Genomic DNA, 244,736 nt, shown 5'->3' on the forward strand with positions numbered 1-244,736 from the left:
CTTGACAGAGCCTGGCCTTGTTGTCAGCAGCTGAACTTGATCCCGTCAAGTTGTTCCCATTGAGAAGCTGTAAAGAAAGGGCTTTGACCTCACCGTTGTGTAAGCGCCATATCAGGCCAAGTATGGATGCTCTGTTTGGAGGATCATGTATAATAGGAGCGTTGCTCTACAGTATACTTTGATGGAAACGTTCTGATGCGTAGGTTGCTTTCATGTCGCTGTTCTCGCCCCGGCATCCTTTCCGCCCTTCCTGCTTGCACTCAATCTGTGGAGCCGGTCCAGATTATGCCCCTCCTGCTGGTCAGAGTCACGTCCCCTCCGCCAGAACCCGCCGTCCTCATCGCCGCAGGCTTTTTAAACCGACGGCTGCCTTGCACGCTGTGGCCCTGCAGACCACAAAGGGGGGCTCAGGTTACCCAGAGGAACAGGTAACTTCAGATGTATAATCCGTGGACCTGGTAAACCGGTCTTTAACAGGACCTAGTGTCTGACTCCAGAGAGCCTGAGCCGTGATATTGTGTGTTGATTGGGTGTGCATGTGTGTCTCCTCTGGGCAAATCATTGGAGGTATGTTCAGTATTTCTACCTCTTGCCTTTCAACTCACCTGCTGTAAGAAAGAAAAAACAATAGCAGGAGTTCTTCACCTATTATGTTGTTTTCTTCGACATCTGCAGCTTTATGAATCTTTTCATTGACTTTGAACTGAGTCTTTTTTATTGTTGCACGAGGAGATTTATGGCCTGAACACACTGTCTATGCAGTGTTCATTTGTCCTCAAAGGGCATCAGTAGACGTACTTTGAACTACTGCTGGAATGTATCATCAGATGCCTCCTCGGACGTTTGTAAACAGACAAATCAAGCATTCCCTGGAGCAGCTGCTTTAGCCTCAGCTCAACTGTGTGCCATCCTCGCTACTAGGCCCGGAGGATCCCCACATGGAGACAACTGTCTCTCCTCCAACCGCTCCTCCAGCCGCTGCCAGCCTCTTGTCGCCCCACTGATCCATGCCAGCTTCCAGCATTTGTTTTCCTTCCCGCCTTCCTTAGTACTGGGGTCAAGATTTACTGTGGAAAAATATAGTATGCCTTTTTCCCCCATGTTGAGTTGGTAGGTCTGGAATGTGTGTTTGGGCAAGATTTTGTGAGTAGTGTGAAAAAACAACAGAGCTGTAAACACTGGGGTAGACCTAGACAGAGGTTTTTTTTTGTTCCAGATGTGGAGCAGGCACACAATTAGTGCAGCTCCAGCCAAACATGGGCCGTAACCCAATACACAGCCACTACTGTCCCACAGCCGGTCCATCAGCTGGGCACTCACTGCCGTGTATGCACAGGTTACCGCAGCTCTGTGTGTGTGTGTGTGTGTGTGTGTGTGTGTGTGTGTGTGTGTGTGTGTGTGTGTGTGTGTGTGTGTGTGTGTGTGTGTGTGTGTGTGTGTGTGTGTGTGTGCGCGCACGCGCAAATCAGATGCGCATTTGAGACGCAATCAAAAACTGCAAGGTTATAATAAAACGTAATTCATACACATATGACCGACTCTGCACATGTGCGTATGGAGCCGTTTGAATCAGATGCCGACTCGGGCTCAGGTTGCGCCGGATCGGCCTTCACGCCTATTGCGTATTAACGAACCCCGGATGTGTTTACGCCTCTGCGTTCAACCGATCAATTAAAAGTTTGAGTCCAACAGTCAGCGGCAGTGGGCGACGCTGCTGTCATCTGGTGTCTGGCAACAATTACTCCGCTGATGACTTCAGAGCTCGCGCCAAAACACCAGACACAGCCCGGCACTAGTTTTAGGAAATAATTTTTTATCTTTAATAATTTTCGAAACGTATTTACAGCTTGTTTTAATTGTGCAGAAAATGTAACAAATACCCGATTAATTATAATTAAATAATTCAGTAACTTATAAATGAGTAATAAATTATGTGGCCAATTTTAAAAGCTTTTAAATGTCAAATACAGATTATCTGCAGTTAATTTATTAAAATATTAATTCTATCATATTTTTAAAACATAAAATAAATGTTGCTATAAAACTGATTTTAATCACTAACCCATATTTTCCCTTTTATGTATGATATCATAGATTAACAGTGTTTAACACATTTTTAAATGTTAAAAAATCAAACAATATAAATACCTGCATTTTAACAAAAACGTTTGCCACAATTAACAGTTTTGATTAAGTTAAATTTTGACTTCCAAAATTTGGAAGTCAACATTTATAAAACATCAAAAATATTATGTCTGACATTTTCTGACAATGCTATTAAAGATTTATGAATACAGATATATTTAAACCCTTATTTATGATTTTTGCATAAAATAAGAATGTAATTTGCATGGTTCAGAAACAGAAACTGAACAAATACTAACCACAGATAAAGCTATGACATCATCCAATCAAATGTTCATTGTAAAGCTGTAATTTATTATTTATTTAAAAAAAAACATTTGCACTTTTTACAACACAATAAGATATAAATAATACAAATCTCAATTAGGCCACAAAACAATTTACATTTTTGACATTGTAAGTAAATTAGCTCCATAACAAAAACAATTAGGTAGGTATGAAGCTTTTTATTGAGCCGTGTTTAAGCATTAGATCAGTCGGTGCCAGAGACCTCACCTGTGATTGATGTTGATCATGTAACACCAGTGAACTCTCTGGGCCCTCAGAGGCTGCCAGTACAGGCCCAGCACATACACACATCAGCAGCAACATGGCTGCACTTGAGGAATGAGACCTGGGCCGTGCAGATATTAGCGTTGTTCCTGTGTGATGGCGCCTGGAGGAGAGATTAAACCGTCCATCCTCTGCTCCTCTCTGGCTCCTCCTCCGCCTCCTTCTCTCTCCTGAGGCAAGAAAACAGTCATAGGAAAACATACGATCTATTGTTTGCATTGGATGTGTTCATGAGAAAGACAGTTGCAGTGCACGGCGGTGTGTGCTTTAGAGTTAGGCACCTGCTTAGTTTTCCATAACGGCAAAGAAAGGCAGGACCGGGTGCAGATGAGCAAAGTAACAATCTGACAAGAGGTAAACACATAGAAACAACATCTAACATGCCGCCTTGCAGTCGTGATATATGTGTAGGTGGAAGGAGGTTCTTTCACATTCCTCACATCTTGTCCACATTTGGATTGTGTGATGCATTTCTGGTGGGATAATTGTGTCAAACCACATCTCATCTTAACACCCATATTGTGCTGCTGAAATGGAACATGTGGCTCTTTACTCGGGCCTATTGTGTGGTGAGGCGAGCCTGTGATAATAAATCCTGGCATCCTGTCGAGGTCGACGGCGGCCGGCCCGGGTCCGCGCCTCTGCTCGGCCCCGGGAAACAGAGGGCGGCCTGTAAAACATGACGTGCCAGCGCGGGAGATCACAGCCGAGGCCGTTGCCTGGGAATGTGCGCTTGGTTTATACACACAAAGAATGTTGTCACTCTGCATCGGAGCTGCGTGATGGACAAACCCGGCTCCGTGCATGCGTGTGTGTGCGCGTGTGTGTGTGAAAGTCAAAAGACAAAAACACACCTATGTCAAACACACCTCTCAAGGCGTCGGCTCATGCGCACTGCGCAACAGAGTCGACGCCAGTGAGTCTGGGTTGCGTTCAGGAGTGCGACTGTTTTCAACATCATCCCTTTTGCGTGTGTGAAGAGAGCCGGCGCGAGGACCCATCCCTGCCCTGTGACTGCAGGGCTCCCCTTTGTTCTTCACCCACAGCGCAGGCATAATTACAAGCCGCCTCACCTCGCCTGCTCTCTCTCCCTCTGCGTCTCACGCGCCCACACCTTCGCTCCGACACACGTTCGCCCGCGTCCCGATCCTCTGCGCTCGCTGCCCGGGCGCCTCGCGGCCCTTCCAGCGCCCACCGGCTCCTCCGTCTTCAAAGCGCCGCGCTTCGTGTTGGTCTGTTTTTCTGCCACACGCACTCCATTCATCTGTCAGACTTGATTTTTGCTGTGAACCTGAGGTTGTTTTCCTGCTGGTCACATTGGTTCTAAATGCAACACCTGCTCCCAAAGTAGCAAAACCCTCTGTCACTCACTTCTGCCAACTGCAGACATACAGTAATCCCAACCCTCCTAATGCGTCCTAATAGCCCAGGCTACAGGCCTTGTGTGTGAAGTCAGAACATCACAATGTGAAAGCCCTTTTTTTTTCCTTATTGTGACTGAAACTTTACAATCATAATAATTTGCGGCCGGCTGCTTGGCTGAGGTCTGTGGGGAATCGGGACGCGCTCCAGCCCCCAGCAGGCCTTCAGTGCTGCCGAATTCCCAGTAGTTGCAGGCAGGGTAGGACATGACCAAAATGATGGGGTTGGACGAGGGCTCAGCACCACACTCAAACCCACCGAGCGCTCTGTTTATAATTTGACTGCAGCTTATATGTGATTCAGCGGAGCTTCGGGGAGAACTACGCGTTCATCTCTGTGAAGCTGATTTCTGGCCGAAGGTGCTAAAACCTGCTCCCTGAGCCTGGCGCTCCCCCGTCTCTCCCCACCCCACATGCACTGTACCTTGGGAGATTTGCTGACTCGGCAGTCCCACCCTCTTTTGGCAGGTTTGTGTTTCCCTGAGATTTTTAACGCCTGACATTTAGTTAGAAAGGAATATGAATGGCACCAGAACCTGGTAATTTAGTTCCATATAAACAGGATCAAAATACTGTTTGGGGTTTGGTGTCATTCTCTTGTCTCCTTCTGGTTTCTGTATAATGAAAATTTAGCTTACTGATGATCTGCAGTTCAATCAAAAGCCTTATTAACTGTACATCATTAACCTCATGTGGACCTCGAACCTGGGAATGAGGGGTGCAGAACGATCGCTACCATTTGTAAAGCACGTGTTTAATGGTGTGTGGAAATACTGTAACAGCAGTCTAGTTCTGTGTCTGGCTCATAAATCATTTTTTAGGTTGCTTTTCGGCTTACCAGACCATAAAAGTGAGTGTTTGCTCAAAATGTCATAAGATGTTTTCATGCATGCATTTATTTTTTTTATTACACACTTTTTTATTACACACAATGTTAGTAAACTATCTAAAAACAAAGTTTACAACTATGATTTTACAACATTAAAACTTTTATTATGTTGAAAAATGTTTGAATGTAAGATTGTGTTAAAATTATTCTTAAACTATATATTAATGAATCTCTTCCTATGTATTTTATATTTTGGTTCCTTGTCTACTACCCTTGTCATTTAGATTTATATTATATCCATAAAACAGTTTTACATGATCTAATTATCAATTGTTTCATCTAACTTGAGTATTTTCCATAGAACCAAACACATATTATTATTTTGAATTAATAAATCTAAGCATTTCGTGAAACCTTTGCTACTTTTGCAGCAGTCTCATCTCTGGCTTTAACGCATCCATTCGATGCGTTAGACGATTTTAGTTCACTCCGCAAGTGCGGATTAATCTCACTACCTGTGAGCAAATAGATTTATTTCATAATCTTCGGAAGGAGGTCCCTCCTGGCTTCCGAGCTGCGTCCTGTATCATATGTTAATGAAGTTAATGGTGGAGCTCCAGTGACAGCCGGTTGCTGGAGACCAATGAGAGCGCTCGCAGTGTGTTTGAGGCTTTGCAGGCAGGAGGTGTTTGAAGAACCGTGTCAGCTCCTATAATGATGTAAAGAAGGATCCCTTTCGCTTTTCTCCGATTTTTTTACCTACTTAACAGCTTTGAACATGCACACGGTCACTTGTCACTGCGGGGAAAGCTTTTCCACCAACTTGCATCGGATTTAAGCCTGGATTCGTCCCAAGATTTCTCCGCTGCCCGACAGAACCCATGAAACCTCCTCAGAGCGACGGGTTTATGGACTCGCGTATCAGCTAATGATGTCTATGGGTCTCATGCCTGACAGTCTGAGTGCCCCAGATCCGTCAAAATCCGCCTTTCTGGAGTTCGGTCACGGACACCCGGCACACCAGCAGCACTCCCCTGGACTCTCTCACATTTACCCCGTGCATGGCTTTCACGCTGCCGGCCATCCCCAGCACGAAAGCGCGTTCCCCGGCGGCGCGTCCTACGGCCGCTCCTTGGGCTACGCCTACCCCGGCGCGGTGAACGCTCACCCGCCGTCCGCGTACATGTCCTACCAGCACAGCAATCACAGCAGCAGCAGCGGCAGCAGCCTGCCGTACGGCCGATCAGAGCACACAGGTACGTGGGAAGTTCCACAAACATCTGTCTTGACGTCGCGCTAAAGCGCAATTACGCACATGGCGCGCGTTTTCCCGGTGGGAAGAAAATGACTAAGCTTCAATTTTTAATACGGTAAAAGACAAGTAATTTCCCCCACGCTGAAAGATTTAAATGGATTAATAATGCGTGTGTGTGAGAAGTATATGCAGGCAAGTAGTGTTATTAATTTCCTTCACCATATTTTTAGTGCGTAAGCTCAATAAAGGGTTTAATGGCCTGGTTCTAAACCTGAGCATTCACCCTCACATTAATAATAATTCACCCAGAAACCCACAACCCTCAGTATCTCAGTGCTTCCTCGGTTTAGAACGATTATTTTTGCATCACCCTGTGTTGTTGTGTTGTGAAGGTGTGACATAACCAGGCACCGTTCAGATACTAACTTAATATTACTACATAATTAAATGAGACTAAATTCAGACGGTCTGTATCAGTACAATATGATGATGCTGATGCGTAGATGACAGCCAGTAAAAGCACCAGTTAACTTGCATATTTTTGGTTTACGGGCCTTGATGTTGTTGTTTATAGCGTTCATTACAGGGCCTGAGAGCTGAAGTGGCCCCACATTACACTGTCACATTCAGCTATTCAGCAGTTCTCTCACCCCGTGGTGTGCGTTGCTTTAAACACACATTTAAAACATTTACTGAACCTGCTTTGTGTTTTTCCTCTTTAAATTCCAAGATCGCGAAAAGTCCACGGTGAACGAGAACAGGGACATTCGTTTAAACGGCAAAGGGAAGAAAATCCGAAAGCCTCGAACCATCTACTCCAGTCTGCAGCTGCAGGCCCTGCACCAGCGCTTCCAGCAGACCCAGTACCTGGCGCTACCGGAGCGCGCCGACCTGGCGGCCAAACTGGGCCTCACTCAAACTCAGGTGGATCCTCGCCTCATCCATCGCTCCTGAATAGATACAGGGAGCGTGTCACACCGGTGTTAACCTATTATCAATGCAAACGGGGTCGTTTAAGGGGAAAATCATTCAACACTTTCTTACAGCCTGCGTTATTTGGCGTTAAGGGGTGCGTCAAACAGCCTATTGCGTCAATGTGTAATAAAAAAAATATTAATATTTGGTGCATTATTCTAATTTAAACCAGCCTGAATAATTTAGAGACTCTTTCAGAGGAGATGATAAAAATAGAAGCCTCTTATTTGCAGTGTTGTTAAGGATCGCAACGCTCCTGGAGATCAAATGAAAAACCAAATAGTTGTGATTTGTAACTTAATCCTCTAATGCAGCTCTTATTTACTCTACTTAAAACAAAGGCTTTATCTCCTTTTGTGAGTCTCGGTCCTGGTTCTCCATGCGAATGAGACCCAACCGCAGTAAAGAACATATTACAAGAAAAACTGTTTTTATTATTACAGGGCTGTACATTTAAGGGTTGTCAGCTCTTAGCGCGTGTTTCTGAAGAGTTTATTGCAATTAATGCAACGAATACCTTAATACTCTGAATTTTCGCCTCTTTAGAATTGAAATATATTCGATAAAATATACATTTTTCTTCTCGTTGGACCTTTACTTCTTTCGTGTACAGCTTAAACTCGTGGTGCCGTTGATCTCGGTCTCTCACGCTTGTTTTCCAGTGCGCGTTCCAGTGCGTACAGTGCGTACATACACTCCTTTGCACACACGCATATAGAACACACGCCCCAGTGACTCAGTCACGCGCACTCTTTATGTTAACTGAATACTTGGAAATATTGCAATACTATTTCACGTGCATGTGTGAACATATTTGGAGTCAGGTGCGCCTTGTTCTCAATTATAAATGGATCACAATTGTCCCACTGCGCTTTAGAATTTTGTGATGCGTTGGTATTTATGGATGATTCATCGGCCACTTTGATGCCTGTTATAAATATACACGCAATTGTGTTCGTGCTGAAATAAATTACTCTCTATTGAATCATCGTGTATTTCACGGTGCTCTCTGTTTATCGCTGTCACTCACATGCATCGCTGAACATATAAAACAGAGAACAATTAGAGTTGAAATATGATGGGTTCACTTTAAATAGATTACAAGTGGCCACTCGACCATGACGTGAATAGACACCAATGCCGTAATAGACAGGGATTTACAAGAACAACACAAAAAAGATCAAAGTTATAACAAGCATTTATTTTTAAGTCGAGACAATTTTGGGAAGATTGTCGACTTTACTTGTCAATAAAAACATTTACAGCTCCATTCATCTAATCCGTTTTCTCTCATTTTAGGTGAAAATATGGTTTCAGAATAAACGCTCCAAGTATAAAAAGATAATGAAGCACGGCAGCGGATCAGAGGGGGATTATCTCCACAGCGCCAACGCCATCTCCCCCTGCTCACCCGGACTGCCCCAGCTCTGGGAGGTCTCTGTGGGGAACAAAGGAGCACCAATGTACCCAAACAATTACATGAATAGTTTTGGACACTGGTATCCAAACCACCACCCTCATCAGGACGCGATGCCCAGGCCTCAGATGATGTGAGTGGAGTGTTTTATTGGCCGCGAGCTCCCAGCGAAGTCGACGGTTTCTCACGAGGCCTCCCGTCAGAACTGAACTGAACTCTACTGCGTGGCCCTCAGGTTGTTGTTCGTTATGGTTTATGTGCGCGCGTGGACCCAGTTTCTTTTCGACCAGGCATTGAAACGATTCCATGTCTTTCAGTGCCACTGCAGCTCGGACGGGCTCACCTCGCTGCGGATAAAGCAACATTTGAACTGTGCATGAGTCTACTCTTAAGCAATAGAGTTTCCGCTGAAAGCTCCAACAAATAGCATTTTTTTTGCAAATAAATCACGTCATTATGGGACAATTCTCGTATCATGTTGATCATTTCACTGTCAGGGCAATCAGACACAGCACAGCACCTGTTCTCATAGGCATTACGACGTCTGCGCCGCCCGTGACGCAAAACCTCTGCGTAGTTGACTGGGTCTGACTCCACCAGTTTCAATCTGGACGCACATTCCTGTTTAGAAAACCTTGGTTCTGTATATGTAATATTAAAATGTACTTGCCAACAGAGTAATTACTCGTCTTAGAGAATCAGAGGGAGATGTTCTGCTTTTTTTTTTTTTACAACAAATTGATTTTATTTTATTTTCATACGCACCCTTTGCTGTTTTTCCACCCATTACACTCATAAGCGGACGTTTTCAGCGTGTTTTACCGTAGATCTAATAAACATCTGCCGCTGTTGCCAACCTTCATGGACGCCTGACTTTATGGAGACGCGCGTGACGACGTTTTAACGACATGCTGCTTCTTCTGGATTGAGCTCAAACAGCAAACTGGCCTCTGCCACGGTAAAATGACAAGCGACCCCGCCAGTAAACTGCGCCTGATTTATAGACGCTCGCGACGATTTGCGCAGTCCACCTCTGACGCTGTTCGAGCGCAGACAATCGCTTAATTAGTTCTTTGCAAACACTTTGCAGCCATTTGTGCGGATGCCCTTGATTTATCTGGTGCTGCCTGACAAACATTAGTTATAATCTGTCTGATGTCACACTCAGATTAGAAAAGAATCTCGTATCTCATGATTGTTATCTTTTTATAGCCTTTAAAAAAACCTATGCAGACAATTACGTTTATTATTATGCAGCGCATGCTATTGTTTTCACGGGTCTAGTTTTGTGATGTCATAACTCCCAGCAATTAAAGCTTTTCTTTTACCATCTGATAAACTAATACTTAGAGTCATATCTTTAATTATTGTAGTAGATTTTAGACAAAATTGGCGTTTTCTAACACGTTTCAATTGAAATCTAACACACCAGAGGTAAAGTACATTTAAATAGACACAGGCCACATTCATGTCTTACCTTGTTCAGGGGTCTGAAGCCTGCAGTGATGTTTGTCTGAAGAACAAAGCCACAGCAGAGCCCTGTGTTTTCACTCTTCCAATCACATTTTCTCACATAACGACAAGCATTGTGTCGCTTTAACATCTCCTTCTTTCTATATATACATGCATCCTCGTGCCCTTCTCCTTACTCCTGCCCATTATGCGCCTTGTTAAACACGCGGGGCCCGGGAAGAAGAGGGCGAGCACTGCCGAACGAAGTGACGGGGCATCAGGGAAAATTATAGGCAATTTCACATCTCTAGATTAGAATAATGGCTGGTGGAGTTGGACAGACAAGTGTAGGACCTTTCAGAACGGCGGCCAATTATCATGCAGGCGGATTGAAGGGAAAGTGAAAAGGCTTCTTGTGGAATAGACAAGCTGAGAGGAGGGGATGGGAGGCTGGGAGACGGCTTGAAGGGTAATGATAAAGGCAAGTGTGACTGTATCAATGCTGGAGACGGTCCGGGGGGTTATCAGATACGAGGTGTCTGATGGGTTTTAATTGCAGGATAGCAATAAGAGGGAAAAAAGCTTGTTATTAAATCCTAGTTGCTTTGAATGGGCGAAAGGCAAAGCAGGTCTCTGGGGTGATTATTGTTATTAGCATGAGCGATCTGACGTCCCGGGTAATTGTGAGCAGCTTCGCGGTTGGAGAGGGTGAATGCTTGATTTGGTTTCATCGGAGGGAAGGCCTGACGCAGTGCGCGGCTGCCAGGCAGAAGGAGCAGGCTGTCTTACACCTAGATAGAACTCAAAACACCGGATTTACTGTCGGCAGACCAGACGCACCCAATCTACATGAATGTGAGTGAATTCAGCAATACCAACATCTTCACGCCTTTTCTGTTTATTGTTTATATGTTTGTTTGCTTTTTTTGGAGCCACGTTTGTAGATTTTAGGTTAAAGCTGAAGCAGCGCTGTGGTCGACCATGGGAAGCTTTTATTAGGACGTCATCGCGCAGCACACGGCCCGCTCCGGCCCGCTCCGGAGGTTAGTCAGGGTTCACCGATCCACAGCTGTCGGGGAATGCCTTTCTGCCTTCATTTCATCCCAGTTTACAGCAAAATGGGAAGACTGAGTGATCCTAATGCAGCCGAGGCACGGCCCGGGCCCAGACCGAGTGTGGGACAGCTGCTGGAAGTCTTTCCGTGGATGCATTTCAGCTCTCGACCTCCTTCTCAACCCACATCGCTGCACCCCAGAGACCGGCGCTGACACCGCGCTGTTAAGTCTCTGCAGCGGGGGCCACGGTGGACTGTAGGAGTCTGGAAACGCACTCTATTTAGGGCGCTGTGATGCTGTGCCATGCACAGATCACATTCAGGTTCACCGGTTCGCCTCCATGGCTACTTACACTTGTTAATGTTTACAGATGACATATATGGACACGCCTGACAGCCCACACACAACAGCGAACACACGTTTGTCTTCGGCACAAATGTTCCCCCTGACAGCCAAAGCCGAGGGCCACACACGCTGAGGGAGCCGCCGAGGGGGGGGCACATGTACTCTTGATGAGATTTCATTGATATTAAAAGGCAATAGTGATTATCCCTCTTTCGTCAAATCAGCACAGTGCCCCGGCCTGATGAGTGATGCTATAGACAACTGGTGTTGAGTTCGGGGAAATAACCCATCGAATGCATAGGATTACATGCCGTGGCAGGTTTGATGTGTGTGTGAAGTCCTGTAGACGTTAACCTGCTGCTCTGAACGTCACAGGTGCCAGAAACTACACTTGACCCTTTATGGTAAATGTTTAGATGACATATTGGTTTAACATTGTGTTATTGTATTTTATTATTTTTAAAGCTTTTGACTAACTGAAAACCTACACTACACCAATACGAGTTAATAGTCCATTATGTAAACTTTAATTTGACGACTTTACATAAATGAATATTAATTATTCTTCAATTTATGTACTAGCAAATTAAAAACATATGAAGGTGTATGACTTTAACATTGCATTTATTTATTAACTCTTGCCATTTATTTACATACAGTATCAACGTACAGCAATCACGTTCTTTATGGTTTATTCTTCAAATATTTTTTTTAAATATTTTTTAAATAAAAAAAAATATTTTAAATAAAATGAACCTAGAACCACCTTGTGCTGGTTTCACGCAAACCGATTGACAGATCACCATCAAGACCATCACTACCGCCGTCGTGTTGTGCAGTGTGTTGTTATGACGCAGTTGCAGTAGAGGTTCATACAGTAACACCTCCGGTACCTGGCGCATACCATTGCAGTTACTAAACGTGGGCGCAAACGTTAACACAAACCACTGCCGCTCTGCGTGTTTCCTCTCTGCGCGTAATGACGCCTCGGTGGTCCATGTGGATGAGATCGTCATTAGCGGTTTCTCCTCGTGTCGTTTTTTTTTTTCCTACAGCATATTTAATAATGCATGGTTAATGTGGCCAAACGGAGGTTGCCGCCCACTGCCATCAGTCATTTGTTCGGAGGACGCCGCAGGAAGGTAGCTGCTGCCTCGTTGTCGTTGTCATAACGCTCCTTCATTATCGGTGCAGTTTATCTGGAGGTTCTCAGCTAATTAAACCAGTTGCTCCCCCAGGTCTCACTTGTGCCACGCGCGTTTGCTCCCATGACGCTTTTACATCAGACCTGTTGTCTAAAACAGAAAATCTGGCGTCTCCGTTGTTGGTTAAATTGTGCGTCATCAAACGAATGACCCAATGAATCTAAAGAGTAAAAAATTTAAGTAGAGAATGTTTTTTTTTTTTTCCATAATAACTTTGCCAGACGCAATAGAAGGATCTGGCGTAAAACGCTCAGTAACACAAAGGGGTTGTGTTTTCATTTACCTCCGATATTTGGCAGCGTTTCTATCGCCCCGCTGCGCCCGAGTGCGTGCGTGCGTGCGCGCGCGCGCGCGCTCCGGATCCCCTTCGGCGTCAGCCTCGCTTCATTCCTTCACACCCCCACCCTGCGCTCTCTGGGCGCAGCGCGCTGAGTTCTCGCTTGTTATCTGGCAGCAGAATAGTAATAAAACCGAGTGACTCCAACATGTCTGCGTGGATGTCGCCTCCTACCGCAGCGCTTTGCACGCAGCTCCCGGGAGCGCGGCGGAGAAACGGCGCTCCACGGCGTCACCGCAGTCTGCGCTGCTGAGCAGGAATAAAAAAAAAAAAAAAAAAAAAAAAAGCAGCCACGCGTAATCACAAGAACAGATAATTAGGTTTATAATTATGTAGCAGGTTGGTTCGCTGTGTCTGACTATAAATTAGAGTTAGATGGTGGAGCAAAACAAGCAGTAACTAGTTGAAATCCAGTATGCTGCTTTAACGCAAACTGGTTTATCTGGATTTAAGCTGGTTGGAATTTCCAAGATGTTCGGAGTTTTGTCGTCACGTTTCCAGAAACATTCACAGTTTCCTCCATTTTTTTTTCAGGGAATGAACCAGGTCCTTGACCTGAAAAGCGCAGGACTGAGCTACAACCTGTTTATGAAGGCGCTAGACACAGCATGTCATTAACACTTTTATTCAAATGTCAGAAAGGCAACAAGTGAACTAATTACATGAATATAAAAACGATTGGAAGCACCGCGGTGCAGTCGTTCCGTTTCATGATCAGAGTGGTTCTGCATATAAACACATATTTACAGCCTTCCACGTTTTGTACAAATCAATATAAATATGACCTGAGTTTTTTTCCGCACTCTCAAACCAACAGGCGTGATTTGAATATAGCATGGATCAACTGCACAGTTGTGTCAATAATCGGTTTGTTGTTAAACTACATGTTTAAAAAAACTTTGCATATTCATTTATAAAAGAGAGAAATACGACAGAAGCGATAAATAATTTAAAAAAAAAAAAAAGAAACACGCCAGATGTCCGTTAAATATGCTGCCACAAGTGATCAGAAATCCCTTATGTGCTTTGTGAATGGTAAACGTCCTCGAGCATCCAAAAATCAAAAGCGGTTTCGCCTCAGGCCCGCTCCAGGTTCGGTCAACCTTCGCTCTGCTGAGTCTTTGTGGAGGGACCTCGTTTGAAATAAGCCAAGTGAAGACATGAATCTTGCTCTTGAGTCATTGTTAATAAACAGCTCCCACGCTTTGCTGCGGGACCGGGTGGTGCACGGTGCCCGGGTGCTGTAGGTGTGAGCCCTGCTGGTACCAGGGGTTGTTATATTCCTCCAGGTATGGCGGCGACGAGCTGTGCGTGGGCTGTGGGACCTGGGGTCTGTTGATCGGGGTGTTCTGGGGGGTGCTGTTCTCCCAAACGGCGGGGGAGGGCGGAGAGTTGCAGGCCATGGAGTCGCTGGCGTTGGGGCTGTGCTCCAGGGGAACCTCGCCGTTTTTGTACAGCTTCTTGAACTTGGACCTCCGGTTCTGGAACCAGATCTTCACCTGTAGAAATGAAGTCTGGGTTAATGCAATTGTATGGAAGGGTGTGACATGTGCATAATATTGCTGAGAGGAAATAACCTATTTACAAAAGCCATGTTATAACTGAATATTGCGTCAAACCCAGAGCGTGCTGCGCGTAAATGCGCACCACTGCATAAGTGCAAGCGAATATTATAACTTAATAACTAACCTGTCTCTGTAATTCTAACCTAAGTTAAAACTATCTGGTGTCTCGGACATCTCACCTGCGTCTGAGTGAGGCCGAGCTGAGCAGCGAGCTCCGCTCTCTCGGGCAGAGCGAGATATTGCGCCTTCTGGAAGCGCCTCTGGAGCGCGGCGAGCTGGTAGCTGGAGTAGATCGTCCTGGGTTTGCGGATCTTTTTCGGTTTTCCATTCACCATGCGGACCTCGGGCTCTGGCTCTTCTTTCACTAAAAACACAAGGAAACACATGATTAAACAGGAGCCTTAACTAGGGCAACGAGGCGAAAGTAAAACTGGAGCAACAATGTGGAAAATGCTTTCTGTTCGAATAGAAAAATCACGTGGTGTCGTAGACGTGTTGGTGTTATATTTAAGAATGATACAATTATGGCAAAATTAATTTAAAAGTAAATTCTACAATATAAAAACCTCAAACCACATACGTGGGAACAAAATACATATATAATTCTTATAAATAAAATATGAGAAAACAAAAATACAAAAAGCACAATTTATTTTAAATGTACAATTTGGCATCCGATCAATGAGGTTTAATAACTACAATAGAACAATTATTTATTTTATGGCCTGTTGTCAATGTCCGTCTCGCTTCACTGGACGCTCTTAAAGCATGACAGTAACACCCGCGGGTAGTTTTATTTAAATATGTCTGTTGTCTGGAGATTTTACCAGAAACTACATAATAAAGCAAGAGGGAGTGAACGTCACGCTGACCTCACGAGATGAATGTGGACATGACTTCAGGCATATGTATTTAAACCCCCTGTAATGACTCGAGATACTTCCATTGAATTAAAAAGAAATAAACGCAAATATTAACATTACCAATAAAGGTTTGGCTCCTTTACGTTTTGAATCACAGTCAATGCAGTATCTTAATCCGAGTTGACTTAACGTCATCGCGCGGTGCAGATAAAGGTGATCGCGGTAAGATTTCCTGCGATTATCTCGGCTTTTACCTGAGTTGGGAGGCGACGCCTGCAGGTGATCTCTGTTGTAATGTCCGTACTGTCTGTAGGTGTTCGTGTAGGGGTATTCGGATTTGGTGGGATACGCTCCAGCGGCTCCCATCCCGTTCAGGTTGAACTGGTGGTGGTAGGAGTTCATGGGCTGTCCGTACGCCTGACTGGGGTAGTATTCGTGGTGGCCGTGCGCCGTCTGTCCGCTGTAGTAGCCCATGTCCGTCACCGAGGACTCGGGGAGCGTGGGCGAATCCTTGGCGTTCGGGTGGCAGCTCATAGATCCGGGAAGGTCGGGCAAAATGCTCGCAATCTTCTGTCCGGCGCTCATGGTGAAAGCAGCGCTCCGAAGTAAACGGCGTCCACGGATTGATTTCTATTGTCGCGGAGCGCGCAAAGAAGCGGAAACGCGGCGAAGCAAAAGTGCGCCTGTGCGCTCTCGGGACGCGCGGCTGCGCAAAGACTATAGTCCACCGAAACTGTCCCGACTGCGAAAACTTGGTAGTGGCACCGCTCAGTCCCGGCGACACAGAGTTATAGAGAGTTGGTTTGGATCCCGCCTTCTCATTGGCTCCACGCTTTCCCCCCTCTCGCGCTCCAGGCGAGTCGTGGTGAAACCCAGCCTTCAGCCAAGAGCTCCTATGCACGCATACCTCGCTCTCCGGTTTTTTTCTCCTTTTACATTTCCATTTACCTGTTCAGTGGGTGAACATGCAGCTCTGTGGGACTGTCTGTCCAAAGCCACAGCCGTCTGGCTTTGAAGAAGTGCACGGGCTGCAGACTATGGTTCCAAGGTGTTACAACACAATAGCAGGACGGCGTCTTTCTAAAGCCTAATCCTGCAGACAGAGCGTCTCCTTAATGTTTTATGCAATGTTTTCTTAAGAGTGCCTGGAGATCACACTTCAGCCTATTGAAAGGGTGTCAGCCAGCCTCCCACATGCGTCTATTATCATTCAAAGGTGGTGGCGGACAGTGAACCTTACGTAAAAGAGATGGCAGAGATAAGCAAAAGAGTCGTTCAACTGATGTTGCCTTCGGGTAAATTCCTATTCTCTGTCTGTTGTGTGTTGGTGCTCGTATGAAAATGAGAAAAATAGATTGCATCAACCGTGATGAGAATTGTATTAGAATAAAACGATGACGTCAGCCATTCTACACCAAGTCCATTTACTCTGCTTTATTCCGAGGGCTAGTGTGCAGACCCCCTCAAAAAACCAACCATGTTTCCTGTAATTTAAACAGGGAACAATTTCATTCTGTCCCGGTTTCCTGCGTCTTGGTGGTTGTTGACGCATAGCGCCCTCTGCTGGTCATACGGGGATGTTATGCCTATAACAGAGATGTATATAAATGTACACAGCTAGAACTGTGCAAAACACGTTTTTAGTAATAAATGATGGTAAATTAATTCTACACACATGCGCTTTGGAGGAAAAAAATCATTTACATACGTGGAGCTTTTATCGCCCTTATGGCTGATGAGCTGGTGCCATCTTGTGGTAGAATCCTGTAGCGCAGAAGCTGCAGATTTAAAGGGCCAGATCATCGAATTTAAATAAGGGTCGAACAACCTAAATCTTAACTTGCCCCTTTTTAAAATTTAAAATAGTCTCAATGATCTTTTCCAGTCTTGACTGACGTATTTGTTTTTGATAGTTCAGTCTGTTTATATATTGTAGTATATTCATACATAAGATGTGCACACAATACTGCAAACAAGTCTTATAGAAGTATGTTCATGCCCTAAAACCTAAGGGCAAACCAAGTGGTTTTGCTAGAAACGTCAGAGTTGTGTAGTGTCAGTCAGTGTTCAGCAGATGGCGCCGGTGTCTTTAAATCCAGTTTGTGAAAGCCTCACTCAAGTTTGTGCTGCAGCCAGCACAAACTGCAGACTGACACTGACCAGAACAAAGGACGGAGGGACGCTCCCGTTCCTGCAGGTAATCTGTCATCTGAGGGCAGGAAATGACATCATCAGATTCAGCTCATCAAAGCCCCGCGGCCCAGTAACATGACACAGTATTCAGGGACGGGTTTTATGTGCTGCTGATGGCGCGTTGGCTGGGTTTCAACACAGGACAAAAGCCCACATTTTGCACAATCAAAACCCAGCAATTACCGACTCATGGGGGTTCAGCCTGATCCCTGCCTGTGCTAAAAAAAAAAAACTATAACTGATGATAAATGAAGCCATTTTCCCCCTCGGAGAAAGTAATTTTCCTCCTATTCCTCCTAAACGTCTTAAACTGTGTGCGAGCGAGCTCCTCGGACCGAAGGCAGCAGAACTACTGGCAGCGACCCTGAGCTGTGACGTATGTGTGGGGAATGTGCGAGCGAGCAGCGTGGCGGTTTTCTCAGGACCTTGATGGGAAAACGACGCCAGTAGGTATCAGCGTGTTTCCAGTACAGGACGCCGGGCCCGTCGCCGTCAGTCTGTGGAAGAGCAGCTTCAACAGAGCTGAGCGTCGAGGATAAACGTTGTTTTCTCGTGCTTTTAGTCAATGCATTTATGAGCGTGAGAACTGCACGAATGCACTGCACCCGTCAATCAGCGCGAGGCCGACGAAGATACGACACGGCTGCAAACCGCGTTTTCTCCCCCACCCGTCTAAACAACGCGGGGCCCCCCCTCAGCGCGCACACCTACGCCGCAGAGGATGTTTGGACTCTAATTATGAAGGGCACGCACGAAAACAAACTTCGCTCACGTCGCTTCCTGCGCCCACGCGACCATCGGCGCAATTCCATCTCCCCTTTGAAAACTTCAAGGCCGCGCGGAGCCCCTTGAACTAACGAAGCGCCGGCGGCCGGGTCGCGCTGATCTGATTGAACGGTCGACTTGAGAGGGGAGCTCTCGTGAGTGGGAGACTTGGGAGTCTATTAATCCATTAAGTCTTTCTTCCTTTCTTTCTGTCGTCATCCCCCCTTCTTCTGTCCTGATTAGACTTAAAAAGAGGAAAAATGGCAATGAGTCAAGAGCATCTGTGTGATTGCACGTTTGTACGTGCAGATTCTAAATGCTTTAAACATCCGCCAAGCTTTACTTTATATGTTTGCAGATAAGTGTAGGAACTGCATTATTTCTGTGACTGACCTTTAAAAATAGCACATGCTTTATTATTCCCATCCCTCCAAACTAAAAAATACCCAATTTGCTCTGGGGTTTTTCCTGGAACCAGTGATCAGCGCGTCCTCCCAGCGGTGTCGTGAGACGGTTCCGCTGCACAGAATCGGGTCACGCTGGGACCGAGCAGCGCTGCAGATGGGGTCGATGTGCACGCTGGGCCCAGGTAAAGTCCGGCTGATGCGTTCCCGGGGGTCCACAGCTGCTAAAAGAGTCAGGAAGCTAATGGAGCACACGTGTGATCACATGGTAAAACACACACACACACACACATGCACTGAAACATATCATGAACACCCTCTGAAGCTAAACGCTTCCCTGCAGAGCTGCTTCCTCCGAGACGCCGCCAGCTCAAAGCCGGAGCAGGTCCGCTGCTCAACCACCTGTTGCCTCTAATGAACCACTAACCACACTCGCCTCTATGCAGCCATGCTTGTGTCAGCGGCCGCCGTGTGGATCCATCCGTGTTGCAGCCATGCGGCGTGAACGAGCTCCTGCACTGAGACCGGCAGCGCGGCCCGGCACCGCGCTCCACAGGAAGCAGCCTGTGGCGCTCATAGGCACAAAGCAGAGCGTCTTCGTGCCCATCTGAAGGCCTTTCATGCACTCGGAGCGCACGCTACGCAGACGCACCCCGCAGGAGTGTCCTCGCCACGGCAACGGCGGCCTCGCCGGCAGGAATGCGGCCGTTCCCTGGCTGCACTTTGCCAAGAGTGTATGAGTAAGAGGGGCAGGCAGAAACAGCTGTTCAGGGAGCGATCAAAAGAAAGAAAGAAGCTCTTTGATTCCGAGCGCTTTGTTCAGCCTCCACTCAAACAGTCGTATTCACTCCCTGAGTCAGCTGCAGGCCATGGGAATGCGCAAGGTAGCAATTTGCTCATTGCAATTTAAAACCTATTTATCTTTGTATTTAAAAAGGCATTTGTGTGGACTGAAGGTTGCACGTCGGCCCTTGTTTACAGCCACAGTCTTTGTGTGTGCCAGGTTGAGATGCCCTCTCCTCTCCCAGGAGTGCGGCAGGAAGCTCCACCCCTGGCGCCCACTCACACACAGCCTTCTATCAGCTGATCTTCACCCCATCTGCAGGACAGGAAGCGCGATGGCAGTTTTCATCCCGAGTGGAGTGGAAGTGCAGGATTAGGTTTGCTTAAAGTAAGAAGAGGTCGCACCAAAAGTCACAGCCAGGTCTTGCGTAAGACGTCCACCTGGAGGCTCGGTGGGCTTGTCGGCGCAGCAGCGTGAGCCGGGAGCCTTCGGGGCAAGCCCGAGCATGGAGGGCGTTGGGAGTTCCCGCTCGGCCCACTTTCCTCCCGGAGCTTACACAAGAACGGCACGGCGGCTTGCTTCCACCCATCGCGCTCATCAGTGAGTCAGTGAGGTTGGAACAAAGCGGGTATCGGGCCACAGGGGGAGGACGACCTTCCACCCTACTCTTATCTGTGCTGCTGCAGAACCAAGGCCTCTGTGGAGGACTGTGAAGGACTCTGGGTAGCAGTGCTGCTGCGGTGCCGTGGAGTGGGTTTTCACCAGGACGCTGGCTACGCTCTGGGGCTGCCTCCCACAGTGACGCCGGCTGCAGTGTGAGGAACCGAGCCCCCGCGCGGGCCCCTCTGGGCCTTTGCTAATGATGTGCGTTTAATGAACGGAGATAGCTGTTCTATTGAGGAGGAAATGTGCAGGTCCACGGGGGCACGGCTCCACTTGTCATGGAGGAAACAATGGTCCAGGCTGGTTTCAACAATGGCGATGAAGCAGATTCAAAAAGAGGAAGCGCAAACCAGTGGAACCACTGGGCTCCTCATGTTTGTTAATATTTCAGCACAGCCCCAAACGGAGGCGCCGACCGCGGGTTTGGTTTTGCAAAAGCCAACGCGCGCGGGCTCCGTTTATTTATCTGAATATAATACGAGCCGGGCCGTAAACAGAATGGCACCGTGCGGTTGCGGAGGATCCACTGGCAGGAACCGGCGGCGTTTACTGGGGAGCTCGCAGGGGTCAGGCCAGACAGGAAGGAGGCGTCACACGGACGTCTGTAAATCAGAAGAACTCACTTTACCACAGGAGGGGGGGGGCGATGGGGGAGTGGGCCGCTGAGATTTACTGCAGCTCCCCTCCAGATTGGCCCATTATTCAATAGTCTGTCCGCGAGATTACATTACGCTGGCTCGTAGCTCTATGCGTCAGATTTACTGCCTCATATATTGGCCTATTACTCATTATGAAGAATAACCCGGCTGTCGCCAATTGCATTAAGTGAAGGTATCGCCGATAGGAAGAGAATTGGCAGTTTGTCAAAGCGACAATGTGACTTTAAGGGACACTTGTAAGACAATATTCTGGTCCTTTTATCATTTTCCACTGCTAGAGTTCAGGCGGCTGCGTTGACTACAATGGAGGGTTTTTAGGGCTGTTTTCCGAATAGCTGAGGCTCATAACTCTTTTCTTTGGTAAACATTGCAGGTAGGTGTGCGTTTGGGCGTCACAGGCTTGTTAAGAAGCAAGTTCTGAGTTAAAGTGTCCCATGGGACGAGGGGGGGGGCTCCTCTGACCTTTTTAAAGCAGTTCAGCAGCCGATGCTAATAACTAGTGGACTCTTTTAATGATTAAAAAATTTAAACACTAAAAAAAGTTATTTATTAAGTTAATTAAGTTATAGTATAGTTAAAGTAGTCATAGTTAGTTATTGTTTTTTAGCCCCACAGGTTTAAGGTTATTCCTGTGAATTATTTGTTATTGTTGGTAATCTGTTGCCTCAGAGTGCTTATGAAACTGACAACAGGATTGTGGGAGACTGAGCTCCTCAGCTCTAAGTGCATTTCTAGCAGGTTAGAATTTCATTAATCTACCTCCTGTCTGTGTTTAATGTTCAAAAATGTGACTTATTGGACTTTCTCCCCCGCCGCTGGCTGGTTCAGGCCAAACTACATCTTAAAGGACCAGTGTAACATTTTGGGACTGATTGACATGTTCAGATTACATTGTACCGCTGGGCTGTGGTTTATTGTTCAGCCTGGAATGCTGTATTTATTGCATTCATACTGAATAGCAGCTGCTTTGTTCCCATAACAGTGGAAGTAAGTCCCACTGTCTCCCATCACTGTACCTGAAAGCTAAGCTGAAAAACAGGTGCCACTGGACAGTGGGAGAGTGTTCAGAGCCCCACCTTTGTCCTCGGGCTACACATATCATGCTATACAGTCCTACAGTCATGACCCGGGAGCCGAGACACGGCGAGAACAGGTCCCAGACCCCTGCTGCACTTCCTTCCTGCCACAGAGACACATGCATGCAACACTCAGAACACAGAGGGGGAGCAAAGCAGTGTCATGGGAGGAAAGAGAGAAGGTCTGCAGCTTTCACATACAGTGCAATGCTATGGTGGAGACAGAGACCATGTAGCATGAGCTCAGTTGGCACGTTGAATGGTCCAACGTTGTCCAACAGGGAACCGCGATGATGACAATTCCCTCAGGCTCAATCCTGAAACCTGTCCACCTAATTATAATCATCATCATCAAGTCAAAACAGATAAACCAGCTTCAGTTGTTGTCCTCTCACTATGTGGTGTGTTTATATCTTTACACTGAAGTCTCTGTCTGTGGAGTTTTACAATGACATGGTTGTTCACGCAGAAGCTTAGAATTGGAAAAAATTACTTATTTTAGATTTCATGTATTATTTATGTTTTATTCTAAATATAAATGTAAGACGCATGAAGTCACAGCGGGAATATAAATAGATTTAGATCATGTTTTGTTTGCAGAAATGCTCTTTATATTCTGTAATTTAGGGCCTTTATGCCAGCTGTTGTCTGCACAGTGGGTCAATAATGGGCCACGGTAATAGCAGGCGATGTTCCTGCGTATGTGTTGTATTCCTGTGAGAGGTCATCCGAGTGCAGCAGGACTCCTGGCTGGAGTTTAATCAGGCCTCAGTGTCTTCTTCCCAAGCACCATCACCGCTCACGCCAGCTTCATAGCAACCCCAGCTCCATGGCAACAGCTGCCTCTGTCTGCAACCAGGGGACGAGGCTGGGAGCTGGTTTCATATTCAACTATCAAATCCTGCTGGGGTCTAAGCTACGTTTGCCAGCGTGGTCAATGTCGATTAGCACTCGTGCAAATTCAAAATCAGGCTATTTTGAGAAGTGACTTGTTCTCGTGCATTCGAAGCTGCACCGTCCGGTTCTCACGCTGGCTCCTTCAGTCTCCACGAAGCCACTGAAGATTTTACCCAAACCCTGCTGCAACCACATCAATAGGAATCTGAGATAAGGGGGCTATTATGGAGCGTGCTGATATCCATGATTGTGCCCTCTCCTCATCTCTGCACAACAGCCAGTCTATTTCTTTTATCACACGTTCACATCACATCCCACACCCCATTCAAAGGATACGTCTGTGGAGCCACGGGGGGGGGGCAACAAACCAAGAACCAGCAGGAAGATGCAAGCGTGTAACCTGTTCATTTGAATGGATGTTATGAGGCAGAAGGAGAAATAAGTAGTTTGTTAATATGGTTCTGGAGCAGATGGCGGTGGTTCACTGAGGAAAAGAAACAGGAAACTGGGAGATAAATGAGCCAATTGCATTCCACGTGTTGTGTGTGGGCTAAAACTGGAGGTTTCCACAGCAGAGAGGACTCCGGGGGCAGAGGCAAATGTAGTCGGGTCTTTGTCTCCGCGGCTCACACTGGCTGGTGTTGGCTTACAGTCTGAGCTGTGGAGCCGCTCAACTGTTTTCACTCTGTCCCCGTTTCCTGGACTCTGATGCTCAGAAGGGGCCGAGACCCGAGCGCTCGCGTATGAATGTTACAAAGTCCACACGCAGCAACTGGGGACCACGATTTGTCAGTCTCATCTGTCACCGCTCCAGTGACACTTTTCATATTTGAGAGGGGTGTGACTTACACCTGGAGGGGTGAGGGATCAGGTGCTGTACGAGCCCTTTTAAATAACGTATGAGAGGTTGTCAGAAACAGGGGGAAGGTCCGGTGTTCTGGTTGCTTGAAATTCCTCTGCCAATGTGTGTGTCGGGACATTGTGGACGCGTGGATCAGTTCAGCACCAGTGCCGCACCACGAGGCCTAAACAGGATGTTGACACTGTATACACTCACCTTTGGACGGAAAAGCTCCAACCTTCAGGAAATAAAAAGGCTTTAAACAGGATTAGCTACGATAATCTGCACCTGCGTAACTGCAGAGGAGAGGGACTGTTTCGTGGCGCATGCAGTATGACTTAGTTACCACCTGAGCAGAACCACGTCAATATCCCAACTAAATAAATCAGGCAGGTTTGCACGAGGCTTCTGGAATGTGCACAGTGAACTATGCGCCTCCCTGGGCATTATTCCACTGGGGAGGGAGGAGAGCGAGAGGATGCTGAGTGGGAGCGCAGCTCGTCAATTAGGAGAGCTACAGTAGGAGTCGTCCTATAAGGAAAATACAGGGAGTTTGGATCAGCAACTGGCCTTTTGACACCACGAGTTCTGGAAGAAAGACAGAAAACGGAAAAAGGAGACACGGGGGGATTCTCGAGGAGGAAACGCCGGCCGGTTCTGTGAGCCCCCGGAGGGATTAAGGCTGGAATAAACATCAGATTGGAAGCAGGGCTTCTGGATGATAGGCAGCGGAGCATGGAGAGCTGCTCATGTGAGGGTGGCCCATGTGCTTATTAGCTGCTGACTATAGTGGGACCCTCCTGCACAGAGGAGCCCCATAATATCCTGTGCTGAGCTTAAGCAATTAAAAGTACAAACAATAAGTCATTTGCATCCATTAATGCAACTTGGCAAAAACTAATTAAAATTCTTACTACCTAAATAAATACAGTCTGCTAAACACTTAAACTTCAGTCTTAAAGTGTTAAACCTAAATTTCCCTGAGAAGTTTGCGCCCCCACGGACGGCGGCGCGCAGCTCGCCCCACTCCACTGCGCGCCCTGTGGGAGCAGTGGGAGCAGCAGAGGGAGGGAGGCAGGCGCACACACCGACACCTTGGCAGTGGAGGTTGTGATTGCGAAGGGGGACGGCCCGCTGTCGATGCGGAGGTCAGTGAGCGGCAGCAGCAGCAGCTACCTGTTGGAGCCCACGGTGGGAAACTGCGGGGGACGTTCACGGCACCTGGTTGTGTGGGGGGAAAAAAAACGAGCCGAACATGTCTCCCAGCCTTATCTGCCTTTATTTAGTGATGCACCTCGGGACGCAGACGTGCGGCGGATTTAATATAGACGAGCGGTTTCCCGTGATTAAAGTGGGGAAAACCAAAGGGAGCTTCTTTGGATTCTCGGTAGCGATGCACCGTCAGACCACCGGAACCGGAGGCACTGGACGATACCTGTAAGTTATCCGCTCTGTGTGGCAGAGAGCGATTTTTCACGTGTTTCGGGCGTGCGGGGTTTTTTTCCGCAAACAGACTGCGCACCTGCTTTCGTGCTACAGGAGTAACGCGAAACAACCATTTTATCGGCGCATAAAGCGTCGGAGTCCGTATATCGAGCTTTAACACCCGCTGCGTGTTTTATTCGCTGAACTGAACCCGGACTCGTTAACGGCACTTGGCCGTTAAACGTTCATTTAACGAGGATCCTCGTCAACCACCTGTCGGATCCCGGAACGCGCAGATTCGTTTAGATCTGGGCCATTTTTCTGCGTCGTGAGGGAAGTTGTTGGAGGAAAAGCCGTGCGGAAGCCGTCGACTGAGACAAAAAAAGTCATTGTGTTTAAAATATAAGTAGAAGCAGCAGTTAAGGGGGAAAATGCATTCTAGGCACATTTTAGTTTAGAAGCTCGCAGTCGTTAAAAAAAATCTAAGCAGCGACTTTGAGTCCTGTTGTTTTAAACGTGACGCGCGTCTGAGAGGCTGCAGGAGCCGCGTTAACGGCTGTCCAGGTGAGCTCGGGCCTCTAATTCACATTCAGATGCACGAACAGCTGTCCTCTGGGTGCACGGCAGCGCATTGTATAAAAATGAATCATTGTGCGGTGCCGCACGCCCTGCTCCGCTTCCTCTCCGCGTTTCCTCAGGCTACGATGTTCTCACAATCTGCCGTGAACGTGAAAAGTGAACGGCAGAAGTTGATGTCACGCCCACTGCGCCGCCGCCGCCGAACCGGGTCTGTATATGAGTGATATCAGTCTCATCTCTGTGTAGTTCTGGACCCATCCTGGCCCCGTCCGTAGGGATGGAGGCAAATGACGGCGGTGGGAATGAGACTGGAAGCCTGAGCAAACACAGAGGCTGTAAAAAGCCTCATCATTCTGCTGGCTTGAGTTGTTCAAGGTAAACAATGCAGCATTAGAGTCATCACAGACACTACTTAGACAGGATTTAAAGAACCAGACCAGCATTTGGGAAGTTACGAGTCAATCTAGATCTGGATGTAGATCTAGATTGTGTAGATCTGGTCTCGTGATCCCGCCTGAGACCCACATATTTTGTGACTCTGTACAGACTCGTACTGTAACAAAGCCCGTGTCTGGGTTTTACGGTCCGGTCCGTTTCCTCCGTGTCGTCTGGCTCGCGTTGTGGCCCCCGATCTCTCTCTCGTCGCCGGTGGGAGCCAGAACCCACAGTGTGAATATGTGAGCAATGCGAGAGCTGAACGTATGAACCAGTCGCGACATGTACACTGTTTAAAACGACTGTTCTTCGAGCAAGTCAAATCAAGACGGAGGCTTTTCCACTCCCAGCTTTGCAACAAGACCAGCTTTTCCTTTACCTTCTTTAGATGTAGCTTATTATCCAATTAGACTTAATCTAGCAGTGAAAGCATGTTGAAATGTACCTTAAGTGAGGGGGGTTCATGAGCAATTAGTCGTTAGGCTGAAGTTGCTTCTCGATGGGGAAGGGCCGTACCTGAGCTACACACCTGAGGCCACTTTGTACAGGGACGTTCATCTTTGTACGACCCCGGTTCCCTTTCCTTCTTGTTACAACAGGGAGGGGGGTCTGGGCAGTCAGCTGACCCCCCCATTGGCTCCCCCGGTCCCCTGGTATGTCTGGAATGTCTGCATTTCTGTGCACAGTCACAACCTGCCAGGTTTCAGGTTGAGACAAGACAGAAGCGAGAGAAGGATGTTGGGACAACAGCGTGGGGGGGGGGCGACTGTTTCGCAGCCACGCGTCAGTTTTATCGACGGGACCTTCTCCTTCCTTCTTAACCTGAGTAAAAGGCTTTTCTAGCTCGTCTCTGTCGGACTGCTTTGCCCCAAGGCCATGAAAGTGCGACAGCTGATTCGATGGAGCTTTTCTCTATCGGCTGTGAGGTGCACATTATTCTGGTTTACTCTAGGTTTAATATATAAAGCAACATCATCATCATTAGTTTTCAACTCTGATCTCTAATAACCTTGGGCCCAAACATCTGATTGTGCCTGTGACAGACTGGAATGAATTCCTCTCCAAAACCCGGTCTTGGATTGAGTCACATTGGATTCCACTGGCACCATGTTTTGTCTTTGAGTGTGGAAAACCCTGAGTTTGCAGCACGGCAGGGACTGCACATAAACAGCGTAGCCCAAACACTGTTACAGTTGCTGGAATGACCTTCCTTATGTCGCGGGTCAGTGTAAATGATGAAAGTGTGTAGGTCCAATATTCCTCTTTTACTGTGATAAATGCACTGATTGTCTTAAAGGTCAAGCTCAGGTCACTTGGGAGGTTTTTCAGGCTTCACTGAACTGAACTTCATCGTTGTGCTATTTGTTGGTCGTGTCCAATCAGCTGTTTATAGGCGGGTTGCATTTTGCCTAATTGTACCAGGCCTGGCAGCTTCTAATAACATGCTGAAATGGATCCCAGCGGGGCCTCGGGCCTCCTGCCAACCTCCACAGAAGAGCTGCTCAGTGGTGAAGGCACCGTTGTAAATACCAGCAGTGAAGACTGTTTCTATCCGAAAAAATACTATACGCGCCTCCTGCCCCCACTTCTGCCCTGGAACGGCAAATAGGCCGGTGTCAATGGCTGTGGGGCTAATGAGGGCTCCCTGTAGCTAGAAGGCTGTGTGGGTCTGGAGCTTTTGCTTTCACACAGCTGGTCGTGTTTGAGTGAAAGCTGGAGTTGTTGGAACCTGGAGAAGTCGGCGTTTGTCCTTCTTTTTAAAATGAAACCGCAGCTGGACATGTTTAAGAGCGCCCATGACTTCCAGAAAGGCAGAGGTGATCCGGTGGTCGCAGCAGGTCCAGCAGCTGCTTCCTGTGCACACCTGCACCTTTTTACGCGCTGAGCGACTGCAGCACCAGCAGACGGGCTGTCACTCACAGCTCCGGTCCAGCTGTGAGGCTTCCGCCTGTCACCGTGGGTTCGGGCTTCTTCCGGTCGCTCCCGGCTGATCCGTCCGAACCGGAGCCGTGAGCTGCCGCACACGCGTGCCCTCCTGTAAGCGCTCCACCAGCGGCAGATGTTCAAACGGGATGTTTGTGCAGCTGAGCTTCCCCGTGACACGGGTGTGCGCGCGTGGGTGGACAGTTAATATTGCGTAATCCTATTTCATTAAAAAAAAGCATACAAAATATTAAAAGGGGATCGAGGCTACTTGTGTTTTTCGCTTTCATGTCATCTGCTGGCTCTGCTGAGTTTTATCTATTCAGTTCAACACTAACTCTCTTCTTGCACCTCATGTTTGAAGTGTTAATGATTTACTGATTTAAAATGAGACATCCGTTTGTCTTTAACTGTATATTGGATTCTTGTTGAGGGTTGGGTGCTCAGGTTTTATTTGGGCTGACTCATAACTCTGATTGTCTGATTTTTGAGGTCATTTGTCCTGTCGTGATTAATATCCTCATTAATTCCACCAACACAGAGCTGCCTCTCGCTTCAGTCGTGCTGCTTCCTGTTGTACTGTACTGGCGCCGAGTGACCAGCATCGGTGTTTGCTCATTTGTTAAGCACGTTGCCGACATGCAAACTCTACCAGACGTGCTTTCTGTGAATGGTCTGATAAGAATGTGTGTGTTCACCTGCACCCACTGCTCCGTGACCGCGCAGGGAGTGCAGATAAGATCGGCCTCTCCCCAGTCACAGGGGACGACATTGTACCACAGCGCGTCTGTCTTTACGTCGCTACGAGGGCACAACCCGATCCCAGCCCTCGTCTCGTCCCCGGCCTTAATTCGATCTGCAAATTGAGCACTACCTCCGTCTAGTTGCCTCGCGGGTCGAAGGAGTTGCGTTTCCACAGGATCGATGCTCTTCGCTTCATGTCATGGACCACGCTGAGCGCGTGAGTGTGTGTTTGTACATCTGTGAGGGTTTGTGGAGTGGATTTAGGATTAGCAGCCAGGACTAATAGGCCTTTGTGCCTGTTGCACGTGTTCGTGCACGCTTCTCTTCCTCCAACAGACTAATTCCCAAGAAATATTTATTGTTTTCTAAATATATTTTACCCATCTGACATCTGCTTTTATACTGTAAGTCTTATCTAGCTGCATTTGAAACGCATGCCCTGAGGTTTTCTTACACGCTGCTAAAGGTTTGTTCTGCTTCGGGCGCTGAAGGCTGCAGACACACCCGCTGACAAACAGGCCGCCCTCGGCCTCATCTGGAGAGGTTATCAATCACATGAACACACCCTCTCAGCCAGTACTTGTCTCAGAAAACCCCACAACACATTTTTATCACATATAGACGCATCAGTTCCTCTTTTTTGTTTTATTATCACTTCCCCCTCCTGCACTTCCTTCACCTGGTTTCATCAGTTCACCGCTGCATAGTGTACAGCACGTCCCGTCACCGTCCTGTTCAGACTTGGTGCCGATGACGGTGAGGTTGCTTTGCTGCTTCTCCGTAGCCGTCTGTTCTTGTGAAGCTTGCAAAAAGCTCAAGTGTCATCTTTAATTAAGCTCTTGTTTTTATTGCTGGAGGTGTTCTTATGAGCAAGGGAAAGTCAGATTCGGGGGGGGGTGGGGGTGAAGAAGGAGCGAGCACCCATTTCCCTCATCCTACTGGACTGTTTTTGGTTTAGTAACGACCTGATGAGCTGATAAATTTGTTTCATTAGCAAACAGTGGAAGACGAGCACGCCTCCATCCTCATCCCAGGGTGGTGCGTGTGGTGGATGTTTGGTTTAGCCATCCTTTCTAATCACTTGTCAGGTGGGGGGGCGGATTTCAACATGTTGTCAGAGTAGGAATGCAGCTGCTGAGTGGCCGTCCTCCCTCCCGGGGACGGGCTGTTTATGGGGAGGTGATGAACAGGGAAAGGACAGGATGTGAGGTGTACAGTCAGCAGTGAGTCAGCTGTTCGGAGGTCTGACACATTGTTATGTAGCAGACCGAAACCCTTTCATATCCGTTGTAGGAAGGTCAGGCTGGTGATGTTTGGTCTTGCTGGCCGTGTGCCGCAGGTCCTTCCGAGGCACCAGACTCAGACTTGTGACTAATTGCATGCAAAGGCAAACCTCCTGTGGTTCAGGTGACACCTCAGAGTGGAGGCACTTTCACTGTCATGCTTGTGTTGCCGTATGAGCGCATTCGGTCCATGGACGTAAGGGTGTGGATGAACAGGGGGCTGAGCGGTGGTGGAGCCTGCTACAGTGTTTCTGTATGGGAGCTCAGCGTAAACAGGATTTTATTAAATGGATGCTGTGTTTTTCATGTTGGGCCTAGTTGCCAACTAGTCGTTACATCATGATCTGCCTTCAAAGGGGAACAATAGGCTCTGACTCGTGTATTGTGAGGTACCACCCTAGGATAATACACTCAAAGGCTTGACGACAAGGTTAGAATCTGTGTTTCTATATTCAGTCCTCTCACAGTCTGCCACACGCTGGAAACAAGACTGTCTGCACCTTCTGCCTGCAGAGTGGAGCTAATGAATCTTGTGCTGACAGTAAATAATGTGTCCCGGCACAAAGCCCTGTGGTGAGATGGGGGTAATCCCTGCACTTCAAAGTAAAAGGTGCTGAGGTAGGGAGTGTCTGGCTGAGTGGCCAAAAAGAGCTGGTCCACAACCCAGACACTGTGTGTGTGTGTGTGTGTGTGTGTGAGTGTGTGTGTGTGTGTGTGTGTGTGTGTGTGTGTGTGTGTGTGTGTGTGTGTGTGTGTGTGTGTGTGTGTGTGTGTGTGTGTGTGTGTGTGTGTGTGTGTGTGTGTGTTGCCCAGACTTGCTCCCTTCCCTTTAATTCACGGCTCATGTGAGCTAGTTCTGTGGCTTTTACCTCAAAGCGCAGGGTCTCAGGTCAAGTCGGCTCATAAGTTTGCATTATATCAAGACCACATATGAAGAGATGAATACATTATTATACACATTTAGCATTAGAGCCTGAACCTGCAAGTTACTTGTACTGTGTTTAGACTGGCAGCTTTATCTGAGAATCGGCTCATGCGGCTGCCACTGTCTCTGCGTAGACTCAGCTCCGATACGATCTGCTGTAATGATTTTATCTGACTCAGTCTGTGTGTGTCCAGGCTTCTTACAGGTGCACCTAAGGAGAAAGCCCAAGCTCTAAAAAACGTCAATGAAACCGGTGCAGTCTACTTCTGTCCCATCACCGTAGACCCAGCTGAATGCTCAAGGATGAACCTGATCACCAGAAGTAAGTGTGGTTCACATATCTAGCTTTCCGATGTTCTCATTGTTTGGGCTTTTGAGACAGAAACAGTTAATCATTCATCTCCTCAGCCTAGTTTTTACCTAAGTACCTAATCTTGTATTTGTGTTATATGGTTGAAACCCCCAGATTCCCATATATCAATTTATTATATGTAGCAGAATATATATTCTATATATTGTGTTAATACACAGAAGAACTGTATCAGGGAGCTACACATAATAACATGGAAGGTGTCAACAGCTCACTTCCTTCTTAATTCATCAAAGAATGACTCGGTGCTGGAGGGATGCCTCATCACTTATAAAAAAGTCACAGGTTAATGTCTGTGGAGGCATGAATGGACTGAATGAACCTTTTTAGGTTGGCTTTCTTGTATCTTTAATGACTATAATCAGCATAAATGACTTTTTTTCCCTATAAAGCAGTTAAAGGCTGAGGCCTACAGTATATGATTACTACATTTAAACAAATGAAAGCTAGAAACTCAACCCGTGACACATCAACAGCTGGTCCAACGGAGATGGTGGAGGGGATGTGGCTGGGCGTGACGGTGACCAGTCAGAGGGACCTGCAGGACGGACGTGTGCTGGTGAGACGCCGACCTTCGCTGCAAACCGTGAAATCAAAGTGTTATAGTCACAGATGACACTGAGACTTGCTGATTTGTGCCCCCGCTCCTCTCCATGTCTAAGGCGTGTGGGCATCGCTATGTGAAGATCACCCAGAGCATCGCAGAAGAGCAGCGGCGAATGATCGGGAAGTGCTACGTCCGCAGCAACGACCTGACCTACGACCCCGACGACTACTGGCAGAGTTACAGCTATGAGGTCTGCAACCCCACCTTCGACATGGAGTTCGAAGGCATGTGCAACGCCGGCATCTCCGCCGGTATGACGGACACCGAAGTCTACATCGGCTCAGCGGGCAGCTACTCGTGGGAAGGTGACAGCGTGCTTTGTTATCTAACGGTGCAATAATAGGAAGGAGTTAAGGTCATCCGAGGATTATTCTCCGTCTGGAAACCTGCCCACTGTGCACAAAGCTCATTTTAACATTGTTTTCTTTATGTCTCTAGGGAATGTTCATGTAACCTGGAGAAATCCGGATCCAGGAAATAACTGGGACTATGCTGACTATGACTTTGGAGTGAATAAAAAAAAGGAAAGATATAAATTCAGTTACATGGGTAAATATACGCTGTATCACGCAACTTATAACTCACTTTTACTTTTACACTGAACACACTGTATTTCTGCCACTGCAGGTTATTCAGTCCTTCAAGAGAAGAAGCTGCTGAGCCACGACGACTACACAGTGGTGACGGGGTCTCCCAGGAACGAATCCAAGGGCTCCGTGGTGTTGGGGACGCCACAGGCTAATACCAACATCCAGCTAATGCTCAACATCCCCGGGGAACAAGTGGGCTCATACTTTGGGAGCAGCCTGGCTGTGACGGACCTCAACAACGATGAGTGCGTCTCTGCACACCCTGGAATGAACCACACATACTGTCACATGTTTGTTACAAGAAATGCTTTGAAACTGATCAGCGGTGATACTGATGTACTGACGTGACCTGATTGCCTCATTGAATGTGTTTGCATATTGGAGCTTTTAATTCTCTGCCTTCTCCAGCTGGAATGACCTGATTGTCGGGGCCCCGTTTTACTTTGACCGCGTAAAGGAACATGGTGGAGCAGTGTATATCTTTATGAATGAGAACGGCTCCTTCCAGGAGACAGCCACTGTGGTTCTGAAGGGTCCGTCGGACTCTGCGTTTGGCATGGCAGTTGCTGCCATTGGTGACGTAAATCAAGATGGATTCCAGGGTATGACTTGATAACACCGGAAAGTAACCACACATGCATTTAGCTACATATATGCTGTGCTGCCACCTACAGGTGTAAGCTGTGTGCTGCAGCAGGCAGGCCTTCTTCAGGTTGCGGGTTTCCTTAACTTCCCAGTTTGACTTTACTGTTTCTGCTTCAGACTTTGCAGTGGGAGCTCCGTTCCACGGCACAGGAAAGGTCTACATATGGATGGGAAGTAAAAAGGGAATCTCCATGGAGCCCAGTCAGGTGACGCCACGCTCTCTGTAACGCCTCTCAGTCATAATGTTGAAGGACCCACATGTATCGTGTTAATTTCTGATGTTCTATAGGTGATTGAGGGCAAATCTGTGGACAGTGGATTCAAAACCTTTGGCTACTCCATCAATGGAGGGATGGACATGGATGACAACAGTTACCCTGACGTCTTAGTCGGTTCTCTGGACGACCGCATCGCTCTGCTCAGGTACAAACACAAACACCTACAAGAAAAAATATGGTTTTATTCCATTCAAAGTATTCAAAGCTGCAGAATGTTACACACTGATAATTGAACATGTTTATGTTTTGCAGAGCTCGACCAGTCGTCCATTTGACTAATGACTTTAAAGTTGAGCCAAAGATTGTGGACCCAAATCAGTGTTCTGGAAACAAACCATGGTGAGATGTGTCTTTATAATACTTCAATCTGATCAATCTGCTTCGTTTAGATTTTAAATAACAGCTGACGGCTCTTTGTGTCTTACAGCGTTACGGTCACTCTGTGTATGTCTTTCACGCTGAGCAACGGAAACAAGGACTTTAACAGGGATATCAGTAAGCAGACACTAGTTAGTAATATTTTGTGTGTCCATCCATCTTTAAACAACATTGTTGTGCATGTTGGGTGTGCGTTCTCCCTTTGTAAAGCTGTGAAGTACATGGTGGAAGCCGACGCCGGAAGGAGAAAGACCCCTCGAGTTCACTTCCTAATCAATAACGATGACACCTACACCGGCCTCCTGAGCCTGCCGTCCTCCAAAACCAAATGTGATACTCTGAAGCTGAGTGTAATGGTATGAGTTCAACAAATACATCACATAACTTCATTCTCGTCCATTTTGTTGATTTGAAAATGGGCATTTAAGTAGTTTGGAGGTATCTGAAAAATTGGTATTTAGAGACGTGTCCTGTTGTTGTTGTGAATCTACAGGGGCCTGTGAGGGACAAACTGGAACCGGTGGTGTTTTCTCTCAACATGTCCCTACATCACCCAAACCTCACACAAAAAACAGACCCCAAACCCGTCAATCTGGACTTCTTCCCAATTCTGAGCTTGGGGCAGAAACTCACTCAGAGAACTGAGGTGAGTGCACATGTTACTCGGCCAGTAAATCACACAGGCATTTGACAGCCTTCCGGAAAATGTGTAAAATGATGTGTGTTTCATTTTACGCAGATTAACTTTCAGAACGAGTGTGGCTCCGACAACAAATGTTCCAGCAACCTGCAGCTGACGGCCCAGTTTGCTAACGACAGAGAAGGGAAACCCTACCCCAGGTGACCAGACAACAGAGCTACAGGAACAATTAATGGAATATATATAACACATGCATCATCAGTACCTGCTGACCTGCGTTCCACACATACAGGGAGGGCCAAACGCAGGTGCTTCAGTTCAGCAGCTACGTGAAGATCATCAGGCTGATGGTGGAGGTGACTAACTTCCCTTCTGATGGAAAGTTGGCTGAAGACGCCCACCAGGCAACGCTCAACATCACCATCCCTGATGCACTCAAATACTCGGGCGTCAGGTTCGAGGTGCGTCCACTAGAGGGCAGCAGATGCCCGAGAAAGTGCAGGGTTGTAACCTCTATTAACTAAGAGCAGAAGATTGATTTACTTTTGATTATTATTTGTTGTTTTCTGTTTTAACCCGCTGAATTCAGGACCATTTGGTAGAGTGCACGTTTGAGACGACGGTGATATGTGATTTGGGGAATCCGCTTAAAGGCAATGACAAGGTGAGAGTCTATTGATCACTCTGACTGAGGACTCATTCCTTCGCTGAGAAGGTTTAATGTATGACCCGTGTATTTGATGTATTGTTTTTACCAGGTGTCATTTGCTATAAAGTTTGAGACATCAGGAATCGATCTGTACACACAAAAGATCGAATGCCAGCTGCTTATGTCCACGTAAGTGAGATTAGATTCTCAAAGCTGTGTCAAATTATATAGTTGGTCTTCAAGCTTGATTTGAATCTTCTTGCTTCTTCAGTCTTAGTGAACAGAGTGACCTGAGGCCTGTATCTGTGGCCCTGCTCATTGAAAACACCATCGTACCCAATTTCTCCACGTGAGTCCCGCTATCCAAGATCTCAGATCCATCTACACCACGACCACACAAACACCACATCACACCATCTCCCACATCAACCATACTAAGTTATTTCTAATTCTCCCCACGTCCAGAGCGACTGGCATTGTGTTTACACAGTTCAGTGGGACAGTGATGGGCGAGTCGGCCATGAATCAGACCAGTGACGTGGGAAGCCTGGTGGAGTTCACCTTCAGGGTGAGTCACCTTCACCTCTCGTTCTATATTGGACTTTAGGACTGTGTGTTGCATCTCATGTACAATATGGGTGCTGCTCACCCACAGCTCCCTCGTCCCCACCCTGTGTTTGAAGCCGACAGTTTCCACCACCTCAGACGTTTTAATATTGCGTAGGGAAAGAATTGTTATGTGAGCCATGGTTTGTGGTGGAAGCAAAAAGCAGGGGTGGATACTATTTAGGTTGCAGTCAAAGTCGGCCTCTGTTATTTCACCCGAGGTCGATTCCTACTAAAGGTATTCTTTTCACATCCTTCTCCATCAGGTTGATATGAAAAAGCAGCCGTTGGGAGACTTGGGGTCCCTGGCGGTGGAGTTTGAGTGGCCCTATGAGGTAACCAATGGCAAATGGCTGCTGTACCTGACAAAGATTGCCGTCAAGGGGGATTCAGAGATGGAGTGTAACCCCGGAGGAGTCGTCAACAACCTAACTGTGAGCCCCGTTCTTCGCTTTCACCCTACAACCCTCATTCATTTAAATTCTCCCTCTTCTCAATCAATCAGGTGGATCCTAAATTAGAGTGAATGCTGTATTTCTGGCACAGTCTGGTTACATGAGCGAAAATGAACGTCAGTGGTGTGAAAATGTCCGTCAATGCCAAACCACAGCAGTTCAGAAATACATTTAGGAAAAAGAGTGGGCGGCCACAGAGCCTGTATAGACAGTGGGAATAACAACGATATTCTGGGAGCAATACTGTAATGTCTTTATCAGAACCAGTAATTACAAGCAACCCTCTGATGTAACGTCTCTCTGTCTCCACTGCTTCCTCCTCTCGTCGGCCCGTTCTTTTGTCTTCCAGTTGTCTGAGAGCCGAGCTGCGCGCAGGAAGCGCCAGACGGGGGATGAAAGTAATGACGGACCACATGTTGTGCAAACAGCAGCGATTAAACTCAGCCCTCAGCGTAAAGACTACCTTTTGGTAAGATATATAAAACATCATAGTACCACGTCGACATGTGAGCGCTAGTGCTATAAATACTGTTTGTTTACTTGTTTGTCTTGTGCATTTAAGAAATGCTCCAAGGGCACAGCCAGATGCGTGACCTTCACATGTCCGCTCATCAACATGACGGAATCGGCCACCGTTCACGTGCGCTCTCGTCTGTGGAACAGCACGATGCTGGAGGTGAGCCCAGCCCAGTGCAGCTCCATTGAACCGGTGGCAAACGGAGGCCTAAGTTTCGTGTGCTCCTACAGGACTATCCCAACGCTCTGAGGGTTCTCGTCATGGGACAGGCCACACTGAAGCTCCTGGAGCACAAGCCGAGCATCAAGATGGAGAGTCAGACCATCACGGTGGGTGATGACAGCGACGGCGGCACTGGTGCAGACGGAGGTGGTTTTACTGAAATGGTGGCATTTTGTGTAGTTTTCAGTAGACATAGAACCGGTGATGGGGGATGAGACGCCGTACGAGCTCCCGCTGTGGATCATCATCTCTGCGGTCGTAGCAGGAGTCGTCCTACTAGGAATAATCATACTTATACTATGGAAGGTGAGGCTACACGTTGGCAGTACTTGTATGTGAATTCCTTCACGTCCTTATTGGACCATGTGATGCCGCTGACCCATTCATCTGACAACAGCATCGTCTCCATATTGAGCCGTTATTCTGACCTCTGACCTCCCCTTCCTCCCATGCACCGTTCTCCTCCTCCTCCTCCACCCTCAGTGTGGCTTCTTCCAGAGGGCCAGCAGGAGGGAAATGTATGAGGCCAAATCCCAGAAGGCTGAGATGAAGATCCAGCCCTCCGAGACAGACAAAATGATTGAGGACTACTGAGTCCCTGTGGGTCTCCCAACAGCACATACCAGTGGGGCTTTTGGGTAAAACACCCCCTAAGTTGGACTTTGAGTGGTGGTATACTACAATCTAATGACAGCTCTAATCTCGGGGTGTGGTTCAACTAAACTTTCTGTCTCTTCACTTCCTGTCATCGTCTAACTAACATTTTCTATTTCCCTTTCAGTGTGTGTATTGAAGTGCTGACCTTCTGTTCTCTTTTTGAAGTGCTCTTCTAAATCCTCAGTCTTTCGTTTGTTGCCATTTCAGTGCAACCAGTGTAACGCCCTCCTTCTCTATCTGTCCTGCCTAGCTTGGATTCTTCAAGCGAGCCGTCTACTACCGCATAATGCCAAAACACAGGGGAGTGAAAATTTGCAGGGCTGAGCGCTACGGGTTCAATGTGGGATTTCAGCCAGAGGAGCCCCAGAGAAAGTACTGGATTACTAACTGGACGGAGATGCAGCACTACTGCTACTGAGGCCTTTGCTTTGAACTCTGTACCACTGGCCGTCACAGTGGTTTGACATGAGCCAAGCAAGGGCTTGACGCACCACATGGATATTGCAGTACATGGAGCAGCTGTGGGTCGTACCTTTGGTAGATTTGGTGCAATACACTGAACATTTTTTGTCAGAGATTGTAATTTGTGAATATGTTTGATGGATGCAGTGTTGCAAATTGAAATTGAGGTTGCATTCAGTTTTTATTTTTACATTTTAGGTTTTTTACATATCAGACTTTGCCTTTCTTCCCCTTTCAGAATCCTGAATTCTGAGCATTGCAGATTATGACTATTTTACACAACGCACTGTAATGAACATGGATATCTGTTTTATTTCCAATCGCATCTTGGAGGTAGTCGGTCACTCTGAGCTAATATGCAGAAGCAGCAGTATTTTTGCTCTATTATTTCCCTGATTGCAGGGAATAAATACAGATTATGTTTTAAACACCCACAGCACAAGTCATCCAAACTTCAGGTTCTACAATGTAGAATTAGTTCAGCTCATGGGTGTACACTTGATCATTATTTATTACACTTCCATGTTATAGTAAAGAACTAAAATGTCACATACAGGGAGTCTGAACACTGGATTAATTAATGCGTTTTATATTTGTCTGGCAGGTTTAACCTCTGGCATTGATCAGTTGTACAAAGTGAAGTTATTGGATTGAACTCACTGACCCGGTTTCATAGTGCCTATGCTTTGTATTTTTGTACTAGATGTAACAGACACATGGATTGTTTCTAAGCCATTGTGGCCTCCACTGAGGTCAATCTACAAAAAAAGTGGACTGAGGAAATGGCTTCAGTGACGGACTCTGAAGGGACTAAGTGTTGCATTACCTCTGTTCTTTGTTAAATTTCTATTAAAGGTTCTGAAATGTTTTTTCCCCTAATTAAAAAAGCTGAAATAAAATTTCCAACTTTTCACATTTTAGCCACTGATTCAGCCAGAGAAGCCACTGGTTGCAGAAAGACAGATAGGGAAATCACACACTTACCTTTTATGGACTCATCACACTGCACTGCAGAACTCTAAGGCATCTTCTCAGACAGCTGAGGAGGAGCATGATCCACAACGATGACTGGTTGGAATGTGTCCCGCTGCAGAGGAGATGTAGGCTTTGAGACCCAGTGGGAGGATTACTGCAGCTTCAGCCACTCAGCCACATTGAGCAGTCACACAAAACGCAGCTCTGCAAAGATACGCAAAAGAGCCCTAGAAAAGAAGTGATGGGACAGATAGTACACGCACATATTATAGTAAGGCCCGCTACTGATGACATAGTATACTATGTCATAGTTTTGCTGACATACTTTACTATCTTTTTTTGGATGTCATACTATTTTTGACAGCATACTACTCTAAAGCACATTTTTATTTGTCACAAACTATACTAAGACTTTTATCTTACTTTTCTAATGACTTTGCAGTTCTTCAGCAAAAGTTTAGTTTTAGGATTAGGAATAAATGAGCAACAGATCAAGTGCCAGCTGAGCTCACATCCTTTCACCTGTACAATATGAGCAGAGGAGGAGAAATAGAGTAAGTGAATGAGGAAGTCCAACTCAGGTTTTTGTGCCTAGAGTTAGGATACTGCTCTTTGTGATGTAAGGTTGTTCAAATAAAAATACCTAAAGATAATTTTAAAGCCATGTTGTCAGGCAAACAATAAATACAACTTGAACACCATAAAACCAGTGGCATTAGCAGTGGCACAGAGGATTGAGTGGCTCTTCTTGGGATGTGAGGTTTTTGGATCAAGTCCTGAACAATCAAATGTGAATACATATTTTTAAGGCCTACTTGTCAAAAAAGAGTCAAAAACAAAGTAAATACAACCTCAAACATGTGGAAACTAGGCCAGTGCAGTGGCTCAGAGAGTAAAGAGCCTGCTGTGGAAATGTCAGGTTGTGGGTTCAAATCTTGCATGATTGTATCAACTTTTAAACGCAGCTCTCAAAGTGTAGCTTTAAAAGCGCGCTGAACGTTGCTCCAGGTGTGAAGGGTTCCTCAGTGGTGTACTGGGTAAGACGATGAGCGTAAGTCGCAAGGTGTGCAGACCTCATGTTCAAATCCTTGGCACTGCCGGTTCCTGGACCACACAACAGTCCTGAAGGGACTCCAGGGGGGGCCGTGTCCTCCCTGCGTTTCCAGAGAGGTGGAAAGGAGGCCTTATGAAACTGAGAAGGAAGAGATGCTAAGCTTTTAATGGAATGAAAGTTTTAAACAGTTCTAGAAAGAAATGAATAGTGAAACAACAACACATAAACAACTATATCATACTTTCATTCACAAAGTGACTACTCAGTTACAGTAGAAGGTAAAGATTACCTATCATTTCAACTGCATAAATTTGAAAGTAGCAGTTATTTCTTAAGGAGGAAGAAGAAGAGATGCAGAATTTGAATATTCCAGGTTGGATGTCTTACAAAGAACAAAGCAAGGATTACAATGGATAACAATTCATAGTCTCTCTACACTTCTCTTGTAGGCAGGTATGTAAAGCACAATGCATTACTCCATAACATATAACTTGAGACACTGTTCTTCTTACTGGTGTCTTTCATTCTGAGAACAAAGAATAAAAGTGACTGTAAGGGACTGTTGGACAACATACAGTACTATTTGACAACATACTATATTATGGTACCATTTTAAGAACATACTATGGCATACCATGTGTGTGTGTGTGTGTGTGTGTGTGTGTGTGTGTTTTTCACATGACCGCAACCACAGCTGAGTACTGTTAGTTGTGTGTTACAACCACAGATTTTAAAAACTTGGATAAGACCATTTTTTAAAAGAAAATTAAAGATTAATGGTAATGCATGAACAACTGACTAATATTATTCAATAATAATATTGACCCCCATGTAAAAGGGATGTTTTTTCTCGAGGGACCCAGAGACCCCAGTTATGGTGCTGTGAGCCTAAAACAATGGTTATAATAAACTAGTCTTAAAATGGTTCCCAACAATAGTTAAAAATACTAAATCAACATAATAAACGTCAACACACAACACACTCATTAGCGATCGACTGGTTGCAGCTGTACATTACACTGAGTGTGGGACGTTTCTAGCAAAGCTTCTCATCATCAGAAGTGGGGAACAACTTCCTTTTCAAATGCAAAGCAGCTGAAGTTACTTGACTAATTCTTAATCAAAATACAGACTTAATAAATAACACTATGCACTTACTGTGTTCGACTTTGTTAGTATTTCTCCACTCAAAGTGGCACATCCGCTGTTTACAACGCAACCGACTAGAGCCAATAGTAGCAAAGGAAACTTGGAACACGTGATGAGGAATAGCCAATGAGAATGAAGGACTAGCTTATTGGTTGGTTTTCCGGTGGGATGTCCGGTCAGGAGAAAACATACAGTAACAGATTGCCATTGTCATTCCATATTACCTCTTTTATTTTTAATGTTAATGTTTAATGTTTGAAGATTGCAAATAAAAAAGTTAACCTTTACATTTTACATTTATTTTTCTATAAAAAATGAGACCAGCAATTATTTTACCTAGATACATTTTCATTACTTAAAACGTGCCTTTGTTCAATATGTGTGATAAACAACAGAAAAAAAAATTGTGAGGCTGCAAATGCATTCATTTAACAGCAGACAGTAAAATAAACACTTTGGCTGAAGATGATTATGCATTGTTTAAATAAATTATAAGAACATAATTAATATTGAATGCCTTCATTGTAGAAATGTAAAGGATACAACTAAAATCAAATATTCAACAATGATACACAATCAATGACTTTATAAAGATTGTTTGAAAACAGTTCCTTCCTCAACATTCAAATATTACAAATAAATTACAAAATAGTTTTTTGCATAGGCACAAATAATTAGCTTCCAACTGTATACAATAAATATACAACTCTAGACAGAGGCAGACCGAAAACAAAAGCTGATCAGATGCATGTTACTGTACACTAAACACTGATGTTCACATTGTGGTTGATACTACGCCAGCTACAGGTTCAGCCCTTTCAGCCGTCACCATGACGACTAGTCCTTTTGCTTGAGCTCCATCATAGATAAGGACTTTTCAGACTTTCTCGACTTCCTATACTTGTACGCCAATAGGATGGTGGCCACCAGGAGGACCAGGCCCAGAGCCAGCAGGACCCACTGACCTGCTCTGGCAGCTGAGCTTTCTACGTTCATACCCAGGAAGTCCACCTTGCTCTCTTTAATTTCACCTGCTGGACACAGAGACATGAGACAGTAAGTAAGGTCCTGTTTGCTCCTACTACCTCTCAACGTGGAGGAAGCTGCAGATTCTCCACAAGGGGCGCACATTTCCACGTGCTACTTAAAACATGCACCATGAGACAGTTCATTTAATTGATGCAAATGTGCAATAAGTATAGAAATTAGCAGTTTAATTTTTGTACATTTTCATGGCTGTTTATTTGTTGGGTGTGTGACATCTTCACTATTTCACATCTTTCTACTATGAAAGGCCTCAAACAAAACAACAGCAGCTACAAAAAACTTTAGTACTGATTACCTGCCAAAAGTCCACATTTACGCAATACTTCATGGCTACATATGGCTCACATTAACGCGCCTAAATCGCTAAACAATTGCAGCTATTATTCATGCTGCGAAAAACTATCATTGCAAAAACAGCGGCGGTGCAACAATTACAGTGTGACGTGAAGAATGAAGTCTCTAAGTTCTGCATTTTATTCATTTGTTTGCACACACTCTGTTCTCAGAACCCCATCAGTTTAATCTGTGTACATGTTTACCGCCGAGTCTCTAAAATAACATGAGTGGAAGAGTGAATGAGAGACTCTGCGAGAAGACACTGAGCCTTTTCTTTCTGGGAATGTGTTCAGAAAACACTTGGCCTTGACAACGGAAAACTGACTCCACACGAGCTTCCAGCAACTAGGCTTGCTTCTGTGGAGATGCGCTATTACAGCGTGAATTCATGGCGCTGGACATACTTGGACTCGAAGGTTTCCAGTCGTACTCGGGCCACCCGCGGATGTCATTGTTCTTGTTGTTCTCTTGCTCCAGCCACTCAATGAGGGGTTTGAAATACTCCATGAGGGGCTGGGCGCTCATTTGGGGCTGGCCGGTGATCATGGCCATAGCCTCGGGCCAGGGCTTACTGAAGCCCAGCTGCATCACGTCACTGCAAACAGCACACAGTCAGCGGTGAGGGTGTTTCAACCACACTGCTATGAATACGACATTGTTTTGTAGTTATTTCAGGAATATTGTAATATGACTAATCATTATTTTTAGCTTTTCTTACATAATTGCCAGCCTAAGGTGGTTATTAGTGGGCTTGCATACAGTAGTTGTGTGGAGGAGTGTGTACTGACCCCAGCAGCTTCCCAGCTTCTCTAGATTTGTAGATGTCGCAGGTATGAAGAGGTCCAGTTTCACCGGCAGCTTTACAAAGAGCCTGATGGAACTGAAACTGGATGATGAAGCTGACGAAGTACCTGTAGTGATATTATAATATTAGAAAAACATCAACTACAGCTGTGACCCATTTCAACATGTGACCCCGTTGCACTCGCTTGTGACGGTGAATTAGCTCAGACACGCCGATTGTGAAGCGCTGACAGTGTGAAACTATGACAGGCTCCAGTGCACGTGTTCACTCAACAGATGCTGTGGTTTTCACGCCACAAGTGGAAAATTACCTGACGTAGGGCACATTTGCAGGGATGTGGAACTTTGCACCAGGGTCGAAGTCGTCCTCAGTGCGGGCTACAGGGGGGCACAGCCCCTGGTACTTTAACCTGCAAAGCACAGCAGAAGAGATGAGATCTGGCAAGCAACAGTGTATTCACACATCCAGTCATTCAAACAAGCACTGGTGACATTTACCGTAGGTTCCACCACTCTTTGTTATAATCAGTGGACGGGATCCGTCCGTCAAAGACCTTCCATCTCCACTGGTCCATCAGGTAGCCAAAAGGTAGGAAGGCGATCTTGTCGAGTGCCATGCTCATGAGGAAGTTGATATCGCTCTCTGGATGAGGTGGGGACATTCCTGCATTAAAGCCTACGTCGTGTGTTTGCAGACAGGTCAAAGGTCACCATCGCTCACCGTAGTTGCTCTCCACTTTGTCCAGGAGGCCGATGCTGTGCAGATGCTTGGGTGTGGACACAGACAGCGCTAGCACATCGCCGATGGCCTCGTGGAAGCCGGGGTTGGCGCCGTCGCGAAAGGACACGGGCTGGTTCTGGTACTGAAGGAAATACTGGACGTGGCCCATCTCGTGGTGCACTGTGATCAGGTCGTCCATGGTCACCACGGTGCACTGCTTGATCCTGGAGACACGAGCAGAGCCGACACCGGAAGCTAAGGGACTCGGACACGCGCTGATCAAGGCGGACATTACACGCAACGAGTCTCGTTCTGACCTGAAGTCCTTTCGGTTGTAGAAGTCCCATGCAGACGCGTGGCAGACCACCTGGCGCCCGTCGGTCGGCTTCCACAGCATGGACTTGCTCCAGAACTCAGGCGGCATTGGCAGCAGACCCAGAGACGTGAAAAAGTTGTCTGATTCCTGGAACATTCTGGTGGCGTTCCAGCGCTGAACGGAGCAAAACAGAGCTTTAGTCAGAGTGATGTGTGAACAGTACATACAGCAAAAACAAGCTGGACAGATAGTTTATAATTATGCACAGACACACATCATTATATAAGACTAAATACTGTCCATTTATTAACATTATGGTGCATTGTGTTGTAAACACATTAACCGATCATGGAGCTCCACAGCTGCAGGAGCAGATGTGTATGTACCTGTGCCACCATGGCCGGCGTGGCATCCACCTGCGTGGCGTCCGGGTAGGGCATGGCCAGATCCATTATTCCAGACCACGACTGTGCCCACATGTTGCCTGAAAGCACAGAAGACCGCGTCGCTGCTTCGTATTTCCAAGTCATCCTCTGCTTGTGTTTAGCTAATGGGGATTTGGGACTTTCTGGGATTTGGCCTAGTCCCTGATCTGTCACACGCAATCTCACACTTGAGATCCCGCCCCAATCCCATCGCATCCAGAGCCCGTGGCAGAATATCAACGGGGTATGAGATGTCAGACTGCAGTGTTAGAATCCTTTGGATGCCACAGTGAAATGCTGACTCAAGTAACCTTTGCTCCTCAAGCCTAAATTCCCAGATTAGTAACTATGAAGTTGAAGGTACTTTTAATAACCACTCCTTTCGACTGTGGTTGAATCTCGTTTCTTACCCAGCAAATGAGCAGGAATAGGCCCCTTCAGGTTGACGTGGTCGGGGCCGTACTTTTTGTGAAGAGCCCTGCGAACGTAAGCGTGTAAGTTCTTGTAGAGTGGCTCCAGCTCCGTCCACAGCCTCTCCAGGTCCGCCTCAAAGGTTGGGGTTTCATACAAGGAGCGCCAGAAGGCTCCGTTGTCAGAGTGACCTGAACAGAGAGACACAGTTCGATTTTCTACACCGCCTATGTAGATAAGGCGGATTTGTCCTTCAGTAATATAAGTATTTTCATGTCCTTCGTTTATTTTTTCAATATGCTGGAGCGATAAAGGAGAAGGTTGATTCAAAGTGCTCGTTTAAGGTCGTACCATTGAGCGTAGCAGCTTTGTTGGCCAGCTCGACGTATCGCTTGTAGTCCTGTCGAATTATTTTTCCCGCAGAGTCTCTCCATCCTTTCCAGGCAAACAACAGCTCGTCGTAATCCCTGGACTCAGCCATGATCTTCTGGAGATCTGAAACACGGGACGTTCATGTGCTACAGCAGCTTGTAGTTGTTCCTACTGTAGTCAATAAAAGTGACAGTGACTCTTTACGTCATCGTTTTCCAGAGTCTCACCTGGGTCCAGTGGGTGACACCTCCCGTCGTCTCTGCAGACCTCGGCCACACTGTACTTCGTCTCCATGTTGGACAGGAGAGTGTTGTACTGAAACAGTAAAGCATCCATCAGACCTCAGCTCCTTTGTGTTTGCTAATACTTGACACTATTCCGAAGCTCTGTTGAGCCCCCGTCTTTCCTCCAAGCATTAACGTGGCCTTGAATAGTTTAAACATGCCTTGTGCTCCTGCATCTAATGAGGATTTATACGAAAAACTAGAGGCGAGTTGGAGGATATTTAAATAGTTTGTCAGATTTTTGGATCTGAAGACATTTCAGCCTGTTTATATTTACAGTTTGTCTCCTGACGTCCACTGTTTGTAAAGGCAGGTCTTTAATTCTGAAAGAACGCAGTGTGACGCTCCACTATGTGCAGCCCTTAAATGAATAGCTCTCCTCCGCACCTCTTCCAGCTCGGCCGATGGCAGCGCTGCCCTCTCAATGTCGCTGAGTTTGCCGATGATGCGTTTGACCAGGGCGTCCTGGAAGTCGGCCGTGTCGTACTGACGCGCCTTCTTCCCGTACTCCAGAGTGTGGGCGGACATCTCCAGGTTCTTCTCAAGCTAGACAGGAATAACGAACACACTTTTATTCTACAAGTCGGTGGAGGCAGCACGATCAGCTGAGCAGATGGATGGAGATTATTATTAAATCAGTGAGACATATTTGATTAATCAGCGATTTTATTCATTTTCTATCTTGAATGTGGAAAAAAAACAACAGAAACAACAGTTCTTTGCGTCTGTATGATGGTAAATGATTCTCAAACAGTGTGAGGCTGATGTCATCCAGGTGGTCGGTCGGAGGGTCTCACCATCGCCTGCTTATTGGCCTCGTTGATGTCAGTGTTGTACTTCCACGAGGCCTCGGTGTAGGCGTTCCACACCACCTCCGCCGTGCTGTTGTACTGGTCCAGGAAATTCTTGGCATCAAGCTCGTCTGTGTTCTTGTCTGGAAGGAACAGGAAGTCGGTCAAATGCAGGATGCGCTGTGGGTGAGTACGTCTGGAGGAATACTATCACACGCTAGCAGAACTATGATGCGAGGATAATGATAAAGAAAGAGGACTCACCAATATCTTCGGGGTAGCCCTCAGGAATGGGAGGCACCCAGTTAAAGTCAGGCCATCCCAGTGTCTCGTTCACATTTTGCTCCTTCAGCCAATTAATAACAGGGTCAAAGTATTTCATCAGGGAGCTGGCGTCCATCTTGTTGGTCCCTATGGCCTCCTGGAGGATCTCGGGCCATGGTTTGGACGAACCAGCCTGAAGAACCTTCCTAGATGAGGAACAATGAAACCACATTATAGTGTGCTTGGACTTCATGAGGTCATCATCGCTGCAGTTCTTGTACATACTTCAGGATGGCACCGGCCTCTGCGGAACGATAGATATCACACTCGTGCAAAGGGCCCGTGTGTTTGGCTGCTTCGCACAGCTTCTCGTGGAACTGGAACTGCAGGATGAAGCTGACGAAATATCTGCAGGGAAAGGATTTACTATCATACAGAATCACTCCATTCAAATATATAGAGGAGACCTAGTGGCAAAAACAACACGATGGCTAAAATGTTCCAAAGGGGAACTTTGGAGTTGAAAAACTAGCAAAGCAGCATCTTGAGCTCCTCTGATGTTTTACTAAATGTGGCTTTGCCTAATTTCCCCCCAAACAGCTGTTTTCTATCAAGCCCCCTGCCTCTGCAGCAAACCTCCTGCTATTGTAGCCTGGCTGCATTATATAAAACCACACTGCAGCAACATTGCTTCAGTTCACATTACAACACATACTGAAACGTCTTCCTGCCTCACCAGCCATTGTGCTTTTTAATGCACATCATTTCCTTTATAAACAGCCACTCATCGTCTTCGTGGGAAGCTGCTACAAGCCCTCACCCCGTGTTTAACAGTGGCATCAGTGAGGCTACCTGATGTAAGGCGTGTTTCCAGGGATGTGGTACTTTGCCCCAGGGTCAAAGTGGTCCTCTGTGCGTCTGGTGGGTGGACAGATGCCTTGATATTTTGTTCTTCAGAAAGAAATAAGAAACAGATTTAGAGAGCGTAATAGTTGTGCAAGACATGTGTTCTCTGCTAACCAGAGTTTACTGAGCAGCCACATCCATTCTACATCAGCAGCGTCCTGATTATTTACTGTACAGACATGAAATTGATGACGTCAGCCTCTAATCTATGGTTCAGCCCACCTAAGGTACCACCAGTTGGAGTTGTACTGATCTGGAGGAGTGCTCCCACTAAACACACCCCACCGCCACTGGTCTATGAGGTAGCCAAAGGGAAGGAAGGCGATCTTCTCCAGAGCCATCTTCAACAGGTAGTTGATGTCAGTTTCTAGAATTAAAAACAGGACGAGGGTTGGACGACAGGTTAAAGAACATACAGGCATTATTCACTTGAGCCTCAGTCTCTGTACCATAGTCAGAGGTCACAGACTCTAGCAGGTTGATGGTCTGGAGGTGTTTGGGTGTGGAAACAGAGAGAGACAGGACGTCGCCGATGGCCTCGTGGAACCCGGGGTTGGCTCCGCGCCGGAAGCCCACGGGCAGATCCTTGTACTGCAGGTAATACTGGACGTGGCCCATCTCATGGTGCACAGTGAAGAGCTGCTCCATCGTCACCGTGGTGCACTGCTTAATCCTACCGAACACCGAGACACTCATAAAAAGCTGTAGGTTGTGATTCGTGAGCCGGCAACATGGACTGGAATCAAGCGTGACCTTATTCATTCATTTACCGGAAGTCTTTGCGGTTGTAAAAGTCCCAGGCCGACGCGTGGCACACCACCTCCCGATCGTCCGGCTTCGTCAGCATGGATTTATTCCAGAACTCCGGAGGCATCACGTCCAAATCCAGCGAGGTGAAGAAGTCCTCGGCCACTCGGAACATGTGCGTGGCGTTGTAGCCCTGCAAAGAGGACGCCGTGGGTCACTCTGCTGGGGGGGCGGAGCTTGTCGCATGCCCCGCCCCCCTCCCTCACTTACCTGCTTGACCATTTCACCCGTCACGTCCATGCTGGCTTTGCCCGGAAAGGGGATCATCAGGTCGTATATGTTGTTCCACGTCTGGGCCCACATGTTTCCTGAGCGAGGGCGAGGAACACAACACAATTGGACAATCCGTTCACAGGCAGAGGAGGAAGTGGCTGTGTACACTGTTCCCTCGAAGGGAGATAAACACACAGAGCTGCTTCTCATGGTGTCTGTGAGCGACCACCTCCCTCCCTTATGGGTATTCTACGGCAGAGCCACGCACCTAGTAGGTGTGCAGGGATGGGCCCTTTAAGGTTGATGTACTTGGGTCCGTACTGGTTATAGAGCTGCCGGCGCACAAAGGCATGCAGGTTCTGGTAGAGGGGCTCGATGGTCCTGTAGAGCCCCTCTAGGTCCTGCTCAAAGGTCTCAGACTCGTATGAAGACCGCCAGTCGTGCCCGGTGTCGCTGAATCCTGATGAGAGCAAACATTGAGTCCCGCCTCCGCTTTTCCCTCAAATTATTATTAGTGGGAGTGCTGTGGGAGTCGTCGACAGGCCTCACCGTCGGCTTTGGAGGCTTTGTTGCTGAGCTCCACAAACCTGGGGTAGAACTCCCTGAGGGGCACGCCGGACGCATTGTGCCAGCCCTCCCACGCAAACAGCAGCTTCTTGTAGCTCCTGGAGGTGGCCATGATTTCTGTCAGCTCTGCAGAAGAACACCCAGTAACGCATACATGTAGAAAAACGTTAGGAAGGACGAGGTCAGGGTCCAAGAGCACGCCGCTTTGTCATAACAACAGAACTACGTCTGCTCCACTTTACATTGTTCCACGGCTCTGGATTGTTTGGCCATTTTGTCGGAACGGTGCGCGTTGGCAGACATCTGTCACAGTTATTCCTAACAAAGCACGAGGCCATTGTTCACATGATGATTGCGTCGGGGGTCCCGACGTGCTCTTTCTATAGCACTCACAGGCACATCCAACACTTCCTTTGGAGACCTCTCTGGAGTCATTTACCTCCACACGGGCCATTAAGGACTTAACAACGTACTGGTTCAACACATTGTTGTTTCGTATTCGCCAGCATCGCTCCGTTCCTGTCAACAGACCTGAGCCTAAAACTGTACCGCCTCATTCGTTGACCTACCGGGTTCCAGACTCCAGCTTATGTTTGGCTGTGGATACACTTTGCTCGTTGAATAAATACTGTCCATGGTGCTGAGGATTGTGTTAAACTGCAGAGAAATAAGACGATGTCATATTATTTCCCAGCGCTTCCAGTGAAGCGATGCTGTGACTCAGTGGTGAAACCGGGACGCACCTCCTCTCGCTCCTTCTGGGGAAGGTTGGCGGCCCCCAGCAGCATCACCTTCTCCATCAGCTTCTTGTCCTTGGGGTCGGGGAGCGAGTCCAGCAGCTCTTTGGTGAAGACCTGCTTGGCCTTTAAGCCCCAGCTTTCAGAGAAGGCCTGCTCATCCAGGGAGGCATTAACCTGGAGGTGAACGGAGGCGGACATGAATGACAGCGATACACTGGACTTTATGAGGAAGCTCAAGTCCTACTGACTTGCTCCATAAATCATAAACACTAATGCTGTAAACACGTAGACGCATTTATGGCTTCGTCCTTCTGGCCTTTTTATGCGTTATACAACATCCATGCATGTTGTCTCTCTAACAACACATCTTCCCTCAGGGAGAAAATACAACAGCGACATGACCTCAAGCTCAAGGCCGGTGTGTTTTTATAGCGTTCTTCACTGATGTAACCATGCTAACAGCCTTGTTAAAGCACAGCTTAGCTTGAACACCTTCCTCGTCGGTCGGAGGAATGCAAATCGCTGCGCAGGGTGAAATGGGACTCATTTGCTCGGAACCTGGTGACACGCTGCACTATAACGGCAGCAGTGAGTCAGGAACCGCGGCTCAGTTCCTCACATGCAACCTGATGGAACGCAGCAGCAGCTTCGAGCCCGTGATGTTTTCATTAGCTCGTTTTTATCTGCTCTCCTTCCTGACTTCACCCGATAACAGGCGTCAGGATGTAAACGGTGCCTTAACGCCGACCTTTGTGCTGCTCCTCTCGCTTTCTCGTCAGCGTTTCAACTCCTAAATCGCGGATTTGTTTAATTTCCCGGTGTGACCAGCGTGACCTCTGAAATACAAAAAAAGACAATAAAGCGATCCCTGGATGGTGAAATGCGTCCAAAGCTTTAAACTTGACCAAACGGCCTGCGAGAAGCAGTGGAGACACGCTTGAAGGCAGCTGGTGTTTCATTCTGGGCTTCAAAGGACATCAGCCGCCTCTCAATGGCCGTATTCATGCTCATTCTGCTTGATATTCTACACTTTCACACGTGACGCTGCACCAGCTGAGGGCGGAGTGCGTTTACAGTACAGTATTTGCTGCATAGATCACTTCACTGAATCATTTTATTACCTTCAACCTGATCCACTGAACACATTGAGGAAGAAATAGTCATCGGACGGAGCCGAGCGCTCTGATTCACTTTGATGCCATTTTTAAACTCGGCCGCGCTCCAGTGGGCTGTCTGCAAGGTGACCGGTTAGTGAAGCCTACACGCTGTGGTGAAATCATAGCGTGCCACTTACTGTACCAAAAAAAAAACCCCTACGTCGACTCAGCAACTCGCTTTCATGAGCTGGCGTGTGCCCTCAGCAGATTTCGGTTCCTGAATGTGTCGATGCTGAGCCCCTCTTGTTTTGCTGCACCTGGTGGAGGTTTCAGTTTACATCCTCAGCCTTAAACTACGCTGGCTCCATCCTGGTGTTGACTCCACTATCATTTAAGGTGGTGCATCCGAAGTAACTGCATTAAGCCGAAAATCCATCCCATGACCCGTAGTGTGAATACATTCAGTGACTGTAGACATTTGCTCTGCAGGTGTTCAGATGGGTTGGCTGCGTTGGGAGGAAGCTGAGCATGGAATTCTGGAGGGACATGAATGGGGGTGAGGTCCAGATCACGCAGGGCTCCGCTCTACACTAAGCGCCAGGACTGGCAGGAACTGCTTAAAAACCAGCCCATCAGCCAAAGCATCGCTCCCTCCGGGAGGCGTCCTACCTGCAGCTCGGAGTTGTAGCCGGTGATGTTGGTGTTGTAGTTCCAGCTGGCGGACACGCTCTGGAACAGCACCTCCTCGGCGGTGCCGTTGTAGTCGCCCAGGAACCTCAGAGCGTCCGCCTCGGTGTTGGCGTAGTCCCCCGGCAGCCAGCTGTCCGGCAGAGCCCCGCACGGCCCCAGCAGCGGCGGCAGCAGCAGCAGCAGCAGCAGCAGGGGGCCGCACGCGCGCCCCAGACCCGTGCCCATGGCCGGAGGTGGGGGAGAGAGGCTGCGGGGGAGGCGCTAAAAATACACTTGCTCCGCTGAAGTGAGGGAGCCGCTGTCTCGTGGGCTCCTTCGCTGCTCCCTCAGTCGTCCAACCTGTCTGCTGGTGAAATGCACGGGGGGAAAGTGAGCGTCTTTTTAAGCGCCAGCGTAACCCAGCCCACACTTCTCTGCAGCCTGCCCTCTTATCACTTTACAGCCTTGGACATGTTTCACCCCCAGTCCCCCCCCCCCCCTCTCTCTCTCTCTCTCTCCCTGATCGCATCCAAGTTTCGACCACTGTTGAGGGCATGAGACACAGGCAGTTCAGTGCAGAGCAGCGGCTCCTCCGGGAGTCGGGGAGGGTTCCACGTCCTCCACTCGCAGGGGGGGGGGGGGGGGGGGGGGGGCACACGGGAGGGAGAGGGAACGGGGCGATGGAGTGGAAAGGTGTGAGAGGACTGAGGGTTTAGTGAGAAAAAGGAAAGGGAAATAGAGGCTAATGGAGGAGGGTGTGTGTTCCTCTCCTTCAGCAGACAGCAACAAACGGGCTCTGTGCAAATCCCACTGTTGTTTTAAAATGATTTCACATAATCCATATTTCACTAAAACAGTTCTTTAGTCGCGTGTCAGTCATTGCTGCACCATGTGCACACATTCAAATTACACAAGCGATAAGACGGAAATATTCCAGGCAGCAGTTTAATTCCCCTGTTGGAATAAAGGATGTGTGTTCGCTTACTTTCCCTAATTACTCAGTAAATAAACCAGACTTTATAAATAATCCCAAATTGAGCCGTTACATTATCACATCCTTCTGGCATTTCCTATAGAGACATCAAACCCCTAAAACCAGGGTCCAGTGAGCAGAACATCACGTACAGACGGAGTCAGATAAGAATTCATTCACTGTATACAACAGATGATTCCAAACAAATACTTGCGTTCTTAAACCTGCAGTCGCTGATTTATGTCACCACATGGGGGCGCCAGAAACAAGGTTTAAAAAAAAGAGTAAAACCTTTAAATAATAATAAATAATAATAATAAAACCTTTATAAAAGCGATAAAAAAATAAACTTTGCAGAAGAAACATGTCCAGCAATATTCACCCTCATCTGATCGGAGATGCTGAATAACCAATATACAAAGATGACTTTAGGTAGAGACCAGTTGTGGGGCTTTGTTTCTGTCAGCAGTGCATCTAAATGCCATTGTGCTCATTGATTTTACTGTAAAGCTTAAAAGCAGATGCTCCATTACAGACTGCGAGCACGAAGCACGGAGCGTGTCTTTAAAGTGAGGCCGTTAGGAACAAAGCTCAGGCGGTAATAAAACAGGACGATGGTCAGAAACGTGATCTAAGATTGCACAACGTCATAAATTTTAATGACTTGTAGAACATAACAGTCGTCAGTGTCCAGAGTTTGGTTTGACTTGTGGCTGGATCACTTAACATATACCTTCTTATCCATTATTTTGCTCATTCCACTATGTTACTACATGTATTTATTATTTTTAATACCCAATAGGTCATTAATTGAATTCATATCTAATTAAACAGTCTTTAAATAAAAGGGTTTCTGATAAGCAAATTCTATCTTCAGCAAGTATTAAACAATAAAACTTTAATAATGCTGACATTTTACTTTTGTAACATAAGGTCACAGTGGTGAGTATGAGGCAACATCTGGTTTGAAGCTGAACCCTTAACCTTTACCAGGCGAGTCATTACAGCCGTAATGAGGCAGGAACAGCCATGACATTAGTGATTCAAGATGGGGAGTGCAAAGGAGCGGCTTTGGATCTGAACTGTGCAAACAAGTGCGAGATGAGCATCAACAAGGTCACCAGAGGTCACTTTATCTGTCTTTGCAGTCATTCAGCAGCTATCTTGAGCGGGATAACGTATCTCGGTTTCCAGCGTCTATGAACACACACTTGCTCGTGTCTTCGGGAACGTGGCGCTGACAGGAAGAGGCCGAGCGCGGCGGTGAATGAGTCAGGGTGGAGGGAGCGTCACAGGTCAGGACAGGAAACCAGCTCGACACAGAACGACACCATGCACTAAAAAGGATTTTACACCGTTACACTGCAGAGCCACAGCTCCGTGGATTGAGAAAGGTTTGAGAAACGGGGATCAGGTGCGAGAGGACGAATAACAATTGAGGTCACAGTTGTGTGACGATAAAACCAGAGTGTTGACTGCTGCTCACTGTGTGTATGAGTGAGTGTGTGTGTGTGTATGTGTGTGCGTCTGCATCCGACAATAGACTTTTCCTGCAGCCTCCGGCGCAATAATTGAATTTGGCGTCTCCTTTAATGGAAGTCTGTGAGGTGTGGAGAAAGTGATTGTCCAGAACATCCAATCTTCACAAACAGCATATGGACACGGCTGCTGTGAGCTGTGGGTACAGTACGTGAGGGGGCGGGTTCAGCTCACCCATGCACTGAATGGCAGACTATGAACATGAACACTGTGCATCCCGTATAGTGCAGGAGGTCTAAAACGAGTTCCTCCTCTCGCTGTTGTTTGATGTTTCTTATGAGAGAGAGAGAATTCCGTCTTTCTAACCACATATTTGAAGGTAAAGTCACGTTTCACTTCCAGCGAATCCCAGCTGCTTTCACACTAGGACGGCTCAGCTGTGTAAACAAGGCCATAAAACAACAGTTCACGCTGTCTTCACACATATGCATAGTGGGTTTGGATTAAAGCGCAGTTAATCTGTAACAGGACGATTGGGTTATAGGGGATCTGCTCAGCGGAATAAATGTCTCCTAAAATTATAACTTAGCTCATTATAAATGTGACAAGACACATTAGGAAGGTTGGTAGAGGATGAATGATTAAACAGAAGTAGAAAGTATTAACACACATCATAGATATCAAAGAGACGTCTTCAATAAACAAATCAAGTTAATAATCAATAATCTCCTATCGGCTACAATGATAAGAAAAGCTGAAAAATACTGATAAGGGAAGTTCTATAGGAGAAATTCACTGCAACGCTCAGCAGAAAAAGCCTGGATTCATTTCAAAGGCTTGAACTATTATCAGCTCCCTGATGGAACATGGAATCATACTGTATTAATAACTGCTGAGCACAGTTTATTATTATGGAGCCTGAGTCTATTTAGCTCTGGCTGCATTGATGATGGAAGCGGGAGATTTCGCTGGTTCCTCTGAGCTACCGGCTCCGGTCGTAATGATGCTCGTTTCAGCTACAGTAGCACAGGGCTCCTTTACAATTGTAATTGTTGGAATTTCCATTAAAACTCATCTTCCTCCAGTGTACTGTACATTAACTGGCCAGTTGCTCGTCACAGTTTGAACGTAACTACAAATAATTTTGGGGAAATAACAGGGGAAGTGCTGAGCTGCCATGACTTAACCTGCTCCCATTAGATTATAACAGAACACAGAGCAGATGCCAGTGTGACAAAGTCCGTAGAGCTCAGACATATAAACATAAAATATATATAACTACGCATATATAACACTATTCTCACCACGTGTGACCAGCAGATCACAACAAAATAAAATAATATTGGCGTGTCAAGTGGTTCAGTGGTGATGCAATAAAACATCTGAACATAAAATATACCAAACAAGTGGCATTAGCTCCACAATAACAGTGTTTCCACGTTACAGTAACTTACTTTAGCGTGTCTAACGCTCGTGTCTCATTTCCTCCAGGCGACACTGCCCCCTAGTGGATTTCATAGGCATTACACGCGTCTGTCAGTTTTATTCTAGTTTAATATAGTTTAATGTGGTTTTATTTCTCTCTCTGTGATTCTGTATCGTGGAACAACAGAAGGAACGTTCCTGTCGGACCACGTGTCGTCGGTGGCCGCGTACCTGCAGCAGCTCTGCCTCAGCGCGACGCAGGAAATGTGTCCCCTGAGGTGAATTCCGCCCCCTCCCTGCCTCGCCCGCGTCGCGCCTCAGACGCTTCCGTCCTCCCTCAGGTAGCGGTCGGTCGGGCTCCAAAAGGCGCACACGAGAAATGACGGCGCGGGCGAGCTTCTCCGACGTGATTGCTCAGATTCTGGAGTCGTCGCCGGCCGCGAGGAAGGATCTGACCGACAACCACAGCAACTTCCTGCGCGTCGCGGACTACTGCGAGAGCAATTACCTGCAGGTGAGCAGCGCTCATTAATCACGCAATCGCAGCCGAATGACCACCCACTTTGTCACGGTTATAACAATGAACAGGCGCAGGATCCCAGCAAGGCTATAGAGGAAGCCAAGGCGTTGACGACCCAGGCGCTGGCCAGCGTCACCTACCAGATCAACAGCCTGGCCAGGACCATGCTGAGGCTGCTGGAGTCCCAGGCCCTGCAGGTCAAAGCTATGGAGTCCTCCGTCTGCATGCTGTCGCTGGTGAGGCTCATAAGTGACCTTTGACCCGCATCCAGACGCGCCCAGCCCCGCTTGTGTAGCGCGGTGGCTCCGTGTGTGTGTGTGTGCGAATGCTGCCGGGTTTGACCCGGATAAGATGGAAGAGGCTGCTGTTCACGGGCCGGTTCTGCTCTGGTTCAGGACGCGGACATCCACCTGGAGAGGAGGGCCCGGAAGGAGCTCTTTGCCCTCGCCGCCCCCGGGGCCCGGCCCCGTTACCAACCCATGATCCAGCCGCCGGCAGCCAGGGACCGCGAGGAAAGCTACGTCAGAGCGCCCATCTGCTACTCCAGCCTGGACTCCGTCGGACACTGTTTCCAGGTGAATCGCATTAGATCAGCGTTGTATGAGTCATCAGTATTCATTTACATGCGAGGGATGTGTCAGGTTCAGTGTTTCTGACTGATTTTGTCACCTTCATTCATCTTCTCCTCAGGTCATTGAGGAGCTGCCCAAGAAAGCAGAAGCCCCTGTGTACGTCCCCTACAACACACACACACACACACACACACGCACACACACACACACACACACACGCACACACACACACACACGCACACACGTACACACACGCACGCACACACGCACACACACGCACACACACACACACACGGCAGAAAGTCATTTTCCCCATGAAATTGTTTTTTAAAATTTTGTCTTTGATCTGACGCTGACACGAGTCATGTCTCATTTCTGGTTTGACTTCGTCCTGTTGTTGTCCTCTTTATGCAGAGCCAGTCGTGGCGTCGCTGTAGCTCCTCCATCTGTCCCCACCTTCCACTCGGCCACCACCACCAGCCTGTCTGCTAACTCCTTGAAGCCCAGCACTCCTGCTCTTCATTCACCGTCTCCTCCGTTCTCCATGGATCCTGGCATCCCACGTCCTCCCTCCATGGGCCTCCCCCCTGATCTGCCTCCACCTTCATCCACCATCACACAGTCAGACAGTTTCTACCTGCCCCCACCTCCTCCTGAGGAGGAGGATGATGCTCTTTCCCTTCCTCCTCCTCCACCTCCACCACCAGGATCAGGAGCTGGTTTCATTCCTCCTCCTCCTCCACCTCCACCACCAGGATCAGGAGCTGGTTTCATTCCTCCTCCTCCACCTCCACCACCAGGATCAGGAGCTGGTTTCATTCCTCCTCCTCCACCTCCACCACCAGGATCAGGAGCTGGTTTCATTCCTCCTCCTCCTCCACCTCCACCACCAGGATCAGGAGCTGGTTTCATTCCTCCTCCTCCACCTCCACCAGGATCAGGAGCTGGTTTCCTTCCTCCTCCTCCACCTCCACCACCAGGATCAGGAGCTGGTTTCATTCCTCCTCCTCCACCTCCACCAGGATCAGGAGCTGGTTTCCTTCCTCCTCCTCCACCTCCACCACCAGGATCAGGAGCTGGTTTCATTCCTCCTCCTCCACCTCCACCAGGATCAGGAGCTGGTTTCCTTCCTCCTCCACCTCCACCACCAGGATCAGGAGCTGGTTTCATTCCTCCTCCTCCACCTCCACCAGGATCAGGAGCTGGTTTTCTTGCTCCTCCTCCACCTCCACCACCAGGATCAGGAGCTGGTTTCATTCCTCCTCCTCCACTTTATGCTAGCACCTCTGGTAGTGTGCCACCACCTCCTCCTCCTCCACCCCCACCCCCTCCTTTCTTCCATTAACATCCATGGTGACAGAGGTGACGTCTGTCACTGGGCAGGCTGGGTTTTGCCATTAAATGAATGCTGCATGTGAGAGCTTTGTGTGTCTGGTATGAGCTCTGTAAGAAAAAAAAGCTTGAAGCTGGGCGTTTAACACTGAGCTGTATAATCTGCGTTGAATTGCACAGTATAAGCCTTAAATGACATTTCTCCCCAGGAGAAAAAAATCCTCGTTCAAAGTGAAGCAATCTGCTGCACTGGAACATGTTTGAACAACACCTTGACTACATTCCAGCAACACGTTGCAACAAGGACTCCTGCGTTTCCCCATTTTGCTCTTTTACCTATAAAACCTAGAAAAACAGACTCTTTAAAAGCCTTTAGTCCAAGAAACGTAAGGAACCTCTGACGTTTGTGTTTTGTTTCCTGCAACCACACAAGACCACCCATTAATATATGAAATACAATTTAGAAGAAAATGTCTCGCTTGCTTTTATTGCCACTTACATTTATTTCCAAACAGCATCCCATAAAAGCTCACACCGCACTAACACTGAGCTGTATTGATGTGGAGAAAATGTTTCATAACAGAAAAAAATACAATAATTATGTTTTTTTGAGTGCAAGATTTTTTTAATTTAAAATTTAATAAGACTTAGGAAACAGCACTGCCATGTTTGAGATTATTCTGAATATCTGTCATGTCTGTTTCCACTAAGTAAAAACAGGCTGTCTGCTCAGGAGGAAGAACTGGAGGACTATTAGGTAAAACATAACACTATTCATGTTTTCAACATAAAGATGAGCAAATGTTCATTTGAAATGAAAAATCCATGAAGAACATGACAACTTCTCACAACGTCCTGTGTCTTTAAACAGGATAATAACGCTGGAAAATGCTCAGGTGATACCTCCCTTAGTGACATATTGTGCTCTGACACGGTTTGACCCACAGGTCAGGAGCTTCACTGTTTCGCATTCTGTAATGAGGTAAGGCCTCGTCTCAGCGTATTAGAATCAGAACACTCTGTGCCAGCTGGACTATTTGTGTTCTATATGTTTTTCTAATTATGTGAGCACAGTTGACTTTTACTTGAAGCTGTAACGATTTATAGGCTGAAGCGTCGCCGTCAGCAGTTGTTGACTCATGCAGTCAAACATTACGCTGGTCATCGCGCTGCAGTGACTCACGCTCCTGTGTGTGTTTATACAGATTGTTTTTGAACGCATCACATAATTTCACTGCTGTGAAAGGCAGGTTGTCGTGACTCCAGCCATGACTGTGACTCCCTTTGCATATATGTAAGTGTTCAAAGTTAATAAATGAACGTCTGCACACGGGAAGTGAACTGTTTGGTTTGAGAATCTAAACGCAGACCCGTGTCCAGATTCCCGGTGTTAACGCTGTCGATGGCCGCGGTGCTCGTCTGCTTCTACCTGCAAGCAAACAAGACGAGAGCCTCGTTTAACATCCCACCGATGACTCGGCAGGACGGCGCCGCTTCGGGCGTCTGCTCCGTTTCTTTGGAAGGAGATCAAACGGGCGACAGACTTCCTCCTCGCTACAGTGACGTTGACCCCCCCCCTCCGTACTCACTCGTACGTAAGCCTCTCTACTCACGCCAAGACATCACCCAACATGGATCTCAATGTTCAAACGTTCACAGAAGTGCTCATTAGTGGTTGTTTTCTAGTTTGACCCCAGGCTGACGAGTGTTTGGACAGGAGGCCCACCGCCGGCCTACGGCCTCTACCCAATGATGCTGCCTCTGGCACTGCATCACTGGGGGGACTCTGGATCCGACCCACGCGTCCTCAGGCAGCAGTCCTGACCACACCAGCATTCATACGGAGTTGTCATTAACATGTTTAGTAGAATGTGTGTAATTTAATAGTGCCATTATCAGGCTTTGTTCTTCACACTTTCATTCACGGCATGGTGTAATTTACATGAACATGTGTTCACCTGCTTCTACTCATCAGCACCAAGTGTTTCTCTATGTTATACTATATACTCTTTATTACAACAGTAGTTACAGGTTCAAGGGAAAATAAAATAAATATTAAATAAAGTTGCCATTTTTTTACTATTTTCAAAGATGGAACATGTACAGTGATAGAAATGACGCATTCCATGATGAAAAAATAGAGCGATTCCTTGGCTTTTTAACAATGTTAAGGCAAAAGTAAGTATGAATAAGAAGACACTGGTAAATGTGTTTACTCTTTGTGAATCATACACAACAAACGCGACGACCTCCACCAGCCTTCCAGCCTGTAATGTTGGGTAACCATTAAATAGGTTGAGTGCTACAGTGGTCGAACACTGGGATCCCTTCACTGGATCAGAGGTTTTACCAGCAGGGGACAGAAAACCAGCAGTTAGCGACTCTGTGTTTTTTGTCTACATATATTATGTATCAGTATAGATCAGTGTGCGTGAGCTAATGTATTGCATGATTGCATGTATATATGTTTTAATAGTATCTATTGCTTGTTTGTTTAAATGAATGGGGACGAACAAGATGCACAAATTGTCTGAACACATACAATCATTCTGTATGATCAGATACTAAAATATAAAGAGACTTCAATACAAATCCGACATTTTGTACCTTTCTTTGACATATCTGTCCTACAGAGCCAATGTAAACATTACTCTACATTAAGTATTTAATATCCTTCAAAGAAAACCTCCAACAGAGCACTGATATCTGCAAAACATATGCATTACTCTAACTCTATTTCCACGTTTATGATGTTGTATACACACTCGTACTATTGCACTAAACCTCATAATCAACTCTAAATACCAAGAGAATTTCGGTTCTAACAAACAAAATACAATTTGATATTGGGCTCAACAGAAGAACACTAAGTTTATACAAAACAGCTCTGCGTGAGGCTGGTCATTAACGGTGAAACGTGACTCTCTGCCCTTCATTGCGGACCCTTACCATCAACAAATGCATGGAGACAGCCCCAGTGGAGCTGTGCATGTTAGCCGTCCTCCAACCTTTGGCTCTGGCACCGTGCCTGCGAGGCCTCCGTGTCCCTTAGAAGACCCAGCTGACAGGCACCCACTGCTGCTCCGTTGACAGTTTGTCCAGTGCCAGCCGCAGACTTCGGAACGCCGCCTCCAGGCCATCGTTTATGATGCAGAGGTCAAAGTAATGTCCGTAGGCTCTCTTAATACGCTCACTCTCATCCACTGTCCTCTTTAGTTCAGAGTCCTGAAGGAAATGCGCACAGGGCAGGTGCACGACAGTGAGACGGCTGCATGAAAATAATGGCAATACACATATACACAAATGGAAAATGAGTTACCACACCCAAAAAGTACACACACACACACACACTTACCGTTAACTGTTTCGTGACCACTCCTGACTCTATTGCTGACCTATTCATAGCTTTGAGGACCTCAAAGTCTGGAGCTTCAATGAACAGAACATAGGGCAGGAACTCTGACGTCCGCAGGACTTTGAGTGCCTTTAGAAAAAACACACATATTTGAGGCACAATCAATATTCATTCCATTATTATACCGACAATGTGATTAAAAAACAACTGCACCATCTTCCGCTCAGAAAAATATCATTCTAATCTATGCAAATAAGATTATTGTTTCTGGTAATGAATGCTCAATGATCAAAATATACTGATGTGTATAATCTTAAAAATACTAGCAAGAAGATGACGGATAGCACAAATGCAAACAATGGGCTTCGTGTACCTGTGGGTTGACATCCAGGATGCAGATCTTTCCGGTTTCTATCACCTCGTGTATAGAGTTGATCTTCGTTCCGTACAGGTTCCCATCGTACTCGCCGTGCTCCAAGAAACGGCCGTTTTTTATGTCACACTCCATTTCATTTCGGGTCATGAAGGAGTACATCTGGCCGTCCCGCTCATCCACTTTTGGTTTCCTGGAGGTGACTGGTGCATAAACATTTAACCAAAATATGATAAATGATAATTAACTCTGACAAATTTATAAATAAAAACAATCATCACAGCTGCCAGTGTGATGATGGGCGCCTGCACTCACAGGGGATGGTGGTGCCGTACCGCTGGGGATCAGACACCAGCAGCTTGTTCTTCAAACTGCGTCGGCCGACACCCTGTGCACCGATCAGCACCAGCGTCTTCCTCCTGAAGGGTGGGACTTTGGCAACCTCTTCATAGATCCGCAGCTCATGCCGATCGAACTCTACCCAGTCAGCGAAAAAAAACACAAACCAGCGTCTCGGTTTCATATTTCAAGCAGAGTTAGAATTTGTTTGTGAAGTTTGAATTACCTGCGTTCTTTGTAGTCAAATACATCATCTTTTTCTTCTTCTTGCCACCCATTCCTGCACACAGAGGGCCTGACACACACGGCAAAACACAAAGGGCAATAAAACATCCAACCTTGGCACTTGTCCCTGCCATTCACTTCAACGGCCCCAGTTAAAATGATGTACTAGGAAGGTGAAAACTCTGCTGGGCCATAAATTGTAACCATAAACAAGTGTTATGAGGAGGGTCTGCCACTAGAGGGCACTCTGCACCAACGCTGCTCCGCCATGTCCTGCCAAAGGACACCTGTGACTGGGCGATCTGCTGACCGTCTGTTCAGTATGACACATTTATTGCAGGGGGAAGGGATCTGTCATATGTGTAAACATGTGCAGGGTAAAAAAAACTGATTACCTCTGTCATTTTTGTGATAAAAATTAGGGGAAGCTGAGTAGAGCAATAAGTGTGACTGTGAACAGTATTTTATATATATTGCTGGATCAATAATTCTAATATTATATCTTTTGAATATTTTTGTTTTACTTCTTATTCAGCTAATGCTTTCAGTAAGTGTATTATGTGGAAAACAGGCTAGTGGACAGATGTGTCCTTCCTAGTCTCCAAGGGCAGTCATCATCTTCCCCCTAAGTGAAGGGCATGCACCAGGCACCACCTGTGGTGCTGCTGCTGCGCAGGACTCTGCTGAACAAATAAATCTAAAGTCACAACGCTTCATTTCATCCTGCATCTCTTAAGAAGTGATTATTAATCGGTCACATCACTTCTCAGGTAACACTCGTTCCTGGGGTGACTGTCAGCGCTTTAACCAGCAGACCGGATGCAGGGGTCTGGGTCACGCCAGTGTTCATTACCCGTTCTCCGGTGCTCGCTGACAGAGCAGCAGACTGTGAGCGAAGGATGGGCAGCAAACGCCAGATGAGATTCTCGCATGATGTGGAGGGGAACAGATGTTGCCTTTGTTGCTGGTGTGTTTGTGCAGCGAGGAGACTGTGTCGAATCTGCATAATGAGGGCTCCTCGGCTCGGCGGAGAGGTGTACCTGTGGTAGCGAGCTCCAGATCTCTCTTCACAAATGCTTTCCTCTTCTCCTCGAGCAGCTGGCTCGGAATTAGACCCGCGCTGCCCCCCTCTATGTGACAAGCCTGAGAGGGAAACATATGAACACACAAAAAACAACAGCAAAAAGTTAACAAGTGAGTGAATGAAATATGACTTTTGCAAGATGCCTTGTTAAGACAATCCTGTGAAGGAAAGGCGGGGCGCTATACTGACCTGCCACCAGTTGAGGTCCTCCTGGTTGAAGATCTGAAGAATGTCCCCACTGCTGAAGCTTAGTCCTGCCTCCTTACAGGGAATCAGGTTATCGTGGGATGGGTCATAATCAAAGTGACACTTCACAAAGGCCTAGATGGAGACAGATGTAGAAACGAGAACCCCGTCAGTAAAAACATCCACATTTCACCAAAAACACAAGCTCATCCTTATATCACACTGGATTCACGCACATTTGCAGCTTTTGATGAAGTGTGTACAATTTAAAGTCCACAGACTGTGCTGTCACTATGAAACAGCCTTGACTACTACATCTCTCAGCTCACTTTCCCGACATATCAAGGCTAAAGGATTCAGCTTGTAAACCCAACCCCAACCCCCACTGGCAGGACGAGGGGTCTGAGAGACAGTGAGATAGACAGGAAGAGCTGTAAGAGAGAGAGACAAAATCTGTAGCCATGGCAACCAATCCCCCACCCCCCCCCCCCCCGGAACGTGATGCTTTTTCTCGTATTGAACTGATGCATGAACACCAAAAAGCCTGCCAGTCCTTACTGTACTGTGCAACCGTTTCATCCCCCTGTAAGGACACACACACACACACACACACACACACACACACACACACACACACACACACACACACACACACACACACACACACACACACACACACACACACACACACACACACACACAGTCTCCACTGGCCAAAGGGAACTGTCAGTTGAGTTTAGTCACCGTGCGACAGCCAGGCTCCAGGCAAAGTAACACAGACAGCTGGATTACATACAGAGGGAACTTTTGGGAATGACTCTTATCATCACAACTCTTTGCACACAGAAACATCCGCCTACACAGCTTTTAACTGAGAGCGCAGCCAAATCACACGTAATATCTCTGACAGACAGCCTCTTCTGTGTGTCCACATAGATGCTTTGAAAACGGTCAGTAATATCTGCTGAACTCCACAAGTGATATTTTAAAAGAAAAAAAACAAAACATAAAAAACTAGTTTCACAAAGGAAAGGTGACGTTGTGCAGAAACGTGTGAGGCAATAAAAGGATAATAAGGAACATAAGTGCAATTTTCCTGCTGCCCTGCGTTCTGCAGGTCTAACCATAGTTATGAAAAATACACAACCATCACGCACAGCTGAGGATGATGGGAGTTTTATAGTAAATATATAGTTTATAGTAAATCCACACCAAATGATGTCTTCAAAAGAAAAGTCAAAGTCATTACAATTCATCTTGTCTCTATATGTTTTTTAATGGCAATTTACTTAGCTGCCAAGAAGATTTTACACAAAATCACAAGGTCAATCCAGCTGTTGCCGGAGGAATATAAAGGGAGAATAATGAAAATGCAACATCCATCCAAGAATATATCTGTACTGTATTTTACTGCAACCTGTAATGACCTGGATGAAGCAGTAGACCATCCATCTAGTGGGAACCTTTCCTCGAGCAAAACATGCCTCAATGACATTTATGAGCTATGCTAATCATTATATAACATAGACCCCGTCAATTCTCTAGATTTCAGACTAGCGTAATAAATTCTGATACAAGTTTTACTGATCCTTTTTGTCACATAGCCCAGCGCTTCTCTAGCTGTATACACAGCATCCTGTGATGTGGGCACATCGCTGGCAATATATCACCAGGCGAGATAACCCTTCTGTTTCCCCTCACTGCAAACTGGGTCAGGCTTTCACTGCGACTAGCTCCTCTTGGCTCTTAGAAAGCCAGCGTTCATTAGTTAGTACGAACAAGTGCCTTTTTAGAGGTTCGTTTTCAGCCGTGAATAAAATACACTGTAATCAGTCATTTCCTTCAACGAACAATAGACGGGGGAGAACAAAGCCACAAAGACACTGTGCGAAATATAAAAACAACTTTGCTGGAATACAATGAGACGGCAGCAACCGCCTTATTTCTGTGGTCTTTGAAGGCTTCAATTATTGATCAGCTACCTATAGGCAGAAAATGACTCTGCATTTGGATAAGTGGTAAAATGGTAATGCAGCCAGACCTGCAGCAAACTTATGGATTTATGATTCTCGGCACAGAGTGCAAATTTACAAACAGCAGCGAGGATGCGAGGGAGGACAGCTACTAGGGAAAATGATGGCATCTTCTTGAACACCATACATATATTTTCTTCCTTTTTCCCCACTAGTATCTTAATTGATATTTTATTCTACCATACATTTATTGATTTGATTGATTTATTGGTACCCATACTGAAGAGGTGGTGTATAAACTATTCTTTTGTGGCTGACCTGTCTCGGCGTGTGCGGCTCTTGGTAGCTGGGCAGGATCTTCAGTACCACGCTCCCACTGGCCTCCTTCAGCATCTCCTGGAGCACTTTGGGGTCGTTGCCCACCTCCTTGCCATTGACCTCCTTGATGATGTCACCCACATGGAGCAGGCCTTGCTGGTCGATCATGCCGCCGTGGAGGATCCTGGCGATCACCAGCTCGCCGCTCTCCACTCGAAATGTCACCCCCTGCTCACACAGACGGTCCAGATTTGGACTTGTTGCAGGGGTTGTAAAACTTGAAAACTGAGATTTATTTAGATCGATAAAAAAAATACATAACATGACAAATTATTACAGATGAACAACCCTCCTCCACTCAGTGCTACAAGGCAGAATAATTTTGACTTAGTTCTTTTCAAAATAATGCTGCAATAGAAATCTCATTACACTGAGTGCCTGTGCTGCTACTAAAGCACAAATCAAACCATTGATTAACGAGATTTATTAGCTTATGGTTTACAGGACTGCATCTCACTTTAACGATGTAGAACGTGCAGCTTCTAATCCAAGCAGACTTACCAGGTGCTCACCAGACACCTTACGGATGCCCACCATCCTGACTGCATCTGGGGGAACGGGCTGGTTGTTCAGGGCTGGGTCCATGAAGGAGCAGGGGCTGGGAGGCGGGGTCTCATAGTTTTTGGACGCCACAGAGTCATGGGTCTCCAATAAGGACTGTGAGCGGATCAAATGACAGATACACAATGATAATAATCATGGCAACATGGGTAAGTGCACAAATCAGGTCATCCTGATGCAGCGCTGACTGAAACACAATCTTCATCCAGCATGCTCCATTAAGCATGAGCATCAGTCTGGAGGTTAATAACGGGTTTAGCCTGAGTGCTTGTTAATTAAAGCTGCGGTTTGCTGGGAGATGCAACCCCCGTTCTCCAGACCTGGAAGTGTGGTTCTTTCAGGATGCGGACGAGCTCCTCGGCCGCCTGGCTGCTGTCCGCTAACGGGCCCAGCTCATTGAGAATGTCCTGGACCAGCTCTACGTTGTTCTCCCTCACAGCCTCCAGCTTCGGCTCCTCAAAGCGCTCGTGACCCTGGAGTGTGGTGAATAAAAAATAGATGTTATTTAGGCTTGTTTTTCCACTCTGTAACTGCCGGTATCAACCAGTTTTGATTGGCCTTTGACAAGTCTCAGTCTAAGAAAATTCATTTATAATCACAACCTTCACAGCGAGCGGTAGAAACGCCTTGCTGGGCTTTAAATGAATGTTTTCTCCCTTCTCGGGGTCTGTTTGTTTTGATTCACCACCACAGTAAACAAACAACAGAAACATCAACCTGAAACCGAACCCCGCTGAGAACACAGCCTGCAAACTTAAATCCTTGACTGAAAGACACAAACGCCGAGAAAAACGAAACAAACTTGAATCAAATCTTACGCCCTGTAGGTTTTTCACTGTGTGTACTGAGAAACATCAATATTTCAGGGAACATTAATTTTTTACTTTCTCCTCCTGTGCCGCCAGAGGCACATGGGCCTGTGCTTATTGGACACGGCTTTCACACCTCTGGTCCAGGGTCACAGACACAAATTTTGGCTGATGATATTTCTGCGACACAATTCAAGTTAATACCAGATTCTGCTTTAGTAACAATATTAAAGACTTCCATACTGAAATATGACAAAACTGCACTTTACCGTACTACATGAAGCGGTCACAGCCCCCAGCTCATTTTAGCAGTTTGTCCAAACCACATGCAAATCATTCACTGTAGTGCTATTTGCAACTGTACACCCAATGATTCTATATGTGAGGATTCACATTGTCAGGCAATCCCTGGGAGGACGCGTCTGCTGGGGCTGGCTACTACTCTGGCAACCGCAATGTTTATTTAGAGGAAGAATTCCTGCAGAGAGACAGGATATGGTGTGCACATAAACACACAGACCCAAATAGATATTCAGAATGCATGTACACAAGCTCACAGTACTGTGGCATATATATGTATGTAGAGTACAACACCTACAGTACTATGGCCATAAATGCTCAATTATTTGCAAATGGAATCAAGGTAAAAACATAAAGAGCTCTTTTAGCGACTTTGAAGCCTTGAAGCCAGCATCATGGACATTGTGCTGTATGGGTGCACTGCTGTGTCCATATGCCTGTTTTGCCAACACCGTTCTATTTAAAGAAAATGACTGCTGACTAAATAACAAACACTGCACAGTATTTCAACAAGTGTTCAAGTTGAGGATATACAGTAAATCATGGATGCTGTTTACAGTTCCTCTGCCAAGTACTGACACTGTTTGCTTTGACATTGTAATACGACACCACTAATGTCTACTTGGATAGTTCAACCATAAAAGCTAATGAGCACCGCTTTCCACAGGCAAATGCAGTTTTTCCTTTCCATAACTATTTGAGGATTTTCCTCGTTTAGGTACTTAACTTCTTCCTTAGGTTACAATAATACAATATATGTCCTTGAAAACAGCATAAACCATTTCAAACATGAATAATGAACATAATATACATACTACTGCATCACTGGCATCTCAGAGTCTGTGTTCCAACCAGATGACTATATGCAGTATCAGAATGCAACACAAGCCTTTATGCATGAGTTCTGTTTCTGCACCTTCAGCTTCAATAGCTGGCAGGAAACTGCCTAATAATTATTAAGACTTCACTGCACAGCCCATAAAAACCTAAAGTGTTTTGCACAAGCTGATTCCTGTAAGAGCTGAATTCATTGTTTTGGAAGCCACATGGCGCCACTTTAAAAAAGACCTTGGAGTCTCATTTACAGTCTGAACAGCGATGTGTGATAGGGCAAAAAAGAATGAATGTGTAAAAGCAGAAGGGCAGCTCGTTTTGTTGTTGTAATAGGTCTGATTGCTCACTTAGATCACAGACAGAAATGGAGTCTGTGCCATCGTTAAAACTGATAATTCATGTTTGCGGAGGCTCTTTTGCATGGTGATAGGTGCTGCTCATCAGTACAGTATTGCTCTGACGGCATCATTTTGTATAGTGTTGTTGTTAATTCACCTATTCCATGTGTGCGCGTGTTTTTGTTCTGCCCCTCAATCATTTTAGAATGTTCTCTAGTCTGTTAGCACAGTAAATTGTCAGAAGAATCCACCTCCGTCAACCCTCCTTTCAGACCCATTAATCTTTTATGGACAGTGCTCTTCAGTACACTGGTAGCACCATGAACTCCCACATACAGTACAACAAATAAACCTGCACGCACATATACTGGACGCTTAGGTACTAGAAAAAAAACAAAGAAGTTCAATAAGGATGGTAATGTGCAGAAAATGTCAGGATTCTTATTGCAGGATTCACTACTGCTCCGTGTGGATCATCCTTCTGCAAATATCTTACCAGCGGAATTACTCAACGATCCTGAATGTTTCTCATTGCCAGCTTTGAAACGGTCATTGCTAAGAACATTTTCCTTCTCAGTGCAACTCCTGGCAAACTGTTTGAAAGAAAGTAAATGTGGTTTGCTTTAGTTAGAATACGATTAGAATGAAGGAAGAGAACACAATGACTTTCAGTATAATGATATAAACTACAGTACATCTGTACTTTTTTTACTTTCATATATTCGGAGCAGAGGAGTCTAAGCTTCTCCTTTTATTCCTGTTGCCTTTGAAAAGGTCCACATTTTCAAAAGGCATGTGAAACTCAGCTCTTGGCGAGAAGTCGGGAAGAAGATTTCGAAGGAGAGAAAAGAACATGAGATGTTGTAGGAAGAAACTCAGAACTGATTATCAGAAACTACCACAGCCAAGTCTCTCAACCTTTTTCCCTCACTTCAAAACTCCATAACAGTGACATTACATTCTGCCATGTAACTATGAGGACCTAGTGGGGATTGGTTTCACAAGGAGGTCAAAACGTGAGACATTTTATGCAGAAAGTGCACTTTCATTTTGGTTTTGGGAGTCAGCAGGAGTTGGTGAGAAAAAGACATGTAACTGTAGGTCAGGTTAATGTTATTCCGAGAAGTCATATTGACACACAATGTCGTCCACACTGGAACGGTTCAAGAATGTTGAGCATTTCAGGTCAAAGTCCAGACTCGAGCTTTACTCGGAAACTGTAAAGACCCTTTTGGTAAACGTTGAGGTCAGCCGGCGCTACACAAATATCTGCCAACCTGTTTTGACTGTTGGTGGACGCCATAATTTCCTTGGAACAACTTCACTCATTTGATATAATGCAAAGTCTGGACAAGCTCCCAGGACAAATCTGTATAATTGACTTTATTTATATTTAAACATGTGCAGCGCATGTACAGTATATCCAGGCAAGCTGACAGTAGAGCAGCTCTAACAGTCACACTTGAACATCCTACTGCAGGTGCAGTGGGCGGGCATTACTGCTGTAGTTCAACTAAAACATTCACCATGCACACTCTTCAGTGCTGCCACACTATAAAGATCAGAGATATTAAAATGATTGACAGGTGGGAAACTGGACTATAGGGACTAAACTATAGGAAAATGACCAACATTTATTTTAATAATCTTTTTTCAGGTTATCCAACCAGCCTGTTGTTTACCAGCACCATGACATGAGGGGTGCATTAGTGCACTGTATTTGGCTTTAGGCTTGAACAAAAACAACAACAGCAGCGCCCTGTTCAGCTTATTATTAAAATATGTCCATCCTTATCTATCTTGTCCACCTTCTCTGCTAGTAAACAGAAGCGAGCGTCTTATAGAGGCCGACACTTTTCCTGAACTTCAAACCCTCGTGTACCCCAGTATCCTTTTCAAAACAAGAACATTATTCAAAGCCCAGAACATGTAAATGACTACAAGTCAAGTCATGACAATATATCAGAAATATGACAGAACTGAACAGCAAAGAGTGTAAACGCTGGTTGCCTCTTGTGATTTTATGCAATTTCCTCTGACTAGGCAGCACGACAGTCGAAATAAAACTGCAGATGCCTCTTCAATTAGCATTTTAACATACGAGAAAACAATGAAGCAAGATCATTAACATGGTAATGTGATTGCAGCTGATGAATTTGCGCTGAACTGTTTAAACTAACTTTTGCAAGTTGAAATTAAAATTCAAAATGTAATGACTGCTCTGGTTTTTAATTTCCCGTTTCATCGCAATGTTTCTCCTGTGAAAACAAAACTATTTATTTTGATGACAAAATGATGACTAGGCCAAAAATGCATAACAGAAAATTATTTCATCACGTACATTTAATTTGTATTAATAAAAAATACTTGATTTTGAAGTCATTACACTAATTGGCTTCCAAATCTTTTGTGATAAAAACTACACCAGCCTCTACACAGATTTAATACATACATATTTAATAGTGTACAGCATTGAGTCGTTCTCACCACTGGGCTCTCCATGATGCCTTTGAGGAAGATGAGGTCCAGGTCGTTAGCAGTAGTGGAGCTTGTGCTGTCGCTCAGCGTGTCCAGGGCCTGGTGCATAGCTACAGAACACACAGCAAAACAAAAGTTTATTCCAATCTGTTCCCCTCCATATTCGACAGTAACCCAGGGGAATCCGACTGAGCAGATCCACCTTCGAGAGGGGAGAGGAGAAAAAAAAGCGAGGGAGAGAAAAAACAATTTTACAGCAGTTCCCACTTTATTGTTGGAGGAGGGAGAGGAGATGGAAGCTGCCTCACATCCTTTCCCAGGCAATTTCACCTCTATCACTCACCCTCCTGTTACGTCTGTCAGATGCGACAATATCTTTCTCACACAAGTCCTGACTTCCTCCCTCTTACACCTCCTCTTGCACAAATACACAACAATAACATTACTGAAGTTAAACACTTACTGTGTTAGATGCTGGTTTGGATGTTGTAGTCAATAGTGATTTTATTTTCTAGCTTTGTGATTTGTGGAGCAGATCTGTGAAGGAACTACATGGACATGGACACACACAGGCCCTCAATGATATAAAAACTGCACATACTACTCAAGAACCACTAGCTGCAAGGTGGCATCAATAATTCGATGAAGGCTTGACTTAACTTTGCAGCATCTTCACTGACGTAGAACGCAAGGCATTCGAAGCACACACCAACCAGCCGGCACAAATCACAGCAGACGTGACTGTCAGAAGAGTTGGCATTTTTATTCAAAGGGAACATTTGTCCGCTGTAATTCACTCAACAGACATGGAGGCTTTTGTTTTCGGTGCTAAAAATACACAACACTGGCTTCTTTTTTCATGAAGGAAGCAGACTGGGAGTCTAGCAGAGCTGCAGCACAACCCATGCCCCGAAAAGGCCGCGAGACGAGTTTAACGAAAGAGCTGCTGAGTAGTTCTGTGGTCGCAGCGCTTACTATGCATTAACTCACACAATCACTCCAACCATAGATACAAACTATTCAAACACTCCAACACCTCCCGTTCCAAGCAACTGTGTGTGTGTGTACGTCCCCTTGTCTAGATTTCTAGTTTTTTCAAGTAAGAAGTGTTATAGCCTAACATATTTAGAGAATGGCGACAACCTATTTCGGTCGACTTCTTCTGTTTTATGTATTTTTACATCCTGTACAGCCATTTACAAAGTCACTCAGACGAGGTGCCTTCTGCAGTGTGCTGATCATACAGTTAATCCGCCCTCCACAATTGATTTAATAAGCAAGTTAAGCAAGCCTGCTGCAGCGATGCCTCCTCTACTATTTTCCCTCGCAGTCAAGACCAGCTCCGCGCCGGCAGGACACTCGCCAACTTTATACCTGGCAGAGAACCTCAGACCAGCCGGCTCACTTGACAGGACCTGCATAATTCTCTTTAATCAACACAACTGTACGTCAGCTCAGCTGTAACACTGGTGCCTTTCCTAAAGCAAGCGATCGGCGGTTTAGCAAAGTGGAGTGTTTTTAAACTTTCTCCCACATACTTGTCACTACGGCCGCAGTCCAACCTGACACTCACGTCCTGCGAAAAAGCCAGTTCTCCACAGTGCATGATTAATGTTGAACAGAAACAACCGCATAAAGAAATCGCCTTCCTTCCTGATTAGACATTCTGTGAATTGACACTCTTTGTAAGTCAGAGAGATCATGAGAAGGTGTGAAAAAAAAGCCGGGGAATCAAAGCCATTTTCCAGAGCGAGGCTGCCTGGAGTCATTTTATTATTCATAGAGATTATTAAAAATCAAACTTGTCCTCCTTCTCAGATCTCACTAACCTTCTCCTCTCCACATATTATACACAGGGCTGCTTTCCTAGACCCCATTCTTATTGACATGAATCAAAGCAAAGGCAACAGGCGACGGGTCAAAGTCTGAATGTCAAATGACAGCAATACAGCAATAATAATTAGCTTCTTTTCAAACTGCAACTTTATTCTAAAAAAAAACCCTCTTTAACATTCAGGTCGAGCCTTTCATCTTCGTCAAAGTCTCTCTTTGCATAAACTTCTAATAAAACTGCAAAGCCCATATTATACAGCACTTTTTAATGATACACCAGATTTATTTTTATTCTGTCCATGTCTCATATCAGCACTGAAGTTGCATAAGGACAATTGTGTAATAATACACTCATCGGGTCTTCTCCTCTGAGTCTTTACAGGTGAGAATTCAGGTGGAAGTCATTTTTCGCTTCAATGAATCCAAATTCCCCATACTATGCACTGTAAATTGATCCCACTAGAGAACATTCATTTAGCAGGTGAGGGCTTACGTGCACAGAAAAGGACTCACGCCCACATGTGCGTCACGTCTTCTATAGACATGTCCTCTGCTCTTCCAAGGAAAGATAATATTTCAAAACGCTTTTCACGCTAGAGTGACTTTTGAAAATATTTGACAACCTCGCATCTACTAGATTAAAAGACATAAGAGGGTTTCAGATAATGGCAAATACGCAATTATGGCAAAAAACCTACAGCTCGGGGTGAAGGATTTATTAGGTTTTAACGCCACTCAGCCACAATGTACAATAATGTGCGCTCTGTAAAATCTACCAGCCTTCTGGCTCTGATGCCTGCAGAGGAGATGTAATGACTGAGCAACCAAATTAAAGGTGCGTTCGTCTCCTAAGGTCTCGTGTGAGCATCAGTTCACCTCCAAGGAGCATTACAATTAAACCCAATGTCATGGAGGCGGCCAAACAATCCGGACTGTTATTGTTTGTGGGTAGAGCACAGCGGGGGAACATGAACCTCTTAGCCAGCACTTAGTGAAGGTTGTTCTGTTGCCATGGAGAGGTGGTTAGGGAAACACAGAGGATGGAGAGGGCAGCTGAGGGAGGTGGAAAATGGAGAAAGATATGAGAGGGAGGCAGTCATGGGGTGTGCAGCACACACAGGGGAGTACAGTATGCAGAGTCTTTGCACCACCACACTGTGGTTATAAATACAGTCTAGTCTCAAACAGGAAACGCTCTGACCAAAACAATGAAGTAACTAACAAAGCAGCTACTCGTCAAACCTCAACTTGTAACGTCACCTGATGGTGATTAACTCTTGACGGCTGAGCCGTTCAGTGACTCTGCAGTAACTGCCTAGTTCTGGCTTTCTCAGCGTCCTAGAAACACTACTGGAAGTCACTGCAGCTTCATATCCTTCAGAGACTATTAGAGAGAGAAACGAGCAGGTTGACGAATTAGTTCAACTAATTTGGCACAACAAAGTCACCTCTATACATGAAATAGGGTTTCTGAGGCATTGTTAAATGCTTTAAGGACATGTTTAGGTTTGATTCTGTTCCCTGCTCTGCAGAAACATAAAATTATCATCAAGGTGACAAAAGATGAATGACAAAGTCAGTGTGGGCGAAGAATGATTAATGGGAGTATGTTCAACTGTGGTGTTTGCATGACAGATTATTCATTTATAACTAAAGTCTGAATAATTTTTCCTCATGCTATGAGACTCTTCATTCTTTGCAGACTGATAGCAGTGAGCATATAGGACACAGCTATCTTAGAGAAATGTACAGCTCAGGTGTATGTCAACATGCTCCTCATGGAGCATCAACAGACAAGCTGCCCTAGAAAATGTTATATTAAGAGCATGTGTTCACATTAAGAGTTTTGTCTTAAAATATATTTTTAATAATAAAACTATTTATCAATAGCAATCAGACTTGCATCAGCAACAGTATAAGCAGCGACATCATTTTATAGTATAAAATAGTGGCATTTATCTTGCTTGTTGATCAATATTAGTGTTTTTCTTATTAAATAATACCAGCAATTAAATAATTAAATAATAACATGTTTACTTTTGTTCTGTTTCGTGTTTTTAAACCAATGTACAGATGAAAACTTGGAACAAAAACGCTCAAAGCAGCTTGCAGGGCTTAATTGCTTTTTATCCCTGTCTGCACACTAATCATATTTGAATCATTAATTTCATGCTGGAAGACTTTTAAAAAAAAAATAAAAGTCATCCAGCGTTATCAGTGCTATATGGCAACATTTCCCAAACACACTGTAACTCTGAGCCCCCCCCTCTCTTTCTGGTAGCCAATCAGGAATTTAAAGCTGTCATAATGCCAGACACTCCCCATGGAGATGCTTGCTCCAAGCTGGCATCGTATGGGTGCGGGCTGGACTGCTTTATTAGCTAGCTGAAGGTCACCAGCTAACAGCACTTGTGATATGTGTTGACATTTTGCAAATGGACAGCGGCGAGCTGCTCCCGTCACCCCCCCACCCATGGCCACAGAGACTCTGGCCGAGTCATAATTCCATGTGAAGTTTTTAGAGGGGACGAACATGAACAAAGGGTGACCGAGGTAGTAGATACAATGTTGATATTGACTGAACATCTATTTATGCTGCAGTGATAAAATAAACTGTAAGAGTCACCAAATTATCAAACACCCTCAGCTACAACAGAATTGAACCGTCTCATTCTCTAGAAACCCGGCGATTATCTCCAACGGCCTAATCCTTAAACACAGTGTACTCAATGATCCATCATCTGTGTTTGAACACTGCTTCATTAGTGCAGTGGGCACTCAGGCTACTCCTAGGATAGTGAGGGTTTGGTGGGAAGCAACTGTGTAACATAGTGTGTGTGCCGGAGACGTGGGGGGAGGTGGGGGTATTTGAAGGTTGCGAGTTTGACACTTTCACACGTGATCTCGCTGATCAGAACACTGCTGCATATGAATGACCCCCTACCTACTCAACATGAATGTACAATGTACTTGAGGTCTCTCTCTCCTCTCTCTTACTGCTTCTGTGTGTCTCTCACACACACACACACACACACACACACACACACACACACACACACACACACACACACACACACACACACACACACACACACACACACACACACACACACACACACACACACACACACACACACACACACACACACACACACACACACCCTGAACTGACAGACATGAAGCAAATGCTTTGACATAAATTGTGATTCATTACGGCTGCCTCTGCTGTCATGTCAAGCCACATTACAGAGCAGAGGATTTCCCCTCATCCTATACTGTGTGACATGCAGCATCCTTGACAAAGATGTAATCATGCTTCTAAGCGTGACTGATTTACACAACTTTATTTAAAGCATTTGCATTCATTCTTATGCCCGTATCTAGTAACAAGTGGTATTTTACAATGTTTGTGTGTTTATCTACAGACAGAGTCCACACACACTGATGTAAAAGTATGTTTAACAGATGTGGACATTTACACCATGTTACTGTGTAGTATGCAACCCCTTGCAATAATAATGAGCTACATTAATTATGAAGAACGCACTTCATGCCATGTGAACGAATATATCTGTGTTACCATTCAGTATGGGCTCCAGCTCCTTATCTTTTCTCATCAAAGTGAAACCATTATTCTCAGTCTGACAAGGAATCTATTTCTAAACTGAATCAAAGGACATGTAGCATATTTCCGTCACAGTTAGAATATCCTTTGGTGAATATTTAGAAGCACCTTGCTGTCTTTTCATATCTTCCTTCTTGTGTTTGGATGCCACTGCCTCAGATTCCTGTACACCACGTCCTGCCCTGGGTCCTAATGTGTCTTTGCTCATCTTCATCACACTCTTGAGGTTTGAACCAGCGCATCAGAACCAGGTGCAATGCGAATTTAAAGCCGCAACTAGTTTGTAAAATGCAAACACATACGTCTCTTCCCATTTCTAATCAAAAATCAAAAACCAAACCTTAAATTTCAGCTTCTGTTCAACACATCTGCCATTGTAACAAAACACAAAGCTGGAGAACTTGTGCTTTTTAAAACACTAACACACTCATCACGTAGTGACCCGTTCTTACCTTCTCCCCCAAGCCTGATTTCCAGTCCATCCAGGGAGTTGGCCGAGTCCCCCTCCTCAAGGGAGAGCCTTCCAAAAAGGCTGCCAGCCATGGTGATCCACACCTCACTACACTGCACACACTCGCAGTAGCACACCCAATACTGTATCTGGGAGAGACAGAGATCTCCCTTCCTCTCTCTCCCTGTCTGTTCCTGATTCTCTCCCCCTTCTGTCAAAGCAGCTCCTCGCTCTCCCCCCCCCCTCCCCTCCACCTGCTCTTGACGTGAATGTGTATAAGATACGCCTGGCTGAGCGTCTCCTCCTCTGCATGAATGAAAGGAGACGAGTGAGGTTGTGGGCATGAGCAAAGAAGGTGAAGGGAGGGGAGTGAGCGAGTGGGGAAGAAAGAGGGAGGGATGTATGATGCTTTCCCAAGGAGGAGGGAGAAAAGGAGGCAATATTCCCTCCAGGCTGCCCTGTGGGGGTTAACTAGGGGAAATAGCAGCAGAAGGTTGGCTTGTAGAAGCCGACAGAAATGAGCGATGACCCTTTACACATGACAGACAGTCTTTCAATTTGTAGTTATTGAAAAATTTACATGCATGCTTCCCTCAACTAGGGGACACTACAACTGATCTACTTTGACAGGAGAGGGGAAAAAACAAAATTAACCCTTTTCCAAGTCTGCTGCTTTCCAAATACAAACAGACATCACTGGTTTACAGAAACTGGGTGTTAGTAAAAACCCCAGTGTTCTAGACTCCGCCCTCAGCCAGAGTACAGCTTAGGACTGACTGACAGCCCATTACAAAAAAAGAGCCTCCACACATATTTTAACTCTCTGTGGAATGATTTCCGCCTTCTACCCAGCTCTTGCAAATTATTACTGCACAATAACAATAAAGCGTGAGTATGTGAGCCAGAAAAAATGATGGAACAGCATTTATAATATTTTATGGACAAATAGGATCAGGTTTATCAACCAGTTTACATAGGCTAGAAGTTATTGCAATTGTCAGATAAGCTGCCATTTTTTTTCCAGATATGAAGGTTTTCTGCACTGCTGAGTTGAATATATTTGCATTAAACTTCTTCTTAAACTTTCTCCCAGCAGCCTTGAAGTACAAACTGTAAACGAGAGGGCACCACCTCTAATAAACTAGATGGAACTTAAACAAAAAAACATACCCCGAAAAAATAATCCTACTGTAATTGCCACTTTTCCAGTACCAGGAAGAAGAATTTGTAACACTGGCGGTGCAGATTTTGATGTGCATGAGTGGAAGTCTGCAAAGGATACAACAGCGAATCTTCTGAGGCGTGACTGATCTAAGACTAGAGTTTTAGCGCTCCATTAGCCCGCTCATTTAGTCGCATTAAAACTTGGGAGATGAGATGCATGTTCTGAGTGCTGAGATAACCACAGACCCTTCAGGATCTCCTCCCTCCTCTCTTCCTCCCCTTCAGCCTCTCTGTAATATACACACACACACAGATGTCACAGCGAGAACAAGCCACTTACCGGAGTCAGAGCTGGATGTTGCCACGGGCATTTTGAAAATCCGTTCCTTCCAGTATCCGCAACAAACTCGTTAGGTCAGCTACAATGACAGGGTAAAAAAAAGGGGGAGATGCAGTGAAAACAGCTTGACTGTGAACAATGCTAATAGCTTGGTAATGAGACAACTAAGGCAAAGTGTGTAGTGTGCAGTTAGGCTGAGGTTTTACAAGTTCAGCACAGAGGCATCAATAGGAATCGTAAGGCAGCTACATGCATGACAAAAAGGCTTTTCAGTCATAATCACAGTCAATGGACCTACGCACACAGCTTATTCCCAATTTGTCTAAACAGGCTCCCACACAAGGCAAATAGTATCCAACTTTGTTAATGGCTAAAAATAGAGAAGCCAGTTGCTCTGGTAACACTGTTTTAGTCTGTTTTTAGCCGCCGCGTCCGTTAGGGATGCTATTAACAACAGTTGGAAAGATTAACTGAGCGGGTTGAGTGAGTGGACAGGCCAGCTAACATTAGCTTAGCGAGGATCTATGTTGATCCTAATTGATCCATTTAACATCAGGCAGCAGGAAAAAGCAACAACAATCACAGGTTTAAGAATAGAAGACCGAGCTACTGTTGTCTTGCCTAAAGAAAACAGACCCTAAACTGTCTTATCAGGTCATGTGCAATTTATTACACACTCATTGTGTAAAGAAAGAGCCAAGAGTGTGAGAGAGCTCCCTGGTCATGAAGAGGGGGCACTAGAGGGTTAAGTGAGTAAAGGCAGCGTAAAGACAGATCACACGTGAAGGATGACAAAGAAACCACAAAGCTGATTCAGGCGAGGCCCTGTTACCTAAGATGCTAATTCCTGGTTGCCATGACAATAGCAATCCACAGTGGAAGAAGGCTGTGGTGGCCGATAACCAGCAATGTCACCACAGGGTCACTGTGTGTGTAAACATAGAACTGTCCTGTTTCAGCTTCATCATCCCTGATCACACTGGGAGCAACGAGGCACCGTCACACAACGTTCCAGCGTTTGAGGAATTACACTAACTGGCCAAACGAGGACACCAGCAGTAACAGCTAAATGACTGCGAATGCTTCCCACATTATTCAGTCATCATTCCCATCAGATTATAAAGGACATTATACTAACTAAAACGAAGGCTCTAGGTTGTCCTTGAATCTTTGATGACATCTTCGAGCAGACTATTGTGTGATTGTACCAAGTAGATTATGTGTGCGACAATCACATTATAGCCAATATGTGCAGATACTTGTAGGTTTGCGGTTTGGTGTTATATTAAATCACTGGTCAGCTATTTGTTTGCAATGTGTAACTGCAGCTACCTGTCTGTTTTTTGGGTTTGAGGTCTTTAATGAAGCATTCCAGCCCCCAAGTTTTGTCTGTCTCATCCCCTATTTGAACTGCAAAATGACAGAGCTTGTTAGAAGTATGTAGAGACCGCGAGGCAGCTGAGGAGTCAAAGCCAGCCATGGCAGAGCTGGCCTGACACACTGGGGAGCAGAGACAGGGTAAAATTAGCCAAGATCTAATGATGGTGCGCCATCACTGGCTGCAGCATTGTCTTGGTAAGTGCTTGCATTGTGTGCTAGAAAATCCGGGATTTGTAACAAAAGCTGCCACTAGTGAACGAGATCTGCAATCAAGGGCCGGTACTTAAATGCGCTGTACGGCTGCAAAATAATCTTCTCTGCACACGCGCCGCACTGTAGTGCAGGAAGTGAGCGGCTCGATAGCACAGCTGCCATGACATCATATTTGCAGACCGGCAATCATCTCTGCACTGTCAGTTTATTAAGACAAGAGGCCAGCTGTGAGTGAATGTTTTTGCGGATCTATTTTTATATTTTGTAGACATTAACAAATAACATTTACCAACTGAGTTTAAATTCTTACTCCAAAACTCTAGGGTGTATTTACTAAACCTATCTTTAAAACTCAAGGAACATCAGTTACAACCAGCTATTTTGCATAATCCGTTTTACCCTGTATATTCTTAGTGTGACTTCTATGCTTCCAACTGTATTTCTTGAATGATTTTGCCCGCAAAAAAAAAAATATATATATATATAATAATCCTTCTCCAGCATTGGTTGAGGTCTACATCATTTGAAATAGTGCTTGTAGACATTAAGAGGCATCCAAAGACATATTGCACTGCATATTTTAGCCTGAAGCAGTAACACAAGTGGTGGCCCAGGTGTTTGTATGTCAAGTGTAAAATGCCTTGAGCTGTTCCCACAAGTAAGACTGCATGAGCCTGTGAACATGCTCACATACACCAGCACATGCTCCAGCAACCAAACAAGCCTTAATCCACATATGCGCGTGGCGTCAGGCCTAAAAATAACCATGCTCCCACAGGTTCAGCTCCACTCATTACTTTACAAGGGAAACTGTCGTATCCAAGACAACCGTGAGCAGCTCTTTGCGTTTTCGCCGGCGCTTTACCATGGCAACAAGGGAAAATGCGTAAAAAATATGTTGGAGCTAAAATTGGATCAATTAAAAGGCTAGAGATACACTTCAAATCAGATTTGCTCTTCATCTGATTAATTTAGATCAGCTCAGCAGCCATAATTAAGCCTTTTTTGGAGCTACTGTAATAAAATTGAGCGAAATTAGATTCCAAACCTGTTGACAGACAAAAACTATGAATCCCGGACCAATGTATTGATGGCATAGTGGTTTTTGAGGACTGCTCTCAATAAAATAAAATAAACATCTCTACACGTCATAAGAAAAAAGAATGATATCATCATAATCTTGAAATTATTGTTCAGTTCAGCATCAGCCCTCAAAATGCTATTAATATGATATAATGATAATTAATAATATTCTTATGCTTCTGAGTTGTCAAACTATTATATTATAAAATAAATGCTTTCTCAAAAACATTTCCATCAGCCAAAACTAAGTCACTACAAATTGCTTGTACAAATCCAAGTGTGGAGGTCTTTTAAAAGAGAGGATCAATTCAAAAGCAGCTTAAAGCAAGTCAGGGCTGCAGGGTTGAGTGATTTCAGAAATAAGGCTGCATGTATTAATACACATGCAAGCCAGGAAGAGAACCTTGACGTATTGTTCCTCTGCACACCACATTTTATATAGGTCTTTAGTTAGCTCATCACAAATGAGTAACCATCAGCATTTACAAGCAAAAGAGAGAAACTGAAATGTTAAGAGAAGCATGTTTAATTCTAAAACTTATATTTCTCTTCATAAATCCCAAACATATCAGTACTGTGAATCTTCTACTTCCCCCAGCTGATGTGGAGTGTCATTAGTATAATTAGAATCAAATGTCATGTATGCGTCGCTGTGTTGTGCTGAGGGCCACCCAAGGGAAGCATTTACAATCACCACCCTGCCTGGATTTCATTAAAGGTCCCTGCTCCCATTGTCACGGATGCAGCCTCAGTGGTAGAAAGAAAAAGGAGTGCCACAGTTTCAATGTCACTTAAATCTCTGTTGGTAGAAATCCTTTCTTTTGTTGGCTTTTGTTGGTGTTATACACACACACCAATAAATGAGCACAGTATAGTTGCTTTATAGCCACACCAGTCCCTGACTGTTTAACATCTTAGCTTAGCATGCTAATATTAGCTTTAGGCTGGATGTTTTACAGGCTTTAACCTCAATTAAGGATAGGATGCGACTTTATTAATCCCACAATGGGGAAATTCTTGAAATTAATGTTGAATACAAAGCAAATATCACAAACCTTAACTAGAATAGCTAAAGGATCAAGTTCATCTGTTAAACATTAATGCACTTACACAATAACGCAGTGCATATGCTGTAAGAATGTTGTATGGTGTGAGGTGACAAGTGAGTAGCCTAAATGAGAACGTTTTTAGGAATTGCATCACAGCAGTGAGAGAAAAGATGCTGAGGCTGTGAAGCGCTGCTAATTGATCTCTTTGTTAAAGCCAGTGTGGATGGTCTCTCTAGATGCATTAAAATTCCTGTTTGATTCATCACTAAGTTCATCAAAGCAGTTTAAGTGAGGAGTACTGTAGCATGGTCAAGCACCAATGACAGTCAAACCCAAATGACCTGGATGCCATCTGCCTTTGACTGTCAAATATTTGTATTTATTTAAGGTCACAATATTTTTGCTGCCATTTCATCCAATTTCATATTTGATACATTTTTTAATATTTCTGAAAATATGGAATGAAGGGCAAGTTTTAAAGTGAAGGAAGTCCAACCTTAAATGGTTAAAGAAGTGCTTAGGTGATTTTTCTGTCGAGGTAAACCAGACCTTCTGATCTTGCAGCCAATCCCCAAAGCTGCTAGTAGCAGGGAAATTTATGGTAAACCTCCCACTTCCAAGACATAAACTGATAAGAAGGCAGAAGTTTCTCTAATCCAAGTCAAAAGCTCTTTGAAATGAGACCTGTCGGAGTGTGGTTTGATATGAAAATCCAGCAGAGGGATTTTCATTTTTTAGTCAAGTCAAGTTACTCTGACTTACAGTTTAGGAAAACTGTTATGTTTCTCATGATAAAAGCTTTGGCTTCAAAAGAAATCAGAAAAGATAACAACATTCAATAAATAGCGCACATGTTTTTGCACAACTGTTGCTTTTGCTAAAGAAAAATGTCTGTGTAAACAAAAGACATTTTGATCATCTTTAATCGGAGCATTTTGTACTTTATCATTTAAGAAATATTTCTCTCAGATCCAGTATTTTTTTACGTATCAATTGTAACCCTTTTGTTGTAATGACCTTCAAAGTCCCCAGCTTCCTACATACCCATCCTAGCCTACCCCACCTCTTACAAAAGATAAGCTATATTACCTTCCTGTTGGCAGGCATCATAAAAATACTGCATTTTGTGATATAATATCCTTGCGTGATACATTTTAAAACAAAAGACAAGTACATCATAGTCTTGCTTTAATGGAGCCAACTGCTTAAAATAAAAAAGTACATCCAGTGTGAACTGAAAAGGAACGTTCAAATACTGGCACAGTACTACTCAGTTGTGGTTTGGGTCTAAGCTTGAAGTTTCTTTTTTTTAAATCTCATTTTAAGTCAATTTGGCTCCAGATTGAACAGAGCATGGCTAGAATACAGTATGCACCACTTTTGATGAAGAGAACAGTATGTTAATCGGAACTTGACTCTTACGGATGATTTAACAGATTAATTCGCATTAATTGGCGTCATACGTATCAGACACACGTCCGCACCTGTCCTCGTCTTGAGCCACACGTGCTCTAACATCTGTGCACGTCTTCGGCCGTGTGGGCATGCGCAATGCCAACGAACAGGTGCATGACGTACACAGACCGACGTACCCTTTGTTATGAAAATTACCGTTTCATTTTATGTCCAGCACGCAGAACTGGAGCATTCTGAGTCAGAACGGGTGAAAATAGGCAGAGCACAATTACGTTAGCGTGATAAAAACAATGCGCGCGGCTCCCGATTGAGAGACGAGTAAGGCGCACGAGCCGGTATCGGAGGCAACTGCGTAGTTCTCTCGACGGAACCTCGAGAAAATGAAATTATCGATAAGTGGATTCTCGCGTGACTACGGCTAATAATACTTAATCTCCGTGGAGCCGCTGCTGTAGCAGGGCTGAAGCATAAAGCGACTTCGTGTTACCACAAAAGAAGAAGAGAAGGACGGCAGCTCCAGGAAAGACTTTCCCTGGAAACGGCGCCCGCTAACGTGCCTCGTCTCCTCCGGGGAAATTAGCGTAAAGGTTGGAGCGCTCACCTGCCCGGTCACCTTCTATCCGGATGCCTCCTCTTCGGCGTGAGACGCAGGTGGAGAGACGTGCGGCACCGCTAGACTCGCAGTCGCTGGCGGGTCCGAGAACGACGCCAAAAGCAGCCCACACAAAACTATCTTTACCGAGACTTTACCTAAAACGCCTCGCGCGCGCGCTCACAAATAGCTCCATTGATTGAAAGCCGATTGGCTGCCGTGCGTGTGCGCGCGCTGATCCAGTTGCCCGCAGGAGGCCCACGAGGGGTTTTCTGATAACAAACGCGGCTGCTCGTGCTGTACCTCCGCGTGAAGTTGCCGCCGTCGATATGAAGCCATTCAAGAGCAGCAATAAGACTTATCGCACGCGGGGAGTTCCCTGATGACGCAGCGACATCTAGTGGCGACACGAACAACTACAGCGAATAAAGTCCAAGGAAAACCAAAGCTTGGCTGTTTACGTAGTAGACCAACTTTTATTCCATTTAATTCTTTATTGTAAATTCGGTTTGATACAAATTATGTACATTTTGGGCAGAGAACAATAACCACATAGACAGAAGAGGCGGATAAAGGGAGAGGTTGGCATGCACGTTAAATAATACAACTTAAAACGTCACAAAGTACAGTGAAGGTTGTGTCTTGAGAATCTCCGTGTGGTTGATTTGATTTACATAGAGGGCTGATCTACATCTGAGTGTTTTACCACTGATCGCTGTACTCCAGGCTGAAAGAGAGAAAGGAAAAACAAAGGCTGTTGAATTAACATCTACGTACAGTATAGTGCATTTGACATATTATAAAATCATACGTATCAGTTTTAGTCATTAAGTCTGACTCTCTCTCTCACCGCGGTTCAGTGTCTTGGCTTGAATCGTCCCCAAACAGCAGCCACGCCACAGCCTGCTCCGGGGTCGACCTCTTCCCGTACCTGGACACAACAGCGGTGAGTGATGATAACAGCAGCACCTGGAGATCCACTTAAATCCTGGCTCAGTCCTCTGCCTGCTCTGGCGTGACCCCCGGCCGCCTTGATACCGTATCATGTATCATCCAGCTGTGAACAGGGCTGCACCCCCTGGTTAACCCACTGCCTCTGTGCGCTTCAATCATAAATAGATGTGCGATTATCTGAGAGAAAAACATGAATTATTTGATTTCACTCTCAGCGTCCATCCATGCGACCGCGCAGCAGGAGCTCCTGGAACTCCGTCTCCTCCAGTGTCTTTTCGTAAACTGTTTGTCTGAGCACTGAGGGGTGAAGCCGTCTTTGTTCGAGGCACGGAGGCTGCGCCGTGCAGCTGTGCGCAGTGACACATTCAGCCTCTTTAATTACAGAGCAGGAGGGGAAATGGTGACAATTTATTCTGCTCCGTCTCTGGGGAACAGTTGCGTTTTTCGAACACGCTCTCGATACTTTCCCAGTATCTTTGCCGGAGTTGAGGTCAAACAAAATGAGGGAACATATCAAAGTTATGAGGAGGCACAAACATTAACGTGACGCTCCAGCTGTCGTGAGGCAGCTTTTAAGAAACAACGATTTCAGACCACGATGAACATTTAATACACGTTTAATGAGATCCAGGCCCCGTCCCCAGCAACAAGTACAGCAACTTAATGAGCGCAATAAGTCAGGAATGGTTCCGCACTTTCTAAACAGGAGCTGAGCTCTTATCCAGCATCTGAAAGCCCTTAATTTAGGAAGCAAACATACTTTATATGAAGGACCACATCCCACAGGGGACTCTGGCTAAAATTGCAAATGTGTCCTTGAGTCAAACACTTAATGGCTCACTTAAAGTAGAGCCCCATCCACCCAGAGGATGGATTATTATTATAATTATTGTTTCCCAGCTTTGTCTAACTCAAACAGACGCGCAGCTGCGTGAACCGTGACGCACCTCTGTCTGGTGATGAGGTTGACATAATGCCGGACGGCCGCGTGGTACTTGGCCCATTCCTCGGGAGACGCGTTGCTCCCCGGACTCTCCGGCTTGGGCGGGTAGGCGTCCGCGAAGGCGCCCAAACACGCCAGCAAGCACACGACGAGCGCCGCGAGCAGCGCGAGCGACCTCAGCGCGTTGGCCATCTGCGGAAGAGGAGCGGCACAAACACAGAAAGTCGACTTTTCGTTTATTCTAAGTCTTTGTTAAAGGCGCAGCGAAGTGAAGGAAAAGTCGGGTGACTTACTTTCTGACAGTTGTCTCGTGGTGCAGTCGCTGCGGCGGTGCCCCGTCTTGGTGCGCTCCTCTGCCTCCTCTTCATTATATATTGTGGGATGGATACCTGATGCGCTGCTGAGTGACGCGTAACCACACCCCTCGCCTTTTGCCTCCGGCGCCGCTGTGCGACGGGCCACTTCACTCGCACTCCGACCCCAACTTGGCCGCGCGCCTCGGCGGCGGCTGCGCGGCGAATTGAGTTAATTCCGCCGCATTCGCCCTCGGCTCTGCGCCGCTGTGGTGTCGGCGTCAGGGATTCAGCACCACGAACAGCGCCAGCGGACCTCGGCGCAGCCGCCCCCGTTATGTTTTATGATTTCAGCTCGTAAAACATAACGGGTCGCTGTTTTACGGCTCCCTGGGTGACCCGGGTTAAAGGCGGGCCAATTATCTGCCGGGTTTCACCTTTAAATCAAAGCCGCGCACCTGCAGTCCTGTTACAATGCCTCCCTCTCCCAGCAGGCGCACTGCACTTTGTCTCCTTTCTCCTCTGAAGCGGCTCATATGAGCTGAGCACCAAAACCCCCCCAAACTGCCATCAGACCATCAGAGAATAATACGACCGGCCCTTTGCACTTGAAATGATGGCCTGCACCGCACTTCAGACACCACAGCGGGTTGACAATCGGAGACACATGGGATGAGCGAGCCCGATGCTCCTCTCAGGCAGAAAACAGCATGACTGCGAACCCAGACAGTGATGTTTAATGACAGCAGAACAAGAGAAATGTAAGAGGGAAGTGTTTATTCAGAGAACACACCAAAAGTTCTAATTAGACTCATCTAGTTCATCATCATAATCCCACTGCTCGTCAGGAAGCTGCATGAACTACGCGGCCGAGAAAAGTAGCAGGTCACATTTTATTACTGTCTTTAAAGAGAAAAACAAAAGACAGGCGTTGATTCATCGACGTGACGCGCATCTCGGCCGTGAGTGACGTCGTCCCGTTCGTCTAATCATTAGCTGCGACACCTTTGGCCTTCTCCGGGCTCATCACTCCCGCATGCATTATTCAGGTGGCGATAAAGCCTTTATTACAGTCTGGAGGTAGCCGTCTCCAGCTGCAGCGTCCACAGATCAATAGCTCTATTGAGTTTCACACGGTCAAATTGGAAACGGCGTCGCGTTCTCCTACGATTGAATCCAGCCGCTCACCGAGGCGCCGCTGGACCACGTTCCACCCTCATGGACGTGGACACGGCGCTTTCGCATCGCTACGTGGCTCTGGCGCCGAGTTGACACAAGCACACGCTCGCGCCGAGAGCTCGTGTGGACAAATGCCTTTCAGGTCTGGTGCTGAGACTGTGACTAATGTGATCATGTTTATGACCATCGCGGCGGTTCCTGTTTATCCTGGATCTTCACGGTCTGCTGTCCACTTCATGACGCCTGTAGTTGTTCCTTATCCATCAGCGCAGGTGCAATGATCTCTCTTTAAAGTGTGTGTGTGTGTGTGTGTGTGTGTGTGTGTGTGTGTGTGTGTGGTATTTTATAGTCCATACATCTTTCAGTTTGCACTTGTTTATACCATATGTTTTTATTGGTCTACACGTTGCTTCATTTTCCACCCTGCTTTGGGGATTTTGTGTAATTATATTATGTGATTTATTACTTCTAATGAGTGATACCACATAAAGAATGAGCCGCAAGTTCCCCTACAGCATTTCTCTTAGTCTAGTCTTTTAAATATAATAAAAATATAATTATTTTATTATTTAGATCAACGCGTTTTGAGACTTGGGGCCTTAACTAGGCTCAGGGTCTGGTTCTCTGGTAGACGGTCACGCTGTATCTCCACGCTTCATTTTAGTTGTTTAAACATATATTGATAGAACACATGCAAGAAAAATCCATCTGTAGATGGATTAATATAAAATGTGCCCCCGGGCAGACAATTAAAAGCCCCTCATCTTTCCTGCGGTGTAAAGACCCCGAGGACGGAACCAGACACCGACAGGCTGGTTGCAGTGACTGCGCGGTCGTGTCACTTCATTTGGATCATTTTGAATGAAAATTCATCACTTATATGAAAATGGAACCTGTACAGTCGCTCGGGCCCATCAGGTGCTCGGGCCCGTGCTCCACACGTGGAAACACAGGGTTCGTTAGCGTGTGTATCTGCAGCCACTGAGCTACACAGACTCCATTAGTGTTCAGACTCTGGAAAAGCATCATGCGCTTCACATCTAGAGAATAAACATCAAAGGGGCCGCCTTCATCACAGCATCCGACAGGCTGACTAATTAAAGACTCTCTGGTGGTGTCATCAGCAGCTACGTGTTGCCTCGCCGGGTTCCGGAGGGGAGTCGCGACAGCTCCACTCGTGTGCTGTTTATGGCGTCATAAAACACGACAGGTCTTCCGTTGTCTGTCCCCGGTCCGCTGTCAAAAAACGCAACTTGATTTGGACATAAATCCCCACTGATAGCTTAAGTAGAGCTGCTGCTCCCGTTGACGATAACCCAGCGCTTAAAGGGGCCACGGCCGCGCAATAAAGGCTGGAAGTGGATGCTGATGTTGGACTTTGATTGGACCGACCAGTTCTGAGCAATTACTGTGCTTTTTAGCTTTTACACCCAGTTGGTTCAAAATGACCAAATGGGGTCCAAATATTGAAATTGTGGCTTTTAACAATGAGATTAGTTGAGGGAAAATCAGAAATGATGCCCCATTCAAGGGCCTCCATACTGTAGGTGCCCGTTCTGATCATTGTTACCCACCGTTCACATCATGTAGTTAATTCTACGCCAGTAATCGAGCTCCCTGCGTTGGCTCTACTGGCCATAAAAGTCAATGGCAAGAAACAACAATGTACACGGGACGGGGTCATTAGCTGGCGCGCTGTTTGCGGGTAAACACGGAGCCCGTCGCTGCTCCCAGATAAGAGGAGAAGCGGACACTTAGAGCTTTCACGGTCCACTGGAGCCCGCGCTAATGCACCGCACGGCGGCGCGGGCCGTGCGTGGGGCCATCGAGGCGCAGCGACGGGACCAGGAGAGCGGTGATGTCGAAGTTCGCCTCGTCTGATTCAGTTTTACCCACTTCTCCCACCGGCGCCGCCGCTAATGACTCCGGCTTTGTCCGGCGGGACGCCGGTGATTTACGACGCCGTTCAACGGGGCTGGAAACGGGAACAAATTTCCACGCTGGGAACCAACTTACAGTCGGCGTAAGTGTCCGTCGCGCATTTAGCGCTAAAAGCTTTCCCCGTCGCCTTTGATAGGAAAATCGCCCCATTTCCACGTTTCACCGCGCGAGCGGCCCCGTCGCAATAAGACGCGGGGCTCGCGAGCGCGCGCACGCGGACGCGCGGCGCGGCGTAAGAGCAATCTCCCAGGAGGACGTCTGACTCCTTCCTGCCACCGCAGACAGAACGGGGGGAATGATTATGCGTTTTTATTTAGCCTTATCTCCAGAGTGGGGGCGCCGCTAATATGAACAGAGTGCTTTTCAGGCTGCCAGCTCTGTTTGCACAGCTCACGAGGCAAAACGGGGGCTGATGGCTGCCCACCAGCACAGTGTGATAATTCACGAGCCTGAATGGCTCTAAAAGGGGCCGAGTGTCCGTCAGACGCACGGAAGATGACTAGTGAGCCGGTAATTACATTCTCTCTCTAAAGCAACGCCACAGACCTGTCTGCTTTGTGGGCACGCATACAGACGCCACGCTGGGTCACGTGGGTTCCCCGCAGGTCTGCGCAAACGTCAATCTGAGCCCTACTTCTCCCACAGCTGTGTTTTAACCCGAGGCCAGGCCACTTGCTCCCTTCTCCACGCGCGTCTTCCCGTCGTCGGTCTCTCGTGGTAAACCGAGCCGACCAATTACAGCGGCGACCCACCAGCTGACGCGTTTAGCGGGCGGCTCGCGGCGGCCGCTCCGGGTAACTCAGATGGATGGGGAGACGCGCCACGGGCCTCGGGAAAGGCCGCTGATTCGATTCCGCGTCTTCTCAAAGTCAGGGAGTTGGTGCGGCGGCACGATGACGTCACCGCCTCGCTCCGTGACGTGGAGCAGGTGTGCGTCACGGGCGCGGCAGAAGCGGCGGATTTCCTGCCCGTCGTGACGATTTCACGTCTTCCGGGGTTTGAGTCAGCGCGTCTTTACAAGACACATCAGTTGAAATGGCTTCCTCCCCGGTCTCTCACATTGAGGCCTCTGTGGCTCCACAGACACAGCGAAGACACAAATTGCCACACAATCGATTCTTATAGCAATTACAGTAAATGAGCTACAACTAGCTGGGCGTCGATACCTAATGAGCCATCGCTTTCCCACACTACGACTCACCGCTGTCCACGTCTACTGCCATTCGATGAAGGGGAACCTGAGGGCGATGGGTTCTTGTTTTGACTTTTACCAAAATAACCAGTTGTGGTTCGTCTTGTTTTGACCCAGCGGCAAACAACCCCCCCGGTGATGATGGTAATCACCGCGGCTGCCGCGCTCAGAGCGGCTGTGAGAGGCCATACATCAGGGCCGGCTCTGGAGTGGCCTGCAGCGCCAATAAGAGAGAGCGCTGCAGTAAGTGATGCACAATCCAAAGCCGAGCGACTCCGGCCGGTCCAAAACAGCAGCGAAACGGGATGAATACACAACAGCGCCCTGAGGTCATCACATCCCAAGATGCAGCAGCGTGGACGTGTCATCACTGTTAACATACGAAAACACGGGTGATCTGCTAATAGAAGACGATGAGATGCTGCACAGGATGTGTGAAAAATGTGGTGCTCAAGGGAAGCCGGGAAATCATTACAGTCATTTGAAAGTAATTCTCCCGGGAACGCGAATGTCTGGAAAAAAATCCATGACGATCCATCACACAGACGTTGGGATATTTCACTTTGGACTAAAGACCACGCCAACCTTGTCTTCGCCCAGAGCTAAAAAATCCAATAGTGATGTTGTCTTTTCTGATGATACTCAAAAATCCAATGACAATGAGATAGTATCAGGGTAATATGGTTTTGTTTTTACAGCATTTCTCAGATTACTACCAACGCTCTTCCACTGCGCCACCAACTCCTTGAGTTATCTTCCCATTTCTCTAAGGTGAAGCCCCAGATTAATACGTAGCGAGCTGTCCTCAAAGTTTTCATCATCTCTGCCACCGCCGTCCTCTGCGGTCCCATCCACCCTGCTAGCCATTTTTAAAAGTGAGATGAATGATGTTAATCAGCACATGGGAGCTCTGTGCATCCCTCAGCTGCAGCTTGTCCCGCTGTAATAAAGCGGTCTGACTGCCTGAGTAATTACTCTCATCTGCCTGAGAGGCTAAACCAGCCTGAATAAAAGCACCACTCTGTGGTTTCCAGCCCAAACAGAAGCAAAGGCAGCCTCCTTCCTGCAGTTATGATCTTCATAATAAACTGTAACTGATCCTGATTAATGACAACTGCTTATACAGAACAGAACTGCTCTGCAAAGAATTTTATTCACTTGAAGATGATCAAGCGCTGTGTTTCCCTTCAAAGCATCAAGAGACACAGTTCAAAACAAAACTACTAAAACTAAACCAGACCTCAAACATAAAACTAGGCTTAATCAAAGTCTTAAGCCTCACAATGAAATGTTAACGTACAAATATCCAAAAAACACAAAAACTTAACATCTAGACAAATCTCATATTTACAGTATTATACGGGTTGCTGGTCAAAGTATAGGAATGCTCTCAGTCCCAAGAGTTCATTCAAATTACAGACCGTCTTTCTTCAGGACTGTCTCCACCATCCTCGGTACAAACGCTTCCAGGAAATGAAAGAAGTCATGAAAAACTCCCGTCTTGTCGCTAACCAGCTCCAACTTCAGCACCGCCCTGGTGTTTTCTGTCCCGCCCATCATCTGCGGCACAACTTTGAACTCCAGGGCCTCTTTCAGCTCTGGCTCTTTTTCAATGATGCGAGCTGTGACCTGGGACTCCATCTCTGCACAGCTGCCCTCTGGACTCGAGTCTGCATCTTTGATCAGCTCCCTTCTTACTTTCCTCCTGCCAGCCCACACGATGTGCCTCTGCACACAGAGCCAGTGGGGGAAATCAAGCTTGCCCCTTCTTGGCAGTCTCGGCCTTTTGCCTTGGGGCGACACAGAGGCATCGCTTCCAGAAGACAGCGGTCTCTTGGCACCGACCACCACTGTACTGACAGGGCTGGCTTCACTTTTACATTCAATACTGTCACAACTGTCATTTGCTGACGTGTTGAGGGAAGCTGATGCGGTTTCCATTTCCTCCGCAGCATCCACAGCTGAACCCTCGCCGAAGACGGCGTCTGTGGAGGACACCTGACACCTGAGGACGTTTCGGAGAACTTCCTCCACGGCAGAGCGAACCTTCTCAAACCACACCAGCCGGAACCCGTCTCCCACCACACGCAGGTGGTCACAGAGCCCTTCAGACAGTGACGCTGATTTGAAGGGAATGGTGATGACCAGCTGCTCTGTTTTGGCGAGTGGAACATCCCCGTGGGGGGTGAACAAGCGCACCAGCCCCCACGACTTTCCTTTGGCGGATTTGTGCTGATACTGAAGGCTGCGGCAGTACTTCTCCCCCTCCTGGCACTCCCTCTGGAAGCTGCGTTGCGAGCGTTCGTTGAGGTTTCCAGCCACATTGTGGGAAAGCTCAAACGGGTCCAAGAGATTCAAGGGCCCCAGTTTGGGAGCAGAGGGAGGGACTTTGGTTGGCTGCTCCTTTTCTGTCTCTACCCCCTCCTTGTTAATGCTGAGGAAATGAGTGATTGGGAGTGCTCGGCCTTCTCTAACAGATATGACACTGCTAGCAAAATCAAACTTGGCATAAAAGGAGAAGAAGCCAGAGAGCAGGGAGCCTGGGGAGGAAATCAACAAGAAGAACCTGAGCTACGCGAAACACATTACAGGGTCAACTTCCTTTGAACTACTACTACTACTTACAGAGGTCCTGTGTATTCTTGCTTGGGGGCACAGCAATAGGTTGACTGGGGAAGGTGCAATTCCAGCCCTCAATTACACAATGTTCCTCTTCGCCTGCAAGTGTTTTAACAAGTCAGAATTAACAGCATCTATATAACATTACAGATGGACGAGCACTTACAGGCCATGTCTTTGAGTTGGTCCACTGTCGGGAGGACAGGAGGATCACAGTTTTGAAGAAAGAAGATGATCAGCAGGGTCAGAGCATAGTTGTTGAGAAGGGGACCAGCACCACTAGGATTTCCTACACATCATAACACAAGGTGTGAGGCAGGAAGACACTGTATTTAGGACATACGTTTTTTTAATTCCTATGTTATAAGAAACAATGTGTTGCTAACAAGACTACTGTGTAATATGACTTAGTTTACCAGCTAACTGTTTCTGCTTGGCCCAGTAGCGAATCGTGTACACCAGAGGTCTTAGCCTTTCCTCCATCCCAGAACACAGTTGGAGGAAGCGGGTGTTCCTTACCGCAAGCCTAAAAGGGAAACAAATAGACAGAGGAAATTCAGTCATACAATATTGTACATCTTGTACGAGATAAAACTTCTCTTATGAACCTGGGAGTGTGTGTTTGCCATTTTTGAGAAATGATAAGCTGACCTGTTGTTAATAGTGATGTCCCCCTGCAGGTTAAGCTCCTTGTGGTGAAACTTGACTACGGGAAGTCGAGCACTGCTCACTACATTAACTTTGTGCACGCTAGGGACACAGCGTTTCAGGATTGCTGCCACAAGGTCCAGGACCTCAGCCGGCGTGGCGGTGGTGAGGTCAATATCAGAGAGGATGGAGTCCTCAGAGTGGCCGTCGTCTGAAACGCCCTCCATTGCCTAGAAAAATGAGAACAACCTCTTTATATTAAACTCTGTGTTTAAAACCATAAGTCTATACACTTATTTGTATATTCAAAAAAAGGGCCATACCTGTTCTGAGGTGGACTTAGCTCGGGCCTGAAACACCTTAGTGTTTTCTAAGTCTAAAAATAGGTCCAAGTCGCAGGAGTGGAATCCAAACATGTTGACAGATGAACCAAAGGGCAGAACCTGGCTGTCTGAAACCCGTCCAAACAGAGAACGTGTAGTAAGAGAGCCAGTCTCTGACACCCAGTCAAACTCTGTGTGTATAGATTTTATAGGTCACCTGGAAAAAACTCGATGAACACCTCTTGCAGGAGATTCACCAGCAAGCCTCTGGCCTTCTTTTCATTTTCTCCCAACTGAAACCGCTCAACAACATATTGCATCTGCGCATCCACCTGAGGGACAGCAAAAATAACAGTTTATAGAGCCCTAGTCAACACCCATGTAATAAGAAGGTAATTGTTTATGAAGTTAAGTCAGGTCAAAACTGTTGTGTCAGACAGAACGTATGAGGATTCTTACAGATGCCAGCTGACACAGCTCAGGTTTGAGGCGGTCCAGGACTTGTTGGAGGTTCTTGGGGTCATTCTTGTTTTTGGGAATAAGCTTAAATTCTCTTTTCTCCCGCGGTTTGACGCGCAGCTTCAGGCCCTTCATCTGATGCTCCACGCAGGCCAGGGCTGCCTGTATGCTCTCCGTCTCACCAAACTGCACGATGGCGTACACGCCCTGAGCAGAGTGGCAGAACTCAGTTTATTAGTTACTTAACACACATTTCAAGAAGCTGTAATCAGGACACAGCTTCCCGACCTTGTCCTTATCCATGATAACTTCTGTTACTGGGCCAAACTGCTCGAAGTATTCGGCGATGTCGGTCTGAGTGATGCTGGGCTTGATGCCGCTGACGAACACGCTGTGCTCCTCCTGGGTCTTCCTGGTGGCCCGCACAGAGGACAGCGTTGTGTGCTTTCTGCCTTTCACGTGCTGCTCGAGGCTCGGCACTGCGGGGATTAGGATATGAGCAATGATAGAGATCCTAACTGAATATTAGCAACGTTTTTAAAGACTGGAAAGTCAAAACACGAAGCCTCGTATGACCACTGCACGTACAAATCAAGTTAGCTTGTTCTGCATAAAACATTAGTTTGCCGGATAAATACAATGTTCGACAAATGTTCTACAAACGGATGACGTGACTTTCTTTGTGTCTCATATTTTTTTGGAAGGTTTTATCACATTGTACAGTGTTGTGGAACTTAAGTAACTGGATGGAAAGCAGAAACATTGTCTGCCACTTCAGCGAACGCGTACGTTAGCTTGCGCTACTTACTGTTGGGTAAGTTCACGTTGCAGAGCGCGCAGTGAAAACCCTTGGAGGTCGTTTTTATGTCGCTGCTACCTTCCATTATGACAGCTAGCACTTAGCGGGAACTTATGTAAGCGCCCCTTGTCGCTGGTGAAGGTTGAGGCCGTCTGCTCCACGCGCTTCTCAAATCTCCCTCCAGCGTCAGCTCTGCGTTTGTTCGCAGTCCTTCACAGAACCCCGTCCGGGTCGTTGCCATGTTCGAAAGGAGAGTTCCTCCTAGTGTAGTATCCGTTATATTCACGATACACGTACGGTTACACGGAGTTCAATTAATAGTATACACTTAATAAATAATATACCATTATTAATCAAGTGAATTTTTTTTCATACCATATGAGCCTAGAATTACCATTTTAAAACGCAAAAAAAGTTTAATTAATGCAACACCTGTATATGTACATTTCAAAGGGTGTCAGTTACTAGTTACTTTGTGCAGCTAATTGATTTATGATTCATGGGTTTGTCAAGAACACATATGCTGATCTGTTCCACAATGCGTATGAAGAATACCTGGTATAAAACACGATAAAATAAAAACAAATAGGTCAAGCTTTTGATACAAAAATTTAATAACCACTTCAACCATAAAAATATATGCAGAATCATAATGTCAAAATGGTTTAACAAGATTTGTTTTCAGTCTACAAAACTTTCTAAAATACTTATTCTAAAACACAAGAGTAAAAAAAAAAAATTAACAAATTTATTTGTTTGCTTGTCTTCCTCTTCGTGTTTTTGGCCGTGTCTCAGCTTCAGCTCCTTTCTTAGGGTCAACCTTGCTTGACTCCGCTTCATCAGTGACCTTAGTACCTCGTCTGGCTCTCTTGACAGGCTGAGCTACATCGGTTTTATCTGAGAGGTCCTTCTCTTCAGTTTGGTTGACTTCCTTTGACACGTTTTTGCTTTCAGCTTCCACTTTATCTCCAGCTCTAGACTTCCTGCCTCGAAGTGCCTTTACAGGTGTTTCTTTTGGAATGTTAAAGACTTCCACGTCTGCTTTCCACCTCACTGAGCGTGTGGACGTTTGTGTGTCCGCCTGGTCACTGGTCCCTGTAGCACCGTCTACACTGGGCTTCGCTGCTGCACGCCTGCCCCTTTTGGCCGGCTCCACTGCAGCAGACACCAGGACTGCAGGTTCTGCAACGCCCTCTTCAAGGGCAACAGCTGCACCGCGACGAGCTCTTTTAGCAGGAATATTTCGTGAAGGCTCTGTTCTCACCCCCCTGGTCCTGCTAGATTTGACCACGGGCTCTGGCTCAGCAGTCGTCTCCTCTTCAACCTCCAGGTCATTCTCAGCTTTTCTCTTGGGAACTGCAGCAGTGACTTTACTTTCCACAACTAGTCTTCCTCTTGCTCCCCGTTTGGGTTTGTCTGCGGTGCCGACAGCAGGGACCTCTTGGACCACAGTGGATTCAACAGACGTTTCACTCTCTGCTTCTTTCGGTTTTCTCCCTCCTCTTCTGGGTTTAGCCGTCACAGCAGAGGATTTATTTATCATCACAGGTTCAGCAACAAGTGGAGCTTCTGCAATGCTTTCAACAATTTCAGCAGTTTGGATTTCTTGTGTTGGTTCAGTTTGCTCAATCTTCCTGGTTTTTCTTGATTTTGTGACCGGCTCCTCTGACTTATTCTCCATGGACTCATTCTCTAGCTTTTCTTCTTGCTTGGCATTTCTTCCCCTCTTGGCTCTGCCCACTGGTTGCTTTGCCTCTGGAGGGACAACTGTGTCTTCTGGCACCTTTTTGGGTTCAGCAGTAGCTTTTTTCCCTCTTCTGGGTTTATCAACAGGTTGTGGAAGTTGAGCATCTGATACAAGATTCTGGTCCCTCACAACCTCTGTTTTCTCTGGCTTTGGTTGCAGCGGCTCAACTGGAGTTTTAGCCCTTCTCCCTTTTGTGGTCTTCACAACAGGTGGTGAAGAATCATTTTCTTCCTGACTAGCATTTATTGTGGTAGTCTGGTCATTGATGGCTTCAACAGAAATTTCAGTCAGTGTTTCCACTGCTGTTTCTTCCATGGCTTCAGGTTGGCTAGAGACAGTTTGAGACTTTGCATTTCTGCTTCTTGAGGTTTGTTTAACAGCAGGTGGTGCAGCTTCAGTTTTCTTGCCTCTTCTTCCTCTGACAGGAGCAGAGATGGCAGCTTCTTCCTCCATCATTTTTGCCCTTCTGCCTCTCACAGGCTTCTTAACAGCTGCATCTACTTCAGTGCACGGTACCATCTCTGCTTGAGGTAAACTCTCAGTTACTGGTTCCTGAGCAGTAGTTTCCATTCCTAAACACAAAGTAAACCATAAGTAAAAAGCGACTAACTCAGTGGGAACAACTATGACCAACTTCACATTTGACATTTTAAAACCATAAAATGTTCCTTTTGTTGCTCTAGATATTGAAAATTATATCAAAATTGGGAGGAGCATTTATCAAATATTCCATTTTATGTTGTGTAGAAGATAAAAAAAGTAACTATTAAAAGCAGACAACCAGACAGTAAGTAGATAGAAAGAAGAGGATAGTACCTTGTGTGTTGTCATCTTGGGGAATATCTTGGTCCGGTGCCGTCTGAGGCTGCTCAGAATCGGCTTTGTTTTTTCTCCCTCGTCTGGGTTTGGTGGCAGTCTTCTCTGGAGATGCGCTGTCTGCTGTTTTCTGGTCAATGCTAACTGATACACTGTCAGCTTCAGTAGAAGCTGTTTGCACTTCAGCTTGATCTTGAGAAGCTTTGTTGGCACATCTTCCTCTTTTAGGCCGCGATACAACTTCGGAAGGTTCAGGGGCACTTTCCTTCATCGTGAGCTCAACATTCTTGCTTTTGTTTCTTGTCTTCTGCTGTGTAACACCAGGTGGTGCTGTAGTTTCAGTTTTTTTCCCTCGTCTTCCTCTGACTGGAGCTGAGACAACAGCATCCTCTGAATTGTCTGCACCTTGGGATTTATCTTCAGTTGGTTTAGATTCTGCTGCCTTTGTTTTTCTGCCCCTAGATTTCTTCTGATTATCAACAGAGCAAACCTCTGTGACCTTTACAGCTGTATTTTCCACTTTTGGGCACTCTTCAGTTAAATGATCGCATGTGTCCATACTTGAATCAACAGGTTGACGCTCAGCCACAGTTGCCAGAGTAATATTTTCCATGACACCCTCCACGTGGTTATCAACAACTTCATGCTCCTCTGTTGGTAAAGGAAGAAGGGAAAAAAATATATATTATTTTCGGGCCAAGCTACCAAAACAACTTTTCCCATTATGTGTTCCCTAATTTCAGAAAATGCATCAGTCCAAGCTCTGCAACAGCTTGTGCAAGATAATCCAAGAGCGACAAATCAAATCAAATAAAATCAAATATTTTACCTTTTGCCATGTCAACTTGTGAAACGTGTGACATCACAGAATCTTGTGATTCTTCACGGACAGTAAGTTCTATAAAAAGAGGGAAAAACGTCAACACATGATGTAAAATGGTAAAGTGTAATTTCAATCTGATTGTTGATTTTTTCCCCACTAACCTTCTGCTGCAATTACAGCACATTCTGCATTGGTCTGATCTTCAACCTGTGGAAAAAAAAAACAACAACAATGTTGTCCTTTATGTAAACACATGACTGAATCCCAGCTGTTGGTACTTCAAACAATAACTAAGCTGAAAAATAGTGTCAGTGTTTTATGCTCCAAACAAATTAATGAAACAATATAACGTAATGCATCGATGCATGCATTCACCATTACCTCATTTGTTTCCACATGTTCTGTAGACTCAGACTGTGGTTCCTCCATGAGCTCTTGAAGTCCCTCAAAGTCTTCCACTGGAGCGTTACCCCTCAGCCTGGGTGACCTCATGAGTCGCTTGATTCCAAAGTTATCTTCAACAGGTTTACCTTTCTCTCTAGGAGTTTTCATGAGCCTCTTCACAACAGCCTCTTTAATTGGACTGGTCTGTGTCATTAAACATACAGAGGGGGACCTTTTCATACTTTCTGGTTTCATATTGGTCACCTGAGTCAGGTCTTCACACTCTCGCATAGGTGCTGGTGTCTGCAGAAGTTCCTCAACACTATCCAACATCACATCATCCTCTAAACTTTTGGGAGTCTTCATGATTTCTTTCAATCCAGTAAGACACTCCTGCTGTGGAGGCTTGTGTTTGGGAGTCTTCAGAAGTCTTCCTCTGATGTCCTCTACGGGTTCAGCTTTCTGTCTTGGTGTCTTCATAATCCTCTTCACTCCAGTGAGACAATCTGCTGGTTCTGGTTTCTGCTTGGGAGTTTTCAGAAGTCTTCCTCTGATGTCCTCTACGGGTGCAGCTTTCTGTCTTGGTGTCTTCATAATCCTCTTCACTCCAGTGAGACAATCTGCTGGTTCTGGTTTCTGCTTGGGAGTTTTCAGAAGTCTTCCTCTGATGTCCTCTACGGGTTCAGCTTTCTGTCTTGGTGTCTTCATAATCCTCTTCACTCCAGTCAGAGACAACACTGGTTCTGGATTCTGTTTGGGAGTCTTTAAATTGCTGGTCTTTAAATCTGTGCCGTGTTGTTCACTAGAATCAGAAGTAAACTCCAAGGTGGGGACATCAATGAAAGAGCAAGACTCCTGACCTGCATCAAAGAGGCGCTGAACTGCCTCACTATTGTATCTTCTGTCTTTTACAGTAGATGCAACACTCAGAGGAGACACAATCATTTCACCTGTAAAAACAACACTTTTCATTAGTTTATGTTGAAATGGGTCTGACAATATATTACAAACATGAATTAATTACATGCATTACCAGGCTCCTCAGGTGTGCTTAGGACAGATGGTTCCATAGACATGCCAAGACCTCCTACCGGTGTCTTTGTGGCATCGTCACGGAGTACAGATCTCCTCTTCCTTTCATTAAGGGGAGTTTTAAACATTTCAGTAATTCCTGAAACCAAAAGACATAACATGAACCCATACTATCCAAACACAACCAAACCGGTTTTGTTTTTGTTTTGCAGAGATGAAAATTTACCAGTCAGGTCCTCATCCATCTTCATGTCTTTCTTTAAGAAAGCCACATTTGTGACCACTCTTGGCGCAGCACCAGTTGGATGCACAACCTTTTGTTTGTAAGCTTTGCCCACAACGATGGTGACAGGGGAATCTGCATGCCCAGTGCTGACATGACCTTTCAGTTTTCTTGCAGGGGTCTAATAATTGAGAAAGACATTTTTTTTTTTTTTACAATAATAACAGAAGAAATAAAATCTGTCTGGTGGGAGATGATAGCTGAGGGGCTGCCACAACACACACACACACACACACACACACACACACACACACACACACACACACACACACACACACACACACACACACACACACACACACACACACACACACACACACACACACACACACACACACACACACACACACACACACACACACACACACACACACACACACACACACACACACACACACACACACACACACACACACACACACACACACACACACACACACACACACACACACCTAATACAGAGTCATGTATCCATGTATCCACTAATCTTAAGTCAGGACATGTCATGAAATATGACTGCATACCACACCTGTGGTTTGGGCACAGTCTTCTTCGTTGCCTTCTTTGTGACAGTTTTCTTAGCTGGAGCAGGTACTTGAATCTTAGTTTGCCCAAATTTTACAATGTCTGCCCAGGAATTCATGGCTGAAAGAGAGAAAAGGACAAAAGGTGAGGTCCATAACAAACTGAACTCTACAATCCATATACAGTGATTGCAAACCAAGAAGAAACATTTTTCATTAATAGTGTATGTAACCAATAAACTTTATATTACAATTAGTCAGGGATACCTTTCATAGACGCCCTTGAAATGCCACTTCTGCGTATTACTTTTAGAGCACTCTTGGTCACTTTTGGAGTCTTCCTTGAGGTGCTCTTCATGCTCGTCCTTCTCGGAGGTATTTTTGGTGTAATAGCAATTGAAGGCAACTGCTCTGACACAGTATCTTGTGTAACTGGGGATGGTGTACTGATGCGTGACACAGAAAAGCGCCCTTGCACTGTGGGGGTCTGGACTCCTGAACTCAAGGGGGCCTTAGAAGGTGTTATACTAGTGGAGGTTGTAGATCGAGCTTTAGGTATCTTTTTCACCTCAGGAGAAGGAGTCTTGGATTTGGGAGATTTCTTTGCAGTAGACGCAGCCTTGGGGGAAGGAGTCTTGGATTTGGGAGACTTCTTTGCAGGAGATGCAGCCTTGGGGGAAGGAGTCTTGGATTTGGGAGACTTCTTTGCAGGAGATGCAGCCTTGGGGGAAGGAGTCTTGGATTTTGGTGACTTCTTTGGAGGAGATGCAGCCTTGGGCGAAGGAGTCTTGGATTTAGGTGATTTCTTTCTAGGTGACGGTGTTTTTACAGTGACGCCATGTTCAAACTCCTGTTGAAAACAAAATGTTCACCTTAGGCAGATTTTTCCACAACTTAAAACAAGCCTGTTCCAAACACTGGTCAAATAGTGCATCTTTTATTATTCTTTTACCTTTCTGTAGCCAATGACTGATGCTCGTCTCAGGAGTGACAGCTTGGGTTTAGCCAGACATAAACTTCTTCTTGGGTCGGCCCCCTTGCGTAGTGGAGAGTCGGGAGGCAGCCGTTTGTCAAAAAGCTCTGGGCTCAGGTAACCACCAAAGGAAACCCGTTTCTTCTTCATTTGTGATGTAGGCAAATCGGCTCCAAGTTCACCACTTTTACGTTTCTTGGACATCTCTGTCACACACAAAACAACTCATTTGTATTGTATCAGCAACAATCTACCTACATGACATAAATCTACATTAACATCATGTACTATAAAAACAGACAATGTATACCTTTTTGAGCTTTTCCAGAGTTCCTTGGTGATGTCCTCTTAAAAGGCTCTGTCACTGCAGGCTCAGTTGGTGTTGCCTCCTTACTCCTCCTCCTCACTGGTGACTTGGGTGATTTAGCAGTGATTTGCCCAATAACTTCACATGCTGTAAATCTTTGTGGGGTCGAACGGTTTCTCTTCAGAGGGGAAGTTGCTTCAGACTTAGCAGAATGCTCATCTTCTGCTGTGGATGCAATCATTTCAGTAGCAGGAAGTTTGAAGGACCTCCTCTTTTTCTTATCAGACTTTGGAGTCCCATTAGTTACACTGCCAGCGCATCCCTTGAACTGGTCATCTACAGAGACAACTTCATCCTTCACAGGAGAACTTCTGTCTTCTGTGTTAACGACAGGTTTACTATCATCTTGCCTGACTGAACATGGTTTTGGAGTACAAAACCTTGAAGTGGGGGTTTGAAGGAGACTGGCAGATGATTTCCGGGGAGTAGCAACATCCAGAGACTTTTTGATCATTTGATACAGGTCACTGAATGGTGACACAGCCTTGTTTTGCAGCAGATTATCATCCCCCTTCGACAACTCCTCCACAGTTTTATCCAGGGATCGCTGGATGTTTTCATGATTAGTTCCATCTTTTAGATGAGGGTCTACAAAGTAGACCAAACAAACAATAGACATTAGCTCTGGACAGGTAAGCCAAGAAGAATTATAGGTTATCTGATGAACTGTAAAACGAGGACAATGTTTAAATGGAGCTAAATAGGTTATTAAAAACAGCCAAATTTATAAAGTTCTACCTGTGGACACTTCACTTGTTTCAACACCAAGAGCTTCTTGCTGATCTTGAAGGACCTAATGCAGAGCAATGTATTAATACTAAAAAACAGTCAATTATCTGGAAAACAAGTACAATAATAAATAAAAATTACTTTTCCTCCTGTAGAAGCCCTCTTCTTCGGTGTGGGTGCAGGAGGGTGCTCAAACCTGAAATCATGAAAACCAAAGCGCAAGAAGAAAATGGTTACTGTCTGGACAAAGGCATCACAGGTTTTCACTCTAAACTCCAAAACGTGTCTTTGCATGTATAGTTATTTGTTCTTATGAAAATCTAGACTTAATAAACAACATCTATCACACCCACTTCAAAAATGTTGCCAGACACACCTGAAAGAACGGTCAATAATAGTTATGACATCTCCATGCTTCAAACGCTCAGACTGCTGCAAAGCCTCTCCATTCACAAGGGTTGGATTCACTGAGCTTAAATTAGTCAAAACAACCTGGAAGAAAAGCAACCAAACTCTTACTGACATTAGATTAATTAACATCCTGACAAAATCTGAGCATTTAGATACTGTACTCCAACTGATCAGAGCAAGCTGATGATAGAAGGTCTTTTTTTTTTATTACAAACCTAACTATAAATTTGAATATACAGAAGATAATTACATAAATAGACTTTTGAAAGTGACACCTCATCCAACAACAAAAACAGGGTTACCTCTTTATTTTCATTCAAGTCAATTCTGCAGTGCTCCTTGGAGACGTGAGGAAGCTGAATACGAATGTCACAGTCAGGCTTCCTACAACACCACAAAAAAGGAGAAAAGAATCCTTATGTATACAAAACGTTCAAAGGTTCAAGGACAGCTGAACAGATTTCAGATTCCATTGTGAAGTGTGTTTTTCTTATTGCAACATCAGTGCGAGGACAGGAAGGGACGTGCACATCAAGTCTGTTGTGACGTCAGAAGCAGATGGTCCACCTCCAAAAAGGTTCTGCCCACCATTTCTGTTAACCTCACCATGAGGCCACACATGCGACTTATGTTGACTTCAAAGTCTCTGATCAACTATATAATTACTTGAAATCTAAAACTGTTAACCAGACACATAGAACAAATCAAACTTACCTTCCAAACAAGCAAGTTGCAGTAAGAGGGAACTCGGTTCCATCCCCTCCACTCCTCTTAATCACGACTATTTTCCCGTGCAATGGCATTTTGCAAACGTTACCTGGGAGCATAGTAAGAGTAGATTTAGCAAAGATGATGCTAATGATGTGTAGCTACTTTAGGCTGACGTTATGTCAACGTTCAGATGTAGCGTTATCCTGACATTTGTTAAACCCACGAGTCTTAACTGCTACAGCGACATCCACGTGCAATATTAAATCAAAACTAACGACACGATCTTGTTAGTTGATATAAGTCAACGCAATTTGACCAACCTAATGACTATTATTACAATGTAAAACACAGTAACATTGAGCGAAAGTGCCATGTTAACGTTAACTCCGTTAAGACTTAATAAAAACTGTTGTTGTTACCTGGAAGTCTTTTAAAGACACGCCAACATCTGACGACCCATAAAAACTAAGAATAGTTTTACTATTGCTATAACATTTCAAGCTAAAAGTACCGCTATCCTACCAATAACAGACCACATACGTCGAATAGCTAACGTATAGTATGCGGCATATCCGTCTTTTGCAGACTGTTCTCTCTTTCAGACAGACACTGCCGTATCACTCCGCTAAACCATAAATCCACTGTTTCATTCAACTGTGTTCGGATTAACGGGGCTTAATGCATTGTTTATGTATTACTTACTCTTACTTTGATTTTTAAATGCACATTTATTTGTTTAAGTTATAATCCAGCTGCTCTTACGTGAAAGGACCTATTTTGTTTATAAATTTAGCGCAACGATCTCGCTCCGCCGTTGGCGTGGTGATTTGAAAACGTTTGAAATTCCGCGCGAAGATTGGTGATTGGTTGAAACCTACCATCATTTTAAACAGGGCGGGGCATAGCGCGTAGCTGTAGGTAGTAGTAAAACAGTCACAGTTAATCAGTTTTAAAGGAGCAAAATAATGTATATATGTGTTAAAGCTGCTCACGGTCTAGGATCTTACTAAATCTGCATAAACGTGTAACTCAAAACGCTGTTATTGTTGTTATGTTATTACATACACGTGTCCTCATACTGCTATATAAAAATATCAGTAAAAATGCCCATAGCTTCACATGTCTTTAAATCTAATTATTTATAACTAAAAGTCTTTGTTGTTACGTATACTAAATTTCTATGATACAGTGCAGTATATAATTTGTTAACACAAATTTTGAATTCTATGCACATCTTTGTGAGTCCTTGCAGCAAAGAATAACCACAGTGGTTTCAACATATAATAGCACACCTTTTAAATTTAGAAAACTAATTATGACAGTCATTTGTTTTACATTTTCCCATTTCCCATTTTAAAAAAACTGTGCTCTTTTTTTAGCTACCTTATCTGGATTGATATGATCAGATTAAAGATCCTGCTCAAATATTTGCTCATTTATTTAAGAGCGAATAAAAAATGAAGATGAATAATAATAATAATAACAATAATACATATTTAATACTCCGTGTGAACCAGTTGAAGGGCTTATGTCATATTAATGTTATGCTGTTACTACACACAAAAACAAGAATCCAAAGCTTTATAGTATCTTTAAGTAGCTTTAAGTATAATTCAAGTATAATTTGTTACTGTGTTTATGATGATGTATAAAAATCCACTGAGATTTCAGAAATGAACAACACAGACACATTTGATAATTATTAAATGTTGGTTTTATTTTTTATCTTTTTTTTGTTGTTTTCTTTTTTATTTTCAAAGTCGCTTGATATTCTTGACAAAATTGCAACATATTCAATACTTCTCAAACTGACGGTGAGTCTGTTCCTATTCCAGATCAGCTGTGGAGGGAAAAGTTGTGCGCCGTTCTGGACAGGTTGAGTCCTAAATGATGAAAGCAGCTTTGACCGTACAAATAAAAAGAACATATGAACGACTCCACAGAGAGAGACTCCACGCTGGCGTCCTGTGACACTGTGGGGTCATGGTCAGGGTCTCTCTGCACCAGTCCTGCTCTGCCAGGTCTAACAAAAGTGATTGACTGAAGAGAAATTCTGGGGCTCAGTAGCAGAAATGTGTATGTGTGCATCTGTGATAGAAGCTTCGGGGGTTGCAGCACTGGACACATACAAAGAACAGGCCAAGCACACATAATGATTCCTTCCTGAGACATTGGCATGTGTACAGTAATGATGGTCTAGATGATGAGTGTGTGAACAGTGAAGGCGTTTTGGTGTAAAGTGAGTCACAGGGTGTGAGGTTGCTCTGGATCCGTCAAAAAGGTCACGTATTGGCTTCCACAGGTTGCTGGGGGGTGTTTTGTGAGGATTTTGTTCACAAACATCACATTGGGATCTTCACTTGCCTGACCACTGACAGAGTAGAGGGATCCCAACAATCTACTCTCTTCTCCATTCCTGTTCCATTTGGATACAACACAGAATCTTTTGTGTTTAATACAGTGTGTATTTACACCACTCGTTACGTTTGACCTCGGCTGGATCTCTCTTGAACCTGGGAGGCATTAGGTGCCCTCTAAGCTCACCCTTTTCATAAACACAATCTCTTTCTGCTACATGGCCAAAAAGCTATGCCCCGACTGGAGTGCTACTTTGTTACCTACTGTATGTAAAACACGTCTTTTTTTAAAGTGAAAAGGGGTTTAACTCTTCTGTGAAAGCCACATTCTGAACAGCCAGTGATTGGTTAAGGGTCTGTCCAGTATTTAGTAGGACACAAAACACTAAAAAACTTCCTTCTGTAAAATGTGCTCAAAATTTCTTTTCTTGAACCACAAGCCTATAAACAAAACACATAAAAGGTATTCTTAAAAAAAAATAAGGTGAAGCCTAAAACTCTTCATAGTTTTTAAAGAAATGAATACAGCTTATATACACAAACTCAAAGGCTACTTAAAATACACCTTAATAATGAATCTTCATTAATTTGATTTTTTGAAAGGACCTGTGACCATATCATACAACTAAGTTCATACAATCATTTTTCCATTCACCTGGAAGCAAAACAAAATAAAATAGGAAATAAAAAAAGGAAAACAAATCCAACCTGGAATAGAATGTGATATTCATTGCGACTTGTTTTCTGTGCACGGTGTGTGTTTGTGTGTGTGTGTGTGTGTGTGTGTGTGTGTGTGTGTGTGTGTTTGCATGTGTAGACGAGAAAGTTTTCAACATCTTTTGCTTTTTGTTAATTAGAATAATGTACAAATGTGATAAAACTGAATTGTCTCTCTCAATACTCTTAATGGGCATGAAAAGATTCAAACGGTGAAGTACAACATTTTCTAATCTCAGAAAACATGGCCTCATTTCAACCTGCCATCCCGTTCTGGACATGTCAACCACAATAGTTCCTTAACTTTTCTATATATATTTATATATCTTTTGTAAGAAATCTGTTGTTTGAAGCTGGAAAAGAAAAAAGACCCAAAGTCTTTGAGCAGGTGGTCTTTTGACGAGTCCCAAGCTTGCAGTCTGCAGTTCAGCAAAAAAAGTGTCTGGTGTTTGTTGCATCAGTCTGTATGCATTATCCTTGTCCATACATTTGTCCCATGGTGCCCCATCAACTCTCTGTTCCATGTCAAACCGGTCTCCGCTGCGTTCCCATTTTTTTCCCCCCACGTGTCCTTTGGAAAAAAGTGGAGAGCGGAGTGGAGGGAGAAGGAGGAGGAGTCTTCAGCAGTGTTTACGGTGTGGTCTCTCAGAGGCGTCCTGTTACCCCGGCCGGCCCCGACGTACCTCCCCTCACGTCAGGAAAGTGCTCCGGAGTGAGGGGAAGGGATCAAGAGGTGGGGGAGTGTGTCACAGGAGGGGAAGGGGTCGACCCAGCCAGTCTGTGTTCAGCAGTCAGAATCCAGCCCCCTCCTTCGCCCCTCCTCTACAGGACATCCAGAGAGGAGGCGCACCATTATGAGGAAAAACTAAAAGGTGGGCCGTTACTACGGCGATTGTGTAGCTGGACTGCTTTGGGCAGAGCTGGGGGAAGGACTGGGGCTGGAGCTGCCCGTGGCGTCGCCACTGGGCCGGCTCCCTGACGCTCCACTTTCCAGGCCTTCCGAGTTCTCCAGCATCTCCTGGATGAGAGGGGGCATGGAGCCGGGGATCTCCATCTTGAGGGTGATGACGCGCTCAGCCCCTGTAGAGCAGGTGGAAACAGTCAGCCACCGAAGCAAATCTTTGGACATCAGGATACATCATCATTTTATTTATGCGCAACAGACCTTTAGCGCTGATGCTTCTCAGATCCGTTATCTTCATCAGCATCTTAGGGAACATGTGGGGTTTGTGGGGCCTCCTCTTCCTCACGTATATCTTTAGGGCCTCCAGAAGGGGTTCCTGCAGAACATCCACCTTATCCGACTGTTCCAAATCCTGACGATCTGTCGGACAAAAAAACAACAAATACTGTCAGCTGTACTGGCTGCTATTATGATTCCACCCACTAGAGGGCGCTTCATTTACCCGTGCTGCTTAACCCAGTTACAGAAGTCGTGACTTCATGATCCAATAAAAAGGTACAGTTCAGGGTTTTTTCGAGGCGCGGAAACCGTCCCTACCTCCACACAGCAAACAGATGGCGCTGAGCAGCCCCGTCTCCGCGTCGTCCATCTCCAGGGGAAGGAGCTGGTTGGCAAAGGCAAAAACGAGGTCGGTGAGGGGCCCGAAGCCGGCGTTGTGCATCTGGGTTCGGTTTAGCGTGAGTCCATCTGAGAACGTCATGGTGTCCTGCTCTGGAGTGTAACGCGTACAGATCCGCAGTATCTGGAGAGCGGAGACACAACGCAGGCGTCAACATGACCATTCCTGCTCGTTTTTTAAAGCAAACACCGAGCTGGCGGACCTACCAGGATGTCCAGACAGGCCGCTTTGAGCAGGGTGATCTGGTCAGCAATAGTGAGCGTGGTGAAGCCGGGCAGCTGCTTGGCGAACTCCACCGTCTTGATGATGCACTTGGTCGAGAGTTCACTGAATTTATCCCACAGGTCCACATCCAGGGACACGCGTCGTTCTGAGCTGTTAGTCTGCAGGAAAGTTACGGGAAAATCGTGTTTACATCGAGCGCGGCCGACGAGGCCGACTCAGTGCGGTGCCAGCGTGCGTCTACCCACCGTAGTGTATTTGCCCAGCTGGCAGAGAGATGGGAAGGTGTCCTGATGCGCCTTGCGAACCCGGTCGATCATCTGCTCCGTGTCCGGACTCAGCACGTAGCTCTCGGTGCACTCCTGCTTCTTCTCGTCCTTCTTCTTCTTATTCCTGTCGTTCCTCACGGCTACACAGGACACAAGAGCACAGTCGTGAGTGCATTTGACTGAAGGGAAGCGCAACGTGCACACAGCCTCCCAACCTGGGTGCTAATGTAAGCAGCGCCTGACACCACCTCAAGGTGGGCTGAGATCAAGATCAAAGGCAAAGTCCTCATCAGAGAAGGAGGCTCTGTCTGCAGCAGCCGCGGCCTCACGCCTCTCATCCAATGGCACGGCAAAGATAAATGTTGCGGGACGGCTCTATCGCGCCAGGGCTATGGTAATGGGGGGGGGGGGACCTTGAAATAATCCAATGTCGTTCCCCTCCGGGCGATCTGGCGGGGAATTGTGTGCTCACCCCAAATGACAAAAAACACTAGGCGGGGTGTTTAGCATTGGAATCCCATTACAGCCTCCATCCATTTCTCCCAGTCCATCCACGCGGCGGTGCAGCCCAGCGCCGGCCGGGTTGTGTGTGCGCGTCGGAGGTGGGGGTGGGGGTGGGGTGGGCGACACGGGGCGCTGCCTGATGAATAGCGGTGGCGAATGGAGCCATCCATAAGGTTGACAAATTGCCACAGCTTTCATTAGGGGTCCCGGCTAATCTAATAACATAATATGACAAATATCCTGCCTCTAATGGTTTTAAAAGGGCTCGGCTGCTGAGCGCGTAGCAGCGAGATCCTTCCAGCGCTCGCTCTCTCGCATCCGCACACGAGAAACACATTCTCAGCTCGCTTCACTCTCTCGCCTTCTCAAAACCGTATTCATTCTTATTGACACCGTCTCCGTCCCCCGAAAACCCATCTCTATCCACTCGCTCATCTCCACCCCCCCCCCACACCCCCCGAGGGCCATGGATTCACCCCACATCAGATTCCCCCTCGTCTTATTCCTGACCTCGGCCATTAGGAGCGAGAGCGCCCGGGCCGATGGGGGATCAATGCCTGTGACAGAGGGGCCGGGCCCGGGGCCAGAGAGGGATCCACTGCCCGGCGCCGCCGCTCATTCATCAGGCCTCGGACGGGCCTCCCTGCCCGGGAGGACGCGAGGGGGGAGGACGGGAGGGGCTGAGGCCTGATCCGGCACTGCGTTACGGCTGAGCACTGCTCACCGCGACGGGGTGATGTTGCACATCTGGAAGCGCAGCCACGCGCACAAGCAGCAGCAGCACACGGCGAAATGTGGAACCAAATGTGGTACGCTTTTAGAAGCGATGCCATTTAAAAACAAGCAGATCAGTGCAAATGTTCCAGTGAGCTAATTATGACCGAGTCATGAAGGACCCCCCCCCCCCTTATTTAAAAGTAGGAAGCCACTGAGTGTATTTGGGCCATCGTGGGCGCACGGTGCCATTGGGGAGTCAGTGTCCCGTCTGTCGTGGGGGGGGGGGGGGGGGGGGGGGGGCTGCAACACAGTCGATGTCCAATTAATTCACAAATAAAAGTGGGGCATCCCTGGCGCCGAGACATTACCCGCACTGACAAATTGGCAGCACAATCATAAGCCGCACAACACAATTTAATGAAGTCATTAAAGAACTATTAGGCGCGACTGGCGATCTGTCATGGCGAATTGCCACATGCAATAACTTGGGGGTGGGGGCTGGAGCGGAGGCGCTCAAATGAAAGAAATACTGCTTTGCTTCCTTTTATTGCGCGCGCGCGCTGACACGGCCGCGCACGTCGTCGTCTGCGCGCGCCACGCATCTTTCAAAAGGCATTAGAGGAATATGAACGCTAATGGGGGGAACTTGCATCCCGGATTGTTTGCGGTTACGTGTTCATCGCATAAAAGTGATTTACACGAGGCGGCGCGCGACGTGCGCGAAATACTGCGACGGCTCCTGGTCGCGCGGGCGCTCGCTCGCTCACGTGGCGGGCTCTCGGCAGTTAATGGACGATTTCTGCCGGCGCGAACGTATTTATGTGTGTACGTTGGCGCGTGTGTACGAGCGGCGGGCAGACAGGGATAATTCGTGTGAGGAAAATTAAAGCGCTGGCAGCTCGTCCATCACACAGATTAAATTCAATGGAAAGATAAAAATGTCAATGTTGCCGCCGCTCCTGCTGCTCGCGGCGCAGAGCCACCGTCGACAGTGATGAAACTTTCTCCCTCTCTCTGTCCTCCAGCCTCCCCCCGCCTCCCCCCTCGACTCCTGATTCTCATTCTCACTCACATTGGGTTCAATACTCTTCATCTTTCGGCACTATCCTGCTTTTCTGGCTGATGCTAGCCCCCCCCCTCCTCCCCATCACTCCTTGCTTCATCTTATTTTACTTTTATTACTTTTCTTCTATCGCTGAATAACACCTTCCTCGAGGAGCGTGTGGGCGATAGCTCGGAGGGCTCCACAATAAAGCAGGGGGGGGGTGACAGAGGGAGGGCGGGGCTGAGGGATGGCGGCTGTTCCGAAGCAACGTAAACACAGTGTGATGCATTGTGGTCCTGATGCACAGAAAGAGAATAAACCTCCTGCAGCAGAAATGTGCCTCAAATACAGAAAACCTCAACATCCTTGTTTTCCACTTATTCCCCTACAACTGTATAATAACCGTTATTCTTTTTAATTCAGACGTGTACGATTGCACCCATTTAGCGCCGCGCGCCGCCAGGGAGCCTTTAACGGGGCGCTGGGCTGACAGGTGACTTCCTCGTAGCGCTCCACTGACGCCCCCCCCCCTCCGATGCTGTCGCGCATGCAGCGCCGCCTGGCAGCCGGCCTGGCACGGGCGTCTGGAGCTGTCTGCCAGCAGGCACAAGGTCGCCCGGACGTCCCCTGGCGCCAGCAGGGGGTCCGCCTTCTGTGCGTGTGTGTGTGCGTGTGTGTGTGTGTGTGTGTGTGTGACAGAGGCCGTCTGGGCTTTTAGGGAAACCGCGTTTTTATTCACAGCAGGTTCTGTTTGTCACCGTGCGTGTTCACGGCCCCCTGCGGACGGCTCGTCTTTTCTCCTTCACCAACTCAGGCCGGTGTCACTAGTCAAAGTCACGGCAGAGGACGCGGCAGCACAGAACCTACACAATCTGCACACAGCGGCCACCGGACCAGCATCAGCTGAGACCAAACCAACACAGGTAAACTTAATCCAAAAAGGAAAAAGCTTTTTCGCGTGCAGTACCGCCTTCTCGCCACACGGTGGCCCCCCAACACCGGCCTACGCCTCCAACCCGCTGGCTGCTGTGATCCTTCTAACCATGATTAATGGCCCCATTCAAAGGTAAGGAGCTCAGAGGATAGCTTCTTTTACTGTAAGCCACAGTGCTGTGGCATGGGGAGCGCTCCCTGCACTCGCTGTTCCAGGAAGAGGCGGTAAATAGCGGTTGGGAGACGGGAGGCAAAGGGGAGCGGAGGCTGATACTCATACACGTCCTGATGCTGAGCGTTCATCGGTACAAATGAGTCACGCGCGCATTCTGGTAACGCGATAGCAGCCGAACGTCTGTGTATATAACAGATTGTGTTATGTGACTGGGCTGAGGTAAAACCCCCCGCTGGCCTTTGAATTCTCAGCGGTAGCACCTCTACCAATTACTTTATCAAGTCTGGCTGCCTGCGTGTGTGTGTGTGTGTGTGTGTGTGTGTGTTCACACAGCCCCCGGGGTGCAATGATGGGAGCAGACGCCTGCTCTTTCACTCTCGGCAGGTGAGAACATATTCATCACGGAGGCCTGCCAAGCCCGGCGACACCCTGACTGTTGCTGCCAGTCCGCATCACGGCTGCCCCTCGTCTCCCGTTTAGCAGCGGGGACTCTGCAAATTAAAAGTTGCGATTTCGCTCCGTTCGAGAGTCTTCTCGACGCAAAGGCGCAACGAGAGGAGCGGAAACAAACGCATCACCCGTCGTGCTAATCACGCTTAAAGGAAACAGCTCTGATGAGATCGGCCCTGGTTTGGTCCTACAGGCCCCCGGGCATTCTGGGTAATGCGGTTTTATACTTACATTCCTTTGACATTCCGACTTCCAGGCACTTCTGCAGCCGACAGTACTGGCAGCGGTTGCGGGTGACTTTGTTGATGATGCAGTTCTTCTCCCGGTGACAAGTGTACACCATGTTCTTCTGGATGCTCCTCCGAAAGAAGCCCTGCGCGACAGAGAGAGACGGGGACGTAAGGCGATGAGGCATAATTAAGAGAAATGGGGACTGCTTGAGCAAAGAACAACACAGGATAGCTCATTTGCTAACAGTGGTGCTGTTTGCTGGTGTGTAGCCACCTAGCATATGGCCATCTGTCAACACAACTGCTTTAACGATGCACTTCGCTGGACTTTTGCAAACAGTTTGCTTGTGTCCACAGTGTCCCTTTTCAGCCAGTTCCCAAACAAATACCTGAGCGCTTCCAAGAATAAAAAGCATTACATTAAAAAAAGAGGCCAAGCTGAAGCTGCAGTTAAAAGGCATTGCACTAATAAAGATTTAAGACCTTAAAGGGCTTAACCATGACATAACACAGACAAAGGCTAACGGTCAGTAAGCTAACTGTCCGTGAACGGATATTTGCTCACAACATGAGAACCTGTCCCTCCACTATGACACGCATCCCTCAGTGACACCGCACTGCTCCAATAAAATCAGTGTTGACCTCCGTGGCCTTTTTTGTTTAAACATCCCATGAGTGTCAACAAGATAAAAAGAGGTTAATGCAAATCAGGCAAAGCGGAGTGAGTGCTCCGCATGCAGGGCAGGGGACAAATGGAATACAGGTCAATGTCAGTATTGATGCGACACAGTGGGACACGGGTTATGTTTTGGTGGGTGAGGCCAGCTTGGGGGGAGGGAGGGAGGGAGAGAGGGAGGGAGGCGGGTGAGGAGCAGTTCGGTGTGGCGTGCTAGCTGCCAGGGAGCCCCATCCCTTGCCCGGGGATTAGCTCTGCTAGCAGACAGATGGCCGATGGATCTAAGCCTGCAATTTGTCCTTCCCGGATCACCGGTCGCTCCTCGCGCCCCCGTCCGCCACCGCGGAGGCATCTCAGCGCGCACGTCGTCTTCTGTCTGTCCCAGGTTCTGCCAGGGGCAAGACTGTTTGTATCCATTTGTTGGTGATCACCTAATCTGACCATTGTCCTGACTCCATATCTGCTTCACAGCCTGTTGTCACATTAAATTAACTTTAATTAATCCCATCATTGTCCTAATCCTTCATTTGTCACTTGATATACAGACTAAAATAAACTCTCTCTACAGTGCGACTATCTTGCAACACCAGCAACACAGTGGAAAGAACAAGGCTTATCGCTCGATGTTAATTCTAGTTTCTGAAGCTGAGGGATAAATCTGCGGTCTTTGTGTGCATGGATCATGTCCTCTTTGATCCAGCAGTGCCCTGACCCTGACCCTAGTGTCACCAGGGGATTGACCCACTCCCTCCCAGGTCCATGAGGCTCAGGTGCCCACTCCCATCACATCATGATTGGCTCGTGGGCCCGTCAATCGCTCCCGCCCCCACGCTCTTTCTTTTTTAGAAGTCATTGCTTCCTGTTGGCCTTAAGCCTCTTTTTGTATCACCGCTTAATCCACCCGACAACAACGGTCCTCAGCGGGACCCGCCAGCCGCCCCACAGTGTTCAGAAGGGATGAGGAGATGGAGAGTCGGACGGAAAACACAGGACAATAGCGGCAACACGCACGTCAGGAGCTCGTAAATTCACAGCTGTGTGTGTGATTGTGTGGTATGAGTCCCGGGCATTTAGGGGTGTGAGAGCATTCTTGGCGTGTGTGAGAAAATGCCGTATCGCGAAGAAGGGCGGGTGGAGTCGGAGGCCGGCGAGTTCACAGGGAAGAGGAATCCTCGCTTGTGCGACTTTCACGGTCGCCCCGCGTGCACACGCGTGTATCTGCGCCCCGAGCCCCGCTGCAGCCCACACATCAGTAAGATGGACGCTCGGTAGGAGGCTCGTGCAGCAACGCGGCGGACGGGGGAACCTCCGCGCGAGAAACGGGAGGTTCGGGAGTTTTGGAAGCGCGGCGGCTCTTCCTCCGACTGCGGCGGACGCCTGCTGCGAGCTGCCGTGTCTCAAAGACAAAAACATAAACACGAGGGGGCGGACATGCATATTTAATGTTTAAGTGTTAATATCTGCGGGGGGAAAACGGAGCGCTGCGCCGGCGAGCGTGTGCGGGCGGCAGAACTTCAACAACAAACGAAGGAGCCGTCTCCGAGTAGCAGGGCTCCACATACACCCCCCCCCCCCCCGTTTCGTTTCCTCCACTCCCTGCAGCCCCCAGGAAACGCCTTTGTAGTTCGGCATGCTTCAGCAATGCCGATGCTGCTAACCCTGGACTTACCCCGGTCTCAGATGAGACAGCCATATACATTCGCAAGCCTGTACTCTTGAATTATTGAGCGCGCTACGCCAACTCATCCCCTCTGAAGTCAGAGACACGGAGACGGCATCTCCATTCCTAAAGATTAGCATGGCGGCTGTGGAGTGATGATGAGCTGGGCCCAGTATCCAGGCTGGTTTAGGTCGTTTTACCCACATCACTAATGATCGCTCTCACCGAGAGCGTTATTACTGGAATCAGGGAACGTGTCCGAAACCGATGCCGAGCGTGTCAGCAACTGATGTATGAAGCTATAGGTCGTCACTGTTTGTCTGCTGGCTGGTGAATTAAAGCAGCATCAATATCCCCAGTGAATAATACCATCAAGAAGCTAATTACAGTGACAAATCTCATGCCGTTTCTGTGCCGGCAAACAGAACAGCCCTGTGATCACGAGGTGGAGACGACTAATTACTCAGGCTCACGGCTCATCTATTGTGCGACTGGGCTTATATTTTTAGTTTCTACCTACCAGACCGTCATGTACACAACAAGCCAGACGGGATCACCAGTAAAAATATGAAATGGATGGATTTCTTCTAGGATTTAAATCGGCGCTTAATCCAACAAACCTCTGTATCATTGTGACCACGGCCTCTGCCCGAGGCAAGACAAGGTGTGTTTAACACCGACAGACAGTCATACTTCCAGATTCTCTCGTCAGGAGGTGTCGTTTAACCATATTATTAGATGTACGGCACCATTTAATTGCACGCTGTTGCACAGCTGCGAGACACAGCACAATTCAGGAGCAAGGCACTTTAGAATGCGAGTAGAGCATGCTCCATCTCAGAATGAGAAATCCCAACATGCGGATCTGACCTGACGAGTTAAACATCCATCAGACACTGGTTATGCCACAAACAAACTCTCACGCACAGTAATGTGATCTGTGCAAAAAGCGTCCTCCCTTTGCTCCTCGCTCTCCTGAACTAACCCCCCCTCTTTGTGTATTCTTCGCTCATTCTCCCTTCCACCCCCCCTTCCACTGCTGCACTGACCGTCTTTCTCTGGGTGTCAGTGGGTTCAGCTGTGGCCCCCGTTCCCCATCCTCCTAATCTGCTGCCCTCTCCTCTCTCTGTCTCTTTTTAGCCCCTCATGCCTCCAGGAGCACAGACGACTATCTCGCCTCTGCCATCTCCCTCCCCGCAGCCTCTCTGTTCTTTGTATCGTTTTGCCTGCATTTTTACATTCCCCCTGGGTTCCTGCACTTCTTTACTCCTTCCTGCAGCTTCTGCCTCCTGCCGACCCCCCAACCACTCCTACCCGTGCACATATGGAAACACGGACCACAGTATTGGTTCCCCAGTCAATAAGTCAAAGGGTCTAGCGAGCACCTGTCACCATCAGCACCACCCTGCCTGTCTCCAGCCAACCATTCCCTGCCTCCTTTTGCTGCAGATCTGTTGTCACGGGAAAATGCAGAAAGGATTTTTTTTTAAAACCCACGTAAAAAAAAAAAACACAGCGATGTTGACATAGAAATACAAGTTTTGCACCAGGCTACAACGCACAGCATCAGATAGACAGACCCCCCCTCCCCATCGCCTCTATTCTGCTCTGAGCTTACACAGCTCAGCTCCAAGCCTCTGAGCCTCTGGGAGCAGAGAGATAAAGAGGCCTGTGTGCTCACGCTTGCAGCAGAACATGTATGGAGGCTCACATCTGATATTACACCTGGACATGGACGTATTGATAACACGTCTGCCAAGATGGGTGAGAGGCAAGAATGAACATTCTGTGAAATGCACAACTCATTTGCAACAAAACCCACAAAATGTAAATGATTAAAAAAATATATAAATATTCAAAATGATCATTTTAATTTTCATGGGAACCAGATAGAGTGATGTGAGCGTTTACTGTTCATAGACAGATGCCGGTTACAGGATGGGCCAAGATGGTGCCTGCGTGGCAGATTCGTAGGAAGGCGGGGAATCTCACCTTGCAGCCCTCGCAGGCGCTGACACCATAGTGGTACCCTGAGGACTTGTCCTGGCACACAAAGCAGGGTTTGTAGACGCGGGGCGGCGGCGGAGGCGAGGGCGGGCTTGGCACGATCTCCTCTGAGCTGGTGCTCTGGGTCTCTATCGCTGTGGAGAGGAAAAGAGCAACGGCTTAGTGAACGCTGTCGGATTGAGCAGCGTCACGCAGCGGTGATCAATATCACTGGGACCAACACACACACACACACACACACACACACACACACACACACACACACACACACACACACACACACACACACACACACACACACACACACACACACACGTACTATAACACCATGTATATTATATCAGCCTAGCAGACACCAGCACACTGAGCCCTGTCTTAATCCAAGAAGTCTAATGTGACAAATGTGCTTACGCTGTAAACAAAGTGGTTTGGGATTGTGTGGAAGTAACCTGCTGTTGCCTTTACAACTCTGACCTCGATATCCTATGTGTCACAAAATTTTGCCCTTGAGATAAATAAGAGTAGATCTGGGCCATCATTTATACAGGCGCGTTACTTTGTGTATGTGTGTGTGTTTATCTTCGCAGCCCAAGTAGCTCAAATGAGCATCATCAGCTCAGAGCAGGGATTGGGGGGGGGTGACATGCAGCACGGTGCCTGTGTGTAAATAAGCCTTCTATATTTAACAGAGTGGGCCGGCGCATCGGGCCCGCTGTACAACCGAGAGCCCACGCCGCGTGATGAGCACAGCGGATCTCTGGATCTGGACACGACCTGCGCAAAATTAATCACACAACACGCCGGGTAATATAAACCGAGGGTGAGGTCTCCTCACACACACACACACACACACACACACACACACACACACACACACACACACACACACACACACACCTCAGCCTGTCAATCTGTCAACGTGCCTGTCGCATGGAGGTACACGAGAAGATTACACTCAGATCCACCCAGATATGTTCAAGACCCCCTGACAGATACAGACACCCTACACCCAGACCCAGCCTCTCCGAAGCCTGCCTGTTATCACGGCCATCAGGAAAACACGTCCAAGTGGGTTTCAGGTGACGGGGACAGTTAAGCTAAACGGCCATAAAGCTCACATTGCAGCATCTACAGTGACAGGGATATTAAGACATTTCATTTATGAGGCCCAGACGCCATATGCCACTTTCACACCAGTTTGTGTAAATGGGGCAAGGTGTAAAAACGGGCGGTGATGTGGTGAGATTGATTTGACCGTTAGTATTGAGAGCGAAGGCGTCAATTATGGAAGGAAATGAGGGGAAAAAATAGACGTGGGAGACGATGATGAGCCTCAGAAATGAACAAACAAAAGAGATGAAGCGATAGAGCGGCTGAGGACGAGGAGGAAGGTGAAGTGGCCGCTGCAGTGGATGGAGTGGGAGATGAGACGGGCCGGACGGACGTGTCATCGGCGCCGCTCTCCGCTCATGCCGCTGGGCCGTGCAGTCACCGCGCTCATGTCAACTGAACAAATGAAACCTAAAAAGAACAACCCTTACGTAACGGCGGCATAATTTCTCATTAGCGGGGGGGGGGGAGACGAGCTCCCACCGTTTTCTGTGCTTTGCGCTTGATGTGGACTGATTACAGCCCTCTGTTATTAGTGTGGTCACTGAGCTATTCATCCAAATTAAGGCTGCGCTCATCAGAAATGCATAGGCAAACAGATGTGCCGCCCACACACATACACAAACACAGAAATTGCATTCATGCCTGCATTTACACAGGCTACAGGCTTTCCTACAGCTATTAAAAAGCCTCATTGCCCCCCCCCCACACATACACAGCCCTAATGAGAGCACCCATGGAAATCTGGGACACAAGGACAAGAGTCTGCGAGGGGGCCGGCGACTGTAATTAAATACAATGGCTGGCTTCTGGAGTGTTGTCAAGCCGAGGCACGGAGCAAAACAATGGCAGGCCTGTGGACACAGAGGCTCAGCGGAGAGGACGGAACCACTTAGTCCTTCAGCGGCCCTCACCCAGGCGTTATTCAACAGCAGCCCGCATCCGAACCCCGATCAACACCAGCCGCCTCACGCCGCGCCCGCTGTGCGCCGGGGCTGGAAGGCCTGACTCATGCCTGCCTGGAGAGCTCGCCTCCGCGGCCCCGGAACACGTTAGCGGGAAATCTGCATGTCTGGCAAGGCTGCCGGGCCGGTGCCGCTTCCGAGTCTGTGCAGTCGCCACGGTAACTCCAAACCTACAGCGACAATATCAGATCATAGCCGAGAGAGAGGCAATGTGAAGAGACAATACGCTCCAGATATGCCTGCGACCCGGAAAGTAATGTTAAAATGAAAAAGCAGCGGGGAGTCGCCGATAAGGAACCCACTGTAAAACACAAGCAGACCAGACAGTATGGTCACTGCGATTGTTCGCAGCCAGACACAAGGCTGAATCGGAGCCTACAGCCTGGCATGCTGTCAGACCAGTTCTGAGAGCAGGAACAGACAGCATGAGACGTCAGGTGGAACCAGCCAAAACAAATCTGACACTGCGCAGAGCCGAAACCGCGGAGGTTCATTTGACGGAGCTCCGGTCCAGCCGACCACCGGCTGCTCTCCTGCTTTGCCCTGCTTTAACGAAAGTAACCAATGCATCGGCAGTTCATACAATAATTGACCTCTAAATCTGTACTTCAGATTTTTTATATAACATGTCACTCAAATTCACTCAAAGTCCCCTTAGAATCAAAGCCTTAGTCATATTCACGCACAGGTTCTTCAAACACTCACTGTGTGTATGTGTGAATGCATGTATGGAGTGCCCCGATATCTTAACAGTGTAATGTAGCGCGACGTTCTCCAATTCAGAGTCAAAGCACCGGTAATTTAATTAAGTTCAAGTGGGATTGGTCTGTAATGCGGCTCTTTGCATACAACATGACCTACAAGTGCACTTAGAGCGGAGCCGCGGCCTCACAGCCACATCCTCTATAAGCAATTACAACAGGACTAGACTTAAATGGACAAATATGCACACGACTGAAATGAAATCCATTCAGATGATGAACTGTCCTGAACTGTGTTACTGACATAAGATAGCCTGGCTAACATCAACACTTCAAAAGCATCAAGACACACACACACACACACACACACACACACACACACACACACACACACACACACACACACACACACACACAGCCCACCGGCTATTGCCCAGCCTCCAGACTCTGGGCTGTCTCGGCCCGGTGCTGCTAAGCAGTTCTTGAGGTTCAGCTTTAGGTTAGTCCTCCGAGATTCAATTACCTTCATCTCCACTGGTTGCTGGGGCCCAGCTGTGAAGCATATTAATGAGATTTCACCGTCGTTAGGGGAAGCTAACTACATTAGCAGGCTGGCTGGCTGGTGGTGGGGAGAACAGATGAAATAAGGCATACAGGGATGGACGACACTTGGACAGAGTCTTCCACACAGGATCCTATTCAATCACGGGCTTTTTTGTACCTTTGACCTCTATTCGATTATTTGGACGTGTGCATATGCACACATACACACATGAACATGTGCGAGATACATGGATGAACACAGAGGTCCGTTTGTCTTTGCATGAGACACCAGGCAGACCACCCTGCCACGGGCTGCCGCATCACGGCTGGCTTTGAAGTCTGCTGGTAATAATGATGTGGGATGGCCAGCGGAACCGCCCCGAGGAACGGGTCCGCCTTGCGACACCCCGGGAGTCGCAGGCCACGCAAACAACTGGCAGCGACCTACGAGCCTTCATGCACAGCGAAACAGAGGAAGAGCATCGTTCATGCTCAATGCTGCCAAATATTCAAGTTTTATTTCCTATTTGAGGAATGTGGGGGAGCAGAAACACACACACACACACACACACACACACACACTGGAATGCTTTGTCAGCATTCTTCAATTACTAAAGGGGGAAATGGGCCTATTTCCTTGCTTACAGGGAAATCCTGCCATTCTCTAGCGAAGCGTCATAACAGCTCTCCCCTGAAAATGGATGGAGCTACGTTCCCGCTGATTACCGACAGCAGCGCCGCACACCGGACCCCGCCTGAGCGCGGGGCGGGGTGGGGCGGGACCGCGCGCAAACGGACGCACCGACAGCTGCGAGCCGCGGCGGCCGGGGAGCGTCCGCGCTCGGGCGCGAGCGGCTGTCGGGTCGGCCGAGCGTGACGAATCTGGTGGCAGACGGAGGAAGGAGCGCCGGCAGAGGTTAACAGGGGCAGGAGAGCAATCAGCCACAGCCTCACGCCTCCCACACTCACTGAAACTAACCACCAGCAATGCTGAAATATCTGCTGCAACACAGTGGTTGCTCAGATCCATACGGTTACATTAATTATTACAATCAAGGTGTAAGATGTAGCAACAGAATCATTTCATAATACTCGTAAATACTACTGTAAAAGAAGAAGGGGCAGAGCTCGACCTGATTGCAATATTGTTCTTTGCACTGAATGAAACATCGCTTCCACTTAAGGGTACGTTGTGGTCTGTATTTCAGAGAAATGACAGGCCGCTGTTTCGCAACCATTGCAGATATTCAAATTCTGCCGAGGGAGCAGAAACGGATGTGACAGCTCCAGTTCCTACAAGGACGACGTGGCGCGTTCGAAGGCTACACTGATTTCAAGACCACGTCTTGATGGATCGAGCTCCACGCCGGGGCCCCGTGAAGGGGGTGAGTCGAAGGGCCAAGCGGGGAGGGGGGAGGAGGAACCCCCCCCTCCTCCTCAACACCAGGAAATGACAGGGTTTGGCTTGGGCCAGAAGTGAGGAAACCACCAGGCTGGAATGAGCAGGATAATTTATGGCACCTCGACACGGTGTGAAGGTATAGATGTCAACATATGCCTTATTTTTATCATCATGTGCATCCTACTGGCTGCACGTTGTGTGATCTGCGCCTTGCGTGCGTGTGAACATCAACATGTTCTGGTTTTTATCAACCCGGCGGCCCCCACCGCGTGTTCCCAAGCCCTGCTCCGGGGGCCCGAGATAACTTCCCTCCGCGCGCTGCCCGGCCGCTGAAACAACAACACACCAGGTCTCCCTATCACTACTGCCCCGGCAAATGGAGACAGAACTCATAACATGTGTGGATAAAGTGGAGCACGGGGGAGGGAGGGGCAGCCAGGGACGGAGCAGATGGTGAAGGTGAGGCCCGCGGGGGCTACGCTAGGCGCGCTAACGTCGTTAGCCAGTGGATCTGCTCCGCACTGCGGCCACATGCCGCACGCTCATCGGGTTCAACACGTTTCATGCGACACAATGCAAATTTTTGGGCACGCAGTCTTTTGTTCTGACGAACTGTGCCAAAGTCAAAAAGATTCAACAATAAAAAAAAGAGCTTTTTATTGAAGGAGGGAACCTCGAGTTCCTTGGCAACTGCAGCTCCGGAGGAGTGCGGCGCAACACTATCCAGCAGCTGTCTGAGGCCGCTGACGGACGGGTCTGTGAGCTGGCACTTGCCCCGGGGTGAGTGGAGATGTCTGGCATGAGCTGATGATGTGGGACGGGGTGGTGGGCGGGCACATGGGGGCAAAGGGAAGCTGGTGTCGGCGGAGGATGCCAGGCACAGAGAGATTCTGAACATGCAGATGATGCGTAGAGCGTCTGATGAGACGTGGCCCAGATGCTGCAGAGGACGGGTTGTTTCAGCTGCAGGTTTTGCCCGGGCCCGATTCAGAGCGAGAGGGGAAGGGATCAGAGAGATCCAGGACACACAAGGCAAACATTTCCAAAGCGGGCCCCGAAGAAAAGCTGTGCACGCCGGCATGTTTGCTTCCACACAAAGCGACGGGAGCGAGGAGCGAGAAGGTGCAACCACGGTGTAACCTCCCTTTGTCAACTCACGCAACGCCGCTGGAACAAGTCCCACTTGCCTTTGAAGCCAACATTCAAGAAAAAGGTGTTCGCTGGATTAAAACGGGACAACTCACGTTGGGAACCAGTCCTTCCATATTACTGCTCTGGCGGTCGGCAGAAGCTCAGTGTGTGCTCTGACAACAGGCCTACATGCTTCACACTTTAGTCATCTGGCTGATGCTCATTTCCAGAATCAGCCCATGCTTTCACAAGCAAACTGCTGTAAGGAGTCCAACTGTCAGGGCAAAGTGGTGTCAGATGTCATTGTAGTTGAAGATCTGAGACAGATGTTTAATTAGAGGTGGGTCATATGACATTTCATCCGCACGCTCGGCCTTCATGTTTGCGGGCCGAAGGAGCTTCAAGGAGCTTGTCGAGTGTTTCCTCCTCACTCGCGCTAACACAGAGGTTATCCTCCTATTGATAATCACTAATCCAATGTGACTGGCAGCTTTCAAAGCTCCCCCGTTCCTAAGCGCATATTCAAGAGCGGAGGAAGCAGGTCATGCATATGGAGGCAGAAAGGGAAATTTGCATTAGTGGGCCAAAGTGGAGCTGGAGAGGCCAGGAGGAGGTAGGAGGAAGAAATGGGGAGGGGGGGTGGGGGATCAAGAGCCGAGCGAGAAAGCGAAGAGGCTCATGAGGATCTGGGGAGGAGAAGTGAGGCTCACCGGGGACAGGCTTTGTCATGTTAAACCCGCTCTCTTGACTCGTGTTCTTCCTCCTCCTTCCCTCCTCTGCCGGGGACACAATTGTCAATCACGGGGGGACAGATTACGAGGTTTTGATCCCCTCGGCTTCAGAGCGGGACGTGGCCGCGCTGGGGTCACCGGGGGCGGGAGGGGGTGCGTGTAAACTGGTGCTTTTATCGCCGGGCCGCTTCAGAAATCCAGAAAACCATTACGGTTTGTCACTTCCTCGTCGGCGTGAGTTAGAGGTAACAGTAAAAGCCGCTTGTAATCTACGCCCGTCTTCAAGCCCCGGCAGGCTGACGGGCATTCCTCCACTGTACATAAAACCCCTAATGACAACAGCTACTTACATAAATGAGTTCAAAGTACCAATGTCAGGCTTTCAGCTTGAAAACCTATGATTGCAGACGTAAGTGTAGGTATTTGCAGCAGCGTGCTATTATGCTGTCACTATTTGTTAAAGAGCTCGGCGGTGCCAGGACCCGAGTGGGCTGCCGGGTCAGCACGGGGGTTAAAGTGCTAAAGGCTCCCAAGAGATAGTTAACATATTTAGAATAGTCAGAAACAGAAGAAGCCCATCAATCTGCACGCTGATAAGACACAACCATCAATCTGCAGATTCCTATTAGCAGAGAGTCGAACATGTGGACCGGCTCTGTTTTATTCCAGGTACAGGGGACAAAGTGGTCAGAGATAACTCCGAGGCTCCTCCCACTGGGTCCTGAGGCTAATGCTGTGGCACCTAGAGCAACAATGATAAGATAAGATATCTCTAAGGGTTTAGAACACAGGGCCCAACACAGTAACCTCTTGTCTTAGTTTAGATGCAAATCATGACGGCCTGAACTATGCCGTCCTTTAAATCCTGGCTGGAGAGATCACGCTGCTACGGCAGCACTGAAGCACCCCAGCTCCAGCCAGCCTCCGCTCTCCTGCTCATATCCACTAATGATGACTGATGACACGCATTTGATTCAGCCGTCTGACGCGCCGTGTCAGGGGGCTCCTTAGCAGAAGATTTGGGCAGTGCAGTTGGGGGGGGGGGCACGTGGGCGGGAGGAGGCAGACTCATTTGTCTTTAGTGCCAGCGCAAATAAAAAACTAATGGGAAAAAAGGAAGAAGACGGATAAAAATGCGAGGTGCTCTGGGAGGTAAAGTTAGTTTGATGCTTAGGAATAATGGCTGATGAGAGCAGGCAGAGTCATCGGGGGAGCACAGTGGGATGGTAGCTGCATTTAATGAAGGACATGTTAAGCTTCCTCGGGTTTGGCCAGGGCTTTTCCTCTTCTGTGTGTGTGTGTGTGTGTGTGTGTGTGTGTGTGTGTGTGTGTGTGTGTGTGTGTGTGTGTGTGTGTGCTGTCTGAGCCTCCACAGACACTCATTTCCTGCGTGTATCTCTGACCTTTCACTGTAGCCTGGAGGGAGCCATTTGATCATGACACAGACACACGTCATTTCCCCTGATGTGGCCATCCACCAGTAAGTGGACTGGTTTTAGTGGGGCCGTGTTGACTTTGCCTGTGGTGACCTGCCGTACGCAGTCATTTTTATATCAACGGCCACACGCTGGACTTTTATGCTCGTCACTAGAAGTAGGGAGGTAGTAATGACCCCGCTCACTGCCTAAGCACACATCTGTCCACACATCTGCATAAACCAGTGGGTAACCTGAGCCGAGCCCCCAGGTGAGCCTGGTGTTGATGTCCCTCCTGTCCTCTGTCCCTCTGGGGTCCAGTTAACCTGGCTGGCCCCTGTGCACTGATCTGCCTTGGGACGCGGGCCTCATTATGACCCTCGGGGTGACTGGGTGCTGTTTATTGTGACCCAGTTCCGCTGCAAGTAGGAACGCACGCCTCTCCCAGTTAACTCCGTCCATTAAGCTAAGTGTGGCTCATCAATTATTTAACAGCTTCAAATGTATAATTCAGAGCATAGAGGGGAACTGTCATGAATAGTGTCGCACACACACACACACACACACACACACACACACACACACACACACACACACACACACACACACACACACACACACACACACACACACACACACACACACACACACACACACACAGGTGGAGAAGGAGTGCTGTACTGTACTTTGCATTCAAAGGTGACTTTAATACGTGGGCGGGTTTAGTGTGATGAGAAGGACGCTGCGCCGCTACAACAATAGTCATGTCACTGTGATAAATAAGTAAAGAGGCAGACGTAAGAAAGTGGATGAACAACCCCATCAAATATTTATGAGAAAACAAAAAAAAAGCAGAGAGAGTTACAGGAAGTGTACTGACATGAGGATAACGAGAAGACTGAGGCGCAGATGAAACCGGGACCAAGGACGAGGTGTGAGCGGACGAGGGGCACGTGCATCAAAGAATAAATAAAGTTCCTCCGCCGCTCTAATGCTTCCACTCCTTTCTCCCTTACAGCGCGTGGGTCCTGAGGGAGCCGTTATAAAGCCTCTCCGCTGACGCCTGCTCCACCCCCCCACTCCCTCCCTCCAGCACCCAGGATCAAGGAGCTCTCTGCCTGCCAGGCAGCGGACAAGTCCACATTGAGATCAAACAGGCCCAAGTAGGCCAGCTCAGGGAGAGCCAGCGGTGAGGCTTCCAGCTGAGCAGTGGGAGCAGGTGGGGTTTGGGCCCGTCAAGCTGAGGGAGGCTCCCAGCGGGCTTTAGTGAAGGAGGCGGTGGTGGGCTCCAGTCCTGCTCGCTTCCTTCTCCCATTCCTCCCTCTTCACAGTCAGCTGACCGAGATTCCCATGCATCTCTTCCTGGTGCTGGGGATTAGCGCCGCGGAGGGCTTTAGCGGGCCCATGTGCCGCAGGGGATTTCTTCTCCCGCGAGCTCCAGGGCGCGCGCATGGCTGCGGCAGGACGATTAGGCGTGAGCAGCGCGGGGAAGGCGAGGCCGGGCGGCCAGGTGGGCCGCCAACGCGCCCCGTGTACCCGGGGGGGGGGGGGGGGGGGGGGGCGGGCGCTCGCTGCAGGTGGCGGAGCTGGCCGGTTCCAGCTGCAGCAGGTGCGCGTGTCTAATCGCTGCATTACATCCAATCCATAATTCACACCGGGGAGGGAGGGGAGATTAGCGGTGCCACTCTCGCCTGTAGCCGGGAGGAGCAAATGTGGGCAGCCATGCACACCGCACGCGAGCTTCTAGGTAGCGCCGGGGCTGGCGTCACGCAAGCCTGCCTCCGCGAGAATCGGCCCAGATCGGTGATTTAAGACGACGGAGAAGATGGCGTCGCCTCATTACGACTCAAGCCCTGATACAAGTGAAGGACGGATGAAGAGATTGCAAAGAAAAAGACAAATGCGCTAATGTGCTAAATAGGACAGGGATATAGGTCATTCTGTACCAGACTCCATTTGCCAACACTGGCCTGTTGGCAGCCCCTGGATGCAGGCCAAGTCTCCATCAGTCGCACTGGAGCACTAATAATATCAGTCACCCAGCCAAAGCCTCTACTCCTCTCTGTCTCTCCGGCTGCTGTCTCCTTTCACCCCGATCCTGATTCCTCGCCTCCCTATTCTCTCTCTCGAAGTCTCGTTGCGACTTGTTCAAAAGCAGAAAAGAGCGAAAATCCAGAGGCCAAAACTGACATTAAAGCCCATGAAAAGCCCCAGAGATTATTGTTTGAAAATGCCAGCTCTCCTGGACCCCCCCCCCCCCCACACACACACACCTTTTCCCGTCTCAGTGCCTGAGATCTCTCTCTCTCCCCCGCTCCTGCCTTCCTTCCCTCTCATTTTATTCCAGCGGAGAGGCGCTGACAGCCCAGACACAATAATCCAGCTCTGTTGCGGAGCCGCCAACCACCGTGCGAAAGGTTCCCCGCGTGGGGGCGAGGTGTAACACTGGCACAAAACAGGCCACTGGACAGCTCTGGTCCGGGCCGTTGTCACCTTGTCCATTAGTCGGCAGAGGTGGACGGACACGTGAGTGGACACACCTAAATAATTCAATTACTGAACAAGTCCTCCTCCTCTCTTTCAGGCCAGACATGAAGAGCGTTCCTCACTGCACGGTCAAAAATCCCATGGAATAACAGAATGTGCCCTCCCTGGTCTAAGGGCCACGTGGCTGCATATTTCCCCAGCAGCCCCCCGAAACATCCGGGCTGGCAGGAAGGACTAAAGATGGAGAACAGGTGTTTATGAGCGAGGAGCCCATAAGACCCCACAGGCCGGATCTCAGGGCATTCCTCGTATAAAACAGCAGCGAAGACGGTCGGACGTTTGCTTTTTGCCACTTAATTATAGCGATATCTACCGAGCAGCTGCGTCGCTGTCTCTCAGCTGAGGTGCTTCACTAACAATGGCGCAGATAAGACCCCGCGGGTCACTCCAAAGGTCAAACGTCTCTCCACAGCGGATAGAGGCTGCATTAATGCCAAACAGGCTCCAGCTGTTTCTGTCTCATCTCATTCGCCTCTTTTAACCTACACATGTTCCGAGCTGCCCAGCTAAAGGGCACGTCTTTGTACACACAATGCCGATATCACACAACGGGGTTAAAAGGAAACGAGCAGCCTGTAACCCGACCGTGCACGTGTTTGTCCTGTGCACCACCGGCGCTAGACTCCTTCCAGCCACCTCAGTCTATTCCCTCCAGGTCCCAGGTGGGCCTTTAAGAGTCAAATGTCAGAGGCCAAGCTTTAGCCAGACAAGTAATGAATATGAAATGATGCAGAGGAGCTGTGGGAAAGACACCATAGCGCCTGAATGGGGCTGAGCCAGGATGAGACGGCATCTAGAATGAAAGCGCATAGAAAGAGCTGGTTTTCCCCTCAACGTGCCTCGGAAACACAGGAGCTGCCTCAGGGTCAGCTAGCTGGATCGCTAGTTTAATTAAAAGGCCGCGTATTCGTTCCCACAAATAAATAAGACCAAGTCTGGGTGATGCAGAGCTTCATCTTCTTCCTTTCCACCAAACCCCAACACGAGCCGGCGCTGCGCAGCGCTCTTCCGTGCTCCCTGCTCGACAACACCGACCGAGACGGCAGCAACACTGTGCTATTTTTTGCCCAGACAGCGGCAGAGCTGCCAGGCCCGTGTATTTTTAGCGTGCTAACCTCTACCCTATTTCCTTGGCCTTCCCTCTCTGTGCGCGGGAGGGCCGTGGTGTGTGTGCAGAGCGTGTGCGAGCTACCTGAGGGGGAAGCAGTTGTCATCCATGGGATGTTAACACGAACCCCCCCCGAGGAGGAGAGGGGATGAGGAGGCCTGTGCTTTAGCCTAGAGCTAGTGGCCTGAGAGGTAGGTCCTGTGCAACTGATGAAACAAGGCAACGCTGCATGTAATCACTCTATATATAGAGGATGTTGGCAAAGGGGGGGGGGGGGTGTGAACGGGAGGAAATCTTGTAAAATATGAGGAAAATTTAGGGCAGGCGAGCATTAAAGATTAATGGTGACACCGACTGCCCAGCTCGGGCTTGCCATGCAGAGAATGCCACCGCGGAGACGGGAAACAGGGAGGCGGCGAGAGAAAGGAGACAGTTTGGGAATGAAAATGCCGCACAGATGAATTCCGGGGTGATGAATGTGCCCGGTTCAATGCCCCGATGAATTTATGTGTATTCCATTATGAGAAGGTGGGGATGAAACACGGAGATAGGGCAGGAGGGGGGGGGGGGGGGGGGTGGAGCTAGCCGTGCAGAGCCCATTGCGAACAAGCCATCTGTAGAGATAAGTAAAGAAGTGATTACAACAGGCCGAGCTCCATTTCTGACAGTGGACGCTTGGCTGCCCCCGCGGAGCCGAATTGATTTAAATGAAGAAGCTATGAATATTTTAGAGGAAGAATCCCCCCCTTTAACCTGAACGATTCTGATCTCCCTCCCACTCCCGGGCGCGGATCCACGACTATAGAACAAGACAGACACGGGGATAATGTAATTATTGATAGTGAGATTACGGCTCCATTGTCGCAGTGTCTTCAATCAGACGCCGACTTTGGAGCCGATGAATCGATGACACCGGTGGAGCGGTTCGTTCCGGCCCGCTTCTGTTCATCGCGCCGGGCTTTGCGGCGCGGGCCGAGCCTTGTTTGGGGATTTAGCATGGGTGTTTTCTGACCGATGCTTCTGGCGGAATCTGCCTGGGGCCCACTGGGCCACAATGGACCACCAGTGTGTGTGTGTGGGGGGGGGGGGGGGCTCTGCCAGTGCTCAAGGTCACAGGCCGCACCCGCTGGTTCCACCCGAGGAAGTGACAAACAGGCGTCGCTGCCGCTCCAGGTGACCTTGCGGCGCGAGCGAATCCGAGGTCATCGCTGTTTAGTAAACGACGGCTCGGATTAAACGGGGCGGCTTTGAAGGTTTGGTGGCAAAGGTGCCGTTCAAGCCGCTGCGGGTTGCGAAACGCTGCCCTGCGGCTTTTCCCAGGAGCGGCGTGGAACCCCCCACCCCCACTACAAACATACCTCGATGACAAAATGTGTTATTGATGATCACCTGAAGGTGAAAGCAGGGCTGTTCCTGTGGACAGACTGATCTCTCTCTCTCTTTACTGAACACACACACACACACACAGGCGTACGAGCCACTAAATCACCGTCCGTCGGCTGAAAGCAGTCGGGCAAATGTGGAGCATTAAGGCGCCTGCCTGCTTGTGCCCACAAGCATACGGACCTCCGTCCTGCCAATTGTTATGCCAATTGGTATCAATAACTCCCCCAGAGGACTGAAGAGCACAGGCTGAAAAGATGAATTATGAGGCTCCGCGACTTGACATTGACACAAAGGACAAACAGCGCTTTAGGAATAGTGTTGCTTTGGATTTGTTGCTGCTTCCCGTCAACAAAATCACAAGGTGTAATTTTATTACGGGGCATAAGCCGATTTTCTAGTGGGTTCTGACGGACTGATGAACAACACAAACTTGGTACTGTACGTTCCGACTGAGTGAATTAACCTTTCCTCCAGCTGTTTACGCCCATCCAGTGTCCAGACCCGAGGGCACTGACAGGCCTTGCTCTGTTTACACTCTGTTGTTCATGTGCTCCTCAGCGCACGCTCGCCAAATTCACATCTGCATATATAAACAAGAGCGGGCCGACGCCTCGCTCCGACCCCTTTCGCAAGGCCGACCGATCCGCTGGCCCGCGCAAAGTCCAAACACGCGGCTCACAGCTTCCACGTGGACGCCCGACGGAGCAAACAATCAAGAAAACCAACGCGAGGACCTTCAGCGCTACAGCGCAAACTTATGGATATTTGAGTCCCGCTCAGACCCCGCTCTCTTTCCAGTGTGTGACAGTCATGTGAACAAGGCCGTGCGCATTCTTTCATGCGTGAGCCTGTAATTGCTTTAAGGATTCTGACAGAAAGAAAAAAAGAAATCAAGTGCACTCAATTTACATGTTCAGTGATTTTCCACCCAGGAAGCCCGAAATGACGCCACCATGACGGACACACACACACACACACACACACACACACACACACACACACAGTGGGACTAATGTGTGTGATCTAGGTCTGCACCCAGACACTTCATGTCCAGGAGGCCGTCTGGAGGAGGATTCGCTCAGGAGTGGATGTCACTGAGTGCACGCTCAGAGCCAGAGAGCTCTGCAAAGCCTATAATGAACCGTTAGATCCAATTTGATGACGTTGGAGAAAAAAAAAAAAAGAGCGGAATACCGAAAAGGAAAAAGCACCGAGGGGGTAAAAAAAACGTTTAGCTCCAGCAGCAATCTGTTTTTAAAGCCACGTGCAGAGGATAACATACCATGAGGCCGCTGTCTGCGCAGGCTGGATCCTCAAAATAAATAAATACGGGAACTGATAAAGCCAGCAGATGTTTTTGGGATTGTCTTGTGCTTTTTTATGCCTGGCTGCTTTGGGATCCTGCCCGAGTTCTTTTTTTTTTTTGTTTAAATGAAGAGACAGAAATCTTGCTCTCCTCTGTCGGCTGTTATTTTCCCTTATGATCCAATAAACCTCCGAGCCACGTGATGACACTAACGGATGCTGTGCCTCTCTATAACCCCCCCCGCTCCCTGGCCGTGCACTAAATTTTTTATTACATTCATGCAGTAAGCCCCCCCCTCCCTTTCCTTGCAACTCCTCCACGGAGCAAAACAATGTGGAGTTGAGTAAGGGATCAGAGGTCTCTTCCTGGGCCAAACCCCCACGGTCTCCCTCAGACGAGCTCACATGGTTCGAATCAATTCTGCTGTTCACTGGGCCGGTCCGACGCTGGCTATCGAGCCCAGTGGACGCCGCGCTGAGAAACGCATGTGACTTGTCTCTTTAGGTCTGGGGATATCTAATCTCATCCCACTTGGAAAAAAAACAAGCAGTGAAAGAACAAACAGCACGGAGGAGGAGGAGGGGGGGGGGAGCAACCAAGTGCTTTTATTACAGCTGCCAAACATCAGAAATTCCTGTTTAAATTTCCCTTTGTCGCGTCTTTCTATAGTCTTGAGACGAGGAGGAAATTGGCCCTTAAGAGCCTGTGGAGATTCCTGCCTTTTACGCTCCTTCAGCTGTGAAAGACGACAGATCGGCCCCGTCTCCAAAGGCCGGAGCTCCGCCGGGCGCAGCTCCTTTGAGCTGAAGAATGGGACGGGCCGTCCGCGCACTCTGTTGTCGCAATAAAACTGGGTTATTGCGGCGGATACGGCGTCAATAAAGCCGGGCCTGGTCGAGCCCAGGGAGCGACCCAGCGAACGCCCACGACAAGGGCTTAAACTAAGCCTGACTGAGATCCTAAAGCCCCCATCAGACGCTGACGAGCTATTTTTAGACATGACACAAAGCCTGTCATCCTTACTTCTTGCCACATGCGCCTGCAAATATGGGTGGAACTGTTTAATTGTTATTGCACAAAAATGTAAACATACGTCACTCCCCGTAATAGCGAATGCAAATAGCGTCCACATATATTTGATGACGCCCCAGACAGCGCTGTCGGCTCAGGACCCGGGGCCGTGCCGGTGCAGCTCTGCGGCTTAACGGAGGAACCGGGCGGATAACACCGGCAGGAAAGTTTGATCTGATTAACGCTGGCGCGGCTCGCGGAGCCCCGCTTGGATTTCAGGAACGCGCCGGCGTTGGGCAACGTGACCTGGATCGGATCGGATCGGATCGGAGCGCCGCGGCCCTCGCCGGGATTTCCGAGAAGAGAGCGCCAGAAACCGGGGAGGCAGAGGAAAGTGGGTCAGGTCTATATTATGCAGTTATGAATTCTCGGCGACGTAGGGGCGTTTTTTTTTTCATTTGCGCACATCGCACGTGCGCTCACGCGGTTAAAATAAAACATGTGCGCCTATTTAGGCGATAAAAATAAGGAAGGGAGAAAGACGACATTCATGGTTATTCACACAGGCTATAAATACACACGCACACACGGGCTTTAACTTCCCCAATTAGCGAAATGAAGTTGAGGCAGGAAAGGCACCTACAGTGATTGGAGCCGGTCCAGTGCTGGTTCCTGATGGACGTGCTGTAAGGATGGGGCGCTCCGGGTAGAAGTCCTTTCTCCGGGATCAAGCATCCTCTGTTCTGGTTGTAGTAATCCATCATTAAAAACGGGTTCGGGCTGGGATTCAGTCCCACAACGTCCACACTCTCATACATCATACGAAGCAGGACGGCAGCGGGGGATTATTCTCAGAAAAGCCGAGGAGCGTCGGAATCACAGCCGCCGTGTGCTTTTCGGCTCGCCAACAGAGGAGGTCGACGGCGAGAGGGGAGGATGGGGAGGACGGGGGGGACACTGCATTAAAATCGAAGGAAAAGTAATGAATCCCGGCGCAGCGGGGACGTTTGGACACTTGGCATCTTCCTGCGGCGCTGTATCGAATCAGTGTCCGAATAATCTAATCGGCCGCGCTCAATTGGAAAACATAATGTGAAACAACCGTCTGCATGTTGTCCGACGCACGGCACCGAAAATAACAACACGCCGAACAGAACTTCTGCACGACGCGACGGTCCCGCTCGGACGCGCCGCGGCTGAACGAGGCTGGATCCGCCGCGGTGACGCGCGCCGGCGAGAGTCCCGGAGCGCGGGGTCGCGGTGCTCCGCGGTCCGCGTCGAAGGCGCACAAGCGGCGTCGACGGGGTGGGGGGGGGGGGGGGTCGAACTCCGTCCGGGTGCAGCTCGCCCTTCGCTCGCTCCTTCGCTCGTCCCGTTCGCGCCCGCCGTGGGTGGAACTCCCGTCTGCGGACGCGCCGCTCTCCCACGGTGCGCTGCGGCCGCCGGCGGCTTCCCAGGGGCCCACGCTCGCCTCGAATCACGCAGCGCCGCCTCGTTCGGATCACAGGAGAGGAGCCCAAATCATTCCCACTCCGAGTCGCTTTGCTATCATGTTCTGCAGAAATGTGACAAGGCACAGCAGCTGAGGGATTTGGCTCCACCTCCACTCGGCTCTTTTCCTTTTTTTTCCGCCTCCCTTCAGTGTCTTTTCATGCGTGGCTCCTCCCACGCTTAACCCCTTCAGGGACGTCACCGTGGATCTCCCTCTTTCTAAACAAGGGCCCTGCATGGGACTGCGAGGGGGGGGGGGGGTGCCCTGCTGCAAATTTAGGTGCGGGGGCTTTAAATAGCAACGCATCTGAGGGCATGATTCGGTTATATAAGCTCAGTAATGAGTCTCTCATATCTTTGCACCGGGTTCGTGGGCATAATGAGGGCTGCAGCACACTGCAATGCTCTCACTCGTTTCCTGGAAGTCCTCGCTCTGCATTTGCACTCCTCCTTCCGACCGATTTGACCCTTTCCCTCATTCTCTCATCAGTCCCTACCCTCCGATTCCTCTCCTCCCTGCCCCTCTCTCCCTCATTTGCCTAATGCTATGCGCCTGAACTTTTCCTGAACCCAGGGAAGCAGGCAGCCTCACCTCCTGGTGACCCGCTGGCTGACTCGGATTCGCCTCCTTGGCTCGCTCTCATCCCACATTATTCAAGGCTTTCCCACCTTGCACGCCGCGTGTAACGCCATTACGCTTCCCCGAGCGCCCGCCCGGGAAGGCCCCGCAGCTCGGCTCGGGGAAACTCACCCAGTCACGGCGCCGGACACTTCAAACCCTCTCACAACCGGAATAAAGAGCGCACAAAAGGTGTCCCGCTGCATCATCCGTCAGATTAAACACTGCTCCGCCGAACGTCTGCAACAGTCCATGCAACGCTATCGCAGCCCATCTGTAAACATTTTCTCTCCACCATCAAAGAGGAAAATATGGCCCCGGTGCCAGGTGTGCACGCAGGCTTTTACAAACACATTCCCAGTTCCGTGCTACGGTGATGACAGGTAGCGCTTCGCAAACACCGACCTGTGATTGTAACGTGATCCCGAGCGGAGATCAAAGCCGGCCGCGCGCAGTTCGTCGTTCACCCGTGGAGCGTTTCCAGGCAAATGTGTGTGAGCGTGATTGGGACGTCCCAGACAAGGTCAAGTGCGGCACCATGCAGGATTCACCCGGTCATTTCGCGCATGTGCGTGAACGAGTGAGTGTTCTGCACTTCTGGCGCCTCCGTGCAGATGTTTCACATCTGCATCAGTGCATCGTGACTGAGCCGTCTGCATCTCTGCATGAACAATGCCTGTCCTCCCCCACTTTCCCTACACCTGAGGCCCCAGCTGACCAGCGCTTTGTGAATGGGATTATCTGCGTGGAGCCCGGCAGGGGGCTTGGCCCGCTCCACCCCCACGAACCGTGACACTTATTCAATGCAGGCTCCAGTGTGTTTACCCGGGCTGATAAGGGCCCAGCGTGGAGGCCTGGGCCGGGGCGACCCCTCGCCTGCGCTGATAGCGCAGCCACACATTCCTTGACAGGACTTGCAGTGTGAGTAATGGCTGTCAGAAAATGCTAATTCTCCCCAGTTCTGTTCTTTTCCAAGGGGAGAGCATTCATCCTGGGGTCATACTCTGAGACTGTATAAAACAGGCAGGGAGATAACAGATCGCTGATCGTTGCTTATTACTGAGGTGGAGCGAGGAGCAACAGATTAGACCTGAAAAATGCCCCCTCTCCAAAGAGAAGCGGATGCTTCATCTTGATTAAAAAACAGAATATACCCAGGCGCTCGAGATTAAAAGGACGTGCATTACGTTACATCAATTAAAGAGGAGCGGCGGCTCGGAGCTGCAGACACAAGCAAAGGAGGGGGAAGTGAGAGCGATCGGTAGTTTCTATTGCACATGTTCAGTAAAAAGAGACAGAAAGTGACAAAAGGCCCGCGTCAACACGCCAGTTCCAGGGAACGGGGCACATTCTGGCCCGGAGCGAAGCCGCAAAGAACCAGACGGTGTCTGAAGCCGACGTTTTCGGTTTCGCGTCGCTGTGCGAAAAACGCAGGCGAGGCGGCAGAGGGGCCCGATTGAAGCGGCATTCAGCAGCGGACGGTTACGTAAGGGCGAATAATAGAGGGATACCGCAAGTGGTAAACACAGAGCCCTGGAACTTAAGAGTCCAGCAGACGCGGACGGGGGAGGGGGGAGGGAGGAGGCGAGGAGAATTTTAGGAGGGAATTCAAAGAGTTTTATGGGCAAAGGCAGAGAGGAGATTGCCGGCTGGACCTTGAGGGTGCCGAGCTATTTTTACTGCCCCTACTCTCCTTTCTGAACCCAATCAGGGCCGTTAGGAAGCAGTAAAAAGGGCCCCCCCCCCGAGGAGATGAGTCGACAGGTTAGAGCAAACAATGGATCGTTATGTCATTTGGGTTGCAGCGCGCGATAAACGCCGGTCCAACTCCATATTACAGTGGGGATGTTTGTCGGGTGTCATCGGGCAGGCGGTCCGTCGACATCTGGGCCCAGCTGCGCCTCGGCTCCTTGCGGCGGCCGCGAAGGCGAACGGAACCCGAAGGTCCGGAGACGCTCAACGGGCCGAAACGCCTGACGAGATGAGGCCCGGCCCGTTCGCGTCACGACGGCCGGGACTAATTGTAGAGTTCCTGTCTGCCTCAGCGGCTACTACACAAACACAGCTCAGGCCGCACCTCCCCCCCCCGGCACATGTGCCGGCAGATGGCTAATGCCCCGGCGATAAAGAAGTTGGGACAAGCCTCGGCAAAGCTTTCTATCGTTCCGCGGATCTTCCCAGCGACCTAATAAAGCAGCGCGGCGGGGGGAAATTCGAAGGAGACGGATTCAGACGCGACGCCGTTTGAGGAGTTGGAATGGGTCCGAATCCAAGAGGCAGAAGATGATGAGATAGTGGTTGTGTCTGTCACGCTGAGGGGCGTGATTCAACACTGCTGGCACACGCCATCACATCAAGTGTGTGTGTGTGTGTGTGTGTGTGTGTGTTTCTGCTTCTGCGCGTTTGTTTGCACAGCTGGTTTCGTGCGGCCCGTTTCAGGCGGCGCCGGCCCGAACCGTCGACGGGAGAACAAGCCGCGGTGATTGATGCTCGTCGGAACCCAAAGGTAGTTCCCTCCAAAGACGTGGAGGTCTGTGCTTCTTGACCTTCATGTTCGCGTCCTTACTCAAAAAGCCCTGAGTGGCTGCAGGGATCTTAGTGAAAGCCTCCCTCCCCGTCATTACCCCTTTAATGTCCCTCTGACAGAAGATTCCAGCATTTATGGTACCGGCCTATATCTGCCCATAAAGCCTTTTATTGTTTAGCCCAACTCTATGGTGGCTATAACCTGGTTTTCCCATTTTTTATGGGGACCTTCACTATATCACAGGGGGGAGGACAAAGCTGCCCACCATCAGTGTTTACCAAAGTATGGCCTGCTCATAAATCCATCCTGGCCGGAGGCATTCTGGAAATACCTCGGCAGTGGAAGAGGGAGAAAGAGAGGACACACACACACACACACACACACACACACGCACACACACACACACACACACACACACACACACACATGACTTATCGTACAGCTCCTAATCGGACACACTCTACGGCCTTGAGTTAAGGAGCCCATCTCTGCTACGACCATTAGGCCTGTGTTCCTTAGCACCAAGTACATCGCTCAGCAAATCAAGGGAAAATTGCAATAGATGTTACTCTGGAGGAAGGATCCTTCAATACCGGCCGTGCCGGACGTGGAATGGCTTCTATTAGCTGACAGGAACACGGAGATGTCCGGTACACTGCTAATTCTGTTAAGGGAGACAACAGGGGCCGAGGACGGCAGATGGAGAGAGTGAGAGCGGAGCTGATGAAGCACGAGGCAGCGTAAAAGGATATTCAGCTGAAATAAACAAATCAATGCGTTGTGGTCGAAGACGTGGGAAAACATCACGATCCTAACGAGTGGTGACACGTGTCCACATACTCATAGGTTCACATCTATCTAGCTACAGCAACTTCTTACACCGTATCTGTCTTTAACTCACACAAGCGACAGAGAGAGCCTGATTCCGTCCATTTCATCTCCCTCTAACACAGATCTTAGGCTTTGCTGTCTGGGGGCCGTCGACACACAGCAGCTCTGTATAATTCACACCAATTCACCCCCTCGCCGCTTCCCTCTCCCTTTTCGGTTTTCGAAGAGCCGCAGAGGCTCGATTTCCCGTGTTCCATTCAGAAGCGCGATGCTCGGGGTGGTACGAGAGGAGGTGGCGCGTGGGGGGTGGTGGTGGTGGGGGGGGGGGGGGGGTTGGGTTCGCTTTAAGTGGATTGCCCTCAGCCTACTTGTGCCCGGCCCAAAGCATTATAACGCCTCGGCGAGTGACCTCCACTTGAGCGGTGCCCCCGACACCCGCGGCTGGCAGGGCACGCTGTTAGCTGTGCTTAGAGGGTGTGTGTGTGTGTGTGTGTGTGTGTGTGTGTGTGTGTGTGTGTGTGTGTGGGCGTGTGCACATCTCACATGCGCTTGTTGCGTCTGTGTTGGAGCAGATTCCTGCCAAGCTATGTTGAAATGTCCAAAAGTGCAGAGCTGGTTGTGATGGTAATGAAACACGCGAAATCCGCTGCTTAGCCAGCAACTTTGGAAGATGGAGGGGGGGGGGCCAACAAAGCAACAGACTGCTGCAGCTCGGAGCGTGACAAATACCCCCGCCACCGTCACCGCGGCCCCTCTACACCCCCCCACCCCCCCGGCGGCCTACGGGGGAGGTGGAGGGAAGGCCGGCTTCAGCGGGAGGAGGGTTAATGGAATGGGTGACTGTGGGACATTAAAGGAGCAGGCAGCAGAGTGATGAGGGTGACGAAGAGGAGCCATCAGCATTTCAAAAGATTAAAAAAATCTCCAAAGAATGGGGCGAGGTGGGGGGGGTGGGGGACGGATGGAGCGGCGACTTTCCAGTTAGGCCCGTAGGAGGCGGGAGGTGAGAGAAAGCGGCGTCATGAGAGCGGAGGTTTAGTCGCGGACGCCGAAGCCGCGGCGAAGGGCCACAATCACGCTGTGGTCCACAACACTTGAGCGCCGCCGCCGCCGAGGGAGCGCAGAGGAGGTCCGGTTCGCCCTCAGCTGAAGCGCAGCCCAACCATCTGTGTTGTGACCCCGCGGAGAGGGGAGGGTCCCAACAGTCAGTAAGTGGCCCGATACAAAAAGTGAATGGCAGATCATTAGCCGGCCGCATCTTAGCGTTCTCTGTGTGATACCAGACCAGGAGTGGGGGGCTGCGACATGAAAAAAGAGCCCTGATAATATTTAACCAGCGGAGATCTATCATCAATCTGTGCCCCCCCCCTCCCACCCACATCATCAGTCCTCACCCCCAGCCCCGGCTTATTATCATTCACACTCGCACTCCCTTTCACTCCTTATTCAATATTTCGGCGCCATTGTTCCGCCGTACATGCCCCCTCTGAACTACATTACTTTTCCCACTCGGCGGTGAAAGGCGAGAGGCAGCAGCCAGAGAAGCATAATATGTTATGGTGTCAGTGGTAACAAAAACGTCAGCCGGCCGTGGCCAACGCCCGGGCCCTCGCCCCCCCCCCCTCGCCAGCCTCGCCGTGGCCGCACGCTCGCGCCGCGACCCCGCGGGCTCCTTGAACGCAACACAAGAGTCATTTATCCGGCTCATCCTCGCGAACCCTTTAAAAACGCTCTTTATTCCGCGCTAACGCTAAAGCCGCGGCCCACTGACAGCATGATGGAGGGCCCCATTCTGTCCGCTCCATCCACCCCCCCCCCCCCCCTCCCTGCCGTCACTCCGTCCTCTCTGCCAGCAGCCCCCCCCCATCAGCGTTTGCATGTTTAATCGGGGGAAGAAGAAGGTGTCGCGGTGAAATGTGTAAAAAGGTGCGCTGGGAGTTCACAGACGCGCCCGCTCATGCGCGGAGGTGAGAGGAGGCGCATCAACGCTCATCAGCGGTTAACGAAGTCGCCCTCCAAAACCCGTCAATGTCCATCCTGCCGCGTGTCTCGCTGTTGTTGTCCAGGTTGTGCACACGTGACAGCACATGCGGTTCAGCCTTTGCCTCTTTATTTGGTTACAGCGGGTTTTTACATCCGCCGGTGAAAATGTCAAATCTCCAGCAACAGTTGGAGTTTATTATGAGGCCCATTTCCAGAGCTCGGTCTATTAATAAAGTTCTTCTTTACCCTGCGAGTGCGAATGCATTTGGCACGTGCACGCTCGCCTCTCGCCCCGTTTCGCCGCCCGCGGGCGAAACGAGGCCGGAGAGTTGTGCGAGCGTCCCGTTTCGCTTCGAGGCGCGGTGGCGTCCAAGCCGCCGCTAACGAGTCTTTTCCTGTTTTCTTCGGTGAAATGCGTAGACTCACTTGACACATCAACGCAAGTCCATGTGCAACCTAACAAACCTCTGACTTAACTGGCCGGCGGCCCATCTCTTTCATCAGACCCCCCCCCCCTCCACCCCCCAGCATCCTGGTTCACAGCATTAGCCGATAAAAACAGCTGTTATTACAGATAAGGCTCACGCTCAGAACAGGCTTCATTCAAAACTTTCTTTATGCTTCAGTTAGTAAAATAAATGAAACACTAACATGTTAGCAAAGTATTTCTATTCTATAAAACTGACTCCTACAGGTTTTAATGCTTCTTTTCTCATCCGACATCATCAAATCTATTTTTCCGAGATCTACTAACGCGCGCGCCATCTGGCTACGGGGAGAGCAGATCTGATACCGGCGAGGCAGGAAGTTGCGGTTCCAACACTACAGTCATTACAGGTACTTTAGTAGTTGCCTGTGTAGACGGGGTTGAGGGGTTTAATGGTCTGGAGATTAAAGAATGTGCATTGTGGGTCTAAACATGTGGCCTGTGTCCAAACATCTGCACTCTTCTCCTCTGTCTGCAACACGTACTGGTTCCTCGCACCGCTGCTCCACTTTTCAGAAAAGGGGAACCAGCACATCTGATCTGTGTTCGTGAAAAAAGGTTGAAACTGATTTTGCAACATGTTCTGATAACTATATACAGTAAGCAACACAGGCATTGAAGATAATGACTAATATTTTCTACACTTCCCTCATTTCAGTGCAACTTCTCCATGTTTCAAAACAGTTCACGTTGGTACGTCGCGGGTTCGCACGCAACGCTGCGGCGCGTGAGCCGCCCGTCGGCTTCTGGCGGTGCGTCATTAACGGTGCATTGGGTTCGCAGCCACGGTCCAGACTTCACCCCGACGTCCCCAGAGGCCAGGAGAAGCAGGACGGGCCACATCAAAGAGCTCCAGAACCAGCTATGGCTCGACTCCACCGCAAAGTGGACTCGGCTCACACAACGCAAACACTCTGGGGCAAATCCTCTCATGGGAATAACAAGTCACAAAATGCCAAGTCAGTTCTAATAAATTCGATTCAATCTTTTTTTCAATTCTATTTCCTCAAAATGATCTAGTAAACACTCTTATCACAATCAGCTTCGATATGCAATGCGGTGAAAGCAACTCTGACACAAGTAAAGACTCTGTGTGTGAATAATTCATGAGGGGGAGATAGTGACAGTTAACAAGCCTGTTTATATAGTGCACCATGCAGCTACTCAATGGTGGCAGCTGCTTGGAGACACAGTGGACACACACATACACGGTCTGCGGATAAAAACCAAACCAGTGGATTCACATGGATTTGTGCATGTGTCAACTGTTTTCAGCTATAAAGTCAAGCACAAGCACACACACACACACACACACACACACACACACACACACACACACACACACACACACACACACACACACACACACACACACACACACACAATGCCCTGGAGGCCTGGGGCTGAGAGAGTTGTTAGAGTGCATCTCAGGGTTCAACGGTCAAATCCAGGCAGTTAGCCGGAGTGCTTCAGGCTGAACTTGGAGGTATAATCATAATATGTGACAGAGATGCATCTGCTGGATAACAATGGAAGGTAATGCAATGACACCTTTGACTCCGCACCCACAGTTCAGCTCCTGCAGATGCTACCTAAGCGGGGCTGAATGAGCCGTGGGCGTCGCCTGTCTGGGCTGGAAGGCACACGTGAGTTTATGTGTCTGGATGCACGCTAATGAAATGCTGGCTGCCGCAGATCTACAGTGCAAGGCCTCAGCTACTCTGCTGGTTCACCACTGACACACACACACACACACACACACTGAGATAATGCCACCACCAACAGCAAGCAGGTGCATGATAATTCCAGCAAGATAACAACGGACACCGTCCTCCCTCCATCTCTCTGTGCCAAAAACCCGGTCGTCTGGCAAAACAGCTGAGTGCGACACATCACCCCAGGTTATTTGTGTTGTCCCAAAGCAGAGAGGCACAATGCCGCGCATGCAAACTCTCGCAGCCACACACACCCACACACACACACACACACACACACACACACACACACACACACACACACACACACACACACACACACACACACACACACACACACACACATCAGTGTAATGGGGGAGCATAAACTGGGTACCTTTTCATCCAACTGCAAGGTCAAAGGTCAGTGGGACTAAGAACAAGATGAGGCTAATTCAGTCACGTTGCTCTGTGTAATCAGTGGGATTGGGCAGCTTTCAAATATACTTAGTTCCAAAAGAAAACAAAAAAATCTTTTCTTTCCTGTAAAGGGCCATTGTTGGCATAGTAACAAATGCAATTAAAGAACGTCCTGACTATGAAAACATACAATTTGGCAACAACATCCATTTTCAAGGAAGTAAGCACTTACTTCCAAGAGCTGAACAGAAATTTGGAGCATAATTCTGTTTAATAATAGAGCGTATCTATAAACATCCATTAGACAGATCTTAATAAAATATTTACCCAGAATCTAGGATTATGTGCAATGTATTAAAAAAAACAAATGACATTTAATATGTGTATATAAGTGTTGTTTGTCAAAATATGAGTTGACTCCAGACCTTGTGTGTTCATATGTCTCACTGTCTGCTCTAATGAGATGATGGCTGCAGCTCTGAGGTGGAGGAACTGGAAAAATACCTTGCCTCCGATGAAGATTTCATTCCACACAATTCTAATGAGCACATTTTCACTGCTTCAGATTTACTTTGTTATTTCGGCTTAGATATAGACGATGGATAAAAACAACTGAGCGGCACCTTTGGGACTTCATCCAATATTTCACCCTTTCATTGATCACTTCCTCCTCCTCACCATCTCAGTTCCTCCTTGGCTTCTTAAGGAACTGCACAACTCTATACAAATGGCTGAACTGCTTTTTGCCGTGTGCCACTTCACTGACCTGCTGTTAAACAGAAGCCAAACCACAACTGTCTTGTTCTACAAGACTTTGGTGACACATGATCTTACTCATCAGCGAGTTTCTTTATAACATTTCACAGCAACATGGATATTATTGAAAATCTTATTTTAACAATCGAATGAGGTCATGATGTCAAAAGTAAGAGTGAGCCATTGCACAAGGTCAGGGTAAGGAGTTATGGGTCCTTCCAGTTATAGAGCTGTGTGTGTGTGTGTGTGTGTGTGTGTGTGTGTGTGTGTGTGTGTGTGTGTGTGTGTCTCAGTACAATTCTTCGCTCTCCTGCTTGGGCCGGAGGAAACCCTGGGTATAGTCCTGTTTCCTGGCTCACTGTTAATGTTGCCAGGCTACAAAATAATGGCCGAATCCTGTATTACAAAGTCCAGTTTCCTCCTCAACGCTGTCACTCACATCCTCACCTTCAGCGAGAAAACAAAGGGGGCTCGTTGAGGTCACATTCATATTCACCTTCACCCGAAAGAGCTGAGAGAGGCGTCTGAAACGTGCAAAGGTGCAGCAGCGGGCAGATAAAAAAGCCCTTAAGAAAGAAGGGAGTGATGGTGGAGGAAGGAGGGGAGGAGGTGATAAAAAGCAGGCGGAGGAAGACGGATGCCACGGTTATGGGGCGGTGCCAGGGCGGCACATGCACCGCGCTCTGACAGTAAGAGTCGAGTGCTGAATGATGATCCTCCACTAACGTTTTCCACCTGGATCCTTCTCTTTCTCGCCTACTCCCATCGACCCACTCTCTGTCTGCTTTCACTCGGTTCCATCGCCTTGTCGCTCGCCCTCATCTTCCTATTCTTTCTCCTCCTCCGCCTCTGTCTGTCCCGCTCTGTTCCCTGCTGTAGTCGCAGTAAATATCCGCTGCCCACCCCCTCCCGCCGTCTCACTCAGTGCCAGTGTGCGGTTTTATTTGTGTAATTTACATCCTCCCTGACAGCCTTCTGTGCCCCCTGCAACCCTTGGCTTTTACTGCAGCCAGACCCTCGTAAAGCAGCCTCTCTTTGTGATGAGAGGGAGAGAAAGAGAGGCAGTCTGAGCTGCAATCCAGAGAAAGCTGATTGTAAAAACAGCACATGGTCACTTGGTGTCGGTTAGCTTCCTGACTGGATGTTTGTGTGTGTGCGTGCGTGTGTGTGTCTACATTTAGGTATTTGTGTTCCTGTGTCTGTGCGCCAAGTACGGCAGTTGCAGCATTGGATTCTTGACCAAACAAGCTTAAAAGATCAGGTATTAATTCGCTGGCCATCATGTGCTCGCTCTCTACTTAGCTAGCTGGCTTTGGGGTCAAAGGTCAAACGCTAATCCTATTAACAGGTGGAACTTGCGCCTAACTCACCTGAGGACCTGCAAGAATTTCCACTTACGCACTAGTGATTTAGTGCCTACAGGATATATTAAGGACAAGGAACAGTTTCAAGAGAAGCTTAAAACTAGGTTGAGAGAAAAAACATCAAAGGGAGTCAACACCAGCAAAAATTACATTCTGGCTGAAAATGCTAAACATAGAAGAAGAGAGAAGTAGGGGAACAAAAGAGAAGAACATGAAAGCGTGAGGCAAAATCTGTAATGAGTGGAAGAGATCAGTGAGAAGCTGCATCTCAAATGAGAGAAAACAGAGATGAAGAAGACCAGTCTGAAGCCAGGAGACGAAGTAAAGTCGTGTCACTATGAATAAAAAAGTAAAGACGTTCACTTGAAAGAATCCAAAATGGGCTTTTAGCAAAAACAGGGTCACAAATGAATAAACCATTGGAACAGAGCAGTGACCTAATCTCCCTGCTTTATTCAGGCTTTTCTCAGTTTCACTTGTTGTAATGTATTAACAAGTGAGGTGCTAATCTGTTTGGGTGCCTGGTGTGGTGAGCTGGACGTCATGGCGACTAAAGCTGGCACAGGTCTCACACACACACACACACACACACACACACACACACACACACACACACACACACAGAACAACGTCAGAAGTGAGTCGAGGGCCGGAGCTGGAGCTACGGGAAACGATGACCCCCAGTGGCTGTGCTGATGTTTCAGGGTGTGTGTGTGTGTGTGTGTGTGTGTGTGTTTGTGTGTGTGTGTGTGTGTGGTTGAGGGCTCAGTTGAGGCTCATTAGGAGCATTTGGTCACAGCAGCAAAGACTTGCAAACAAGCCCCACTTCATCACCCACACACACACACACACACACACACACACACACACACACACACACACACACACACACACACACACACACACACACACACACACACACACACACTTATCCCAGTGGTACAAACACAAAAACAAACAATTAGACTGCTTTAACACAGCGTCTGGAGCGAAAGCGGCAGGTGAAGAGCGGGAGAGAGTTGACACCAGTTCATGTACAGCTGAAGCCGGGGAATCAAAGCAGACAACATGCCGGCAAGGACATAATTAGAGAACATGAACGCGCGTCATGTGTCACCCGTGAATGACATCTGCTTTAATTTAAAGCGCTACAACAGAGGAAGCACACATAAGGCAGCGAGGGAGGCGGTGACAGACTTATGTGCCTTCATGTGTTCTGGTGGGCAGCTTACATAAACAGGGAAACGTTTTCCCCATTCAACGCTAGACTCTGTGTGAACTGGACTGAATACACTCACAATACAACACATTTGATATTTAAAAAAAAATCTTTTGTGAGTGCATGTAGAACCTGTGTGTTTATGTCAACGGTCCTGTTCACGGGAGAGGAAGTGTAAACCACGAACAGCCCTTCAGCCACATCACAAGCGGAGCCGCGTTCTCCTCCACCCGTTCTGTTAATCAGGTTAATTATTGAGCAGGGGGGTGAATTGGGTCAAACGAGGGGTGTGCGGGGGTCCCTCTGATTAAGGGCCTCGGGGACTTCAAAATAAAGGGAATGAAGGAGAATAAGAGAAGAGGAAGAATGAGGACATGCGGAAGGAAGCGCTCCCGTCCTAGTTCTTCTGCCTTTTTTATGTCTGTGCGGCGCGTGATTGGAAATTCACAGGGAAACGGGAGGCGCGCCAACGTGCGCCTCCGTGCGTGCACACGTGTGTGCATTAAAGCTGGAATCCAATCACGACGCTGCCCGATCTAATTCCTGACGGTCAGACGGGAAGCCCCGCCCCCCACGGAGAGGCCAACCGCGAGCTAGCGAGATGCGATTAGCGGGCACGCACGCACGCGAGGCCCGGGCGGCGCTAGCGGGGCGCCCCCTGCGGGCCGGGGCGGGAGGCGGCGCCGGGCCAGGACCTGCGTGACGGCGCCAGCGCCGGCGTGCGCCTGAGGGGCTTTGGGGGAACCTCGGACAGGGGAACGCGGCGCCCCCCGCTGGCGCGCGCAGCGGGCCGACACAGAAAGCTTGTTTGGGGGCTTTAAATCTTAACATACAGGAACGCCGGGGGAGGCGGCGGGAGGTGGGAGAGAGGGAGGAAGTGAGAGTCAAGGGGGGGTGCGCCGGGCTGAGCTCCTCGGGGGCAGGAAGGAGTGGAGAGAAAAAATCTTTTCCCTCCAATCCACAGGGGGATAGTCCAAGATGCCAGAAAAGCGTATCAGCACACTAAATCAAACCAGTTAAATCATCATGTGTTAATGAATCCCTTAACTGGTTTGTCGCCCTCCCTCCTCCTTTCTCCTTCACTAAAAGCCTGTACAGAGGCTCTGTCATCCCTAATTCATCTTCTCCACAGACAGAGATAGAGGAGAGCAGGACAGGGGGGAAGATGAAGGACTGGGAAGCCTCTCCTGAGACTCTTTCATACATAGTTTCTGCCAATAAGATCTCTGTTCATCAACAAATCCCGGCCCTTAAGTCATTACGGCCCATCAGCACGTGCGCGGCCGTGATGGGCCGTCACGGCCTGGAAGTGTCCCTCTCATACTCCGGTTGACACGCGGTCGTTAGGGGCGACGGGCACGTCCGCGCTAGCTAGCGCCCGCCGCTACGCTTTGTGCTGCCGTTAGCTGTCGGACGCCTGGAGCTTTATGCGTTTCCTGTGCTGCCGCTGGGCTCGTAATGAGAGCGGATAATTAAGAGGATGAATTCTGGTCCTGATGTAAACACGGAACCGGTCCGAAGATGATATACCTGTATGCACCCAAAACATTCACGCAAACAGACGCACACGCGCTGCTGTTTACAAGTATGATTCACCCGTTTGACCCTGTTACGGCGACTAATACTTTATCTCGTGTGTCCTGCTGAGAAGAAAGTGTGTTTGTTTCTGTCAGGTTTGGATCAAGGTTTGCATAAACACAATAATCACGGAACCCCCTTCAGCAATTCAGCTCCAACAAAGGAACATCCCAGTGCCAGCGCTGAATCACTTCCCAAGATGTTTGTTGGGACCAAAAATGAAGATGTAAACAATAAGGCAAGATTCAAGGAATAAACGCTTTCTACACGTCCAAATACAATAATACAAGCGATCGGATCATGCAGAAAGGTGCATGACTTCACTCCATGCGAGCACACGTTTCACCATCGGTTTTAGATCAGTCGGATCTAACGGATCTAATCATGTTTCCATGTATCGCCTGTGGCAAACACGCAAAAATGTGCAATTAGTTTTCAACAAGTTTCGTTTTCATCAGTTGACATAATGGATTCAACAAACATCTCCAGTGGCACCAGTTTGTTCTGCAAATGTCTTCAAGATGTGGAGAAACAAGCGCTCCACAAGTCGTTTGAGTCTGTTTGAGATGCTCCATATGCAAATCCGCGATGGCGTCACTTCTTCTTCTCCTCGTTTCTCGTCTTCCTCACGCTGCTTTTGAGCGATAAACGCTCTCTGCCGTGAATCCAAAAATTGGATCGGATTGCTCCCTGTTTTGCGGGTTTGTCAGAGGCCCAGAAGAAGCGAGGAGGAGGAGGAGGAGGAGGAGGGGGAGGAAGAGGACATGCACTGTCAGTGGTGAATACACGCACACACTTATTTAACATCAAACAAAATGCACACGCAAGAATGAAATGCTCTCACAAGCAACCTCCCAATCAGTGACTCATGTGCTGAGTGGCCAAAACGCTCCAACGGTGACGATGCTGTGAATGACACGCTCTCTGTTTGTCAGGCAAATACAGTAAATGGAAGCAAAAGAGAGGACACACGCCTCCCACCTGCATCGCTACACACCCCTCCATCCATCGCGCTCTCACATGCTTGTATTTCAGTCCTCCGCCACCTCTTTATCGTGGCTTTATTGACTGGTGGCTGTGAGCAGCAGCACTCGCAGGCACTTAACTTCTGCCACTGCATCAAACACAAGGACAAACCAAAGCAGCTGACGAGCCTGGGTTTATTCAGCGAATCAGATGAAACGTGTACGGAGTCCAAAGAGATGCTGGATGACAAGAGCAAGAAAGAAAACTCTGGCTCCTCGGGCTAAGTGTCCCTGCTCTTATGAGGATTCCCACCTGGTAGCAATTTGGGTTTCGCCTAGTAAAGCAGCCCTCGAGAAGGAAAAATAATGTCTGTTGGGTTAGTGGTTTCACTTTTCAATCAAATAAATCACGACCTTACAGAAAATAATTTTTGTCTTTTAATGGCCTCCCCAGCGTTTGAAGTTCCTCTGGGGACGGCTGGCTTTGAAGTCTGCGAGGGGAGGAGCGAAAGTCGCCCAGTGTGTGTGTGTGTGTGTGTGTGTGTGTGTGTGTGTGTGTGTGCATGCGTTTCAGTCCATTACCTTCTCTAAGTCCTGAAACGCAACACCTGAAGCCTTGTGGAGCCCTTTGCATGTGGTCGCTTTGGCAGCCAAAACAGTTACCAGTGAATGCAGTAAAATGACACGAACAAAGCTGATTTTGCAGCCGTGCAAACCGGCATCGGTGGTGGTCACGCATGCAAATGTGCACCACACAGGCTCACACGCCCCGGAACCAGGCCTTGGAGACGTCAGGCGCATCCTCACTGGTGAGTGGACGTCTGCAGAGTCGGGCTGATGTGAACATCGCATCCTTTGGATGAAAACCATTAAGCAGCTGGTTGCGTCACTAAAGTGTTCTTGCCATTTGAAACGTCCACTCAACCTATTTGTGCCATTATTCAGTCTCTGCCATACAACTTATCCTTCGCGTGTTATGGCCACAAGTGGCTGGAGCAAAAATGTCCAAACAGAAGAGGAAAGACGGACGTGGATTAATTGGGTTTAATGCGAACGGACTGCATCTGGATGAAAATGTATGAGTAATTGCACAATCCTCTCCGAAGACCAACCATTACTATAAAAAGGAAAGTAATGGGAGCAGTAAGAGCTGTTGACCTGGGAGGAGAGCAGAACAAAACCAAGAGCAAGGACTCAGTGGTTTCACCAGGACGCTCCTCCTGGTTTACAAAGTTTCAAAGGGTCTAAAATGTACGTCACGTGCTTTGAGGTGGGACACACACACACACACACACACAGAAATGAATGTGTGCATGCACGTGCAAAAACACACACACACACACACACCGCAAGGGAAAACGACGTCAGCTTCTGGGCACAGAGAACAAGCAGCCCCACCAAACGTGTCGACAGACAGACGACTACCTTCATGATATAGACCTAAAATATTCCCATCAAAACGCTTTCCCCTGGAGCGCTCCCACTACTTTCCATGTGAGCCTCCAGTCCAAGCGATCTGGTTTTGACATAAAGTCTATTTTTCAAAAGGCCTGAGCGACGCCGGCTTTGACAGCACATCTGCCAGGACCGAGCGCCGGCTTTTTTTAGTGTGTGTGTGTGTGTGTGTGTGGGGGGGGGTGGCGAGCGCAGCGGCCGTACAGTTGTCTTCCCAGCAGAGAACCAACTAATGGGCTCCAGAAACATCCCTGCGCTGTCTTCACACCGTTCAGGCTCGTGCTATATGCGTCCGCTGTGTGTTCGACTGTCAGTCAGGCCAACGCGGACAAAGAAACAGAACACATTAAAAAAAAAAAAAAAGAAGGTGTGGACATTTCCTGGATTTAACCAAATGCTAAAGCACACTAAGCTATCCAGCACACACCCTGGAGTGTAAGTGCTCGCTGGTTGTGGGGGTTTGGAAGCAGGGAAACAATGAAAGGACATTAATAGATGAAGGGCTCGTAGCGGTGAGAGGCAGAAAGTTGATCCTTGAGAAGGAAGATCGGGGAAATAAAGACAAACGACAACAGGCCGGGGAGGGAAATCAAATCCTGGACGATGAAAGGAAAGAGACCAGAGGCGGCCCGAGGGGGAGACGGGCAGATAAAACAGGAGGCGGAGGAGCGAGGTGGTGAGAGCGAGAGTTTGGCCAAGTGCTTACAGGAAACTGCTCTGTTTGATGAGTAAATATTGAACAGCGAAACCCCATCATGGCAGCACCTGACCTCTCCCTCCCCGCGTCTCTCTCTCCGTCTGGGTGTTAACAGTAAACAGAGACATTTAACCTAGATTCTGCGACGTACGCAGGACTTTAGGGAACGGGGTCCCCGACCCGAATGGGACCCGCATCATCACGCGGGCAGAGGAGGTCCGGCCTGAGTCAGAAGTCGACAGCCCCCGAACCCTGCAGGTATTAAAGTGAGTCAGCGGCCGTTTGTGCGACGTTTAAATCGGATTGTTTGCTCCAGGAGTCTGTCTGGGCCCGCTGTGATTTAAAAGGCCTCCAGGGCCACTTCTCCTCTCTTCTCGCTCCATCTCCTGATCTTTCGCCCCCTCGTTCTCCACCTCCTCCTCATCCCTGTCTCCCTCTGTCAGAGGGTGAGTGATTGATTGGACGGGCCTGCGGGTCACAGAGCGAGGTCGCGGCTTCGACGGCAGGTATGCGGCCGCCTCTGCCTGCTGCCACCCTGAGCTGTGGACAGTACAGTTAGGTATGAGTCAGAGCGCGTACGTGCTCAGCCGAGGCCTCTGCTCGTATCAGCTATCAAGCATCTGATAATCAAAGGTTGTAAAGAATAGTCAACAGACACTTTGGGTGATGATTTACAGACGCTGTCATCTCCAAATGCTCACATTCGTCCCCGTTGTGGTCTTTCCTGAAAGTAATTCCTGCCTGTGCATATCAAAAGTGACAAATAGTCAGAGAGGGAGAGCTCATATCCTGTCTGCTCTCTCGGTTCCGCGCGTCTCACCCGTGTGAAGTGACTGTCGGTTTCAGACGCGTGGCCCTCTGAAAAGCCGTGTGACCTCCAGTGACCTTGAGAACAGAAAACAGCCTAGCGTGCCAGCGTGCTCAACCACGGGAGATCCTGTCTGCTTTCGTTTTTTGTGCACAGACTCAGCGGCTCAACAACAACGCTTCGGCGTTGTTGTGTAACTGCGCGGCCGTGTTTCCCGAGCGTTAGCATGCGAGCGTTAGCATGCGAGCGTTAGCATGCAAGCTTTAGCATGCGAGCTTTAGCATGTGAGCGTTAGCATGCGTCCGTTTCCCCCCTTGGCCTCGGGCCAAGGATTTTTATCTCGGCACTCGCTGATCAGTCAGCGTCAGGGACCGAGGAATTCCTCCGCACCAGTTAGTGTCAGCGCGCGAGACTGGCAATAAAACGCCCGCACGGTCCAATCCATCAGTCGCTGCACGGTTCAGGTTGTGCGATAAGAGGGTGCAAGGGCACGTTCCTGGCACCTGGGAGCTTGTGAACATCTGTTTGTTGCACGGGACAAAGCTAATTAGGGAGCTAATCAAGGCGTAATGCACACCGGTTGTCGAGAAGGCCACTTGAAAAGGAGGGCGAAGCTGTGTCACTAATCAGAACCTGTCTGTCTGTTTAGGGCAAACTTACAGGATGTCTCTGCGAAATGAAGACGACCCGGGGCACGGTGATAAAAGCCCATGTAATGGAGATGCCCAGCCCAGGACAGAGGACCCCTACATCCAACCATGTTCTCACTGAACCTGCCTCGTTTGCTCATTTCTGTATCCACCAGCCTTCAGACTGTTTATAAGCAGCTTAATAACTCTCACACGCACCCACAGGAGGAACCGAGCACAAACACAGGCTCGTTCCACCGACCCAGTATAAACTGTGGATATCATATGATGTGAGAATACATCTGTGTCTCATGCAGCGCATTTAGACAGGATACAGGATTCAGGAGGAATTTATTTATGCAGGGGAAGGTTCATTGATTTTAATATTGTGTGCACTGATTAGTGATTTCACCCTGTCTGGAGTCCACATGTCTGTTTCTGAAACGATTACAGCCCCAGATCTCTGTGTCTCTTGGCGTGTTGATCCGTGTTTAAGTTTCGTCTGAACAGACAACCTTGCGGGCTATTGTGCGTTGAAGTCAGTACTCGATTAACCTTTGTTTAATAAAAGGGCCAAACTATGAAATAGTTCACGAATGGATCGTTTCGGCTCTTGAAAACTAGCCAACAATGGAAGACATCTATGAAGTATTTTCAATTTACAAAATCCCAGATGGACTCCAGGTACATGTAACTTCAGGTAGAGCTGAGGTTTAAAAAACATTATGTTTTAACAAGGACATTTGCTGTGAGAAGAACTTCTAAATACAGCAAATAAATATGAGAAGACGTCAAGTATTCGTCAAACCACAGTACAAACAAAGACACCTGTTTCACTGGAAAAACAAGACTAGGACTTGGTCCAAAACTGAATATGGGTGTCCGCGAATTAGAAGAAGCATCTAAATAGCGCCCAGCACCTTTTAGCAGCGGCCCAGAGTACACATCAGCTTATGCTGCGCTAATGCTGTCATAAGGGCATTAGCGCTCCACTCTGAGGAGTCTGTGCGCTAATGCTAGCTGACAGGCTTGAGGTTAAGTGTGGCCAGGGGCCCCTTAGAGAGGTGCCAAGAGAGAGCTGGTGGCCCCATAAGCTCCGGCCCAACAGAGCTCTCTTAGCCCCTTTGCGCAACACAGCTAGCCATTGTGCTAAGCTGAAAAAGCACATTAGCTGCCGAGAAAAGGGCTTTCCCTCAGAAACCCCCTCGGACAACGGGCAAAGCTCTGCTTGATAATTCAATCACTCCCCGACCCGCGCGACCCCCTCGGATCCTTCCCTCGGCCGGCTCCCTTCCTCCCTTCCCTCGTCTCCTCCATTAGGTAACTGCCCTATATCTCACGGATGCCGTCATCGCCGGCGCTTATCAGCGAGACAAAGAGGAATGATGCCCGTGTGAGAGTCATTGACATTTGAATGTATGCAGCCATGTGAATTATGGACGCGCGCAATGGTTCCAACAAAAGGGCATAGGAAGACGCGCGCGCGCGCGTGTGTGTGTGTGTGTGTGTGTGTGTGTGTGTGTGTGTGTGTGTGTGTGTGTGTGTGTGTGTGTGTGTGTGTGTGTGTGAGTAAAAGGAGAGATAAAGAAAGGAGAAGGGGGTCAGCGTGAGAGTGAGTTGAAGGAAAGGATAGGGGGGGGGGGGGGGGCTATCGCTTTACCCTTGTCTTGACTCCCTTGCAGTGTCTTTGAACACAGCAGAAATAAAGATACTTGCGCTGCTACATCACAGGGAGATTTAGATTATGCCAGTGTTTACCCAACTGAGAGCTGCATGGCTGCTGGCGACAAACGGCGGGTTTTGAAGTTGTTATGGCCCAACTGCCGCTTAACACTAGAACTACTGGGTTTTCTAAATATACCCATTCCTACTAGAAGGTGGTCAAATGATCTGCTCGGCTAGCTGAGACCCTGAATCATCTGTGAACAGCTGCCTTTGTTAGGTAAAGAGGGCCATCACTGACGCACTCTAGGTGGTGGGTTGCGTGGGCTCGCTGACCCTGCTCCTGTCTGCAAGGCTGCACAGTTCCTATGAGTCTATGAGTGACATCCACTGTTACAATGTTCCACCGCTATGTGCTTGGATTTACAACGTGAAAGGACGAGTGTCATTGTTGCGGTCTCACCGAAGGAAGCAATAAGATATCATCATCAATAATACAATAAGACAGTTTTAGATCCTTCTCAAATGTGGCGAAGCTTTGTTTATTTACAAAAAAAAAAATAGTTCAAATATTGTTTGCACTGTAACGTCATCAAAAATTACAGAAAAGATGACAGTACACCCATCAAGTTTTAACAAATGTGCAATATAAAATATAAATATAAAATAAAAATATAAACAGAAAACGCTTGAAAGCGTTTTTTATATTCCATTTATTTCGTTATTACTGCTTTCACCTGTAACACATAAAGTCATTGCAGAGCTACAACCATGTTCCTACAAAGTTAACCAGATGTTTATTTCGTTATTCCCTCTTTCATGTCCGTCTGTTGAATGAAAGTGGGCGTGGCCACCACGTAACAGAGCAGGGACACTGGGGGATGGGGAAACGCTCATCAACACGCAGGACAAAGATCTGCGTTTCTCTGCTGCTGCAGCCTCGCTGCGTTGGGTTGTTAGTCTCCCTTTCACCTCTACCACATGAAATGTGTTCCTGCTAAGTTGATCTTGAGCTGCTATCAGAATAGTTTTTATTCCCCATGTTTGAACAGGGCAAACATTATTTTTATTTACAAAAAAATTAAAACGTTCACATGTGATTTGCCCGCTTTGATGTAGACAAAATTCTTGAAAGCGTTTTACATTACATCCCGTTTATTTCGTTATCCCCACTTTCATATCTGTCTGATAAATAAAAGTGGGCGGGGCTGTCAGTCCCGTAGCAAAGGTAAGCGCTGACTGTGGGGGCTGGGCGCATCAACATACAGGACAAAGACCTGTGTTCCTCTGCCACAGCCTCCTCTTTCAGCCTGTTGCTTTGGGCCGTTATTCCCCCACTTACTGGAGCCACATGTTGACAAAGTTGACCAGCCGGTTTCATGTAGACACCAAACTCTATAAAGCATTTTACTTTACATTCCGTTTATTTCGTTATTAATATACATGTAATTGCAAATGCTGCTCTGAGCTCTTTTACTTTGATGAGTTTTGTGTCTACATGAAAGCGGGCAGAAAAACGTCCATGCGTGTGTCACGCTGAAAGCGGCTGGTGAACCTCTTGGGAACATGGCTGTAGCTCTGCAATGACTTTATGTGGTACAGGTGAAAGGGAAAATAACGAAATAAACGGAAATATAAAACAGAAACGCTTTCAAGCGTTTTCTGTTTAAATTTTTTATTGCACATTTGTTAAAACTAGATGGGTGTACTGTCTTTTTTCCTAATTCTTAGTGACGTTACAGTGCAAAGCGTATGGGATTTTTTTGTAAATAAAAATAATTAAATAAATGGAATATAAAACGGAAACGTTTCAAGCGTTTTCTGTTTATATTTTGTAAATAAAAATAAACCCGGTGAATAAAACGATTCTGATTCTGAAAGCAGCTGGTCAACTTCGTAGGAACACATTTCATATGGTAGAGGTGAAAGGGACACTAACAACCCAACGCAGCCGAGGCTGCAGCAGCAGAGAAACGCAGATCTTTGTCCTGCGTGTTGATGCGCGTTCCCCTTCCCCCAGTGTCACCGCTCTGGGACGTGGATGGCCACGCCCACTTTCATTCACCAGACGGACATGAAAGAGGGAATAACGAAATAAACATCTGGTTAACTTTGTAGGAACACGGCTGTAGCTCTGCAATGACTTTATGTGGTACAGGTGAAAGGAGTAATAACCAAATAAACGGAATATAAAACGAAAACGCTTTCAAGCGTTTTCTGTTCACCCAAACTAGATGGGTGTACTGTCATCTTTTCAGTAATTTTTAGCATTTGCATGTTGTTGTATATGAATAACGAAATTACGTTTGACAAAACTGTGAAGAGTTCCGTGTCTACATGAAAAAATGTTTTTATTGCTTCCTTCGGTGAGACCGCAACAATGACACTCGTCCTTTCACGTTGTAAATCCAAGCACATAGCGGTTGAACATTGTAACAGTGGATGTCACTCATAGACTCATAGGAACCTGAGTAGGAACCCTGCTCTGCCTTGCAGGCAGCAGCAGGGTCAGCGAGCCCATGCGTCCCACCCCACACAGTGCGTCGGTGATGGCCCTCTTTACGTAACAAAAGCGGCTCTTGGCAGGGTGCCAGCTGGAGCGTGGCGGACAAGTGATCACCCAGCAGTAGTTAGGGGTATATGTAAAGGTGTACGTCCCTTAGTAGTTCTAGTGTTAAAGCACTCCCCGCTCAGAATATAACACCCGTGCTGAGGACGCTTCCTCAGTGCGTGTGTGTGTGTGTGTGTGCCAGTCGGTGCAAATGTTTATGAGAGATAGCATGTGTCCTTGTGTGCGAGGCATTCTGCCTGCGTCCGCAAATCTGTGTGTGTGTGTGTGTGTGTGTGTGTGTGTGTGTGTGTGTGTGTGTGTGTGTGTGTGTGTGTGTAGCACAGAAAATGGAGCCATCCGTCGGATTATGGGGAGACAGCTCTTTGAAAACGAGGGCCCGTATTTGCATAAGCGGCCGTGGACAGAGAAAGAAATGCCGAGAGAAAGAGTTAGGGAGCAAGAAAAGGAGGAAGGAGGAGAGAGAAAGGAGCGCTGGGGGAGTGGACCACACTTGCCAAGCCACTCGGGGATAAATCCTGTGGGTAGGATCAAGTATTCTGGGCAGGGATTTGGCCCCAGGTCCCCTCGAAGCAAATGGAAAATAACAGGCTGAGAGTAAATAGGTAGCGGGGTAATGATAGCTCTGTCAAGTCCTGCTGCGGAGAAACGGAGGACGCGACTGAAACGCAGCGGATGGAGGTATGTGGGGGGGGGGGGCGAAAGAAAGATGAGCGTGATGACGAGAGGACGATGAGTGTGGAGAGCAAATGAGCGTGGAGAGGAGGATGGATTGGGCAGGACAGAGAGAGAGAGAGACAGAGACAGAGAGAGAGGGCGATGCCTTTTCTTGTCCCTTTTGGCTAAGTTTGCCAGCGCTTTGGCTCATGATGCTGTTACAGGACACAGGTGCTGCCAAAGCCAGTGTGTGTGTGTGTGTGTGTGTGTGTGTGTGTGTGTGTGTGTGTGTGTGTGTGTGTGTGTGTGTGTCTCGCTGTGTGGGCCCTCAGGCTCCAGCTTCTGTCACACCTGCACCTCGGCCTCCGCTGCACTTCCTGTTGCTGTCCACTTTCTCTACTCTGTTCGTTTGAGCTGCTTTGGTTCCACTGGTGACACGGACCATAAACAAGGATCAGCTTTATGGCTCCCACAACCACAAGCTTGCGCAAACTTAATGTGGCCGCTATGCACAAACAAGCCGGTGAACAGATTCTAGGGGTTTGGACTCCATACTGTGTGTTTTTGTCTGGTGATATCATTCAGTACCTACATGTCAGCTATCAGATTAACTGGTAGTTCTGGGTTTACAGTATATTTGTGTTCTACTAGACTAGTTCTGGATGCTAGTTCCCTCAGTCCAACATTGCATCACCACTTACCTACTTAGTAATGAGTTTCCACACTGAGCATAAGTCTCCCCAACCTGAATCGCCCACGTTCTTAAAACAGGATGAAAGCGTGTCACCACTTTGAAAATGTGAGGAGCAGGATGGCCCTTGCTCTAATTTCCCAGCCTCCCAGTGCACTGCAGTTAATTAACACAGTTGTTAAACTGGGGTGAATAGTAAATGCGCTTTACACATCATGCTTAATAAGCCTGCGTCCTCCATAATGAAATGTCTGCACTCGTCATCAGAATAGAGGCTGTAATAAGGACAGCCGCCTCCCTGGAGCTGCCGAGTGTTTGCTACTTGGTGGGATGATGGAGTGTGTGTGCTATCTGCATGCAGCTCGCTATCACACGCCGCATATTGAGAGTTTCCCACCGTCATTATCCCCATCCCCACCGCAGAAGCCTTGCATGTCACCGTGTGTGTATTTGCCACCCATGGAGGCTACTGACATGTCCCCTTGATTCCTGCAGACCTCCGGGGCTGAGAGGAACCACCTGTCTGTCCAAAACCAGCAAACACACACTCTGCCAAGCATTACCATATTCATGTTTACCCACGGTCAGAGGGCTCCACCGTGGGCCGCTTAGTGGGATCAGATCACACACAAACACACACGCAGACGCAAACATCGCCGGGATCTGAAAATATCCGTTCGCGGCTCTCCCCCCGGCACTAAAGCGCATTCATAAATGCCATTTTACCCTCTAATAAGTCAAAGGAGACGGCTAACACGCGCGCGAGGAAATGCCGCTGTACCGAGCAATTACTGTGGCGGCTGAAACAAGAGCACTCTGTGGGGAGAAGCCAATTAGTCCGCCGTGGCAGCAGGTAGCAAGCCGCCTCCATTCATTACCATCTCTCAAAACGCGGCGCTAATGTGGAAGCGAGGCGTCAGCGCCGGCGACAGAGCGCGGCGCACTTTAATGATAATAACGGGATCAATAGTTGGGGCGTTAATGCCAGATACTTCCATATTCATACGAGCAAGTGGTGCCAAGGATATAATCGAAAAAACTAATGAAAGTTGTGCACGCGTGTGTGTGTAACGTACACACATTCAAATCAACAGCGTGCACACACGGGGTGCGTGAGTGCGATCAATCCACGCTGATGCTCGGTTAACTAATAAACCTGCAGGCCATAAATGTAATATCAATATGTGCAACGGATCCGCGCCGCCGCATGAAACAGCCTGATGACTTTCAGATAATGTGATGTGAAGACGCAGCCCAGGAGGCTGGAGCAGTGGGTCTGGATTAACCCTTCTGCTCTGCTTGGTCCAAATAATTGGTCTGCTGAGGCCGAGGCCGAACGGAACGGAACGGGGAGGCTTCCAATCTGGGCTTTCATTACAACAATGACATAAAACAAGAACTCACAACAAGCTTTATGCGTGATTTATATCATCCGAGCACTCAGAAAGTGATACGGGTGTTTGTGCACAAAAAGACAAAAGCGGAGGTAAATCTACACCCCACATAATTCACATGACCTGGTGTTACCACCTGATACAATGTGCCTTCATTTCAAAATGTGAAAGTTGGCATAAAAACTGGCAATATCATGTGTCCTTCACTCCCAGCTCTGAGCATCACAAGCATCTCAATTACAGCGATTATGTTGCAGGGAATAACAAACTTGATTTCCTGGAAGACCATTGAAAGAAAGAAACTCACTTTGACAAACTGCAAAAGTATGAGCACGTAAATCATGAGCGTTTAGTCAGAAGTGGGAGCTCCAGCAGCTCGTGACCTGATGCAAATCCCTGTTGTTCAAGTTCAGTCTTTCTGTGCATGAGTGCTTGCTGGAGCAAGGTGGGGAGAGAGGGAGGAGGAGGAGGAGGAGGAGGAGGAGGAAGGTGTGATGGTGGCCTGCTTGTGCTACAGGTAGAAAAAGACTCATTTGATGTGGATGCAGGAGGAGTAAAAGTGAGCCAGCATCAAGAGCAAAAATATGCTGAGCGTGCGCTCATCGTGTCCCCGACTCTCAGATACGCACACACGCACGCACAGATGCAAGGAGATGCGCTGAAACACACGTCGGCCCGCAGCGATGTGAAAAGAGGAATCTGCCGAGGGCTCCGGCCTCCGCGAGCGAGGAGGGGAGCTGCTATTGGGGAAGTGGGAGTGACTGGGCCGGGCACTAGCTGTTCCTCACTTCCCCACACGCTGGCTGCCAACGGTGACTCCAGCACATAGAAAGTCAATATTGGGACCCTTCTGAGGCCTGGCTCGGCCGGACCCGTCCACACCATACAGAAACACCGGCGCTGCTCCCTTTGCTGCAGGGTTCTGCAGCTGCAACCACCGTTTAATTGATTACCCCGCTGGTTCTCAGTTTGCTGCGAAGCACAGGGATCGAAAAAGTTGCAGCACATGGAGGCACTTTTGTTATTTTATGATTTGTAGTCAGAGGTGGACTTTATATTTCTGCTCAAATACATTTTGAGTCTATGATTACGAGTTTATTCCCGGTGCACAGTGTAATAATCTAATCCTTCTCCTCCAAACAAGACATAGAGCCAGAAGTGCTAACATCTAAACTATAAACGTGAATTGATGCATAATTATATTGAACAGAAATGTTTTTGATTCACAAGTAACATTTTTTCAGTAAAGTATTTTGTGGTTCGGCTGCTTTTGACTAAAGACTCTGAATAATCTCTTCATCACTCTTCACATTTCCTTATATATATAAATCAAACAAACACGAAAGAACAGTTTTTATTTCCTCGGGAAAAAGTACTTTTCTGCTGCTTTGATTTAAACATCCAACTGTGCGAGTTACTTCTGAAGGGTTTGATGGATTGTCTAAAGGAGCTGCGGCACGACAACAATGATAGCATTTGTGAGATTTATTTTAGGAAGACTTGCCAAATGTGCGTTCCCCCAAACAAACAACGCTCCTTTCTGGCTGTCCTGCCTCATTTCCTTGTGATCCACACTGACATTTCCATGTGTGTGTGCTGATGTGTGTGGGCTTGTAAATTAAGGATAGCGCTGGAGGCGATGTGGGCGCGTGGTGGAGTGTGTATGTGGCTGTTGCTCTCTGTTTACCAACACACACACATGCACGCACGCACGCACACACACACACACACACTCACCTCTCAAACAGTAATGATCTGAACAGGATGAGATGAAAGTGTCCTTCTACTAGCAGACTCCCAGGCACAAGAATATGCTCTCACACACAGTGGAGGAGCGATACAGGAAACGAGGAGGCGCAGTCACACAGGTAAATCAGGACACACACACACACACCGAGTGGAAAGTAAATATTCTTCTTCCAACTTTCTGCCACTCAGGAAGCCAAGCAGTACCACAAGCAGAGCGTGGCGCGGCTCCACAACACGTAAGAGCTGAATACAAAGCAGCGAAAGGAGCCGATGTACTCACTGGCTGGCGAGGGGGTGCTGTACCCGCTGATGGGCAGTCCTGGCAGGGCAGGAGGCGACAGGCTCCCCAGCATGTGGGGGAAGAAGTAGGAGTACGTGTGCATGGGGAAGCCGTTGAGGTGGGTGCCCGGCACCTGGTTGCCCTTTCCAGCCATGACGGCTCAGTCCACCCCACAGGAAAACCTCCTTCACAAGACGTAACGGGGAAAAACAGCAGTCAGCGTAGACTCCTGTGATGATTTAATCCCCCATAGGGACGCCGGATAAGTACATATTCCAACAGAAAGCCAAGTGAAGTTAGTAAAAAAGCTCCTTTGGGTTTGGAAACGTCTCCTTAAAATGGCTCCTGCAGATGTCACCAAACAGAAATCCTGTTGGGTTACTGGATGTGCGTGTTGAGGGTTGAGTTACTAAGGAAACAAAGATAAAAAAGAGACACGGGGCAAAAGCATAAAGGGGACTGTGGAGTGTTTTATCCTGCCTTTCTCTGGTATTGTGAAACACGCTGAAAGGCCTTATTTGCCAGGAGTGCTGGGGAGGCCGGGAAGGAGCACGGCCATTCCTTATCTCGGAGATGAAGGGGGAGAGCGAGGCAGAGGGCAAGTTGAGTCAGGAGCAGGTGACTTTGATGGCTGCAGTCAGGAGTGGTGCTGCTGGTGATAGGGGAGCTGTGATTCATGCACGTAGATCCCACTGCAGTCAGCTCCTCGGAAATGCTCCGCTCACATGATGCCAGGACAAATCTCTTCTCCTCTTTGCCTGTGAAAGAGGAAACAGAGCGAGGGAGAGAGAGAGGGGAGATCATTTAGTGATAGGGTAAGGACATTACTTCCCTTAAGTGTGGGAGCAAAACAGTTCCTTTTGACGGTAATTAATGGTAATGTCTCATCTGAAATGTTACAAAAACACCCCATCCGCCTTAATTAACTAATGGAGTGTTAAAACGGCAAAGAGCAGTGGGTGTGTGATGTCTCCTCGCAGCCTTGTGCGCTCGCACACGCGCTCATTAGCGGTGACAGACTACGGATACTGTGGGAGACGGGCCAAAACATAAATGAAACAAAAGAAAACTTTGCTAATTGCACAAGTTGAAGAAGCCAGAGGTGAGACCCAAGGCGCCGTTCTGGGACCACTGGAGATTTCTGCTGCGGAGTTTGCTTCCGGATTAAAACAAGGCATGTACAAACAGACCCGTAATCACGGTGGAAAGCGCCAATGCACACAAGGGCACCGGCGGTGGTCCACCCAGGGAACACAATTACCATAAACTGGTACACAAGCGCCACACTAGACTGTACACGGGCGGATGAGGGAAGCAATTTCCCTCTAAACAGCTTGTCACAACACGAGCACGAGCGCTTTCTATTTTTTTGTTATTGTGACGACCTCTTCAGGCGTTCAGTCAGCGAATGCAGCGGGAGGAATGCGTCTTTGCTGAGGAATGTGACGCGCTCACATGAATCACACGTGGACATCACGGATGAACTCCCATAAACAGAGAGGGGTCAAGTCAGGCATGTTTGGAGCCTGTTCCCACTCGCGTGACGTGCAGAAGGGATGTGACAGGTGAGTGGATGAGGGCGTTGACAGTCGTGTACAAATGGGTGACAGATTAAAGGAGGTGCGGAGTTTTCTGCAACTTTCCTTTCAAAAGGATTCTTCCTCGGCATCTGTTTGTTTCAGTGGGATGCTGTCAAATCTTCACTGGGGCGGTTGCTGCTGGATGAATATTTAAGGAAATACTGAGGAAACATGCAGCTTGTGCAAGAGGAGTCAAAGTCACAGTCACTTTGAATCATTGATTGTGTCACTTCTCTCCAGTCACTGTCCTCTACAGTTACAAAGGGTTGAAGAGTTGAATTTAACTGCTTAAAATGAGTATATGCAAACTACGGTAACAGGGATGTTATTGATGGTTGTAAAGAGCTCTTTAGTCGTGTGTGTGTGTGTGCGCGTGTGTGTGTGTGTGTGTGTGTGTGTGTGTGTGTGTGTGTGTGTGTCTTGGCCAGGGGCTGTGAACTATAGTACGTGTTAGAAAAGCTGCAGCATTTTTAACAGCTCATGGGAACTGAATATGGTTTTATTTGCTTTTAAAACTCCGCTCCTGCCACTTATTAAACATTAGGAGACTCAAAAGTTAAAGAGATGTTTAACAATATTGTTACTGGTTCTTTATTGCAGTAATACAAAAACATTGCCATTTCCAGCTACAGCCCTGATACACACTGTATACAGGCGTATGTATATATTAGTGCGACTCCCAGAGGCCACGAGCAGTGAACAGGGTGAGGAGGTGTGACTTAGACACTGGGAGAAACCAGGGGCTGGAAATGGGCCACTTCCTTCACTATTATCATTACAGCGTCCAGTGTGGAGTGTGTGTAGCAGAACCGTCTCTTCTAACAAACTATTGTGAGTCAGCCAGTCAGACACTTCCACTCACATAATGCTGACTTAAAATGAGAAACTTAGACACAGTCTTCAGCTGCAAAGCAGAATATTAGAACTTAGAAAACTGAATCTGTGGCCCCATTAAATATTGTCCTAATGCAGTTTTAGACATCCATATTAATACTGCATAAGCAAAGAGCAAGTTGGACAAAACACACAATCAGAGGCCAAAAAGATAAGTCACAGTTCATTTAGGACTGAAGGCTCATATAATCAGCTGTAAAAATTACAAGCTGTGTAAAGATACCGATACAGACCCCCACCCCCCCAACGTGAACTCTGATCCCACGCTGGATAAAGAAGGCTCAAACCCTTGAACGCAGCTGTAAACGCAGCTCCATTTCCAACCTGGGACACAGGGCAGCGTATCTGCAGCGTATCTGCTCGTCTCCTCCTTATCGCATCACGCGCGCATCGCTTCGCACAATAATCCCCCCTTTCGTTCGCCCCTCAGGGAACTCTGGGCGCCGCACGATGTATGTGCTCCCAATGACGCGGCTGACGAGCAAGGGCCGCTCATTGTAACGCAGATGTGCTGCAAATATTGTAGAAACAGAACTCTTTCTCATGAAGCTGGTGGAGTTTAAAAGCAGCTGTGGACAAGATTAAACGTTGATGCGGCCTAAACCACAGACACTGTAGTTCATGTCTTTAAAAAGTGTCTATGTCTGTACCAGTGCTATTAGTTTAGCTTTAACTGTCTCCTGCACTCAGAGGCAAGGTGCTTTATGATGTAAGAGACAAAGATAAGGACGGGTCAAAGGTCGTGGGGCACAGGAGACAGTAATTGATTTAGACAGAAAACGCTGAATTAATGATTGGAGAGGACCGCAAATGGCAGCACGTGGTGGGATCGAGGTGAGGGAGGACGGAGCGCGGGGGGAACACGAGGGGCAGGCGGACGCGGAGACGCTCGGGTGTGTTCAGAAACAATCAGAGGTGCAGCCGCACACGTGCACACGTGCTCACGGACGGAGGTCAAGCAGGTCAGAGGCCGAGGGGGAAACAGCACGAAAGCCCACATCCAGGACGAGAAGGCACTCCTTCTGTCTTTGTTAGCAACCTACACCACAGCATCAGGGCAGTTGACGTATGACGCCTGCTCCTTGGTGAACTCCCTCCATCTCATCGTTGTCATGTGAATAGAACGATGCTGCACAAGCCTTTCTGACGCTGAGGACAGACTGTACCCGCACAGAGCGGCCTCTGACGCCAGCTCGTGCATTTTTCCAGTCGCACACATAATGGAGGTTGCTCAAGCATGATGCATTAAAAGTTTATGAGGAGAGCAGCGTGAGCAGCTCGAGCATCCCCATATGTATATATGTGTGTATATATATATATATATATATATATATATATATATATATATATATATATATATATATATATACACATACATATATATACATATATATATACATATACACATATATATATATATATATACATATACATCTGATGGGAGACACATTCCAGCCACGTGCTCACGACTGTTTGTTTGTGTGTGTGCAGCGATTTGCCCGTGGGAGAAAAGCAAGCGTGAATACGCGAAGTCAACAAGTACCTGGGTCTCGGCAGGTGTCTGAGTGGGCGGCGTGTGCGCTCATGTGTGCGTCCTGGGCGCGAGCGTCTTGAGCGTCCCGAATCACCTTTGCGTGACGTCTCCGTGCCCTGAGGAAGTTCCTTACAGTACAGTGCACTTACTGTACATTACCGTCACAGTCACAGGAGGTTTTGCATAAATAGTAGACTGCATGTGGGGGCCACGGGGTGGGGGTGGGGGGCAGAGGGGGACATAGGAGATGTGAATTATTGAGGGCAGAAAGGGGCACGCAACACGGAGCCAGTAGCTTCACACTAGACCCATATTTACATGTTGGATTATTACATTGTAATTATCCCTGCTCCCTCCACCCACGTCGACGCTCAGAACCTGGCACTGGAGGTGAGAGAGCGCAAAGTGTGGCCCGAGAAGGCTAAAGGGTGCCAAGTGCACATCCCAGGCGGCGAGGACGCTCAGCGGCGGCGCCGAGGCCCCCGCGGGGCGAATCCACTCGTCAGCCGAGCAGGCTGTGTGACATTTCTGCCTCACCTCAGAAAGGTCAGCCTTTAATTATCTCAAATGCCAGCAAGCACTGCACCTGTAATAGAAATAAACCCAGGGATGAGTTGCGCGCGTGTCAGCGGAGGACGGTAACCGGGTTCCGAGCAGAACCGGACCATGTGCCCGTGTGCCCACAGAGCAGTGGACGCAAATACGCAGAGAAACAGAGAAGAGTGGAAAAAGCCCACATACATTCACCCACAGTCTCAGATCAGAAGTGTTAAATCCCACAAACACGTGTGTGAGGAAACAGGCTGTGGACAGAAGAGTCAAACACTGAATGTAGGTCAGCGACGTGATTACTTCCTATTTGTCAGCATCAACATTAAAGATGCGTGGGGGGAGTTCGAGTGCAGACCGGCCAAATTATTTCCAGTAAGAATGCAGCCGGTGACAGAGGTGCGGGCGTATCTGGCAGAGCTGTTTGCTTTCCAGCTCCTCCACTGCAGCCATTCGCCTCAGTCAATATTTGCAGGGGTCTATGGCAACGGAGCGGCTCGCACACGCAGACTCGCACGCACGCACAAAAAGCAGCACCCCGCTCACAAAGTCCCCGCTCGCGCTCGAAGGCGGCGGCGGCGGCGGCGGCGGCGGCGACAAAGGGCCGTAGATCAGCGGCGTGGACGGCGGCGGCCTCGCGGGGAGCGGCGAGCAGGTCTCCCTCGCTCCCGGAGGACACGCCTGTTGTTGACACAGCTGGAAAGGACTGCTTGATGCGAACTGTGAGGAGAGCGGAGCGGTGGGAAGCTGGGAGGAGAGGGAAGGAGGGGCGCGAGGGGTGAGGGTGGGTGAGGCGGGGACGCGCCAAACGAGGGAGGAGAAGAAGAGAGCGTAGGGAAACGCACGGAAGCCGAATGAGGAGCAAAGACAGCACCAGCACGACGTGGGGCAACGAGCCCTGGGCTTTGCTGCTGGTGAGGGAGCCGCGCCTCCTGCGGTCTGCGCTCTGTTATTCTTTCCCAACAGTCGCGCGCCGCTTCCATCCGCGAGGTCCCGACTCGCCCGACCGCTGGAACCGTCCCGACGACCCCCCGTCTCCTCAGCTCAGCGCCCCCCCAACAGGCCCTCAGTCTACACTCCCATGTGTAACTCATGTATGAACTAGTCTGGCAGTTGTTGAGAAACTGATCCCAGGATGAGTAAACTAACTAAACTACAGCTCGTGTGTAAATACAGGGCTGATTAAACACTCTCTTACTCTCTGCTTGATAACAATAATGCGTTGTGCTGTACAGGGAGAGAGAGTGTACACACGTCTATGTGGGAGGAAGGAGGTTCCGTCTCCAACCTTGTTCCAGTTAGGGAGAGGCCCGGCGCAAATCAAGTCCATATTTCTGAGCAGGACTCCAACAGACTCAACAATCCCCCCTCCCACACACACACACACACACACACACACACAGTATGTGGAGTCAGAACACTTAAGCTGTCATGACTGATACACGTAAGCACATATAGGTGCCTGTACCTTCACCGAGACATCACTCTATTCTCACAAGGGACCAGAACGCAGCCGCCCCCCATGCTTCACCCCCCCCCGGCAATCAGCAGGTCGGCATGCGTCTTTGTTAGTTTTATATCCTGCATAGGTGCACAATGTTATGCGAAACGCTTTGGCCCATTTCAACACAGAAGATCCAGTGACACAGGGCCGTATGACGCACTAAAGCGCAGGGCCCCTTCCTGTTTATGTCGCCACTTGCCCAGCGGAGGATCAAACAACATCTGCTTCTCAGAGCGGGCGTGCTCTCCGAGAGAGGACGGTCTGCAGTTCCTCTGAAACCGGAGCGTACGAATATATATAGAAACGAAAAACACGTTCAAAAACGACGATTCGCTGTAAAACCAAACCCGGCATGCGCATCCATACAGTGTGTTGAAGATGGGGGTGTGTGTTTGTGTGACTGTATGCAGGAAGACGCTGGTTTGACTCACGTCGGTGTATTTCCAGAGGGCTTGTTAGCTTTGTTTACAGAGGTTCAATTTGATTATGTGAATGATCCACTGTGGTGTGTCATCACATCTGAATGCTCACTGTCCACCGAGTGAGAGCAGTGAACTCCTCTCATGCCACAGCAAAGGATTGTGGGCCAGGGCAGACACAGTGATCTAGGACACACACATACACACATATATATATATAATATATACAGAGAAAAAAACAAAGCGAAAGCAAAGCAAAACTATGATATTCATCTTCCCTAATACCTGCGTATTTTCATACTTTCTCATATGGACACACTCAAGGAGCAAATGTTAGGAGTACTCCTGCCTCTCCTGCCTCGGCTACTCCCCAGGACTCATAAAATTCACATTTAAGATTGCATGGGCTCCATAAGCTGCCAGGCCTCTATTAACTGTGTTATAGTGCAGCAGGCTGTAGCTGCTGACGACAGCCGGGGAATGTTGCTTTCCATTAGGGGAGACGGAGGGAACAGGAGGAGGGGGAGGAGGAGAGGGAGGATAAGGGGTGAGGAATGAGGGGAAGAACGGAATCTACTCGTTTTTCTTTTTCCCATGGCACTGCAATCCGATGCCTGACGGTTTTGGGCATGTCGGCAGTATTCACGCAAGCCTGCGTGAATATTAACGTGCGAGCGTGTTCACGGGCACCTGCGCGTGAGCCCGTGGCACAGGCCAAAAGTAATTGATTCGAGTGTTGGTGGGAGATTTTCTCCAGTGTCCTCAGGCGCTCGCTCGCCAGATGACTATTGATTGGTTAATTGATTGATTGGCATCCGGCGACAGGGAGTCAACAACACCATCGCTCTTCATACGCGCGGCGGAGCGCGGACCCCCGGCACGTTCACAACATTTCTAAGCGCTTCGAGGCCCAGTGCGAGGTGTTTTCTCTGCTGCCGTTTTCCAGAGCACGCCTCGCATCCACCTGGAACAACAACGCCGGGGCTCTCAGAGAGCCACTCAAAAGCAGAATGCCACTATTAACCGCGAAACGGGAAAACGGCTCCATTCCGCAGCTTTCGCTTTAACTGCAGTGCTTTTCACCTGAGCGTCCTTGAGCAAGACACTAAATATCAGCCTGCATTCGATAGCATCTGCTTAATGTCTTTGAATTAAAATGTAAATGAGCTTCCGATGGCCTGCGTGAGACTTCAACCTGCCAGCGTGCATTTCTTCCCGATGGTGCTTCTTCCTTATTCCAGCCCCCCCCCCCCTCACGTGCAAGTGTAAGTCAAACTTAGGCTATGAAAATTAATGAGCTAGCAACTAAAGCAGCGATGACACTCAGGAACAAGGATCCTTTTCCTCTAATGGAGCATATAGACAATGTCTGTGGTGTTTCAATTAACGGACAATAGGAGGAAATGTATGAGTGAAGAGCTGAGTGACACGTGAGAACGAGGCCGTTCCGGCAGCACCTATCCCTTTAATGGACCATCATGGCTGAGCATAGACAATAGAAGTTAATAGGAAATGTGGAATTATGATGTAGGCCCTGTCTGAAGGGGTGAGTGACACCTGGGAGTGAAGCTGTTACATCTTAATGCACTGCTGGAACCAGAATGAATCGACTTCGCATATAGGGGGGTGGGAGCCATCTGAAGGCCACTAACAGCGGCCAATGTCAGTGTCACATTAACCTTCAGAACAGCCAGGGGACTGTGTTAGCCCTGCTGACCTCTCCTTTCACAAACACACAATCACCACTATGTGCACACGTATGACTCCAGTCCGTTTGTGTGTGCGTGCGTGCACATCGACCCCCCGTCCTGGGTCTTATGACCACCATCAGTGGGATTAAATCAGTCCATCACATGCTGCTGTAACACCAAATAGCTTGTCTGGGCTGGAGTGAAATCACCTAAAGCTTCGCTGCTGGCCCCCAGGGTTAGGGTCCGCGTGGACCAATAACAGCCCCCCCTCTGCTAATTCTCTATACACAGACGCGCACGTGTGTACATATTTGTCCATCAGGGCCAAACGGAACGAAAAGAGGAACATTGAGCCAAAGCTCGTGTGCCGAGACAGGACTTGGTGAGTTTCAGCTGGTGAGAGGAGAATCTGAACACTGATGTTTTTTTTTTTTAAAAAAACAGCTGTTTGGACGGATCACAAGCGCAATCAAAGACAATCAAAGAACGAGTGCGCTGATGATGTATGAGTGTGCAAAGGTTCCAACAGCGGAACAAAGGCGATGGAGGCAACACAACATCGCAGAACAGGCGCCCCTTAAATGACACGACCCTCCAAGACCACCATGATGGGTCACACTGTTCTAGTGTGTGTCGCTCCAGGTGTTAAATGAAGCAATCAGCATACATGAAAGCCATCGTGAGGAAGGGCGCTTTGACTATTGCTCCACATGTAGAGAGAAGAGGAGCCTGTTGAAGAAATGGGTGGAGTGCATTGATTTCATGCTGCTGTGAGCTTGATTACCAAAATTAGCATATTGTAGTTTTAACCTTTTAAACATTAGCACTTTCGATGGGAGTCGGGCAGGAAGGTGTGACAGACACATTCCTGTTTGCTCAGTCTCTCACCAGTTCACAATGTTGTGGCTGCAGACGCTCGCGGCGCGTCCGGGGTTCAAAGAAATAAATGCAGTGACGTGAATTGAACCTTGTACTAACTAAAGTCATTTACTGTTGTTCTTGGAGTTTCCCCGCTGCACCTCCGCGCCTTTTGCGGCCCGTGCGCCCTCCGTCCAGAGCTAATTGATAACTCCTGTCTCCTCCGCTCCCAGCCAGCTGTCCGCGCACACGCCGCAGCTCATGACGGTGCAAAAAGCTTTTAAAAAGGCCCAACATTTGCGCTTGAGTGGCCGGAACATTCTGTGCAGCATCGCTCCTGCTACTTTCGGCGCACTCGCGGTGCTACCGCGCTTCTCCGAAGGATATTTTTAGCGAGCTGTTGACAATATCACATCCCCAAACGGGCGTAATCGTATTATGTGGGATGTGCTAAAAGCCTTGAGTTGGGGAAGGACGTCACGGGAGGACGGGAGAAGCTTAGAAGCAGAGTGGGAGGAGCTGATGAGGGAAGATGCGGCGTGTGGAGTATACAAACGGAGGATGTGAGGGGTGTGGAGCATCCAAAGCTGGGGCCCTGATAGGTCCGGAGGTGACAGGATGCAAATGAAGGCGCTGGAGGAGGGTGTGGCCCGATTGTTTTGACAGTGCTCGGTATCGGCAGCTCCGAAGGTTCAAGGCGGCCGCGGCAGTGACAGATGGAAGACTGAACTTTAATCAGAGCGGCGCCGCCAGCGTTTCCAGGGAGGTAAACAGGTTAATCAGTCAAGCCCTCCTTCCATCCTCCGTCTCACTCTCCCCCGCTCCTTCCCCGGCGCACGGCCACTTCTGACACCGCCGCGCCATTCGTCTCTTTCCCATCAGCGCCTTCGCCTCGCTCCCTTCCGCCTCCACCCCCCCCCCCCGACTCGGATCCGCATCTCGCCAGCCAGTCGGGGGAACAGACAAATCCCCCTCCTATAGGGCACCATCACATGAAGGGTAAGTTGAACATCAAAGCTCTCTGTCAGCCCATTTAATATCTCCCAGCATCATCCACCATGAAACTATGAGGTGGGAGGACGGCATTCAGCAAGCAGAAGCTATTCATGTGCTCACGGCTTCCTACATTATTGCCCCTCCAGTAGTGTGCATCATGGGAGGTTGATAATCTATGATCACTCCATATCTTTGAAAGACCTTCAAACAAACTGTGCTGAAATCAAAATCCACCGAGGCAAAGGCAGTAGAGGAGCAGCCAAGCATTATCCATTGTTCTTGGTGTGTTGTGCGGCCCTATTTATAAGAGCGCCTCTCCAGGACGCAGCCGAGCACATTAGCCCGCGCACAAACTTGTGCAATGGGCTGAACGGAGCCAAATTACTGCACGCCCGACCACGGCGCATTTTGAGACGAGCGGCGGCTATAAAGAGGGAAACCAGGACCTAAGGATTCCCACAAGTTTTCCGTCCAAGCCACATCCCATGTTTCCGTCATCCCTCGCGCGCACACAAACCTCCCTCTTTCTTTTCCCTAAGCAAAATAAACAATCAACTCTAACAAACCGCTTTGGCCAGCGGAGTGTTAACCTTCCAGCGCTTTAACAGCTCCCGTGGAGAGAGGCCTCGTCCAATCTGAAATTACCCACACCAGCTCCTCGACCGCACTGCACTTAGGCAGTTGTTGGGACTCTGCAGGCAAGATTATATTGTGTTGTCTGGGGTTGCAACCGCAAGCTTTCAAAAGCAATCAACAAGGGTCGGCCCTCGCCAAGATAAACTTCACAGGCGGTCGCCACTCATTTACAGGCTCAGCTGCTCGGATCCGCTGCATCGGGGCTGTGGATAGTTCTCGTTTCAACTTCAGTGGGAGCGCAGATTAGATTCGGGAGAAAGAAAATGCTCTTTTCACTCATATTTGTCCAGGATATTGCAAAAGCACATTAACTCATATTGTGCAATATGAATTAGGAAACACACTTAACTGAGGCCCTTAAAGGGGGAAGAGGAGCAGAAATTGTTGGTAACTCTCCGAATGACTCGGTGTTGGTCCTCCCACCTCCTCTGTCCTCATTGAAAGGACTCATGATGTAGTAACAGAATGACTTGTACCGAAAAGGCGCTAATGAATCAATTAATGAGAAACGGGGACCGAGAAGCCGCATGGCTAACGAAACCCACACGTGAACGCAAAGGAAAGCGAGTGAGTGTGCATGCGTACACTCATACATGTATCCGCACACTGAGCACGAACATCAACGACTGATCTCCTGCAGGAATACAAATCGCATGCGAGTCCAGGCCATTACGTTCTTTCCTGGGGGATTTCAGGCACTCGCAAAATCAAAAGCTACACTGGAGTCGACTATTAACAGTGGATTAGCACACCCCCCCCCCTTAAAGCCAACCCACTAGCTGCCTTTTATTTTTTCTCCAAGGACATTTTCCACTTCCCTCCACTCAGCTTTGACGAGCCTTTTTCTCTGTTGTGTCTGTCTCCTTTCAAGGAGTGGTGGTCGGAGGAAGTTAGAAATTCAGACAGAAATTTGGTCATCAGTGACTTATGACATCTTGTATTAAGTCACACACACGCCCACAGCTTCACAACAGAGTCTTCATCTTCCATTTCAAGTTTATAAAGCCTGCGTTTTTCTTGGTGACACGTACTTAGAGGAAACTTAAATTCAAACTCAATCTGCTTGGCCCCAAATCCTGAAACTCCCAATAATGTAAAGCTGAAAGAGAAACAAAGAGGCAGGTCGAGAGAGGAGAAGGGGAGAGAGAGTGAGGAGGTCGGACAGCGTGAACAATGGTGGAGAGAACGAGCGACAGTCCGATAGAGCGCATATACATAAAGAATAGATAGATGGAGGCAGAGGGAGAGATACACCTCATAAAAATGACTGAGACAAGAAGGTGTAGAGGAAAAGAAGACAGAGGGACACGGGGAGCGAATAAAGACAGAGTGACAGAAGATGAGACAATTTCTCCTTTTCCTCCATCTCAATTTGCACAAAACTTTCATTACCACCAATTTAGGCCGGGTGCCGTAGGCTGGACCATTAGGCGAGCCCGGCATCAATCAGACTAATCTCCCTCCCAGGCTGCTAAATTACAGCGCCCAGTTGCTTATTAAAATTTGTCGCCCGTCTCCCAACACCCAGCACTGCTGGAGATTAGACAGAGGCCCCCAGACAAATCTGTTCCAGAGGAGCGGGGGAGGAGGGGGGAGAGGGAGGGAAGCCAGTGCAGGGACAGTTGGAGGGGAAGAAAGAGAAATGTGCTTGCTTGAAACTGAGCAGATCAGAGCGGGGGACTATCATCTGGTTTGATTTATGCACTCCTGTAGATCTAGCACACACACACACACACACACACACACACACACACACACACACACACACACTTCAGTCTCTTCACACATTCATATATCCCAATACATCCCATATACACCCGAGGCCACATGCCCATATTCCCCACAGTTCTCTGTCCCTGTCTGTACCCTGAGTCCACACACACACACACACACACACACACACACACACACACACACACACACACACACACACACACACACACACACACAGAGCAAATATGGAGTTTGCGACACCTCCCACTGCACACTCAATCAAAGCGGTGGCCAGATAAGACGTATGATGAATGGCGTAATTGAAGGCGGAGGCCGGGTGACGCTGCATCACTCCGGCTTTGCAGGGGGAATTGGTGAAAGGGTGATTAGCCTGTGGGATTTATTGTTATTACCTGTCTTATTAAAAAATACTAAGTGTGTTGGCCGCACCTACTGTAACACTCAGCACAGTTTGGGCTGCATGGGCGCAGCAGAGTTGGGCCTCTATAGGTTTGGGGGGAGGGGAGCGTGTGGGGTCTAGGTGATCATATAGAAACACATGGATGCCTCCACACTGGAGTACATACAAAGGACCCCTTGTTCCCTGTGCTGCTCTCCCGTTGAGGGGGCATCTTCTCCGACTGGCCCCGATTTGTCGCACACTTCACTAAGACTAATCGTTCCTTCAATCTTAGATCTGACTGATGAGGAGATGATTTGCTTTGATCTGATAAGTGAGCTGCTGTACACAACAAACCAAGTTCAGCGTCTATATATATATATATAGATACACTAGATTAAAGCTTCAAGTATAATCATAAATATAATGCTAAGCTAGGCACCGGCTTAGTCAAAATCCTGGCCCAGCTACAGCAGCTACAGCGATTATAACCAACACATGTGAAGTAAATGTGCCTTCAATCAGAGCGGAGAAGCACATCCTGCATCTGCATCGCATATCTATCAAAGTACATCGCTAGCAAGCCGTGAGGTTGTACGGAGCATGTCCACTGTCAACACGCGCTGACGAGCAGCAAGCGCAGGGGGAAGTGATGGTGTACAGTCAGAGTGGCCTCAGACGAAGCCTTCTCGGCTGCTGGAGAGACGAGATCGCGGGTGGGAGTAGAAAGGACACGTCTGAATGCCTGAAGAATGGACTGAACCTGGTTAGTTTGCCTATATAAAACTCACAGCACGTGAGGGTGGGCCGCTGGCGTGGGCTCCACGGGCCCAGCCCCTCTGCTGGCGCCCGGACAGGGGAGCGGGAGAGTGGGAACGGGGGAAGGTAAGGAGAGAGAGAGGGAGGAAGTGCAGCGGGGAGACAAAGGAAGAACATTAGCTTAAATGAAAGTTTATTAGCTGTATCAGTCAGTAAGACGAGGTGGGGGATCTGCTCCAGGCGATCTACCCTTCCTCGCTATCTGTTCCCTGCTTCGCCGTCTTCTTCTGCTCGTGCGTGTGTGTGTGTGTGTTTGCAGAGGGAGGGGTTTGGGTTTGGGAGCAGGCATGACGGGAAAACATTAGGTTGTTGGCGAGTCGCCTGTATACCAGCCAGTAATTGGCTCGGGTAATGGTCATGTCCAGACAAATGGTGTGGGCCCTAACTGTGTTACGAGCAACCAACTGCTCCGCCTGTATTCACAGCACAAGCGCCGGCGCTGCCTGGATACCGAGCTGCTGCAGAGCCTGCGTGCGCGTGTGTGTGTGTGTGCAAGACGGAGGAAAGAAAAAGGGAGAAAATGTGATTTAGTGGGACGACAACATTTTCTTTTGAAGCTCGCGGCCCGCTCTGCTCCGCACGCGTGATTCATGGCCCGGCGGACGGCCGCCTTTTGATAAGGTGGGAAGAGATGGCAGCACGGACCCCTCTCACCTCCAGGGACAAATTGACATCTGCCGGCGTCCTCCAAACAAGTGACGGATAGAAAGAGGGGAAGAAACGACGGGAGGAGGTGATGTTGGTGGGGGAGGCGAGGCGATGAGTTCCATTTTTCATGCGTCCCTCCCTCTGCTCTGCATCACTTCGCCTTCTGTCTGACGGCAAGCTGAGCCGCTAATGTCCATTGTGTTAGCAGGGGCGGTGTGTGCACATGTGTGACGGTACACACGGTACATATTCAAGTCAATAACATGCAGAAGCGGATAAGGCTGCACGCGTGTGTGTGTGTGTGTGTGTGTGTGTGTGTGTGTGTGTGTGTGTGTGTGTGTGTGTGTGTGTGTGTGTGTTGTGGCAGCCCCTCAGCCATCCAGCTATCATCTCCCGCCAGACAGGCCCCACCAAGCCGACCCAGCTGGATAATGAGATCCATTATGATTTAGGTGCCAGACAGAACAAAGACACGCACGCACGCACACACACACACACACACACACACACACACACACACACACACACACACACACACACACACACACACACACACACACACACGCACACACACTCCCAGTGTTGGCTGTGCATGTCAGTGTGTGCATGGTGGATCTCTTGCCATTGTTTCATATTTCAGCTTTCCCTCTGTGTTTGTGGGTGTGCGTGTGTGTGTGTGTGTTGCCTGTAGGGTATCCTGCAGTGGGTCCGTTTTCTCCCTGCAACTCGAGAACTCTCTGACTCTCTCTCTCTCTCTCCATGTTTCTCCTTCACTCACACACTCTTTGTTTCCTCCTCTACCTTTCTCCCGAAACAGCAAACTCATTGAAAGATTGAGAGTCCCAAGCACAGCGGCCTCCTCTGCCCTCACTCTCTCACACACACACACACACACACACACACACACACACACACACACACACACACACACACACACACACACACACACACACACACACACACAGGCTCAATGCCGTGCAGGAAAGGGAAAGGTGAAGATTACAACTATGTGCTGCCTCCAGAACAGGGGGAGAGACCACACAATCTCCCTGAGACTGATCAGTACAGTACTGTGTGTGTGTGTGTGTGTGTGTGTGTGTGTGTGTGTGTGTGTGTGTGTGTGTGTGTGTGTGTGTGTGTGTACATTGGGATTTGTTAGTGGAGAGCTAAAGTAGCTGTCAAACATTTTAGAAAAAGGAGAAGGTTATTTCTTTATTTCACTATTTGGGAATGGGACTGCAGCAGCTGAGCGAAGCGGGATGTGCCAGGTCCACTCCCACTAACTGATCCTAGTATGTAACAGTCAACTAGAGGTCTACAGATGTACTGTTTACTGCATTATCAGTCACCATCAGAAGTCAGGTCGAGTTTTTGACTTGACTGAATGCTGTTCTAAATTGTTCATATTTCCTATTGACGATGCCCAAAGCTCTCTCTCTCACACACACACACACACACACACACACACACACACACACACACACACACACACACACACACACACACACACACACACACACACACACACACACACACACACACACACACACACACACACACACACACACACACACACACACACACAGCAGCCCTGCCCATTTCCTCTGAATGTAAAAACACAATGACGGGATTCTCTCTTCCTGCTTTATGAGGTATTCAAGTGACGCCAGCACAATTAGAGGCCTAAATGCCAACGCTGGGACCGAGAGATTAAGAGATGAACAGGGAGATGAAGCCAGATTAAAAGAGACAAAGACGGAGAGAGGGACAACAGGGAGACGAGGCAGAGCCAGAGAGGGAGAGGCCGTAATGAACAAATGGGGAATGATGGACTGTACGGAGGTCTAGAGGAAACGAGCATTCACAGGAAAGTGAATAGAGGAAATAGGCAATAAGACGTGGAGACAAAGAGAACAAAAACACAAATGATATGAATGGTGAGTCTGCAGAGAGGAGTCACACGGGCACAGAGAGAGTCACAGCAGCCAGAGGCCATCGTGAACTCCTGCCATTGTTCCCACTTTGCACATACACAGTCACACATGCACACGCACGCGCTACAAACACACGCAGAGACGCCCACAATCCTCTGTGGTATGCGTTTCCATCATCGACCGCGATCCGTGCTACTGTCCACAGGCCAACGCTCACCGAGCCACAGAGCCCCGGTGGGAATGCGGACGCACCCATGCAAACACACACACACGCAGGACAGGACAGCAGCGCTGCAGCAGAGAAAGGGTCTGGATGGGGTTGGTTGCATGAAAAGCTGGAATAAATAAGTAATAAGTCAATGCGGGAGCCTGCAGATGCACCAAGTAGCAGCTCTGCTCATAATTAGAGATTATTTCATTCTGTTAGGTTTAATAGAACTTAGTTGTGCCCGCTATGCTACAGTATGTCACAACCCAAAACACATGCCGGGACCAGAATCATTTACAATAATTAGGCACAAACAACACAGAGTCTCAGATCTCACTCTACAAAAAAAAAAAAAAAGCCCCAACAACAATATTTTTCTAACAAACCAAACTCAGGCGACCTCCGCTCTACACGTCTCAATCCCCCTTAACAAAATAGCTCTTGGTTGAGTGTGGTGCCAATCCTAATCACTTCCCTCAGCACCAGGTGGTTCCCATTGACTGGGGCCCAGCTCCTCGGCTCCGCGGGACGCTTTGCCAGAGGAAATTGGCTCGTCTACGCGCATTTATTGCTCCCGAGCGCCGTCGGAACCGAGCGGCGGGCCCTCCAACGCCGGCGCTGGCCTTTGTTCAGGGCTCTTTGAGCGTCCGGGCCCTCGGCGCAGAAACAGCTGCTGCAGTGCAACGTTCAGAGGGACAATTAGAAACACACTTTTCCTATTACTCCCCACCATTAAGCAAGCGTTGTGCGGAATTAGCGGCAGCCTATGGATTAAGTGGATTCTAATGTCCTCCGTTCATAGGCCGTGGATGCTGCGGTGGCTTTCCTTTGCTAATGAAGAGGATGGAGGAGAAGCGTTAATCAAACGGAGCATCTCCTCTGTGGTAATGGAGCAGAGAAGAGGCCGCAGACTTGCTCCCAAGTGATGCCACAGAGTCTGCGGGTGTGTGTGTGTGTGTGTGTGTGTGTGTGTGTGTGTGTGTGTGTGTGTGTGTGTGTGTGTGTGTGTGTGTGTGTGTGTGTGTGTGTGTTGCAGGGGAAGTCACATCATTTGCATCTGTGGCGCTACTCCGTTACTGAATTTAGGGCTCGTAAACTGACGCACAGTAAACAAAAACTAAACAAAATCGAAATGGAGGAAATGCGCGTGTGCGTCTGGTCCTCGTCCTGTAATTGCTTATCCTCCGCCCACGAGGATGAATGTCCCACTACGGGCCCATTTCTCTCCTCTAGCAGCCTTTCATCCCTCCCAGGCTCCCTCCTCTTGGACCACAGTGCTAACCAGCAGGGTCTGATTAGATTTAAATGTCAAGAGAGATAGGACAATACAGTTATCTTCCAAATTATGGCCCATTAAATGTCCTGATCAGTGCGCCTCCCTCCTCGACTAACTAATCACCCACCAGATTCATCATCTCACAGACCGAGCCGTAATTTAGGAGGCTGCGGTCTCCCCCCCCGCTCCTGCCTTTCAAACGTGTGTGTTTGTGCATGAGTGAGCGTATCACACCGAGTGCAAGGGCATCCAGTGGTGTCTGTAATGTATGCTCAGTGTGTGTGTGTGTGTGTGTGTGTGTGTGTTGCTCCGATGGGACTGGTTCAACGCCCCAGGCCAGAAAGAGGCAGCCAGAGACAGAGAGAGCATGTGAGAGAGCGGGGGAGAAAGAGAGAGAAGCTCCTCAATTAGACAGTGTTCCATGTGCAGCCAACACAGGCAAACAGATGAGGCCTCACATCTGTCTCCTCCCAATATCTTCTATCTCCTGGCGGCTCAGTCCTCTTGCTTCGCTTGCGCACCGTCCTTGCGCTTCATTTTTACATTCCTCACGCACGCGTTCTGCTCTTTGTTCTTTAATCCATTCCTCCTCCCTCAGCCTGTTGCTGGTTGCACTGGAGCTTCCACGCCGTCGTGCTGGAGGCGGTAATGGCGGTGGGGCGGCTGAAGGTCTCATGAAGGGATGAGGAGACTAAGAAGACCTTGGTACTCTCATCCTCTCACCTCTCTTGATTGCTTCCACTACAGCCCTGCTCACCTTTCAGATTCATCTCCTTTCACTCCTTCCTGCTTTTCCATACACCCCCCTCACCCCCACACCTGATCTTTTGTCACTTCTCTAATCTCTCTTTCAACTCCATCTCTGCTTTTTCTCCTCTAATATTCCATTCTTCTATCACGAAGCTACTTATACCGGGCTCTGACTTCATTGCTCCACCGGCGATTTATACACAGGACCTTGGCAATGCATTAGGGCCCCACCATACAGAAACACATTATGGATCGCGCTATAAATAGCCGCCGTGTGCCCTATAAAAGCTTTTCATTACATGGAGACATTGTCCGATCAATATAAGGACCGTGCTAAATCTAATTACCAAAACAAGCAGGGATGAGAAAATGTATTTGTACTTTCAAGAATGTCAGAAAAAGAAGGCAATGTTTCACTATGAGATCTGAAGAAAACGCTTACATAAAATGAAATTCCTGCTTCAAGAGATGAAGAGGTTGTATAGAGTAATGAAAGGAAATACTCAAGGTTTGATCGTGCATTCTTTGAATAATGTGCACAAACACTGATGCTGCACTCATCTGAACCAGTGTATACACACACACACACACAAACAGCATTCTGCTTCTGGTCTGAATCAGGCCCACAGCAGCGCTTCATATGAGAGAGAAAAGGAGAGAGAGAGAGGAACGGGAGGGGCCTCGGGTGTCATTTCTCTCCCTGTCAGCTCTTTGCCTCCCCCCGTCCTCCCCTCCCTCCCCCATCGCCCCCCTGAGATGTGGATGCTTCACGGGGACAATTACCAAGTGACACTTCATCATGGGCCGCGCGACAGGCGCTGACGGCCCTCGTCCAAACAAATGATGCTGGGGTCGAGGTTGCGGGCCTGCCTCCGAGTCTGCCTGCCCGTAGCCCCGCAGCACAACTCTGCACTGCATTAGCAAGGCCCGCACGCACACACACGCGCACACACACACACACACACATACACAGAAAAAAGGTGCATTAAAAGAGACTCCTGTCAACCAACCACCTCCTTCCTTTAGAAAAAACACATTTATCAGCAACGGAGGACGGTGTCTGAGTGCGTGACTGTGTTTGTGTTTGTGTGTGTGTGTGGTAGTGGGGAGGGGGGTCCTTGATAAAAGCACCAAGGATGGGTGGGGGCGCTACAGTACTGTCAAACCCCATCCCCCTTAGGAAAAGAGAGAGCTCTTCATCATTTGAGGCAACAAGGACTCACGCTCGCTCAAAAACGCTACCAAACCCTCCACGTACACAACTAATCAACTAACGGCAGCTAGTGCAAGATAGAAGAGAAAAGCCATCAGCAAAGTGATACCAGCGTCAATCAATTAACCCCGTGTCGTTGTGGAAGAGAGATAACACACTGACCCCACCTTCTAAAGTTAAACAATCAACTCACTCTTTCTGGCCTCAGGTCGTCTGCCGCTCAGTGCAGCTATGCTTAGCTTCACAAAGTAGGTCAATTGTTAATAGCCCGAAAAGGGGGGCAGCGTATTGTTTTAAATAGAAACTCTGCAAAATAAAAAGGCATGGAGGACCTATTGGTAGCGGTCCCTCAGGTGGCAGACTAAACCTGCAGATTAACAAACGCTGCCTGTGATCTGGGCCCGGGGAAGCCGACGAACAACCGCTGAGACGCACATCAAACGCTCGACTGGCTCTGCAACAACGCCGGGCGAAGAGAAGCGCGCCAGTGCGCGAGCGCTCCCAGCAGCGTGCACGTAGGCTGGTGGAGAGAGAGCGAGAGAGAGAGAGAGAGAGAGAGAGAGAGAGAGCGAGAAGCAATGAAACATTTATCAGTGTGAGGAGGTACAACAACTCCCGCGCTGCATGGCCGGACTGGTAATGCAGGTGGTATTGTTGCTGTGGTATCATGAGCTACCGCTGCTGGCAAACAATGAGCCGCCGGCACGGAGGCGACGTCACGGACCCCCGGCGAGTTAAAAAACCCCAAAAAATAGGCCAGGGCCGAGAGCAGGAGGCGTACGTCAGGCCGGGAAGGCCGTCATCCTTAAGAGGGGACGCACCCTGTTTATTCATCACACGGACACATGGCGGACAGCTTCCTGTAAACAGGCCGCGTGTTTACATGTGCACACGTGCGTGTGCGGACGTGCACGCCGGCGGCGACGGCGCTCTGTCCTGCGTCTATTAGAATCGATGGCCGTGGCTCCGTAAGAAGGGGAAGAGGCGATGACGCAGCCGATGAGCTCTCTGAGGAGGATGACGCTTCAGCTGTTTACAGAGACTGAAGTTTGTTAAACAAGTAGGAAAATGTGTGAAAGGTGAAGGACTTGATGCATGAGATGACATTCAGCATTCACCATGAGTAAATAAGTAAATGCACCATGTCCATTATGTGAGCCAATAAAATGGTTAATAGACAAAGACTCGGAGGAAGGAATGAGATCCAAGCTACGACCTCATTCACATTTGGACAGGTTTCAACATTGTGTCACCAGGACAAAGCTTAATCAGTTCACTCACAGATAAGCCAAAGCTAAACAACCATTGGCCAACAGCTGTGTCCAGTCAAGAGCTCAGTCAGTTCATAGCTCAGATAAGGACCAAACTGCTGAAGAATGAGGAATCTAGTGCAGCTCTGCAGTACGTGTTCAGATAAAGAACAGAGACATTCTGATGTTTGTGTGCGTCGGGTGTTGAAGGAGAGCAGGTGAGTGTGTTTGTGTGAGTACGGGCGTCCAGGCCCACTGACCCACAGAGAGAGACAAATGGCTTTAGCAGGGGGGCCACGCTTGACATTTAGGCTTCACGCCGTAATGGGCGTTGACCTGTCGGGGTCAGTCCTGCAAGCACAGCAGCAGAGGGGCTCATTCCTGCACACGGCCCCATCCCTGTAACTAGACACTAGCAAAACAGCGGACACACACACACTTAATCACTCACTCAGTCAGTGGAGAGGAAGACAGAGGGGCATGAGATGTCCCACAGGTTGGACCGCATAGGTGGGGTGTTGTTCCAGAGAAGAGACAGATGTGTCTGGTATGTGAGTTTGACTGTCAGGAGCCGTGTGTGCCGGTAAAATGAGTGTGTGCGTGTGTGTGTGTGTGTGTGTGTGTGTGTGTGTGTAGGTAAATAGTGGTTCCTACAACCATGGCAACAGCAGCTTCACTGCAGTGCATGTAAGGGAGAACAGTGGTAGCTGCTGTTGTTAAGAGAGTGAACCGCGTTCACCCACAGCTCGGCAACAGGAGGCTACTTTATATACTGTTTGTGACAGCTTTGTGGTAATAATGGAGCCCGGGCCCCCACTAGTGCAAGTGGCATGCTCAGTCAAGTGAGACTTTGCCTGAGAGAACACACTTACACATATACGTGCACACACACACCCCACAGGCAGCCTTCTTCACGCCTAATGAGACCACTGGGAGAGTGGAGAGAGGGGAGGCAGAGAGAGGGGAGAGAAAGAATGGGAAATAAGGTGGGAGTGAGGGGGAGCGAGAGGGGAGTGGGGAAAACCACTAAACAGGCAACTTCTACAAGTTTCAAGGTTTGGAAGTGGAGAAAAGAAGGAATGTGGAAAATGGAGCGATGGCCTGGACTGCAGCCAGGGGAGGACGGTGGGAGGTTTGAGGGGGGAGGGGCCGAGGTCTCCCCCACAGGCCTCCCAGCAGGTGCTTATGCAACGTACGCAGCACCGAACGCAAACGCGGCTACGTGAAACGCGAAATATAGAGAGAACGCGGGCTCCCAGGGGAGCGAGGGTGAGCTGGGTACACATCACCTCTGAGTAATAGTGCAGTGGCTTAATGACACAGAAAAACAAACTAACAAAGAGTGGAAGGTTAAAAATACACATATGCCACTCAGTGTGTCACAACCACACAACGCCATCCGCTCATCCAGCACCGGTGCACACTGCAGGGAGGGGGCGAGGTAAGAGCCCTAATAAAGTCTAATAAAGTGAATTCACTGCCAACGGTCCACACCGGGCTCACTGACAGCCATGTAACAGACTTAAGAACAGCCCTCATCACATTAGACGACTAAAACGCTGCATATTTGCTTCCAGCAGAGCCTCAGTGAGACCCACTTACTCTGCCTATGGGGTCCCCAGAGCACGTTCTCATCATTTTCATCCAGCCGATCTGTGTCACATGTCATGGGATTCAAACTAAAAAAGACGTTTCCCTCATTGTTTGTCTTCATCAACACCCCAGGTTCAGGCCACAGGAAGCACTTTGTGATTTATTGTCTAAAAGCGCCGTGCGTGAGCACAAACCCTGACCACCGCTGGAGACCAGGCCTGGTCTTGGTCCCCATCAGCCTCGGCTGCTCTCTGCCTGCCTTCCCCTCTGCCTGTCCACATGCCAGCGCTAATCCATCAGAGGCCGAGGGGAAGGAATCAGGATCATCCCATGTGTGAGCTGGCACAGACAGGAAGCTGGAGGCGCACATATTGTCCGGGCGAAAGACGGCGACAGGCAACAGGCTCGTCAGGGGAGATTCATCCAAACCCCATTGTGAATTTAAGAAAGGCTAAATTTAAAGTTGAATGTGAGTAAGTGATGCTTAAAAGACTCAACTGCAATGACTGCAATGCTGAGTCAGCAATACTCAATGCCTTCCCACTCAACTGACACGGTGCCATATCAGGCCTCGCCTCTAATTAGAGGAAAACATCAGGAATTTCTGTCGCCATCGACACTTTTCACCTTGTAGAGCTACAATCCTGTGGTGAAACAGCCTTAAAGACATTATAACACATCATCCTTATTCAGCGCCATCATTCCTGAGAAGACATATTTACACAGCCGCACAGCCAATTAGACAGTGTCAGCGCATGCAGCAATAAAGTGTGACACGAGTGTCAAGCCCTGCCATTATGAAGATGCTCAACAATAAAGCTCTCAGTGCAGTCGGAGGAATAATGCGCTCCTTTGTCACTCGGCGAGGCGGAGACTCTCAGCGGCGCAGGGCTCATTCCCGAGCAGCCCGCGGGCGAGCAACAACACTCAGGTGTTTGAATTGTCTCTTTGTTACGTTTAAATCAGTAAATATGAGAATGTGCGCGTGCGCCAATGTGCGCTGCTGCACCCCAGCGAATGGAGGAGCCTATGTATCACGGCTGGTGATCTGGCCTCTCTCTCTCTCTCTCTCTCGCTCGCCCGCTCCCCGGGGGTTCCTACTGGCTGTCCAGAGCACATGTGTTTTGGTTTACCTAGAGCGGAGCGCTATCTGAGCCCTGCGCTGAGAAACAGACTGCAAGCTTTGTCTGTTGCACCATTAATCAACTGGCCTTTAACAAAAACAGAAAACCAGATGAGAGACAAAGGGAAGAGACGTGGGGGGTGGGTTCTTGTTTAGGTAGGAAAAAAAAAGAAGAAAAAGGCGGTAAAAGAGGAGGAAGAGAGGACGGAGAGAGAGAGAGAAGAAGAAAAAGTGGATGTTTGACCCAGATCCAGGCTTCAATAAATCAAGCAGCAACAATAACAAGCAGAGTTTTCATGTGCCTTGACTGATTAATCAGGCTTTCTGTGACATGGGAAGCAAAGGAACCTTCTCTTCTGCTTCTATCTCGTCTCTCTCTTTGGGGATGCGCCGAGTCCTCTCATGTCGGGTGTTCATGTGTCTTTAAAACGTGGAGGCCGGCATCACTCACGCTTTAATGAGGGAACAGCCTTCGCTTGATGTCTGGTGCAACGGGACAATTTCACCGAAGGCCTCGGGCTACATAAAAGCGGGACGGCGAGGATTCCTGCACACACACACACACACACACACACACACACACACACACGCTTTATAAATATAAGCGTAGGGTTTTAGACGCGTACGCTCTCACAGCCACACAGATATGAAGCCGTCCTCTGAGACTCTTTGTATGGCGCCGATCGATGGGCATTGAGTGTGGACAAGGAGGTCTCCGGATCGATAGGGGGCCATTACAGAGATGTGCCCACTGGGACCTGCAGGGAGAGATGTAGTGGGGGTGGAGGTGCATCTGGGGCCTGGACGCCGTCTGCGCCGCCTCTTTGGTGGAAAGTTTCACTGCGAGCGCGGTGAGAGCCGCATGCACACACGTGTCCTCCCGTCCTGAGGTAAACAGACAGGCGTCTACTGTAGCAGCTGAGACCTCGTCTCCACCGCTCAGGCCTCCCCCGTTTCCCCCGTCCTCCATGCCCCCCCCCCGCCTTCCTCCCGTGCGCTGCAGTGTCACCAGAGCTGCCTGCGCCGTGCTCTGTCACTGGAACAGCTTGATCCTGAGGCTTTCTGTCAGCCCCGCTCTCATCCTCCTCGTCCTCCTGCACCTTTCTGCCGCTCACAGACGCGGCAGCGACGGTTCTGTTCTGCCCCACGCGAACACACAGACGCGCACAAACACACACAGTCGGGGCTGTTGCTTCCACAGAATGCCTGGCAGTGACATAATCCCCAGCCGCTGCCTGATTTACATGTTCTGAAGAGTGATTTTGCATAAAGGTTTTCCCATGATCCAAAGCCTGTGCACGACACAACTGTGGGCGGAGGTTTAGTTGATGTGGGTGTAATCTGTCATTATTACCTGCACCACTGGTGAAACTAGAGCATCTGAATGCTGTGAAGAACCTTTCAGGTGCTTATGAAATTGCACTGACGTCTCATGTCAGCTGCTGCACACACACACACAAACACACACACACACAAACACACACACACACACACACACACACGCACACACACACACACTGCTTTGGAAGGACATAGCAAGCTTTAATATCCCCGGTCCGGCTGGCTTTTAGTAGAGGGCCCTCTGTTTCAGCAATCTGGGTTGTTTTCGGTTTTGGACTCAGACCAGGTCCGGGTGTACAATACACCACTGTGTTTGGACAGAGAGAGAGCGAGAGAGAGAGAGAGAAAGAGAGAGAGACAGAGAGAGAGAGAAAGCAGAGGAAGAGAAAACTGCAGGCATGTGAGTCTGTATGCACACATATGAAGCAGCAGTGTGTGTGTGTGTGTGTGTGTGTGTGTGTGTGTGTGTGTGCGCACGCGCCCCCCCACCCTCCGTTACATCATGAATGCTTTTCGCTACCTCAGCACAAACAACTATTTTGGGACCCCTGGCAGCAGTTTCCCTCTTCATGGGCGGCGCTGGAATGATGTTGTTGGAAACCTCCACGAGGCGCGCGCACCCACGGTTACAGACATCAATGAGCGACTGGAAACAATGCGGCGCAGAGCGAGCGCTTCGGCCCGTGCAACCGTGACGACGGCGAGGAAATCGGGGCTGCAGACAAATGCGGGCCGGTGCCCCTTTAAGAAGCGAGGGCTGCACCTTCGCCTTCAGGATTTATTCCTCCAGGCTTGTGGCTGCTGGTATGAGCTGGGCTGTGCATGGTAACTGCTAACAGGGGGACCGTGTCTGCCAGCCCACTATAGGGTATTTGTTTATGTTGCCGTGCTGCCAACTTACTGTCAGGAGGCGCCACAAAGAGGAACTGCAGAGCAGCTACGCCCTCTCACCTCCAGTGGCGGGGCTTTTCTGCCTGAGTATCAGGTGGTGTTCTGTAGCAACACTCAAATCCAGGGAGGTCCCGTCATCAGTGTCAGCACTCGCGCGCACACACGCACTCCATATTTCATAAGCACTCACTCCGCCGTTCCAAAACCAGCACCAAACTTTATAAATCAAGTTCAGACGAAAAGCTTAATTTATGGCCCCGACACAGATTAACACCAATTTACTCACAACACAGCACGAAGGCATAGTTTCATTTACGAGCGGTGCTTTGTTATGCCGTGGATTACGGGTATTGTAAAACTCAGAGCGCCACATAAAACACAGTAAACAGAGTAGGAAAACTCATCTATACTTGTGACAAACCAGTTAAATCCCAACGACCCCCTCTAACGCAAGACATTCTGCACAAAACGTGAATATAATGCGCTCGCGTGACGCGTGAAGTGTGTATGCGTGAGTGAACGGAGGAAGGAAGGGTCAGACGAGGCCACCCAAAGGGGCGTGAGACCCAGGATGGTGAGACAGAGAAACGAGCAGCAACAAAAGATGGAAGCGTGGATGGAAAGATGTCGGCTGGGGGTGAAAGCCAAAAACAGGAAGCCATTTACGGTCGGAGGGCCAGCGCCCACTCCCTGTCACGTGCTGGCACATCTCACTGGTCTTTGACTGCACAGGAAGAAACTCCCCATTTACACCCACAATGAAAAGGTAGAGCAATTTCTGAGTGGATGAATACGCGATGGAGGGGGTGCAGTGGGTGCATTTGTCCTTGTGAGATTTATGACGCCCTGTCAGACGTCTCAATTTCCTCTGTGTGGGTGGAGTGAACACTAAGGACCCAAAAGTCAATCACGTCTTCTCATCTGCTGCCGGTTAGGAAGTAGGATGCTGCGCAATACACTCACATTCGAATGTTTTCACAGTAAATGAGCACAGACTTACTCAACCATTAAGGTTTGCGCAAATCGCACAAACAGTCAAATCTGAACGTGTGCGACTGCTCCCAACGCTACAGTGGAACACATCACACGAAAGAGTCCAGAGGCATTAGAGTGGAGATGGAAAGTGATGTGACGGGACAGAAAGCGCTGGCTGACCAACAAAGGTACAGAATGCTTATTATTCAGCTCTGACTAGAATACCAAGCACCATTAAACAGGAACTACTCTGCATAAACAACACTTTTTAACTTCCCTGAAGTTTCCATGTATGGAGTTCGGTTAAAGAAAAAAAAGCCCAACACCCAAAAAAAAGCACAGGAGTCGTATTCTAGACAGAGGGAGAGGCGGCGGGCTCGGCAGCCACCACCGACCTACCGCACACAGAGTGTGAATCATTAAAGGCATGTGTTCCACATCAACTGCTGGGGCCGCTTCCCAGCCCACTTATGAGGCTGGATCTGAATTATGACAGGGAGAGGGGGGTTAAATACCGCTTTACGTGGAGACCACAACTCCAAACCTGCTAAGTCCAGGAGGGGGGGGGGGTGGAAAACGGCTGCGTGCGAGGGCTGCACGCGCCAGACGGCAGAATACGAAACGCGGCAGCAGCGGCGGCGGCGATGTCCAATCTCCAGCGTGACATTTTCGCCGCGAACAGACGAAGTGAGCGGAGAAGACGAATCAGCGAAAGAGAGAGAGGAACTCGGAGTCCATCGAACCAGGCTGTTACTAAGAGGGGGAGAGTCTGCCAGACCACTTGTCATCCCATGTTACAACATGGACGTCTCCTCTGGGTGTGAGTGTGTGTTTGCGCACAACAACACACACCCACTGTGGTGGGGGCATCCAATGGAGGGGACGGAGGGGGGAGGGGGGCTGCATTCTTCTGGGTACTGGTTGGCATCCTGATACACCCTGTTTACTTTCGCTTGGCGACTGGGATGGAGGGGGGCGTTTGTCTGAGGGGGGGTGGGGGGGTGGATCACCTTTCCTCGACGCCAGAAAGGGACTGGACGGGACAAAACAGGAGGAAAGACAGTCAGGACGGGACGGCCTGTGCCTGAAATCGGTTCAGGGGAACTGAGCAGTGACTGTAGCTCCTTCCTGTTTGAAACACAGGTAAATGACAATGAGAGAAATCCGACTCAGGCCAGTTTCTAATGTGTGGACGATGCCGCTTTAACGCGATGCAGCCAACTCCAGCTCTGACGCAACGGAGCCCAGATTATACAAAAAAAAGGCAGATGTACGTCTGTTACGTGTGACAGACACTGAGCCGGGCACAAGCTGTGACCTTTTACCAGGGCAGTAAAAAGCAGAAGACGCATGACGACAAGCGGGGGGGGGGGGTTAAACATTCAATCACGGGATTCGCATGACCACAAAACCAACGGGGGCGGTCACATGACGAGGAACAACGCCACCGTACAGAGACAGAGACTTCACAGTGTGAAGTCTGGATGCGTCCCATTACCCTCAGCTGACGGGAGCGACAAATTCGGGCTTACCCCAAAAACGTCAGTCTCCCCTGTCCTTGGCCGAGGAAATCTCCCCTTGAATCGATTGCAGCTCCTAAGCTCCGAGGGGAGAAACAAAGACAGGGGGGGGTATTTGAAACCAAGAGCTCTGTGGTTGTCGTCCACGTGCTGCAGACTCAGGCTCTCCAGCTCCGCTACGTATGAAAACCCTCACTCGCTCGTCTCCACGCCCTCCAGCAACAGTTCGGACTTTCTCGCTCGGTACATGCGTGCATCATGTGGATGGCGGCGTGTAAATCACCTTGGGCCCAGCAGCGGTCGCGACCACAACTCAATTACGGCAATGTGAATCAGGTGGCAGCCGAAAAATCCCCACGCACAAACAGCCTGATGCACAAACAGGGACACAGAGGCGCCTTCATCGCCAGGATCCAGACTGATCTAAAGTGGCGTGTCATCGTTTCCGAGAGGCCCGGCTGTGCTGATGCAGCCCAGATCAATACTGGAGGTCCAACCCCGATGCTGGACCGAGGACCAGGGACTTCCAATGACACTTTGAGCCGCGGTCTGTTTAAGATTATTTCATGCTAACAAGCGCTGGTCGCACGAAGAATAAAAGTGTCTGTACATCGCGTTGTTTTTTTTAAATTTATTTTCAGGACAGAGAATTCTGACAGCCATGGGAAAGGTTGCGCTTTAGAAGGGTCATGATACAACTCCAGAAAAATCCCTCCCTCCAGGCCAAAGAGGTCTTGGCGCCATTTTATAGGCAGCAAATAAATTTCCCAATAAATTGTTATTGAAAGCTTCTGAGAAAACCTCAATGGCAGCGATATAAATAGAGTTTGACAAAAATAGTGCATTCAGTTATACACTGCAAAGACATTACATGTGTGCAAAGCAAACCATGGTCCAACGTTTGTGTGATATCACAACACAACACACCTCTGACTTTGGTGCATGACTTTGAATGTGGGTAAATACCTTATCTATTCTAAACTGACAATCAGCTGGCCACTGCCCAGCGCCTGAGTAATTCCTCATCTCACTTCCTTCCATTCACGTAGTCTCGCTTCCTGATCGGGGCTCTGAACGTTATGTACCGCCTCATTCAAAAACAGCTTCACGTAGAGCGAGAGCAGGTACAGAACAATGAAACGACGGTTGGATTTATGTGTGTGTGTGTGTGTGTGTGTGTGTGTGTGTGTGTGTGTGTGTGTGTGTGTGTGTGTGTGTGTGTGTGTGTGTGTGTCCCCTACAGTGATGACAGTGGACAAGAGTAGCCTGGAGTAACCACTATAGACACTACAAACAAGTCCTGTAGTGATGCTTAGGAAGGTCTGATGGGATCCAGCTCTCAAGTGATCGGCCGTGAGGCGTTAACTTGACCATTCGAACACGTAGGAGCGACTGTGGGCACAAGCAGCAGTCTCTAAGTGCGTGCTTTCTTGGGAATGGCAGCCCCGCGGCGCTAGTCATGAGCTCACAGTAAAACAGACACAATGTGTTGTTTTAACTTGCTTGGTTCTATCAAATTCCACCGACTGCACACACACACACACACACACACACACACACACACACACACACACGTACTGTACACACACGCATGCATTCACACAATATAACCCCCTCTTCTTGAAGCTCTGACTTTCAGCGCTGGAAACCCCCTTCAGTCACACATAGATCACATAACCTCTCCTGACATCGGAGCGCACAAGTCCCAGTGGAAAGATGCAGATTCACACACGCCGAGTGCCGGCCAAGGCTCCAGACTGCTATTGTCCTTTAGAGTCATCCAAACAAAACAATGAAGAGGGTCACGCAAGGCCCCCTGTGGAACGGTAAATTACCAGGGAGAGACAGAAACAGAGAGAGGGAGAGGAAGCGAGACGGCGATGGAGAGAGGCTAATCCGCGGCAGCACAGTCACAGGGAACATCAAGTGCAAAATACGATCATCTGGGGGCAGGTGAATTTCACTAACGCTCAATCATTCACAAAAAAAAAAAAAAAAGTCGGACTCCGCTTGAATGGAAAACGTGTCAGCTCCGTGATGTACAGAGCAAAAACAGCCATGCAAAGAAATGTAAATTATTCATGTGTGAGGAATTATTGTTACAATAACACGCGGTGAGAAGAAATCCATTCCCAACAAGGATTTACGTTCTGTGTAAAATAACAGGCGCGGCGTGCAGGAGACAATAGTTCATTATATGAGTACGGTCATTAGGCAACGCTTGCTTGGTCAAAGCCGTGCACGGGCAGATAAAGGAGTTAAAATCCAAATTAGATGAAAGGCAGAGAATGCTGTGCTGTTAATCATTCATTAGTGCTGAGTGACCCTTATTATAAAAACATCTTTGTTGTCATTATTCATCTGGCATAAAATGCTAGCCTGTTAATTCAGGCCCAGGATGTTGACAATAGGTGGTCCACAAAGGCTTTGGAGGCACAGTTCCCCTCCTGATAGGGTTTTCATATGCTAATGAGGAAACTGTTTTGGTTTTACTGGCCTGGTTGGAAATGATTTAGGGCGACACCGGTGCTCGGAGCCTTTATGTTGAGGCTGGCCGCGGGGGCTCGTATATCACCCTGATCATTAATCAATTAGCGTCTCCCAGCCACCTGTCCGACACATCGGAGCACAAAACATTCCAGCCCTCGGGCAGTTGCTAGACGATGGTCATCAGCCGCGCCGTCCGAGGCGCCTCCCCTTTATGGGAATGCCCTGATGGATTACATAATCACACCCAAACACTACCTGCAACCATGGGGGGGGGGGGGCGCCGCTCCATCCCCTCACCCCAGGTCAACTGAAGAGCACATGCATGTGTTCCTCAGTGTCACAGATAGAAAAGACAGGACAGAGAGGAATTGATGCCAGCCTTAAAGAGGAGAATCAATAACCCGGCGGCTATTCAAAAACTGCTGAATGCTCCAACTCTGCATCCCCATTGTTTAAAATGCAACTGCCCTCGGTGGGTATTGATGCTTGTTTACTATTGATGACGTGTCACAGTAGCCAAACAGATGCGAGATGGAAAGGCCTTAACTATCAGGCTCCCAGTGACATTAGAGAAAGTCTAGAAAAGTGATTTTGTTTAGATTACATTAACTTAGTGCTGACTTGCAGTAAATCGATTAGAAAGTCGAGTGTTGAAGCGGGCTCTTCATTACACATTCTGCCTCAGTCACAAACTCCCAGGATCTAACTTTCTGAGGAAGTAGGGGAAAAAAACCTTGTTTTGCATTTTTTATGGTCTGGCTTGTTCCAAAACTCCATCAGGCTTTGCGATCGCTTGAAGCCACTTGAGACGCGGCGCGGTGGGAGTGACAGCGACGGAGGAAGATATCTGTTAAAGTGCTACCTTCTGCCCAGCCGCCACAAACACTGTTATTTTCCGGGGGATTCGTACATAAATCTGAACTCCCTCCGCCGCGCCTCCGCTACACAATCTGTTCTCCCGCAGCCTCGCTTCGCTGACAATACCCAACTCCCTCAACCCTCCGTCCGACCCCCAAAACTCACATTTTTACACACTTTTTTTTTTGTTATTTGAAACTAATTCTAAAAAGCAGCTGAAAAGATAAGTGGAACTAAAATTAGAGCCTAATCCGCCAACCCTCAATGTGGGGACATGGAGACAGTAGATTTGTCAAGGCCTGATTTAGCAGTATTCTTCCATTAGAAAAGTAGCACTCTTCACGCGGCTTAGCAATGCGAAATGGCTCAATCAGTCCCATGTGGGAGGCTGAAAGTGGAAATGGAGATGAGGATGGGGAACAGGCCTATCTGTGAACCCAGAGAACTTGGCTCGGCGCTGGTACGGCTATTGTTATTCCTACCTGTAGCCACCGCTCAACTCTCTGGGCCCCCGCTCGCCACGAGGACGTTCGCCGTTTCATTGGAGGACGCTCGGAAATCTGGGCCACTGTGCTGGTGTGTGTAAAGTCTAAACACTGGAAACTCAAAGGGTTTTTTTTTTCATCCTTTAAATCCAACCAGCTCAGGCGAGGAGCCAGCCACCGACATTATCAGGTGGATTTTCGAAAGAACAAAAGCCCCTCTGCGATTCTTTACACTGCCAACGGAGAAAAACACTGAGGAGAAAAAACCCTGTCCAGCACCAACTTGGTTGTGTGTGAGTGTATTTGTGTGTGTGTACATTGTAAATCCTATGTGCTTCTTATTTCAAATAAATTTGTTTCTTCCAGAAGATTATTTCCAAGATAATCTCACACACTCTCTATTTCCTTATCTTTTGGTTATGGTCCTAAAAGCAGTGCAGGGCAAAATTGAAGCTAGGAGGAACAGAGGAAGAGCAGCTGATGTGTTTTTCTGTATCAAGTATATCCAAACTATGGATGTATTTCAGAGGCCACGCGGCCAAGTGGAAGATCTTCTCGGCAAGATACATCTGTGTCACACTTGACTGCAAAGAAAGTGAACCGCGGTGTTGCGTGGTATCGGTTAGCCCTGCTGGAGCGAGGAAGCCTCTGTCTGAGCAAGATAAAGGTGAGCCACAGGGTGCAGAGGCCGAGAGGAGACAGCAGGAAGGAGGAGGTGATGGGTGACGGGGCAGAGGCTTGACCTCTCCGGGTCAATAGGTGATTAGTAACATTTATCATACCCACGCAAGCTGGGCAGCTTCTCCCCGAAGAGCTCGGCCGCGCTGCAATGTCAAAGTCCAGATGAAGGCTGGGTTCACTGCTGACGACCAGATGCCCTGTGTTTATGGCTGAGTCAAATGCTGGAGTGCCTAACTGGAAAAACATGCCATGCTGGTACACAGACGCTGTGAAGCGTTACATCACGCTGATGATTTAATGAGCAAAGCCTGGATTAGATCAGATGTTTTAAAACCCGCCAATATGAAAACTTGCATTTCATGCTTCATGAGAGCGGCTACGATGACAGCTCGGCTTGGTAGAAAAACACAATGGCTGGAAGGCGGAGGGGGCTGCGGTTGAAGTGCGAAGACGAGGCGAGCGGCGCAGATGAAAGCGATGAGAGGTATCTGAAGAGCCACGACATTCGCATGGACGACGCCACAAAGAAGCGATTGAGTGGAGGGGAGCAGATTTGGCGCTGGCCTATAAGAAGACCCCCCCCCCACAAGGCCGTCCAACAGAGGCCCTGTGAAGAAGCACGGCAGCCCGGCATTGTCTGGTGCTCCGGACAAGTGGACCGGAGTCTGAGTGGGAATCCTGGGCCCGGGGCCAGCGGGGAATAGAAACACGCCGTTGTGAGGGACAATTAGGACACAATCACGCAACGGGCATCCATCAAAGCCGAGATGACAGTTAATTTCACAACTAAAACAAACCTGGCCTTCTTGTTAGTCATTTCATAACATGTGCGAGGGCTGGAGAGCGACAATGGCGCCGCTAGTCGTGGAGCGCACAAACAAAACACAAATTAGACACAGCGTTTCATTATCACATCCCACACCGCCAGCACACAGGGAAGATTAACAGCTTTTAGCTCGCTGCGAGCACGTGTTGATCCGGTGTAGCGAGGCTATTTTCAGATATTAATGGAAAAAAAGGCCCTTTTTTTTAGGGCCACATGTGCAAAGGTGTGACAACGGGCCGAGATCCAAATGGTTTCTACCACTTTTCGCATTCCCACTTCCTCCACTTCACTACTGAGCCGCCACCAGTGGCCTCCGGGCCGTGTGTTTCGTGTGAAGGGCCAGACGAGGAGCATCAGCGTCTAGAGTCCAAACGCTTCCTGCACCACTGGTATTTCTATCTAATTTTCTGTAGGCTGCTCATTGACCTCATATTCCACTGATTGCATTGAGTCTGTTCCCGAAAAGGGTGGATTAGCAACAACAACATTCCAGCTTATGTCATACAGGAATGTTTGCCACGTACAGTCCACTTCATTATCTTTATCAGGGGTTTAACAGCGTTCTCTTTAAGTCCACTTCTCGCTTTAGTCCTTAAGGGTTGCAAAAATCCCTCTGTTGACACAGCAGGCCAGTGTTTACAGTAGAACTTGTGTTACTTCGGTGTTGATCCTGTATTCCTTTACCAACAACATCCTGTTGTGAACTCTACCTAGATTTACAGAGTATCCATTTACAATATAGCACAAACTGCTAAGAAATCAGAAAGGCAGTACTGGATTCACAGCCTTGACTCTTTTGCCTTGAAGGTCATAGTGTGTGGCTGCAGAAAGCTTAAGCCAGGTATGTCCCAGGGTGATTTGCAGCATGGGGATTGAGGTCATCAAAGCATTTGTTAATGGACTGTATGCAGCTCAATCTCTTACCAATCCTTTGTTTATCGTAATCCATTGTGTTCCACTTAATGTCTAGTCCTTAATGCGAACAGCGGAACAGCAGCGCGGCTCCAACAAAGAGAAGTCCGGCTTTTCAACGAAGGCCCTTCAAAGAGACAGGGACTGAGCAGCGCCGCCGTGTGAAAAACATGTAAGTAAAAGAAGTTAAATTCAAAACTCATTTTCACGCTGTGGGTGAAAGCATCCAAACTGTTACCCCGCTTTAGAATACAAGCAAAGCTGCGATACGCACTGTGTTTGCAGCTCTCGAGCTTCCATTTATGCAGAAGAGTGAACGTGGAACATCATGACATCTGGGGCAAAACAACCTCGAGGAAGCACCTCGACACTGTCGATGGGGAAGGTGGCACCGAGCTGAGCGGGAGTTGGGGGGTGGGGGGTGAGTAAGAAAACCAGCTGTGGCCGATGTTTACAAATGATCGACCTGGAACGCGGAAACCTCCTGGAACACAGTCAACACATTTCACACATGCAGGGCCTAGAAACAACACGCTTGGGGCTCCCACCTTCATTTAGATGAAAATGGACCTCCTCGAGAGGAAATAAAGCCATTTTTAACTCCCCCTCATGCTACGACTCGCTCCTGTAATGTGCCCAGTCAATGGACTGTGGGTCTATTCAACTGCAGGCAGCCCACAGCACTGCCATAAATAATGTAGGGCAGCTCACATGAAACCCTAATCACCATTGTGCTGTCACCCAACAGAGAAGATTGCTTGTTTAATTTACTGCGCTGCATCTGTCTCAGTTCTGGCCAATTTGGTTTCACAATTTCAATGGGCGAGTAGTCCAGGTATTCTTTCCGCTCAGCGCCATGAATCAACGGCGCCGCGGCCTTTGTGCGTCCGGGCGCGTTCCGCCGAGCGCGCGCGTGCGGCGGCGAGCCGGCGAGGAAGCCGGTGAAACGACGCGGGCGGACTGCGAAGGAGCCATCAACAGTCAATAACCGCGGCTCATTATCGGCCATATACAACGCACTTCATTACATTACGCTTCCATTAACATGCAGACATTTGCATACTCCAGTCACCTCCTTCCAGAGGTTGTTGATCATCAATGGCAGCCATATGCTGCCTGGCGCGCCACATTACAGAATTATTACTGCGACACAAAAAGCCAGGAAAAATGAAAGCGACGCTGATGCGAAATGGAGTACAAAACCAATCAGAGGATCTGCAGTTATTGATAGTGTCTCATAATCTCACTGAATGAATGAGCGCCATTTATATCCGCGACTTATGCTCCCTTTGCTGGCAAACAACTGCAGGCTGAGGTCCAACTCCCTGCATTTCTGAGATGCTTTCCTCCCAGTGACTAACTGTACACGCAGTGCAACACTATCAACACAATTGCTGCAGCTTCTATGCACGCAACACATTAATGAAATCATTAACTGTGCACAAAATGTAGGTGTGATTACGCTCATCACCCCTCAAAGCACTGGCCGGTGGGGAATCTTGGCTCCACGTCCACATCTCCAGCTCTAAGCACAGGAAGCCCGTCATCTATCAGGCTTTGTGCTGCCCCATTTCAGCGTGACAGTGATTCGGCGTGATGGCTCTTCGCCGGCTGAGTCTGGCTGAAAACGGATGGCAGTCGGCGGAAAAGAAAAAAAAAAAAAACAGACTAAGGAGCAGCAGCCGCTCGCAGGCTACACGGATTTGGCAGACACATGGCGAGGTAGTACAGTATGATAACGATGCTATGGGCCCAGCTCCTGACAGGCAGCTAGCTGTTCATCTTTGTTCAGCGGCCATTATCGCTCCGCCGTGGTGTTCGCTTCACTCTGATGAATGCGCCCGAGCGACTTAGCTAATGCGCAAGCAGCTGCGGCTACGGCAGCGCAACACACGCCCACAGAGACACAATAATGAGGATCGGTCCCAATAATAACTTTTAAAGTTAGGTGAATGTCAAAAGACTGAATCATTGCATTGTCATAGCTGACTGCAGACACACACTTGGCAGCGGGCAGCAGTGGCCTTATCTCAGCTCCTGGGGCCAGACTGGCTAGTGAGACATCTATGAAAGTGACACCAGCTCTGGCTATCTGTCTGACTCATGGCGGCATGAGGTTTACTTGGCAGCACAGCTGTGCAGCGCACGTTACTTAAAAGGACGAAGGTCCTTTCGTACGGACGGAGCGACGGCACCGGGAAGAAGGAGAGCAGAAGGGAAAGGAGAGATGGAGGGAAGGCGAGGAGCGGAGGGGAGGGTGGGCGAATCCAATTTCCAGTGACAGTGTGCTCAGGATCACTGTTTCAGCGAACGAACATATCATCTGTCAAACCTAATGGCGGTGTCTTGGAGAAAATGAAGGAAAATAGAATAGAGACCATTCATTAGGGAGGTGGGGGGAGAGCGTTGCGTCGCAGCCACCGCTTGCTCCGCTGTCTCCCCGGGAAAATAAATATACACACATGCCATTATTTGCACATTTACGAGGTGGCGGAGAAAGCCGTGATCAAGGGCTGGATCCAATGCCGCAGCGATGATGCTGGCACCGACGCGCGCCCGGGGAGGAAACAGAGCTATCGCAGCGAATGAAGCGGTCGGCCCGGCCGTCCAACGGGTCCGAGCAGCCTGTCCCCAACCTCGAGCTGCGGATGTACTCAGTGGAAGCAATTGATACCATTGTTTTATGGGGAGGAGGGTGGAGGGAGATTAAGGGCCTACAATGGGCCTCTTTCACTAGAAAATGTCAGCCGCCGCGCCGGGGGACTGTCCGACCGGGAGCGGAGACTTTCGTGAAAAGCCAAGGTACAAAATGAATGTGGAAAAATCGCGCGAAACTCGGTCGACGGCGGCAGCGAGACGCTGGGGAACGGGCCAGAACCGGCGCGGGCCAAATGGCGGAGGTGCAACCTCGAACGCGCGACAGCGGCACATTCTACAACGCAAACGACGTGATACGGCAACGAGGCAAACGTGTCGGTGAATTCAAAGTCTGCCAAGAGGAATATTTAGCTTGAAACGCGCTCCAGATCAATAACCAGGATAATAGGTTATATGGGTCTTTAGCTCAGCCTCATTAGGGAAAAAGCAGACAAACGTGGCCTGATTCTTCAGGCAAATTAACATGGAGAGAACCTAAAATATCACAACCCACGATCCACCCTGGGACGTTTTATTATAAGACTACACAACGGAGTGATACAAGGTTGTCTGAGTGAGGTTCTGATAACCCCACTGGCCTCGGGCCGCTTTGAAACCCCCCTCTGACGGTCGGATGTGAATACAGAGTGCGACGGCTGCCGCTTTAAGGCTGCCATGAAACCAAGTTTTTCTACCACTCTGACCTAATTGCTCTACCGCTCTCCCAACACGAACACTGGGAGCCGCGCACTCTGACACGTAAAGATTATTTAAGACCATCAAAGGCACGAAAATAGGAATAAAGGGAGCCGGCGAGAAAAGGAAGGAGCGTCAGCCCTTCGGGGTAGAGATTCGTACGGAACGAAGGCGAACGGGGGAATCAGCATGCAGAAGGCGGCCGCATCCCGACATCACAGCAGCTCCGCTCGGTCCAAAAAAATAAAAATCCCACTCGGCTTCGACTATTCACTCCTGGTTATCGACTCCCACCCTTCTTTTCTCCTGTTTTTCCCACACTCGCCCCAGTTCCCCAAGGCACCGTCTACGTCATTGGGCACCACAGCCAAACCGCTGTAATATCCCAATTTATTCCTACTTATTCCGAGAGAGCCGAGGCCCGTTTCGTTTAGGCCGGGACCGGTTTTATGAGCGGAAAGCTACGCCGCTCGGTTCCACTGTAATCAGTTTGGAGACGTGAGTGTTTCGCCGTTAGGCTACACATGGTGACAAGCGGAATTATCCTCTAGAACTAAAACACCAACACATCAAGAGCCATTCAGGAAACCTTCTACATTGTTTTATTTCCCATTTACAGTGGCCGAAACAATTCCGCGGCGTCGTTTTGACTTTAAATAGAGAGTGTGAGGGCGCGTGGGTGGGTTTGGGTCGAGGTGTTTACCGGTAGGAGCTCACTAGGTGACATCTCCAGGGTGCCCTGCTACTCATCTGTCAGCGACGGGGAGCTTTGGCTGCACAGCCCTCGCCAGTCAGAGAATAACAGGGCCGTGCACAAGTCAAGCGAAACCACCTGACACGCCGAAAACTTATGGGAGAAAACGAGGAGGGAAAGTCCTGTCTTGAAACGTGCGGTCCTGACTGTTAATAAGCAAAGCCTGTTAAATCTGTGAAGGACACTATGTTGTGACTGACCCGCTCGCATGACTCAGCAACGTGGTGTCGGCTGAGCGGCACAGATGACGCCAATCACAAGAGGAAGGAGAAACATCCTGCATATGAAAATTAGTCACAAATTTTAAAATGAAGCTGCAATGTCCAAAAGTGGTTCTAAATACAAACAGAGCTATTATTTAATAATTAGTTCAAACAACTTTCATTTGGTGATGAGAAAATCAATGTTTACCTATGTAGGAGTTACTGACTCACTGTTCTGGTTAAAATGGGAAAAAAAAACCTTTCCAGTATCTCACACATTTCACTTACAATCTGCAGAGGAGGGGGAGGGGACGCGAGTGTGCCACGGCCTCCACGGTGACACATTTAGTACGATGTGAAACCGAGGCGTGTGGGGCCTTTAACTGGCACTTTTCACACCAGGAGAGAGTCAACTTCCCGTCGACGCCTGTCGCACTGGTCTGAAAGTATCACGCAGAGCTCGGCCCCGGAGCTATAATCACTGTCTGTTTCATGAGCGGTTTAACCTTTACAGCTGCACCTTAGTTCTGTAGCTTTTAATACAATCTGTCAGTGATTTATTAATTATTTAATCTGAGGCTCTGAAGTGCCACCGGTGCATGTGCAGCCAACATCACTGTCTCTCACAGTGTCAGAGTTCAAAAATATATATATATATATGACACCGACACGCTTATCAGTGTCAACATCGTGCTCCTTAGATAACACATTTCAAACCACTGAGACGGGAACTACACTTTTACAATTTCTCAACAGACGTGAGTTCGCGTTACACAAGTTGGTAGATTAAGGCGTTCATCATATGCATTTAGCCCAGGTGGTGTAGGTTTTAGGTCTGCCTGCCCCGAGATTCAACCACAGCAAGAAAGTAGGTGACAAGGTGGCGAAACCCTCACACAAGCGAAATTTCCCACGGAGTTACTTGGCCTCTAATGCATCTTGCTCTGAATGTCACCGAAAAGGGCATCTTTCACACACACAGAGCCATCCTGCATTAAAATCTGCAGACAAAATCCAAGTCGAGTGAGGCTGAATCTGCAGTATGGCACAAAAACAACAACAACAACAACAACAACCGAGGTGCAAAATGCAAAACGTTTCACTTGGTTCGATTAAAGTCAACATCCAGAAAGTGCTTGTTAAATCTTCAAATTGAGGGTAATAAGCACCATGTTCTGTGGTTTTTACAAGACAACCTTTACAAGATCACACCCGGCTTTATGACGCTGCAGGGCATGGTACTGAAATGTTATAGCACAACCGTACTGACATTTAATTTGCTGAGCTCCAGACGCCTCAAATTGGCACATTACGTTGACAGGGGTTAATCGGGGGCGTGAACAAATTGGGGCTGATAGCTGTCCGTTCAGAGACGCTTCATTCCGGGGCCCGTGGAACACGTGCGCCTGGACTCCCTGACTTCGCGGCTCTCCGCGAAAGGAATGCAGGCGGCGGTCGCCTCCGTGAGAGCTGCGCCTCTTCATCCATTAAAAAAAGCGGCGCTATCGGCGGCCGAGTCTCTCACGCACTCGAGCAAAGTTCACCTCGAGCGAACGTGAGCGAACGCAAGCGACGTGCGGGAGCAGGAGGAGGGAGGAGGGAGGGAAGAGGGGGGGGGGGTGATGGAACAATTCTCCACATTCCGCGGATTACGCTGCAAAAACAAACCGCGCGCGCGCCCGCGTGCGCTCCGGCCGCAGACATCGGCTGCGTTCCGAGGCTACGCGGCTAGCTGGTGACACGTCCCTGCGCGCGCTGCACGCCGCCTCCGGGACGCTTCAATGGCGTCCGGCTGCCGAGCTGACAGCAACACCAGTCAGGGGCCCCGCTCCTGTTGCTGCGAGCGGCGTCAAACGGCGCCACGCTCCCGCGCATCGTGACGCACTCGCATTGTCCAGGTCCGCCTCGCGCTGAGGCTGCTAGCCGGGTCGCGCGCCGTCACGCGCTGACGAGCTGTCAAAGACGAGTGGATGCTAGTACCTGGGACCTATTGACTCCTCCTCCCGCTCCCCTCGAGCCGCCGCCGCCGCCGCCGCCGCCGCTGGAACTTGAGCCGGGCTGATGCGTTCCTCCACGGCGGGTCTCCTTCTCAAAGTTTTCTGCCGACTCCCCAGCGTCCACGCGGTCGCTTCTCCGGAGCGCTGCGCTGAAGTCGCCTCCCTGGCGAGGCGCGAACTAGAGGCGGCGAGCCGCGTTCACAGAGCAGCCAAGTTTGGCACGGCGTTCGCGAAGGCAACCATTGCAGTCACCTTGTGTGGCTGTGAAACCCGACACCCGCTCTGGCCACGCCCCTTTCTTCTGGCGGGGCCAGTCCTCCGCGCGGCGGACGTCCTCTCGCCAGATGTGCAAACGATGCGAGGTGGCAACAAGTTTATTTGGTTCTTCCAACTTCGCCGTCGTATCTGGCCTCGCGCTGTCGACCACGGGCGCGTTCTCTGTTGCACAACGCTTCGCTGTGAGCTTGAGTTTCATGGCGTCTCCAGCGAGCCGGCGTTTATGTAACTTGTGATATTTTAAAAGCAACGCAACCCAATACAAGTTTGCAAAAGCGAGTGAAGCAAGCAAAATGTTATAAATCAAAACGCGTGGAATGCTTTTGCAAAACACAGATGTTTTGCAAGGACAGAGGAGCAACGTTTAAAATCTAACTATGCATTTATTACACATTGAATCACATACTGGAAATATGAATGAAACTGAATACGCCTTTGAACAGTTGAAGCCCACGTCTTTTCGCAGCCAGATCTCCAGTCAGCCTTGAATACTGTTTTTTGTCCCCGCTGTTTTCTAAACAAGCTATTATTAAATTTGTATCTTTAGCATAAATATTTAAAGAATTTGGCTGCTCCTTCGTAGCGTGACTGTGTCTCCCCAGCCTGCTCTCAGCGCCATTAGAGCCTCTACAACCTCTCCATCAGAGTGCACGGTGCCTTTGTCACTCTGCATTACAGCAGTCGGCTCCTCTGCTCCTACTTTTTCTAGAGACACTGTCAGAGGAATTCTATACCACAAATCAGCGACACATAGAATGAAAAATCTCTCTTTTACTGGATTGTTTTGACGCTTACAAGACAGACGATGCACGGATGAGCTGTTATATATGCAAATGCCTGGTAAATTGTTAATATAAACAGTTTTGCTGAATTCATAATTAGCGTGACACTAGTTCAGTGCATTCAAGTGTGAACAGGACAGAACAGGGATTGTTTACTGCCGGTTCTCTCTCTCTCACACACACACATGTGACTGCGACATTGCTCTCAATAGCTTCCTGCCCCAGAAAGCAAAGGTTGGTGACAGGTGGTGGATGTGAAGCCTCTTGCCCCACATGAGGGCCGGTGACGTGCTTTGGCCCCGTGTCACCTCCTCGGGCGCCTCCCGTCCCTCACGCAGCTACGGCGAGGCGTCCTTGTTGTTCTCCACGCAGCCTTTGGGTCCTTCCCTCCATAAAAGCAGCGGGTCTCACTGAACTGTGTCACTTGTCACACATCACTGGGAAGTGAGGAATGCAGTGCTGGGGGTGGATGGGGGAGGGTGGGGGCGAGCACCGAGGGAGTAGTGGGACACTAACAGCATGTGCTGGTGGAGGGCGGGTGAAGCGATGGAGCTGTCTTCAGGTCTGACAGGTGGAAGCGGAGCCGCGCATACGTGTGCGTAGCATGTGTTTCCGCGTGGGGGGGGGGGGGTTGTGGGGGCGCGGCCTCCGGGGTCGCCCGAGCCCAGCTGCATCCTCCCCGCGTAGCCAGCTTTTACGCCGGGAGCCGCTGGAGTTGAATCTTAATGGCCTGGCGGTCGAGAGTAGCTCCCTGCACTCCGGCGTGCGCGAACAGGCCGCGTTTGGGCGTGTGCCACGCACACATACATGAGGGCATGTCAGGCGCAGTGCAAAGCCATCTGATGCATGTTACATTAATGGGTTGCATGTGCGAACCTTTACGACGTATGCTGCGTGTGTGTGTGTGTGTGTGTGTGTGTGTCACATGGATTAGCTCTGAGTCTGGCTACTAAGAGTTTAGACACACTTTATTTCCACTGAGTTAAAGGCTTAGGTATGCGCACTGTAAACACTGTAGACAGACCAGCAGCGATGAGATGAAGGCCGAAGAGGATACTTTGTATTCATTTGAATTTGAGATGTAAAACAGTTTGTTCACCAAGACACACAACATCTGGAATCTGGCCTGATGCACACTGGCCCTGCAAAGATCCCAGCAAATAATCCAGAGGTTCCTTAAATGCTCCCTGTTTCCTTCTTCATCTCACCTGGTCGGTCCCTCGGCAGGTGCCCGGTCGCCGTGCGCTAACATTAGCCGGCCCTATTAGTGCGCTGACCCCCAGCGTGGAGCCGCACACCACATGTTGCGGTCTGATTCACAGGGTAAAAGACGGGGTGGCAGAGACGCACGCGGGGCCCCTCGTCCGTCGCCCGCGTCCAAGAAAAACATGTCCGCGTCTGCAAATGTCAGCGGACAATTGCGTGTAACGCACCCCGGAGCCACGTGACGCGTAGGGGTTCTGACGTTCCTGCCTTTCTGGGCCGAGGCCCGGTGGTCGGTCGGTCCTCCGAGGCCCTCCGCTTTTAATTCATCCAGCCGGCTGCTGCCGTCTTAACCGCATTTCTCTGGAGCTCCCGGCAGCCAGCCATTCATCACGCACTCCGCCGCTGGCCTTTATTAGCTTGTCAACCACTGCATAGTGCAATATTGAAACCGCCGAGCGGCCGCCGTACGGGGCGTTTCGGGCCGAGGCTAAAGGTTTCACGACAAAAGCTGCTCGCTGCGTGTGCGGCAACGGGACGAGCACGAGGAGCACAGGGAGCCAGTGACAGGGGCTGAAGCCACAGAGGTTTCATATTGGTTCACTCCACGGCGCTAGGTTGCGAAGAATAAAGAAATGGGCGAGCGGAAGGGGGAGAGAGAGAGAGCACGCGAGATTGTATCAGTCGCATGGAAACAGTTAGCCAAGGCCCAAGGCCGTCTTTGAACTGCAAATAGATGTTAAGAAATGGCTTTCTTTCATTCAGAACGCAGGCGAAAAGCCGCCACCAAACATGCAGGAGGACACAGGGACACACACACACACACACACACAAACACACGCGGCCGCCTGCAGCCCTGCACTCCCACCCACATCTCTACTTAATCTCACCTGCAAGAGAGCAAATCTATTATACGCTTTAATTTTCTCTTTCTCATTTTTTCCCCTCCTGGCAAAAAATAAAAAAAGAAGAAGAAGAAAAAAAAACGATGATTTTTCAAACCTCTGACAGCCGAGCCTTTCGCAGGATTTAGTCCATCTGAAAACATGTGGTAAGCCTTGTGGAATGTTTCAAATGATTCCCAGATGTGGGCTGCAGACAGGTTTAACCCATTGTTTCCCCCCACTCTGCAGCAGAGAGGAGGTAGAAAGGAGGCGCTGCCGGCAGAAAGTCTGAACAAAATCAAAAAAAAAAAAACCTTTATCCCCTCGCTGTCCATTTTTGTTACTTTCAAAGCATTCGGACCCACTGAGCTGTGGCTTAATGTAATTTGCCGTAAAGCTAAAAATGGAAGCCCTTTTATGCCGTGTTACCCAAGAATAAAGAATGCGAGGGCATTGCTTTTTTCCGGACGACTCAGCAATCGCAGGCAGCCGACCACGTCGTGGAAAACACCTTTATGCCGGATAATTCGCTCTGCCACAACGCTGAGCCCCTCTACGTGTTGCTCAACGTCCTCCGCGGCCTTTTCGAGACAGCCGGCGCGAGCGGAGGGAAGCGGCAGAAGGGCCCGACTGCGGAGCGGAGCGGGTGGAGGGAGCACGCCGCCCCACAGCCCATGAGCAACAAACTCGAGTGACCCTGAACCCCCCCCCCCCTCGCTCTCCAGCGCTGCCGTTTCCTCCGGCCTCTCTGCCTTCCCTTCACGCGAAGCAGCCGTCCGACCGGACCGGGTCCCGTTACGCACACACACACAACCACAACAACCGGCGAGGGCGCACGCGGAGGACGCGCCGACGCGGTTGGAAATTGGGGCCGAGGAAGGAAGACAGAGAGAGCGGTCCTCAGCGTGGGCCATGTGAGGCCAGAGGAGGCTGGGAACGATTCTTACTGCTTTGAGCATCCACGTGTGAATGCACCGCAGCCCCCCCCCCTCCATTTTTTTGGCCTCCCTGAGGAAAGAGCAATGTTTTAAAAGAAGCACAAACAACTGCCAGCTCTAAATTCAGCTTTTTTTTCGTTCCAGAGAGGGATTTTTTTTCAGCCATGTTGCAAACAGCCGGATGCTTTGTTGCTCAGGTTAACCATTAAGGCCGGGGGCTTTTAATGGCCCGGGACCAAATCCAGATACAATTAGGCAAAATAGGACCACATTGCCGTGTTTACCTTTCTCCCATTAAAACTCTCCCTTATGAGGAAATAGATGGGAAAAGGTTCAGCACCAAGTGGTGTTTACTGTAAATGAACTCTACATTTAGGAGGAGTGAGATTGAGGAACTTTGAGACGGTGGGAAGAACCTGCTTTGGCTTTTCATGCTCAGACCGCGAGGAGATCCATATCGTGTTGGTGCATAAAGTACGAAAATAGGTCCGCGTGTAGAATCATGCTCCATTTAGCAAAGAGACTGGAAGGAGAGAAACAGTCGGATTATCCTCAAAGGAGGAAAAATCCACGGTGCACAGTCGCCTCCAAAGTTGCGGAGCGACAAAGCATGTTTATGTTGCATGAACCCAGAAAAACCCTCCCTCGCTCATCTTCCATCGCTTTAAAGCCCCATTCTGGTCCTGGTTCAGTCAAGAATGAGAATAATGAACGAGAGGTTGAGCTGCACCCTCTGTCTCCGCCGTGTCCTCCATGTTTTAACGTCGGGGGGCCGTTCGCCGACATGTTCTCCTTCCCAGCATCTCATCAGAGGAGGCCCAGAGAGTATGTCCCTTTAATTAGACCGCCCGTGAAAATAATGGCGCATTAATGACATTTCTACGGGGGCCAATGAGCTGGAACAACAGAGAAAAGACTAAATCACAAATCAATTCCAACAAATGTAATTAAGGCTTAATTAGCCTCCAGGCTGTCACTGTAATGCCACGGAGGGGATGATGTGGAGGGGGGGGGGGGGGGGGGGGGTGAGTGAGATCGTCATGGATCAGGGGAGCAACCTCGATCCACCGCCTCGCGCTTCCACCACTTTGACTGGAGACGTCAGAAATGGGAGCTTCCGTATGCAAAAGTGCGGCTTTTGGCACGCGCCCGTACGGTTTTAAAGGCAAGGGCTGATTTAAAGGCAACACTTCCAGCGTGGAGCCGCACCGCCGGCGCTGGGTAAAGAAGTGCTAATTCTCTATAAAAACAGCAGCACGTACGGTTGAGCTCAGCAACGTTATGGTGTTAAAAAGAGAGAGAGAGAGAGAGAGAGAGAGAGAAAGGGGGAGGAAGAAAAAAAACAACAGCGAGGGGGGAGAAAAGAGAAATGCAAAACCGCAGGGAGGCTTGGAGAGGACGGGCCGCCTCGCTGGATGCCAGATCACACAAACACACGCTCCGCTGCCAATAAATGAGCTTCATAAACTGCAATTAAAACCCTGGGCACTAATTTAGTGGAAATGGCAGCCTGTAAAAGGCGAAGAGCGCCCGAGAAAGCAGAGGAGAGAGAGAGGCAGCGACGGGCAGAAAGGGAAAGTTTATGGACTTTTTTTTTATTCCTTGCACTGATGCAAAACATGCCAAACTTATTTTTTCCTGGCGTGTACTACGCACGTGCTCAAACCCACGAGCCTACGCACACATATAACATGTTTTATGTACAATAACTCAATTACAAGAGCGCGGGAAGCTTACAACAACACAATTAACACCCTCCGCAGCGTTTCCCTCCAGATGTGAGGTGATGCGACACATCTGCACCGACCGCCCGTCACCGTCACGCGGCGACAGAACGAGGGGACGGGGGTCGCGCGCGCGCGACTCCAGCTGCGGCAGCCGCACGGAGGCTGGGAGACGCCGGTGCAGGCGCCGCGCGTGAATTCCCCGTAAAGCAGCAGCGGCAGCTTTTCCTTTGCACAGGATGGGTGGTTTCGACACCTCTTCCTGGCTGAGATTACTGCTGAGTATCGTCTGACCTTGAGCCGGCTCGTCTTCCTCCTCCTTTTAAGGCCCATCGTAAACTGGAGCTCGAAGCGTCACGCGAGGAAGCCGCGCGCGCGCGCTCGGCTGTTTTTTCAAGCATCAGGCGAAAGCGCCGGCCATTAAAGGTCATTAAAGTCACCCCGTGTCCCACGCGTAACCACAGTTAACACGTTAAACCGCATTCAGACGCCCCCGTTGTGCGTAGACGCGACGCTTCCACCTGACGCTCGCGGACGGGCTCCTCTCGCGCGTCACCTGGGATCAGACGAGCCGCGCGAGGCCCCGCGCCGCCTCTTTAATTGCTTATTGATTACCGTGTCACGCTGTGACAAAAACAGAGGAAGCGACTGAGGAAAACCTGGAAGTGATGGGAACTGGGGGACGTAACGCTCGACTGAGCAGGAGACGGTCTCAGAGGAGGAGGGGGGAGGGGGAGGGGGGGGCATAAAGTAAACTCTGCTGGAGAGTAAATAAACAGTTTTTTACACAGTGCTGTGGTCTGGAGCGAGGAACCAGTTTGAAGGCAGCAAACTTTTTTTTCCACTTTTAACACAGTTCGCAGCGATGAGAAGGAATAGAAGAGGAAGCTCGCTTTCTGCTGCCACTCGGGGCACAAGTGCTTTTTTTTTTTTTTCTTGAAAACAACACGAGCCTGGTGACGGAAATTTGAGGTTAAAGCTTTTTATCGCCACCCAAATCTTGTGCTCTGTCTTTTTTTGGGTTTCCTGTGTAAGTCACCCTTACACTAATGTGCCCCCGATGACTCACGACGAGCTCCAACGAGCATAATCTAATAACTCTGCTTCTATAATGAGCGCGTTGCAGGCTGGAGTTGCTGAGATCAAAGGAATTACAGCGATCGTATCTCGTCGCTTACTTTCAGCGCCCTCCATCAACAAATGGCCCCTTTTTAAATGAAGACAATCCTTGCTTAAATCACTGATCATCAGTGATGAGGATTATTCTGAAGCAATTCAATTAATAAACAGTGGAGATATTTCACTCACTGGTTTCGTTTGTGTATTGGCACGGTGACTCACTGCCGCTGTGACTCATTGCACGCACGCACGCAAATGGGAAATGACACCCGCACGGAGTAATCAGCCGGGATCAGATGTTGCTCATCTGTGACTCGTGCTGAGTTTCCCAGGGCTCCGACGACGAGAGGAGGCGCACGGAGTCGGGGCAGCGACGAAGAGCGGCCGCGTTCCCCGAATGTCCCCCTCGTGATCCACGAGGAACCGGCGGCTGACCGGATCCCGACGACGCAGGGAAACGTCCTTTGATCCGTCTGTGGGGAAAAAGAAGGAGCAAGTAGAGAATCCCAGCACTGTGATAGTCATTTAGCAGAGCCGTGCCCTTGAGTGCAAGGACAGGCACTTAAACACAGCAGAGATCATGGGCAAATATTGCACTTTAGTGTTTTTAGCTGAATAAAAAATATATAATTAAGAAAAATCATGTTTATTTGTTCAGCACATGTAAAAATGTGGCTTTTGGTGCCGGTTGTTTTCATTGCTGTGCCCTTGAGTTAATTCACTAAAGAACCAACTGCTTTTCCTGTTGACTCTGCCACTGGCCGTGTGGTTTGTCTCTCTGTCTGAACTGAAGAGGAAGTTTAGTTTCTCGTTCACGGCTTCTCGCGCTTTTTCAGCGTCGCGAGTTCTTGATAGATCGTTACAAAACCACTGGGACGAGGACGTCGTGAAACTGTGTCATGGTTCAAACGGTGGGAACGGCTCATTCTTCACTCTTTAACGAGGCCGCGTCCGTGAGCAAAGCATTCAGGTGGGCACCCGGCAGAGAAGAAGAACTGGTCATCCAGATGTGGCCAGATGTGCTACAACTCTCAGCGAGACTTAGATGACGCTGCCCGGATCAGTGCCTTCGATGTGGGCCCGAGGCCGCGGCACAAAGGTCACGACCTTTGGAGGTGGTCGCGGATACAGAGGCCTGTGGCGTCCTCTCCGCTCGCTTTGGCTGCGAGAAGAGCGCGAGCTCTCTCCGTGCGGCGCGTTATTGTTAAAGGTGCATCAGAGAGGCATTGATTCAGCCTGGGAGAACACGGCCGGCTGCGGGGTTGTATTGAATTACCTCCTATTATACTGTACAGGTGTTTCGTGTTATCGTGTCTGTAGCCTGAGAGCAGGAGCTGCTGCTGAATACAACGGGTTGTGTGGCTCAGTGGAAACAGCACGGCGGGACAGAAGGAGCGATGCTAGTGTGTGTGATTCACACTAACGAATATGGAAAGGCTCCTATTAGGCTGGAGGATCTCTGCAGGCACTTGAACCTGCGATTGTTGCCTCAACCTTCACGATCAAGTGGAAAGCGCTCCGTTTGATTTTCACGACACGTTAAAATGCCTCAGACAGCGTAGAGCGGAATGAGAGGAGGACAGTGAAGGCATCGCGGCCAAGCGGGGGGAGGGGGGGTTACGGTAGCGTGAGTGCGCGTTTCTAGACAGTGACTAGCCCAGTTTCAGGAACACAGTCCGTCCTCTCTGCGACTATCTCCCCATCTCCGCCGCAGAGGAGCAGCCAAACGAATCGGGCGAAGTTAACATCAAAGTTTGATCCGAAAGGTCGGCGGCGCTCTCATGGAACAGCTGACCTCCGCGGCGCCGGAGGGAGGGAGGAGGTGAGCGGCTCACGCCTTTAATCCCGGCTTCCCTCGTCCCGTGACCCACCACCCCTCCATCTACTCTCTCATTATTTTTTGACCCCCCCTCACCCCCCCCCCCCCGTCCCGCCGCGTGGCTCCGCCTCCGCCAGCATCCTGAGGACAGGGCTCGTCGAAGCAGAAAGTCATCCTGTCGCCCGCTATTACGGCCGGCGCAGGACCAGCGGAGTGACACGAGGTGTGTGGAGCCAAAAAAAAAAAAAAAAAAAAAGGAATCTGACTAAACCAGAACAGATGGCCACATTAACTTTCATCCTCTCAGTCTGTCCGTCCTCACCTAATCCCGCAGGACAAGAACAAAGAGAGACGCTCGGGACAAGAGAGCAAAAAAAAAAGGAGAGAAGAAGAGAGAACAACAGGTTTGATCATTTACCTGTTTATCTGTTCAGCTCCAGTAAAGAAGCTTCCCGGGAGCATCACATAGTCCCGCTGCGACAAGCCCCCCCCCCCCCCCACGCTCTCCTCCCCCCCTGAGTCGCCGAGTCCATCTCCTCTCCTCCTCGCATGCCATCATATCACTCATTCCAGCCGCACTGATGTGTGAAGAGCGCCGAGCTAGAAGCCTCCACCGACGGGGGCCTCGCTCAAGGTCAGAGCTCCACAGAGCTCCACATGTGACGCCTTTCACAAGGCCCGTGATGTTTTGTAACGTTCGATCTGAAAGTGGGTTGTTTTTTTTTCTCGCCTGCTCGTGTGTGTGTGTGTGTGTGTGTGTGTTTGTGAAACAGGATGACCTGTGCACTGGGTGTGCCCCCAGAAACCAGCGTCACCGCTCTTTCCTAAGACGCGCTCGCGCTCATCTGGGTTCAGCCGCAGTTCAATAACCGCTATCGCGTCCATCTGATGCGCAGAGCAAATTTCCAAAGTGATGAGCGCAGGAAGTTCAACGGCAGCATCATCTCATTTCATAATCACCAAGATTAGAGGGTGTTTCTCAAGCTCGGGGGCGATAGGCGTCCTCAGCTGGCGTGAGAACACGAGGGGAGCTCGACTTCCAGCGCTCATTGAAGAAAACAGGGGCCATGTCTAATATCAGGCCACGCGGCCTCATCCATCGCAGGTGGGGGAACGTGATGGACTCAGACGCATTTGACGGCGCGCTGTGATCGACAGTGACGTGCGGCCGGCAGCCATCAGCCAAGCTAACGCTCATTAGCACCAGCTGCCGGCGCACCCACCAAATCAATCACGGCCATCGATCCAACGCCACGGGGAGGGCGTGCGTGAGAGAGGGGCGCCCGGGATGCGCCGAGTATGATTGTACTGTGCGAACGCTGATTTACAAGGAAGCGAGGAGTCAGGAGGAAGGAGCGGTGCCCCCGAAAGAGAGGGGGGTCTCCCCTTACTCAATAAAACAGCATGAGACAAGCTGAAGAAATCTGAGCCAGGGTTTGGGAGCAGTCCACCCTTATTAATGTAGTAATACAAATATCTTAATGTCACAGTGTGTGTGTGTGTGTGTGTGTGTGTGTGTGTGTGTGTGTGTGTGTGTGTGTGTGTGTGTGTGTGTGTGTGTGTCCGCAGCCTGAGCCCAAGAGGTTTGACACAGACACGGTGATAAAAGAGGGGCAAATAAAGCGAGTGAGTTCTACAGTGGGTGGGATGAGAGAGAGCCACAGGGAGACGGTGGGAGGAGGAGAGAGAGGGCGAGCGAGCAAGAGAGAGAGAGAGGAGAGAGAGAGAGAGAGAGCGGGGGGAGAGAAAATCAAAATGATGGCATGCTGGTGGAATGAAGCATACTCCTGCTATCTGTCTGGGGGAGACAAAGGCGGGGCGAGTTTCACGCTGGGACCAAAACATGGAGGGAAGACAAGAAGGAGCAGGGGGTGGAAAAACATCAGCAGACCTTCTCCGACAACAAGAAAAGGTTGGAACATGAAGAGCCTGCCTTTATGGAGTAACAACAATGTCCTGCATTCTTCCTCTGAACCGCTAAGAGTGTTACACTCCTGTGTGCACGCTCTTACACACACACACACACACACACACACACACACACACACACACACACACACACACACATGAAAGGTTGGGGGGCAGCTATGTGTGTTATCAGGTGAAGGAGAAGTGGGGAGGGGGAGTGTGTGTGTGTGTGTGTGTGTGTGTGTGTGCGTGTGTGTGTGTGTATTGAGGGGGGGGGGTTAAGATTTATCTGCTGCCGTCGGAAAACTTTGACCCCAGAGTTGTAAATCTGTCAGAAAAGTCTAGCCAGCTCAACAGGAAACATGAAGAGGAAAGGGGGATGGGAGGAAAGGGGGGGGGGGGTCTCACTCCTGCGTCCGAGGACCCCTCACAAGCAGCGACTCCCCTCTGTCGCGGGTCGAGTGGTCGTGTGATGGAGGAAGCACAGTCACCAGACGAGCTGCTAGCATTGCTAGCATTGCTAGCATTGCTAGCCTGCTAGCATTGCTACGGTAGCTGCACAAACGTCAACACGCGCAGTGCGCTGGACTGGACTGCCCCCGTCCTGCAGCTCGGACGACTGACGGGCTGACTGGTTTCCTCCTCGCCACCCACGCCCCATCCATGAATGACATCACCGTCGCCCTCGCGCCGGCATCATCGTCCCGGGAGCCGCCGCGTCAACGGGTTCATTCACGAAACGAGCGCGAGAGGCCACGAGGCCGCGGACGGCGACGCAGACACGAGTGTGTGAGCTGCAGAGAGCGAGGGCGGGCGAGCGAGGCGGCACAGGAGCTCACGTTACCGTGGGCGAGCCGGCACTTTTTCTTTTTTCATGCTTTCGTTGAGTGAAAGAGAGAGAGAGAGAGAGAGAGAGAGAGAGAGAGAGGTGTGAAGCCTCAGTCACGCAATGCCTCTCTGTTTGACTCTGTGTGTGTGTGTTGTTGTGTTGTGGTAACCAGCTCGTAGGCTCATCTCTGCACACAAAGGTGACAGCGTGGAGGGACGCGCATGCAGGAAGCTGGAGTTCCTGTCACCGCCCTGTCGCGCTCGAAAAACAAACGTGCACCTCCACAACCGCCGCCGGGCCGCTCCTCTGGAGGCGTCGCCCGTCCACGCCGCGGGCCGAAGCCGGACCCGGCTCCTCGGAACCCCCCCCCACCCCCCCGGCACGTGAGCCTGCGCTGGCACCGCGCGGCTGCAGGGGGCATTGGAGGCCACGCCGGGGGAAACTTCTTCTGCGGTAACAGATACACGTGTGGTTTCACAGAAGGGGAAGTGAAAGCCGGGGGGGGGGGGGGGGGGGGGCGCAGCTGTTCATGTCTAGAAAGGCCTCGGCTATGCTAACAATGAGAGAAAGGAAGTGAGGAGCACGTGAGTCCAACCGGACCCGCTAGTTGGGACGGATCCACGGACGCACAACTCGCGGTGTCGTGTGACGTTCACACGACAAACTGCGTGACTGATGCCGCCCCCGCTGTCGAGGTGTGTGCGATTGCAGCCAGATGAAGACCAGGTTCTTTAATTCGGGCCCGAGCAGCGAGCGGAGGAACGCGGAGAACGTTGTTCTTGGCCCGGACCCCCAAGAACCCCCCCCACCCCCCCGCGCTCCCGCTCGCCCATCGGACGGACTCCCGCCCTAAGCCCCCCGGCTCCGCTGTGAAATCAACATTGGGCCTGCAGGAAATGAGAGATCTCCACACGAGATAGAGCCGGGAGGGGAGGAGAGGGAGGAGACGCTAGGAAAACAGCAGAAAAGCGCCGTGGATTTGACTTCTGGCATCCACTCGCTCCCCTTCACGTTCAGCTGGGAGGTGCTCTGCTTTTAAATTTCCACTGAGTGGGTGACTTACAACTGTGGCGGAGCACAGCTGTTCCTGACACGAGGGGGGGGGGGTGGGGGGGTCTGAGGCTGGACAGGGCTGAGCTACACGCATGTAGGAGGCCGGGACACGTCTCCGGCCGTAGATTAGAGCGAGTGAGCGGAGGAGGAGGAGGAGGAGGAGGTCGCCTCGTTTGGGAATCATCTGGAGATGGAGAGGAGAGAGAGAGAGAGAGGGCGAGAGAGAGAGAGGGCGAGATATGACGGGAGACGAAGACTGAGAGGGAGAGGAGAGATTAGGGCCAGAAGCCTGTCAATAAGAGCTGAAGGAGTCTAATGTCGGCCAGGTGGGAAGGACTCCAGCGCGCTTTCATCAAAGACTCTCCATCGCAGGCAGACAATGAGTATGAATGGGGCCTCGAGAGAAAGCTCTGGGCTTCTCGATGTCAGCTTTTTATAGTGGAGTTCCATCCCGTGAAATACGGCTTCCTGAGCCCCCCCCCCCACTGACACACACACTCACCATCCCTCTCCCCTCCGAGCTGCACTTTGTTTCCTGCCGCCGGTGAACGCGGCCCTTTTTTCTCGGGGGCCCCCGTCTGCCGTCGGCGCCGCCTTGTAAAACATGGCGGCGAGGCGTCACATGACCGAGGCCCGGGACAGCGAGGGCCGGGGCGCGCACGGGGGGGGGGGGGGGGTGGGCAGCGAGTCGACAATACAGGGAGAGAGGGAGGTGAATAAGAAGCACAAACAGCAGACTTTCACCCCCCCCCCTCCCCCGCCTCCACCTCCTCCCAAAAGCAGAGCATCACCTCGGTGCGGCGCTCGGTCACAGTGAGGCCGCCTCCGCTTACTCGTCCTCCGCCACCTCGTTGGCTGATTGATCGGCGCCGACATACTGTACATATGGAGCGCGCTCATCCAGGAGGAGAGGGGGGAGGAGAGGGGGGAGGACCAGTCTGCGTCTGTGCAGCGCTGTTGAAGACACCAATCCACGAACGCCGGACTGTAAATATGTGTCCGAGTAGCTTTGTTGCTGTTTTCTGTGGCTCCGTTTGACAGCCCGACTTCGTGCTTCTCTCGTCAAGCGTCCTCTGGAGCTACTTTCAACAACATCACCTATCTCACCCCCGCCTCCGCCTCCTCTCCCCTCACTCCATCTTGCTCATCCCACATGTCACATCACATTTCCCAGGGAGCCCCAGGAAAAGGGCAGAGGCCTCATGAATTGATCTGGGCGTCTTACAGTAGCATGGCCAGGACAAGGACACACACACACACACACACACACACACGCTGCCCTTCACCCGTCTGTGGCCGTGCACTCTCTGCTAATTCAAGACGCGCCGGCCTTTGTCACACTTCCTCTGGCAGAGCTACGGCGACGGCGCGGGGTTCCGCCACGCCGCGCCCCCGGCAGAAGCACCCTCCCAGGGACAGAGCTGGGCAACGACGCCCCCTGTTGGGCAGCGGGAGGCGCGGCTCCTCCGCGGGAGCTGCTGAGGAGAATGTATGAGATGAATAACCAGCGATATTGAGCGCATTCATCACCCTCTGACAGTAAATTCACAGAAGAAAATTGACATGCGCTCATAAACATCTATCACAGGCCTGTGTACTCGGCGATACGAGGTTGCGTTTGGAATGTGCCGCAGATGAATCAGATCAAAAGGAGCAGGAGGAGACTACATTATGACATTATCTGTTTTAGTTCAGCTCACTTTCTCTCTGTTGCCTCGTTCGGGTTTTTACTTTCCCATGGAGCTTTTTCCGTGACTCCGTTCCTCCTGATTTATCCCTGATCCCCCACAGCCTGCACGCAGTCCTTTATATGTCCAGTTAGGCAACTCTCCCCTCTAATTGGTTAATGGAGGGCAGAGGGGTTCGGCGTAAAGGGGAATCCCAGGAGCCTCTGAGGCCTGCTTCATGCCCACTGGACTGGAACGCAGCCAGAACGCAGTCTCCACCTCCCCCTGCACTGGACCGGAGAAGATCCAAGATGGATGCCCGCGGGGCTGCACGGCTGTGACACCCACACTAACGCACAGCAGGGAGCGCCAACAGCGATCACTTAGGTTCCACCAAGATCACGACGCGAAGCTAAACTCTCAATCAGAGGCACTAACGTTACGTTGATGACAGGAAGTTGGGCCTCGCATTAAGTCTGGTGTCTTTTCCAGCGACGGTGTCTTGAAGCTCACTGATCCACGATGCGGCCGCTTGCTGCGAGAAACGGATGGAGAGGGAGGAGGAGGAGGAGGAGGAGGAGGGAAGTGCATGCAGGCCCATAGAGAGCACCAGCGGTGAGAGGGAGAGTGAATATAGACAGGGTGCTCGGTCTTAATATAGATTCTTCTGTATAAAAGGTCAAAGCGGTGAGAGGAGGGGGCATTTGTGTGCGTCCGGGGCTTTAAACAGCTCCTTCCTTCTGTCTCAGCCTCCCATCTTTACAATGAGTAGCAGCAGAGGGACGTGCTGAGATCCTCACCCCAGGATCATCTGTGTAGAAACACTGCATTAGCCGCATTAACAGGATCAATGACGGGATAGAAAAGTGTCTGTTGCTTGGTGTAAAAAAACGAAAAAGCACAGCATCCATCTTCTCAGTTAACCACTAAAGCGCACATGTCCTTGAGCAAGGCACCGGGAGCGCTCGCCCGCTCCAGATTGGGCTCTCACTCCGCAGCAGCCAGGCGTGAAGGCGAATGGCGGCATAAATATGAAGCAAGGCGCCGCGTGACAGGCCGAGCCTCCCCAGACGCCGTCGCTCAAGGTCAAAGGAAAGGTGTCGCCTCCTCCTCCCGCGCCGACGCCTCCTGAGATGAAATGATAGCGAGGGATTCAAATTCCTCCGCGGCCTGTGGGCGCGAACGCCCCAGCTGCAGCGGGGGGGGGGGGGTCAGGGTTCAAGCTGCGACAGCCTCGAATGCCAAACGGCGGCTCCGCTCCCGTGGCCGTCGCTCAGGACGAACCCGGCCGCGAGAAAGTTACGGGGGAGAGGGGGGGAGGCGGAGGGGGGATGCTTTTGAGAGCTCGGGAGGGAGAACGCGCGAGAATGCGGTGTTGCGTAACGGAACATCGCATCATAATCCCGCGTCGCTCGCTGATGCCGATGAGGAGCACCGCGCTGCCGGAACGCCGGGAGCGAGAGGAGGATTCTTCACAGAGAGGTGAGAGGAGGGAGGGGGAGGAGGAGGGGGGGGGGGGGGGGGGGTGACAGGATTCTGTCTCTGAGCAGAAGACTTGGAGTGACGGAGGCTGACAGCCAATGGGGTGAGGGCGTGCGGCGGCGGAGCGGGGGGAGGGGGTCGGGGGTGGGGTGGTGGAGGGTGGCGGTGGCTGTGGCGGGTGGGGTGGTGGGGGGTGGGGTGCCGGTGTGCGTGGCGGCGGGTGGGCGAGGGCTCGGTCGGCGCTGGTATTTCTGCCCTGTCACATCGCGTTAGCGTGCAGCCGAGCGCGACTGCTGAGCGCACCACTCTGGACAGCTTCGCACGCACGGGGCGAGGGGGGGGGGGGGGGGGGGGGGGGGGGGGGGGGACACACACACACACACGCACACACACACACACACACACACACACACACACACACACACACACACACACACACACACACACACGAGGTCCACAAGGACGTCCAAAACAAGTGAGCACCGGTGGAGCTTTGACAGACACCGCGGGGAAGCGCTCGCATCCGTCCGTCCACCCGCTCCCTTTTCCACCGTTACAGCAGCGGCGGCCATTTGTGGGCGCAGTCATCGCCCACGGCCGACGCTCCTGTTCCTCAGAATATGTGAAAACGAAATGGGGTAAAATGACTGCGAGTCGCAGCCAAATTAGCTGTGCCGCGTCCCAAAAAACGAGCTTGTTTCAGCAACGCGGGCGACGTCTCCTTCTGGAAAGGAGCTCGTCCGGTCCAGATGTGCCGACCGCACGCGGCTGCGAATGGACCATAACAATCTACTTAACCGCCGGCAAACACGTTGCCACATTCGCTGAAGAGAGCAGTCGTCACACTCATCCTCCGCTCCCCCTCACGCCGTGCAACAGGCCTTTGTGGCTGGGAGGCCGAACGCTGTGACACAATATTATCCCGGAGAAAACATCAGAAAGATGGTGGTGGGGGAGACGCCGCGCGACTCACCCCCCCCCCCCCCCCCCCCCCTCAAAAAACGGGCAGGGGGGAGGGAAGAAGAGACGAGAGAACGCTCATCTGTAAATGCAGCATTCACACCAGCGAGGAGGGAGCGAGGAGCCGGGGGGTGGGTGGGGTGTGTGTGTTTGTGGGGGGGGGACGGAGCAGCGAGGTGTGATGTGCGCCGACCCGAGCGCTCGGATGCCGCGAACTTGAGAGAAGCCGGAGTGAGAAGAGCGACGCGAGCCGTGCGCCGCCCGCTGCAGACCTGAGGTCAGTACACACACACACACACACACACACACACACACACACACACACACACTCACACTCACACACACACTCACACTCACACACATACCCTCCAAAGGTCGCAGGGGTCACGCTTACATAACGGGGCCGCTACTCCAGAATGCCTCCGTGCACCCGCCTGCCACGGAGCAGTTGTTGACGCGGGCTCAAAGCGCCGTTTGACATTTAATAAAGCCTCGTCTGCAGACTCTCTGCCTCCGACGCCTCTTTAGAACCCGACGAGGCGCCTGCGCTTGAATGTGCCGCGCAGGGGAATGTTTGACACAATTTTGGAGCAATCACGTGAAAACACGGATCACGGTCAGGACCAAACCGGGAGCGGAGAGGTTGTTGAAAGGCAACAAGGTGGAGCATTCAAAGTAGTGGACGGGTTCAAACCACATAAAAGCTGTGCTTCTTTTATCCAGAAAGCAGCTTACGCTAACGCTGCAGAGCGAGCTGCTAATGCTGTTTGTTTGGAGCCAAGCAGGAAAACCGTGCAGGCGTGGGTTTCGTTTCTTCATCCCAGCGCGTCGTCCCCGAAAGACAAGGTGCCGGGACGCCGACGTGCGAGGGAGCTGTCAGTCAGTCATAGGTGTGCGCTGACGGAGGCTCAGGCGGAGCACGGGGAGCCCCTGAAGTGTCTCACGGAAGGCAGACGGGTGAGAGGGGGTGAGAGACGTTACCTCTCCTCCTCCTCCACCGCTGGTGCTGGTGTGAAGGGAGTCGCTGAGAACGGATGACCTACATTTTCCCGGAGACAGACTGCGGATTCGGGGGAGACGGAGTGAAGCGTGGGGAAGAAACGGGGGGGAGTCTGAGGAGAAGGTATGGAAAGAGGGGGGGGGGGCAGGCAGGCTTCCAGTTGGATGAAAGGGCCGCGACGCAGGCAGACAAAAGGAAAGTGGGAAAGTTTTGAGGGTAGTCCTCCCTCTCCTCTCATATAAGACGCATCTAGAATTCTATTCTGCGCACATCAAAGAGCCCGCGCCGCGCTGCAATCTGCATACGTGATGCGTCCTGGGGACCGCAGGAGGAGGGGGGAGGGGGGGGGGGGGGTCTGGGAGGAATGGTTGAGGCAAAAATAAGCGTCTTCGCAGAGAATTTAGACGTCTTGGTGTTTGGATGAGCTGCTTAAGTCATCAAATGACGAAAGCATTTCCCGAATCCAGTCGTCGTTAAACGCTGAGGAGTCGCCCCACGCGCAGGTTGAAGGTGCCGTCGTCTCGTCCCGTGAGTTCACGCTCCCGGCGTCGGGTGTAACGGCGTGATTGGGACGTGTGGATGCTGTCAGTGGGATTACGTGGCTGCAAATGAAGCCGTCTCCCCCGACGGCGAGGCGTCACTGCGCCCGCTGCTGCCACCTAGCGGCGATACGGGGAAGCTCTTTAAGGCTGATGTCGACAGAATGTAACAATGAAACGGTACCCGTTTATTTAAAGCGTGTCTGTTTCCATCGACTTGAAGCTGCACAGTGCTGTGGGACGGTTTTGACAGCTGTCAGCCTCAGTTCAGGCAAAAACATCTGGATTTATAGCTTCCTCTGTGCCCATTGTGTATATATGTTGCGCCATTGGGTTCATTTCATCTCAGCCAGACTGTCACTGTAGATTTACATCAGTTCAGATTACTGGTTTGTATTTATTTAATCTCTACAGGTGAAAAAAAAGTGGATTGTGTCAAAACAGCCAGAATTTGTAGTGAGAGACTGTGAAGGCCACGTCCGAACACATCTGTTTACTGCCTGGCTGAAGGGTGTTGCAGACAAACTCCTCTTGCTTATCCTCAAACACGTCACTGGCAACGGTTCCCAACACCAGCGTCCTAAACAACAGCGCGGGCGAGCGCCAGGAGCGATCAAGGCTGACGAGCGGGACTGGGCTTCGTCAAGGCGTTCACTGGGGAAGTTCAGTTTTTCCATGACTGCAGCGCTGCCTCGGGGAAACTTACTGGAAACCTGGAGATTCATCAACCAACCTGTCCTCAAAACGCACAATGAGGCCTTTGCGTATCGCTGGAACAGACTTTCAGGCGCGGATCGAAGAGATTTGAAATTAGAAACTTAACACGTCGAGCGGAAAGTGAACCTGACGTACAAACAGTTTCATTTAACTGCAGTAAATATCGGCTGAGGCTCTTGAAGCGCTGTCAACAGGCTTCTCGTGAGTGAGGCCTTGCTGCTGTTTCAAAAGCTCTGACACGGTTTGAAATCATACATTGGCATCTTACATACAAAAAACATACAAAAGACATTTAACCTAGACCTCAGCTGACTCTAATTAACACTGACACAGCTGAAATCTGAAGATGCTGTTTATTCCCACTCTAACACAAAACATGGAAACCTCACTGTGAAGCTGAAAATCAGCACTGTTGGACTCCAGGTCACCGAATGGACCCGACGTCGCCGATGCACCAGATCAAAGCAATGGGACAGAATCGGCTTCAGCACCTTCAAATACAGATGCAAGTGGCTTCCTGAGCTTTTACACATTTCAAAAGGTGGAATTAGCTTTTGTAGGTTGTTTCTAACACCTCCTGCAGATCCGGGCAGGAATTTCTGTTCCGCTGCTGCCACCTAATGTTGGGAATATCTTTATTCCCCCACAGCAAACAAATTGACCCATGAACCCTTCAGTGTTATATGATGACAAATAGGTTTGAAGCTCATCCAGGACGTTTGGATGCGGCCGACCCTCGCGCTAATGACACATTAACAGCGTGATGGAGGCTGGAAAACAACTCGTGACGCTCTATTAGCAGCGTGAACAAACCAAAGACACATGTTCAGCCCCATGTTCTCATTGTATCAGGATATTCCATGAAGTGAGCTGTTACAAAACTGGAGCTGGTGTTAATCCTTTATTTAGTAATAAAGCACTAATGGATGCATCGAACAAACACTAGTAATAATAAAATAAGAATATATTCCTTGTTAAACATAATAAATCCATTAGTTGCATTTCATAACTTAATTAGAAAATCGTAGGTGTCCTTATTAAATTAACTTAAGAGTCAGTGTGCAAATGTTGAACTTCCACCTGATGACTTGAATCACACCAGGAGTAGCTTGCTGCTCACGTATCTGCCGCTTCTGCGCTTGTGGCCGGAGCTCAGGACCTTTCTGCCGGAGCCGCTCCTGGTCGCGGCTCCTTTCAGCCTCCTCCCCCCCCCCTCCTCCTCCTCCTCCTCCTCTCGCCTGGAGCCGCGGAGGCCCGCGCTCCGGCAGGCGCAGGCGGCCTCTGAGCGGGCGCCGAACAGCTTGGTGGAGCTGTAGACGAACTCGGCGCAGCTGGACGCCGCCGAGACGACCCCCACGGTGAAGTAGAAGCAGAGGAAGATGGTTTTCTCCGCCGGGCGGGAGGTGAAGCAGTCCACGGTGTAGGGACAGGGGAAGCGGCTGCAGGGGAACTGGGCCTCCACCTTGAAACCGTACATCCACCACTGGCTCAGCAGGAAGCCCACCTCCGCCACCATGCGGAAGGCCACGTTGATGAGGTAGAGCTTCTTCAAGCGCAGGTCCCGCGCGAGCTCCTGCCTCTTGCTGTGGTGCATGGCGTAGACGAGGAAAACCAGGGAGGGCGACGCGATCAGGACTATGTGAAAGACCCAGAAGCGGTACTGGGAGATGGGGAAGGCCATGTCGTAGCACACCTGCTTGCAGCCCGGCTGCAGGGTGTTGCAGGCGAACTCCTCCTGCTCGTCCTCGAACAGGTCGCTGGCGACCGTCCCCAGGATCAGGATGCGGAACACGAGCATGAGCAGGAGCCAGAAGCGGCCCAGCATGGACGAGTGGGACTGGAGCTTGTCGAAGAGGTCGCCGAGGAAGCTCCACTCGCCCATGACTGCAGCGCTGCCTCAGGGAGATGTCCAATTAGCCCCAGTTCATCTCGTGTAGTGATACGATCCGCGATCCAGTGCCCTGAAACACAACAGCACCGTTAAACATCGGCAGCCCTTTATTTTATGAGACCCAGAACGACTCTGACGCGTACCTGGATGAGTCAGGCAGAACTGGGAACCAGTCCGAGCTGCTCTAATGGCTGTGGTCGCCTGCAACCGTCGGGGCGGGAGCCGAGAAGGAAATACCAGCCGCACTGGGGCCTAATCTGCAGCCATCAAGAGTGGGAGAACAAGTGATGTTTACCCAAGAAGGAGCGACTCTTGATGAGCATCTCAAAGCACTTCCTAAATGACAGGAAGGATCGGAGCTAGTTTGTACAGGGGGTCCAAACAAGCGCACGCAGCTTCATTCACTGAGCCTTCAAGCTCAGATTTCACGAAATGAAAATTAAAACTGACCTCTGCGCAAATGAACAGTGAAAACAAAGGGCACTTATTTCCCATGAAAACAAGTTTGAAACCCGTCGCTCCTCCCAGTCATTTCCCAGCAGTTTCGCAAGCCGTTAGACGCGACTCAACAAACGCGCCAGAATGCAACACTTCTTATTCAAATCACAACCTGTGCGCAGTGTTTAAACATGTTAGTTTTATTTACTTATATTTAAAATGAAACACCATGAAAATATTTACAAGAAACATGACAAAAGACAAGCTATGAAGGCATCAAAGCTAGAACAGGGCATGAATACATAAATATCAGGGCTTTTTTAAATTTTCAATTTGAACAAGAACAAAAACACCACACAAGCAGTGTAGTGACTATCTAATCTAATCTAAAACTATGAGAAACAGGTTTAAAAAGGAAAAAGTCTAAAAGTCTTCTTCGGAGTCAGAGTCCAGTTTGTAGGTGACCGGGTTACGGGCACGTGACGGTTTGGCCCGCGCTGCCACCGCTACAGCGCTTCCTGTTTGCTGCTGTGGAACCTCGAAGCTGTCATCTTCTTCCCACTTCTTCATTTTCTACAAGAGAAAAGATTTAAGTTTCAACTCCGTATTACAAAAAGGAAATAAAGCCTCTCAGATCAGTTCAGCAGCCGACCTTGCTGCCGGCGGCCGTCTTGGCCTTCAGGCGGGACATCAGGTTGTCGGAGCTGCTGTCGGAGTCGTCGCTGGTCACCGGTTTGCGTTTAGCCACCGATTTGGCCTTTTTGGCCACGGGCGCAGCGTCACACTCAGAGTCGCTGGAATTGAAGGACGGGAGCTTCTTGGCCGGCTTGCTGGAAGGTTTGGGCTTGGACAGAGCATCCACGATAGACGGCTGCTTCACATCTAAGACAAACAGAAACCAAACCGTTGTTGAGGAGGTGATGGACGGGTCGGCGCATGCGTGAGCGGCGCCCGAGGCTGAATACCTGCCACCTTCTTCTTGGGTGCAGCTGGCTTCTTGGGAGCAGCAGCTTTCTTGGGAGCACGCTCTTTGGCCTTAGTTTGGGCTGGAGGCTTGGATGCTGGCGCCTGATCCTCTGACTGAGCTGCAGAGTTCCACAAAAGGAAATAAATGAGCCTCAGGCAGTTTGGGTAAACATTTTAAGCCCATCACAAGACGGGGGTGGAAAAACTTACAGCTGGAGCTTGTGCCAGGTTTTTTGGCTGCGTTGCTCTTTGCCACTTTCTTGCTACAGATAAATGACAATACATCAGAAAAACAAACGTGTGGTGGTAAAGATAAATAAAAGTACTTTTCCTATACATACGCAGGTTGTGGAGCTTTGGGAGGTGGAGCTGGAGAGTCCACCTCACTGTCAGCCACGCTACTGGCCTCCAGGGCGAAGCTGACATCATCGTCGCTGACGACGGCTTTCCGTTTTGGTGCATTGCTCTTCACCCAGTCATCACATTCATCCTCGCTGTCAGACAAGTTGTACTTTACAGCAGCTAAAGAGATGTGCAGTGGAGGGGTTGATTTAGTAAACCTCGCTCTGCGTTAAGGGTGAACGCAGATAAGCACTAATTAGCCTCAGGAAATGAGTTCTACTAAAATAAACAGAACATTTCTCATGGTCGGGACAGAAGAGCTCAGAACAGGGATCTGCCAGGTATCAGGTTCATTAAGGCTCAAGAACCCTTGAGGAGGTGAAAGCTGATAGCATCTGAGGATAGTGGCTGCGCTCACTTTTGGTTTTGCGTTCGACGCGCTCCCTAGGGGCAACCACCTCGTCCGTTTCCATCTCACCCTCCGACAGGTTTTCAGGCTCATCGTCGGACCATGGGTTCGTCTGAGCCTTCTTGGAAACGGGTTTGAACTGGAGAGTGGTTTGCTTGCCTGTTTTGGACGCTGTTCCAGTGACAAGGTTGTTAAAAGCTTCATTACAAGCCAAGCGGCACCAGTCAAAACACATGCATCTTCAGCCAATAAAAGTAACTTTAGAGAAGTAAACTCACCTTTTTCCTTAGTCTGGATTCTACTTTTCTTGGTGAGACGTGCTGCCAAACCAACATCCTCACTTGGCTCTCTGTTCTCAGAGTCTTCGCCAAACTCCATCTTCATCACTAGATTTTCACTCTACAATTAAAATAGAGTTCAAGTATTAGGTTCAAGGAAGGTTTAGACTGCGTGAACAGTCGCATATTGCTTTGATGAATCAACAGAGAGAGGTGTGAACGTGCCTTTGCTTTCTTGCCCCTCTTGCCTTCTTTCTTAATATCAGCCTTCCTGTTGGCTTCAGCTTTCATGGTGCTGGTGATGCGTGGGACAACGCGGCGGCCCTGTGGCGTGGGCAGAGTCTCCTGCTTCACCTTCAGCGCTTTGGTCTTCTTAGTGCCCTTCACACAAGGCGCAGTGGCATTCTCCTTTTCTTTGGCCTCAACGCGCTGCGAATGGGAGAAACACAATCAGACTGGATCAATTGAGGAATTTTAATCCTTCACATATGCATGAAAGCTTGTTGGGCAATTTGTTAGTTATTTTGAAAATCTCATGTCATGCTGTAAACTGAATATATCCGAACACTTGTTCATTAAGAGTCATTACATCCAGCTCCTCTGTAAAGGCAGCCAGGTCTTCTTTCCACAAGTCCGATGGAGTCTTTTTCTTCAGAGTGTTCAGTTCTGCCAACTGCAGGACAGATTAGACCAGAGAGCCTGATTTAAACAAACAGATTTTTAATTTCAGCTTTAACAAGTGCAGCATAGCAGACAGGTCAAACCTTTGCATCCCTCTGTTTGCACAGCTCCTCCTTTTTCTCCTTGGTCAGGAACCACATGGGCATGCTGAGCAGGTAGTTGTAGTCTGGCCCACTGGTGTCCTCCTTCTCCTCATCCTCGTTTTCATCCTCCATCTCCTCCTCATTCTAAAAACATCACCACAAACCAAGTTAATCGGTTTAGTTGCTGCTCATTTGCTGTTTTTGAACAACATGCACCTAATAAAAGATGACCTACCTTCTCCTGCGCCTGTTTCCAAGCTTTGACTGGGTCTGAGTCGTAGCCCATCCTCTGCAGCATGAGAATCAATTCCTTCTTTGGCTTGTTCTCTACAAGTACATGAGTGTTAATACGCATTCTAATCAGCACGAGTCTGGTTGGTTTTCAAAACTGTTAATTTAGAAAAAACATGCATATATAAGTGATGAATTGAAAGCAGCTGCTCACCGATGACCAGGGTGCCCTGGATTTTCTCCAGGATGAATCGGGCTTGGTTGGTGAGCTTGGCGCTCTCTGCCTCCAACATGCCAGTCAGCCAAACCTTTCTCAGCACATAGTAGTTCATTCTCAACTCGAAAAAGTCCTTGAGAACATCCTGCACGGACTCGTACTTCTTCAGGCTGCCCACATGGTCAAAAAGAACCTTGACAGGGTTGTAAATAACAGTTAGTTAAGTATAGATGAGGAGGATCACTTGTTTTCAATGTAAGGCCGTTCTTACCATAGAATTGCAGGTGAGGGGGCTCTGCAGTTTGAAGACTTTATGGAGGCCAGCAGCTTCGGCCTCTGCGAGCTTCTCTGTAGTCATCTTCACAACAAAGCGAACAGTGGTGTCAGTGTGGTATTCCTTGTAATCTGTAATCAGTGGAGGAACCTTCTCTGTTCCATTCAACATTGGCTCCAGTATGTTCTCCTTGTAGGTCTAAAAAAGTATTAAAAACAGTTACCAATACTAAGTAACATCCATATACATGATAGAACGTCCTGTATCCATAAGTTAGGAGGTTTAGTGACAAACCTGTGTCCAGGTTTTAACAGGCAGCTCAGAGATCTCAATAGTGGTGGAATCAATGATGGCCACCTCTCCACTGTTCATGTACTGGTTGTCCATCACCTGTTCAATTGTGCCCCTGAAGCCTTTGTAATTTGGAAGCTGTAAGAGCAAAAACACTTGTCATTGTTTTGTGTCTATTAATAGAACAGACAGGAAGAGGTCATGTCTGGTTCTCACCATGGGCAGAGGCTCGTCGCCGTTGAGCATCCGGTGGATGTTGCTGATTATTTCCCGGATGTCGTAGTTGGGGATCCTGCTGGCCCACCCTGTACCGATACCCTCACTGCCGTTAATCAGAACAGTAGGGATGATGGGAATGTACCACTCGGGCTCTACTCGCTGGTTATCGTCATAGTTGTACTTGAGCAGGTTGTCATCCACAGCTGGGAAAACAAGACGGGCCAGAGAGCTGCAAGAATAAGGTGGGAGGGGGTTTTGAGTTGAACGTTGACCATGTAAACACCCATCAACCATTTGTAGTTTGCAATAAGCTGCTGACCTGAGCATGGTGAAGATATATCGAGGGCTGGCTGAGTCCTTGCCACCATGCAACCTGGTTCCAAACTGACCCAGAGGCTGCAACAGGTTCAGGTTGTTGCTACCCACAAAGTTCTGGGCCAAACCAATAATGGTCATCATCAGAGAGACCTAAAAGGTTAAGCAGAGGGGAGATTCAGTCAATACATTAAAAGCTCTTAGTTGAAAGGCCAAGATTCTAAACTTGGTGTACAATAAGTCTGCACCTCTCCGTGGTGATAGGCCGACATCTCAGCCACTGAACCGGCCAACTGGGCCACCTTCACTTCACGTTTGTCATTCCTCTTGAAGCAGCAGAACAACACTTTCCGCTGGCCGGGCTTCAGACCTACCCAAACAAATCAATGCATACTTAGACCACGTAAACAACATGCTAATTTGACTTTAGTAAGAACAATTTCACACACCATCCACCAGGCAGGGAATTGACCTCTCATTGTCAGAGTTGGAAAAAAGCACCAGCTCCTTGTTGACAAAGTCATTGTAGGACAGAGACGTTGTGGACTGACCATACAGGTACTCCTGTACAGACAGAAAATAAAATAAAAAATAAAAACATGCAACAGAAAAACTGCAAATTAGATGAAAGAACTAATAACTAACTAACTAAAACAATTATAACAATAAAAGCAAAGGGAGCAGACAGTACCTCAGGCAGGTTATGCTCCCGGCGCTGGCGCCTGTTCATCATAAAGTTGGTGAGCCATTCTTTACGCTCCTCCACTTTTTTCTTGCTAAAGGCCTTGCCAAAGAAAGAAAACAAACCAAATATTTACACTCTTAACAGTTGTTTCACCCGTGGTAAATCCTGGGATGTGCTTACAGACATTTCCTAGAACATAAATCACATTAACGCATAATATAATAAAATCAGCTTACAAGGGTAATAGCTTCATCGTCTTCAGGTCCACAGTATTTGAATGGAATACGGTGTCTCTGCATATCAGAGAAGTACTCCTTGGCTTCCTGCGATGTGCTAGTGCCCAAACCTGAAGGCATGAACAGAAATAGTCTGTTAGATACAACATTTGAAATCAAACATCCCTAAAACCATGACGTTTGACATGACTTGTATGAATAACTGCTTACTTGTCAGTTTTACTACCACACAGGGGTTTGTAACAAACCTTTGTAGTATTTTATTTTCCAAGATTTGTGATTGGGCTGGCTCTCCTTCCATGCCTCAAATTCAGGGATGCTGTAGAAAGACATCTGGGATTTCTTAAAAGATGCCTAAAGAAGGTAACACAAAACAGGTTTGGAGCCATTTCACTTAGTCCAGTCATTCAGATTGTCACCACTAGATGACAGTCTTGCTGTAAAATCAAGTCATCAGCTACTATTTACAGTTGTCAAGCAAACATTAAAGTTGTTTATGTCCTTCAAACGAAGTAAATAACACCAGATGTGTATCCTTATGTGTGGCCTTGACAAGAGGACAATCACATCCAAGCTTTTCACACAGACCTTTATAATAGGCGTGATGAACTCCTCAAGGAAGTTATGGCGCAAAAGTGATGGCCAGTTATGATGGATGAAGTTGATCAACAAGCCCTTAATGTGGGAGCCGTCTTGATCCTGGAACAATTATGTTGAAATGTGTTACAGCAGTACATACAGTCAGTGTTACTAATGCTGCTAGATGCCTGTTGAAACCTGTCAACATGCTGAAAACACACCTGATCTGTCATGATCATGATCTTCCCATAACGCAGACTCTTCAGGGAATCCGGGTCACTGTAGTTCTTCTTGTACTGAAGACCGAGGATCTTAATGATGTTGTTTATTTCAGCATTCTCCATAATCTGAAAGCAATGAATAAATGAAATTTGCCACGGCACTTTAAAGAGGACAAAATCTACATGCACATGCGACAATAAGCATCTGATATTTTGGTACTAGAGAAAACTGCTTCTCTATTCGGTTTAACCTGTTTGTGCGAGGCTTCCCGGACATTAAGCATTTTTCCTCTAAGAGGGAAGACGCCATAACGATCCCTGCCGATCACTCCCAGCCCAGACACAGCCAGCGTTTTGGCTGAGTCTCCCTCCGTAAGGATCAGCGTGCAGCCGATGGAGTTCTTTCCTCCTGTAAGAGAACAAACGGTACGATGAGACGCTGGTCATTCTTTTATCTTGTGAGATCATAAATGCGCTGATGACTACCTGCATCATTGGCATCGTCCAGTTTTGGCACCCCTTTGATTTTTGAATGTTTAACAGCTGAACATTTCTTGTTGAGCTGAGACTGAGCCTTAAACTTCACCCAGTTCATGATACTTTCCACAATCCCACAATTTGTGGCCTTTAAGACAAAACAAAAAGAAGGGTCAGAAATGACTTGAACTCCTGATTATAACACTGCTGAGGTTAAAATCCATGACATTTTCCCCACTAGCACCTGTTTGATGAACTTGTCACCAAGAGGACATGTGGACCCAAAGCTTTTTTGCTGAAGTGTCATGTTCTCTTTTGTCTGCGAGTCAAAGGTCGGGTTCTCAATCAAGCAGTTGACAAACAGCCACATATGGTTCTTGACCTGAATACACAGACACAAACAGTTAGAATTTAATAACAAAATAACTGGAACGTTATAATACAGTTTATAAAAGTCACATCATTGTAATCACAAAATTCAAAGATTATTGAATAGCTAAAACTGAGATCTGCATACCTGGAAAGGCTTGACAGCCACCCCAGCTTTGTTCTTCTTCTTTACGACTTCAATGATTTTTCCAACCACCTGGTCAGCTACATAGTCAATGTGTCTGCCTCCCTGGGGGCCAGAGCAAAATCACAAGGTTCCATTTACTGAAATGCATCATAACTCTTCATCACAGCGACACAAAGTGGCTTGGAAAGCAGCCACAGTTGTACTTTGCCGCCAAAGGCCAGCACTCCAGTGTCTGCATAGCTGCTCTCAGAATGAAGATTTACACAAAGCTGACAAATAATTAATAATTATAATTACTCAGCATTCAGTATTCTAACAGACCACTTAGAAATTATTACTGGTTGGCCATAGACATGGCAGCACTCTGGCACACAAACAAGAAATACACGTAGATCTTATCTTATCGATATATGAGACATTACCTTGGTCGTGGCAATACTGTTGACAAAGCTGACTTGCTGGAACCCTTTCTCACTCATGGTGAGGCAGACCTCCCAACGCTCATTAACAGCTTCATGAACAACAGTGAGCGGCTGACCAATCTCATCCACCTTATCCTTCACAAACATGTCCACATAGCTACGGAAGCCTGTAACCTAAGAACAAGATCAATTGCTTTAGTCTACTTAAATTATTCAGATTATTATTATGAAGAAAAGAAAAGTGGTTATGCTTAATGTGACAAATAAAAGAAATAGTGTTTCAACTTACTGGCAGCTTCTTGCCATTAAAGAACACACGGAGACCCTTGGTGGAGCCAGCAATGTCATAGGCCCTCCTGGTCATAAGTGCCACCGTGTCCTTGTCCAAGATGCTCATTTTGAACTTGGGCAGATCTGGCCTGAAGGTGATGCAAGTGTATTCCTCTCCTTCAAAGGGTTTGATGGTAGCATCCCCTGTTCTGCCCATGTTGTCATACCAAGTCTGTGGAAAACATTGAAATGCTGTTAAATGACATCTTTATGATGCTGATGAAAGTAAACGTGCAATGTTTTCGTACCTGCTTAAAGCACTTCTTTGATTCTTTACAGGATGTCTCTACAGTGAACTTTGTACTGAAGATGTTACAAAGCTTAGCTCCATATCCATTACGTCCACCTAAACAATAGTATTAGGACAGAGTGGGGTTATTTATTTATTCATTTTTTAGATGGACACTGTAGTCAAACGAAATCCCCCCCAAAAGAATTATAATAATTCGATTTTTTCTATCTATCCATCCTTGTCTCACCAGTGACTTTCTTCTCATCGTCGTCATAGTTACTGGAGGTGAGGAGCTGGCCAAAGATGAGAGCAGGCACATAGACCTTCTCCACCTTGTGCTGAACCACAGGGATGCCTTTCCCATTATTCCACACACTGATGGTGTTGTTTTCACTACAAGAAAAAAAAGGACACACATTCCCTTTATCACATGCTTCTGTGATGCTCTGCTACAAAATTTGTATTGTGGATTACTCACACATCAATGTTGACCTTGATGCAAGACATGCTTTTGTCCCTCTGTTTATTGTCGGCTGCATTTACTGTAAAAACAAGTAAAACATGGCTCATCACAGTGACAACAATTAGGTCTGTTTATATTTTGCACCACTTGAATTATAAAAAGTTTTCTCACCAAGGATTTCATCAAAAATCTTGTAAAGCCCAGGTACAAACGTTACATCACGGCAGTTCAGTCCGGTCTCCTCATCATACACCCACATTTGCTAAAACAAGAAATTAGCATAATTAATGATGATGCAAATAATTTGTAGAACATGAACCATTAATGCGTTAATGGCCCAAAAAAGCATCATGTAACTTCAAGGTGAGAAAAATCATTTTAAATCATAATCCAGCCTCATATCAGCTGCTGTGGGATTTAACCATGAACGCAAACCACTAAAGGTCAGCTAGACAAGTCATATGATGCTGTGGTGTGACTCTGTACCTGGGTGACAGGCTCCACAGAGCCTATGTAGGAGTCCGGTCGGAGCAAAATGTGCTCCAACTGAGTCTTCTTCTGATAGATTCTCTCAACCGACAGCCGTTTTGGATCTTTTGCTGTATTTCCCACTGCCTTGTTTGGAAAGAAGGCCTGTAGGGAATGACACGGGGTTAACTTTCACTCAGGCTTGTTGACCGTAACAGAATCATTTCATAAAATGCAAGGAACAAAATATGATGTATTTCAGTGTACACAAAACGTAAATATACTGCAAAAACGTCAACATCAACAAATCTGCAACACACTTTTGAAAGATCTTGCCTTAATTTTAAAACCTTATTGACCAAAAGCATTTTGTTATCGTCTAAGACTATGGTTGATATGTTGAACAATATACTTTGTATATAATACAAATGACACGTTTTATTAAATCCTCTGAATTAATTCATACTAACAGGGTAAATGCAACTAATGAATGCAGTACTTCGCATGCAACCAGTGTCCGGTATGGTACTAATTTGGTATTTGACTGACCTCACTAACATTAGCTTCACTAACATTAGCTTAGCGTGCAAACAACTTTTGGCTAACACTACGTAAGTTAAATAAGGGAAAAATATCGCACTGGCAATAAAGTTACCTTCAGTGGTTCAGCCATTTTTATATTTGAGGGTAACTCCTGCGCCTGATATAACAAAAACACAATATTCTACTAGTACGTTACTTCGACTCCTAATATCAACTACTGCCCTGTCTGCGTTAAAATATGCCCTGGAAAGAATCAAGCTCGAGTTTAAATTTCAAAATTAAGAGGGAACCGTTCGCGCCAGCGGTATTAACCAATCGAGTGAAGCGCGTGGCGGTGTTTAGCTCCAATGAGGAACTGAAAACCCGCCTCAGTTTCAGCGCAATAGCCAATTACCGACGACGGTAGCGGCACGAGCCCGCCTAACTTTTCCTTCACCGCGAATCAGCTTCGGCTGAAAAGAAATAGAAATGATTGACAGGATAAAAAAAAAGATCAGCAGTGTAGTGACGTTTTAAACTCATGCTACTGTTTACAAGAAGCGTCAGTTGTTATGTAATAATAATAATAATAATAATAATAATAATAATAATAATAAAAAATCTTTGCAATTCCACATTGGTACTTAAACCACTTTAATGTACAAATGCAGCAGACTGCTTCCTACATGGGTTAACTCAAAAAAGTGCTGATTTTTAATACAGCACAATTAACCAATAACCCCCCCCTCATTTTTCTCTTCCTCATTTCATCTAATCTCTTTGTCACATTTGCATAAGCACTAATTTGCTAATTGGTTGCTTTTTAAAGCTATTTAGTGCTTAACGACCGTTTTGCTGCCTTTTCTCATCAGGTCCTGTGTCGTGTGTTTGTGAAGGTGTGGATTCTTTCCATCTGCTCCTGTGGTTGACGGTGAATGAAGACGCAGCAACCCGCTTCATCTGCGCGTTCTACGCTTCTCATCTGACTTCCGCCGCTGCGGCGCCCACTCATCCGACCCCGGCGTGATAATAATAGGGCCTGCGAAGATGAGCTGCAGTCCGGTGGATGCAAAACGTACACAAAGACACCCACACCTGCACACATGAATGGAGGCGCACACGCACGGCACAGGTTGGATTTGAGGAGGAGAGAGAATGATTTATCCCTTTCAGTCAGCGCTAGAGGTTTAATACATAGAAAAAGAAACATTTAGGCTACAATCAACATTTCTCTCTAAAGTTTGATCATTCTGATCCCTTTTTGTTAATTGTGTGATTCTGTTCTACTACTCTACTCACAGACTTCCTCTTATCCAGTACTTGTGGGCAGTTTTAAAGGGGAATACTGAGTACTCGGCATCCAGAAATAGTCCCTCAGCTGAAGTAGCTGATGGATGTTAGAGGAGATGGACACTCTCGGTGCCACCTGCTTTCCTGTTTATTTATTAATGCCGCTGTGTTTCCCGAGGCCGTGTGCAGCTCGACTGCAGGGAGAGTCGGGGGAGACGTGTCATAGATCCGTTTGACATCGTCGTACGAGAACAGGCTGCTACAGATGTGAGAGCGACAGGTGAACAAGGCGTGTTGATGATACTGTAAATTTCTGGCCTTTTATCAATAATAAAATTTTAGATGATGTGAGAGAAACTCCTGACTGTGTGGTTTGAATTTACCATGTTAAAAAGAGTACAAATACAAATGGTAAAAATGTGACCTTTTAAACCTTTTTAACGTAGCGCAGTGAACCTTTAACATTTACAGCACTGAAGCACCGTCCGCTTTTAGGTCATGTTTTCATTCGCACGTTTCCAGCAGCGTCCTCAGAGGCTCATAACATGACCTTTAAGGTGAACACCCCTTCCTGGCTGTCATTGTAAATATGTCCAAGAGGCACAATGAAGGACAGGCAATTATTAATTACTCTGAAAGGGCAGTGGGAAAACAGTAGTGACCTATATCCTGTGTTGGGAGGCAACTACTTGCGTTTTCTTAAGGATTCAACCAAGTCAACGGACTGAATTGAAGGAAATACTGTAGCACGACCTTGAGTGAGGGAGAAGTTAGGCTGGAGTGCTTTCTGTGCACGTATCACTCAAGTAAAAGCAATATTTAATTCCCCTCAACTCCTCAGCTCTGACTGAACTCAGTTCACTGGAAGCTTTAAGATGCTTTGAAGCAGCCGTGAGACAAACAGCAATAGTAGCATAACTTGCAACACACCAGTGGATATGTACATCTGCTGGGCTGCGCTCACAACACAAAGCACTTTCATATTTCCAGTCCACTGTTTCTTCAATGCCAGCGATATCAGACTTCAAAGACGAGACTCCTCATAGGAAGATGAGGCGAGGTGACCCCTACTGTTACCGGCCCCAAAATCCGTTTAATGCACCTTTCTCGCAGCTTTTTGATTAAAAGCTTCCAGACGGGGAGAGAAAGAAATAAAGAAAGAAAAGCGGTGAAATGTTGCATTCACAAAGACGAGGCAGGACTTTGATCTCGCTCGGGGATGAGGAGCGAGCTGGGAGCCAGAGAGGGGCTGTGTGTGCGTACGGCAGACATCCGTACGCGCGTTTGTGTGGGCCGGCGACGCGAACGAGGGGAAGAAATGCGGATGAAAGGACGGATCCTATTAATATGAGCCTGCTGAAGCCCCCGGTGCAGCAGCAGAGCCACGTCTGGAGGAACGGCCCAAGTCCCACTCGGCGCTCGGCCCCGAGCATTAACGTCGGGTGGCAGGTTCATCGCAAAAGGGCATCACTCGGACACACACACACACACACTGGAGAAAACGCGGGCGCGTCAGAAGCCTCTGGAAGCGCGGCCTGTCAGAACTAATGCCGGGTCGGTAATGCATGCGGCTCCCATCGAGACGCCGACCGCAGAGGAGCATTTGAAGTAATCTGATAAAGCTCGGGGAAGACCGTGCGCCAGTGCACTTCCCTCCGTTGATGAGGACAGTAATCCCATTTTATGCTGTTTCACTGACGCGTGCTTTTTCGATTTATAGGCTCCTCTGATAACTGAGAAGGGCAGCTTCACAGGCTCAAGGCTAGAAGAGGGGCGAATATGGAGCGGCAGCCTTTTTGCCATGTTGTGTAATCAATTAATGGAAGCGGAATGAAATCATAAAAAGGATCCTTTTATCATAAAATGCATGTTTATGAAATATATAAATGAACACATCTGGATGTGTGTGATAGACGAGAACAGAATGATTTGTTATAGAAAAGCCATATCTGCAGTGAATCATTCACTCCCTGTCATTAGCACCGAGGAGGGAATTCGGGTGGAGTTGATTTTATTTCCATTAGCACGTAGTGACGGGCTTCTTGGCAGACTCGTCCACGTCTGTTTTCATAGCGGATCGGATTGGACTTCCTTATCGTCTGACAGCAGGCAGGAACGGACGGGGCCTGCGCCTAACCGGAGATCCACCGGAACAACAGGCTTCAGGTCAAACACGATTAGCGCGCGCGCGCACGTGTGAGCGCTGGACGGAGAGCGAGGTCACTCCTGTGTTTATGTCAGAGTGGGTGCGATGAAGAAGCGGACTCACGCTCACAACAATTAGCGGATGACAATAGATTAACCTGTTTCATCACCGTCCTCCCCGAACCCGCGTGACCCATAAACAGCCACCAGGGAGTTCCCTTCGTGCGTAATGGCGCGTGTTCTGTTTCAAACTCCGCGTTATCATTATTCATAGCCTGACTCAGGCGCGTGCGCCACATCGGCGCCAGTCCCCACCGGCTCCGGCGGCGTCGCCCGCTCCTCCGGTTGCGTGGAAACTAAACGGCGGCGCGCGCCTCTCGGAGAGACGCGGAGCGCACGAGCGGAGCGCTCCTCCAGTGGCGCGTCGCGGCTCTCGGCGCAGCGCAACTACACCGAGGCGCAGGAAGGAGGACCCGATGGAAGCGGACCGCGGCACTGCGCGAGCTGCGCCCCGGACCTGCCGGACGACGGTGGAGCCGCGCACGAGCTCCGAGGCGCCATGAGAACGAGAGTGGACGCGGCCAAGACGTGAGTGTTGTCTTTGTGCCTTTGGCCGCTTTAGTAAAGGCTCGATGAGTGATGGTGCCGACGACAATAAGAGAGAAACTTAACCGGATTCCACGACGTGTTTCATCCTCCACGCGCGTTACTTATGGCAAGGAAGTGATACTTCACCCCGTCATGCTGTAATTTAGCATTTTTATCAGCTCACACTTTAATTAGTCTTATCTAAAGTTTCAAGGTGACATGATTTATTGACTGCATGGGTTAGTTATTAGTTACTGCACTGATGATTACTAGCTACTAATCTCTACCATTGACCAAGATGCTCTTGCATGAGGCTATTTCAGCCAATACTGGGTCTTAAAGTGCGATGGAAAGCTGCCAATTCTGCTTTAAGAGGCCGTAGTAATTGAGGTCGACACTGCGGACGGATCTAAAAGCATCCAACCGAGATCACGGCTGCGTTGACAGCCTGCATCTGAACCCGGAGGGGTCACGGAGCCGCCGTTCGCCTTCGGGGCCGGGGAAGCAGCCGTAGTGAGAGGAGGAGGCCACGCGATCCCACCCGTTTTCTGGAGATCAGCACTCGCCGTCGGAGCCTCTAAAGTGAGAGCTGACCTTTGGCTGCATGAACGCTGTATCTGTTATGGAAATTAAAAAACGCAGGGATTATTGATCCATTGATCCGTCCACAAAGACTCCACCTCAGGCCACGTTTACAGTAAATGGATGTAGGACGGGCAGAATTAATTATGAGGACACGGACTATTAGGATAATGAAGCTTTATTGACAGTGGTGAGTTTGAGAACGTTTGAAATTTGATGGTGTTCCACCGGCCGCTCATTAGTTTTACACCCTGCGTCTCATCCTTCAGCTTCTCCACCACTTCTTCATCAGCTGTTTCGTCCCCTTCTTCTTGCACACACATTGCCCACACGCTCTCGCCTCCTCCATCAGCAGCCCCATTATCCCTCTGCAAATTGCCAGGCCGACGTGATGCGTGATGGGAAAAGTGCAGGCTTTGCAGGAGCGTAACATTAACCCCCCTTCAGTTTTGCGTTAAGCTGCATCTGTTGTTGCTTTATTCTTCAGTCGTCCTCACTCGCGCTCACTGTACGTACACATTACTATGGCTCCTCCGCTCTGTCCTCTACCCCCCGGTGACACCCGATACTTGGAGATCCGTTTCATCTTTTAATCTTGCTAAGTGGATCTTGCCCAGTCTGAAGCCAATTTCGAGGAAAGTGGGAAGTGTGGTTGAACTCTGTGGTTCCGTCGCGTCGGGTCTGCTGCGTTTACCTCAGGATGTATCAGCTGTAAGTGAAGCGCGTCGCGGTGGAGCAGCTGACACTAAATATTCAGAAACAGAAACCAACAGATCTAAATGCTGTGTTATGTTCAGGGCCTCTGTTCTGTGTCACATAAGGGAAATAGCCACACTGCAGGGATGTCAATTATGAAAGAAACACAGAGACAACAAAGGATTTCTCGCTCTGTCGAGATGCTGCAGCTCGTTTATAGTGGCGGCGTGAAGGGATCCTTTGATTCTTTGACATCCCTGGAAGTGCAGCCGAGAAGCGGCTGGTTCTGGTTCTGGCCCCCACACGCTGACGCAGCAATTAGACACAACTAATATGTGCTTTAAGGAGCTTGCTGACTTGCAGACGGGTGTGTTCTTCCCAGTCCTCCCACCATCTCACTCCCTTTATGTTACAGGCTGGACTGCTGCTGGGGAGCTTGATGCGGACCCCCCCCCCCCCGTGGCCACGCCCCCGTCGGTTCTCCGGAGCATGCCCCCAGGCCACCATGCGCCTGCCCGCGGACTGGCTCCTGCGCCGCTCGCTGGTCACGTGCCTGCTGCTGCACAGCCTGGTGCTGATGACCTGCTGCGTCCACCACGCCGCCACCGCGTGCTCCGAGGGCTGCTACTGCTCCGAGAGCGAGGCGGGCGGTAAGACGGTGCGCTGCAGCAACCTGCAGCTGACCGAGGTCCCCCGGGACATCCCCAACGACACGCGGCGCGTCTACCTGGACTTCAACCTCCTCGCCGCGGTGCCGGCCAACGCCTTTGCGGGCCTGCCCCACCTCATCGAACTGGACCTGTCCCACAATGACCTGAGTCTGTTAGAACCCGGCGCTTTTCGGGGCCTGGGCTCCTCGCTGCAGCTTCTGGACCTTTCTTTTAACAAGCTGGCGAACTTCAACCCCGAGGCCTTTGAGGGCCTGCGAGCCCGCGCCAACCTGACCAACAACCCCTGGCACTGTGACTGCAACCTGCAGATGGCCATGCCCCGCGTGGACCTGGAGCCCGCATCGCTGGCAGGCATCGTGTGCCAGACGTCCGACCCGGAGGAAATAGGAGTTCAGGGGCTGGCCTTCCTGCTGTCCCCAGACATCGACCTCTGCGTGGTGATGAAGAGGACTACAGACGTGGCCATGCTGGTCGTCATGTTTGGCTGGTTCACCATGGTCATCTCCTACCTGGTCTACTACGTCAGAGCCAATCAGGAGGACGCCCGCAGGCATCTGGAGTATCTCAAGTCGCTGCCCAGCAGACAGGGCAAGTCGGAGGAGTCTTCAACCATTAGTACTGTGGTTTAGGGCCGAGGGAGCACAGAGAGAGTCGCCCTCAGATGGTTCTGGTCACCTGTTGTCACCGCGGAAAGGTTGGCAACAAGACATGTGCCTGCACAAGAAAACCAGGCCAATGCAACCGAGCCCAAATAAATAATTCATATTCCAGCAGCCCATTAGAAGGTTTGTTGGCCGGCTTGATGGCGTCGTCTTTGCACTGGGGAAATAAAAGAAGCGGTGGGTTTTTGGCCAACGCCAAATATGGAATACAAATGGGATTCATTCAGCGGGGCATTCACCTTCAGACTCTTCTCTTCTCTTAGACTTTTCCGGATCAGAACTGTGGCTGAAGGCAACACAGTTGTGTACAACTTTTCCTCTACAGTATTCATTAGTGTATAACAGTAAAAATGTTTTCCATTTAAATCGTTGCTTCTTGGTCTTCTTCCACTCAGCTATGTCAGAATGAATATACATATTATTCCAAATGTTCATGAGATTTTTCCTTTGTGAGGAGAGACCAAATGTTCCAATGATAATAACGCGAGAGACTACGCTTAACGACACGTCAGTCTTTACTCAAAATCTGAAGGGAGTGATTGTCTAATTGTCAGCAAAGCTTGAGTGAAAAAGCAGAGAACGAGATTGTTGATTTCATGAAATGAAGGGAGACTAATAGAGTTTGCATTTTGAAAGGCCTCAGGAAACCCACACTCACATTACACTCGACTTATTACTCAGAGTAGTTAGGGGAATACAGAGAAGTCCTTCATGGTCGTACCTGTTAGAGCCTAATCTGTGCCGTTGGGGCCCAGTCTGTCTGGGAGCCATCTTGTCTGATCCGATCACTCCCGGGGGCTTTTTGAATGGCTGTGACCCGCAGGCCCATGTAAAAGACCTGATGCAGCGAAATGGCCGACGCAAACCGAGACAACAGAGGCGACACTTAGTCCACATAAAACAGCCGAGAGCTAAGAATAACCAAGTGCATCGTTGAAGGTTTACTCTGTGGGAAGTGGTTTGTCAACAAGGGTTTCCCCATGTCGGACTCACACGCGCCTCAGGAGCGAAGCGAGTCCGATAAAAGATTCAAGACGGCCAAAAAGAGTCTGAGAGCATACCCATCATCTAGCGTGACCCACTTCTGTTAAGGAGGAATGCCACGGGGGATCAGATGCCCACGCTCTGCTTCCATGGCCGGGGTACAGCAGCCTCCAAACGCTCCCGACCTGCTCTGTGAGGAGGACAAGCTAAAGCCAGTTCCACTTCATTCATTTAGGAAAATGCCCAGTCTAGTTGTTGTAGTTTTTCCCACAAATAAAAGGATTCTTACGATGTTGAACTATGTTCGTTACGGTCGGCCTCTTTCTGTTTGCGTCATTTCTATTAACGCGCTGACGTTGTTTTACAGAGCACAGTGACACTGATTCTAATCTGAAGGAGGCCCAGGTACAGTAGGCGGCAGCCTCCTGTGACGAGCAGGAATCCTGAAAAATAGATGGTAAGCTTCCCCCGCTGACATTTCCTGCTCCACACACACGCACACACACACACACACGCATGCTCGCACGCACACACACACACACACACACACACACGCACACACACACTGATAACAGACTCTCACGGTGTCTTAGAAACCAGCCGCCGTCTCGACCTCACCACAGAGGCTACACACAGAACCAGCGCCGGCCCGTGAGCTAAAGCGAAACCTTTTGTTCGTCCGTGTGTTCGACAGGTGTGCCTGCGCGGCCAGTAATGTAACACCTCCGCTCCCCGGTACATCGATGTAGCTGAGGTTCATTCAAATTTCAGGCCGGCTCAGCTTGCCCCGCCTGCTGCCTGGGACACGTTACACTGGCGTGAGCATTACAGGGGCCGGGTAATGGGACACAAAGTGGGGGATCAGGTGACGCATCCAATGTCACGGAGCGCGTCCTTCTTTGGGATTGGGTTGCAGGTGAGAATGTTTCCAGCCTCCGAGATCACTCGGGATCCCACAAGGGCCCGCTTTAATTTCCTCTCGGACAGATATGTAACAGGAAGCTGTGGTTTGGGTCCTCCAGGGGTTGAAAGATAAATAATTACCTCTGTCCCAGGAGAAAACAGTCAGTGTTGCAGCTGTCTCTGTTTAGCATGTACTGTTAGTCACGGCGGTCCTCTCACCTTTCTGGAAAATATTACTTATCACTCGTTCATTCAGCTGATTACAGTGTGTCTAGACTGACTCACAGTATGTGAGTGGAATGTAAAAGTCAGTCAGAGGTCTTGAGCAACTTCCCGTCGGTTCATGCAGTTCAGGGAGCAGGACGCCACACAGGAAGAGGGAGCACCCACTGCATCCAACTCCTCCGCATGTTCATTCTGTCATTTTCATTTCTGTACAGATCACGTCCGTCCCACAGAACGCGTTCCCCCTTTGAGCAACGAGCGCCGCCACTGAACAACGCTCCCTTTGGATGCGGGGGATTGATTGAAGCTCAGATGCGTGTGGATTTCAAGGCTGGGGTTTGATTGTTGCACCTCGCAGCCCATCAGGCGTGCCCCAGGCTCCACGCAGCCTCGCTGCCTGATCAGCCAGTCGTATGTGGCAGCATGAAGCAATAAAGGAGGCCACGGAAGTCACCTGTGACACCATTACACTGTCACCGCACATGCTCAGAATGTACTATTTTGAATTATGACTTATTGGATCGTTTGAAAGGATGGAACAACCAAAACCACTGTTCTGGTTGTGTTCAATGGCAACAAAATCCAGCCAGCGACTCCTGCTTTAGAGAGATTTCAATAAAATGTGGTTATTTATTTCTTAAGGAGCTTAAAGGGCAACGGCTGTTTCCACCAGATGGCACCATTGTCAAGTTGAATCCGTCAGCTCAGCTGAGTGTTAGTGACGTTTGCTCATTCCATCAATACCTCAGTGGATCAGGGACCCTGTACACAAGGTATTCACATTGTCGCCTTTGGGATTTTAATGGGCTGATGTGTTCAAGTACGCGCCTTTGATAGTAGTTGTGTGTAAATACGTATTCTAAATAATATTAGAAATGCTTTGTGTACCTACATATGAAAAAGGAAATAGCCAAAGGTCACAACTTTCACAGAAAACGTAGTAATAGTAAAAGAAAAGAAAAAAGCTTCCTCTCTTTTCAGAATATACAGTAGACGTTTGAAGTGTTGCTTTGAATTTTGATTTCCCTCTCGCGGCGGTTCCTCATCATTTCATAAAAAAAACTTTGACTCATATCTAAACTGACTCCAGTGTTACGTCCAAATAAAACCTAGGGAATTGCAGTCGTCAAAATGAAAATCTTGAATTGTGTTATCATGGGGACTCACACAAAGCTGGATGGGGTTGTCACTTATCATTCTGTGTGTGTTATTTTTTTAAACCTGTTCTCTTTAACTTAGAGCTATACTAGTGTCTTATACACATTTTAATTATTGTCACATTGTTACTATTAATTCATTCATTTATTCTTTCATTTATCCATCTTAACTGTTAATAATCAAAACCCCGGCATTGCTGCGAAAATGTTGCATCACGATTTTGGAAAATGACGACAAAGCTAGGGGAATTTCCTCAGCACTCGCCCCTATATCTATGACATGTGTGCTATAAATTATGGACGGCGTTCACTTGAGGTCAATACCTAGAGATTGAGCAGAGGCCATGAACATCGTGATTGGTGAGTGGTGAGGTAATCCTTTTCTTCCCTTTGCTGCTTACCAGAGGCAGCAGAGGCGCAGATGGAGAAGTTAGTACAGTGTCTAGGTTTACGTTTATATATTTGATCTGAATTCCTATTAGCAGTCACTGCTGTGAAGTCATCTATTCTTTTTGGGGGTCATAGCTACAGTTTAGAATGTAAACCTATTTTAACACTGAGATATTATTTAAAAATAGATATATCTATATAACTGTTTTAATTTGTTGTTTAAAAGCCCCAGGCACTCAGGTTTTATGTTTCAGTGATTACCGTCCGGTATTTGGGAGCGCATGCGCAGTGCGCGGCGGAGCGGAGAGGCTGCTGAGGAGAGACGCAGGCTTTGTTCCGTCGCCCGCTGTGCCCCTCTGTCCCGCTGACATTGTTCGGGGTGCACGAGCGCGCAGATTGCTTTGATGGCCCGTCGCTGACGCTGTGATCTCGCCTCCTCTCGCAGTCTTCGCCATTCCCTGCTACATGGCCACGGTGGCGCGCAGCGCACCTCTGCCGGACGGGAGCGCACTTGTGGAGGATCCGCAGTTCCAGGAGATCTTGCAGAGGAGCCGCAGCTTGACGCAGAAGGTCCTGCTCTCGATTAAAGACACGCACCAGTCCTGCATTT

The 244,736-nt window shown here is 48.8% G+C and overlaps 13 protein-coding genes across 23 annotated transcripts; 4 read left to right on the forward strand and 9 right to left on the reverse strand.

The window, feature by feature from the left end:
* Nucleotides 1-5,286: 5,286 nt before the first annotated feature.
* dlx4b (distal-less homeobox 4b) lies at nucleotides 5,287-9,323 on the forward strand. The gene is made up of 3 exons (XM_029135579.3): nucleotides 5,287-6,203; nucleotides 6,933-7,126; nucleotides 8,477-9,323. Exons 1-3 carry the CDS (start codon nucleotides 5,876-5,878, stop codon nucleotides 8,729-8,731), a joined length of 777 nt encoding a protein of 258 aa, XP_028991412.1. The 5' UTR covers nucleotides 5,287-5,875; the 3' UTR covers nucleotides 8,732-9,323.
* Nucleotides 9,324-13,597: 4,274 nt separating this feature from the next.
* Nucleotides 13,598-16,488, reverse strand: dlx3b (distal-less homeobox 3b). Its single transcript, XM_029135577.3, has 3 exons — nucleotides 15,671-16,488; nucleotides 14,733-14,917; nucleotides 13,598-14,487 (listed from the first exon to the last, which is right to left on the reverse strand). The coding sequence occupies exons 1-3, from the start codon at nucleotides 15,999-16,001 to the stop codon at nucleotides 14,173-14,175; spliced, it is 831 nt and encodes a 276-aa protein (XP_028991410.1). The 5' UTR covers nucleotides 16,002-16,488; the 3' UTR covers nucleotides 13,598-14,172.
* An 8,269-nt stretch (nucleotides 16,489-24,757) lies between these two features.
* Nucleotides 24,758-39,001, forward strand: itga3b (integrin, alpha 3b). 3 transcript variants are annotated; one of them, XM_029133280.3, is made up of 26 exons: nucleotides 24,760-25,135; nucleotides 31,207-31,334; nucleotides 31,859-31,941; nucleotides 32,045-32,294; nucleotides 32,428-32,538; nucleotides 32,617-32,824; nucleotides 32,988-33,181; nucleotides 33,342-33,430; nucleotides 33,514-33,647; nucleotides 33,755-33,841; nucleotides 33,930-33,997; nucleotides 34,091-34,236; nucleotides 34,374-34,526; nucleotides 34,620-34,720; nucleotides 34,813-34,981; nucleotides 35,110-35,184; nucleotides 35,279-35,358; nucleotides 35,441-35,518; nucleotides 35,635-35,737; nucleotides 36,042-36,209; nucleotides 36,580-36,699; nucleotides 36,793-36,906; nucleotides 36,978-37,076; nucleotides 37,150-37,275; nucleotides 37,453-37,607; nucleotides 37,877-38,016. In XM_029133280.3, exons 1-25 carry the CDS (start codon nucleotides 24,954-24,956, stop codon nucleotides 37,561-37,563), a joined length of 3,177 nt encoding a protein of 1,058 aa, XP_028989113.1. In that variant the 5' UTR covers nucleotides 24,760-24,953; the 3' UTR covers nucleotides 37,564-37,607; nucleotides 37,877-38,016. The 3 variants fall into 3 exon arrangements, with proteins under 3 accessions (XP_028989112.1, XP_028989113.1, XP_055360264.1); XM_029133279.3 differs by lacking the exon at nucleotides 37,453-37,607 and having other exon boundaries at nucleotides 24,758-25,135; nucleotides 37,877-39,001; XM_055504289.1 differs by lacking the exons at nucleotides 24,760-25,135; nucleotides 37,453-37,607 and adding an exon at nucleotides 28,534-29,021 and having other exon boundaries at nucleotides 37,877-39,001.
* Nucleotides 39,002-40,345: 1,344 nt separating this feature from the next.
* Nucleotides 40,346-56,276, reverse strand: ace (angiotensin I converting enzyme (peptidyl-dipeptidase A) 1). 3 transcript variants are annotated; one of them, XM_029133278.3, is made up of 26 exons: nucleotides 56,145-56,276; nucleotides 50,274-50,444; nucleotides 50,100-50,187; nucleotides 49,513-49,656; nucleotides 49,232-49,423; nucleotides 48,961-49,058; nucleotides 48,714-48,883; nucleotides 48,393-48,616; nucleotides 48,166-48,310; nucleotides 47,890-47,988; nucleotides 47,323-47,445; nucleotides 47,038-47,243; nucleotides 46,780-46,916; nucleotides 46,370-46,528; nucleotides 45,926-46,013; nucleotides 45,678-45,821; nucleotides 45,326-45,517; nucleotides 44,877-44,974; nucleotides 44,492-44,664; nucleotides 44,175-44,398; nucleotides 43,952-44,096; nucleotides 43,765-43,863; nucleotides 43,438-43,560; nucleotides 43,054-43,244; nucleotides 41,276-42,300; nucleotides 40,346-40,643 (listed from the first exon to the last, which is right to left on the reverse strand). In XM_029133278.3, the coding sequence occupies exons 2-25, from the start codon at nucleotides 50,328-50,330 to the stop codon at nucleotides 42,104-42,106; spliced, it is 3,516 nt and encodes a 1,171-aa protein (XP_028989111.1). In that variant the 5' UTR covers nucleotides 50,331-50,444; nucleotides 56,145-56,276; the 3' UTR covers nucleotides 40,346-40,643; nucleotides 41,276-42,103. The 3 variants fall into 3 exon arrangements, with proteins under 3 accessions (XP_028989111.1, XP_028989110.1, XP_040924413.1); XM_029133277.3 differs by lacking the exon at nucleotides 56,145-56,276 and adding an exon at nucleotides 52,037-52,403 and having other exon boundaries at nucleotides 41,276-42,297; XM_041068479.2 differs by lacking the exon at nucleotides 56,145-56,276 and adding an exon at nucleotides 52,037-52,403.
* Nucleotides 56,277-56,292: 16 nt separating this feature from the next.
* On the forward strand, nucleotides 56,293-60,406 carry abi3b (ABI family, member 3b). Of its 5 annotated transcripts, XR_008693165.1 has the most exons (7): nucleotides 56,293-56,427; nucleotides 56,502-56,669; nucleotides 56,829-57,008; nucleotides 57,124-57,161; nucleotides 57,420-59,319; nucleotides 59,543-59,631; nucleotides 59,718-60,406. XR_008693165.1 is itself a non-coding variant. In XM_029135085.3 (5 exons), the coding sequence occupies exons 1-5, from the start codon at nucleotides 56,293-56,295 to the stop codon at nucleotides 58,348-58,350; spliced, it is 1,452 nt and encodes a 483-aa protein (XP_028990918.1). In that variant the 3' UTR covers nucleotides 58,351-60,406. The 5 variants fall into 5 exon arrangements, 1 of the variants encoding a protein (XP_028990918.1); XR_008693162.1 differs by having other exon boundaries at nucleotides 57,420-59,928; nucleotides 60,024-60,406; XR_008693163.1 differs by having other exon boundaries at nucleotides 57,420-59,631.
* mpp2b (MAGUK p55 scaffold protein 2b) lies at nucleotides 60,398-85,017 on the reverse strand. 2 transcript variants are annotated; one of them, XM_029133285.3, is made up of 13 exons: nucleotides 84,726-85,017; nucleotides 78,984-79,062; nucleotides 71,580-71,680; nucleotides 67,132-67,284; nucleotides 66,752-66,907; nucleotides 66,191-66,418; nucleotides 63,903-64,034; nucleotides 63,670-63,772; nucleotides 62,631-62,699; nucleotides 62,381-62,542; nucleotides 62,066-62,268; nucleotides 61,693-61,821; nucleotides 60,398-61,562 (listed from the first exon to the last, which is right to left on the reverse strand). In XM_029133285.3, the coding sequence occupies exons 2-13, from the start codon at nucleotides 79,012-79,014 to the stop codon at nucleotides 61,386-61,388; spliced, it is 1,644 nt and encodes a 547-aa protein (XP_028989118.1). In that variant the 5' UTR covers nucleotides 79,015-79,062; nucleotides 84,726-85,017; the 3' UTR covers nucleotides 60,398-61,385. The 2 variants fall into 2 exon arrangements, with proteins under 2 accessions (XP_028989118.1, XP_028989117.1); XM_029133284.3 differs by lacking the exons at nucleotides 78,984-79,062; nucleotides 84,726-85,017 and adding an exon at nucleotides 77,481-77,701.
* A 285-nt stretch (nucleotides 85,018-85,302) lies between these two features.
* Nucleotides 85,303-88,350, reverse strand: pyyb (peptide YYb). The gene is made up of 4 exons (XM_029133286.3): nucleotides 86,907-88,350; nucleotides 86,618-86,805; nucleotides 85,567-85,647; nucleotides 85,303-85,443 (listed from the first exon to the last, which is right to left on the reverse strand). The coding sequence occupies exons 1-4, from the start codon at nucleotides 86,979-86,981 to the stop codon at nucleotides 85,419-85,421; spliced, it is 369 nt and encodes a 122-aa protein (XP_028989119.1). The 5' UTR covers nucleotides 86,982-88,350; the 3' UTR covers nucleotides 85,303-85,418.
* A 3,972-nt stretch (nucleotides 88,351-92,322) lies between these two features.
* Nucleotides 92,323-96,321, reverse strand: tut1 (terminal uridylyl transferase 1, U6 snRNA-specific). Its single transcript, XM_029133283.3, has 10 exons — nucleotides 96,076-96,321; nucleotides 95,556-95,746; nucleotides 95,268-95,474; nucleotides 95,026-95,140; nucleotides 94,809-94,936; nucleotides 94,489-94,715; nucleotides 94,254-94,363; nucleotides 94,004-94,126; nucleotides 93,844-93,936; nucleotides 92,323-93,758 (listed from the first exon to the last, which is right to left on the reverse strand). The coding sequence occupies exons 1-10, from the start codon at nucleotides 96,149-96,151 to the stop codon at nucleotides 92,632-92,634; spliced, it is 2,397 nt and encodes a 798-aa protein (XP_028989116.1). The 5' UTR covers nucleotides 96,152-96,321; the 3' UTR covers nucleotides 92,323-92,631.
* Nucleotides 96,322-96,656: 335 nt separating this feature from the next.
* On the reverse strand, nucleotides 96,657-105,446 carry mki67 (marker of proliferation Ki-67). The gene is made up of 17 exons (XM_029133253.3): nucleotides 105,286-105,446; nucleotides 104,870-104,972; nucleotides 104,458-104,539; nucleotides 104,121-104,236; nucleotides 103,886-103,940; nucleotides 103,754-103,808; nucleotides 102,959-103,603; nucleotides 102,628-102,854; nucleotides 101,943-102,525; nucleotides 101,681-101,796; nucleotides 101,095-101,272; nucleotides 100,870-101,007; nucleotides 99,834-100,786; nucleotides 99,614-99,659; nucleotides 99,459-99,527; nucleotides 98,630-99,280; nucleotides 96,657-98,385 (listed from the first exon to the last, which is right to left on the reverse strand). Exons 2-17 carry the CDS (start codon nucleotides 104,956-104,958, stop codon nucleotides 96,815-96,817), a joined length of 5,574 nt encoding a protein of 1,857 aa, XP_028989086.1. The 5' UTR covers nucleotides 104,959-104,972; nucleotides 105,286-105,446; the 3' UTR covers nucleotides 96,657-96,814.
* A 1,111-nt stretch (nucleotides 105,447-106,557) lies between these two features.
* raraa (retinoic acid receptor, alpha a) lies at nucleotides 106,558-203,535 on the reverse strand. Of its 2 annotated transcripts, XM_029133255.3 has the most exons (9): nucleotides 203,130-203,535; nucleotides 162,293-163,050; nucleotides 118,397-118,545; nucleotides 114,070-114,211; nucleotides 109,994-110,154; nucleotides 109,730-109,906; nucleotides 109,442-109,646; nucleotides 109,106-109,264; nucleotides 106,558-109,020 (listed from the first exon to the last, which is right to left on the reverse strand). In XM_029133255.3, the coding sequence occupies exons 2-9, from the start codon at nucleotides 162,444-162,446 to the stop codon at nucleotides 108,824-108,826; spliced, it is 1,344 nt and encodes a 447-aa protein (XP_028989088.1). In that variant the 5' UTR covers nucleotides 162,447-163,050; nucleotides 203,130-203,535; the 3' UTR covers nucleotides 106,558-108,823. The 2 variants fall into 2 exon arrangements, with proteins under 2 accessions (XP_028989088.1, XP_028989087.1); XM_029133254.3 differs by lacking the exons at nucleotides 162,293-163,050; nucleotides 203,130-203,535 and adding an exon at nucleotides 134,411-135,362.
* An 18,909-nt stretch (nucleotides 203,536-222,444) lies between these two features.
* LOC114846264 (gap junction delta-3 protein-like) lies at nucleotides 222,445-224,456 on the reverse strand. Its single transcript, XM_029135086.3, has 2 exons — nucleotides 224,081-224,456; nucleotides 222,445-224,007 (listed from the first exon to the last, which is right to left on the reverse strand). The coding sequence occupies exon 2, from the start codon at nucleotides 223,926-223,928 to the stop codon at nucleotides 223,140-223,142; it is 789 nt and encodes a 262-aa protein (XP_028990919.1). The 5' UTR covers nucleotides 223,929-224,007; nucleotides 224,081-224,456; the 3' UTR covers nucleotides 222,445-223,139.
* A 98-nt stretch (nucleotides 224,457-224,554) lies between these two features.
* On the reverse strand, nucleotides 224,555-234,125 carry top2a (DNA topoisomerase II alpha). Its single transcript, XM_029135122.3, has 35 exons — nucleotides 233,967-234,125; nucleotides 233,330-233,476; nucleotides 233,015-233,105; nucleotides 232,859-232,922; nucleotides 232,628-232,773; nucleotides 232,397-232,494; nucleotides 232,108-232,320; nucleotides 231,819-231,992; nucleotides 231,397-231,498; nucleotides 231,124-231,261; nucleotides 230,889-231,027; nucleotides 230,654-230,811; nucleotides 230,403-230,528; nucleotides 230,191-230,301; nucleotides 229,851-229,956; nucleotides 229,603-229,712; nucleotides 229,373-229,465; nucleotides 229,131-229,245; nucleotides 228,930-229,051; nucleotides 228,686-228,834; nucleotides 228,364-228,595; nucleotides 228,151-228,285; nucleotides 227,854-228,054; nucleotides 227,580-227,775; nucleotides 227,370-227,461; nucleotides 227,135-227,278; nucleotides 226,960-227,043; nucleotides 226,596-226,799; nucleotides 226,371-226,491; nucleotides 226,102-226,263; nucleotides 225,683-225,863; nucleotides 225,552-225,604; nucleotides 225,341-225,460; nucleotides 225,028-225,257; nucleotides 224,555-224,948 (listed from the first exon to the last, which is right to left on the reverse strand). The coding sequence occupies exons 1-35, from the start codon at nucleotides 233,982-233,984 to the stop codon at nucleotides 224,799-224,801; spliced, it is 4,725 nt and encodes a 1,574-aa protein (XP_028990955.1). The 5' UTR covers nucleotides 233,985-234,125; the 3' UTR covers nucleotides 224,555-224,798.
* A 3,100-nt stretch (nucleotides 234,126-237,225) lies between these two features.
* lrrc3ca (leucine rich repeat containing 3Ca) lies at nucleotides 237,226-240,833 on the forward strand. Its single transcript, XM_029134116.3, has 2 exons — nucleotides 237,226-237,856; nucleotides 239,550-240,833. The coding sequence occupies exon 2, from the start codon at nucleotides 239,574-239,576 to the stop codon at nucleotides 240,432-240,434; it is 861 nt and encodes a 286-aa protein (XP_028989949.1). The 5' UTR covers nucleotides 237,226-237,856; nucleotides 239,550-239,573; the 3' UTR covers nucleotides 240,435-240,833.
* Nucleotides 240,834-244,736: the final 3,903 nt, after the last annotated feature.

This window comes from Betta splendens, chromosome 19 (genome assembly GCF_900634795.4).
Source record: "Betta splendens chromosome 19, fBetSpl5.4, whole genome shotgun sequence".
NCBI lineage: Eukaryota > Metazoa > Chordata > Actinopteri > Anabantiformes > Osphronemidae > Betta > Betta splendens.

Bases quoted from the DNA above. Each gene is read 5' to 3' on its own strand.
- dlx4b (XM_029135579.3), top strand. From the start codon at position 5,876: ATGATGTCTATGGGTCTCATGCCTGACAGTCTGAGTGCCCCAGATCCG. The intron at 6,204-6,932 runs GTACGTGGGAAG...TTAAATTCCAAG, and splicing joins CGGCCGATCAGAGCACACAG to ATCGCGAAAAGTCCACGGTG. The intron at 7,127-8,476 runs GTGGATCCTCGC...CTCTCATTTTAG, and splicing joins TGGGCCTCACTCAAACTCAG to GTGAAAATATGGTTTCAGAA.
- dlx3b (XM_029135577.3), bottom strand. From the start codon at position 16,001: ATGAGCGCCGGACAGAAGATTGCGAGCATTTTGCCCGACCTTCCCGGA. The intron at 14,918-15,670 runs GTAAAAGCCGAG...TTGTGTTTTTAG, and splicing joins GGCGTCGCCTCCCAACTCAG to TGAAAGAAGAGCCAGAGCCC. The intron at 14,488-14,732 runs GTGAGATGTCCG...TCATTTCTACAG, and splicing joins TCGGCCTCACTCAGACGCAG to GTGAAGATCTGGTTCCAGAA.
- itga3b (XM_029133279.3), top strand. From the start codon at position 24,954: ATGTCTCCCAGCCTTATCTGCCTTTATTTAGTGATGCACCTCGGGACG. The intron at 35,519-35,634 runs GTGAGTCCCGCT...CCCCACGTCCAG, and splicing joins ATCGTACCCAATTTCTCCAC to AGCGACTGGCATTGTGTTTA. The intron at 36,700-36,792 runs GTAAGATATATA...TGTGCATTTAAG, and splicing joins AGCGTAAAGACTACCTTTTG to AAATGCTCCAAGGGCACAGC.
- ace (XM_041068479.2), bottom strand. From the start codon at position 52,282: ATGGGCACGGGTCTGGGGCGCGCGTGCGGCCCCCTGCTGCTGCTGCTG. The intron at 48,884-48,960 runs GTAAGTGAGGGA...TCCTCTTTGCAG, and splicing joins CGGGTGAAATGGTCAAGCAG to GGCTACAACGCCACGCACAT. The intron at 43,245-43,437 runs GTCAGTACACAC...TGCTGTTTGCAG, and splicing joins GAAGCTGGGAAGCTGCTGGG to TGACGTGATGCAGCTGGGCT.
- abi3b (XM_029135085.3), top strand. From the start codon at position 56,293: ATGACGGCGCGGGCGAGCTTCTCCGACGTGATTGCTCAGATTCTGGAG. The intron at 56,428-56,501 runs GTGAGCAGCGCT...AACAATGAACAG, and splicing joins GCGAGAGCAATTACCTGCAG to GCGCAGGATCCCAGCAAGGC. The intron at 56,670-56,828 runs GTGAGGCTCATA...GCTCTGGTTCAG, and splicing joins CCGTCTGCATGCTGTCGCTG to GACGCGGACATCCACCTGGA.
- mpp2b (XM_029133284.3), bottom strand. From the start codon at position 77,571: ATGGCTGGCAGCCTTTTTGGAAGGCTCTCCCTTGAGGAGGGGGACTCG. The intron at 71,681-77,480 runs GTAAGAACGGGT...TGTGTTCTGTAG, and splicing joins AATCAGGCTTGGGGGAGAAG to CTATGCACCAGGCCCTGGAC. The intron at 66,908-67,131 runs GTCTGGAGAACG...ATCCGCTCACAG, and splicing joins TGAAAGAACCACACTTCCAG to TCCTTATTGGAGACCCATGA.
- pyyb (XM_029133286.3), bottom strand. From the start codon at position 86,981: ATGAAGAGGAGGCAGAGGAGCGCACCAAGACGGGGCACCGCCGCAGCG. The intron at 86,806-86,906 runs GTAAGTCACCCG...CCTCTTCCGCAG, and splicing joins CACGAGACAACTGTCAGAAA to ATGGCCAACGCGCTGAGGTC. The intron at 85,648-86,617 runs GTGCGTCACGGT...TGTTGTGTCCAG, and splicing joins AACCTCATCACCAGACAGAG to GTACGGGAAGAGGTCGACCC.
- tut1 (XM_029133283.3), bottom strand. From the start codon at position 96,151: ATGGAAGGTAGCAGCGACATAAAAACGACCTCCAAGGGTTTTCACTGC. The intron at 94,127-94,253 runs GTAAACTAAGTC...TATGATGTGTAG, and splicing joins CAAGCAGAAACAGTTAGCTG to GAAATCCTAGTGGTGCTGGT. The intron at 93,759-93,843 runs GTAAGTAGTAGT...TTTCCTCCCCAG, and splicing joins CAAGAATACACAGGACCTCT to GCTCCCTGCTCTCTGGCTTC.
- mki67 (XM_029133253.3), bottom strand. From the start codon at position 104,958: ATGCCATTGCACGGGAAAATAGTCGTGATTAAGAGGAGTGGAGGGGAT. The intron at 102,855-102,958 runs GTATACATTGTC...TGTGTGTGACAG, and splicing joins CTCTGGAAAAGCTCAAAAAG to AGATGTCCAAGAAACGTAAA. The intron at 99,281-99,458 runs GTAAAATATTTG...CTTTACCAACAG, and splicing joins ACAAGTTGACATGGCAAAAG to AGGAGCATGAAGTTGTTGAT.
- raraa (XM_029133254.3), bottom strand. From the start codon at position 134,588: ATGATGTATGAGAGTGTGGACGTTGTGGGACTGAATCCCAGCCCGAAC. The intron at 109,647-109,729 runs GTAGGTCCGCCA...TCCGCTCTCCAG, and splicing joins CGGCCTGTCTGGACATCCTG to ATACTGCGGATCTGTACGCG. The intron at 109,021-109,105 runs GTCTGTTGCGCA...CCTGCTCTACAG, and splicing joins GAGAAGCATCAGCGCTAAAG to GGGCTGAGCGCGTCATCACC.
- LOC114846264 (XM_029135086.3), bottom strand. From the start codon at position 223,928: ATGGGCGAGTGGAGCTTCCTCGGCGACCTCTTCGACAAGCTCCAGTCC.
- top2a (XM_029135122.3), bottom strand. The intron at 232,923-233,014 runs GTGAGAAAACTT...TTGTTTTTACAG, and splicing joins GATTTTTGATGAAATCCTTG to TAAATGCAGCCGACAATAAA. The intron at 232,321-232,396 runs GTACGAAAACAT...TGTTTTCCACAG, and splicing joins CAAAGAAGTGCTTTAAGCAG to ACTTGGTATGACAACATGGG.
- lrrc3ca (XM_029134116.3), top strand. From the start codon at position 239,574: ATGCGGACCCCCCCCCCCCCGTGGCCACGCCCCCGTCGGTTCTCCGGA.